The 222,241-nt window shown below is 42.8% G+C and overlaps 1 protein-coding gene, 1 long non-coding RNA gene and 1 pseudogene across 7 annotated transcripts; all 3 read left to right on the top strand.

Moving 5' to 3' along the window:
* Positions 1–29,343: 29,343 nt before the first annotated feature.
* On the top strand, positions 29,344–38,768 carry LOC113931055. Of its 6 annotated transcripts, none has more exons than XR_004819825.1 (6): positions 31,199–31,299; positions 33,763–33,854; positions 34,259–34,272; positions 34,467–34,572; positions 36,967–37,092; positions 38,610–38,768. It is a non-coding gene; the product is annotated as an uncharacterized LOC113931055 (long non-coding RNA). The 6 variants fall into 6 exon arrangements; XR_004819826.1 differs by having other exon boundaries at positions 34,259–34,288; XR_004819827.1 differs by lacking the exons at positions 31,199–31,299; positions 34,259–34,272 and adding an exon at positions 29,344–30,263.
* Positions 38,769–49,880: 11,112 nt separating this feature from the next.
* LOC113931035 (P antigen family member 4-like) lies at positions 49,881–214,307 on the top strand. The gene is made up of 5 exons (XM_027608748.1): positions 49,881–49,988; positions 210,837–210,919; positions 211,393–211,498; positions 212,871–212,990; positions 214,199–214,307. Exons 1-4 carry the CDS (start codon positions 49,886–49,888, stop codon positions 212,975–212,977), a joined length of 399 nt encoding a protein of 132 aa, XP_027464549.1. The 5' UTR covers positions 49,881–49,885; the 3' UTR covers positions 212,978–212,990; positions 214,199–214,307.
* LOC113931034 lies at positions 61,769–62,173 on the top strand (annotated as a pseudogene).
* Positions 214,308–222,241: the final 7,934 nt, after the last annotated feature.

Below are 222,241 nucleotides of genomic sequence, written 5' to 3'. Positions count from 1 at the left end.
TCAGTTGGTTAAATGACTGCCTTCAGCTCAGGTCATGATCCTGGAGTCCTAGGATCGAGTCCCGCATTGGGCTCCCTGCTCAGCGAGGAGCCTGCTTCTCCCTCTAACCCTCCCACCTCTCATGTACACGCTCTCTCAAAATAAAAATAAATAAATCTTTAAAAAAAAAAAGTTCATTTAAAAGCCAGGACCCCAAGTCCTGGTTGTGCGACCTTGGGTAAGTCATCTGTCCCCTCCCAGCCTCAGTTTCCCATTCTTAAAAAGGGGCTAATGCCCACTGAGCTTTGGGGGAAACATGTAATGGTGTCACTCATGAACATATTTGATTAATCTAGCAATTCAGGCAGCATAGCAGGGCAGGCAAGAGGAAGGGCTCTGGAGTGGTACCGTCCAGGACTAAATTGCCACTATGTCACACGATAGGCAAGCTATTTAAGCTCTCTGTGCCTCCCTTTGCTTGTCTGCCATCAAGGGTAATAACTTGCTGTCTGCACAGGGTTATGGTGAAGGTTAAATGAGATAACACATCAGTTACCTAGGGCAGTGCCTAGCACAGAACAAGTAAATGTCAGCTGTTATCAGCTCCCACCCCCAGAACTCTTGCAAACACCGTCCCCCATGACACCTCCGTCCCACCCTCAAGTGTGTGCATTGTTATAGTGGTGGATAATGTGAAGGGTGGAGGCCTCCTTGTACCCCTGGCCCCTTCCCTGCCTGCCCCCTTGAGAGGCACTGGATCCCCACACACGCTCCCCAGGGGACCCACACTCTCCCAGTCTCCCCCACTTTTTCAGGTTAACCAAGGTGACAGGGCCACCACCTCATTCCAGGGGCACCATCTGGTAGGGGCCACAGGACTAGGCATTTCTGTCAGAAATGTGGACCTGAGAGGGAGGAAGGAAGGGAGTGGGGAGCACTTGTGTTTCCCCACCTAGTAGTTTCCTATTAATGATGTAACAAATTGGTGGCTCAGTCGTTGGGTGTCTGCCTTTGGCTCAGGTCATGGTCTCGGGGTCCTGGGATCGAGTCCCGCATCGGGCTCCCTGCTCCGCGGGAGGCCTGCTTTTCCCTCTCCCACTCCCCCTGCTTGTGTTCCTGCTCTCGCTGTCTCTGTCTCTGTCAAATAAATAAATAAAATCTTAGAAAAGAAAAGAAAAGAAAAGAAACTCCGTTAGAAAATTAAGCAAACAAGAAAAATGTCCTTAAAAAAATGATATAACAAATTTGCAACAAACTTAGTGGCTGAACACAGCACAAATATACTATCTTACAGTTCCCGAGGTCAGGGAGGTCAGGAGTCTCACAGGGTGTCCGTGGGGCTGTGTTCCTTCTGGAGGCTCTTGAGGAGAATCCATTCCCTTGCCTTTTCCAGCTTTTAGAAGCTGCCTGCAGTCCTTGGCTCATGGCCCCTTCCGCCATCTTCAACACCAGCAATGGCCAGTTGAGTCTTTCTCACATCAAATCACTCTGACTCTCTCTCTCCTGCCTCCTTCTTTCACTTATAAGAACCCTTGTGATTTACATTGCACCCAGCCAGATAATCCAGGATAATCTTCCCCATCTCAAAATGCTTAACTTAATCACATCTGCAAAGTCCCTTTTGCCATGTAAGTTGACATATTCCAGGCCCTACAGTTTAGGATGTGGCTATCTTTGGGGGGCCATATTCTGCCTAGCACTCAGCCCCTCCCTCACCAGACCTCTGTGGTCACTGCCAGTGTCCCCACCCTGAGGCCATGGAGGTGGACAGATGGGGGGCTTGCCCTTGAAGGGAGCAATTTGCCCATCCTGTAGGGAGAACGGCATGTCACCAGATAATTAAGATTGGGTGATTCTTGTAAGGATAACAAGAACAACACTATCGGCATTTACCTCCCAGTTACTCTGTGCCAGACCCTGGGCTGATTACTTTACATGAATCATGCTTTTCTCACACCAACGCCACGATGTAAATTCCATTTTTATCACGAGTGTACAGATGAGGAAACTGAAGCCCTGAGTGCCTTCTGTGTTCTCATCAGCCCTGAGCACAGTCCTTTGTTGGGGCCTCCATAATCTTCCTCTGTCTCCTCCTCCTTGTTACTAGGCCCAGTATCTTGATCTCAAAGGGGCCCCTGCTATCTGTCCTCGGGTCTTAGCCCTCAGCCTAGCCATCACCTGACCGCAGAGTACAACCCCTCCACTTCCCATTCTGGATGTCTGGAGTCCAGGGAAGTCCAGGTTTAAACCCGAGCTTCCTGCAAAGTCAAAGTGGCCTTTTCCTTTCATTCAGGGAAGCGTGACTGAAGCCGTGGTCCCACGGTGAGGTGTGAGTGTCACCAGGCACAGCTCAGCCGTGGACCGTCCATATTCCAACCTTTACCAGCAGGGGGCAACTCGTCTCTAAGACCAGGAAGGCCTCAGGGAAGAAGACAGGAGGGACAGAGACCCAAACATTCACACCTGAGAGGGTCACAGACCTCTGGGTACATGAGCCCCAGACCTGGGTGTCCCTCAGAGCCTCCCTCTCTGCGTGTGGACAGCTGGGGGGCAGCCGAGGGCCAGCTCTGCCTCTTCTTCCCGGAGGACCCTGGTCTTAGTCACTGCAAATGGTTTTCCTCTTCTTCCTGCTCTTCTTCCTCCTACCAGAAGCTCATTTCTGTGGTTAAAGGGAAATTCTCACATTTGTAATCTTTTTCTCATTGAAAGGTTTCATTTTAGGCTTTCTCCCCCACAAGATGGACTGGTTCTGTTGCCTTGACCACAGGGCAGGTTGGGCTACAGCTTGGCCTGTCCTGAAGGCACAGCCCTGGATCCTGAAGGCACTGGAGCATCCCCAGCAGAGCCTGGGTTTAGGAAAAGGCCCCTGGGTCCCCATTCAGATCCTGACCAGCTGCCGACTCTGCCTCCACCCAGGCCCCTCCCAAGGTCTGAATGCTGCGACTACAACTCCTAGCTGGGGCACGTAGATGCACGGGGGCTGCTGGTCTCGAGGAGACACAGGCCTGAGGAGGAGGTAGCAGAAAAGCTCTGGATGGCCCGAGGGGATGTACGGCTGTGGGGTGAGGAATGACCCACCCACAACCTGCCCACTGACCTGCTGCTGGGCCACAGACCCAGCTCCTGCCCTCCATGGGTCTCAGTGTCCTCATATGCACGATGGGCACGATTACATTCCCAGCACACAGAGGACGCTTATGAATGAAGGGGGATCTGAAGTGATGAGAAAGCAGATTTGGCCCAAGAGGCCGAGGAGCAGGTCAGAGTTGCTGGGGATGCCCTGACTTGGGTCTCCTCAGGCACAGCCAGGGGCTGCCTCCCTCGAATTGCTCAGCACACTCAGGCAGGTGGGAAGCTCTGAAATCAGAACCATGGGCCAAGGTCCAGTTGAGGTCCTCTCTGGCCACTTATGTCCTTCCCGTTTGTCCTCACCTCCGCCCACGGGGATACCAAGATGAACTCAGGGAGCTCACTGCCTCATTGGTTACTGCGACCCATCTGCAGTCATTAAAGTCGTGTGTCATCTTCACGACAGATTCCCATTAACACTTGTGAAACTTGTGCAAACAGTGGTTCACATGTTCTGAAATGGGTTTGATGATGTGTCATTGTTTATTTATTTATTTTTAAAAAGATTTTATTTATTATTTATTTGACAGAGAGAGACAAAGAGAGAGAGGGATCACAAGCAGGGGGAGAGGGAGAAGCAGGCTTCCTGTACAGCAGGGAGCCCGATGTGGGGCTCGATTCCAGGACCCTGGGATCATGACCTGAGCCGAAGGCAGACGCTTAACGACTGAGCCACCCAGGCGCCCCTGTGTCATTATTTATTACAGCCAGAGTTTATGCAGTCACTCTTCCACTGAATGGATAGGTAGTATATGATTTAGGTTCTTGCCATCACATACTAGCTGTGGTGAGCATTCCGGGACATACATTAATGGTCATATAGTAACTCTATCTGTAGTAGCTAACTGCTGGAAATAACCCAATTACACACTAATAGGAAACCCTGTGGGGCGCCTGGGTGGTTCAGTCGGTTAGGTGTCTGCCTTTGGCTCTGGTCATGATCTCTGGGTCCTGGGATCGAGCCCCACATTGGGCTCCCTGCTCAGTGGGGAGTCTGCTTCTCTCTCTCTCTCTCCCTCCCCATCACTTGTTCTCTCTCCCAAATAAATAATAAAATCTTTTAAAAAAAAGAAAACATGTAAATAAATTGTGCCAGTTTCATAGCACAGAATACTGCACAGATATGGAGACGAATGGACTAAACCCACAGAGACATAATGTTAAGTGAAAGAAAACAGATACAAAACAGGACAAGCTATAGGATAATTTTTTTAAATACATAACTGAAATATCAAAAATGTAAACATTGGCTTTGGGAGTTCTGTGAGTTTTAACACATGAATAGATTCATGTAACCACGGCCACATTCAGGATACACGACTGTTCCATCATTTTATAGAGCTCCCTTGTGCTGCCCCTTCATAGTCACACCTTCACACCCAGATACGGCCTCACGAAGGTGTCTATCCCTGTGCCGCTGCCACACGGTCTTGATTATTGGAGCTTTATAGTAAGTCAAAGTCCATGTAAGCCCTCCAATTTCTTTCTTCCTTTTCAAAATTACTTTGACAATGCTAGTTCCTTCGTTTTTCCACGTACATTTTAGAATTGAGTAGTCTGTATCCACACAAAAAGAGTTCTGTTGGAATTTTGATTGGAATGGCATTAAATGTACAGATCAATTTGGGGATGGTTAACATCTTAACTATACTGAATCTGTCAACCTGCAAACACAGTATGTCTCTTCATTATTTAGGTCTTTTATTTCTTTCATCACCTTCTTATAGTTTACAACATCCACAAATCCTGTATATTTTTGTTAGATTTTTTTTTGAGGCGCTATTGTAAAATAGTAGTTGTGTGTGTGTGTGTGTGTGTGTGTGTGTGTGTGTGTGTGTGTGTGTGTGTGTGTTTAAAAATTTTGGTTTTCAGGATGCCTGGGTGGTTCAGTCAGCTGAAAATCTGCCTTCAGCTCAGGTCATGATCCTGGGGTCCTGGGATCGAGCCCCACATCACATTGGGTTCCCTGCTCAGTGGGAAGTCTGCTTCTCCCTCCCCCCTGCTTGTGCGTGCACTCTCAACTTCTCTCTCTCTCCCTCTCAAAAACTAAATAAATAAAATCTTAAAGAAATTTTCAGTTTTTACTGTTCATTGCTAGTATACAGAAATACGCTTGATTTTTGTGTGTTGGATTTGTATTCTGCAATGTTGCTAAACTCACATATTAGCTCCAGTGCTTTTTAAAAAGTTTTATTTTAAAGATTGTATTTATTTATTTGAGAGAGAGAGAGAGAGCGAGTGAGCAGGGGTAGGGGCAAAGGGAGAGGGAGAGAGAATCTCAGGGAGACTCCACACTGAGTGCAGAGCCTGACGTGGGGCTCGATCTCACAACCCTGAGATCATGACCTGAGGCCAAAATCAAGAGGCAGAGGCCCAACTGACTGAGCCACCCGTGCACCCCAGCTCCGGGAATTTTAACATAAATTCCATGGGATTTTCTATGCAGATAATCGTGTCATCTGAGAATTGGAGTAGTTTTATTTCTTCCTTCCCAATCTATAAGACATTTATGACTTTTTCTTGCCTCTCTGAACTGACTAGAATTTCCAATACAATGTAAAATAACCAGGGTGAGAATGGACATTCTTCTCTATTTCTGATCTTGGGGGAAAAAGCACTGAGTATCATGAGCTGCCCTGGTAGACAATTGCAGACAACATGGCATATGCGTTATCACAATTCGTTGTAGGGGGATGAACTGTATGCCTCCACTGGGAAAGGACTCTTAGAAGCTTGTGTGGCTTTCCTCAGGACTTCACCCTATGCACTTTTTCCCTTTGCTGATTTTGCCTAGTATCCCTAAGTCATAGTAAATATTAGCCTTGGGTATCTCTATATGGTGAGTTCTGTGTATCCTCTTGGCAAATAATTGAACCTGGGATGGTCTTGGGGACCCCAACACAAGTGTATACATGTTATAGATTATTACGTATTCTTCATGAATTTTTATCAGTTTGTAATATCTCTCTTTAGCCCTGGTAATGTTCTTGGTTCTGTACTTTATTTTGTCCTCTATTAAGAGCCACTCGAGCTTTTGTTTTTATATATTAGTGCTTATCTGGTATATCTTTTTGCATCCTTTATTTTAACTTAACTACATCATTATATTTGAAATGAGTTTATTGTACATAGCATATAGTTGGGTCATTTTGCCTTTTTTATAAGAAAAAAAATCCATCCTTGGGGCACCTGGGTGGTTCAGTTGGTTAAGGCTCTGCCTTCGGCTCAGGTCATGATCCCAGGGTCCTGGGATCAAGCCCCACATTGGGCTCCCTGCTCAGCGGGAGGCCTGCTTCTCCCTCTCCTGCTCCCCCTGCTTGTGTTCCCTCTCTCACTGTCTCTTTCTCTCTCTGTGAAATAAATAAATAAAATCTTTTTAAAAAATCCATCCTTAAACTCTTTGACTTTGATCATTTACATTTATTTTATTTTTTCAAAGATTTATTTATTTATTTTATATTATAAATGAGAGAGAGAGTGAGTGTGAGTGCAAGGGGGAGGGGCATAGGGAGAGGGAGAGTCCTAAGCAGACTGCACTGAGTGCGGAGCCTCCCTCTGGGCTCGATCTCACCACCCTGAGATTACAACCTGAGCCAAAACCAAGAGTTGGATGCCCAACTGACTGCGCCACCCAGGCACCCCAATCATTTACATTTAATGTTATTACTAGATGTTTGGATTTATGCCATTGTGTACAAAGTGTACCATTTTATCATTTGTTTTCTGTTTCTTCCCTGCTTTTTGTTTTCCTTTGGGTTATTTGAACATTGTTTAACATTCCTCTTAAATTTATCTACTGTGGTGGTGCCTGGGTGGCTCAGTCGTTAAGCATCTGCCTTTGGCTCAGGTCATGATCCCGGGGTCCTGGGATCGAGCTCTGCATCGGGCTCCCTGCTCAGCGGGAAGCCTGCTTCTTCTCCCACTCCCCCTGCTGGTGTTCCCTCTCTCGCTGTGTCTCTCTCTGTCAAATAAATAAACAAAATCTTAAAAAGAAATTATCTACTGTGTTTTTGACTATCTCTTTGCATACTTTTAAAAATGATTTGTCTAGGAGTTAAAATATACATACCTAACCCTTCTTAGACTACTAAAAAATCAATATTTTTACCATTTCACATGGAATGTGGAAACCTTACCACCATACAGTTCCTGTTAGTCACTCTTTATGTTCTTGTTATCTTAAATATTGCATCTAAATACATTTTCCTTTAAGTTTATTTATTTATTTATTTAAGTCATCTCTACACCCAACAGGGGGCTCGAACTCATGACCCTGAAATGAAGAGTCACATGCTTTACTGACTGAGCCAGCCAGGCGCCCCTGGCTGCCATTACTTCTGAAGAGACTTCTACAGTCATTTGGATCGTTGTTTCCCTATAAATAATGCACCCTTTTCCTCCGGCTGCTTTCAAGATTTTTTTTTCTTTGTGGATTTCAGAGCTTGATTATGATGTATCTGGGCATGGGTTGTTTGGGTCTATTGTGTTTGGTGTTTCCCGAACTTCTTGGATTGTAGGTTTATGTCTTTTGCCAAATTTGCAAAGTCTCCAGCAATTATTCCTTTAAAAATATTTTTATGGGCACCTGGGTGGCTCAGTCAGTTAAGTGTCTGTCTTTGGCTCAGGTCATAATCCTGGGGTCCTGGGACTGAGCCCCAAGTTGGACTCCCTGTTCAGCAGGAAGTCTGCTTCTCCCTTTCCCTCTGCCACTCCCCCTGGATTGTGCTCTCTCTCTCTCAGATGAATAAATAAAATCTTGTAAAAAATTAAAGATAAAAATATTTTTAATCACCATACTATGTCACTTCTCCTTTTGGGTTTCTGATGATAGAAACTATAGATGTCATAGTATTCTGCCACATGTCCTTGTGATTCTGTTTGTTTTTCAATCTCTTTTTCTCAGAGTTGTTTTAATTGAATAATTTTTATTGATCTATCTTCAAGTTCAGTAACTATTTTGTCATCTCTGTTTTGCTCCTGAACCCATCCAGTGAGATTTTTATTTGGTTATCTTATTTTTCACTTACAAAATTTCCACTTGTTTATTTAAATATTTTCTTGTGTCAAGATTTTTTATTTTTACACTTGTTTCAAAAGTGTTCATGATTGCTTGTTGAAGCTTTTTTTTTTAACCACAGCTTTTTTAAAGACTTTGTCAGATAATCCCAACATCTCAGTTCTTAGCCTTAAAGACATAGCTGTCCATTATTTTACCGGCAAAAAATGGGTTTATTGGAGAATAGCAGAGAATTGCAAATTTGGGACATTCAAGCTATGGGAGAAACCAGAGGCAAGTCAGGTGAACAGATGAGAGGAATGCTCTTTTACAGAGGAAAGGGGGAAGTTGTGAGGGGCTGTTATAAACAAAAAGTCAATTGGAATAAACTGGGAGTTCAAAGTGCAGTGGTTTTTTCATTGGCTGAGTTGTGACAGTCTCTCATTGGCTGGGCTGTTGCCAGGGGAGGAGGAAAGCCTTTCTTCCTCCTCCTGGGATAGTTAAGTAGTAGGGAGTTGCAAAGGACCCCCTCTTCCTGTAGAGGTCTGCAATTGACAATGAGTGGTAGAGCATAAGATCTCTCTCTTCTGGCCTCCCAAATCAATTCTAGTGAGATTTCCCTTTATTAATTTTCAAAACCCCCTTTTTGATCAAGGTCTTTACTCAAAAGCTTTGCTGATCAAGAGTTAGGTTTCCCATATTTAGTGATTTTGTCCTTCAGTGCCAGGAAGGACCTTTCTGGTTGTTGTGTCCTCCATTAGAGGAAAAGTGCATAACAGCTGGAAACCACTTAAGGCCACATTTGAGTAACAAGAAAGGCTAAGAGGGAGAACTCTTAGACGCTTCCCATCTGTAGTCCATATTTATCAGTATTGTAAGCCTAGGTGGTCACCTCAAACTGTTGAGTCAGCATCATCTTCTTGGGTACATGATTTTTACAAAAGTTTGACAGGCAACAAGTGCAGAATCAAAGGTAACATGACAGGGGCTCTTGGGTGGCTCAGTCAGGTAAGTGTCCAACTCTTGATTTCGGCTCAGGTCATGATCTCAGGGTCATGAGATCGAGCCCCATGTTAGGCTCTGCGCTCAGTGGGAAGTCTGCTTGAGACTCTCTCCCTCTCCCTCTGCCCCTCCCTCTGCTCTCTATCTAAAATAAATAAATAAATCTTTTTAAAAAAAGTAGCGTGACAATTCCAAATTGTATGATGGTTCCAGAACCCTAGGTGTGTGCAAGTAGCCAATTGAAAATATTTATTGGCACTTCTTTTGACTTAGGGGAGAAAAGTTCTCCCTATGGGGGCAAACCCAGAGTCATGTATGCCTCCTGGAGGCCCCTGCTTAAAGAGGTCATGAAAGCAAACTAGTAAATACTGAAAGAGCCCACTGAGTTAGCTGAGGGCATTTGGAAAGATATGGTGTAGGTATAAACATGAAGCAATAGCTGATGAACTTTTCTCAAAACAGCAAAACCTCAGAGACATTTTAAAACAGTATTGTTGGGGTGCCTGGGTGGCTCAGTTGGTTAAACATGTGCCTTCTGCTCAGGTCATGATCCGGGGGTCCTGGGATCAAGCCCCGCTTTGGGCTCCCTGCTCAGTGGGGAGCCTGCTTCTCCCTCTGCCTCTGCCTGCCACTCTCCCTGCTTGTGTGCACTCTCACTCTCTCTCTCCTTTTCTCTCTCTTCACAAATAAATAATAAAATATTTTAAAAAATGGAGCTGCTTTTATAAAAAAGGGCACTATGAAAAATTGCTATGGGTGGTTATTTAATTTTATGTATATATGTATGTATGTATTTCAAAGCATGGTTATTTTATTTTATTTTTAAAGATTTTATTTATTTATTTGACAGCACAAAGTTTTTAAAAAGTGGGGCAGCTGGGTGGCTCAGTTGGTTAAGCAACCGACTCTTGATTTTGGCTCAGATTGTGATCTCAGAGTCCTGAGATTGAGCCCCGCATCGGGATCTGCACTGGGCACGAAACCTGCTTAAGATTTTGTCTCTCCTCTCCCTCTGCCCCTCCCCACCCTCTCTTGCTCCAAAAAATAAATAAATAATTAAAAAGATAAAAAGTTTTTATTTTATTTTATTTTTTAAAAAAGATATTATTTATTTATTTGAGAGAGACAGAGAATGAGAGATAGAAAGCATGAGAGGGAAGAGGGTCAGAGGGAGAAGCAGACTCCCTGCTGAGCAGGAAGCCCGATGTGGGACTCGATCCCAGGACTCCAGGATCATGACCTGAGCCGAAGGCAGTCGCTTAACCAACTGAGCCACCCAGGCGCCCCAAGATAAAAAGTTTTTAAAAAGTGCCTACTTCACTTGTCCCACCTGTCCAGAGTATAATCCAGGGAAACCCATTCACACAAATGGATTTCATACAGTTTCCCCTGTCTTGTGGATATACATTATTTTAGTCATGGTTTGTAGGTTTTCACTGGGTCAAAGCTTTCCCTTGTAGATAGGCCACTGATGCTGTGGCTAAAATTCTGTTAGAAAAGATTATCCCAACCTGGGGAATCCCTCTTGAGCTTTATAGTGATTGGAGAATCCTTTTTACCAGTCAGGTGTTTCAGTGAGTCTATGCTGTTTGTCTGGTTTTATAACACTTTCATGGTGCATATCATCCTCAATCCTCAGAGTTAGTTGAATACACTGAAAGCACTATTAAGACTCAGTTGGCAAGATTTGTAGACACCCTCCAAATAACTTGGCTGAAAGCATTGTCCCTGGTCCTTGAAAATCTCAGATCCACCCCCTTGGACCTTACCGAATTTTACCCTTAGAGATAGTCACAGGATGTCCAATGCACTTGGTCCCTGTCTCCTTTAACCCACTTCAATATTGTAAAGGTCTAATTGTTTCTATTTAAAATAACCATGCTGGGCACCTGGGTGGCTCAGTCAGTTAAACATCTGCTTTCGCCTCAGGTCATGATCTCAGGGTCCTGGGATCGAGTCCCGCATGGGGCTCCCTGCTCAGCGGGGGGCCTGCTTCTCCCTCTCCCTCTGTCTGCCACTCCCCCTGCTTGTGCGTACTCTCTCTGATGAATAGATATTAAAAAAAACTTTTTAATTCCAGTGTTATATTAGTTTCAGCGGTTAAACAATTCCATATGTCACACAGTGCTCATCACAAGTGTCCTCCTTAATCCCCATCACCTATTTCCCCCATCCCCCACCCACCTCCCTTCTGGCAGAGGTAGGCACTTTTTGTGGCCTTATTAATATCTCCCCACCAATATTGGTTCATGAACACTATCATTTTGTCAGTAGACTGATGGTTTAATGCATCTATAGTGGTAAAGCAAAGGGAGTTTTAGAATTTCTGGTAGGGCCAGATTGTTATTTGGTCCAAACCAGAGTTTCTCTCTCTCTCTTTTTTTTAAGATTTTTATTTATTTATTTATTTGACAGAGAGAGAGAGAGAGACAGCGAGAGAGGGAACACAAGCAGGGGGAGTGGGAGAGGGAGAAGCAGGCTTCCCGCTGAGCAGGAACCTGATGCAGGACTCGATCCCAGGACCCTGGGATCATGACCTGAGCCCAAAGCAGACGCCCAATGACTGAACCACCCAGGTGCCCCCAGTGTTCTCTTTTTATATTGAACGAAGAATTATTAGATTTCCAATATTGTTTTTCCCTCTCTGGGGCCAATTGTTGGGTATCTCTTGTGAATTTTTCCAAATTATCATTTGGGAGAGCATCCCTTTGAAATATGACAGAGATTTGACTATTGGTTTCCTGGAGGGAAGCATTTTTGGTGGAAGTATCAGCAAGGTAGTTTCCTTTGGTCTCCGAGGAGCTGAGTCTGGAATGCCCAGGAACATTAACAGTAGCCAGAGCAGCTGGTAAAAGTATGGTGTCTAATACATTTTGGACATAAGAGCCATTTAAATTTGTATCCCCATTGGAAGTAAGGAAACCTCATTTCCATATAACATTTCACAGTCATGGGCTACCCCAAAGATGTACTGACTATTGGTATAAATGTTTGTGGTTTTACCCTTGGCCAAGGTACAAGCTTGAGTAGGGCGTCTAACTCAGCCTGTTGGGCTGAAGTAGCCAAAGGTAAAGGTGTTGTCGCGATGACTTCAAAAGGAGTTGCAATAGCATACCCAGCACAATATCTACCATTTTCATCCTTTAAGTAAGAACCATCAGTAAGCCATGAAAAGTCTGCATTGGTTAGAGGAGTTTCCGACAAATTGTCACAGGGAGTCAAAAGGTGATCTGCCGGTGTTAAGCAGTTGTGAAGGGTTTCTTCTGGGTCTAAACATGGTCTTTGTTCCAAGATCAGATGCCCTAACTATAGAACCTGAGTTTGAGCCAACTGCAATTTTTCTTTGGAGACTTTGTGTCTCTTTAAGGCCAAAAATTTTTAGCAGGTGGATGCGATCCTCCTGTGAAGAGGTTTGAGAAGGGGAGCAGAGAAGCAAATAATCTATGTACTGTAGCAAAGTAGAGCCTGCAGAAAACTTTACATCATCCAAATCAGCTTTTAAGGTTTGTGAAATATAAGAACTCTCTGTGAAATCCTGGAACATTACTGTCCAGGTGTGTTGCCTTTTTTCCCAAGTGAAAGCAAAAAGATATTGGCTATCCTTGTCAACTGGAATACTAAAAATGCCCTGCATGGATGAATTACAGTGAAAAATTTGCTTTCAGTGGGAATGGATGTCAGCAGGACATAGGGTTAGAACAACAGGGTGTCAATCGATAACAATGTTATTTATTGCTCCAAGGTCCTGGATAATCTTCCATCCTCGACCATTTGAGTTTTCTCACAGGTAAAATAGGGGTATTAGAGGAACTAGTGCAGGGGATAATGAGGCTCTGAGCTTTGTAATCTAGTATGGGGCTGATGCCTTGAAAGGTTTCTTTATAAGGCATTGCTTAATTCTAGGGAGAGGTTTTGAGGGATCTATTTGAATCTTGATGGGTGGTACACTGTGGATTCTGCCAATATCTGTTGAAGATTTTGCCCATAAAGAGGATAGTAGCTGATCTGATAGGAACAAATGATTAGTGTCCCTGGACTCAGTTACGGTGCCATCAGAGATAGAGCAAAAAAATGTCAAGGGTCATTTAATTCCCCTGTTGGCTATTTTAATTGCCACTGTCAAATTCTGGAATTATTTCCCCCTTTTGGGAGAAAGAAATTCTGGCATGATACTTTTCTAAGAAATCTCAGCCCAATAAATGAATAGGGGTTGAGGAACAAAGGAGGAAAGGGTGTGCATCTCTCAAAGGGTGCAGACAAAAGGGAACAGGTTCAGAGACACAAACCTGTTGAGGTTATTAGAGACCCGCCCCTATTTGAACTTTAAGGACTCCAAGGCAGGGGCTGCTTTATAACAGTGAGACTGAACACCAAGAGTGTAGCTCTGGTGTCTATGAAGACAGAGATTCAGTCCCAGTCTCGAGAGTGGTTTCTCTGAGCTGATTAAGAGCCCATGTGGTTCCTCAGAGCCCCGCCACCGGACGTTAGGAGGACATTGGAAAGCCTGGCTAGAGGGCTGAAGGTGCTTGGAATGCTTACATTTATAACAGTCTGTTTTTTTCCAATGCCCTGGTTCTTTACAATACTAGCAGAAACTAAAAGGGTTTTGGTTTTGTTTAGGGTCCTTTATTTGCTGGAGTTGAAAGTTGAGAATTTTAGTGGTCTTTCTTTTGGGTGACTCATCTAGAGTGTGAGCAAGCTGGTTTGGCAAATTAACTAAACTTGGAATGGACATGGTTTCCCATTCCATCCTGGTCCTTTTAACTAAAAGAGAAAGATCCTGATTCAGTCCATTAATAAACCTAGAGTTAAATGCTACCCAGGTGGATTCAATATCTAACAAAAACCCAGAGTTTTCTTTGAAAACAATCTGAAGTCGACTGTAATAGTCATGAACAGGTTCATTGGGCTTTTCTGTATAAACCTGAATTTTGTTCCAATCAACGGTCTTAGGAAAAGCTACTGTAATTGCTTGGCGGAGATTTTTGGTGAGTGTTCTAGCATCTTGCCAAAAGTTGTGGGGTTGGGGGGGCACGGTTATCTCTCTAAATACCTTTCCAGATGTTCCCATCAGGCTAGTTTCATCCAGTGTTTGGCCTGGTCTTCACCAACAAGCATGTAGACTAATTGATATAAAACTGAGAAACCAGGTTGGTAAATGTGTGACTATGTTACATTCTGCAGCAAACCTATAGGGGTCCTCAGTCACTTTAGGAAACACTTTAACTGTAGCCCCCAGTTTGGCCTTAGTCCAGGAAACATAAGAAATTTGGGGCTTATTTGGATCCCCCAAATGTTTAAAGGAGGCACGTTTTAATAGGTTCAGGAGAGGAGGAAGTGGGGAGAGTTTTGGAGGGAGAGGGTAGTTTGGAGAAAGGATTAGAATGAGGGATTGGGATATAGAAGAGGTGGAGTCGGTGCAGACAAAATAGAGGCAAATGGCACTGGAGATGGGGCCCGAGCACAAGATGTCTGCCACATGTCAGGAGACAAAGAAAGCAGCAGAGGGGGGAAAGAGGTCTCAGAGCCCTTTTTACTTCTTTTAATTGTCCATTTGCCCCAGTTAATTTAGAAATAGTATTTCGTGGGGCGCCTCGGTGGCTCAGTCGGTGGAGCATCCGACTCTTGGTTTTGGCCCAGGTCATGAACTCAGGGTTATAAGATCGAGCCCTGCGTCAGGCCCCACACTTGGTGTAGAGCCTGCTTGAGATTCTCTGTCGCTGCCCTTCCCCCAGCGTGCTCTCTCTCTCTCAATTAAATTAAATTTGATTTGATTTAATTTAATTTAAAAAGAAATATTATTTTCCACTGAGGCAAACTTAGAATGCCAAAAATGTTTGGAAGCCTCAGGCTGCCAATTAAAATAGGCTTTTGTTGTTGTTGTTGTTTGTTTTTGTTTTGTTATTTTGAACAGTGGCTTTCTAATTTAATTTTGAGAAAAAGAAGTTTTGGGAGGGACACCTGGGTGGCTCAGTCAGTTAAGCGTCTGCCTTCGGCTCGGGTCATGATCCTAGGGTCCTGGGATCAAGTCCCGCGATGGGCTCCTTGCTCAGCGGGGAGCCTGCTTCTCCCTCTCCCTGCAGCTTCTCCTGCTTGTGCTCTCTCTCTCTCTGTCACAAATAAATAAATGAAATCTTTAGAAAAAAAAAAGGAAAAGAAGTTTTGGGAGATCAGAAGTCTTCCATAATGGCCATTGGTGTACTTTTGGCTAAGTTGGTTCATTTAGTTAGAAATGCACATGAGGAGGGAACTGCAGTTTTTAAACATGAAACCGGCCAGGGTCCCAGGAAGAGAGGGGTGCCCTTAAAGTATTTTGATGACTGGGGTCCCACTTCTTAGAGGTTTTTCAGGAACAGCCTGGTTCCAGAAGGAATTAGACCAAAGGCCAGCACAGTTCCAGTAGGGACAGTCTGGTTCTTTTCTGAAAAGGAGTCAGGCCAAAGGCCAACATAATTCCTACAGGAACGGTCCAAAGGCTAACATAATTCCAGTAGGCACAATTCTAACAGGACCAGTCTGGTTCCAAATGGAGTCCGATCAAAAGCCAAAGAATACTCTCAGATAGGACAAAGCTTTAAAACAGATCCCAAATAATGCCTGGAGAACTCGAAAAACAAAGTGAGCAGAACTTGAATCCAGGAGAAAACTTACTCTTAAACTCTAGGGTTGGCAAGAAAGCAGTGAGCATAGCTGGCTCTGTGGCTACCAGTACAGATTTTGCTCACCAGTCTTGAAGTTGTTGGGGGTCTTCTCTGGATCCCACTTCTGATCACCAAATAACGTTAACCTTCAAAATAAAACTGTCAGTTATTTTATCTGTAAAAATGGGTTTATTTAGGAATAACAGAGAAGTATAACTGGGGACATGTAAGCTATGGAAAAACCATAGGCAAGTTGGGAGAACAAAGGAAAAGGATGCTTTTTTATAGAGGAAAAGGGGGAGCTGGGAGACACAGAGTCCACTGAAATAAACTAGGATTTCCAAGTGCAGTGGTTTTTCATTGGCTGAGTTGTGACAGTCTCTCATTGGCTGGGCTGTTGCTGGGAAAGGACAAAACCTTTCTCCCTGCTGCTGGGGTAGTAAAGTAGTATGGACTTAAAAGGTATCTTCCTGTTGGGGTTTGCAAATGAGGAGAAGTGATAGGGTGAGAGATCCCCCTTCTGGCCTCCTACCTCCATTTTAGTTAGGCTTCCCTTTCTTACTGTTCATACAGCTTCTTCTGCATGGATGTCAGTTGATTGCCTTTCTCATGTGAGTTGAGAATTTTTCTTGGTTCTTCATATTCTGAATAATTTGAATTATATTCTGGACATTTTGAATATTGGATTATGAGACTCGTGGTCTTGTGTAAATCCTATGGAATATGTTTCGATTTCTGTTTCATCAGGCATTTTCTCTTCACAGGCAGGCACAACAGCCCTTGTCCTTGTGTCTGGAGTCAGGACAAGGGAAGCAGGTGGGCCTTGGAGGGGAGCGGATTAGATGAAGATGAGGCAAGTCCTGGGGGAATGATTTGAGGTATCTGGGTCCTGGGGACACCAGAAAATGCCAGCAAAAGGCAGATTTGGGAATCCTAAGTAGGCCAGGATAAAGGGGTGGGAAGGCCCCTACTCACGAATGGACAAAGTGGGCATACTCAGTGCTGCATGCCTCCCCATTGACCATTGGTGTGGGGCATGTGCACTGCATACCTCATGCTGAGTTATGCTGGCTGCATCATACCCTGTGGATTCTTTTTTTCTGCCAGAGATTCAGTCTATAGGTCCCCTGATAAATCCTCCCTGGAGGGTAAGTGTGAGTGGGGGTGAGGGGGGAGCCAGTGAGTTTCAAACAGGTAGGGTCTGTGTGGTTCCTGGCCTCTGAGCAGAAATATCCTCAAGGTCATCACCCTTTTCTTCACAAGTGCAGCACCCACCATGGCCTTTGATATTGTTGCAGGCAGGGACAAGGAAGGGCAATGGACTTGCGGGGGGGGTAGACAAAATTGGGGCAAATATTCGGGGAAAGATTTAAGGTATCTCTGTCCTAGAAGACCCAGGAACTGCTAACAGAGGGCAGATTCAAGAATCCCCAGTGGGGCCCGGATGAAGGAGTGGCGAAGCCACCGACCACCCAGCACACAAGATACATTGCACGGGCCCAGTGCCACCAACTTTCCCATCGCCCTTTGGCGTGTGTGTGTGTGTGTGTGTGTGTGTGTGTGTGTGTGTGTGTGTTTGTGCAACACAGTCTGGGTGCAGAGCTGTGAAGCCCCCACCCCACGACGCACACGTGGGTTGCATTGAGCCTGCCCATTAGCTTGTTCTTTTAAATCCGCTGTTGGCGTGGGGTTCATGCAGTGTAGTCTGGGTGCAGAGCTGTGCAGGTTGTGTCTTATTGTCTGGATTTGTTCTTGGTGTCTGAGACTCAAGTGGTAAGTCTCCAGATCAGTCCATTCAAGAATTTAAGTGTGAAGAGGGAGCCAGCAGGCTTTGAGGGGGTAGGAGTGGTGTGGTATCTTGGCCTCCAAGGAGGAAGGTCCTCAAGGTTGTCCTTCCTCCTTTTCCTCTGGGTGTCTCTGCAGACATGACCATTGTCTGTCTTGGTGGGTGTGGGACTGGGGAGGATGGTGGATGTGGGGGTGGGATTGAGATGAAGATTGGGTGTCCTGGGCCATGATTTGAGGTATCTGAATCCTAGAGGTGCCAGGAATTGCTGACAGAGGGAAGAATAGAAATACTCAGTGGGGCCAGGATGAGGGAGTGGGGAGGCTGGCACCCACAAAGACACGTGGGACACACTCCGCCTGCCCAGTAGCATACTCTTATATATCTGCCATTGGCGTAGGGTTCGTGTGGTGTGTTCTGGGTGCAGAGTTGTGCAGGTCACGTCTTACTGTCTGGATTCCTTCTTGGTGTCTGAGACTCAATTGGTAGGTCTCTGTATCAGTCCTCTCAGGAATTTAAGTGTGGAGAAGGAGCCAGCAGGCTTTGAATGGGTAGCTGGTGTGCTTTCTGGCCTCTAAGGAGGAAGGTCCTTGAGGTTGTCCTCTTTTTCCTCCGGCTGTCTCTGTAGGTATGGCCATTGTCTTTGTTGGTGGATTGTGGGGGTAAGATGAAGATCGGGCGTTTTGGGGGCTTGATTTCAGGTATCTGTGTCCCGGAGGCACTAAGAATTTCGGACAGAGGTCAGATTAAGAATGCTCAGTGGAGGGGCAGGGGTGCCTCGCTGGCTTAATCATTAAACGTCTGCCTTCGGCTCAGGTCATGATCCCAGGGTCCTGGGATCGAGCCCCACATCGGGCTCCCTGCTTCTGCGGGGAGCCTGCTTCTCCCTCTCCCACTTTCCCAGCTTGTGTTCCTGCTCTTGCTCTCTCTCTGTCAAATAAATAAATAAAATCTTAAAAAAAAATGCTCAGTGGGGCGGGGATGAGGGAGGGGGGAAACCCCACCCCATTGGCAGTGGGCTTGCGCAGTAGCGTGTTCTTTAAATCCGCCGCCATTGGCGTGGGGTTCGTGTGGTGTGGTCTGGGTGCGGAGCCGTGCAGGTCGCATCTCGCTGTCTGGATTCATTCTTGCTGTGTGAGACTCAATTGGTAGGTCTCCGGATCAGTCCTACCAGAAATTTAAGTGTGAAGGAGGAGCCTTTAGGTGGGTAGGGGTGGAGTGGTTTCTGGCCTCCAAGGAGGAAGTTTCTCGAGGTTGTCCTCCTATTCCTCCGAGTGTCTCAGCAGCCACAGTCATTGTCTTTCTTGATGGGAGTGGGACGAGGGAGGATGGTGGGGGTGGGGGTGAGATGAAGATGGAGTGTTTTGGGGGGTGTGATTTGAGGTATCTGGGTCCTGGAAGTGCCAGGAATTGCCGACAGAGGGAAGATTAGAAATCCTTAGTGGAGCCTGGACGAAGGAGTGGGGAAGCCAGCCCCCCCACACACGTGGGAGGCACTGCGCTTGCCCAGTACAGTGCGCTTTATAATCCGCCATTTGCCTGGGGTGCAGACCTGTGTGGGTCGCACCTTACTGTCTGGATTTCTTCTTGGTGTTTGCGATTCAGTTGGTAGGTCTCCGAATCAGTTCTCTCAGAAATTTAAGTGTGAAGAAGGAGCCAGCAGGCTTTGGGTGGGTAGGGGTGAAATGTTTTCTGGCCTCCAAGGAGGAAGGTCCTCGAGGTTGTCCTACTTTTCCTCCGGCTGTCTCGGCAGGCAGGGCCATTGCCTTTCTTGGTGGGATGTGGGATTGAGATGAAGATCGGGCTCCTTGGGAGCTTGATTTGAGGTATGTGTGCCACGGAGGCGCAAAGAATTGTGAACCCAGGACGGATTAAGAATGCTCCGGAGGGTGGGGGTAAAGGAATGGGGAAACCCCCACCCCCACCCCGTGCACGTGGCTCGCAGTGAGCCTGCACAGTAGCATGTATTTTTAAATGCGCCGCCTTTGGCGTGCAGTTCGTGTCGTGCGGTCTGGGTGCTGAACGGTGCGGGTCGCGTCTTGCCGTCTGGATTCGTTCTTGCTGTGTGAGACGCAATTGGTAGGTCTCCGGATCAGTCCTCCCAGAAACTTAAGTGTGAAGGAGGAGAGCGAGCAGGCTTTGGGTGGGTAGGGGTGGTGTTGTTTCTGGCCTCCAAGGAGGAAGGTCCTGGAGGTTGTCCTGCTTTTCCTCTGGTTGTCTCCGCAAGGCATGGCCATTGTCTTTCTTGGTGGGCTGTGTGGGTGAGATGAAGATCGGGTGTCTTGCGAGCAGGAGGTGAGGTATCTATGTCCTGGAGGCGCTAAGAATTGCGGACAGAAAATGGATTAAGAATAGTCAGTGCTGCGGGGATGGGGGAGTGGGGAAGCCTCCCCGCCCCGCCACCGACACCTCGAGCACGCGGTTCTCAGTGTGCATGCGCAAGTACTATGTTCTTTGAAATCCGCTGATATTGGTGTGGCGTTCGTGGGGGGCGGTCTGGGTGCGGAACTGTGCAGGTCGCGTCTTACCGTCTGGATTCATTCTTGGTGTGTGAGAACCAATTGGTAGGTCTTTGGATCAGTCCTCCCAGAAATTTAAGTGTGAAGTAGAAGCAGCAGGCTTTGGGTGGGCAGCGGTGATGTGGTTCCTGCCTCCAAGAAGGAAGGTCCTCCTGGTTATCCTCTTCCTCTGGCTGTCTGTGCAGGCATGGCCCCTGTGTCTATTTTTGGGTTGTTGGGGTGGGGGTGAGATGAAGATCGGATGTCTTGGGGGCTTGATTTGAGGTATCTGTTCCTCGGAGGTGCAAAGAATTGTGATCCAGGACGGATTAAGAAAGATCCGGAGGGTGGGGGTAGGGGAGAGCGGAAGCTCCAACCTCCACCCCACCCCACCCCTACCGGCACCCCCGCCCGCACCCCACGCCTACCGGCACCCCCGCCCGCACCCCACCCCTACCGGCACCCCCGCCCGCACCCCACCCCTACCGGCACCCCCGCCCGCACCCCACCCCTACCGGCACCCCCGCCCGCACCCCACCCCTAGCCGCACCCCCGCCCGCACCCCACCCCTAGCCGCACCCCCGCGCGCACCCCACCCCTAGCCGCACCCCCGCCCGCACCCCACCCCTAGCCGCACCCCGGCCCCCACCCCACCCCTAGCCGCACCCCCGCCCCCCACCCCACCCCTACCGGCACCCCCGCCCGCACCCCACCCCTAGCCGCACCCCACCCCGTGCACGTGGCTCGCAGTGCGCCTGCGCAGTAGCATGTTCTTTTAAATCCGCCCCCTTTGGCGAGGAGTTCGTGTGGTGCGGTCTGGGTGCTGAACCGTGCAGGTAGCGTCTTGCGTCTGGATTCGTTCTTGCTGTGTGAGACTCAATTGGTAGGTCTCCGGATCAGTCCTCCCAGAAACTTAGGTGTGAAGGAGGAGAGCGAGCAGGCTTTTGTGGGTAAGGGTTGGTGGTGTTTCTGGCCTGCAAGGCGGAAGGCCTTGGAGGTTGTCCTGCTTTTCCTCCGGTTGTCTCCGGAAGGCATGGCCATTGTCGTTCTTGGTGGGCTGTGTGGGTGAGATGAAGATCGGGTGTCTTGCGAGCACGAGGTGAGGTATCAATGTCCTGGAGGCACTAAGAATTGCGGACAGAAGACGGTTTAAGAATAGTCAGTGCGGCGGGGATGGGGGAGTGGGGAAGCCTCCCCGCCCCCCAACCGCCACCTCGTGCACGCGGTTGTCAGTGCGCCTGCGCAGTAGCATGTTCTGTTAAATCCGCCGCCATTGGCGTTGGTTTCGTGTTGTACGGGCTGGATGCGGACCCGTGCAGGTCACGTCTTGCCGTCTGGATTCTTCCTTGCTGTGTGAGGCTCAATTGGTAGGTCTCCGGATCAGTCCTCCCAGCAATTTAAGCGTGAAGTAGAGGTTGCAGGCTTCGGGTGGGTAGCGGCGATGTGGTTTCCTGCTTCCAAGGAGGGAGGTCCTCGAGGTTCTCTTCTTCCTCTGCCTGTCTCCGCAGGCATGGCCCCTTTTTTCCTTGTTGGCTTGTTGGGGTGTGGGTGAGATGAAGATCGGGCATCTTGGGGTCTTGGTTTGAGGTATGTGTGTTCTGGAGGTGCCAGTAACTGCTGACGGAGGGCCGATTTGGGAATGCCCGGTGGTGCCCGGGTGAAGGAGTGGGGGAAGCCCCGCCCACTGGTCGCTGCCCGACTCAGTGGTCCGGCGCAGTGCTGTGCTCTTGCCCGGTGGCCCTTTGCATGGGAGAAGTGCCGTGCCTTCTGGTTGTGAAGCTGTGTGCCTTGCATCCTGCTCTCTGAATTCTTTCTCACTGACTGAGACTCAGTTGATAGGTCCTCAGACAGTCTCCCTAGGAATTTACGTTTGAGTGAGTGTGAGGGGTCAGCCAGCCGGCTTGGGGGCTAGTAGGGATGGCGTGGTTCCCAGGCCTGAGGAAAAAGTCCTCAAGATCTTCCTTTTCCCAGGGGTCGGGGCTGTCATGGAGGCACTCGGCACTGCTGACAGAAGGAAAATTTAGGAATCTCCAGTGGGGCCTAGGCAAGGGGGTGGGGAAGCAGCGTGCGTGCCTCGCGCTGCTGCATCTTCACCCTCAGGTGTGGGGTATTGCAATGACTTCTGCGTGTTGAGCTGTGTGGGTCTTGTCCTACTGTCTGGATTCTTTTCGTGCAGTCTGAGACTCATTTGGTGGGTCGGCCGGTCAGTTTTTCCAACAGTTTCGCTGTAAGTGTGAGGAGGGAGCCAGTAGATTTTTGGGGGGTGGGGTCAGGGCAGAGTGGTTCCTAGCCCCTGAGGAGGACAGTCCTCGAGGCTGTCTTCTTATGGACGTCACAGCCACCATGGCCCTTGATGTGGTGGCAGGGCAGGACGAGGGAGGAGGGTGAGCTGGGGACAGAGGGGGGTCAGATGAAGACGGAGTTGTCTTGGCATTATTTGAGGTATTGGAGTCCTGGGGGCACAAGGAACTGCCAACAGGGCACAGACTCGGGAGTTGTCAGAGTCTGAGGGGCCCTTGGGAAGTGGCAAGTGTAGTGGAAAAGAAACGCCCGAGAAAGGGGGATTGTTGGGGGGTTGCATCCCTGAGACTCGAAGTGTACCAGACCGAGGACCAAGAGAGGAGAGTGCCATGTGTAGTCTTCATTGCAGGCACCGAACTCTGCAATTCTAGTGCAAAAATAATTGGAGACGGTCTATCAACAATGAACGTGGTTAAGTATTCCAGTAAACCTTTATCGGAGGTGTGGAAAGAAAGGGCTTAGTCAATCAGAGTGTGCCAACAATAGCGGGTACTCAGTTTTTCATTCTCTGGTGGTAGTTTCTTTTTTGTTGTTGTTGTTGTTTTTTAAGATTTTATTTGTTTGACAGAGAGAGAGAGCACAAGCAGGGGGAGTGGCAGGCAGAGGGAGAAGCAGGCTCCCCGGAGAGCAGGGGGAGCACGACGCGGGACTCGATCCCAGGTCCCTGGGATCATGACCTGAGCCGAAGGCAGTCGCTTTAACCAGCTGAGCCACCCAGGCGCCCTGGTGGTATTTTCTTAAATGTCTCCATGATGGTGAATCAAGTTGTGAAACCAGATCCCTTTAAAGATATATTCTTGTCTTAATCATGTGCCTAACTTAATTTCTCTGTCAGCCCGGCCATGACATGAGCAGTTTGCCTTTGCAAGCTGCCAGATTTGGTGTGACTGGAGAGCATGGACAATTAAATTACCGTTAGACTAACTTTAAAAATACTCTCAGTGTTGAGAAAAAGAGCCCATGTCTCCTTTTGGCCACAGAAGCGGTCAAATGTAACCGTCTTGTCAAGTGTATTTTCCAAATCCCAGTATTCTGCTTTCAGTGCCAAATATGAATCGGCAAGTAAGGTCAACATTCAGACCTAGAGCAAGACGAGATGGTGAAGTACCTTTGCAGCCAGTTGGGCCTGTGGTTGTAAGTACTTGAACATTTGTTTTTTATTAGTACAAATTTATTTTTGTGAAAACGTCAAAGTAGTATCGATATAGTGATAAGGACTTTCGATGCTAAGGAGCATTTATCCAGGAGCATGACGTTCTGTTCTTTTCTGGATGGATGCGGTTATGTTCCTGGGAAATATACCTGATGAGTTTTTCATGCTTATTAACAACCGATGGCACACATCCATCCCAACATCGATGTAAGTAGCTTCCAAAGCCTTTGAGGAAAGCTCTTTTGGAGTAGCCTCTGTGGGAAGAGCAATTTTATTTAAGAATAAGTATATTGAAGAGCATTGGGGAAATGTCTTTAGATTTTTGTTGGTGGAGGTGCCGTTAAACCATTGTATAAATTCCTATTCTATGTGACCTCTTTATTAGCTGTGGAGAGTCTGTTCTGCCAGTCTTCAGGTCTTTTTTCTGGGTTATTTACACGTATGCGGTCATTATCTAGGTGTATATATGGGATGAAGTGAGCTTAGAATCCTCCTACCCTGCCATCTTCTATTGTATGCTAGGTATTTATATCATTGATGTGTGTTAACGACACAACTTTTTTTCTGTTTACATACACATATGCATACCCCTAGGCCCAGCTGCTTCGTGCTGAGCAACCTCAAGGGGAAGAGCCACCGACTGAGCGTCCGGATAGTATACCTGATGGAGAGAAAAAAGAAGGAGCATCTGTGGTTCAAGGTGACGGGAAAGGGGGGTGTGTGTGAGTGTATGTGCGTTTCACGCATCGCGATGTACTTGTAACAGAAGGGAAGACACAATAGAAAGGAATCTCAAACCTTGCCTGGAAATTGGCTGGAATGGTGAAGAGGATATAGTTTGCAACCGAGGGCGGTTCCTCAGTACGGTAAGTTTCCCCCATTTTGTAAATGAGAAAACTAAGGCTCAAGGATTGCGTTTATCAAAGAGCCATTTGACTATTGAAAACAAAATTTGTGTATTTTTAAAGTGGCTCTTAAAAGTTTACATTTTTCTATGGTTAGAAAAACCAAAAGAGGGTCCCCTGGGTGGCTCAGTTGGTTAAGCATCTGCCTGCAGCTCAGGTCATGATCTCAGGGTCCTGGGATGGAGCCCCGCGTCGGGCTCTCTGCTCAGCGGGGAGTCTGCTTCTCCCTCTCCCCCTGCTCGTGCGCGCTCTCTCTCTCTCTCTCTCTCTCTCTCACTCACTTGCTGACTCACTCTCTCCAATAAATAAGACATAGAAGAAAATCCAAAAGCTTAATTATCCTGAGATTAATATGAGACAATTTATTTCTCCCAGATCCATAGTATTCCCAGCATATAGTATTTTGAAGGAAGATCTCCACGTAATTCAGGCCACTGTTAAAGGTTTCTAGAAAGAAAATGACTGACCCCAATGTCCGTTCATTTCTTTCTACCTTGCCTTTATTCTGACTGTAAAATAGTATACTTATCGTTACTCTCAAATCACTTCACTCTTCCTGTTGGTTCTTTGTTGTGCATGGGATTCACTTACGGAACATTACACATAGGGCCTTTGGACCTATGTATAACTTTATTTTAAGAAAGTAAGTTTTCTCTTACCCCAAAAGGGGATGGGTGTCACTACCATAAGATTGCCATCGGTCTGCAAATACGCTCCGCTAATTCTTCAGAGAGTGACATTTTAATTGTAGTTCAAATCCTACCCACGGTGTAGACTTCAGACTGTAGAGTTGCTGCTCCCCGCTCTTAGTACGCTATGGCAAAATACTACAATTGTACCTGTATTATGGTTTATGCTTCGACTGTCATTTAAAATGAAGGTTTCCAAATACAGGAAACATATGTAAAGTCCATTCATAGTTGCTACTAATGGTGCAAAAGAGTCCCTCCATACTGAACTGTACACTTGAAAACGGTTAAGATGGGGTATTTTATGTTACACATTTTTCAACCACAATTAAAAATGAAGTGACTACTGTCTTGTGAAGTACAATGTCATATATTCTTTTTATTCTTTGTAGTTCCAAACCACAAAATTTACAGAAAATTTACAAGGGTAGTGCAGTTACATATATGCTTATAGTTATCCAAAATTTTCACCTGGAGTCACCGATTGTCACTATGTTTTACCACTCTGGTTTCATACCCTCGTCCCTTTCCGTTACATATACACACATACCCTTATGGGTATGATACTGATATGTGTATGATTACTATGACTACTGATGAATCATTTCCATAAAGTTCAACTGTTATGATCCTTTACCCAAAGTACCTAAGTGTGTGCATCTCCTCCGAACAAAGAAAGTCATTCTCTGGGGCTAACCACTGGACAGAGACTTGACAGTGGAAAAATGCAATCATTTGATAAAGAGTGTAAATCAGTTTCCCCAGGTGTCCCGATAATTTCCTTCATACGTTTCTTTTTGGATCCAGAGTCCAGTTTAGGATCATGCGTTTGCATTTAGTTTTTTAAAAATACTCACTTATTTACATGAAAGAGCAAGTGAGAGCGGGGCAGGGGCAGAGGGAAAGAATCTCAGGCAGACTCCCTGCTGCGCCTGATGCACATGTGCACGGGGCTGGATCTGCCGACCCCGAGATCATGACCTGAGCTGAAATCAAGTCAGATGCTTAACTGAATGAGCCACCCAGGTGCTCCACACACAGCTTTATTTATTTATTTTTTTTAATCTGGAATGGTTCTGCCCATCTTGATGACAAAGCAATTGGTTTGCTGAATCCTTATCAATTGGGGGCTTCAAGACTTTTCTTTCCCCTCGACATTTATTGGCGTCTGCTCTTGCCACATCACATGCTAAGTATTGAGAGACATGCTTTCAGCCTTGAACTCTCAGTCTAGTCAGAGACTCAAGTCACTGGCAAGTATAACCACAAGTACAGTATAGGCAAGTACAAGGGGGACACCTGAGTTGTCTGAGGGCAGTCTTGAAAAAGGAAAAAGGCAAGAAAACCCTGCTTTACTAGTTTCTGGTAACGGACCCCTGAAATGATGCTCTTGTAATTCTTAATCGCATTTACTACCACACTAGCCTAAGGCTTTTGTTTCATAACACTGAGGAAATGAATAGTATTTCCTTATTCATAGCTCACGTTTTACCTCTTAAATTGATCACCTTTTTATTTTCAAGGGCCTGCCCCGGAACCTAATCCAAAGGAACTGGCTGGTGAAAAGACTGGGCGTGAGCAGGGAGATGGTCCTGATGTCGAACCGAGGGGACTTGCAAATCTAGAGCCCCTTAAGATGCCAGAGGCAGGTATGTGATCCATTAAGCGTGCAAAGTATAGCGCGTCTGTTTTCCGCAACGTTATATATTTAATAATAGAGGTAACTTTATTGTTACCTCAGTAACCGAGTTCCCCTATAAAAATTATTGGAAATGTAGTTCAGATCCCAGATGGCTGACTTCCAGACTATTAGGCACAGATTGGGTCAAAGCCATATAAATTACAAAATAGGAAAACAGTTTCTTTTACGTGTAAGTTCTTTCGCCAAGAGCTGATAATTTCAGATACTTTTAGAGAGATCCACTTCTTAAAAGTTTTTTTAAAGATTTCATTTATTTATTTGACAGAGACAGTGCGAGAGAGGGAACACAAGCAGGGGGAGAGGGAGAAACAGGCTGGTGGACTCTCACGACCCTGAGATCATGACCCTGAGATCACAACCTGAGCCAAACCTGAGAGTTGGACGATTAACTGAGTGTGCCACCCGGGTGCCCCAAGGAGAGATGATTATTATTATTTGTTTTTTGAGAAAGAGCACCAGGCACAGGCAGAAGCAGGGGGAGGGGCAAAGGGAGAGGGAGAAGCAGACTCCCCGCTGAGCAGGGAGCCTAACATGGGCCTCCATCCCAGGACCCTGGGATCAAGACCCAAAGGCGGATGCTTAGGCGACTGAGCCACCCACGTGCCCCCCAAGGAGAGATTCTTAATAAAAGACTGGTATGAATCATTAGGAAAAAGGAAAAGAATCCAGCTAACAGAGAGATCAATGAGATTGCTCTTCTGGAAAATATTTATGAAGAGAGGATCCACTAGTTAACATAATTTTGAAGAAAATGGAGAAAAGCCAAGTATACACGATAAAGAATATGAACAAGACAGTAACAGATATCGAATATATATTTGGCTTTCCAGTTTCTTTTTTTTTCCTCCCCCCATTCCCCCCCCCCCTTTTTTTGGCCACCCTGAGAAATGATACTGTTTCTCCTTCAGGATTTGATGTTACCTTGATGGTAAATGCCTTGAAACTGGTGTGACCATATAATGTGTGCAGACGGGCACACACCTAAGTATATAAAGAAGCACTGTTCCTACTTAGAGCAGACATATGGGTGAAAAGAGGCCAGATGGTCACCCTACTTAAAACAAACACATAAGGGCTAATCTAGCTTAAAGTACAGTTCTGCACTTTCCACAAGAGAGTCAAAACAAATGCAATACTAGCCTTTCTATTTATTTCACTTAAGCAATTCCAAGCATGACATTACTGTTTTAGATAATCTTATATTCTGAAGGTTTCCTCAAATAAAAACATTTAATTGAATAACTTTTAAAAGCTGCTTTTGTTTCTTAGGTTTTCTTGTTGGTTGGTTGGAGTCTTATTAACAGTATAAGAAATTGTTGCTTTCTATTCAGAACTGAGTAAATGCATCGGGTTTAATCTTTTCCGAACTTGAACCGTTCCTTTCTCTTTGGTATTCGAAAGTGTCATTTCTATGCCTTTTAGTGTTGTCTGAATAAAGTTCTGCTAAGTAATGTTACGTTTCTCTTACAGGTGAAGGGAAACCACAGGTTTAAACGAAGACAAGCTGAAGCCACGTGGGCAGTTCTTGTGTTGAAAAAGTGGCTAACATTCTCTCAGGAAAGTTTGGTTCTTGTGTTGAAAAGTGGCTAAAATTCTCTCAATAAACTTTTGTTCTTGTGTGAAAAGTGGCTAAAATTCTCTCAATAAATTTTGCAGTTTCGTCCAAAGAAGTCTTGCACATCTTTTGTGAAATTGATTCCTAGGAATTTGAGGTTCTTGAAAATAGTAGTTTTTTTGAAATTTCATGTGTATGTATCCTTTATAAGATCAACAGTGACTGTTTTTTAAAGATTTTATTTATTTATTTGACAGAGAGAGAGAGCGAGAGCAGGAACACAAGCAGGGGGAGTGGGAGAAGGAGAAGCAGGCTTCCCGCCGAGCAGGGAGCAGGGGAGTCCGATGCGGGGCTCGATCCCAGGACACCGGGACCATGACCCGAACCGCAGGCAGACGCTTAACGACTGAGCCACCCAGGCGCCCCAGAAATTCTGTATTTTTAAAGTTTAATTTTTAAATCCCAGTACAGCTAACCTACAGTGTTACATGGGTTTCAGGTGTATAATTTCGTGATTCGACGCTGTGGAAAACAGGATGGCGGTTCCTAGAAAAATTAAAAATAGAATTACCTTATGATCCAGTAATTCTCCTACTGGGTATTTGCCCAAAGAAAACAAGACATAATTTTTGTATATTGCTTTTTTCTGTCAAGCAACCTTGCTAAATACGCTTATTAATACCCAAAGTTTATCTTCCGATCCTTTACAATTTTCAAAATATATAATCCTATCATCTTTGAGTAATAAGTTTTTTCCCTGCCATCTTACCTTCTTTTAGTTACTTAATTTTTGTTCCTGCCATTTTATATTTTTATTTCTTTGTTAAAGATGTTTTATTTATTTGACAGACACAGAGCGAGAGAGGAAACACAAGCAGGGGGAGTGGGAGAGGGAGAAGCAAGCTTCCCGCAGAGCAGGGAGCCCGATGCGGGCTCGATCCCAGGACCCTGGGATCACGACCCCAGCCCAAGGCAGACGCTTAAACGACTGAGCCGCCCAGGCGCCCCTGTTCCTGCCATTTTAAACATTACATCTTTTGTTTCCCTCTTTTATGGCATTAGGCAGACCCACCCAGTTTAGTGTTGAATAGGACTGGTGACTGGGGACATCCTTGTGTTCTCCAGGATTAGAAATGGAAAATTTTCAACATTTTACCATGATGTTCAGTGTACATTTTTGGTAGATACACTCTATCAGAGTAAAGTCCTTCTAGTCTATTTCTGAGTTGCTGGCAGTATTCATCTGAATATATGTTGAATGTTAGCAAACACATAGGGATTTATTGAGATGATCCTAAGATTTCTTTCCTCTCTTAATGTGAATTGCGTTGGCAAGTTTCCCTGTTTAAGCAACTTTGCATTCCTAGGGCAAAGAACGTGACCATGGGTGATCTATGTCGTAGTGATTTGTTCAGGATTTCAACGTATGTCCTCACGAGTGACACTAGACTGGTTTTTTTAATGTTTATATACTCTGTTGGACTTTGGTATCAAGCTTATGCCGGTTTCATAAAATGAATTGGGATGTAAAATGTGTTTTTCTATTTTCTGGAACATTGAGGTGGTCCGGCTTTTGCTCTGTCTCCGCAGGCATGGCCATTGTCTTTCTTGGTGGGCTGTGTGGGTGAGAGGGAAGATCGGGTGTCTTGGAGCACGAGGGGAGGTATCTATGTCCTGGAGGCGCTAAGAATTGCGGACAGAGGGCGGATTAAGAATAGTCAGTGCTGCGGCGACGGGGGAGTGGGGAAGCCTCCCCGCCCCGCCACCGACACCTGGAGCACGCGGTTTTCAGTGCGCCTGCGCAGTAGCAAGTTCTTTTAAATCCGCCGCCATTGGCGTGGGATTCGTGTTGTGCGGTCTGGGGTGCGGAACGGTGCAGGTCGCCTCTTGCCGTCTGGATTCGTTCTTGCTGTGTGAGACGCAATTGGTAGGCCTCCGGATCGGCCCTCCCAGAAATTTAAGTGTGAACGAGGAGAGCGAGCAGGCTTTGGGTGGGTAGGGGTGGTGGTGTTTCTGGCCTCCAAGGAGGAAGGTCCTCGAGGTTGTCCTGCTTTTCCTCCAACTGTCTCCGCAGGCATGGCATTGTCTTTCTCGGGTTGTGGGGGTCAGAATGAGATGGGGCGTCTTGCGAGCGCCATATGAAGGTATCTGTGTCCTGGAGGAGCTAAGAATTGTGGACAGAGGGCGGATTAAGAATAGTCAGTGCTGCGGCGATGGGGGAGTGGGGAAGCCCACCCCCCGCCACCCCCCGTGCCCGCGGTTCTCAGGGCGCCTGCGCAGTAGTATGTTCTTTTAAATCCGCCGCTACTGGTGTGGGGTTCGTGGGGCGCAGTCTGGGTGCGGAACCGTGCAGGTCGCGTCTTACCGTCTGGATTCATTCTTGGTGTGTGAGAACCCAATTGGTAGGTCTTTGATCAGTCCTCCCAGAAATTTAAGTGTGAAGTAGAAGCACAGGCTTTGGGTGGGCAGCGGTGATGTGGTTCCTGCCTCCAAGAAGGAAGGTCCTCCTGGTTATCCTCTTCCCTGGCTGTCTGTGCAGGCATGGCCCCTGTGTTTATTTTTGGGGTTGTTGGGTGGGGGTGAGATGAAGACGGGCGTCTTGGGGGCTTGATTGGTGGTATCTGTTCGCCGGAGGCGCAAAGAATTTGTGAACCCAGGACGGGTTTAAGGAGGCTCTGGAGAGTGGGGGTAAGGGAGGGGGGAAGCTCCCAGGCCCCCCCCCACCCCACCCCCACCCCCCACCCCACCCCACCCCACCCCACCCCACCCCACCCCCACCCCCACCCCCACCCCACCCCCACCCACCACCCGTGCACGTGGCTCGCAGTGCGCCTTGCGCAGTAGCATGTTCTTTTAAAAATCCGCCCCCTTTGGCGTGGAGTTCGTGTGGTGCGGTCTGGGTGCTGAACCGTGCGGGTCGCGTCTTGCGTCTGGATTCGTTCTTGCTGTGTGAGACTCAATTGGTAGGTCTCCGGATCAGTCCTCCCAGAAACTTAGGTGTGAAGGAGGAGAGCGAGCAGGCTTTGGGTGGGTAAGGGTTGGTGGTGTTTCTGGCCTCCAAGGAGGAAGGTCCTGGAGGTTGTCCTGCTTTTCCTCCGGTTGTCTCCGCAAGGCATGGCCATTGTCTTTCTTGGTGGGCTGTGTGGGTGAGATGAAGATCGGGTGTCTTGCGAGCACGAGGTGAGGTATCTATGTCCTGGAGGCGCTAAGAATTGCGAACAGAAGGGCGGTTTAAGAATAGTCAGTGCGGCGGGGATGGGGGAGTGGGGAAGCCTCCCGCCCCCCGAACCGCCACCTCGTGCACGCGGTTGTCAGTGCGCCTGCGCAGTAGCATGTTCTGTTAAATCCGCCGCCATTGGCGTTGGTTTCGTGTTGTACGGGCTGGATGCGGACCCGTGCAGGTCGCGTCTTGCCGTCTGGATTCTTCCTTGCTGTGTGAGGCTCAATTGGTAGGTCTCCGGATCAGTCCTCCCAGCAATTTAAGCGTGAAGTAGAAGTTGCAGGCTTCGGGTGGGTAGCGGCGATGTGGTTTCCTGCTTCCAAGGAGGGAGGTCCTCGAGGTTCTCTTCTTCCTCTGCCTGTCTCCGCAGGCATGGCCCCTTTTTTCCTTGTTGGCTTGTTGGGGTGTGGGTGAGATGAAGATCGTGCATCTTGGGGTCTTGGTTTGAGGTATGTGTGTTCTGGAGGTGCCAGTAACTGCTGACGGAGGGCCGATTTGGAATGCCCGGTGGTGCCCGGGTGAAGGAGTGGGGGAAGCCCCGCCCACTGGTCGCTGCCCGACTCAGTGGTCCGGCGCAGTGCTGTGCTCTTGCCCGGTGGCCCTTTGCATGGGAGAAGTGCCCGTGCCTTCTGGTTGTGAAGCTGTGTGCCTTGCATCCTGCTCTCTGAATTCTTTCTCACTGACTGAGACTCAGTTGATAGGTCCTCAGACAGTCTCCCTAGGAATTTACGTTTGAGTGAGTGTGAGGGGTCAGCCAGCCGGCCTTGGGGGGCTAGTAGGGATGGCGTGGTTCCCAGGCCTGAGGAAAAAGTCCTCAAGATCTTCCTTTTCCCAGGGGTCGGGGCTGTCATGGAGGCACTCGGCACTGCTGACAGAAGGAAAATTTAGGAATCTCCAGTGGGGCCTAGGCAAGGGGGTGAAGATGAAGCAGCGTGCGTGCCTCGCGCTGCTGCATCTTCACCCCCAGGTGTGGGGTATTGCAATGACTTCTGCGTGTTGAGCTGTGTGGGTCTTGTCCTACTGTCTGGATTCTTTTCGTGCAGTCTGAGACTCATTTGGTGGGTCGGCCGGTCAGTTTTTCCAACAGTTTCGCTGTAAGTGTGAGGAGGGAGCCAGTAGATTTTTGGGGGGTGGGGTCAGGGCAGAGTGGTTCCTAGCCCCTGAGGAGGACAGTCCTCGAGGCTGTCTTCTTATGGACGTCACAGCCACCATGGCCCTTGATGTGGTGGCAGGGCAGGACGAGGGAGGAGGGTGAGCTGGGGACAGAGGGGGGTCAGATGAAGACGGAGTTGTCTTGGCATTATTTGAGGTATTGGAGTCCTGGGGGCACAAGGAACTGCCAACAGGGCACAGACTCGGGAGTTGTCAGAGTCTGAGGGGCCCTTGGGGAAGTGGCAAGTGTAGTGGAAAAGAAACGCCCGAGAAAGGGGGATTGTTGGGGGGTTGCATCCCTGAGACTCGAAGTGTACCAGACCGAGGACCAAGAGAGGAGAGTGCCATGTGTAGTCTTCATTGCAGGCACCGAACTCTGCAATTCTAGTGCAAAAATAATTGGAGACGGTCTATCAACAATGAACGTGGTTAAGTATTCCAGTAAACCTTTATCGGAGGTGTGGAAAGAAAGGGCTTAGTCAATCAGAGTGTGCCAACAATAGCGGGTACTCAGTTTTTCATTCTCTGGTGGTAGTTTCTTTTTTGTTGTTGTTGTTTTTTTTAAGATTTTATTTGTTTGACAGAGAGAGAGAGCACAAGCAGGGGGAGTGGCAGGCAGAGGGAGAAGCAGGCTCCCGGAGAGCAGGGGGAGCACGACGCGGGACTCGATCCCAGGTCCCTGGGATCATGACCTGAGCCGAAGGCAGTCGCTTTAACCAGCTGAGCCACCCAGGCGCCCTGGTGGTATTTTCTTAAATGTCTCCATGATGGTGAATCAAGTTGTGAAACCAGATCCCTTTCAAGATATATTCTTGTCTTAATCATGTGCGTAACTTAATTTCTCTGTCAGCCTGGCCATGACATGAACAGTTGCCTTTGCAAGCTGCCAGATTTGGAGTGACTGGAGAGCTTGGACAATTAAATTACCCTTAGAGTAACTTTAAAAATTCTCAGTGTTGAGAAAAAGAGCCCATGTCTCCCTTTGGCCACAGAAGCGGTGAAATGTAACTGTCTTGTGAAGTGTATTTTCCAAATCCCAGTATTCTGTTTTCAGTGCGAAATATGAATCGGCAAGTAAGGTCAACATTCAGACCTAGAGCAAGACGAGATGATGAAATACCTTTGCAGCTAGTTGGGCCTGTGTTTGTAAGTAGTTGAACGTTTGTTTTTTATTAGTAGATATTTATTTTTGTGAAAACGTCAAACTAGTATAGATATACTGATGAGGACTTTCCATGCTAAGGAGCATTTATCCAGGAGCATTATGTTCTGTTCTTTTCTGAATGGATGTGGTTATGTTCCTGGGAAACGTACCTGATGACTTTTTCATGCTTATTAACAACCGATTGCACACATCCATCTCAACATCGATGTAAGTAGCTTCCAAAGCCTTTGAGGAAAGCTCTTTTGGAATAGCCTCTGTGGGAAGAGCAATTTTATTTAAGAATAAGTATATTGAAGGCTATTGGAGAAATGTCTTTAGATTTTTGTTGGTGTAGGTGCCGTTAAACCATTGTATAAATTCCTTTTCTGTGTGACCTCTTTTCTAGGTGCGGAGAGTCTGGTATGCCAGTCTTCAGGTCTTCTTTCTCATTTATTTACATATATGTGGTTATTGTCTAGATGTATATATGGGATGAAGTGAGCTTAGAATCCAGCTGCCCTGCCATCTTCTATTGTATGCTAGGTATTTGTGTCATTGATGTGTGTTAACTACACAACCTTTATCTGTTTACATGTACATATGTATACTCCTAGGCCCAGCTGCCTCGTGGTGAGCAACCTCAAGGGGAGGAGCCACCGACTGAGAGTCCGGATATTATACCTGATGGAGAGAAAAAAGAAGGAGCATCTGTGGTTCAAGGTGACGGGAAAGGGGTGTGTGGTGTGAGTGTATGTGCGTTTCACGCATCGCGATGTACTTGTAACAGAAGGGAAGACACAATAGAAAGGAATCTCAAACCTTGCCTGGAAATTGGCTGGAATAGTGAAGAGGATATAGTTTGCAACCTAGGGCGGTTCCTCAGTACAGTAAGTTTCCCCCATTTTGTAAATGAGAAAACTAAGGCTCAAGGATTGCGTTTATCAAAGAGCCATTTGACTATTGAAAACAAAATTTGTGTATTTTTAAAGTGGCTCTTAAAAGTTTACATTTTTCTATGGTTAGAAAAACCAAAAGAGGGTCCCCTGGGTGGCTCAGTTGGTTAAGCATCTGCCTGCAGCTCAGGTCATGATCTCAGGGTCCTGGGATGGAGCCCTGCATCGGGCTCTCTGCTCAGCAGGGAGTCTGTTTCTCCCTCTCCCCCTGCTCGTGCGCTCTCTCTCTCTCACTTGCTCACTCACTCTCTCCAATAAAGAAGACATAGAGAAAATCCAAAAGATTAATTAGACTGTGATTAATATGAGACAATTTATTTCTCCCAGATCCATAGTATTCCCAGCATATAGTATTTTGAAGGAAGATCTCCACGTAATTCAGGCCACTGTTAAAGGTTTCTAGAAAGAAAATGACTGACCCCAATGTCCGTTCATTTCTTTCTACCTTGCCTTTATTCTGACTGTAAAATAGTATACTTATCGTTACTCTCAAATCACTTCGCTCTTCCTGTTGGTTCTTTGTTGTGCATGGGATTCACTTACGGAACATTACACATAGGGCCTTTGGACCTAAGTATAACTTTATTTTAAGAAAATAAGTTTTCTCTTACCCCAAAAGGGGATGGGTGTCACTACCATAAGATTTGCCATCGGTCTGCAAATACGCTCCGCTAATTCTTCAGAGAGTGACATTTTAATTGTAGTTCAAATCCTACCCACGGTGTAGACTTCAGACTGTAGAGTTGCTGCTCCCCGCTCTCAGTATACTATGGGAAAAAACTACAATTGTATATGTATTATGGTTTATGCTTCGTCTGTCATTTAAAATGAAGGTTTCCAAATACAGGAAACATATGTAAAGTCCATTCATAGTTGCTACTAATGGTGCAAAAGAGTCCCTCCATACTGAACTGTACACTTGAATACGGTTAAGATGGGGTATTTTATGTTACACATTTTTCAACCACAATTAAAAATGAAGTGACTACTGTCTTGTGAAGTACAATTTCATATATTTTTTTTATTCTTTGTAGTTCCAAACCACAAAATTTACAGAAAATTTACAAGGGTAGTGCAGTTATATATATATTTATAGTTATCCAAAATTTTCACCTGGAGTCACCGATTGTCACTATGTTTTACCACTCTGGTTTCATACCCTCGTCCCTTTCCGTTACATATACACACATACCCTTATGGGTATGATACTGATATGTGTATGATTACTATGACTACTGATGAATCATTTCCATAAAGTTCAACTGTTATGATCCTTTACCCAAAGTACCTAAGTGTGTGCATCTCCTCCGAACAAAGAAAGTCATTCTCTGGGCTAACCACTGGACAGAGACTTGACAGTGGAAAAATGCAATCATTTGATAAAGAGTGTAAATCAGTTTCCCCAGGTGTCCCGATAATTTCCTTCATACGATTCTTTTTGGATCCAGAGTCCAGTTTAGGATCATGCGTTTGCATTTAGTTTTTTAAAAATACTCATTTATTTACATGAAAGAGCAAGTGAGAGCGGGGCAGGGGCAGAGGGAAAGAATCTCAGGCAGACTCCCTGCTGCGCCTGATGCACATGTGCACGGGGCTGGATCTGCCGACCCCGAGATCATGACCTGAGCTGAAATCAAGTCAGATGCTTAACTGAATGAGCCACCCAGGTGCTCCATACACAGTTTTTTTTTTTTTTTTTTAATCTGGAATGGTTCTGCCCATCTTTGATGACAAAGCAATTGGTTTGCAGAATCCTTATCAATTTGGGGCTTCAAGACTTTTCTTTCCCCTCGACATTTATTGGTGTCTGCTCTTGCCACATCACATGCTAAGTATTGAGAGACATGCTTTCAGCCTTGAACTCTCAGTCTAGTCAGAGACTCAAGTCACTGGCAAGTATAATCACAAGTACAGTATAGGTAAGTACAAGGGGGACACCTGAGTTGTCTGAGGGCAGTCTTGAAAAAGGAAAAAGGCAAGAAAACCCTGCTTTACTAGTTTCTATTAACGGACCCCTGAAATGATGCTCTTGTAATTCTTATCGCATTTACTACCACACTAGCCTAAGGCTCTTGTTTCATAACACTGAGGGAATGAATAGTGTTTCCTTATTTATAGCTCATGTTTTACCTCTTAAATTGATCACCTTTTTATTTTCAAGGGTCTGCCCCGGAACCTAATCCAAAGGACCTGGCTGGTGAAAAGACTGGGCGTGAGCGGGGAGATGGTCCTGATATCAAACGGAGGTGACTTGCAAATCTAGAGCCCCTTAAGATGCCAGAGGCAGGTATGTGATCCATTAAGCTTGCAAATTATAGCGTGTCTGTTTTTCGCAACGTTATATATTTAATAATAGAGGTAACTTTATTGTTACCTCAGTAACCGAGTTCCCATAAAAATTATTGGAAATGTAGTTCAGATCCCAGATGGCTGACTTCCAGACTATTAGGCATAGATTGGGTCAAAGCCATATAAATTACAAAATAGGAAAACAATTTCTGTTACGTGTAAGTTCTTTAGCCAAGAGCTGATAATTTCAGGTAGTTTTAGAGAGATGCACTTCTTAAAAGTTTTTTTAAAGATTTCATTTATTTATTTGACAGAGACAGTGCGAGAGAAGGAACACAAGCCGGGGGAGAGGGAGAAACAGGCTGGTGGACTCTCACGACCCTGAGATCATGACCCTGAGATCACAACCTGAGCCAAACCTGAGAGTTGGACGATTAACTGAGTGTGCCACCTAGGTGCCCCAAGGAGAGATTATTATTATTATTTGTTTTTTGAGAAAGAGCACCAGGCACAGGCAGAAGCAGGGGGGAGGGGCAAAGGGAGATGGAGAAGCAGACTCCCCGCTGAGCAGAGAGCCCAACATGGGCCTCCATCCCAGGACCCTGGGATCAAGACCCAAAGCAGATGCTTAGGTGACTGAGCCACCCACGTGCCCCCCAAGGAGAGATTCTTAATAAAAGACTGGTATGAATCGTTAGGAAAAAGAAAAAGAATCCAACTAACAGATCAAAGAGATTGTTCTTTTGGAAAATATTTATGAAGATAGGATCCACTAGTTAACATAATTTTGAAGAAAATGGAGAAAAGCCAAGTATACACGATAAAGAATATGAACAAGACAGTAACAGATATTGAATATATATTTGGCTTTCCAGTTTCTTTTTTTTCTCCCCCCATTCCCCCCCCTTTTTTTTTGGCCACCCTGAGAAATGATACTGTTTCTCCTTCAGGATTTGATGTTACCTTGATGGTAAATGCCTTGAAACTGGTGTGACCATATAATGTTTGCAGACGGGCACACACCTAAGTATATAAAGAGGCACTGTTCATAATTGCAGCAGACATATGGGTGAAAATAGGGACAGATGGTCACCCTACTTAAAAGAACCACCTAAGGGCTAAACTAGCTTAAAGTACAGTTCTGCACTTTCCACAATAGTGTCAAAACAAATACAATACTAGCCTTTCTATTTATTTCAGTTAAGCAATTCCAAGCATGACATTACTGTTTTAGATAATCTTATATTCTGAAGGTTTTCTCAAATAAAAACATTTAATTGATAACTTTTAAAAGCTGCTTTTGTTTCCTAGGTTTCTTTTTGGTTGGTTGTAGTCTTACTAACAGTATAAGAAATTGTTGCTTTCTATTCAGAACTACCTGAGTAAATGCATCGGGTTTAATCTTTTCCGAACTTGAACCGTTCCTTTCTCTGTGGTATTCGAAAGTGTCATTTCTATGCCTTTTAGTGTTGTCTGAATAAAGTTCTGCAAAGTAATGTTACGTTTCTCTTACAGGTGAAGGGAAACCACAGGTTTAAACGAAGACAAGCTGAAGCCACGTGGGCAGTTCTTGTGTTGAAAAAGTGGCTAACATTCTCTCAGGAAAGTTTGGTTCTTGTGTTGAAAAGTGGCTAAAATTCTCTCAATAAACTTTTGTTCTTGTGTTGAAAAGTGGCTAAAATTCTCTCAATAACGTTTTGCAGTTTTGTCTAAAGAAGTCTTGCACATCTTTTGTGAAATTGATTCCTAGGAATTTGAGGTTCTCAAAAATAGTAGTTTTTTTGAAATTTCATGTGTATGTATTCTTTATAAGATCAACAGTGACTGTTTTTTAAAGATTTTATTTATTTATTTGACAGAGAGAGAGAGCGAGAGCAGGAACACAAGCAGGGGGAGTGGGAGAAGGAGAAGCAGGCTTCCCGCCGAGCAGGGAGCAGGGAGTCCGATGCGGGGCTCGATCCCAGGACACCGGGACCATGACCCGAACCGAAGGCAGACGCTTAACGACTGAGCCACCCAGGCGCCCCAGAAATTCTGTATTTTTAAAGTTTAATTTTTAAATCCCAGTACAGCTAACCTACAGTGTTACATGGGTTTCAGGTGTATAATTTCGTGATTCGACGCTGTGGAAAACAGGATGGCGGTTCCTAGAAAAATTAAAAATAGAATTACCTTATGATCCAGTAATTCTCCTACTGGGTATTTGCCCAAAGAAAACAAGACATAATTTTTGTATATTGCTTTTTCTGTCAAGCAACCTTGCTAAATATGCTTATTAATATCCAACGTTTATCTTCCGATCCTTTACAATTTTCAAAATATATAATCCTATCATCTTTGAGTATTAAGTTTTTTCCCTGCCATCTTATCTTCTTTTACTTAATTTTTGTTCCTGCCATTTTATTTTTTCTTTGTTAAAGTTGTTTTATTTATTTGACAGACACAGAGCGAGAGAGGAAACACAAGCAGGGGGAGTGGGAGAGGGAGAAGCAAGCTTCCCGCAGAGCAGGGAGCCCGATGCGGGGCTCGATCCCAGGATCCTGGGATCACGGCCCCAGCCGGAGGCAGACGCTTAACGACTGAGCCACCCAGGAGACCCCGTTCCTGCCATTTTAAACATTACATCTTTTATTTCCCTCTTTTATGGCAGTAGGCAGACCCACCCAGTTTAGTGTTGAATAGGACTGGTGACTGGGGACAACCTTGTGTTCTCCAGGATTAGAAATGGAAAATTTTCAACATTTTACCATGATGTTCAGTGTACATTTTTGGTAGATACACTTTATCAGAGTAAAGTCATTCTAGTCTATTTCTGTGTCCTGGCAGTATTCATCTTGAATATATGTTGAATGTTAGCAAACACCTAGGGGTTTATTGAGAAGGTCCTAAGATTTCTTTCCTCTCTTAATGTGAATTGTGTTGGCAAGTTTCCGTGTTTAAGCCAACTTTGCATTCCTAGGGCAAAGAACTTGACCATGAGTCATCTATGTTCTAGTGATTTGTTCAGGATTTCAACATATGTCCTCATGAGTGACACCAGACTGGTTTTTTAATTTTTATATACTCTGTTGGACTTTAGTATCAAGGTTATGCTGGTTTCATATAATGAATTGGCAGGTAAAATGTGTTTTTTTATTTTCTGGAACTCCAATGCTGGGTCAGGTAGGGCTAGGCTTTTTATTCCACTGTTTCTGGATTGCTCCTCTCTTTTAAAGCTAGACTCCACATAAATAGCAGTGACTGAAGGGACATCTTCAGTTTCCCATCTCTCAAAACTTCATAAGGTTCCCAAATACCCTGCAGGATAATTTGTAATGATGCTTTTTCACTCTGAAAGCTACCTGCTCCTGTTTCTAGACCGATACTACTCTCTATCCAGAAAGTTAAATTCGTGGCTCAGTTGGTTGAGCGACTGCGTTCGGCTCAGGTCATGATCCTGGAGTCCCAGGATTGAGTCCCGCATCGGGCTTCCTGTTCAGCAGTGAGTCTGGTTCTCCCTCTGACCCTCTTCCCTCTCATGCTCTCTCTCTCAAATGAATAAGTAAAATATTTAATAAAAAAATTCTTTGCTTTTCAACTTTCCTAGGTAATTTTGATCTGTGCTGTAGGGTCGTGAATGGCTGACCAACTCAGGGCCGTGTACAGTTACAATAACTCCATTTACTGAGATCTTTAATAACAGGAAAAACAACTCATATTTTTAAAAAATATTTTATTTTTTGATAGACACAGCGAGAACAGGAGCACAAGCAGGGGAAGTGGGAGAGGGAGAAGCAGACTTCCCGCCGAGCAGGGAGCCTGATGTGGGGCTTGATCCCAGGACCCTGGGACCATGACCTGAGCCTAAGGCAGACACTTAATGACTGAACCACCCAGGGGCCCCTAATAATTCATATTTATAAGGTGTGTATCATCTGTTAGTCACTTCTCTGTACTAGGTTCTGTACATTTATGATGTCATCAAATCCTTACAAAGAATGGAAGTCAGGATTGACCATCTCTGCCTTCAGTAAGAAGCAGATTTGGGGATTGAAGTTCTAAATTCAAAGCCTTCGGTCTTTTCTCAGTAAAAGCTTCTGAAGGTGAATGAGGAAGAATCTGATGACCTATATGATTTTAGTTACAATCTGATGTTTATGTATTTTTTAAAAGATTTATTTTTTTTAAAGATTTTATTTATTTATTTGACAGACAGCAAGAAAGGGAACACAACCGGGGAGAGTGGGAGAGGGAGAAGTAGGCTTCCCACTGAGCAGGGAGCCCGATGCAGGGCTTGATCCCAGCCCCCTGGGATCACGACCTGAGCTGAAGGCAGACGCTTAATGACTGAGCCACCCAGGCGCCCCTAAAGATTTTATTATTATTATTTGTAAAGGTTTTATTTATTTATTTGACAGAGAGAGACACAGCAAGAGCAGGAACAGAAGTGGGGGAGTGGGAGAGGGAGAAGCAGGCTTCCCGCAGAGCAGGGAGCCCGATGTGGGACTCGATCCCAGGACCCTGGGATCATGACTTGAACCGAAGGCAGACGCTTAATGACTGAGCCACCCAAGCACCCAAGATTTTATTATTCGACAGAGAGAGCACACAAGCAGGGGGAGCGGCAAAGGGAGAGGGAGAAGCAGGCTCCCTGCTAAGCAGGGAGCCCGATGCAGGGCTCAATCCCAGAACCCCGGGTTCATGACCTGAGCTGAAGTGAGATGTTTAACCGATGAGCCACATGCGTCCCATTTATGTGAATATTATGTGTATATATATCATTTGACTTAAAAGGCTTTGTTCTCATCTTGAAGTGTTTCCTAATATGTGCCAAACAGACCTCATGTGGTGCCCCAGATGAAATCATTAGTAAAAAAAAAAAAATTTTTTTAATCACATGATTATCTTGTGCTACAGAAAAATATAACTAGAGTACTAAAGCCATTTGAGACTGTTGTTTATGGGAGACCAAGAAAAGAACTTGTGCCACAAGAACTTGTGCCGCAAGCCTCGTGGTAAAATGCTACATCTCCTGCAACCATATCTTTTAAAATTATTCAGAGATGGGAGGGAGCAGCCACAAATCTCTTCAACAAAATCTTCCATTTGCCTAATAGATCTCCCTCAGAATCCTCCTTAACTGCCTGATTGCAACCTTCTACCCCTATTCCTATACACAATGACAGCAAGTTTCATCTCAGACCCCATTTGTATCTTTATCCCCCATAAAACAGTTTTTTTTTTTTAAGATTTTATTTATTTGGACAGAGAGACAGCGAGAGAGGGAACACAAGCAGGGGAAGTGGGAGAGGGAGAAGCAGGCTTCCTGTGCAGCAGGGAGACCGATGTGGGGCTCGATCCCAGTATCCTGGGATCATGACCTGAGCCCAAGGCAGACGCCCAATGACTGAGCCACCCAGGCGCACCCCTATAAAACAGTTCTGAAAAGAAACCTAAAACAGTTGTGAAAGAATACCCTACTTAGAGTCTACCCTGCTTAGGGAATGGCAGGGTATTACAGAAAGCCATGATTAATTCTCCATCTTACAGAGGTTTAATAATGTTTTCTGACCCCAAAGGTCTGAAAATCCAAGGTTCAAATTCAAAGGGACTAAATGCAGGGGATCTCCATTTGCCACAAAATAGGTGAGAGGTCACCCGGTTGTAAAGGTGGCTGAAAAAATTAGGGCCTCTGAAGAAGAAAAGGAACCAAGGGGACTGGCTGAGGCAAAATAACTTGGATCCTACCTCCTCTGTCTCCTTATGGGTTATGCCATGAACTAGCCATGGGTTTCCATCCTGGCTCTGACACTGTGATGGTGCGAAAAGCATTTACATCCTTTGGACATCTAGGTCTGTTTCCTCATTTTTTGAAAAGATTTTATTTATTTGAGAGAGAGAGCATGAGCTGGGGGAGAGGCAGATGGAGAGGGAGAAGCAGACTCCCCGCTGAGCAGAGAGCCCGATGCGGGGCTCGATCCCAGGAACTGAGCCAAAGGCAGATGCTTAACCGACTGAGCTACCCATGGGCCCCGTTTCTCTTCATTTCTAAAATAGGAATTAAAATGATTGCTGTGATGAATAAGAGAACATACTGATACATATAGTGCTTGCTCTGGGGACTATCACACTGGTGGGCCAGACAGACGTAAACAGAAAAGCAGTTGAAGTGCAGAAGAGAAACACAGGGAAAGGACCCAGGAAAAAACAGTGAGTGGGGTGGCCAGGAAGCAGGAGTAAACCAGGAGAGGAGACTCACTGTCAGCATGAAAGAGGCAATCTGGATTCCCATGTCCACTGGTCACTGGGTTTGCATATGTGATCCTGCTGATAGGAGGCTGGGTGACATATACCTCAACACTTAACACCAAAATAAGCAGATTGGTCTCACACTTAAAAACTAAGGTAATCAGACTGGCACTGTTGTGTTGAACCAAAAGATATTTATTGAGAGTCTGGTCTGGTCATCTACCCTTTTGTATATGGGAAGACTTGAGTGAATGAGCCGATGCAGCCCCCAGATGAGGGCTGATCTGATCAAGTAGCAGTGACAAAAGACTGTGAAGAGAAAAACAGACATTTATTTAATGTAATAAGTTTTACATAACCTGAGGAGGTAGTTCAACCTGAGCATTTTTATGCTGGATTTGATGAAGAGTGGAAAGTCATGGAAAAACATGATAGGACAAGAAAAGGTATGAACCGAGTGTAGTAAATTAGGGGAAAGAGCAGGACCTGTTCATTCGGATCCCTCTTAGTGTTTTTGTGTTTTTGGAGAGAAGGGTGCTCCTTTTTTTTAAGATTTTATTTATTTGACAGAGAGAGCACAAGCAGGGGGAGCGGCAGGCAGAGTGAGAGGGAGAAGCAGGCTCCCCGCTGAGCAGGGAGAGCCTGATGCATGACTTGATCCCAGGACTCCAGGATCATAACCTGAGCCAAAGGCAGTCGCTTAACCGAGCCCGGTGCCCAAGGATGTTCTCTTTGTGTGAAAGAGGGCACCTTTCCCATGAGGGTCTTATGAGCTGTTTCAGGAAAAGATAAGAAAATCCAGTCTGCACCTTCAGTTTCTCAAATTCCTATAGCTGAAATGTTCAATAGGCCAAGGTACCAAATTTTGGGGTAGTGTGTCCTGAACCCCATCATTGGCTATACTTGATTAGGTGAGTAGCATGTGTTCATCCTTACCACTCAAACAAAAACCAAAAACCAAAACCAAACCAAAACCAAAACCAGGGGCGCCTGGGTGACTCAGTCAGTTAAGCATCTGCCTTCTGCTTAGGTCATGATCCCAGGGTCCTGGAATGGAGCCCCCATCGGGCCCGCTGAGCAGCGGGGAGCCTGCTTCTCCCTCTCTCTCTGCCTGCCATTCCCCCCTGCTGTGCTCTCTCTCTGTCAAATAAATTTTAGAACAAAAACCAAAAAACCTTTGAGCACTTGCTGGAATCAGGATCCTTGCTCTGAGGACATAGGAATGATTCATACGGGGTAAGTTCTCAAAGAGCTCATAGTTAATGACCAGAGAACCATCCACAAGATAATGACAGAGCAAATTTGATGACAGTCATGCAGGGGAGAGCCAGAGGGCGCTCAGAACACAGAAGAGAGAGCCCTGTAACCCAGGGGGTCAGGAATGGCTTCACCCAGGGTATCATATGTGTGTTCTAGGTGCTGTTTCACTATAAATACATTTCAATCTGTGTTATTATCCTTCTTTCATTAAAAAAAAAAATCTTACTGCTCAATTATCCTCATTCTGTAGATGAGGTAATTGAGGATAAGAGAAGATAAGGATCTTATTCAAGGTCCAGTCACTTTTCAACCCCGGACTCTTTGAACCCCTGTGTACTTCTCTTCTCTTTGCTTTTAATATTGTCTTCTGTCTTTCTTTTTTAAGATTTTATTCATTTAGGGCGCCTGGGTGGCTCAGTTGGTTAAGTGACTGCCTTTGGCTCAGGTCATGATCCTGGAGTCCCGGGATCAAGTCCCGCAGCAGGTTCCCTGCTCAGCGGGGAGTCTGCTTCTCCCTCTGACCCTATCCCCTCTCATGTGCTCTCTCTCTCTCATTCTCTCTCTCAAATAAATAAATAAAATCTTAAAAAAAACGATTTTATTCATTTATTTGACAGAGAGAGAGAGAGAACACAAGCAGGCAGAGCCGCAGGCAGAAGGAGAGGGAGAAACAGGCTCTCCGCTGAGCAGGGAGCCCGACATGGGCTCGATCCCAGGACACTGGGATCATGACCTGAGCCAAATGCAGACGCTTAACCAACTGAGCTACCCAGGTACCCCTCCTGTGCATGTTTTATTGGGTTGTTTATGATCTTTTTGTTTAGGGTTTTATTTATTTATTTTCTGAAATTTTACAGTAATATACCTTTGTCTATGTTTTTATTCATTTGTGTTGGATACTCATGCCCTTCATTTTTAAAGGATCACTCTTTCCTTTTTTTTTTTGATAATTTTCTCTACTTTTTTTCTCTGTTCTCAGTATGTGGAAGTTTTCTTAATCTAATCCTAGATTACCTTTACTAAGACTTTAGTTTTTAATTTTTTTGTAAAGATTTTATTTTTTAATAATCTCTGTACCCAACCTGGGTCTCGAACTTATAACCCCAAGATCAAGAGTCACATGCTCTACTGAATGAGCCAGCCAGGTGGCCCTAAGACTTTATTTTTTATTGTTTCATGCCTTTTGTCTGTTTATGCAACTTTATGGCAGATTTGCTCAACACTTTGTCTTCCATATTGAATGCTTTTTATTAGCTCCTAGATTTCCAAGACATATTTAAAAATCTACTTTTCTTCACTTCAGTAATAATTTTTAATTTTATTTATTTATTTGACAGAGAACACAAGCAAGGGGAGCGGCAGGCAGAGGGAGAAGGAGAAGCAGTCTCCCCCTGAGCAAGGAGCCCAATGTGGGGCTCGATCCCAGGACCCTGGGATCATAACCTGAGCCAAAGGCAGGCGCCCAACCGACTGAGCCACCCAGGTGCTCCCAGTTACAATTTTTAAAAGATAAAAAGCAAAAAGAATCTACTTTTCTACATTTTCTTAATTCATGAATGCTTAAAATATAAACATATCGCTTACCTGATGCAGCTCCCCTTGTTGGGTCCTGATACCAATATTATGGGAACTTCCTACAAAATATTGGAAACTTATCCTTCCCTTCCCAGTGGGAGGGTTTAGAGAGCACTGGTATATGTTGCCCAAAGCCTTACAAGCCCTGGCATTCTTAAGCCTTGACAATAACCTAAGTGTTTTTGAAAAGGACAAAAGATGGCTCACGGGGAGCAGGAATTCTTCGGTTGTATTGACTTTAGCTGGAGTGTTCTCTTTGAGCAAAGCTAAACATGGGGCAAGCTGAAAGCCAGGAAAAACTGGCTGATATCTGCTGTTTCCCCCCAAGTCACCTGACGACTGTCTTTGATTCAGAAATTTGGGTGAGGAGGCACTCAAAGGGAAAACAGAAAGTGCAGACGATGAGAAAGGTGGGTAGATTTTTTTTTCTTACAGAAAAAGATAAATCCCTGATATCTGTCTGGTCTGTTTAGACAGTAGTCTATCCATTAAAGGTGTTGGGAAATCTCTTTTTATTGCTCAGGCTTTGAATCCCAGACCTTTATCAGGAGCTGTGTGCCTGGGTCAGAAGTCATCCTGAAGACTGGTCAGCTTCCTCAGCTTGGGCACCTTGGAGAAGAGATACTTATCTAAGCTGCTGGGATCATAGTCCCAGGCAAGGTAAATAATTGCACAAATTGCTCTATGTCACCGGGACAAAGACCTCAGGAGGACCGGAGACTGCTAGATATGTCTGCTGGGCACCAAGAGACTGAGAATCCCAGGATGAATTCCAAAAAGAGGTACCAGCTCCTCCAAGATCCATGAGCACCTGGAATTCGAGGACCTGCAGGATGAATATTTGCAGCAGCTGTGGGTAAAGGGCCTCCTCCTTCATTGCAACAGTCTTCTTTGGCCACTGCTGTGTTTTTAAAATTACTTAATTGTGGTAAAATATATACAGCATAAATTTTACCACCTTAGCGATTTTTAGGTGTATAGTTTTGTAGCATTAAGTACATTTACATTGTTGTGAACCATCACCATCCATCTCCAGAACTCTATTTTTAAAAATATTTATTTATTTTTCAACAGAGAGAGAGACAGCGAGAGAGGGAACACAAGCAGGGGGAGTGGGAGAGGGAGAAGCAGGCTTCCTGCCAAGCAGGGAGCCTGATGCGGGGCTCGATCCCAGGACCCTGGGATCATGACCTGAGACGAAGGCAGACGCTTAGCTTAACGACTGAGCCACCCAGGCGCCCTCTCTTTATTTTGTTTTGTTTAAAATTTTATTTGAGAGAGAGAGAGAGAGAGAGAGAGAGTGCGTGCTTGCGTGTGTGCACACAAGTGCACAAGGGGGGTAAGGGGCAGAGGGAGAGGGAGAAACCAACTCCCCGCTGAGCAGGGAGCCCAATGCAGGACTCGATCCCAGGACCCTGAGATCATGACCTGAGCCGAAGGCAGACGCTTAATGGTCTGAGCCACCCAGGCACCCCTAAGACAACTTTATTTTAAATTTAAAGTTTTCATAATTTTTTTTAAAGTAGGCTCCATGCCCAATTTGGGCTTGAACTCACAATCCTGAGATGGAGAGTCACATGCTCTACCAATTGAGCCAGCCAGGTGCCCTTTCATAATGTTTTTTTAAAATCCTATCTCATTGAATCTCAGATGTTATAGATTGTGTGTCACACTATTATTTTATTTTTTAATTTAAATTCAATTAGCTCACATAGAGTACATCATTAGTTTCAGATGTAGTCACACTATTATTCTAGGTAACACCTAAGAAAGAAAGGATGCTGCTAATTAAACTATGACCCAATGCCTTCTCATCTCAGTGGCTGACTGCTTCTCCCTCTCCCCCCCTGCTCGCTCTCTCTCTCTCTCTCAAATAAATAAATAAAATCTTTGGCGTCCTGGCCCTTCAGCTTCTCCCAGCTGCCCTGAACATTCTTCCTGGGGTCCAGTGCACAGGGGCTCACTCCCCATGGTGCCCACCCTGAGGGCACTCTGGATGTCTTCTTCAAGATGGAAGTGGGAGGGGTTAGCCACCAAGTGAGCCTGTGCTTGGGGATGCCCACACAATGTCAGGTGTCTTCCCCCCCGACTGCTGGAAATCTGGGAGTCCCACCAGCACCACACAAACCCTTAGGTGTCACAGGCTAGTGCAAGAGGCTCACACGCATGTACAAGCACAACAAAAAGAAAGCGAAAGGCACTGCAGTATGTAGGTATGAGAATGGAACACTGGATCCAGATGGCCTTGGTTCCAATCCTGGCTCCAGGATTTCCCAGCTGTGTGACCTCTGGCAGGTTGCTAAACCTCTGTTTCTCAGGTGCCTCGTTTGTAAAACAGAGAACACAACACTATCTCATTAGGTTGTTGTAAGGAGTATTATATGAGTTAATATTTGTGAAGAATTTAGAACAGGTCCTGACATATAATAAATGTACAGGAAATGCTTGCTAGTGAAAAAAATCTGAAGCATTGAATTACAAGTACAGCCCATGGAAGTTTAAGAAGGGACACAGGGGAAAAAGACATAATGGTCTCCTCACAGTAAAGCAAAGCTGATACTAGCGCTACCCTCCAAAGTTATTTCCTTACATCTTTTTAAAAAGATTTTATTTATTTATTTGTCAGGGAGAGTACCCGCACAAGCAGGCAGAGGAACTGGATCCCAGAGCCTGGGATCATGACCTGAGCCGAAGGCAGATGCCTAACCAACTGAGCCACCTAGGCGCTCCTCCTTACATCTTTCTTAGAGTGTGGTCCTAGGGCTAAGTCCCCATCCTTTAGCAGGAAACCTGTCCTCTCCCAGGCCAGAGCCAGTCCTCTCCAAGGCTACTCATCTAGGATAGCCCTTGGGAGTGATGTAGAGCCAGAAAAGAGGTGAGCAAAGCCCAGCCCCCATTCCTCCCACAGGGATCAGACGCTAGCCTCTCGGAGTTGCACACGTTTCTTGGAGTTGCATGTCCAGGTCTGGTATAACATGAACCCCAGTCATTAATTTTACTTTTCAAATCATTAGCTATAAATGGTTATTTAGAGTGTTTTCCCCCGGTAGTTCGTTCATACCAACCTTGTGCACACAGCTATGTGCACATGTGTGAGTGTTTCTTTAGCACACAATCTTACAAGTAGAATTGCTGAGTCAAAGGAGTCACTCATGCAACAAACACCTAAAGAGTGCCTAGTAAGTGATGGACACCGCTCTAGGTGCTGGGGAGACATCAAGGAACTAAAAGTCACACGTTCGTGGGAGCTGACATTCCAGTGGAGAAAGTTTCCAGTTTTTATCTTGACAGATGTTGCCACAACGCTGTCCAATTACCAACACCCTCAGCCCACCCCTGGAGTGGGAGCTTTGAGGCAGGCTGATGGATTCCTTGGCCTTTGCTCTCTGCAAGATCTTCAGGGTCAGGGCTGGGGACGTCCATGTGCAGTGTGTATGTGTCACGGGGATACCGGGACGGAAGGGTCCACTGGGGAGTGGGGAGAGGAGAAGGAGGGGGAGAAATGGTTCACAGGGTCTTTGCGTAGAAGCCTCCTTGATCACACCACTAGGGGGCCTACAGGAGGTAGGGAGGAACAGTCCAAGATAGAACCGTCCTCCCAGGTTCTACCCCTTCAGGAGGTAAAGATGGAACAGTCAGCTCTGGGAGGTACCACTGGGTAGGGGGCGTCTATTCTGGAACAAACCATTGTGTGGGCTGGAGAGGCGCTAAGGGATGCTACCACCCCCATGCAAGAGGATTGCGCACAAGCTCCCGATGGAGGCAGGAGTGGCACTACCTTGACCGTCCGCATCCCCCCGCTCATTCTCCCGGTTCCCATCCAAGTCCCAGGTAAGCTCCCATTATAGGGCCGAGAACGCCACCTCTCCCAAGCTTCCGTCGCAGCTTCTTCGGCCCAGCCCTTCTTGGTTCTTTGACTTTCAATCGGTGGCTTGCGCGTGCAGGGCCTAGCGATTGGATCCCTGGAGAAGGGAGCGGGCCCCAAGGCTCGTTTTGGGATCTGATTGGTCAACGCGAACTTTCCCCAATCCCAAGCTTATCCCGTGCGCGGAAGGGACGTCAGCCCCGCCTCCGTCGCGCGCTGAGCTCCAATCGGCCGCTGGTTGGGCGCAGGCGCGGTGGTTGCTTGGCAGGAGTTCGAGGCGTGCGGCGTTGGGGCTTTCGTGATGGTGAGCAAGTTCGAATCCCGTGTCCGTGCCTCAGTGTGTTAACTTGTCAAAGGGGCTAAAGGTGGTACTCCTGAAGCAAAATTCAGAGATCACCGGCACGTAGCCATGCTCCCCGTCTTAGTTCCCCGGTGTTGATGGCTGACCTCGTGTGTTTCCCGTTCATCCTAAACTCAGTCACAAGCCCAGCCCCGTCCCCTCGCAGTCATTCTTGCAGTGCTTCCATTCTCTCCACTGCTGAAATTGCATCATCGGAAAAGTCACGTTATTAAGCAGAAATACTGCCTGGTGGACCGCCCCTGACCCCAGGACCACAGAGCAGGGCACCTTAGAGGAGCCAGATCCCCCAGCATTTGGTGCTTGGGATTGGATATTTCGCCATGTGGGTTTTCTTTTTGCTGTTAATTCCAGAAGTATGGTAAGGACGTGGAACCAGGTTTATCTTGAAACCATACTGCAATCTAGTTTTATTTTTTTTAAAAGATTTTATTTATTTGTCAGAGCGCACGCGAGAGAGAACAAGCAGGGGGAGCGGCAGGCAGAGGGAGAAGCAGGCTCCGCACTGAGCAGGGAGCCCGATGGGGGACTTGATTCCAGGACCCTGGGATCATGACCTGAGCCAAAGGCAGACACTTAACCCACTGAGCCACCCAGGTGTCCCTGCAATCTAGTTTTAAAAAGCAACATTAGGGGGTGCCTGGGTGGCTCAGATGGTTAAGCATCTGCCTTCGGCTCAGGTCATGATCCCAGAGTCCTGGGATCGAGTCCCGCATCGGGCTCCCTGCTCCTTGGGAGCCTGCTTCTCCCTTTGCCTCCCTCTCTCTCTCTCTCTCTCTCTCTGTCTCTCATGAATAAATAAATAAAATCTTAAAAAAAAAAAAAAAAAGCAACATTAGGGGCACCTGAAATTGCCTTGGAATACAAGAGTCAGAACTCAAAGAACTTGCTAAGAAGGTGGCTGGAGCAGACTCACTCTCCTCTCAGGTCCTGTCACCATTCCAGCCCCTGGTGTAGCTCAGGTCATTCTAGCTGCTGAGGGCCATAACCCCAGTGTGGTGCTTGTCATCAGCTCTTTCTTAGAATTCCACACTGATCTGTCTCATTCTATATCAGAGTGACTGCTGAAAAGCCATTATTTATGTAACTGCCTCTACTTATGACTGTCTGTCCTACGGGCTCTCACATGGCTCTAAAATCCCCACATTATACTCCTGTTCTGGTGAATGCATAGGAACGGGACTGTTTACATTGCTATTAGCAGCTGTTAATAGTTGCCCAGACAAACCCAAAAGCCAAAAACCAACACACACATGCTGGGATTTTGAGTGGATTGTGTTGCATCTATAGACCAGTCTGGGTAGAATTGATACCTCAACAATATTGAGTCTTCTGATCTATAAACGAGGTATACCTGGCCACTTATTTATGTCTTTAATTTTTCTCAGCAATGTTTTGTGGTTTTCTGTGTATAGGTCTTACACATCTTTTGTCAGAGTTATACCTGAGTATTTCATATTTTTGATGCTACTGTGAGTGGAACTGTTTTCTTAATTTCATTTTCAAATTTGCTGAGATTTTGTTTAGAATTTTTCATTTCGTTAGCTTTTTTATAGCTTCTATTGTATTTTCTACATGGATGATCATATAGGTGATTGTAATAACTTTGTTTTCCATTGTGGATGCCTTTTATTTCTTTGTCTTACCTGACTGCAGTGGCTATGACTTCTAGTACAGTATTGAATAGAGGTGGTGAGAGTTGAAATCCCTGTCCTGTTTCTGAGGTCAGGGAGAAGACATTCAGTCTTTCACCATTAAGTATGGTGTTAGCTGTGATTTTCCATAGATGCCTATTATCAGGTTGAGGAATGTTTGTTCTATTCCTTGTTTGCTGAGAGGTTTTATCAGAAATCAGTGTTAAAGTTTTTTAAAATGCTTTTGTCTACCTCTGTTGAAATGATCATAATCATTTTTTTTCTTTTCATTTGTTAACATGGTGAAATAACATTGGTTTTCAAATGTTAAACCAACCCTGCATCCCTGGATTAAACCCTAGCTCTCATGATGTGTTATCCTTTTAATATACTGTATTTGATTTGCTAAAATTTTGTTTAAAAATTTGTGTCTATGATTACAAAAACATTGGTCTGTAGTTTTCTTTTCTAATGTCTTGGTCTGATTTTTGTATCAGGGTATAATGCCATCCTCATAGAATGAGTCGAGAAGTATTTTCTCCCCTTCTGTTTTTTTTTTTAAATTTATTTATTTGACAGAGATAGAGAGCACAAGTAGGCAGAGCGGCAGGCAGAGGGAAAGGGAGAAGCAGGCTCTCTGCTGAGCAGGGAGCCCGATGTGGGGCTCGATCCCAGGACCCTGAGATCATGACCTGAGCCGAAGGCAGCTGCTTAACCAACTGAGCCACCCAGGCACCCCTTCTCCTCTACTGTTTTAAAGAATTTGCGTAGAACTAGTATTTTTTTCCCCCTTAAGTATGTGGTAGAATTCTCCAGTGAAGCCATCTAGTTATTTCTTTTTTAAAAATTTTATTATTTTTGGGTGCCTGAGTGGCTCAGTCGTTAAGTTAAGTGTCTGCCTTCGGCTCAGGTCATGATCCCGGGGTCCTGGGATCGAGCCCTGCATCGGGCTCCCTGCTTGTCGGGAAGCGTGCTTCTCCCTCTCCCACTCCCCCTGCTTGTGTTCCCTCTCTCGCTGTCTCTCTCTGTCAAATAAATAAATACATAAAATCTTTAAAAAAAATAAATAAAGATTTTATTATTTTTAAGTCATCTCTTGTACCCAACGTGGAGCTTGAACTCATGACCCCAAGATCAAGAGTCACATGCTCTTCCAACCGAGCCAGCCAGGCGCCCCCGTCCCCTTAAGTATTTGGTAGAATTCGCCAGTGAAGCTATCTAGTTATCTTTTTTTTAAAGATTTTATTTATTTGTCAGAGAGAGAGAGAGAGTGCACAAGCAGGGGGACCGGCAGGCAGAGGGAGAAGCAGGCTTCCTGCTGAGCAAGGAGCCTGATGCGGGACTCAGTCCCAGGACCCTGGGATCATGACCTGAGCTGAAGGCAGATGCTTAACCAACTGAGCCACCCAGGCATCCCGCTATCTAGTTATCTATTTCTTTTTGAGTGAGCTTGGATAATTTTTTCTTTTGATGAAATTGTCCATTTCATCTAAATTGTCAGATTTATTGGTATAAAGTTAATGTTTCCTTAATTATCCTTCTAATATCTGTAGGACCAGTAGTGATATCACCTCTCTCATTCCTGATGGTGATCATTTGTGCTGTTCTACCTGGTAATTCATTGTTGACTCTTGCCTCCTGGCTGACTTGCCCCAAAGAAGAGGCTCCACGGCCAGTCCTGTAAACTGGTCTGAGGATTTGCTCCATAGTCACGCTGATCATCTGTCTCTCTCTGATCAGCTTGGTACTTGAGAGTGTGAATGGAACTACCTACTGTTCTTATGCTTCCTAAAATTCTAAACTCCTTCATCCTTTCATCCCAGCTAGAGTATGGGCTCGCTTAAAGCAAGAAAAAGGGTTGACACCCCCTCTTTTTTTACATCCCTCTGGGTGCAGTGTGATGCAGAGCTGGGTACACAGTAAGTACACAATGCATAAGTGAGGACTGATCGTCCCTGCCTATAATAAACATTTGGGTGTTTTTTTTGACATGACTCCATGAATGTCCAAGTTGAAGCTTTTCCCCTCCATAAAAAGCTTCCTGTTTCACAGCAGTTGCAATTGCTTACGAAGACTATTCTGAAGTGTGGGTTGATTTAACTTAAGTCATCACGGTTGCTGAGTGAGAATCACAAAGTTAAGGAGAATTTCACAGATGACAATATTTCACTTTGAGGGGGTTGGATATAGGGTACAAGACAGAGAACCACACTTTGCTACTTTATGTAAGCCCAGTTGAGGAAGTCAAAAGTTCAGCTTCCCTCCTGACTCTTTGAGCTGGGCATTGGATTGTGTCCTAACGTTCAGAGATACCCAGTTTCTGAGAAAAGGAGTCTTTTTGAGGTGAGGAGAGGAGACCTATGTGACATCTGCTCTTGGATTCAGTCGGGGACCCTCTGATGAATCCCCAGGCTGGGGGCTGGGCTGCTGTTAGGAAGCCCGCAGCAAAGCAGGAACTTCTGGTTCCAGATGGTTCTTGCCAAAAGCCTCAAGACATTTGAAGGAGGTGAGACCTGGCACGCCAAAGAAAAGAGCTTTTGTGCAGCTTAGAGCGTGGCACTGAATGAATCGCAGAATAGGCAGCCCCAGAGGAAGGTGCTGCTATCCCAGTGACATCCTGAGAGGCTGGATCCACCTGCAACAGGCCAGGCACCCATTTGGTACAGTTGCGGGGAGGAAAAGATGCATCTGTCATGCTCTCTTCCCTCCAGGAGGGATAAACCACCCCAGGCAAGCACTCTGGAGATCACCATTTGATCATTTCCACAACCAGGGCTTTGGGAGGACAGAACTGGTTGGTGCTTTTGAGCCAGTCCTTGAAATGAGTTTCCATTCAGGGTCTCAAAATGAATAACCAAGCGGGACGGTATTGACTTCCCCAAGGAGAGATATTGGGCATGCCAGGGAGCTTCAGCCTAGCTAATTCACCTGTTCATTAACCGGCTCCCTTTTATTCAGATATTCAGTGCAAGACTGTGTTAACTGCTTCTCAGGAATGCTCTTAATCCTCACAACGTCCGTTGAAGAGATGTGGGCCATTGTGACCTCTGTTTTGCACATTAGGAACCTGGGGCACACGACGTGTGACCTGCTTCTGGGTCACACTACTAGTGGAGGATGGAGCCAAGGCTCCAACCTTGTCTATCTGTGTCCTGTAGCCATAGTCCTTCATTAATAATAGTAAGAACTAGCTCTTAATGAGCACCTGGGCTCTGTGATGTTAGCTAGTTCATTTCATCCCCACAGCAACATTTTCAGGCAGGTGCCATTATTTCCCCATTTTACAGAAAGAAAAACTGAGGCAAGAAAGGTTAGGTTCCTTGCTCCAAAGTTACATAACACATAAATGGATTAGAATCCTGGCAGTCTAGTGCTGGAGCCCAAGTTCCTAAGCTCCACCCCGCCCCCGCCAGTGCCTCTCAAGGGTCACATGACATGAAATGTTGGCTCAGCATCAACTGCCCACCCCGCAGCATAACCTGAGTGTTAAAACATGCCTTAGCAGAAGTGACCATGGGATTCCAACTCTGATATGTTCTGCTGCAAATCACATTACTGGTTCATTCACAGAGTCAGGACTATAACCCTGCCTTTCTGACTGGGGGTGGGGTGGGGTGGGATAGCATGTAGAAAATAACACAAAGGCCCTATAAAAGGCCCCAGCTATTCAAAAACCTCTCTCTCTTCTATCTCCAATGAATTACTCTTTGTGTTAAAACCTCTCTCCCTAAAGATCATAACTGAAGAAGAAATACAGTGCCAGATTTATTCCCCAGCTGTCTGTGGTCAGCTTGCTGAATTGGCTCAGAGGGTGTGGAACACAGAACAGGGCAGTTTGGATGGGGCAACGGTAACGGGGAGGTTTTGGAAGGAAGGACAGTCAGGAGGCAGTGAGCAGGGCACTGGGTACTGAGCAGGACTAGTGAAGAGGGAGAGGAAATCTGATAAAAGAGGAAAGAGGGTCCCCAGAGAGGACAGATAAGAGGCCCCCCAATACTTAGTGTTTCCTCCACCATCTCCCCAGAGCCTGACCCTGATCTTAGGAAGCCCTCATGCCCAGGATTTAGCTAAACAGCTGGGGAGGAGGGGTACATCAGTGCCACATGCCATTAAAACCCAGCTGTGGAATGAAACAACAAAACCATCTTGTTCCTTTGTGAAGCAATTTCAGGCATCATCAGCTGGTGGCTTGGGGGTTTTGCAAGGGGAGCCGCAAGTTGGAGCTGGTCTCTGGAGTGTCCTTGGGGTCTCACAAACTCCACAGGCAGGAAAGCTCATTCTGCTGGATGCCCGGAAGTCTGACTGCTCTCAACACCAGAAGTGGCAACAACGTGGACTGTATTTCTGATTTTATTTGCTGCTGTCTGCAGCGGTACCTGCATCCCATACCGTTGTGGGTATGGCCCGGGGGCTGCGCATTTCAGGGGCCTTTGTCAGCAGCAGCAGCAATATTAGGACATTGGCTTTTGCAACATTGTAGGTCCTGTTCCACTTCATGAGTTGCTTGGGGAGGAGGGTTTCTGTCCTCAGACTGAGGGATCCCAAACCAACATGCCGTTTATAAGCGTTTATGTCCAGATGCAGAGGGAAAGGTGCCATCCCACTTGACCTCGTCTCTGTGGAGCTGCCCTTGAGACCCTGGGCCTGGGCCCCAGTGCCGCCCACCCCACCCTGAGCTCTGGCTGAGCCCCACGCAAATATACAGACCACAGCTGGGAGTGGGGCCCCTCAAACTCTCCGTCTTCACATGGAACCCTTTGTAGCAGAGTTGAGAACCATTTATCTGCCAGAACTTCAGTGGTCTCAGTACTGTCACTGTCTGAGACCACTAACTACCAGTTCCTGCTGTTTCTCAACCTCCTGGATGAAATCCGTGGAATATCTGTGGAAGCTCAATTTTAAGACCCCTGGTCTGTTTGTTACCTAGGTGATGTAAGTGAGAGAGGGCCTTGTAGGTGTGCTTGGATACTCTGGTTACTCAGTGATTGCCATTGCTCTGTTCAATCGCCCACTGCATCCAGGTCTTCATGACCCTCTTGTAATGCCCTGATTACTGGGGATCTGCGGGCAGGGTATAGAGTAGACTGGAGGGGGAGGAGCTTGGGAACAGATTTGGGGTTCCGAAGAGAACAATGTGAACCCACTGAACTAGCAAAAGGGGAAATTATCCCAAGCCTCAACTCAAGATTTACTTCAGTTTTATTAAGCCATAGCAGTGTCCACTAGATTTCACTCTTGCTAAGTAAATACCGATTAAATATTTTTTTCAGTATGATAGAGTTTAGAACAATGTATTTTTAGGACATTATCTTGCATTACCATTCCTATAACTTGCATGTTTAACTTCCCTTTGGAAATCCCACAATGCTCTTTAAAAATATATATTGTAAGCTTAAATTGTTTTCTACCACTTGCGTTACAATTGACATTCCATTCATGGCACACACTTAAAAGTATAGGTGATTTTTTAAAAGATTTTATTTATTTTTTTGAGAGAGAGAGAGTGCACATGTGCAGAGGGAGGCAGAGGGAGAAGCAGGCTCCCCGCTGAGCAGGGAGTCCAATGTGGGACTCGATCCCAGGAGCCTGGGATCATGATGTGAGCAGATGCAGACGCTTAACTGACTGAGCCACCCAGGCGCCCCTAAAGTGTAGGTGATTTGATGAGTTTTGGCATATGCGTATACCTGTGAAACCATCTCCACGATCAAGATAGTGAACGTATGCATCACCCCGAACAGTTTCCTCATGTCCCTTTGGAACTCCTCCCTCCCAGCCTTTCCTCCTTTGTCCCATCCCCATGCAACTGCTGTCTGCTCTCTGTTTGTATTTCCTAGAATTTTATATAAATGGGATCATACTGTATATATTCTTCCTCGTCTGGCTTCATTCACTTAGCATGATTATTTTTAGATTTATCCATGTTGTTGCTGTGATGTGCTAATTCCATAGCCCTCTCTAGCAAGTCGTAAGTTTCCCATTTTAACAGTCTTCATTCCTTTGGCTAAAGGCTCTGATGATATTTATAATACACACACCCTTGGGAAAGGTAAAATTTAGACATTATCAACCATCCAGGTGAAGATCTTGTCAGAACTTTTTTTTGCAGAAGTGGTTTTGTTAGAAGTGTGATAGGGGTAAGGTGAAAAGAATAAGGCTTCTAAGCATATGAGAAGTGTCCCTGAGGGAAACCAATAAAGCAGGGAAAGGAGGCTGACTCTGAAAGCCAATGTTTCCTTGCAGCCTCCCAGTGTTGTATGTATCTGCGAAGCACAATGAAGTAACGTGCAGTAAAACAAGGTGTGCCCAGGGTCGCCTGGGTGGCTCGGTTAGGCGTCTGCTTTCAGCTCGGGTCATGATCCCGGGGTCCGGGGGTCGAGTCCCGCGTCGGGCTCCCTGCTCAGCGGGGAGTCTGCTTCTCTCTCTCTCCCTCTGCCCCTCCCCCTGCTCTCTCTCTCTCTCTCAAATAAATAAATAAAATCTTTTAAAAACAAACAAATAAAAAAACAGGGTGTGCCTATAGAGGGCTGGCCCTGTGGCTTTTCTTAGCTTACTTTAACTTGCCTGTCACAAAACTTTCCCACAGACACTCGCCTTCATTTGGGAAATAACTTGCCCAGCCTTGCCAAATCCCCTAGCTTTATAATGCATCTTTTGTATAAATATATATCGATAAATACACTTGCTGACTCATGTATGCATTTCATGTAAGGTCTCTTTTGAAAGCACAGATTTAAATTTTCTAGACTATAAAATATGGATGTTTCTTTACTTTCTAAATTAGGTACTTTAGGGCGCCTGGGTGGCTCAGTTGGTTAAGCGACTGCCTTAGGCTCAGATCATGATCCTGGGGTCCTGGGATTGAGTCCCGCATCGGGCTCCCCCTGCTCAGCGGGGAGTCTGCTTCTCCCTCTCCCTCTGCCTGCTGCTCCCCCTGCTTGTACGTGTGCTCTTCTCTCTCTCAGATAAATAAATAAAATCTTTTTTAAAAGATTTTATTTAAGATTTTATTTATTTATCTGAGAGAGAGAGAGAATGAGAGATAGAAAGCACGAGAGGGAAGAGGGTCAGGGAGAAGCAGACTCCCTGCCGAGCAGGAAGCCCGATGCGGGACTTGATCCCGGGACTTCAGGATCATGACCTGAGCCGAAGGCAGTCGCTTAACCAACTGAGCCACCCAGGCGCCCTAAATAAATAAAATCTTAAAAAAAAAATAAATTAGGTACCTTAGTTAGAATGTTAAGATATCCATTTTGTAGAACCATAACTACCTTGAAAAACTGTTGTATAACTATTTTCAAGAGCTCTGGCTCTAATCCTGAAGAAGTTTCTAACCATTATGAGAGGAGAGGAGCTGATCACTGCTATAAACATGAATTCACACATCCTAGTGGCCACTTTACCCCTGAGAGGCCAGTTACAAAAGATGTGAAACAACTCCTGAGTCCCACAGGTATATGGGGGTGAGGGTGGGTAACAAATACCATAAAAGAGCAGCAACAACAAACCTTGATGAGAGTATTAGGAATAGTCATTTTTTATTTTTTAAAGATTTTATTTATTTATTTGAGAGAGAGAGAGCACAAGTAGGGTGAGGGTCAGAGGGGGAAGCAGACTCCCCGCTGAGCAGGAGCCTGATGTGGGACTTGATCCCAGGACTCCAGGATCATGACCTGAGCCAAAGGCAGATGCTTAACGACTGAGCCGCCCAGGCGCCCCCGGTCATTTTTATTTTAAAGCACTTATACCCTTGCTCAGGGTGTCTCAGCCAAGGCTCTGTTGACATTTGGGGCCAGATTTTTCTTTGTTGTGGAGTCTTGTCCTGTGCCTTGTAGGATGTTTAGTAACATCTAACCACTTCTGACTTCGAACCCCTAGATGCCAGTAGCACCTCCCCTGGTTGTGAACAATCAAAAATGTCTCTAGATATTGCCGAATGGTGCCTGGGGGACAAAATCACCCCCCTTGCTCTCCACTGAGAACCACCGCCCTAGAGTAAAAGGTTCTAAAATTTTAAATTTGAAAATAAAAAAGACAGCTTTACTGAGATGTAATGCACATACCACACAATTCACCTTTGAAAAGTGGCTTTTAAATGTATTGACAAGGTCAAGCAACCATTACCACAGTCTAATTTTAGACCAATTTCGTCCCCCCTAAAAGAAACCTCATGCGCATTAGAAGTCAGCCTTTATTCCCCACCACCCCAGGCAACCACTAATCTACTTTCTGTCTCTATGGATTTGCCTGTTCCAGACATTTCATAGAAATGGAATCATACAGCTTGTGGTTTTTGTGACTGGTTTCTCTCATGTAGCATAATGCTTTCAAGGTTCACCTACTTTTTAGCATGTATCAGTATTCCATTCTTTTTTACAGCTGAATAATATTCCGTTGCATGGATAAACCATATTTGGTTTATCCATTCATCAGGTGTTGGCCATTTGGCATGCATCTACCTTTGGGCTATTATTATATTTTTTTTTTACTATTTTTAGATTTTATTTATATTCAAATTAGTTAACATATTGTGTATTATTAGTTTCAGGGGTAGAATTTAGTGATTCATCACTTGCATATAACATCCAGTGCTCATTACAACAAGTGCCCATCACCCATTTACCCCATCCCCCCACCCACCTCCCCTCCAGCAACCCATGGTTTGTTCCCTATAGTTAAAAGTCTCTTATGGTTTGCCACCCTCTCTGTTTTTATCTTATTTTATTTTTTCCTTCCCTTCCCCTATGTTCATCACTTTTGTTTCTTAAATTCCACATATGAATGAAATCATATGGTATTTGTCTTTCTCTAACTTATTTCGCTTAGCATAATACACTCTAGTTCTATCTACGTCATTGCAAATGGCAAGATTTCATTCTTTTTGGTGGCTGAGTAATATTCCAGTGTGTGTGTGTGTGTGTGTGTGTGTGTGTGTGTGTGCACGCACGTGTGTCTGTATGTATTTATATGTATATATATTCCATATACCACATCTATCTAATCTATCTATACACACCATATATTTAATGGAATATAATATGTATTATATATATGCCATATATAATGCAATATTTTATACTCACACACACACACACACACACACACCACATCTTCTTTATCCATTTATCAGTCAATGGACATCTGGGCTCCTTCTGTATTTTGGCTATTGTGGACATTGCTGCTATAAACATTGGGGTGCATGTGCCCCTTCAAATCACTATTTTTGTATCCTTTTGGTAAATAACTAGTAGTGCAATTACTGGGTCGTAGGGTAGCTCTATTTTTAACTTTTTGAGGACCCTCCATCCTGTTTTCCAGACTGGCTGCCCCAGCTTGCATTCCCACCAACAGTATAAGAGGGCTCCCCTTTCTCCGCATCCTCGCCAACATCTGTCGTATCCTGACTTGTTAATTTTAGCCATTCTGACTGGTGTGAGGTGGTATCTCACTGTGGTTTTGATTTGTATTTCCCTGATGCTGAGTGATGTTGAGTATTTTTTCATGTGTCTGTTAGCCATCTGGATGTCTTCTTTGAAAAGTGTCTCCACAGAGCATGCGTATGGGGAGACAGGAGGTGCAGGGCAGGGTTCCTGGGGACACGGCCTGCATTTCTGTGCCTCAGAGATTTCCAAGACCTTTCAACAAATTAAAAAAATGATTATTAACTAAACTTACAACTTTAATCAAGAAGGAGAAGAGCAATCTCTTCCTCTGTGCTGCCCGCGGAGGTGGCAGCCATCTCCTACTTGGTATCATGGCCGCCCTCAGAACCCTCGTGAAGCCCAAGATCATTAAAAAGAGGACCAAGGAGTTCTTTCGGCACCAGTCAGACTGATAGGTCAAAATTAAGCGGAATTGGCAGAAACCCAGAGGCACTGACAGTAGGGTGTGCAGAAGAATCAAGGGCCAGATCTTGATGCCCAACATCAGTTACAGAAGCAAGAAAACAGAGCACACGCTGCCTGGTGGCTTCCAGAAGTTCCTAGTCCACAATGTAAAAGAGATTGAAGTGCTGCTGATGTGCAACAAATCTTACTGTGTTGAGATTGCTCACAATGTCTCCTCCAAGAACCGCCAAGCCACTGTAGAAAGAGCAGCCCAGCTGGACATCAGCATCACCAGTCCCAATGCCAGGCTGCGCAGTGAAGAAAATGAATAGACAGACAGCTTATATGCATGTCATATTGGTGTTAATAAAACCATAAAACTACCAAAAAAAAAAAAAAGACGGAGAAAAGCACAAAATAGTTTGGCAATTGCTGTCTGCTTATTTGTGTCTAGGGCACCTCCATGTTTAGTCTCCCAAATTAAAACCTTATTCTTTATCTCTTAGAGGCCCCATGTCTTGGCTTGCATTGTGTTTCCAGTTTGTTCTTTTCCATCCAGGTCCAGTTCTACCATCTGGATGTCTACTTTTATCTCCTCACTCTGTGATAATCACAGTTCCCGTACTTGGCTCCTCTGCAGCCCCCTTCTGGTTTCTCCTTCTAGTCTGTCCCAGCCAGGCTAAGCTTTGAGAACAGAATTGCTGTGATTTGGTCTCCACCTTTTGGTCAATGACAGGAATTCAAGTTAATTCAATTCAATTCAATTCAATTCATTCATTCATTCATTTATCAGATATTTATGATGCCCAGAATTTACTGTGCTGGGAATGCTGGAGGAGCTCCAGATACACATTAAAGTCCTTGTCTTTCATTAGGACAGATAAGACAATTACAAAATACCCATCTGAGGTAGTAGGTGGTAAGAGCCATTGGAATGGTACAAGTACAAACATAGTTAGAGATCTTTGCTGGTGGGTGAGATTGTGGATGACTTTGTGAATGGGATGCACTGAAGAACTGGTAGGAATTCCTTATATGGAGATGGTGGTAGTAGGGCATCTGGTGGAGAGGATTCCATGAGCAAGGGCATGGAAATAGGAAAGCACAGATGGTGTAAGCATCAAATAATTGAAGTAGATGAGGAATGAAAGATCAAGTAGTGCAGTTATGTAGACCAAAGAGAGTGGAAGGCTTTGAAAGCCGGGCCAAGGGGTTTGAAGTGTATGTGGTGGACATTGGAAAACAAGTGATCTGGGGCTTCTCTGTTATAGCTTTCCTGGCCTATTGTTAGGAGATGCTGTTATGCAGTTGAGAAGGTTCTGATGAGAGGGTTTGGGGAATCTATGAACTTCGTCATGAACTCCCTTCATGATTTCTTCTAGTTGCTTTATCTCTTTGGACCGGGTTTTCCTTGTCAATAAACCCAAGTATGTGGAACAAAATGATCTTCCCAGCATCTCTACTCCTGACTCTAAGCATGGACTAAGAAGCCCTGATGCTATTTGAAGAATTAGGGATGTTGGGCTATAAGGCCTGTGGGAAAATGGCAAGGATCATTTTGGCGGGATTTCCGTGAAGAAATGAGTCATATTTGGAAACACTGGAAAATAAGAAAATATTTGTTTATAATCAGCCCAACTTCCCTCCTGCACATATTTTTTCCCTTTCGTGGCTTCCTTCCCACCTTTAATATAGAAGGTTGCAAAATTCTTCAGAGATGAAGTGCGTGTGCTTTGCCTCATCTTTGCGTCCCTCGTGCATAGCACAGCGCCTGGCTCATAGCCTCTCAGTAAGACTCTGCTATATGAATAACTTCTTCCAATTTCCATCGAAACCTGCTCTCAGGAAGGAAAAATGTAAGCAAATTCATACTAAGGTATAAATAGCCGATAACCATTTAAATTAGGACACATCTACTAATAGAAAATTTTCTTAGAAGTAATGGAATAGCCCTTTGCTAAAATCAAAATCCAGCTCTAATAGTGGCATACATAGAACTAAGGGAGGTTTCTAGCTGGGTTCTCAGTCCCTGTTATTCCCTTTTTTTCCCTAAAGGGGCCCCTCAGTTTCCACCTAGAGGCTAAATCTTGGCTCATTCTCTACAAATGCCATCTGTTCTCAGTGGAAATTTTGGGAGCTCTGTTTTAACATTCTGGGGCTCACTGTTGGGCTCTGCTTGCTTTTAAATTGATTTCTGGGTCTTTATAGCCCATTTCACAGAACTGGGGTTCTGTCTTGTTTCTTTAGCCTGGGTATCTACCACAATGATATGTCCCCTCCCCCAGATGATCTCAAATTAGAGCTCTGTGCTTAACTCTTTTCAGTATGTCCTAATACCTTTCCCCAACTGACTACCATGGAATCAAGTTTTGGCTTCCATAGCCAGTCCGGTACCCGTTCCGTCCTACCCCCTGTTGTAAGATGCCCCCAAGCTGACTGACAACCTGCTTAGACTTCCAAGAGTCACATCCATATGTAGTCTGCTCCTTGGTACTCTGCCACCGTGCCCTGAGAGCTAGCTAGAATTCTTGGCACTTCAAATTGGAGCTTCCTCTCCCACCTCACCCAACTCACCTAACTAGCGACCTGGACTGCCCTCTGCCATTTGCTCCCACAGCTCCTGGGCATTATATTCGTCCGGCCACCACATCTGAACGTGAGCCAGCTCCCTTGTGAGAAGGGTGAGGTGAGTCTACTTCTAGGCTGTGGCTTGTTCTTAATTGAACTTCTGGTGCCATGCCCTGGAAGATGGCAAACAAAGGCCCATTTATCTGGAGCTCCTGATGTCAGACCCTGGAGATAATAGCCTGTCCTGCCAGGTTATAAAGAAAGCCACATGGCTAGCATCTTCCTGTGGGAGTTACCTAGGCAACTGAGGCTGCCTTGTTGTCACAAGATAATAATCTTCCATATGGATATTTTTCTCTAGGTAGACACCTTTTACTTGATTCAGATCTGGTTTATATTTCTCTAAAATTCTCTTCCTTGACACATAGGAAAGTTGACTTAACTTCTGACTATGATCTTCCATCTGCTTCCTTGTGTTTTGTGCTTATTGCATTCAACTTAAGCAGAAATGAATTTCTGTTTTTTAAAGATTTTATTTATTTAGAGGTGTCTGGGTGGCTGCGTTGTTAAGCGTCTGCCTTCGGCTCAGGTCATGATCTCAGGGTCCTGGGATCGAGCCCCGCATTGGGCTCCCTGCTCGGCGGGTTGCCTGCTTCTCCCTCTCTCACTTCCCCTGCTTGTGTTCCCTCTCTCGCTGCGTCTCTCTCTGTCAAATAAATAAATAAAATCTTTAAGAGTGACAGAGAGAGAGAGAGCACAAGCAGGGGGAGCGGCAGGCAGAGGCGCCCCCAGAAATGAATTTCATTGGCATGGGCCATTATCTGCTCAGGGTAGGTAGATTTCTTTACGGTATAATTTCAGGCATTCACAGAAAATTTCTACGCTCAAAACATTACATTGATGCTAACTGCACCATCATCATTTCCATCTAAGCTCTTTAATGGGTGTGGCTCAATTTCTACCCTATGTTTTCAAAGACTCAGAGTGAGCTGGATAGAAGGAAACAGAAACAAGGCAAAAACTGTAGTTAGTAATTATTATGACTGCTGGCCTTTTGGATTCTCCCTATCGTACACCGATGTTTTTAGAGGAATTTATTGGCTTGCACAATTGGGAAATGCAGTGTTCTATGCTTTCAGACACAGCTGGATCTAGGGGCTCAAATTGCATTGTCAGGGCTCCCCCATGTTATATCTTCCTTGGTAGGCAAGAAAGGTCCCAAGGAGGACTCTGATTGGCTGATTTGTGTAACGTGACCTCCCTTTATCCAAATACTGTGCCTAAGAGGGAGGTTGATGCTGACTGGCCAGCTTAGGTCACAGGAGGCCCAGCCTAATAGTCAGAAGGGGCAGACTTTTTTGGGGGGTGGTAGATTTTTAAATTTTTTTTTTATTTTGAAATAAGTATAGACTTGCAGGAAATTGCAAAAATAGTACAACCTCAGCCTCACCCAGCTTCTCCCAATGGTGACATCTTACATAGCTATAGTATACTATCAAAACTAGGAAACTGACATTGGTATATTACTGTTAATTAGAATATAGACCTCATTCAGTTCTTAACCATTAAAAAAAACCCCTGCATTTGTGTGTGTGTGTGTGTGTGTGTGTCTAGTTTTATGCCACTATCACAATCAAGATCCAGAACTGGTCCGTCACCACAAAAGAACCCCCTCATGTTACCTCTTTGTATTCACTTCTACCACCAACTCTTCTCCAGATTGGCTGCACCATCCTACATTCACACCAGCAATGTAAGGAGATCCAGTTTCTCTGTGTCCTCACCAGCATTTGGTATTTTTCACTATTTTTTATTTCATCTATACTTATAGGTGCCTAGTGATACCACATTGTGGTCTTAATTTACATTTCTCTAATGGCCGGTGATGTTGAACATGTTTTCAGATACTTATTTGCCATCTGTATTTCCTTTTTGATGAAATGCATGTTCATGTCTTTTGCCATTTCTAGTTGGATTGTTTGTTTTTCTATTGTTGTGCTCTGAGAGTTTTTTTATATATACTAGATATAAGGCCTTTGTCGGATATGGGGCTGGCAAATATTTTCTCCTGGTCTGCAACGTGTCTTTTCATCTTTTTAACAGAGCCTTTCAATGGAACAAATGTCTTTAATTTTTATAAAGTCCAAATCATCAGTTTTTCCTTTTAAGGATTGTGCTTTTGGTGGAAAGTCTTAAGAACTCTTTATTGAGTCCTAGGTCCCAAAGATTTTTTTCCTGTTTTTGATTCTAAAAGTTTGTTTCTAAAACAGTTTTTCATGTTACATTAACTCCATGATCCATTTTCAGTTAATTGTACAAGGTTGGAGGTTTAGGTTAAGGTTCATTTTTTGGCTTATAGATATCCAGTTGCTCCAGCACCATTTGTTGAAAAGGCTACCATTCTCCATTGATTGTTTTTGCATCTTTGTCAAAACCATGCTGGGTGTTATTTGTGTGGGTCTATTTATGGTTTTTTTCTTCTGTTCCATTGATTATATCTGTTATCTCTGTTAATACAATAATTACTTTGATTACTATAGCTTATGTAGTAAGCCATCAGGTAGAGTGATCCCTCCCAACTTATTCTTTTAAAAAAATTGTTTTATTTTTATTTATTTATTTTTTAAAATTGTTTTATGTTTAATTAAATATTTAAAAAATTAGCTTAAAACTAAATTTAAATAAAAAATCAAGTGTTTTGGATGCCTGGGTGATTCCGTCGTTAAGCGTCTGCCTTCGGCTTGGGTCGTGATCCCAGGGTCCGGGGATCAAGTCCCGCATCGGGCTTCTTGCTCAGCAGGGAGCCTGCTTCTCCCTGTGCCTGCTGTTACTCCTGTTTGTACTGTCACGCTCTCTCGCTCTCTGTCTCTCTGGCAAATGGATAAAATCTTTAAAAAAAATCAAGTATGTTTTATTTAAAATTTAATATTGCTATGTTAGGGTTTGGCCTTTCCATATATATTTTATTTTATTTTATTTTACTTTTAAGATTTTATTTATTTGAGAGAGAGAGAGAGAGAGCATGGGAGCATTGAGTGGGGGGAGGGACAGAAGGAGAGGGAGAAGCAGACTCCCCACTGAGCAGGGAGCCCTCCACAAGGCTTGATCCTGGGACCCCCAGGACCATGACCCGAGCTGAAGGCAGACACTTAACTGACTTTGGGCACCCCTCCATATAAATTTTAGAATAAGCTTGTCTATGTCTACAAAACACCTTGATGGGAAATGGATTAAACCTATAGATTTGGAGAGAATTGACATCTCCATTATTTTGAGTCTTTCAATCTATAAACATGATATATTTCTCCATTTATTTAGGTCTTTGATTTCTTTCATCAGCATTTTGTAATTTTCAGCATACAGATCCTGTACATGCTTTTAGATGTTATAGTTGTGCCTTGAACAACATGGGTTTGAACTGCATGGGTCTACTTATATTTGGATTTTTTATAGTACAGTACTGTAAATGTATTTTCTCTTCCTTATGATTTAATAACATTTTCTTTTCTCAAGCTTACTTTGTTGTAAGAATACAGTATATGATACACATAACATACAAAATATGTGTTAATGGACTGTTTATGTTATTGTAAGACTTCGGGTCAACAGTAGGCTATTAGTAGTTACATTTTTGGGGAGTCAAAAGTTATACACAGATTTTCAACTGCACAGGGGTCAGCACCCCAACCCCTGCATTGTTCAAGGGTCAACTGTATATCTAAGTATTTCATTTTGTTTGGCACAATCATAAGTGGTACTGTGTTTTAAAATTTTGGTTTCCACAAGTTTGTTGTTAATATATGTGTGTGTGTGTGTGTGTGTGTGTGTGTGTGTGTGTGTGTGTGTGTGTGTGTATATGCAATTGGTTTTTTGAGTGTTGACTTTGTATTCTGAAACCTTGCCAAACTCACCTATTAGTTCTAGGAGGATGTTTTAGGAGGGTTTTTTCATTTTTTTTGGTAGAAATCCCAAGAATCCTTGGGATTTCTTATACAGACATTTACAAATAGGTTTGGTTTTATTTCTTCTTTTTTTAAAAAAATCTGCATTTAAAAGTTTATTCTATTTTTTCTTTTACCTTTTTGTCTTATTCCACTGGTTAGAACTTTTAGTAGAACATTGAATAAGAGTGATAGGGATGCCTAGGTGGCTCAGACGGTTAAGCGTCTGCCTTCAGCTCAGGTCATGATCCCAAGGTCCTGGGATCGAGTCCTGAGTTGGGCTCCTTGCTCAGTGGGGGGGGGGGGCCTGCTTCTCCTGCCTGCTACTCCCCCTGCTTGTGCAGGTGCTCTCTCTGTCTCCTGACAAATAAATAAAATCTTAAAAAAAAAAAGAGTGATATATCCTTGCTCTGTTCCTCATCTTAAGGGAGAAGCATTCAGTCTTTCCCCATTAAGTATAATATTAACTGCAAGTTTTTTGTAACTACTCTTTATCAAGTCAAGGAAATTGCTCTCTATTCCTAGTTTGCTGAGCTTTTTAAAAAAATCATGAATGCATGTTGGATTTTGCAGATGCTTTTTCTGCTTCAATATATCTTCTTCATGAACTGGTCCTTTTATTATTATGTAATGTCCTTTGTTTCTAGTAATTTCCTTTGCTCTGAAGTCTACTTTAATATTAATATGGTCACTCCTGCTTTTTTTTAAAAATTAATGTTTGCATTATATTCATTTTTCCATCCTTTTACTTTTCACCTACGTATGGTTGTATTTGAAGTGGGGTTTCTTTTTCTTTTTTTTTAAAGATTTTATTTATTTATTTGACAGAGAGAGAGAGAGAGAGAGACAGCGAGAGAGGGAACACAAGCAGGGGGAGTGGGAGAGAGAGAAGCAGGCTTCCCACTGAGCAGGGAGCTGATGCAGGGCTCAGTCCCAGGACCCTGGGATCATGACCTGAGCCGAAGGCAGACACTTAATGACTGAGCCACCCAGGCACCCCTGAAGTGGGTTTCTTATAGACAGTATATGATTTGATTAATTTTTTATCTACTCTGCTAATCTCTCTAATTGGTGTATTTAAACTATTTAAATTTAAGGTAATTATTGATATGTTAGGGCTTAAGTTTGCCATTTTATTATATTTACATGGTCAGAAATATGTTAACACTGAATACTGCTTTAACCCCAAACCATGTTACAAATCTGCCGGGAAGATGGGAGGAAGGCAAACTGTGTGTGCAAAATGCTGGGAGAAGAGAGGTAGATCTTTATCTTCTCTAGTAGGAAGTCAACTTATAATAGATAAAATTGAAAATAAATAAGAAATATCTATATAATAATAGCACTGATAAATAGAAGTAAATAATTTAAGGAAAGAGTTAAAAGGGTTGAATGTGGTTGCCTCTGGGGAATGAGAATCAGGGATGGGTAAGAGTAGAGCAAGACATTGCATTTTTGGGGTGCCTTGGTGGCTCAGTTGGTTAAGCATCTGCCTTCGGCTCAGATCATGAGCCCAGGGTCCTGGGATGGAGCCCCATGTTGCTCAGCTGGGGGGCCTGCTTCTCCCTCTCCCTTGGCCCGCTGCTCCCCCTGCTTGTGCTCTCTCAAATAAATAAATAAAATCTTTAAAAAAAGACATTGCATTTTTAAAAGCCTTAGAAAGTATCATTCAGGAAAGCTGCAAAATTTAGAAGACATGCCTCTCTCATCCCAAGAGGTAACTACAAAATATGCCTCTAAAGAGAATCATAGCATTTTTTAAAACTGTACAGTTCAGCGTTTTTTAGTATATTCACAAAGATGTGCAACCATCACTACTAACTAATTCTAGAACATTTTCATCATCTTCCAAAGAAACCCTGTACCCATTAGCAGTCATTCCCCATTATCCCCTTCTCCCAGGCCCTGGGAACCGCTAACATATTTTCTGTCTCTATGGATTTGCTTATGTTGACCATTTCATTTAAATGGGACTGTACAATATGTAGCCTTTTGTGTCTGCCTTCCTCTGCTTTGCATAATGTTTTCAGGGTTCAGCCATGTTGTACCATGTACTAGTTCTTTATTATGGCTGAATGATATTCCATTGTATCTATATGCCACATTTTGTGTATCCATTCATCAGCTGATGCACAGTTAGGTTATTTCCATTTCAGGTGACTGTGAATAATGCTGCTGTGAACGTGTATGTACAGATCTTTTGTGTGGACATATGTTTTCATTTCTCTCGGGTATATACCAAAGAGCGGGATGCTGGGTCATATGGCAGTTCTTTGTTTAACTTTTTGAGGAACTGCTGAACTGTTTTCTACTGCAGCTGGGCCATTGGTCAGTCCCACCAGCAATTTAGGAGGGTTCCCATTTCTCTGCCTCTTCATCAACACCTTCTTATTATCTGTCTTTTAAATTATTGCCATCCTAGCGGGTGTGAAGTGGTATCTCATTGTGGTTTTGATGTGCATTTTCCCTGATTTCTGAGGATGGTGGGCATCTCTTCATGTGCTTGCTGGTCATTTGTGTATCTTCTTTAGAGAAATGTCTATGCAGGTCCTTTGCCAAATTACCATCTCTGTGGCAGCCTGCTGGGCAGGTCAGACCACAACCTCTGCTGCGATTGGCGCCAAACCATCAGGAATTCAACAACCGTCAGCTTCCCTATTGTTGGCTCCAGCTTTCAACTCAGCACTCACCAGAGAAAGCCAAATCGGCTTCCTAAACCAGTCACATAGGATGCCCTGCTTCTTAGTAGCCCACCTCCAGCTTTTTAAAAGATTAATTTATTTTGGGGGGGAGGGGCAGAGAGAGAGAGTCCTAAGCAGACTCTGCTCTGAGAATGGAGCCCAATGTGGGACTCAATCTCAGGACCCTGAGATCACGATGTAGGCTGGAACCAAGAGTCAGATGCTTAACAGACTGTGCCAGCCAGGCGCCCCACAGGCCACTTCCAGCTTTTCCTGCCAACAACCTCCAATCAGACCCGAGAGACTGCATATGCAAATGGACAGTGACCAGACCACATATAAAAATAGAACTTTGGGGACGCCTGGGTGGCTCAGTCGGTTAGGCATCTGCCTTCGGCTCAGGTCATGATTCCGGGGCCCTGGCATTGAGTCCTGCAGCGGGCTCCCTGCTCTGCCAGGAGCCTGCTTCTCCCTCTGCCTCTCTCTCTCTCATGAGTAAATAAATAAAATATTTAAAAAAAATAGAACTTTGCCCTACAACCTGCAGCAACCTGCCCAGGAAACCAAACCCATATCAACAATAAACAACCCAGGAAGCCAGGCTGCTGCAAATCATACTTGCAGGAAGTTAGATTTCTATCTCTAGTGACAATCCAGGAAACGAAACAATAACTTCTGTAACAACCAGCCCCAAATGGCCAGGACTTGATTAATAACTGACAAGCTTCCTTCATTGTCCTGCTTCCAAATTAGGACCAATGGGAGAAAGCGAAGTATGCACCCTAACCAATCACTTAGGATGTCCTGCTTCTAGTTAATCTGCCTACAGCTTTCCCATGCCAGTGGCCTCCAGTCAGGGCACACCTGTAGCCTTCCTTCTCTCTCTCTCTCTCTTTTTTTTTTTTTTTAACAAAAAAGCCTTACCCTCTCTGTCTGCCTTTGAGTCTGTGCCAAAAGGCAAGTGACAGTGTCTGATACCCTGGCTCTCAGAAGCTCAGAATAAATGGCCTTTGCTTTTCTCATTTGGTTTGTCTTCATTTATTTCCACAGGGCATACCTGAAGTCTTTCCTTTTTTTCACTATAAACTTTCCCACTTCCCTGCCTTCCTTTGAATCTCTGCCAGACATAACCGATGATGGCAGACTCCGTTGCTACAGCAAGCTCTGAATAAATCACTTTTTTTTTTGTTGTTGTTCTCATTTGGGTGGTTTTCGCTGATTTTCACAGTGGGATTGCCAGATAAAATATAGGATGCCCTGTGAAATTCGAATTTCAGATAAACAACAAACAATTTTTAGTATGACTATGTCCCAAATATTGCATCATTGTGATTTGCTAAATCTAGAACCCTAAGCATATGTAAAAATGAAACTCCACACAGAATTCTCAGACAGGAGTATCTTGACACAAGGCAGCTGAATAATTCTGCTCGGCTGAGCCCTCTGGTTTGTTAAATGCCAATTAAATGACATTTCCAATTTCTGTTATGTTGTGTTGTGTTGTGTTTCTGTACCAGAAAAGAGTTTTTCCTCCAATTAGTTCGTGTTTTGATTTGCCTCTATCAAGCTGGGAGACTTTTAAGTTACTGTCTGGGTTTTAGCCCCAGACAATGCAAGGCATTTTATTCTAAAAGTCCTTTGCTCCATGTGCATTAATTAGTCGTTTCCCCGGTCCCAGCTGCCAGTCTCCCTGTGCTCTTCGATGGTGAGTCATGTCAATTCAGTTGCCCAAGTCCCTAGAGGTTCACGCAGCTTTCACCACGGATTTATTTTTGTCCCGACCAGATGGCTCCAGGTTCCTGTGACTGCCTAGGAGTCTTTTGGATTATCCTGTTTATCTTTCCCAGTGCCCAAGGTAAGGGTGGATCTTCATGAAGCACATTTGTCAGCAAGATAAGCCGTTCACCACCACTGCTGCCTGGTAACCGAAGTTATTAGATTTAATATACATGTTCATAATCTCCATAGCAAAAGCTGGAAGGGGATAGTTGGCTTGTTTTTTGATGCAGCCAGTGGAAGGGCAGCAGCTGACAGGGCTCAGCAAAGAGGAAAGGGATGCTACAGGGGGTGCCGGAGGGGCCCCCTGCCCCCGACTGAGCCCTTCTTCACCTTTAAGGAGGTGAGCCTGAAAAAGATAAGCAGAATATCTTTAATGAAACGAATAAACATGCGAAGGGTGCGATGTTTAAAGAAACAATAAATCAAACCTGACACAGGCAATATTTCACTGTGAGATTCAGGAATTCGTCGACAGAGAACACTTGGCTTTTATTAGAAAATAACTCCATACATTCCCACACAATGAAAGGTCTCTTACATCGGCCCAGGATAAAGCTGAATATGCTCTGGTCAGTGCAGGTTTTTGAAAACTTTGAAAAACATGCAGGAAGCCACCCAGTACAAGATTCGTGGCACTGAAATTGACACACAAGTGCATGTGTGCACGTGCCTAGCAGAGCACATATAATCCAGGAATTACGAATTTCTCTTGTCGGGAGTTTCAGTCACCACAAACGTCTATTGTTCAAAATGCTGAAGGACCCACGATGGACACAGATTGTCAGATGACTGGTTCTCATTCCTAGATCAGTTCCTCTTATGGACCTACCCGCGCAATGCAGAAGCCAAGTGGACTCTAACAGCAGGGGGAGCTGCTTGGCCTTTATCCTAGAGAAACCAAATCAAGACTTTCTGACTTTGGGGATCTAGCTAGACGACTTTGTGCCTTGTTTTGGCTGGCCCCAGGGAACTCAAAGGCTAATAAAGTAGTATGCTTGCCTCATAAGCCAATTAGAGGTTTTTGCTTACAAAAGCCATTAGGACACAGTGCTGTCCATGAAGAGTGCTATATAAAGCGCTCCAAAAACATGCTGGAAATACTGTCCTGATTTAATCTGGACCTTGAAAGTTAAGCAAAGCAGTGAAGGATGAGTTCTGCGAGTGTTTGGGGGTGGGGGTGGGGTGGGGAGGGAGATAGGGTACATTCAGAGTAAACAGAAGTAGAAGCCAGGAAGAGCAGGGAATGTTTTTGAAAGGGGGTGCGAAGTGGGTGTTTTGCAACTTGGTTGCAAGAGGGGATGCTAGAGAATGAAGAATAGAAAGGAAATGTCAGGGACGCCTGGGTTGCTCGGTTGGTTAAGTGTCTGACTCTTGGTTTCGGCTCAGGTCTGATCTCAGGATCATGAGATTGAGCCCCACGTCGGGCTCTGTGCTTGGTGGGGCTTGAGATTCTCTCTCTCTCTCTCTCTTTTTTCTCCCTCCCCCACCCCTCTCTCCTCTCTCTCTAAAATAAAAATAAGTAAATCTTTAAAAAAAGGCAATGTCAATGATAGAGAACTGAAATCACAATGATAGCAACTACTATAAATTTCCTGCTTTATATTTGCTAAGTGCTTTTCACCAAATATTACAATTAAAGCACACAACTCTCTGAAGTAGGTATTGTAATTCTTATTTTACAGGTGAGGAAAGTGAGGCACAAAGAGTTTCTATCACTCAAGGTTTCAATCTAGGGTACTGACCTGTAACACATCATGTTGAGGAACTCTACTGGGCACCAGAAGGAGCTAAGATGGAGGGTTCTGATTACCAGGTCAGTCTGATTCTGTTCCTCCACACTTTCATACCTTCTTGCATTAAGCACCCTCACCCTCCTTTGCCTTCCCACAGTTTGTTCATTTTGTTAAGCTCCACCATGACCATATTCTTTTTTTTATTATTTTAAAAGATTTTATTTATTTATTTGACAGAGAGAGAGTGAGAGAGCACAAGCAGGGAGAGCGGCAGAGGGAGAGGGAGAAGCAGGGGGCCCGATGCGGGACTCAGTTCCAGGACCCCAGGATCATGACCTGAGCCAAAGGCAGACACTTCACTGACTGAGCCACCCAGGCATCCTCCACCATGGCCATATTCTTGAAGTATTGGTTCGTATGTGTATTTTATCTGCACAACTCGTACTGTTTCCTTAAAGGAAGGGATCTTGTCTATCCTTTTGTATCTTTCCCAGAGCAGGGAGCTTAACGCACACGATGGTTAATTGACTGATGAGGATTCCACCAAGCATTTCATGTAAGCTCCTTTCTACCTGTAACACTTTTTTTAAAAAAGATTTTACTTATTTGCCAGAGAGTGAGCAAGCGAGTGAGCGAGCAAGAGAGAGAGAGCACAAGCAGGGAGAGCAGCAGGCAGAGGGAGAAGCGGGCTCCCAGCTGAGCAGGGAGCCCGATGCGGGGCTCGATCCCAGGACCCTGGGATCGTGACCTGAGCCGAAGGCAGATGCTTAACCGACTGAGCCACCCACGTGTTCCTGTAACACTTCTAGAGTGCCTGATTAGAGCACCTTCATCATCAGCTTTACCTGGGAAGGCAGCTTTTCTGCAAATGTGCAGGATGCAGTGCTGGGCACTGGCACTTTTGTGATCTCTCTTATTTTCTCTAGGTGTGTATTGTACATTTCCATTTTTCAAGATAAGGAAACTGAGGCCCATAGAGGTTAGGTTAGCATGTGTCAAAGTGTTAGAGTAAGCAGTTAGGTTTTTTTAAAAAGATTTTATTTGGGGTGCCTGAGTGGCTCAGTCGTTAAGTGTCTGCCTTTGGCTCAGGTCATGATCCCAGGGTCCTGGGATCGAGCCCGGCATCAGGCTTCCTGCTCAGCGGGAAGCCTGCTTCTCCTTCTCACACTTACCCCTGCTTGTGTTCCTTCTCTTGTTGTCTCTGTCTGTCAAATAAATAAATAAAATCCTAAAAAAATTTAAAAAAATAAAAGATTTTATTTATTTATTACACTGACACTGAAAAACAATCTCCAAGGTATATTGTGAAGTGACATAAGCAAGATTCAGAGTATTATGCAAACTTTATGTAAAGGTGTGTTTGTGTTTATACACATCTAGAATACCTCTAGAAGGAGATACAAGACACCAAGAACATTGGTTGCCTCTATGAAGGGAAGGGAACCGGGTGGCCAGGGCATGGTGTAGGAGAGGGATGGTTTGAGATCGGAAAAGACAGTGGTGTTTTGTTATAAAAACCCCTGGTGGAGCACCTGAGTGGCTCAATTGGTTAAGCGTCTGAATTAGGCTCCCCTGCTGAGTGGGGAGTCTGCTTGTCCTTCTCCCTCTGCTCTTCCCCCCTCCACTTGTGTTCTCTCTCTCTCTCTAATTTTATTTATTTATTTATTAGAGAGAGAGAGCGGGGAGAGGGAGATGGAGAGACTCTCAAACAGACTCCACACTGAGCATAGAGCCAGATGCAGGGCTCGATCTCACGACCCTGAGATCATGACCTGACCCGAAACCAAGAGTCAGACACTCAAATGACTCAGCTACCTAGGCACCCCAGTTAGTTAGGTTTTAACAGGATGCCTGAGGGCCAGAAAACGGGGAGTCATGCCTGCTCTGGGAAAGTTAGAGACCTGCCCTGGCAGCATCCCCAAAACAACACCACAGGAAGCTGGATCAAACCAGACAGGCCCATGACAAAGAAAGCCAGACACCCTGACCAAGTAAGGGAGAAAAGGCATGAAACCTGCTCCCAAGAAATCCCATCCCCAAGTAATAAATATTCCACCCCTTGTTAACAACTGTAAATAAAAGATAAGAGACCCAAAACCTCAGGGAGCTCAGCTTCCCCCTGAAGCTCACCTGCTCTCACATCTTGAGAGTGTACTCTTTCTTTAATAAGCTTTCCCACTTGCAGTGCTCAACCACTGTGTCTGATCTTTCCTTGAATTCTTTCTAGCAAGAAGAAAGCCTTTGGTGATGTCCAGGGATGGGCTGGGTGGAGGCCTCAGGGCCTGGGGATCTCCCCAGTCCACCTGGCAATGAAAGAATGACCCAAAGACATATTGTAAATTATTATTGCACTGATTTGCTTGAACACAAAACTCTAATAACAGGTTGATTTTATCTAACTATGGATTTATCTATAAGAAAGATGAGAGAGGAAAGAAGGAAAACAACAGCCATACTTGGAAATGGTGAACATTGTTTTCCTCTTGTGGGGTAAGCTGGCAACCAGCAAAAGGTCAGTTGGGGGTGTTCTGCCCTTGGTCAGCAGACTGGGTCCTCAGGGGGGAAATCAATGTAGATGTTTATGGATTCCCAGAGGACCTTGGGAATTTAATTCCGAGCAAGGTGTGACAGGCTATGTCTGTGCTACATCTGTCACTGTCTTCTCCATCTCAGGTCTGCTAACCCTATACCAGCAACTTTCCCAGAATTTTTCAACTACCCCTCTCAGTCACTCAACACTCAGCCATGTTGAGTATGAGGGCCGCTGGTTCCTTCTGATGCTGATCATGAGTTAACTGTTGCTTTGGGATCATGGTTATGCAGCAACATTTAAGAACCTGGACATTAGATGGTAAAGGGGAGCGAAAAGCCTAAGGACAGTCACACTAAGAAATGTTGATATCCACTGCGTGTCCAATTTCTTAGTTTGCCTAAGCCCAACCTGCAGAGCAATTCACAAGGATTAGTTTGGTCAATATTAGTTAAGCAAGCAGCTTTTAAGTTAATTGATTGTACCACTTCTCCTAAGGTATTTATTGGGTGCAATAAGATGTGTTACCCATTGCCTGGACTCCACTTTGGCTGGTGAGCAAATAAAACGTCTATGTGATAAATTTGTGCTCCTCTATTATACTTCTAATGCTTGAGCTATTTCTTTTGCTGTTTGAGCCAGAATCTGATATAAATTATGGATAACATGATCTAGTTCAGGAACTCCTAGCCAGAGCATAAATCCTTGCACTAATCAGTGAAATAATGTCTTGGATACCTCCTGGTAAGGGAATATGTCAAAACAGTAATAAAACAAGAGCACAGGGAAGTTCAGTTTTGAATGCCTGGAAAGGCTGAATGAGTATACTCAAAGTATAGGCATATTTTAATGTGGCACGCATAGGAAATCCATCTGATTACACCAAAAGAACATCCCAGGGATGCACACCGAAGAGGCACAAACGTATTGTTTATGGTATCACTGACACTGCCTTTCATGTCCTCATGAGTGCATGCCCTGGAGTTTAAATGCAGTACTTGTAGTTAAAAGGACCTGAAATGGTCCTTTCCGGTGTAGCTCTAAGGTGTCATTTCACTGGTGTCTCTTCCCAACAACCCCAGTCTCCCAAAGACAAATCATGTAAGGGTGTATCTGGGGGTATTCTCTTTGAGATTGCAGCTTGCACCTGTTGAGCATATGATGTTGTTTTTGACAATATTTGTTTTTTTTTTAAAGATTTTATTTATTTATTTGACAGAGAGAGAGAGGGTGAGAGCAGGAACACAAGCAGGGGGAGTGGAAGAGAGGGAGAAGCAGGCTTCCCGTGGAGCAGAGAGCCCGATGCAGGGCTCGATCCCAGGATGCTGGGATCATGACCTGAGCCTAAGGCAGATGCTTAACGACTGAGCCACCCAGGAGCCCCTGATTTTGACAATATTTGATAAGCTTGAAATGTTAATAAGGTGGAGCCTGATAGAGGAGGAATCATTATAGTCTCGTGGGTCCTCCTGGAATCATTTCATGTGAGGGCCTCTAAGGATTAAACTTTTGTGGAAATTGGGATGATTTTGATTTTAAAAGATCACTGGTCCATTCAGTTCTGCCAAAATTTTATAGGTCAATATGATCAAGGAAGTTTTTATTTTAATGGATGTACCTTACACAGTTTCTTAAGTATTTCACCTGTAAAGTGAGAGTCCCTATCACTGGAGAGTAATGAATATACTATCCAAGTGGTAAAAACAAAATCTATCTATTATTAGTTTTTGTTTGTTTTGGCAATCTAATATTAGCCTTTTAGTAGGGGAAGACTTCAGTCCAAGCATAAAACTAACAAACCATTACTAAAGTGTTGTAGGGATGGAAAAACTTTTCCTCTACCCTTTTATGTTCATTCGGTGGGGCTTGTGAATTAAACTGACAAAAGACAGATGAGCAAGACAAAACACAGGTTTTTTATTTTTATTTTTTAGACAGGGGGAGGGGTGGGACAGAGGGAGAGGGAGAAGCAGACTGCTTGCTGAGCCGGGAGCCCGAAGAACCCCAGGACCCTGGGGTCATGACCTGGGCCAAAGGCGGAAACTTAACTGACTGAACCACCCTGGTGCCCCAGAGAGAAAGAATCTTAAGCAGGCTCCATGCTGAGCATGGAGCCCCAAACAGGGCTCTATCTCACAACATTGAGATCATGACCTGAGCTGAAATCAAGAGTCAGCTGCTTAACCAACGGAGCCACCCAGGTGCCCCAACCAGTTCTTTTGTTTTGTTTTGTTTTGTTTGTTACATACACAGTGTACATACATGCAGAAGTGCTCAGTGATAACTAACTCAGAAGGGTGGTTAGAATTGGGAGGCTTATATACCTGACCTAGTAGGGAAAAGGGTGGGGGGAAAAGGCTCTTATGAGAAGAACAAATAGGTTTCTTAGGAAAGACGAATGGGTTTTAGGAGAACAAATGGGAGCTAAGAAAGTTTGCGATGTTTGTTTATGCAGAGGCAAGTGGTCTTTCCCTTTTCTTCATGGCCATGAAACTTCCCAGGAGAGGGGATTTATGGTAGGTTTACTCTTGGTCTCTCTGCTGGGAGTAAATCTGAAGCGGGAATTTATGGAAGCCTCGTTTACCAGAAGTTGCTGCTTTGAGTCAGATAATGGAAGCTCGAAGAGAACTTCTTTCTACATCTGTTGGTTCTCAGTTGCCTTCAGCTCAAAATAATTTTTATGCCAGAGTGGCAGATTTTGGGGTGGCATATTCTATTCTCCTTCAGTGTTGTTCAAAATTTTGTGATTTGGGCTGAAGGGTAGCAGAATATGGCACCCTAAAATATGCCTCTTTGGCATGCAAATTATTTTGAGCCGATTTTTTTTTTCCCCAAGAAAAAGAAGACACAGGAGAATCTCTGAAAACAGAGTTGAATTAACTTTTTTGTAAGGGAAATTTACATTTGTAAGGGAAATCTCCATTTGTAAGGGTGTCTCCCTCTTTGTACCAGGAAGAGAAGGATGATTTATATTCGAGAAACTCTCATCAATAGAGAATATGCCTGACTTAAATCTGCATAACATCCTTACTGTACTTTTCCTGGTAACCTTCCATAACTGCTCCTCCCCCTCCAACATCTTCCTTTTGTCATTAGCTGAAGATGGTATTTAAGCTGGTGGCTTGGGCCATTTGGGGGAGTTTTATTGTTTTTTTGGGGTATCTCCCATGTGTACGTGAGGTATACATATTATTAAACTAATGCTTGTTTTTCTCTTGTTAGTCTGTCTTGTATTACCGGGAGGCCTCCGCCAAGAATCTTGAAGGGTAGAGGGAAAATATTTTCCTCCCCTAAAGAGCAATTGAATAAAACCCATTTGAAAATGTTCAAATGTTTGTTTTGTTTTGTTTTGTTTTAAGTAGGCTCCACATTCAGCATGGAACCCAATGAGGGGCTTTTGCTCACAACCCTGAGATCAGGACCTGAGGTGAGACCAAGAGTCAGCCACTTAACTGATTCAGCCACCCAGGTGCCCCGTTCAAATGGTTTTTGAGGCAAGGGTTCTGAGCTCTGCTTTTCTTTATAGCTTTTCCTAGGTTATGATAATGACAGGGCAAGATTTGGCCGCATTTCTGGAGTAAAATTTCCTCACCAATATTTTTTTAAAGTTTGAACCAATTTATCTTTACCATTGTGAATAATTTCACAGAGAATACATTAAACGTCTGGAGATGGTCTCTGGGAACATTAAGCAGCCATCTTGGCAACACAAATGCCCATCATTGTGATGAGGGATAAAAGCAGAAAAATGTGCATTTTTAGCCTGAAAGGTTGACCTATAGGCTGCATAGTTTCGATAAGGATCATATACATGCTGGTTGCTACATTCTTAAAGGGTCTCATGACTGCCTGTAAATCTCACCAATAGTTAATATCGAAGTGAATGATAAGCACCAGAGAAATCTTGCAAAAGTAGTTTTACCAGTAGAAATTTGAAGAAAACATTTATGATCTAATACTCCCTGCACGTCTCCTCCCCTTTGAGCACAAAGCATATAACCTCCAGCTTCATACAGCAAAAGTGTCGCTCTTTATGCTCACGGGTCCTGTCCCCATGCTACTTAAATAAACTTACTAAGTTGCACCATAAAACATCTCAAGACTTTCTTTCTTCACGTTGCGCTCAATGATCCCAGAACAATTCTACATATGACAGTTTTTGAGATGGCTGGTATTTCTTCTCTTCTGAGGGGGAAGATTATCAAATTTGAATGAGCCTTTCAGGATTCATAAAATTACATTGGACAAGCCCCTTCCCCCTGTCTGACAGTTACCTCTGCTTCATTATAATGTTAAAGTCTCTGCCCTAGGAGTAGCACAAGCTTCATTAACATAGGATGCAGGTGTAGGCATGTTTTCTAAGTATGCCTGCACAATCTTATGCCCACATTTACATGCTCCAAGAGCCAGTATAAACTGGATGGTGTCTTGGGCTCCTTCTCTCAGGTAAGGAATGCAAGGTCTTGCTTACTTTTGGAACAGCACTGATTTATTGTCTCTGATATAGTTAGGCTAGAGACTTGTGAGTTTTTGCATTCTCTTTGTTCCCTTAAAATCCTTAACTACTGAGCTTTTGCATTTCTTTGTAATTCTGACACCTCCTAGGAAGTTCTGCAAGAAGTGTGCTTGGACAGATAGGGCATAGATCATGGGAAAACAGTTAGGGGCCCCAAATGACTTGTCTTATGTCACAAAACTATATCTAATCTTTCTTTTTCTGGAGATCCCTAACTCTTTCTGCTTTCAACAGTCTTATGATGAGCCCCTGATTTTTTTAGCAAGTTTGCTTTCATGGGAGGAGCTTAGCCCAGTTAGAAATGCCTGATTTTGAGCTTGCTATAAGGCCTGCTCAGAGGAAGAAAAGGGCTACTGTCATATGAACCCCAAAGTAGGGGCTCTGGGACATTGACCTTTAGACCATTCATCAGTGGCTGAGGTCTAGCAATAGTACCTAACTGCAAGATAGGTCTTCAGCAGCTGCTTTTGTTGTTGTTGTTGTTTTGTTTTGTTTTGTTTTGTTGAAGACCAGTGTTCCTTCATCAGAATGAATACAAGTAAATTGGCAGGCATTGATATCATGATAATATATACCAAACAGTCATTTGGTTGTATTCTTTGTTTTTCAGTGATACCAAATCTATCTAGCATTCTTATAACAAGCTGTAAGAAATGATCTCTGAAAGTATAGTCTTTATCTAGCATTCTTATAAATGGAGGAGATGCCATATATATAAATACTTCACATATATGAACTTTATCTACCAACACTATATTATACCTTGTCCTACATTTAGCAGAGAATGTTATACACGGGTCCAAACTGTTTTCTATAGACATCTATTTTTAAAAACTGACCAGCAGTGTAGTGGTTTATTTTATTCGATTTACTCCTTTTCAAAATCTCTTCCCTCAGTTACACGGCAGCTGTTCCTCACTCTTCTGTCATCATGCCTGTTTCTTTTTTTTTTTTTTTTGAATATCTATTTTTTTTTTAAAGATTTTATTTATTTACTTGAGAGAGAGAGAATGGGAGATAGCACGAGAGGGAAGAGGGTCAGAGGGAGAAGCAGACTCCCTGCCGAGCAGGGAGCCCGATGTGGGATTCGATCCCGGGACTCCAGGATCATGACCTGAGCCGAAGGCAGTCGCTTAACCAACTGAGCCACCCAGGCGCCCGTCATGCCTGTTTCTTAAGAGCCCACTTTCAGGTCATTGCTTCTAATGTGCCATAGGAAGGAACTAGACAAACAAGCTTGTTAGTAAGTGGTGTGTGTGGGGAGGAATTCCAAATCTGAACGAGGCCCGAGGGCAATGAAACGGTTCAGCTTTAGAGCATGGGCTTTGTTAATGGATATTTTTGAGATCTGTTGCTTTGCTTGGATGTTTCCTGCCTCCCACTTTTGTGGAAGTGGCTGTCAGACTGACACCTCAGGACGACATCACCACAAACATTTCCACCAGTCTTGTGCAAGGTACTTGTCTGGGAATATCAAAGAAACACAGGACTCTCTGGATTCTTGGGAGCTCAATCTAATTTGGGATAGTAAATCCTCCTAAGAACAAAGCAACACATTACACATTCATCCCATATCAAGTGGTTCAACGCTGAAGGAACACCTCATAAAGATTTCCTGTAAAAGATCTGTGTGGAATCAATTTTCTTTAGAGAAAGTGACAGATATGTGTAGGAAAGGAAAAAATTCCCCTTATTCCTTTCTAGGTTCTTTGCCTGGATTAATAATTAAATTGACATAAGAGATTAACGGGGAAAAAAAAACAAGTTTCGTAAGTATAGGAACCCCATAAAAATATGAGACCCAAAGGGCAGCCAGGTAATTGAGGCTTATATAACATTATGAGCTGAGGAAAGAGTAGGGGTCTGGGATACAAAGGAGAAAAAGATGGTTGGAGAACAACCTTGTTATGTAGATACGTTTCTTAGGTAAAAGGTATCTCTGGTAATAGCTCTCTTCCTGGTACAGGCCCACCATCCAATTGTAAATTTAGGCAGTTGAGGAGGAGGTAAAGAGCTTTTCCTGAATCTGCTGGGTTTTGATTGCCTTCAACTTAAAATAATCCTTATGCCAAGAAGACATATTTTGGCGTGGCAAAATCTCTCTTTCATATGCTTTGGTGAGAGCAGGAGAAGGCTGTTAAAATATAATTTTCAGAGAAAGGTAAAATCATGACTCTCATACAGATCTAAAAGTCAACACATGTTAAGGAATTAATTTTACCCCTATTAAAGAAGGACCAGAGCCTTCCAGTAGCTAAAGTAGTAAAACAAACTTTATTCAGGAACTATTGCATTAGGGGGAAAAAAAAGAGAGCTCTGTATAGAACTGAGCTCAATTCCAAATGCAACAAAGGCAGCTGGGGACTTAGAGCCTAGGAGCAGAATGAGGGGATCAGTGGATGGAAAGTTACTGAGAGGAGACATCAAAAGGATAGGGAGATTCTTGCCAAATTGAGGTAATAGGATTCTTGCTGAAAGCAGGACAGGATGGGACATCAAGGGTGGGGAGATTCTTGCTAAAATGATTTAGGATTCTTGCTCTAAGCGGGCTATGCAGCACCCCCCCCCCCCCCCCCCCCCCCCCGCCCAAGGATGTAGAGCCAACATCAAGGCCTCACTAAGAACAGGGCTCAGGGAAGCTTGACCAAAGTTTGGTCAAGGAGAGTGTTTGTCACTTATATGATATGAGAGAACCAGGTGGATGTTATAATTGGTTCAAGGAAAAGTCAAAACTGTACAGATTTACATGAAGTAAAGGCATGTTGAGACAAGTTGCACAGGTCTGCAAAAATGGTTTTGCCACAGAGGGAAGGAAGTTAATTAGAATTACTACCAAACAGGACAAAATTTACATATCTATCAGCTACCTACAGCTTACAAAGAATTGCAGAGTAGCTCAAAGACAATGAATAGGGCTAGGATCTGATAACCCAGAATGGCAGGCTATGGGCGATAAAGAGTTTTCCATTGAAACGCAAATATTTCTCCATAAGGAGCTTCTGGCAAGGTGAATGGAGGGTTAAGAGCAGGAAAGTTAAAAGAGGAGGAATTTAGGAAGAGTAAGGAAGTCACAAAACGTTAACCCATTGGTTGGACTTGAAATATGATCAGTAGGAGACCGCAGTGGCTTTTTCAGGGTGAAAGAGAAGGTTTAATTTCAGATTCTCTAAATCTTTAATGCATGTAGATCCTGTTTATGCATATTTGATCCTAATGGCTTTAGGATTCCTATCCGCTGATTCTAGGTACTTCTAGTTCCTGCGGCTACAGAACTTTTCACTGAGCCAGGTAGTCTCTGAAGTTGTTCATGTGGGGTTTTTGAAAACCTTCGGACAGCTTGGAGCTGTATAGGTGGGGTGGGGAGAGAAAGAACATGAGAAATTTGGCTTATTTTATTTCTGTGTGGCTTTTATTTTTAAAATAACTCTGTACTCCTTGTAAAGTTTTCCCTCAGAACAGTTTTTCCTCTGCACACTTTCTTTTTCTTCATCATGTTAATGGTTGCAACTTTGCTCTGGTGAGTCAAAAGAAGGACCAGATCTTCACGAACCACTTGCTAGAATAGAAGGATCAAATTATATAGGAGGGCCCCAAGGGAGATAGTAAGGTGAGGAGGAATGGGGATACAGGTGAGCATGGTGAGGGGCAGGGAGTGTGGGAGAGACATGAAAGACGAGAGCTAGGAAGGGCTTATCACAACAAATGGCTTAGTCAGGAAATGGGAGCTAAAATTCCAGTTCTGCTAGAATATGCCCACACTAATTTTGCTCAAAAGGTTTTTGGATGCAGCTATAAGGGATGAAAAAGTTTTCCTTGCCCCTCTTAGGGTGCCTGGGTAGGTCTGAAAATTAAACTGACAAAGACAGATTAACAGGAGGAAAGCATACAGATCTGTTTGATACATGTTTTATGTGTTGTGGGAGCTTTAATAAGGCCTGACCTAACAGACCCGAGCATTTTTATGCTGGGTTTGATAAGGAGTAGACAGTTGTAGAGGAACATGATAGACAAGGAGTATGAGGTAAGTTTAGTAAACTGAGGGAAACTTAGCAAGGCCTGTTCTTTCAGATTCTTCTCAGCATCCCTGTGTCTTCAGACATAAGGATGCTCCTTTCCTCTGGAGGTAGGCAGGGTATCCCTCACATGAGGGACTTATGACCCACTTTAGGGCAGAAGGATGAGGGAAGGTGCTTCTGCTGTTTTTTTCATGCTCCTTCAGCTTAAAATATTCAGTATGCCAAGACACCATATTTTGGGGTAGTGTGTCCTGATCCCCATCACAGCCAAGCATCTTTATTCCCTTTTTTATTAAAAAACATTTTTTATTATAAAATGGTCCTTATATTTTCTTCTATAAGAGAATTCCCACAGAAACGTTAGGTTCTATGGGATTTGAAGGAATATTTAAGAATATTCACCCTCTGACCCTCCCCCCTCTCATGTGCTCTCTCTCTCTCTCATTCTCTCTCTCAAATGAATAAATAAAATCTTTAAAAAAAATCAATATTCACCGAGTCATTTTTCCAAATGAGATATAATTGACATATAACATTGTATATGTTTAAATTGTACAATGTGTTGATTTGATACATTTATATATAGCAATGTGATTACCACTGTAACATTAGCCAGCACCTCTATCATGTCACATAATTATCATTTTTTTGTGGTGACACCATTTAAGATCCGGTCTCTTGGCAATTTGAAGTATATAATACAGTATTGTTGATTATAATCACTATGCTGTATATTAGATCTCCAGAACTTATTTATCCTACATAACTGCAGCTTTGTTCCCTTTGACAGACTTCTACCCACCTCCCCCACCCCCCAGCCTCAGTAACCACCATTCTACTTTCTGTTCCTATGAGTTTGGCTTTTTAATTTTTATTTTGAATTAATTTTAATTTATTTTTTATATATTTTTAGATTTATTTATTTCTTTGTTTGAGAGACAGAGCACACAGAGGGAGAGGGAGAAGCAGACTCCCCACTGAGCAGGGAGCCTGATGCAGGGCTCAATCCCAGGACCCCCAGGATCATGACCTGAGCCAAATCAGACGCTTAACCGACTGAGCCACCCAGGTGCCCTGGCTTTTTAAGATTCCACATATAAGTGAGATCACAGAATATAGTACTTGTTTTTCTCTGTCTGATTTATCTCACTTAGCATAATATCCTCAAGGTCCATCCATGTTGTTGCAAATGACAGGCATTTCTTCTTTCTCATGGCTGAACAATATTCCATAGTGTGTGTGTGTGTGTGTGTGTATACACACACTGTACCTTTTTTATCCATTCATCTGTTGATGGGCACTTAGATTGATTCCATATATTGGTTATTATGAATAATGTTATGAACATGAAAGTGCAGATAGAACATTTCAAGATTCTGTTTTTATTTTCTTCAGATATATACCTGGGTGTGGTATGGCTGGATCATACAGTAGTTCAATTTTTAATATTCTGAGGAACCTCCATACTGTTTTTCACAGTGGCTGTACCAATTTAAATTCCCACTAACAATGCACAAGGGTTCCCTTTTGGCCACATCCTTGCCAACACTTGGTATCTCTTGTCTTTATGATAGCCATTCTAACAGGTATGAGGTGTGCCATGAGCACCCTATGAAGGTGCACACACGAGTTGTGTCTTTCCACAATGTCAGCTTTATTCAATCATAAAGCAAAGTTTAATCACAATTATAAAGCAGGTTCAGGATTCCAAACTCAATGACATTTCACCATGTGCTTAAACTTGGCTTTTTACACAGCACACAGAGCAGGACAGAAGACAAACCACACAATGAACAAGATAAGAGGTGTAGGAAGTTAACGAACCAAATGCAAAGTCAGTCTATGGGCGTGCAGTTGAGATAAAGCCCCAGTCTGGGGCAGCTCTTGGTACTTACTGCTTCTTATGTTCAAGCAGTGAAGGATCTCAGTTCTGTTCAGAGATCAGTTGGTGGCAGTTGCCTTTTTTAAGTGGTCAGACATAGAGGGGTCATGTCTGAAGAGTCTGACAGTTTGCTGCCAGAATCCTTCCCTTTTTAAAGGGATTTAATTGGTTTCGGGTCCCTGCAGACCTCCTCTGGTTCTGCTCATTATCAGTTCTGGGGCGTCGGCTCATGCTGGTCCGGGCCATCCCTCTCAGCTGCAGTACCTTTACCTTCTTGCGTCATTGCTCGACACGGGCTCCTGCTTGACACAAGAGACTCCATTTTGCTCTCCATTAAGCTGATAGTTCATTGTGGTTTTGATTTGCATTTTCCTGATGACCAGATGTTGAGCCTCTTTTCATGTACCTGTTAGCCATTTGGATAACTTCCTTGGAAAACCACTTATTCTGTTCTTCTGCCCATTTTTACATTGGATTGTTGGTTTTTTGTTATTGAGTTGTATGAGTTCTTTATATATTTTGGATATTAACCTCTTACCAGATATATGGTTTACAAATATTTTCTTCCATATCATAGGTTGCCTGGGTCATTTTTGGTTAGATGACATTTCTCCTTTCTTTTTCATGAGTAGAGCAGGGAAAGCAACATGAAACTCAAATATAAAGCCAGAAGGCTCAAAAGCCACATTTGTGTCTTTGGCTCCATTTAGGCAATGGTCACAGAGTACTCTTGGTATTCAGATGACACCCAGCAAAGACTATGGTCATCTTCAGTTTGAGCTCACAAGTGACAAAGACTCTCTCCTTGACCAAACCTCAGTCAGGCTCCTCTGAGTCCTCTTTTCAACTAGGTCTTGTCCTTGGGACCTGTCTTCAGCCTGCCTAGTCCAGTCACAGCAAGAATCCTGCTAAGTCAGTTTAGAGAGAATCCTCTCTTTTTTTAAAAAAAAGAGTTTACTTATTTATTTAAAGACCTTATTTATTTGAGATAGAGAGAGAGAGAGCATGAGTGGGGCGGGGGTGCGCAGAGCAGAGGGAGAGGGAGAAGCAGGCTCCCTGCTAAGTGGGGAGCCCAACATGGGGCTTGATCCCAGGACTCTGGGATCATGACTTGAGCCAAACGAAGGCAGATGCTTAACCAACTGAGCCACCCAGGCACCCCTAAAGATTTTAAAGTAATCTCTACACCCAATGTGGGGCTCAAACTTAAAACCCAGCGATCAAGAGTGGCATGCTCTACTGACTCAGCCAGCCAGGTGCCCTGAGAATCCCCACTCTTGATATCTGATCACCCTGGCTTGCCTTCAGTAAGAAGCCTGCTGAGTGGGGCGCCTGGTGGCTCAGTTGGTTAAGCATCTGCCTTCAGCTCAGGTCATGATCCTGGGGTCCCGGGATGGAGCCCCGCCTCGGGCTCCCTGCTCAGTGGGAAGCCTGCTTCTCCCTCTCCCACTCCCCCTGCTTGTGTTCCCTCTCTCGCTGTCTCTCTCTCTCTCTGTCAAATAAATAAATAAAATCTTTAAAAAAAAGTGGCAAATCCTTAAAAAAAAAAAAAAGAATCCTGCTGGTTAGTTTTGCAAGAATCCCCCTACCCATGGTGTTTCCTTTTAGTAATTTTCCATCTACTGACCCCTCATTCTGCTCATTGGTTATAAATCTTCACTTGTCCTTGTTATATTTGGAGTTGAGCCCAATCTCTCCCCTCTATTGTGATAGTCTTGACATGAAGGGGTCCAGAATAAGCTACTGTGGCATAAAAATTATTTTGAGAAGAAGGCATTTGAGTTCCTGAAATCTCTTATCTGCCTAAAAGCAGAGCCTCCCCAAAGAGCTCAGTTGTCATAAATCCCCTTCCTCGGAGCAACCGGGGATGACTGACTCTTATCACTGGAGAGGAGAAGTCTCCACATCATGCCTGAACAGACACTGTCACAAAACTACTGTATCTTCCATCTATTCTCCTGAGGGCCTATTTATCTTTCCAACAAGTCATTTGTTTTCCTGTAAGTACCTTTATCCCCTACCCCTTCCTCTATTAAGATGATATATAAACCCCAAATTTTATTTTTTATTTTATTTTATTTTTATTTAAAGCTTTTTTTTTAAAAAAAGATTTTATTTATTTATTTGACAGAGAGAGAGAGACACAGCAAGAGAGGGAACACAAGCAGGGGGAGGGGGAAAGGGAGAAGCAGGCTTCCCACGGAGCAGGGAGCCCGATGTGGGACTTGATCCCAGGACTCTGAGATCATGACCTGAGCCAAAGGCAGACACTTAATGACTGAGCCACCCAGACACCCCTATAAGCCCCAAATTTTAAATGCCTCTTTAAGTTATATTTTTCTGCAATGTACCAACAGGAATAAAATTCTGTTTTTACTCTTGGTCATCTGTTGTAGGAGAGGAAAACAAGATCTCTTTCTTCTACCCATCCTAGGGTCATTGGCTGGGGCTCTGCAAATTAGACTGACAAAAGATTAACAAGAGAAAAACAAATAGAAGTTTATTAATGTGTGCGTTTTAAATACACATGGGAATAGTCACTGATGATTAACTCAAGAAAACAACACATTTTTAGAGATGTGACAAGATAAAGGAAAAGGACTTTGAGTTTTTTTTTTTTAAAGATTTTATTTATTTATTTATTTGAGAGAGAGAGAGAGAGAGAGAGAGAAACAGCAGGAGAGGGGAGAGGGTCAGAGGGAGAAGCAGGCTCCCCGCTGAGCTGGGAGCCCAATGTGGGACTCGATCCCAGGACCCCAGGATCACGACCTGAGCCGAAGGCAGTCGCTTAACTAACTGAGCCACCCAGGTGCCCAAGACCTTTGAGTTTCTAAGGGTGGCAAATTATGGGAAGGTAAACATATGGAAGAACTAATGGAAGATCAGGGGTAGTTAGAAACATTTGGTATGTAGACTTTTCTGGTGCTCTCTAAGTCTAGAGTTGTCTCTGGTGATTAACTTCTGTCCTTCCTGGTGGAGAGGAGAGCGGGAACATCTTTACAAATTCATGTCCTACTTGTAGAAAAACTTTTCTTCTACCTGCTTCTTCTCAATTGCCTTCAGCTCAAAATAAATCTTATGCCAAAGTAGCATATTTTGGGGTGGCATATTCTGCTACTATTCACTGTCTTTTGTCAATTTAAATTGTAGGCTCCCAAATACTGAAGGTAAGAGAGTAGAGGGAAAGTTTTTCCTCCCTGATATATCTATTGCAATAGTCCTGAATAAAGTCTTCTGTACTATGTTAACAGGCGTCAGAATCATTTTTTTTTAACAGAAGGGATTTTAAGAGTCTATAATTTATTTCCTGCCTCAGCTTCTTCCTTTTCCTTACAAATATCCTTATGTTATAAAAGCTTATTGTCATCTCTCTGGTATTATGCTACTGAGGGCATGAGGTCAGTTACATTGGCTAGAGGTCAGTTACAGCTCATTTTATTGAATGAAATTTGGTATTTTTTATTTTATTTTATTTTTGGTGCATTTTCTTACTGAGCCTCCCCAAACCAGACATCCTAAAGTGTAGAAAAAACACCCTCCACCCATTTTCCTTGCTTTTTTGAGTTAACAACAATGGTACAGAACATGTTTCAAGTTCCAAATAAGTAGTATTTAGTGAGAAATTAAGTGCAGGGTTATTTCCATGCTGGCTTTTTGGGGAATTCCATTTTATGCACACATTCGAGGGCTTTTTTTTTTAAAAAAGATTTATTTACTTATTTGAGAGGAGGGGCAGGGCAGAGGGAGAGGGAGAGAGAGAATCTTGAGTAGACTCCCCACTGATTGCAGAGCCCGATGTGGGGCTTGATCTCTTCACCCTGAGATCATGACCTGAACTGAAATCAAGAGTCAGACGCTTCACCAACTGAGCCACTCAGGTGCCCCTCAAGGGCTATTATTGAGCACCTGTTTGCCAGTCCTTGTGTTAGGCATTGGGATTAGAGTTGAGGATGAGTTCAACATTGTCCCTGCCCTTCATAGTACTTACAGTCTACACTCTATTTATTTATTTCAGAGAGAGAGAGCAAGCATGAATGGGGGGAGGGGCAGAGGGAGAAGCAGACTCCCCGCTGAACAGGGAGCCCAATGCAGGGCTCAATCCCAGGATCCTGGAATCATGACCTGAGCTGAAGGCAGACGCTTAACTGACTGAGCCACCCAGGCACCCCACAGTCTGTACTCTAGACAGATAGAAGCCTGGGCCTCTATTAAGGCCATTTCTCTATGAATAAACATGAATAAAGGTTCTTTTGGCCTTTCTGGAGCTTCCCCTGTAGGGAAGACAGACCAAGACCCACAAAGAAATAATTTCATTATATTCGGGTAAAGTATAAATAAGAAAAAGGTACGTAGAGAAGTTTTAGCCAAAGGTCATAAAGGAGGTAACATTCAAGATTGATAGGTTAAAAAAAAGGTTATTCTAGAGGGAAAGTCATATGTCTTGGAAGAAAGAAACAGCATGGTGTGTAGGGAGAACTACAAAGAATCCAATACAACCATTAAATAAATCACAGAGCAGGGAGTTCCTGGAGATGGTAGTGAAAAGGAGGGAAAGCAATGTCCTGGAAATTCTGTGTGCCAAACTTGGGGTTTTGCTTGTAGCCAATGAAAGGTTTTCTGGCTATACTGTGGAGGAGAGATTTAAGGGAGCTGTGCTGGTTATCTGCTGTGTATTCCCCTAGATCCACTTTCTGCAGTTTTTTCTGTTTTGCTCTATGCCCAACAGGTTGAGTCCTTACAGACTGCATTGCTTACACTCTCAGAGCTCCTGTTGTCTATAACTGCAAACCACCCCAAACCTAGTGATATAAAGCAAACATGATCATTTACTATTATCTCTCACAATCTAGGGGTTGACTGGGCTCAGTGAGGCAGTTCTAAGTTGAGGCTATTTCAGGAAGTTAAGTCAGACAGCTGACTGGTGCTGGAGTCATCTAGAAGGCTTCCTCACTCATTTGTCTGGTGGTTGTGCTGGCTTCTGGCTTGGACCTCTGCAAGGGCTTTTGCCAGAATATAGTCTGCACATGGCCTCTCTAGGTGGCTTGGGGTTCCTCACGACATGGCTGCGTTCCAAGGGCAAGCATCCCGAGAGAGAGAGCCGGGCAGAAGCTGTATTGCCTTCTTTGGCCCAGCCTTAGAAATTATGTAGCATTACTTCTTCCACATTCTATTTGTTAGAGGTGAGTCATTAAGGCCAGCCTATATTTATATTTAAGTGGAGGAGAATTAGACTTCACCCCTTGATGAGGGGACTGTAAATGAGTTTGAAGATGGTTTAAAACCACTTCATCCACTAACTTCTGCTTGATTTTGGACAATGCATGTGTGTGCGGGGGGTGGTGGTGGTGGTGGTGGGAAAAAGTGGGCACCAGCAGATCAGAGTGTGGTTAGAGGGAGAGAGTTTGTGGTGATTTATCCGTCCATTCTGCAAACCCTAACTCCCTTCCTGCCTGGCTATGGAGCCATCGATGAGTCTGGTTTTCTACCTGCAGCAATAGCTCCTGTCTGCTGGCCCCTCTTCTGTGCCAGTTCTCACTGGGTTCCTGTAACACTTCTTCCTCCCCTTGCCCCTTCACATTAAGGGATGGTAATGGCTTCTCCCTGTTGCTCTTCCCCAGGTGTCTCATCACCCTTAACTTCCTTTCACTCTGTTAAAACCTTTGTGATGGTCCATTAATTCAAGTCTTTTTGTTTAAATACTTTGAACCATCTTTTTTATTGCCATGAAGCTGACTAAATTCAAGGGACTAAAATGGAGATAAAGAGACTACTGGGAGGATGTTATGGTGGTACAGTGAAAAATGATAAAGGCATGAGAGTAGTAGATGGACTCCAGATGGATTATTAAGGTAAATTTTGCAAAACTTTGTGACAGAGCATAGTTTATAGGACTAGGTACTGTAAGTCAAATCTATAAGGAGTCAATGTCAAGAAGAGCAAATAGAAGGGGCGCCTGGGTGGCTCAGTCAGTTAAGCGTCCAACTCTTGATTTTGGCTCAGGTCATGATCTCAGGGTTGTGAGATTGAGGCCCATGTCGGGCTTTGCGCTGAGCATGGAGCCTGCTTGAGATTCTCTCTCCCCTTCTCTGTCTGCCCCTCCCCCGCCTGCACACGTGCTCTCTCTCTCTCAAAAAAAAAAAAAGAGCAGATAGATTAGGACAGATCAGGCATTTATCAGAGGTCAATGTTTTGGAGGTCACAAGGCAGAGCTGATGATCCCAGGAGCCAGATATATCCACATGAGCACTGATCCTAAGCCAAAGGTGGTTTGGCTCAGTCTTGTCTTCTTAGAGTTGCAAGAATTAAATGAACTAAGTCACACAAAAATGCTTTGAATATGTAAAGCATGATATATGTGTGAAATCCAATGGTAATTGGTATTATAATTAAAATAATTCTTGTAATTATTTCTGGGTATTTGTATATCTAGATTAATACATTTTGATCATATACAGAAGGGAACTTGAACTCAATTGAAGGAGTGATAGAAATAATATTTACCCATGGCTCTTCTTGTTAAATTGGAGAGATTCAATCATTTAAGAGCCTCTTTTTCCCACAAATGCTCATTCTTGTGTCTCTGTCTACTCATTGTCACTACTTACTGTTCTTTGCCTTTAAGGAAGGGGACAATAACACAGATGATCCTCCACAATCACATTTGTGTCTTTGCAGTTTCTAACTCTCATTCTATGGGCAATGAGAGCAATGGTGGTAGCTAAGCAATTTGACAATGTACTCAGGAGAAGCTACAGGTTGGTCCAAGGTAAACAACTGAGCAGATAATACAGAGATGGATAATCCAGTTACTCTCCCCAATCCCTATATTTTTAATTGTGGTAAAAATACACATAAGATTTATCATCTAAACCATTTTTAAGTGTACAGCTCATTAAGGACATTCACATTGTTGAGCAACATATCTCCAGAACTTTTTCATCTTATCAACATGAAACTTTATACCCATTGAACACTAACTTCCGATTTACCCCTTTCCCAGCCCCTGGAAATCACCACTCTACTTTCTATGAATTTGACTACTCTAAGTGCCTCATATAAGTGGAATCTTACAGTATTAGTCTTTTTGTGACTGGCTTATTACACTTAGCATAATGTCCTCAAGATTCATCCATGTCATAGCATGTGCCAGACTTTCCTTCTAAGGCTGAATAATAGTCCATTGTATGTATATACTAAATTTTGTTTCTCCACTCATTCTCAATGGACACTTGGGTTGCTCCTGCCTTTTGGCTATTGTGGGTAATACTGCTAGTCAGCACTTTCACAGGGTCTCTATAGCAAGGTTTGTGTATTATGTATTTTTGGTCTGTATTCAGGTGTAGGGTCTCTGAAATCTTTGAGGGTTTATATCCCAAGGTATAACTCTGAGGTATTTAGGATCTTTTTCAAGTGGGACGCCTGGGTGGCTCAGCGGGCTAAGTGTCTGCCTTCAGCTCAGGTCATGATCCCAGGGTCCTGGGATCGAGCCCCACATTGGGCTCCCTGCTCAGCGGGAAGCCTGCTTCTCCTTCTTCCTCTGCTGCTCCCCTTGCTTGTGTACTCTCTCTCTCTCAGATAAATAAATAAAATCTTAAAAAAGAAAAAGAATCTTCTTCAGGTAATGAGGTTTTAAAATGCTTTGATTATCTGTGTTCCAAAATTTAAGTCTGAAGTAATTAGGTTTTGTATTCAGTGTATGTGGTCACTGAAATTCTTCACTCAGTGTTCTCTGATTTAGGTCTGATTTATTTGGGAGGTCTGGGTTCAGGGTCTGAAGCCTTAGAACTTTTGGAGAGTCTGTCCAAATTTGTTTCTGAGGTATTTGGTGTCTGAAGTCAGAATGTGAGGTCCTTAAACCCATTAGTATCTGTGCTCCAAAGTTTGAATCTGAGGTATGTGGGGTTTGTGTTCAGGTTGTGCGGTCTCTGAAATCTTTGAAGGTCTGTGTTTCAAGATATGAGTCTGAGGCAATTGAGAGTCTGTGTTCAGGGCTTCCTATCTCCAAACTCTTGAGGCTCTGTCCTATCGTAGGGGTTCAGGTATTTGAGCATTTGTGTTCACTGTGTGAAGTCTTTGAATATTTGAGGGTTTGTGTCACAAGGTTTGAGTCTGAGGTGTCCATGGGTCTTTGTGCAAGGTGTGAGGTGTCTGAAATTTTAGATTGTCTGTATTCCAAATGTGAGTCTGAGGTATTTGGGGTCTGTTTTCAGGGGGCGAGGCCTCTAAACTCTTGGAAGTTCTCTTCCAAGGTTTGAATCTGATATATTTGAGGTTTCTGTTCTAGGTGTGAAGTTCCTGAACTACATAAGGTTCCACGTCCCAAGGTTTGAGTCTGAGGCATCTGTCTATATAATTCAGGGTGTAAAGTCTCTGAACTCTTTGAGGCTCTCTCCCAAGGTTTGAATCTGAGGTATTTTTTTTTTTTCAGGTTGCAAGGTTTCTAAATGCTTTGATGGTCTGTGTTTTAAGGTTTAACCGCAAGGTATTTAGATGTCTGGGTTCAGGGTTTGAGCTTCCTAAATTCTTTGAGGATGTGGGTCCCAATGTTTGAAACTTAATTAACAAGAGGGTCTTAATTCATAATGCATGGTAGGTAAACTCTTTAAGGATCTGTTCCAAGGTTTGCACCTGAGGTATTTGGGGGTCCTAGTTGAGGATGTGCATTCTGCGATGTATTTAAGAGTCTATTTTTTAAGTTTTGAGTCTGAGGTAATTTGAGTCTGTGTCCAGGGTTTGAGTTTTTGGAACTCTTCGAGGATCTGTGTTGCATGGCTTAATTCAGAGATATTTGGAAACTGTTCAAATTGTGAGGTTTCTGTCTCTTCTAGGGTCCATCCTATGTTTGAGTCCAAGATATTTCAGGGTCCATATTTAGAGTTAAAATTCCCTGAACTCTTTGGATGTCTGTGTTTCGGGTTTTGAGGTTTATGTATTTGGTGAAATCTGGTCAGGGTATGAGTTCTGCTTTAATACAGGTTTTATTATTATTTAGGTATGGTAAAGCCAGTGGATCAGGAAATGACCATCATTGAAAAGATAATTCGTTATACTCACAAACTCCCAAGAGAAGATGGCATGCCATACCATGGAGTGCCACATGGGGAAGCACCAGGGTCAGTCAGGAGGCAGAGGGAGATAGGAAATTGTCTTTATTGTGGTTTTCACAGGAAGGAATGGGCTAGGCAGGGTAATTATCTTAGGATTTGGCTAGATTGAATAATTTCAGTGGACTCTGGGTATAGGGGCTGTCTCTAGTTGTTTGGTACCTGGCCTTGGGTGATCAGGGCAGAAGAATAGTGGTCTGGAGTATAAGAGCCTGATAGAGGAGGTGGTTGGAGTGTGAGCTATGGATTGGTTGGTTTGTACTTGAAAAGTACTCTCTCAGGCAAGTTATTTACTATTTCTAGGACTCAGCTAACCCTGGGAGGGGCAGTCCCTCGAGGGTCGGCAAGGCCCCAGATGTCAAATCATAAGAATACCAAAAATAAAAGACACAGTTAATGCAGGATCTCTGAAATCAGTAAGTGTGTTTCTCAGTGTTAGAGTCGGAAGTATTTGGAGTCTTGTTACTGGTGTAAGGTCTCTGAATACATTCGTGGTCTGTGTCCTGTGGTTTTAGTCTGAGGTGTTTGCAGTCTATTTTCAGGGTTTGAGATAACTCATCTCCTCGAGGATCTGTGACTCAGAAGTTTCAATGTAGGGTATTTGGGGGTTTTTGTTCAGGATGTGAGATCTCTGAACTCTTGGAGGGTCTGTGTTCAAAGTATTGAGTCTGAGGTGGTTGGAAGTTCATGTTCTTGGCTTGAGGTCTAGAACAACTCTGTTGTTTGCAGTCTGAAATATTTCAGGTTCTTCATTTAGTGTGTAAAATCTCTGAACTCTGAGCGTGTTTGTCCTCAAGATTGAGTGTGATGTATCTGGGAGTCTGAGTTCAGGGTTTGTGGTCCATAAATGCTTTGGTGATCTTTGTTTCAGTGATTGAGTATGAGGTGTGAGATCTCTGAACTTTTAGAGGTTCTGTGTCTCAAGTTTGGTTTGAATTGTTTAGGGTCTGAGTTCAGAATGTGAGGTCTTTAAACTTTTTCATTGTCTCTTTTCAATTTTTAATCTGAGATTTTGGGATCTGTGTGCAAGGTCTGTGGTCTTTGAACTCTTTGAGAGTGTGTGTCCTAAAGTTTGAGTCTGAGGTATTTGGGGTCTTGTTCAAGGTATTTCTAAGTCCTTTGATAAGTCTGTTCCAAGGTTTGGGTCTGAGTTATCTGGGGGTCAGTTTTCAAGGTATGATGTCTCTGCACTCGGTAGTGTTCTGTTTCCCAATATTTTATTCTGAGATAGTAAGTGCCTTTGTCCAGGGTGTGAGGTCTGTGAATTCTTTGAAGGTCTGTGTCCTTAGGTTTGAGTTTTAGGTAGATGGGAGACTGTCTTGTTGGCATGAGGTCTTTGAATTCTTTAAGTGTCTATCCCAAGGTTTGAATCTGGTGTGTTCAGAGTTCTGTTTTCAGGGTGGGATGTCTCCGAACTCTTTTAAGGTCTGTCCTAATGTTTAAGTTGACGTATTTGGGTGTCTTTGATCAGGATGTGAGGTCTCTGAACTCTTTGAGAGCCTGTGTCTAGTAAAGCAAGAAATGAATCTAGATGGGACCCAATCTTTACCTAAGGGCTGTCCTTTGTGTCTCACATGTTTTTCTTTGCTGATTTATGAAAAGCACCTACTAGAAATGGGAGAACACACCCACTGGAGCAGCACAGAGCCACTCTGAAGCCCTGGCTGCCACCCCATGGTACAATCTTAGGGCTCAATCCATGTGAGAGGCTGCTCTGAGAACTTAAACCACCACTTAATCCTAGAGCCTCTGGCATCTTGGGAGGTTGATTCAGGGGTGGGTCCCAGATAACCAAGAAACTATCTGAGCTCTGCTCTTAGGAAGATTGTGTACTAATGATTCCTAGGGACAGAACCCAAACTGAACCAAGAGAAAAATCAACGCACGTAATACCGAGCTAAAGCCAAAGCCTAATGTTACATGGAAATGTTCAAATGAATGCCGAGTCTAGTCCTGATAGCCCAAGTGCTTGACATCCAGGAGGTATTCAATGTATACAGGATAAATGAATCCAAGGGGCAGCAGAGTATGGGAGAAGAGCTCTTATTTGCCAGTAAAGGGCTCTGAACGTACAGTCTAGCTTTGCTTATTATACCTTGTGTGACTGTGTAGGTTAGTTCATGCCTCTGAGTTTCAGTGTCTTTTTTACCTGCAAAACAGGCATCATTATATCTATCAGATAGGTTTATTGAGAAGGTATGGAGATGGCTTATTTACACAAATGGAGGGCCTAATGACAGTGCCTGGGCCAGAGCAAAGCAGTGCCTAAGGTCATTGTTATGAATAAATTATCACAACCCATGCCATTAGGCACTGCTATGCCTTTGGAGGCCATGAATGTGTGGTGCTCACTCAATCAGTGGTTTGCCCTCCTGTGCTCCTGCACTTCCTAGGGCTGGCATTTTCTCTGTAGGCATTCATCTCCTGGAGCATCACACCAAACTTGACCACATAATAACCACTTGTGTCCAAGATCGGCTATCGTTTCTGCAGTAACTCTCACAGTCAGAACACGGCACATATATTGTTTCTAATTCATACAATAATAAAACAAGATAGGGATGTGAGGTCCATTTAGAGATTTGGAAAGTGAGCTGAGAGAGGCTGATAAGTAACTTGCTCCAAGTTACATAGCCTGCCAAAGGCAGCAACTGGTAAGAGCTGACACCCAGAACTCTAGCATGTTCACAGTAGATGCCATCTCAGAAGGGACCACAAAACATGACCCAGGAGTAAGTTCATGTTTCAGCTAGTGTGGAGCCCCAATTTCAGAGCTACCCAAGATTGGATGAACTGAGATCAGTGACAAATGCAGTGTCAAGAGAATGGAATGCATTTATTTTTCTTTTGCTGCTTTCAAGATTTTCTCTTTGGCTTTGACTGTCAACATTTTTATTATGCTATGTCTGGGTGTGGATTTCTTGTTTTATTTTGTCTTTATAAGTCTACCCCAGGGCTTCCCAACCTTGGCTGCATATTGGAATGACCTGGGGATCTTTTAATTTATTTATTTATCTTTAGAGAGGGAGGGGAAGAGAGAGAGAGAGAATCTTAAGCAGGCTCCACACCTAGCGTGGAGCCCGATGTGGGGCTCGATCTCACAACCCTGAGATCCTGACCTGAGCCAAAATCAAGAGTCGGATGCTTAACTGACTGAGCCACCCAGGCGCCTCTAGGTGTGGATTTCTTTGCGTTTATTTTATGTGTAGCTTGTTGCGCTTTTTGGATGTGTAGATTAATGGTTTGTAACAGTTGTAGGAAATTTTCGGTGGTTATTTCTTCAAATAATTTTTCTGTTCATTTCTCCTGTTCTTCAGATTGTATAATCTTGAATGATCTATCCTTGAGTTCACGGATTCTTTTTTTCTGCCTGCTCAAATCTATTTTGAGCCCCTCTAGTGATTTTTTAAATTTTAGTTATGCTTTTCAACTCCAGTATTTCCTTTTTTAAAAAATAATTTCTATCTCGGTATTGATGTTCTTTTTTTTTTTTTTAAAGATTTTATTTATTTATTTGACAGAGAGAGACACAGCAAGAGAGGGAACACAAGCGGCGGGACTGGGCAAGGGAGAAGCAGGTTTCCCGCTGAGCAGAGAGCCCAATGCGGGGCTCGATCCCAGCACCCTGGGATCATGACCTGAGCCGAAGGCAGATGCTCAACGACTGAGCCACCCAGGCGCCCATGTATTGATGTTCTTTATGTGATGAATCATTGTGATAAAACTTTCCTTTAATTGTTTATACATGGTTTCCTTTAATTCTGTAAACATATTTATAATAGCTACTTTGAGGTCTTTGTCTGCTAACTCGCACATCTGGGTCCCCTTAGAGTGGTTTCTGCTGCCTGTTTTTTTAAAACTGTACAAGAATCACACTCTCCTGTTTCTCTGCAGTCTCATAACTTTCTGTTGAACACTAGGCATTTCAGGTAACATACTGTAGCAGCTATGGATTCTAATGAACTTCACCCTCCCTCTGAGGCTTTTTCATGGTGCTGTTTTCTTTATTATTATTACTATTTTTTAAGATTTTATTTATTTTGATTTTATTTATTTTATTTATTTAAGATTTTATTCAGCACAAGCAGAGGGAGCAGCAGAGGGAGAGGGAGAAGCAGGCTCCCTGCTGAGCAAGGAGCCCGATCTGGGGCTTGATCCCAGGACCTGGGATCGTGACCTGAGCCGAAGGCAGCCACTTAACCACTGAGCCACCCAGGCATCCCATTTTTTTTTCTTTTTTAAGATTTTCATGGTGCTGTTTTCTTTTAGTTTATTTGTTTAATGTCTTGCCTGGACTAACTCTATAAAGTATATTTCTCTTACAGTGTGCAGTCTCTGATATCACTCTCCAGCTTTTTAACCTTGTTTTTATTTTTAAGCCTAGCTTCCTAGAAGTTACCCCCGGTCAGCATAGCTTAATATTCAATCAATGACTATTTAGAGGTTGTGCTTATGCTCCCTGAGCCAGTGATGGGGATCAGGACACACTACTCTAAAATATGGCACCGTGACATGTTGAATATTTTATTTTATTTATTTATTTTTTATTTATTTTTTAAGATTTATTTATTATTTATTTTGAGAGAGTGAGAATGAGAGAAAGAGAGAGTACATGAGAGGGGGGAGGGTCAGAGGGAGAAGCAGACTCCCTGCTGAGCAGGGAGCCCGATGCGGGACTCGATCCCGGAACTCCAGGATCATGACCTGAGCTGAAGGCAGTCGCCTAACCAACTGAGCCACCCAGGCGCCCGACATGTTGAATATTTTAAATTGAAGGAGTCTGAGCAAATGGCAGAAGGAGGAAGTTCACTCCGACCTTCCCCTTATAATTCCCCCCTGAAACAGGTCATAAGACTCTTATGTGAGAGGTGTCTTCCCTATACTCAGAGGAAAGTAGTAGCATCCTTATCTCTGAAGACAAAGGGATGTGGAGAAAAATCTGAGAAATCAGGCTTGCTAAGTTTCCCCCAGTTTACTACACTTACCTCATACTCCTTGACCTATTGTATTCTTTCATGGCTGTTCTCTTTTCATCAAACCTAGCATAAACATACTCCGGTTTAATAATTTCTTTGGGTTTTCATTTCCTTATGAAGGCCCCCATGTCATGTAAAACTTAAATAAATTTGTACATGTTTCTCCTGTTAATTTGTCTTTGTCAGTCTAATTTTCAGATCCAGGCAGGGACTCTAAGAAGACTGAGGAAAACTTTTTCCTCCCCTTTGCTGATGGATCTGTGAGTGATGTGGGGGATGCTTTACATTCTGCCACATGTTCTAGTGGAGGCTAGTAGCTCTCAAGTGTATGCTGCAGGTGCTTTTTAGTGGGTGCAGCCTGCCATGGGCACAGCCTCTTGACCCCTAGGGAGAAGTATGAACTTAACAGGGTACTTTTGAGCTATTTCCCTGGTTCTCACTGTTAAACTTCTGGGTGATTTGCTGCTTTGTCTTTTGGTACTGGTTTCATAAAACCATTAGCCTTCTCTTAATTGTCTGACAGTAAGATTATTATTGCTTTTGACTACACCTTAAGACATGAGTTCCTCCTGTGGGGGAGGAAAATATTTTCATTCTACCGTTTTAAATTCTTGGTTAAGGCCCCTATCATGAAAGACAGATAAATAAGAGAAAAACAAACAGAAGTTTATTAACATATATATCTCATCTATACATGGAAAAATAACTCCCAGAAATGGCTTAGATTTTAGGCCTAAATCCCATTTTCAATTACAGACAAAAGAAAGAAAGGTGTAGGGAGGCCAGGAAAAGCATGGCAAACATGGATATAGTTTGTTATGCAGATTTAAGTCAGTGCCTTCTCCACTGATGGGAGTCTCTTGTGATTTAGAGTCATCCTCTTCCTGATACAGAGAGATATACCCTTATAAATAGAGATTTCCTTTATAAATATAAATGTCCCTCACAAAAGGGTAACTTCTACTCTGTTTCCAGACCTTCCGTGTGTCTGCTGTTTCTCAAAATAATCAGCTCAAAATATATATACCAAATACACTAAAAGGCATATTTTGGGGTAGATTTTCTGGTCTCCTATACTCCACTCTATTCTAAGTAAAATCATCCTCTCAGCAGAGCCATGGAGTTGCCGGTCCTCTAGTCTCACCTCTCCTCTTGGGCAGAACTTCTGTGGTCTTGCACTGAAGATGGGGCTTGGGACAGGGATCCTAGAGTGACACCTCTGCCCTGAAAGTGGGAGCTGAAAGGAACTGTAGCTCCTATCTTTTTCTGATTGTCTCTCCCTGCACAGAACCACCACCCTATGGGCAGGATCTGAGGGTGGGGTTTGTTTTGGGGCTCCAGTATTGCCTTGCGTGGGGTACAGCTTCCTCCACACACTATGGGTGGAGGTGGGAGGGGGAAGGGAGCCCTGGTCTTCTCTGCCATGGACCAGAGCTTCTATAATACAGAGCTGGTGGGTGGGAGGTGGGGGCAGATGAGAGATGCCTGCAACCCACCCCTCTTGGGGTAGAACGGCAGCCCTAAAACCAGGAGCTGTGGGTACAGGGAGCCCCCATCTTCTTGGCTGCACTTTCTTGGAGGTAGAACTTCTGTAACATGGAGCTGGGTGGGGTCGGAGTTTAAAGGGGAGGTAGGAAAGCAGGTTCTACCTCAAATGCCACAGACCCATGCTGTTCTAAGTGTTTATTAGATTTTATTGAATAAATGCTCCTCAATTTGCTGTATGATCTTAGATCATTTGCTTAACAAGAACTTTAAATGCTTGTGTTTTATAATTTTTACCAGTTGATTTTTTTAATGGGGTGAGAGTCCGCTGAGCTCCTCACGCTGTCCAGAAGTCCCCTCTGTCTTCCTACTCTTGTTGAAAGTACCACGATCCAAGTAAATTAACAGATAAAATGCAGCAAATATAATAAAGGCTTGCATTCAGAAAGGCTTTTTCCTATAATTGTGTCCATGCTTCAGCTGTACCTGCTGACCTGGATCTCTGTCCCACTGGTGACTCATGCTGTCTTTTGTCCTTGGAGGCTTGAAAGCCCCTTTTTAAGTTTATTTATTTATTTTTAGTAGTCTCTGTACCCATTGTGAGTCTTGAACTCACGACTCCGAAATCAAGAGTCATATGCCCTTCTGACGAAGCCAGCCAGTTTGCTGAGCCTTTGTTTAAGGCGAGAGCACCCTAAGAGTTCTCCTGCCTCTGTCCATGGGTGTATTTCTTCCTCTATAGCAACAGCCACTTACTTGCCCAAGGATAAAGCCATTGTAAGCTGTAGTCCCTTGTCAAGGACAAAACACTGATGGCGTCTGTCAGGAAGACCACCCAGCATGCTGTTTCATCCCTTTCCCTTGCTCATGCCACACCTCCTCTGCTTAGTCACTCAGCAAACATCTGTGGGACATCTATGAAGTGAGGCCTTGGGGCACAGCAGGGAAGCTCACAAGGTTCTCCTCTTGTGGGCTGATATGCTCTCTTTTTTTTCCTCAAGATTTTATTTATTTCAGAGAGAGAGCAAGAGAGAGAGCACGAGCAGGGTGAGGGGCAGAGGGAGAGGGAGAAGCAGACTCGGAGCCCGATGTGGGGCTCCATCCCGGGACTCTGGGATCATGACCTGAGCCGAAGGCAGACAGTTAACTGACTGAGCCACCCAGGCGTCCCTGACATGCTGTCTCTTAAAAGAAATGGCTTTCTCGCTACTTTTTGCCTTCCCATTTATCCCTGACCTAAATGTCCATTTCCCTTTCCTCTGAAATTCTGCATTTCCTAAGATGGGGACTGAGCATTCAGTCTTCATCACTGGATGCTCCTGTGGTGGGGGAGCTTGCTTAGGCTTGCTCATTGTTCTCTGCAACTTGATGCCTATCCTGCAATGAAGGAATCCTCTCCTGGTTCTTTACCATCTCTAGAGTACCTGTTAGATTTTTGTTTTGGAATTTTGTTTGATTATCACATGTGTAATTCTGTCCTAAAACAGATACTACAGAGTCTTAAGAAAATACCTTGCATTTGGATAACACTTGTGTATAGCATTTGTGTTAACAGGTGTTATCTTGATGTTTTCACTATAATCAAATGATTTCCTGAGGGCAAGTAGGAATGGGTATTTTTTTCCCCATTTTACCTAATGGAGGGTGGATCCCACCAAAGGTAATTTTAGGGACTCATCTGGAGTCCCAGAGTAAGAATGGATCTGCAATCTCCCACCTCCTAGCCTTCCACACAGGACTCTAGAATTAGGAAGTACGCTCCCATCAAGGGCAATCAGTACCTTAGGTTAGGACACAATTTGGTGTGCTGAGAATTCTCTCAATCACTTGGGATGGGGTGAGAGACATTCAGCTGTCGGCTGAACTCTGCAGGTAATTTGCAGACTTCCATTTCCTTCCTGTATCCTCCTCTACAAAGCCAGTAGCTAAGATGCACAAATAGGGTTTCTCCCTACTTGTTATATTTATAATTGCTGGCAGCTCCACTGCTCAGCTGTATGGCTTCCCACCTTCTGGACTGGACCAAATTTACCTCCTTTGATCTTGGTTTTCCTATATGTAAAATGGGGGCTAATACCCCTTTCTCATTTATACCTTAACAAATCATAGGTTATAATATGGATGCTCTGGAATAATACATGGTGACCCAAAGTTAAAAGATCAGGACAAATGGAAGAGCCCACTCTAGCCCCAGCTCTGACAAGGGTTGTTTGGCAACTACCAAGGAATGGAGTGATTTTTTTTGCTCTGCAGCCTCCCGGAGGACTGATGTCTCATCTGTGAATTTGGTGCATAGTACTTACAGCCTTATGCTGTTCTCAATCTTGTTTCTCCTTCCTTCTTGGATTATGCTAATATATTTGTATAGTCTACTGTTTTTAAAGTAGTGCCTTCTATATTATCTCACACAATTCCTAAAATAACTCTTTTGACTTAGGCAGGCCAGGTATGGTCATTTCCATTTCTCTCCCCTCAGCTTCTTCACCCCATCAGCACTAGTCCCTTCATGGAACCTCACTGCATGACCTCCTCCAGGAAGCTTGCCTGATTGGAATCTGGGAGAGCACAGCACTCTGTGGAGAGGAGGGGCCTGAGACACTTGAAGGAATGCACGAATTTATGACTCCCCAGTAGAATCACCCTCACTTGACAATGAAAAACAGAGGTTCTGACCTTTGTTTTAGTTGTTTTGTTTTGTTTTATCTAAGTACAAAATGCTAAGGTTTTAAAACATGAGCATATCTGACATTTGGGGAATGGGCACCATAAAATTCTTACCATGTGATTACCTTGTTATTACATTAGTACCATTTCTTTTTTACACAAAAGGGGGGAAATGTACAACTGCAAAGCTTTTTATTTTATTTTTTAAAAGATTTTACTTATTTGACGGAGAGAGACACAGCGAGAAAGGGAACACAAGCAGGGGGAGTGGGAGAGGGAGAAGCAGGCTTCCTGCTGAGCGGGGAGCCCCATGCAGGCCTTGATCCCAGGACCCTGGGATCATGACCTGAGCCGAAGGCAGACGCTTAACGACTGAGCCACACAGGTGCCCCAGCTTTTTATTTCTATATAAAGCCTAGATGCTTTTAGCAGCACTCACTACTTCCTTTAAATGTGCTGAGAGGATGGAAAGTTTGGCGACCATCCTTCAGCTTTGCTGTGGAGGAACTGTGTGATATTGTCTGAGATTTTCTGTTTTGTTTTGTTTTTTTTTCCCCAGGAGGTTAAAATAATCCTTTTTTGTTTAGTGTCTATATCCACAAAATGAAAGATGTATTTTAGGAAACTTGGGGGCAAAGGCAGATGATTCAGGCCAAAATCCATCCTGCCATGAAGGAAGAAAACAAAGTGTACAGTTGGAGCTGAGCTGTCCAGTTTGCATGTTGGCCTCTCTCAAATTCATGGAATGAATTATTCCTTTGCTTGTGTTAGTAGACAATTTGGGGAGGGGGATCTATTAGTTTATTAAGACTGATAAGTGAATGCTTTCAAGCTACTGACCCTACAACCAAAGGATAGCAGAGATCCAAGGAACCTCTAAATCCTGGGAAATTACTAGGATTCTAAAGGACTTCTACCTTCCAAGGGCACCCTCTAAATTACATTCAGAGTGAGGCAGGAGAAAAGGAGCACTCACTTGATTGAGTACCCAATGTGTGCTGGACATTGTGCTGGGTGTTTTATATAACTTCTTTCCCCCTTTAAATTCTCACGACAACACTCTGAGATCAGAATTTATAGATGAGAACATCAAGGCTCCAAGAAATGAAAGTGCCCCAAACAGCTGGCCAAACTGGGATGAGAACCTCTAAAACTTTGCTAGTTCCCCAAATTCTTGAATCATCTACCAAAATTACACCTGCTTCTGGAGCATTCTAAGTGTAATTCAAGTTAGTTCATTATTAGTTAGATTCATCGTTGAGCACCTACAGTGTGTGGGCATAATGCCGGGAGCTGAAGGCACTAAGATGAATGAGTCAAGGCCCAACCTGTTGAGGAATCTGATATGATACCAGGTGAGTCTGATACACATCTTCATGACAGTAGTACAATGTGAGCAAACGGCTGTGGGATTGCAAAGGAGATGCTGATCAGCTGTTTCCTAGGAAAATCCTTAAGGGCCACCATAGGAAGGAGAGGTCTAAAACCGCAGGGTCACCTGTACCCAGGATCTATTCTCCTCCTGCACTAGGCTACATGGTTAGATGGAGAACCCCACATAAGTTAGTTCACAGCAGGAAGCAATACTGCAGATCAAAAAAGAGTCTGGCATTTGAGCACAAGGGGTCTGGGCTCAGATTCCAGCTCTGTCATTTACAATGTGTGTCACATGCAAGTTATTTAACCTGAGTCTTGGGGCTTGCCTTTCTAAAAACATTAGGATAAAAATGCCAGCTTCATGGGATTGTTATGAAGCAGAATCTCAAGATCCTTTACATTTTGGTTCTACTCTGTCTTCACAAATGTGGAAATATATGTCAATTCCTATCCCTGGCCCTCCAGACAGAGGGCCCTTTGAGGACAGAAGCAGTGAGAAACTAGGCCAATATGCTCTACAATCTCAGGTGAAGAGACCAGGCCCAGGAGGCAGTCAGGCAGGCAGCATAAAATAAACCAGAAAAAGATCAGCCCTAGGGTCTGGCCAGGACACTCAGATGTAACATCTCAATGATCTGTTGGAAAACAAACCAAATGGGAATTATATTTACCAGTGATAATATTTGGGTACTGATGAAGAGGGGCAGACCGTAAATATTAAGAAGCCAGGGCCGTGGGCGCCTGGGTGGCTCAGTCATTTAAGCATCTGCCTTCAGCTCAGGTCATGATCCCAGGGTTCTGGGATCGAGTCCCACCCACATTGGGCTCCCTGCTCAGCGGGTAGTCTGCTTCTCCCTCTGACCCTACCCCCTTCTCTCTCTCTCTCTCCCCCTCTCAAATAAATAAATAAGTAAATAAATAAAATCTTAAAAAAAAAAAAAAAAAGCCAGGGCTGGGAAGACAGAAAGGATTTAATAGCCAATCTAGTGAAGAAGAAGGCCAACTCTGGAATGAGGCATGCTCCCCGAAGGTCCCAGGCTGTGCTCTAGGAGTTAATGAGACAGATTGTCACCAGGTTGTGCTGCAGCTGGGAAAGGGGCTAACGAGACTGCAGATCACCTGTCCTCAGGCGAGCAGTAGTCATGTGTCACCAAGTAGGGAGGCCAGTTCCCCTCTTAGAACCATTCATCTGAAACTGTAGGTATTATGTAGTGTTTGCTTCTCAGCTTCTTATTAGTGACACTGTCTCCTTATCTTGGCCTAGCTGCAACAGGAGACAGTTCCCTGATTACCTGGCTAGACAGAGATGCCTCTTGGGAAGGCCAAAGGGGGGTTCATGAATGGAAAAGGGAGACATGGGCACATGGGCACAGTGAGAAGACAGATACTCTCTTGGCTTTGCGGTGTGAACCCTGGGGGATGGGTATATCTTAGATTACTGGATTTGGATGGATGGTGGGGGCAGGAGTGTATGAATATCTGAATTCTTTTAGATGGGGGGATAGGGCAGAGGGAGAGAGAGAGACTCTTATGTAGGCTTCACGCCCAGCATGAGCCTGATGTGGGGCTCGATCTCACGACCCTGAGATCATGACCTGAGCCCAAATCGAGAGGCGAGTGCTTAACCAACTGAGCCACCCAGGCATCCCTGAATATATGAATGTTTAACAAGCAAATAGAAGTTTGGCTTTATAAGTGACATTGTCCATAATCACAGTTGTATTTAGGAATCCAGAAGACCACTCTTAGGTTCAGTGATTCATTAGAAGGAATCACAGAACTCAGCAAAACTATTATACTCATGGTTATGGATTATTCCAATGAAAAGATACAGATTAAAATCAGCAATGGATGGTGAGTGCTGTGAATTGGTAAGACGGATGAATCACAGACCTGTAACCCTGAAACAAATAATACATTATATGTTAATAAAAAATAATAGTAATAAAAAAAAAGAGGAGCTTCAAAAAAAATCAGCAATGGAAAAAGGGTCATAGGACAGAGTCCAGAAAAGACTAGGTGTGAGCTTTCAGTTGTTTTCTCCCAATGGAGTCATATGGACAGTGATTAATTCTCTCAGCAATGACATGTGACAACATATGTGGAGTCTTAGTATTGTCAACTAGGGAAGCTCACCAGAGCCTTGGTGCAGGGTTTTTACAGGGCGCCAGTCATATAGCCATGGACGCCCATGTGATTAACCTTAGCTGCTCAGTCTCCAGCCCCCCAGAGGTCAAACTGATACCATATGGTCCAAGGCCCCCACCATAGATCACACTGTTGTCATAAACCATTTGGTGTGGCCAAAGCCTCAGATAAACAAAGATCCTCTCAACAAGCAGGAAATTCCAAGGGCTTAGAGGTTCTCTGTACAGAGCTGAGCAAGGGTCAAGCCTTTCTTTGGGATTTTCAAGGTTTGCACAACCCAGACCTGCTGAGTTATCCTTTACTGCACAATGGCAGAAATACAGGAGTGCTAGTTCCTTTCCTTCCAGAACAGCATTGGTTTGGCCTGTGGCTTGATATTCTAAAACATGTGTATGACTCTTTTCTGCCAAGCTGAAATCTTATTTGGATGCTGTGTTTGGCCGGGCTTGGTGGTAGTGTTATAAAGAGGGAAATGCACTAGATCAGGAGGAGGAAATATGGGTCAGCTTTGGAGCTCTGTGCCAATTGACTGCAAAGCCACAGAGAAGTCCCTCAGTCTACTTGGTTCTAGCATCATCCCCTGTCAGACAGGACTGGTGATACTTAATCTACCTCCTGTGGGTAACACCAGCCCTTGCTGGGAGGATCAAATTACACTATAAATGCAAAATCAACTTGAATATTTAACACAATACACAAATGAGATATCTGTGATTAAAAGTGCTTTGCTGTTCAACAGATTTTCAAGGGAAAAAACACAACACAATTCCTGATTCAGAACATTGGTTGGGGCCAGTGATAATTTAAATAAAATTTTTTTTAGACCTTATTTTTTAAAAAAGATTTTATTTGAGAGAGAGAGAGAGAGAGCGAACACGAGTGGGGTGAGGGACAGAGGGAGGAGCAGACTCCCCACTGAGCAGGAAGCCTGATGTGGGGCTCCATCCTGGGACTCCAGGATCATGACCTGAGAGCCAAAGGCAGACGCTTAACCAACTGAGCCACCCAGGTGCCCTAGACCTTATTTTTTATTTTTTTATATTTGAAAGATTTTTATTTATTTATTTGACAGAGGGATAGAGAGAGAGCACAAGTAGGCAGAGAGGCAGGCAGAGGGAGAGGGAGAAGCAGGCTCCTCACCGAGCAGGGAGCCTGACACAGGGCTCGATCCCAGGACCCCGGGATCATGACCTGAGCTGAAGGCAGCCGCCTAACCAACTGAGCCATCCAGGCGCCCCTAGACCTTATGTTTTAGAACAATTTTAGTCACGGCAAAGTTGAGCAGAAGGTACAGAGAGTACCCCTATATCCCCTACTTTTACACATGCACAACCTCTCTCACTTATGAAAATCTGCCACTAGAGTTTGCTCTATTGAGGAACCCACATTTGCTACATTGAGGAACCCACATTAACACATTATCACTCAAAATCCACAGTTCACATTAAGGTTCACTGTTGGTGTTGTACATTCTATGGGTTTGGACAAATGTTATCATGACATGTAGCCACCATTATAGTATCATAAAGGGTAGTTGTGGCAACGGCAATTTTTACCTTATTTTCTTAGGTGCAGTGTTAGCTCCATTCCTGAAAGACTGATTGAAAACCTCAAAGATGATGAAAAATGCTGTTAAAATACCTAAAGGTCGGACAGGGCTTGTTAATGCTACCCATCATCTTCACTGGCTACCTGACAAGCACTTTATCTAGAAGGCATCTACTCTGGTTCGAATTGTTCTCTTTTGAAATCACCATAGCAGGTTGGTCAGCATCATTCTTTCACCAGCGAGGTCTGGAAGGGGCTGCCACATATGGACCTTGCTGGTTGTGAACTGTACAACTCTAGGGGGCACTATTCATGTAGACTACAGCATAATCACACTCCTTGGAATTGTGTGCTGTGGAAACCCTGATCCTGGGAAGGATCTAGAAGAATCTGTTTAGAAGTCTTTAGACCTATGTTTAACCAGGCGGTGCTAAAATCAGATTCTTGTAGTTAAGGTCATTTTTAGATTCCCCTATGTCTGAAGAGTTTAAAACTCAGTTTATTACAGGTGCCTGGGTGGCTCAGTTGGTTAAGCGACTGCCTTCGGCTCAGGTCATGATCCTGGAGTCCTGGGATCGAGTCCCGCATCGGGCTCCCTGCTCGGCAGGGAGTCTGCTTCTCCCTCTGACCCTCTTCCCTCTCGTGCTATCTCTCATTCTCTCTCTCTCAAATAAATAAATAAAAAAAATAAAAAAAAATAAAACTCAGTTTATTACAAATTATTTGCAGTAGATAAGAATTATTGATCATTTTCCTATAGAACTGCTTTCTTTATCAATAGTCTTTCTGACACAGAGGGATGGAAAGATTTTTTTTTTAAGATTTTATTTATTGTCAGAGAGAGCACGAGAGAGTGAGCACAAGCAGGGGGAACGGCAGGCAGAGGGAGAAGCAGGCTCCAGGCTGAGCAAGGAGCCCGATGCAGGACTCGATCCCAGGACCCTGGGATCATGACCCCAGCCGAAGGCAGACGTTTAACAACTGAGCCACCCAGCCACCCCGATATGTTTGCTCTTAAAAGATTCTGAGGAAGAGAAGACTCCTACTAGCGTGCAATTAGGAAAACAAATAGAAATATGTATTATGTTTCTGAATATCTTAGGGCAATGGGTTCCACACCTCCCTGAATCAACATTTTATCCCTATGATGGGAGGAAGTTCTTCCACATATCTGACTGCAGTCCCTCTTGCTTTATTTTAGTCTGCCTTTGGCCGGTTCTGTTAGGTTTCTTCTTCCTGTTCCAAGTGTAATTATTCTCTTATCAGGGAATGGTTTATTACTATTGTCTCAGACATCATTGTGTTGGGCTTTAACTGTGTTGTTCTGATTTCTTAGCTCTGCCTCAAGAATATGTTGTCTTCGTTCTTGGAATTGTTGTTGCCATCTCTATACACCTTGCTCACCGATTTTCTATGTAGACGAAATATTTACAAATTCTTTTTTTTCATAAATGTTCCCTTCTCTGATGGAAATGTTTCAGAATTAGATAGTAGCAAAGGGCTGCACAACATAGTAAATATACTAAAACCCACTGAATTGTGCCTTTAAAATAGCAAATTTTATGTTATGTGAATTATATCTCAGTAAAATAAAATAGAAAATGCTTTGGTTTTAAAAAAAAAAAAGTGCCGTTCTCCTGCCATCTCTTTGGTGGCTATCTTTTTTTTAAATTTTTTTTTTAATAAAAGATTTTATTTATTTATTTGAGAGAGAGTGGGAGAGAGAGAGCCCAAGAGGGGGTAGGGTCAGAGGAAGAAGCAGACTCCCTGCTGAGCAGAGAGCCCGATGTGGGACTCGATCCCGGGACTCCGGGATCATGACCTGAGCCAAAGGTAGTCGCTTAACCAACTGAGCCACCCAGGCGCCCTGGTGGCTATCTTTTTGAATGGCTTTTATTTGCATGCAAAACATTGCCTAAGCCAGCATCATGTGGTTCCAAGGAAGCTGTTCTAGATCCTTGATATGCAGAAATGTTCATTCCCACTTTATCTTTTTAAAGATTTTACTTATTTATTTGAGAGAGTGCTTGAGAGAGAAAGAGCACAAGCGGGAGGAAGGGCAGAGGGAGAGGGAGAAGCAGAGCTTAATAACCTCCCTGTGGAGGAGGGAGCCCTACACAGGGCTCAATCCCAGGACCCCTGGGTAATGACCTGAGCTGAAGGCAGATGCTTAACCTACCAAGCCACCCAGGCGCTGTCATCCCCACTTTTATAGATGGGAAGCTGAGGCAAAGAGAGGCACCTGATTGACCCAGAGTCACCCGGCTGCGAGACATTGATCTGATGTGATCAATTCACATCAGAATTGATCCGACAACACGATCTGGTGTGGCTGCGGGCAAACTGGACTTGGCAATTTCTGCTTTTAGAGTTTCCCTGACCTCCTTCTTTAAGGGTACCCACAGCCAGCCCTTGCTCTCTTCTATTTTTCCTTCTTCTGGTCAGATTTGCTTCTGGAAAGGATCTAGCCTACTTTCAGTGTATTTCAGAGCAGGTGCTACTATTCTCTAGGACATTTTCCCTTAAATCCTTATCTGTATTTAGTAACCAGAAGGTATTGTTCCCTATAGGGAAAAGCAGGCACTAACAAGGCAGCTCAGGGAGGGAATGTTCTGGATTCTCCCTAGAGTTCTTCCGGTGCTGTCACATCCCTCCATCTATTCTGTCTCTACCTAAAGCCAACTGTATATCTGAATAATGACTCTGTTCTTCCCCCCAGCTGTCAATGGTATTGACTCTGAGGCTTCACTGTATATGAGGCTGTGTGGGGCAGACAGACCCAGTCTCCGACCTGAGCCTGTCCACAGACTGCTGGTAGACCTTGGGTGGGTTATTTTGAGCCTCGGTATCCTTGTCTACATTCTGGCCACAGCGATCCTTATTTTATAGGATTGAATGGAAGCAAGTGTAGAGTTTCCAGGCCAGCATAGTGCTCAGATCGCTGGGCCTTGTAAAATCTCGTTTCTTCCTGCTTCTAAGTCAAAACCCCTGAGCTTGGCCCATGTTTTCATTGCTGTTCCTATCTTCGGTCGGGAAGTGCTCTTGGAATGGCTGCAATTTGTAATGAGGCAGCATGCCACAAGTAATCTAGTGGGTTGAATTGTGTCCCTGCAAATGATATATCCGATTTCTAGCCCCCCATACCTGTGAAGGTGAACTTACGTGGACATAGGTTGTGAAAATTAATAAAAGGAAATCTTGTTTAGAATGGAGTCGAGGAGATCAGCAGGGGGAGCTCTAACATCCTACCACTGGTCAAGTGCAGACCGGACAGGTAGAGATGAACCTTGCATGTGGATGTGACTTTACTATCCCAGGAGGAGGGAGAAAGGTTTTCCTCCTCCCCTGGCAACAACCCAGCAAGTGAGAGACACTCACGACTTGGTCAGTGGAAGGCCACTACACCTTGAACTCCCAGTTTATTACAGTGGCCTTTTCGTTTATAACAGCCTATCCAGCTTCTCCCTTTTCTCTATAAAAGAGCATTCCTTGGGTGCCCGGGTGGGTGAGTTGGTTAAGCGATTGCCTTGGGCACGGGTCATGATCCCAGAGTCCCAAGCAGGCTCCCTGCTTGGTGGGTAGTTTGCTTCTCCCTCTGACCCTACCCCCACTTTTGCTCTCTCTCTCTCTCTCAAATAAATAAATAAAATAGAATCTTAAAAAAAAAGAGCGTTCCTCTACTTTGTTCTGCAGACTAGCCCATGGTTCTGCAGTAGCTTTCTTCTCGCCGATTGCAATTCTCTGCTATTCCTGAATAAACCCCTCTTTGCTGGTAAGATGACTGGTGGCTTTATTTTTAAGGTTAACAGGGACTTTGCGGAGGTTATTCCATTAAGGGGAGATCATCCTGGTTTTAGGGTGGGCTCTAAATCTGATGATTGAGGTCCCTTATGAAAGAAACGAGAAGGAGGTTTGAGACACAGAGACACAGAGGAGAAAGCCTCATGACCACAGAGGCAGAGATTGGAGTTATGCTGCTACAATCCAAGGGATGTCTGGGACCACTTGAAGCTGGGAGAGGCAAGGAAGGATTCTCCCCTACAGCCTTGAGAGGGAGCATGACCCTGATGACACCTTGATTTCAGACTTCTGGCCTCCAGAACTGTGAGAGAAGAAATTTCTGTTGTTTTAAGTCACCAAACAACAATTTGTCAAGTTGTTACAGCAGCCCTAGGGAACTAATAAGCTGCCTGAAGGAAGGACAGTTATTCGTTAATGGATATGTCCAGAGAAACTTGCATGCCTGTTTGCTAGTGCTTTCCCATCTGGGTGTGTTTAGAGCATCAGGAGAGGCAGGAAGCCTCCCAGTAGCCATCTGGTCTCTCTCCCCATCTCTGAGCAGAGCCAGCAACTGCACAGGGATGGTCCCAGACTGCATGTGGTGGGGTTACCAAGTGGGATGCATCACATGGGAGGCACCTGTAGACCTCTTCACATGGAGGCAGAATACACACATAGCTCTATAAATGTTCTCCCAGAAAGGTCTGGCCTGAAGCATAATGGCAGTAGTGGTAATTACATCTCCGCAGGAACGCAAATTGCTAGTTACCATAGTGCTAAGCAGTAGCTGCTAATTTTCTTCTTTGACCAAAAATGTCTTGAAATTGCTTTTGATGAAATAGGATCGACATTATTTTCCTTTGTATGCATTGCATCTATCAATTGGAAGAAAAAAATCCATTACCAGCTTTCATAGATAGATGGATAGAGATATTTAGGATTATCCTGCGGGACTCACAGAAGCCAATGGAAAGGAAAGGTTGTAATACTAAGTGCAGGTACTTTAAGGGGATGGCAAATAAGAACAAAGCCCTGCTAGCTTACATGGACAGCTTTGTATCCTACCCTGCGGGCCCACAGGGTATACGTGTGTGTGCCAGAGGGAACCTGAGGTGGCCAGCTCTTCACAACTTCTGTCCTATAGACAGTTGCTTACCCCACTCCTCACCACTGGAATCATTTGAAATATATAGCATCTGGGGCACCTGGGTGGCTCAGCCGGTTAAGCGTCTGCCAGGATTGAGCCCCGCCTCGGGCTCCCTGCTCAGCAGGAAGCCTGCTTCTCCCTCTCCCACTCCCCCTGCTTGTGTCCCCTCTCTCGCCGTGTCTCTCTCTGTCAAATAAATAAATAAAATCTTAAAAAAAAGAGAAATATATAACATCTAAAAGTGATAAAATGCACAGTGGACCCAAGTAGCAGGATTTCTGACAATGAGGACCCACGGCTCAAATCAACAAAGAAAGAGCTGGGCTGCTGTTAGTGTCGCAGAGGCTCATTGTCTAACAGCCCGAAGGCAGTACCACAGATGCAGGGGATATTTGTCTCCTCCCATCTGCTGGAAGCCACTCTGGTACCTCCTACCTCACCTCTGAAGTTTCCTTTGAGGGAAGAGGGAGCGGAATGTGTGCAAGTTTTGACAGTGAATTCAACCTCCTCTCCCAGCAGAGCTAAAGGGTCTACTTTCCAAATGATCCCATCTGACATTTAGATAACACTGGATTCAGTCCGTCCCTCTCAGAGGAATTAACAAGTCAGGTCTCTCTGTTCAGGAAAGGACAACAGCAGAACACCTAGCTTGTTTTCTCACACAGAACTCTGAGCACTACACAGCCTGGACGTGCTCCCATTCGACACCTTTTAATGGAACAAGTTCATGCTAGGTAATAAACAATAAATACAACTATTATCCATTTTGCCATCTTCAACCAATCCCTGGATGAGTTTCCAAAATCTAATTAAAATGTTTGAATAAGAGGGCGCCTGGGTGGCTCAGTCATTTAAGCGTCTGCCTTCAGCTCAGGTCAAATGCCACAGACTCATGCTGAGCCCGAGAAGTCCAAGATCAAGGTGTCTGCAGCTTTGGTTTCTGGTGAGGCCTCTCTTCCTGGCTTGCTGACAGCCACCTTCTTGCTGTGGGCTCATGTGGCATCTTCTTTATGAGTTTAGAGAGAGAGGGAGAGTGAGCTTTCTTGTGTCTCTTCTATTTTTTTAAATTTAATTTTAGATTTTATTTTTTTAAGATTTTATTTATTTATTTGATGGAGAGAGACACAGTGAGAGAGGGAACACAGGGGGAGTGGGAGAGGGAGAAACAGGCCTCCCGCTGAGCAGGGAGCCTGACGTGGGATCATGACTGAGCCGAAGGCAGACACCCAACGACTGAGCCACCCAGGTGCCCCTAATTTTAGATTTTAAAAATTTCACTCCAGTATAGTTAACATACAGTGTTATATTAATTTCAGGTGTACAGAATAGTGATTCAGCAATTCTATACATTACTCAGTGCTCATCATGATAAGTGAACTCCTTAATCCCCATCACCTATTTCACTCTTCCTACCCCTTGCCACCTCCCCAGGCATAAGCATCAGTTTGTTCTCAGTTAAGGGTCTGTTTTTTTGGTTTGTCTCTTTTTTTTCTTTGTGTTGTTTCTTAGATTCCACATATAAGTGCAATCATATGGTATTTGTCTTTCTCTGATTGACTTATTTTGCTTAACATTATAGTCTCTATCTCCATCCATGTTGTTGCAAATGGCAAGATTTCATTCTTTTTATGGCTGAATAACATTCCATTGTGTGTATAAATTGTATATATACACCACTTCTTCTTTATCCATTCATCAATCAATGGACACTGGGGCTGCTTCCATAATTTGACTACTGTAAATAATGCTTCAGTAAACAAAAGGGTGCATGTATCTTTTCAAGTTAGTGTGTTAATATTTGTTGGGTAAATACCAGTAATGGAATTACTGGATCATATGGTAGTTCTATTTTAATTTTTTGAAGAAACTCCATAATGTTTTGCAGAGTGGCTGCACCAGTTTGCATTCCCACCAACAGTGCACGAGGGTTCCTTTTTCTCCACATCCTTGACAACACTTGTTTCTTGTGTTTTGGATTTGTGTCTCTTCTTTGAAGGACACTAATCCTATTGGATCAGGGCCCTGCCCTTATGACCTTATTTAACCTTAACTACCTCCTTGAAGGCCTTATCTTCAAATATAGTCACACTGGGGGTTAGGGCTTCAACATATGAATTTGGGTGCTGGGGGGTGGGGGGGAGACACGATTCAATCCAAAGCAGAGGGGAATCTATAGGCAGTGGCACAGCTTCCCTGAGAAACTGTGAGCATGGGGACTCCATTCCCAGGGGAAATAAAAGCTCGTTGGGCTGGTCCAGTTGCACAACATGCTGTAGGGAGAACCAATTTCTGGCCATTTGGTGGTGTGAGAAAGGGAAGGGCAGACTAAAAGCTCAGGTTGCTTGGGAAATAACATCATTTGATGAATGCTTTAATCTGGTAACCTCTCTGTCTCTCTCTCATAGTGGAATACTTGTGCATTCTTACTGGACAGATAGTACTAGGTTAGGAAGGAAGGAACAAATGCACGAACAAATGAACCAACGAATGGATGAATAAATGAATGAATGAAGAAATTAGAGCCAGTAGAACTGTAGAAATGCAACTACAATCCCCTAGGGGGAAGATGGGGACTGAGAGGCAGTGCGTTCTCTTGATCATGCAAGCAGTTACTGGCAATTTGTTCTGGCCAGCAGAACATCTGATAGCATGACTCCAGGTGGCTGTGTAATAACCAATCTAGGAATAGAAATGGAATTGTTATTTTTTTCTGCCTGAAGACATTTTTTTTCTGTCCTTTGATGTAAAGGCCAAAGGTTATTCACCATGCCACTGAGAATTATAAAACCTTTCTGAAATATTCATCAAAGTTTTGAACTGAATGTGTGATAGATAGGAAAGTTGGGCTAATTTAAATTCCTACCAGAATTCATCAGGTAAAATAAGATATAACAATTATAGCAGCAAAGACTCCCGTGGAAGCCACCACATCCAATGCTGTGAGCTCATAGACAGCCAGTGATTTTCATCTCTCTGGTGGCTGAATGGGAATCAGGCAGTGGCCAAAGGGAATGCAAAGAAATGCTCCTCTCTTACTATGATGGTGTAGATCTCACGGGCTCTTCACAATGGCATGTGGGTCATTGTTTACTGGAGCCTGGACTAGTACACCTTCCTTATGGCATCTTTTTTTTTTAAGATTTTATTCATTTATTCATGAAAGACAGAGAGAGAGAGAGAGAGAGAGAGAGGCAGAGGGAGAAGCAGGCTCCCAAGGAGCAGGGAGCCCGATGTGGGACTCGATCCCAGGACCCTGGGACCATGACCTGAGCTGAAGGCAGACACTTATTAACCATCTGAGCCACCCAGGTGCCCATCCTTATGGCATCTTAAGAGAGATAATCTCCAGGCTTGATAGAAACCCTTGATCTTCTTGCTTCAAAAGCTTGGAGGTCAATGAATATTCACATTCCCATCTCACTTTCACCCTGATACTTGCCAAATCAGGCCAAAAAGAAAGCAGTTAGAATCTTGACCTTCCAATTTTAGATAAATACCAATCTCTACGTTAAAGGCTATACAAATATTTGTGACTTTATCACTGGGACACAGAATTGGTGTATTATCTCCAGGTGATCCTCTTCTCTCAGCATTTGTATTTATATATTTATATATGAAGTTTAATTTATTTATAAGGGTATCTGTCCATATCTATATCTATATTGATCAGTTGCTGTAATGGACAGAAGGAGGGAAAGAGAGACAAACTTATCAGTGGATGTCATATCATGGTAGAACACAAGGCTCGAACATAGGTTCAACCTTACTGAAACCCAGCTGCTCTGACCTTGGGAAGGACTTCCTCTCATTGAGCCTCAGGGCCTCCATCTGCAAATCCAGAGAATGAATTCATCTTTACTAAAGGCCCATCCAGTCTTTTGAATCTATAATCGTAAGTGTGGTGGTCAGATGCTCTTCCCTACTCTGCCACCTGGAGAGTGCATTCTGCTTTTATTTTCCATTTTGGTGATGGGGAATTTGAAGCCAGGCAAGGTTGTGAGAGGCCCAGAGCAATTGGTGATAGAGGCTCATCTCCAATTTAAGGCTTTGGCTGCTGGCTCTCTGCTGCATTAACTGTCTTTTAGGTATGTGTTGACATCATATTGGCCTATTCACAATGCCATCCTGAATGACACCACTGACTGGGCAGAAATGTTACATTATTAAAACATTTTGCAGAGTCTTCTTAATGAGATTTATACTCCTAGAAAGCAGACATAACAGCAAGCATATAAATCATATATAGTATTATTTTTAGTTCCTGACTGTTACCAAAAAAGTTTGAAGCAATTTACACTAAAAACAGGTATTACAATCTTAAAAAGCCAGGAGGAAAATTTGGGCAGAGAAGTCTCTGAGAAGCATCCCCAAACTAATGGCTAGGGAAAATAGATCTCTCCCTCTCTCTTTTTCTCTTCTTTCTTTTTCCTTCTCTTTCCCCTCTTGACTTGTATTAAGTTTTCTCTGTTATTTTCTCTTTTCTGTCCTTTTCTTCTTTCTGGGAAAGAAGAAATTTACCTCAGTTTACCTTATGGTGTAAGGTAAATTGAGTCAGGTTTCTGAAACTTAAAGCCAAAAGCATCCTAGTAGACACATTTTTCTCATGGCAGCTCATTAGGTATGAACTTTTATTACCCCCATTTTACAGATGAAGAAACTTGGGCACAGAAGGGTTAAAAATTGCCTAAAGTCACACAGCTGATAAATATGTGGAGCTGGGATTTTAATCAAGAAAGTCCGAATGGCTACACAATTAACCATTAATTTATATGCTTGTAAGTGTGAAGTCAGAGTTTAAACCAGGTCTGTTTGATTCCAACCCCAATGATTTTGACTTCTAGACTCTGCCACCTGTGATAAAAATGATGATAAACATCACAACAAGTGCCCTCTTTAATCCCCATCTAGCCCATTCCCCCCACCTCCCTCCATCAACCCTCAGTTTGTTCTCTATCCTTAAGAGTCACTTAACGACTTGTTTCCCTCTCTCCTTTTATTGTGATGAGCCCTGGGTGTTGTATATGTGATGAATCACTGAATTCTACTCTAGAAACCAATATTGCACTGTATGTTAACTAACAAAATTTAAATAAAAAATAAATTAAAAAAATGATGAGCATAATAATGACAATAACAGTAATGATTACTGTAGCTGACATTTATGTTTTTATTTTTTATTTATTTTTAAAGGTTTTATTTATTTATTTGACAGAGCACAAGCAGGGGAGTGGCAAAGGGAGAGGGAGAGGGAGCAGGGAGCCCATGCGAGGCTCGATCCTAGGACCCTGAGATCATGACCTGAGCTGAAGGCGGACGCTTAACTGACTGAGCCACCCAGGCGCCCCTGTAGGTGACATTTATTGAGCTTTTATAGTATGTCAACATTAGTCTAAATATGTTAAATAAATTAACTCATTTAATCTTCACAAAAACCCTATGAGGTTAGAAATACTATGAGGTATTTAGAAATACTCATTTCTATTCACATTCATATACTGAGGAACAGAAAATTTATTTCTAAAAAATTTTAATTAAGATATAATTCACATACCATAAAATTTACCCTTTTAAAGTGTAAAATTTAGTGATTTTTTAGGATATTCATTATGTTGCACAACCATCGCCACTATATAATTGTAGGACATTTTCATTACCCCAAAAAGAAGGCCTGTATGAATTAGCAACCCCCCCCGCCCCGTCCCTGGCAACCACTAATCTACTTTCTGTCTCTATGGATTTGCCCATTCTGGACATTTCATATAAATGGAATCATACAATATGTGGCCTTTTGTGTCTGGTTTCTTTCACTTGGAATAGAGAAAAACAGCTACCATTTATTGGTTGCCATGACTACTGTGTCCTAAACACTGTTATCGGAGCTTTGTGTGCATTATCTCTAATCCTCCCAATAACCTTGTGGCAGAGTAAAACTATTATCTTCATTTTAATGGGAATACTGAGTCACAGTGCTGTTCAGTAACCTGAATAGAGTGCAACAGCTTATAAACGGCAGAGTTAAAATGCAAACCTAGGTCTCTCTGTATCCAGATCCCACACCCTTTGCCCTCCATCCTTCTGCTTCAAGGTCACATGAAAATGTGGGATAGTAACGTGGTGGTCTTGAAGCCAGAGCAAAGGAGTCAAGTCAGCCTGATGGTGGTGGAAAGTACAGCCCCAAGCTCTCCTGGACTGGTGCCTGTCATGGGGCCGGGGTAGGGGGCACCCCCTCCTGAGTCTGTGCTATAGACCTCAACAAACTTATCTGCCGAGGTCCTGCTTGACCTCTTATCTCTAGAGCTCCCTTGAGGCCCCAGGTACACTCTTTGGTTTTACTCAGTTTGGATGTGTAGGTTGAAGAACTTGTATGGTGGAATTTCTGAGAGCCATTTATGCTGTTGATCTATACTGACACTTTCTCCCAATGTAAAAATCTTCAAGCTGCGCCCTGGTGGGATCTGGGGTAATGCACTTTGAATAGAGAGGATCATGTCTGATTGATAAAGCTGAGATGTGCACTGTGCCGTGGTGATAAATTATTCTTTGTTGGCTTTGGAGGATTGCACATAAAAGAAAAAGTGGTATCTCAAACAGCAGAATCCTAGAATGTTAGAGCTGGAAGTGACCCCCCCAAGAACGAGTATTTAGCTTTTCTTTTTAGAGACAAATAAATCTACCAAGTCCCAGAAAGGAGTGTGGCACAGAGCCCCATTGTGTGTGGTATCTGTGGGTGCCAATGAAACAGCCCACAGGGAACATGGTGCTCTGGCTGCTTAACTCCCTGAGGCCTTGGCCCCAGTGATCCCCAAATTTCAGTGACACACAAACAGATCAGGTGGTACTTGTATTATAGACTCTTCTGGCTCTTGGTGCTGCCGTATCACTGGCTCTCTTTTGTGAAAATGTGCCCTCTGCAGGGTGGACCCTGGTCACTACCCAGAGCACTGATGATGATGATCATGATGATGAAAGACAACATCATCTCAGAAAACCCCAAGAGTTGTGGAAATGACTCATGTTCTAGTGGTTTGCAAGGATGCCTCGGGGTACCAGCCCCTCAGCTGCCACCTCTCCTCAAAGTCACTCATCTAATGTGCCCCCTTCTCCTCCTGAAGGACCACTAGGGCAGCCTGAGAGGGGTGAGGAGACAGCGCAGGTCAGCCAAGCAGAACAAAAATACCCAACACTACAGTTAGCTCTCCCCATGTACCAGCCCCTAGAGTTCTTTTATTTACATATTGCACACAAGCAGATGTTTATACTAATGTTTATGGACAATGAAGAATTCAGTGATGTTTTCCATGCTTTGTATAAGAAGACACAGAAATGGATACTACCGTTCTAGAAATAGTGCTTTCCAAAAGCGTTTGTTTCAGTGATTTGGAAAACAGAGGTCCAAACAGCTCATTTCTTCAGATTGCTGAACTGATTTGCTGTTACTGCCACTAGAGGCCTTTAAGAGTCACTGTTGAGTTCTCAGGTGAAGTGGGAAGCTGGCAGGAAAGAGGGTGTCTGGAGGGAAATCTTTGTCTTTTTGACATTGGGGACAGTGTGTCTCAGGCTCCCCTTTTTAACTTTTTATCTTGAGATAATTTTAGACTTACAAAAGGATTTTGAAAATGGTACAGAGTAGTTCCCTTATGCTCTTCACCCAGCTTCTCCCTATGTTAACATCTTATATAACCATAGAATATTTATCAAAAGGCATTAACCTTGATACAATACCGTTAACCAAACTATAGAATTTATTCAGATCTCATCAGTTTTTCCACTGAAGTCCTTTTTCTGTTCCAGGATTTCACATTGCCTTTGTTGCCTTATTCATGTCATGTCTTCTTGGTCTCCTCCTTAGTCTGGGACAGTTCCTCGGTCTTTCCCTGTCATGCATGACCTTGACATTTTTGAAGATTAGGGGTCAGGTATTTTGTAGAACATCCCTCAATTTGGGTTTGTCTGATGTTTTTCTCATGATTAGAATAGAAATTTCTCATGACTAGATAGATAGGGGAGCATTTTGGTTAAATTTAAGAAAGAACATTACTTTTCTCTGGCTTCCTTCAACCCTCCTTCAGTGTCCTCTGTCTCCATCTCCAGTCCCTCCTCTCTCTACCCTCAGTAGCCAAGACTTTAAAAGTACTTGCTCCTTGTCCAACCCAATGGTAGAGGCATGGGGCACTGCGGAATAAAGGTGCTTTTTTCCCCTTTTCTTTCTTTCTTTCTTTCTTTCTTTCTTTCTTTCTTTCTTTCTTTCTTTCTTTCTTTCTTTCTTTCTTTCTTTCTTCCTTTCTTCCTTCCTTCCTTCCTTCCTTCCTTCCTTCCTTCCTTCCTTCCTTCCTTCCTTCCTTTCTTTCTTTTCTTTCTTTCTTTCTTTCTTTCTTTCTTTCTTTCTTTCTTTCTTTCTTTCTTTCTTTCTTTCTTTCTTTCTTCTTTCTTCTTTCTTTCTTTTCTTTCTTTTCTTTCTTTTCTTTCTTTTCTTTCTTTTCTTTCTTTCTACAAGTGCCCTCAATCTCCAAGAAGGAATTCCAATCTCTTACATCAAGACTCCAAGGAGGCGGCACAGTGCTCCTTTTGAAATGGTTTGAGAAGAGGAGCAGTTCCTCCTGCAGCTGGGATTCATCATTACATTACTTACTGTGTGAAAAACAATGATGTCCCATTAGCAAAATATTAAGCCTGCAGTTTTTTCTACTGAAGTCTGAGGGAGCTTCTTTTTTTTTTTTAAGATTTTATTTATTTATTTGACAGAGAGAGAGAGAGACAGCGAGAGAGGGAACACAAGTAGGGGGAGTGGGAGAGGGAGAAGCAGCCCTCCTGCTGAGCAGGGAGGCTGATGCGGGGCCCGATTCCAGGACCCTGGGATCACGACCTGAGCTGAAGGCAGATGCCCAACGACTGAGCCACCCAGGCGCCCCTTGAGGGAGCTTCTTGAGGTGGCTTCCCCACCTGGGTGATGAGATGTTTCATCTCAGAGGTGCTGATATTTCTTATTTTTGGTGGAGGGAGAAATGCTAACTCTTAGTTTTCTAGAATTTCTAGAAAGATGAGAAGTATTATGAAATCATCAACATTGTAGTTCAGAACAATGATCCTTCTAATTTATGCCAATGGCTAAGATTATCTTTTTCTGATGAAACTTTAGGGCTTCAAAAAGTTTTTTTAATTTTAATTTTTTTATTTAAGTATAATTAACATATAGTGTTATATTAGCTCCAGGTATGCCATGTAGTGATTCAACAATTCTTTTTTAAAAAGAGATTGATTTATTTACTTGAGAGAGAGAGAGAGATTGAGAATCTCAAGCAGATTCCCAAGGTGGGTGCCATCTCACGACCCTGAGATCATGACCTGAGCCGAAATCAAGAGTCGGATGCTTACCTAACTGAGCCAGAGAGGCATCTCTAGTGATTCAACAATTCTATACATTATTCAGTGCTCATCACTATAAGTGTAGTCTTAATCCCCTTCACCTGTTTCACCCATTCCTGCCCCTTCCCTCTGGTAACCGCCAGTTTGTTCTCTATATTTAAGATTCTGTTTTTTCTTTTTTTTTTCTGTTCATTTATTTTGTCTCTCAAATTCCACATATGAGTGACATCATATGGTATTTGTCTTTCTCTGACTGACTTATTTCACTTAGTATTATACCCTCTAGATCCATCCATATTGTTGCAAATGACAATATTTCATTCTTTTTTATGAATGAGTAACATTCCACTATACACACACACATATACATATATACACATATATGTACACACACATACCATGTCCTTTTTATCCATTCATCAGTTGACAGACACTTGGGTTGCTTCCGTATCTTGGCTAGTGTAAATAATGCTGCAGTAAATATAGGGGTGTATATATCTTTTCAAATTGGTATTTTCATTTTCTTTGGGTTAATAGCCAGTAGTGGAATTACTGGATTATATGGTAATTCTCTTTCTAAGTTTTTGAGGAACCTCCATACTGTTTTCCACAGTGGCTGCATCAGATTGCATTCCTACCGGTAGCAACAGTGCACAAGGGTTCCTTTTTCTCCACATCCTCCCCAACACTTATTTCTTATATTTTTGATTTTAGCCATTCTGACAGGTGTGAGATGGTATCTCATTGTGGTTTCGATTTGCATTTCCTTGATGATGAGTGATGTTGAACATCTTTTCATGTTTCTGTTGGCCATCTGTATGCCTTCTTTGGAAAAATGTTCATTTCCTCTGCCCACTTTTAAATTGGATTGTTTTTTGGGTGTTGAGTTTTATAAGTTCTTTGTTTATTTTGGACATTAACCCCTTCTCAGATATATCATTTGCAAATATCTTCTCCCATTCAGAGGGTTGTCTTTTTGTTTTGTTGATGGTTTCCTTCACTGTGCAAACCCTTTTTATTTTGGTATAGTCTCAGTAGTTTAATTTTGCTTTTGTTTCCCTTGCCAAAGGAGACATATCTAGAAAAATGTTTCTACAGCTGATATCAAAGAAATTACTGCCTATGTTTTCTTCTAGGAGTTTTATGGTTTCAGTTCTCACATTAGGTAAAAGTTTAGGGCTTTTTAAAAACACTCTATTGAAGGGCACCTGGGTGGCTCAGTCGTTAAGCATCTGCCTTCGGCTCAGGTCATGATCCCAGGGTCCTGGGATCGAGCCCCGCATCGGGCTCCCTGCTTGGCGGGAAGCCTACTTCTCCCTCTCCCACTCCCCCTGCTTGTGTTCCCTCTCTCGCTGTGTTTCTCTCTGTCAAGTAAATAAATAAAATCTTTAAAATAAAAAAAAAACACTCTATTGAAGGGGCGCCTGGGTGGCTCAGTCGGTTGGTCATCTGCCTTCAGCTCAGATCATGATCCCAGGGTCCTGGGGTGGAGCCCTATGTTGGGCTCCCTGCTCAGCAGGGAGTTTGCTTCTCCATCTCCTTCTGCTCCCTGCCCCCCTCCCCGCTTGTGTTCTCTCTTTCACAAATAAATTAAAAATCTTAAAAAACTATTGAGCATCAAAGTTAGATAAGATGTTCACATTGCTGCTATTTTACAGACGACATCATTGAGGCCAGAGAGGGAAAAACAACCAATCAGTCCATCAATGAAAGCTCTATTTCTCATTTTCTAGGTGCTCAGTTATTTACTGGTTAGTATAAGGGCGTATAGATTTATAGGTCTGCCTTCAGCTCAGGTCATGATCCCAGGGTCCTGGGATCAAGCCCCTCGTTGGGCACCCTGCTTGGTGGGGGTCTGCTTCTCCCTCTCCATCTGTGCTCTCTCTCTTTTGAATAAATAAATAAAATCTTTTAAAAAAATAAAGTGACAATAACAAGGCAGTGTGTTATGGTACTGATGCTAAGTGTCATAAGAATTCATAGAAAGTCCAATAAAAGCTCAAAAAAACTTTAAAGAGGAAGTAAAAACTGAGCTGGATCTTTAACAACTTACAGAATTTGGAGAGATAAAAAACCAGATCATAGAAGGCATGGAAGAAAAGATTGGAGGATTAAGGGCACATGTGTGACATGAGGAGAGTAGTGTTTATAGCACTTTAATTATCCTGAGATATGCAGTGCAATCAGTTGTTGCAGGCAGAGAGTCATTTATTGCCAGGCAAGAGTGACATTTATTCTGGGCCTCCTGGAGGCAGCACCAAAGCACTGTGGTTCATTGGTGAGACTAGGAATCAGGTAGGAAAGGAAAATTGCTGTATGGATCACATGGGAGAGCCTCTCTGGAGTAAATGTATCCCTGAGTGCTTCTTAAATTAATTTAAAAGGCATATTGGCTAACATTTTAAGAGTGCTTATTATGTGCTAGCCATTGCTTTATGTGCAGTAGTTCATGTAATCGCTCTTCTAAGAGTTGGAAAATGAGGGTTGGAAAATAAGTAACTTCTTCAAAATCACAGGGCCAGCAAATAGCAAAGTAAAGTTTCCCAAATAGGCCTGATTTCAGAGTCCTTATCTGTCCTGATGCCCAGTACATGGCTGCAATATTTCTTCTATGTTAGAGCTGGAGGAACTTTTGAATTCTAGTCCAAGGTCTGGTCTTAATGAAGAGCCAGCCAAAGCCCAAAAGAGGGAGAGCAGTGCACGTAATCCCGAGTCAATTAGCTCTTCTGCAAAATCGTGGTGCCTCTGATACCAGGTATCCTGGCACTAGGGATGGGGGTGTCTGATCATGAGTGCTCTGTGACTTGGGGGGACAAACCCTCTCTAAAGGAACTCAGGCTTTAGATTTTGCTGATTAAAATCAGGGTCCCTATATCCTTCAGTGACTCTTCCCCCTCCAGCTGTGACTAGAGATCTGGTACAGGAAGAAGCTAAAAGGAGGGCTTTCCTGGCAGGAACCCATGTACCCAGGGCTGGGAAGTCAGTGGTGGGGATGGTGGACCTAGGCTTCATCACACCATGACTCTGAAGGCTTTTCTGTTTAGACAAGTATTTTTTATAACATGGCCACTGTGTGTCCTTGGGCAAAATCCTTACCCTTTTTGAATGTCAGCATTTCATCTGTAAAGTGAATATCCTGATCATTCTTGCCTTTTTAGGGTTTTGGGTGTCAGAATGAAATAGCTTTGGGTTAGTATACAGAGTAGGCCCTCAGTGAACATTAACTCCCTGAAAAACCTTGGTAGGATAAGCAGCAGGCTGCAGAGGGGCAAAATCACTTAATCTAGAGCCAGACAACACTGACAATGCATTTAGGATCTAACTTGGGTATGGTCTTGAGTGAAGCAGATAGGCTTTCACCTGAAAATGAAGGAGTTCACTTAAATGGAGCAAAGTGGTAATTGTTATGAAGGCACATGAGATGCAAAAGCAGTGGGGGACAAGAAGCCGATAAAAAAGGCAAGGGAGAAGGGAACTATCCAGAAATCTACTTTTTCGCATCTCACATATTTTCCCAAACCCTTTGTTGCCGTGGAGAACACAAGCCCCATACAAATAAAACTGCAAACTACAGGTAGTTTTAGAGAAACTTAACCATAATAATAATGGTAATATGCACCATATGTTGAGTGATGCAATGACCAAGACCTGAGCTGGATGCTTTACACAGAGTATGTTAATCTTCGATAAGAATCCTGCAAGGTAAGAATTACTGAACACAGTTTCCAGGCGAGGAAACTGAGTTTCTGGTATGTTAAGCTAATATTCCAGGTTCTGCAGATAGGTTGCAGGGGTGATGGGATTCTAACTAGGGTTTCTTGGGCTTCAAATGGTTTGCTCTTTGCTATGCCTGGATATTTCTAATTTTCACTTATGTGCTAGACTTTCAAGTGGTCTAATTAAGAGGCAACATTTATTTTCAGAAGCTGTAGCCAGACCGTAAAGCCTTCCTGGTGTTCCTCTTTTAGAGCTGGTTTTCAGAAATACATAAAGATATCAATCATTCCTGCTCCTTTCCAGCCATAGCCTGTTTAGGGTCCATTGGTAATTTCACCTTTGGATTCCCTACCTTGTTTTTTTTTAAAGATTTTATTTATTTATTTGTCAGAGAGAGAGAGAGAGAGAGAGAGCACAAGCAGGGGGAGTGGGAGAGGGAGAAGCAGACTCCCCGCCGAGCAAGGAGCCCGATGCGGGACTTGATCCCAGGACCCTGGGATCATGACCTGAGCCGATGGCAGACGTTTAACTGACTGAGCTACCCAGGCACCCCAATATCTCCTGTTGTACTTTTTTCTTTTTTTTCTGTTCTGTTTCTTGACCTGAGAGGCCATTTTGTTGGTGTTCACTTTATACTATAGTACATCAATTTTAGGAAACACATGTGTGTGTGTGTGTGTGTGTGACTTTGTGTGTGTGTATGTCTGTGTGTCTGTGGCCTGTTGGGCTTCAGTTTCCTCACCTAAAAGTGAAGAATCTCTAAGGTCCCTTCAAAATCTAATAATTTGTATTTCTAGTGTCCTCTGATGACCAGGACTTGGCAGTGAGGGTAAGAAACCATTGCTGACAGACCCTCCCATACAGGGCTTCAACTCATTCCTGGTGGGAGCAGAGGGGACATGATCTATGGAACTGAAGTGCCCCAGCTTTCCTTCTGGGTCCCTTCCTCCATGCCACTTCATATGGTAACAAGCAGCTGATGCCACTGTGCACAGGTTTCTTCAGCAAGTCCCCTGCCACATTTTATTGCTTGGGAATTGCTCAACTGATGTGCATGTGCTTCTTGCTTTGGCTCATTTCACTCATTCACAACAAAGATGGCAATCCTGCCAGGTCAACAAAACACAGTTAAATACATTGCAAATCATGCAACACATTCAACAAGTGTTTTCCTACCACATATTACATATTCAGAAGGCAGTGGCTCCAAGAGGAGTTGCAAAACCAGAGTTCTGCCTGCACCATTGAGACAGAGCAGGGATTGGACTCGGATCCCCTCACCCCTAACCACCAAATCCAGCATTCCACAAGAGCTAAAACTCTACGCTCTTGAGTAGCATATCTTGTAGAAATGCGGACACAAGATTCTTTTTGAAAGGAGGGACTTGGGATGCCTGGGTGGCTCAGTTGGTTAAGTGTCTGCCTTCAGCTCAGGTCATGATTCTGGGGTCCTGTGTTCGAGCCCCACATTGGGGTTCTTGCTCAGCAGGAAGCCTGCTTCTCCCTCTCCCACTCCCCCTGCTTGTGTTCCCTCTCTCGCTGTGTCTCTCTCTGTCAAATAAATAAATAAAAATCTTAAAACAGCAACAACAACAAAAAAACCCACAGAATTATATACAAAGATGAGTCTTAGAAAAAGCAACATGCAGGGCGCCTGGGTGGCTCAGTTGGTTAAGCGACTGCCTTCGGCTCAGGTCATGATCCTGGAGTCCCGGGATCGAGTCCCGCATCGGGCTCCCTGCTCAGCAGGGAGTCTGCTTCTCCCTCTGACCCTCTTCCCTCTCATGCTCTCTCTCTCATTCTCTCTCAAATAAATAAATAAAATCTTTAAAAAAAAAAAAGAAAAAGAAAAAGCAACATGCAGGGCGCCCAGGTGCTCAGCAGGGAGTCTGCTTCTCCCTCTGACCCTCCCCCATCTTGGGCTCTCTCTCTCTCTCACTCTCTCTCTCTCTCAAATAAATAAATAAAATCTTAAAAAAAGAAAAAGAAAAAGCAACATGCATAGCTCTGTTCCTGAAGAGGGGTGAAGAATTGGATTGAAAGGCAGGTTGTGGCCACATTGTGAATGGCCTCAAAGGACAACTGAGGATGTTTGGACATTACCTTACTGCCATGGAGAATTACTGAAGGTTTTAGACCAGGGCAGTAGTGCTGAGGATAGTTTTAGATAATATAAAAATAAATATTCAGGAAGAAAGAGTAATAGGATAAGAGAAATATGGAATGAATCAGAAGGTCATTCTGGGCAGACTCTAAAAGATTTGAACTGTACCTCTTCTGTTTTCACAGATGCATTTGTTTTGTTTTTAATAATGTAGCATTGAATATCACAATTTACAAGTTTTTATTTTTTTAAAGATTTTATTTATTTGACAGAGAGAGACAGTGAGAGAGGGAACACAAGCAGGGGGAGTGGGAGAGGGAGAAGCAAGGGGAGTGGGAGAGGGAGAAGCAGGCTTCCCGCCGAGCAGGGAGCCCAATGCGGGGTGTGATCCCAGGACCCTGGGATCATGACCTGAGCTGAAGGCAGATGCTTAACGACTGAGCACCCAGGCGCCCCATGATTTACGAGTTTTTAGTTGGAAAAAAAAATGTACCGAGAAGGATGAAGAATTCTATTCCTCCTTATTTCACTTTTTTGGGATAAATGACGTATTTTAAATGTCTTCTCAGAGAAGAGGAGCTATTCAGTATAACACGTCAGCATTGCTGTCCCCAAGGAGTAGGGACTCAAGACAAATGCTCCAGCTCCTTTATGGGAATCAGTTACATTTGAGGGATGAAATAAAGTGATCTGCTTGACATTTATTTAATAGAAATAAGGTTTATTGACAACTTCTAAAACAAAGTCTGGCTCAACTCTTTACGAAACTATTCACCCTTTCTATGCTTTAATTTTCTTGTCTGCGGGGTGAGCTAATGAGAGTACATACCTGAGGGTTATAAAGATCCAACAATGTAATTTTTTAAGATGGGAGTCTTCATTATTCAATTAATGCTGACAGGAAAACAGTTTCACAGTTTAGAAAAGCCAATAATAAATGCAAACTTTCAGGATTATATTTCATACTTTATACCAGAATACATCCCAGATGAATTAAAAATAAGCATATTTTTTAAAGATACTTAATATATATAAAGGATCTTCACCAATAGAGAAGAAAAAGAATAGGAAAACGGACTAAGGACACAGTTCATCGAGTACAGTTGTTATGTGAAGTACACAGCACTCTATCTTGCAAGTGTCATTTCTAAGGAAATGGAGATGCATGAGGATGTACCCATAGGGTTTCCTTCTAAAGTATGAATAGTATACATTGTGGAATTATGGAGGAGTTTGTTTATTGATCTGTAGCTTCTCTTTTAAAAAACAATAAATATGTATTACTTGTATAATTGTGTATTTTTTTTTTTTTAAGAAAAGAGGTCCTGGACAAAATGGTGAAAATAAAGAATTTTCCTTCACTTTGTGAAATCTGTTTCCTTTTCTACCCCACTCCTTCCCTCCTTCCAGTCTAATTCCCCATGTGGCTTCAAAGATTCAGTCCTAACTCTTAGGCACACCTGATTCCTAGCCCAAGTCACACAGTTGCACTCTCTCTCAGCCACTGTGGTACCTCTGAACTCACCGACTGCTCCCACTACTCCTTGCTATTGGCTGAAAGGAGTGAATGTAGTTATACAAAGCAAATATCCATTAGTCTAGAGATAAGTTAGAATACAGTTTCTGCTGGTGAGGGAAGGGAACCAGTTTTTTCATCTTTGCATGGGAAAGTTGGCCCTGTGCATTAGGATTCAGTGATTCCCATGTCCTGAGTAAAATGGCATGCTTCCAGAGGGATGCACAGGGGAAACCCCTGGCTTTCTTGCCAGCAGCCTCCCTTGGCTATTCCCTTGGAGGACATGACAAGTCTATTACAGTACTCTTTCCAGCTGAGCCCTGGCATAGCCTCAGAATCCTGACCCAGGATTCCTGAGCACAGTGCTATATCCTAGCTCCTCAGAGTATGGTCTTAGCATCACCCAGGAGTTTATTAAAGATGCATATATTCAGGCCCCACTCCAAACGTACTGAATCAGAATCTGGTTCTCATTTTCAGGAATTCTTATATGGTATACAGCTGTGGCAGAGAATTACCTAAATATAACCCAATCATCCATTTCATTGAGCATGGTTTGAGGTCACCTAGGATATTTTAGAAAAGGGTTTTATATACATTATCTCATTCTCCACAACAATCCTACCAGGGTGATACCATTATCTTCTTCATTTGACAGATAAAGGGAATTGAGACATGGGGAGGGGCCAAATACTCTGAAAGTCGCTAAGCCTAGACGCAAATACTCCAGGTACCATGTCAACTTGGTGAAGGAAAATGATGTATGAGACACGGTCTTGGAATAAAGCTTTTTATAATATTGAAGCATGCCCACAAATAACTTAGATGAAGAAGAATCCAGAAGTTCCAAGGGGGTACAAGTGAATGTCATAAACTTTTGAAGGAAGAAGAGGTCACCTTCAAGTTCAATGATCAGAGCAGATTTCATGAAGAAGGTGCTTTTTTTTTAAAAAAAAAAGATGTATTTATTTTTATTTTAGAGAGAGAGCAAGAAGAGAGGCAGAGGGAGAGAAACTCAAGCAGACTCCCTGCTGAGCAAGGGGCCTGACTTGTGGCTTGATCTCAAGACCCTGAAATCATAACCTGAGCTGAAATCAAGAGTTGGACACTTAACCCACTGAGCCACCCAGGCACCCCCTCATGAAGAAGGTGCTTTTTAAATATAACCTTGAAAGATGTAAGGGCGGGCTCTGGTAGGAAGAGACTGAATGAATTACTATGTGGAAAGTAGAACACTCTTAAACAGGATCTGACATAGAGGAAATGCTCAGTGAATATCAGCTATTATGATGTATCTCTACTGTGTTATATTAGTTTCAGGTGTACAGTATAGTGACTCAGCAATTCCATACATCACCCAGTGCTCATCACGACATGTGCACTCCTTAATCCCCATCACCTGTTTCACCCATCCCCCCCATCCCCCTCCCCTCTGGTAACCTTCAGTTTGTTCTCTGTAGTTAAGAGTCTGTTTCTTGATTTCTCTCTCTCTCTCTTTTGCCCTTTGCTCATTTGTTTTGTTTCTTAAATGATATGGCAACTAACTGGAATTAAAATAAAGACAAGTAAAATAAAAATAAAGTTGTTAAGAGTATACATTTTCATGACATAATTAATGAATTTGTGTAAAACTGAGCCAGAAAAAAGTTCAATTTAGGTATAAATTTGTTAAAATGGTATGTATTGCATTATATAAAGAAACACAAGATTTGTAATGTATAAATTTATGCTATTACTCATCTGTTTTTTCATTCTCATTATGTTTTAGAAGTTACAAAATATTTTATTATTTATTTTTATTTTTAAAAAAGATTTTATTTATTTATTTGACAGAGAGAGACACAGTGAGAGAGGGAACACAAGCAGGGGGAGTGGGAGAGGGAGAAGCAGGCTTCCCACTGATCAGGGAGCCCGACTAGGGGCTCGATCCCAGGACCCCGGGACCATGACCTGAGCCAAAGGCAGATGCTTAACAACTGAGCCACCCAGGTGCCCCAGTTATAAAATATTTTAAAGAAAAAAATGTATCTCTGCTGTATCCATCTGTTGTGTGTGTGTGTGTGTGTGTGTTGTAACTGTTATAATGTGTATAGTGAGGGTCTCTATAGAAGCAATATGGAGGGTACAAATCCACCAACCTTACCTAACCCAGATTTCATATGTCTCTCCAGGAGGTCATTCTGAGAAATTTGATCAAAGACCACATCCCAGATATGAGTGCCCTCCTCCTGCTAGTCTGGTCACTGTCCAAAAAGACCATGGAGAGGCATGTGTGATGACTTTTTGTAAACTCATCCACATCTTGCTGCTTAGCCCATGTAGGTAACTACATAGAAGTAGTAAGTGACTACTTCCTTCAGTCCATTCTCTGGGATTGAGGGGTCACACCCACTGTCTAGGGGGAGTCACAGGATCTCCCCTGAACTGCTTTGTGGAGATCTCATTGCAGAGGATTTCTTCTGTGTCTTTTGACATCAGACAAGGAATGGGTACCCATCTTGTAGTGGATGGACACATTTTGTCCTCAGATGTTGGGGCCATCTCACCTCAAGCCTGACACCCAAATAATCCAGAACTTGTGGGTTCTGGAGCCTGGAAGACGTCATTTCAAATCCTGGAGCCCTCAAGTCCTGGTTGTGTAACCTTAGGCAAGTCATCTATCCTCTCTGAGTCTCAGGAAAATGCCCATCTTGGAGCGTATCTCTGTGTTTTAGTAATGTGTGCCAAGTGCCTGGCTTCTAGCCACCTTCAGAAAATTTTCTGACCACCTGCCATGTGCCTGAGTACTGTTCTAGGTGCTGAGGCTACAACAGAGAACAAAACCAACAGAGTCCCCGATTTTATAGATTAGATCAGTAAATATTTATAGCAGAGAGTGGCCAGGTTGGAGGAAAGGGTATGTTGGGGTACACTGGGGGTGGAGGGATTATATTTAGGGTGGGCAGGGAAGGCCTCACTGATAAGGGTCATTAGAGCAGAGAGACCAGAGGGATGTGATGCTAGAGAGAGAGACACTCTGACTTCGAGGTTTTTATCCTGATGCTTCCCCTGACCTGGGACACCACCCCCAGATAACCCCATGGCTGACTTCCTTATCTCCTTCAGGCCTCTCTGCTTATTTCCTTCCTGGTGAGCCCTTCTCAGACACCTCCTTTGGAAAATAGCTGCAAGCCACAGTCAGTCTCTACCTCCTCACCCTATTTAATTTCTTTACATAGTGCTCATCACCACCTGACATATATCTATTAATGTATTGGCTTAATGCCAACACATCGCCAATGCCCATGTCTCTATTTTTAAAATATTTTATTTATGTATTTGAAAGAGAGAACAAGCGGGGAGAGCAGCATAGGGGGAGGGAGAAGCAGGCTCCCCGCTGAGCAGGGAGCCCAATGCTGGACTCAATCCCAAGATCCTGGGATCATGACCCGAACAGAAGGCAGACACTTAATCACTTAACCTACTGAGCCACCCAGGCCCCCCCCCCTTTTTTATCCTTTTACATGCAGTCTCTTTTTTAAAAATTTAAATTCAATTAATTAACATATAATGTATTATTTGTTTCAGGGGTATAGGTCTGCAATTTGCCTCTCGAAGAGAGGTTGGCAAACTATTGCCCATGGGCCAAAATTGATTCACTATCTGTTTCTGAAGATAAAATTTTATTAGAATACAGCCACACCCATCCCTTTACGTATTGTCTATGGCTGCTTTTGCATTACAATAGCAGAGTTGAGTAGTTATGAAAGAGACCATATGACTCTCTTAGCTTAAACTATTTGTTATCTGGCCCTGTACAGGAAAAAGTTTGCTGACCTCTGTTCCAGCATGTAACCCCTGTAGAAGCAGGAATTTTGTTTTGTTTATAGCTGTATTCCCAGGTTCTAGTAATGAGGGAGCAGAAAGCTAGCTGAAGACAAAGCATAAATTGACACCCTGCAACCTACCCCCACCCAACTCCTGGGTGGGATATGTGTGACGTTCTTCCAGGAAGCTCCTAACTATCTTAATGTTAATGCCTTGCTACAGGGGAAAACAACCTTAACTTGACAATGGCAAGGCCTCAGGATATCTTGTAGGTCCTCTTTAGCGTTATCTTGTAGGTCTTCTTTAGCATATGAAAGTTCTTTTGAAAACCTCCCTTTTCCTTACCTTCCCCAACTCCCCTGTATATAATCAGTCACCCCTCGCAACCCTGGTGCGGCACCTCTTTCTGCCCACGGGTCCTGTCCCCATGCGTTAATAAAACCACCATTGTGCACCAAAGATGTCTCAAGAATTCTTTCTTGGTCGTTGGCTCCGGACTCCACCCCACTGAACCTCACCTATATTCCAAAACCACATCACTAGCACAGTGCTTGGCTGTACTTGGCATATAGCAGGCCCTCACGAAATATTAGTTTACTGAATGAATGTAGGAGAAGAGTGATTGAAATGACCAGAAAAGTAGTCCAGGCTTAAGTTGGGTCATAAATGCTATGCTAAAGGACTTGGCTGTTGTTCTCTGATGATGGTGGGGGTGTCCTATGAGGGCGAGAGTGAGGGAAACTCTAGGTTCTGTCAGTGAAGAAGTTAAACAGCTGTTTCTACTATGAGATCACTATTTTTTTTTAAAGATTTTATTTATTTACTTGACAGAGACACAGCGAGAGAGGGAACTCAAGCAGGGGGAGTGAGAGAGGGAGAAGCAGGCTTCCTGCAGAGCAGGGAGCCCGACACAGGGCTCAATCCCAGGACACTGGGATCATGACCTGAGCCAAAGGCAGACGCCCAACGACTGAGCCCCCCAGGCGCCCCTGAGATCACTAGTATTCATGCCAACAGTATGTTAGAACGTTCTGTATAAAGTATGGTCATGCAGGCATCATTTGTGGGCATCTGGTAATACTACTCAAGGCAGAAAAGAGTTTTTTTTTTGAATGTTTGTCATTTATTCAGAATAACAGTAAAATATTAGTTTGTGAATATATACTATTTAGAACCTGAAATAAAGATTTTGATCCTTATAGCTTATTTTACACAATTGCTTCTTTATATTATGTTATACATTGTTGATGAAAGTATGTGTATCTCAAAGAAGAAAGAAATGGAACAAATAACCCCAAAATTTCTGTGGAACCAGAAAAGACCCCGAATTGCCAGAGGAATGTTGAAAAAGAAAAGCAAAGCTGGTGGCATCACAATTCCGGACCTCAAGCTCTACTACAAAGCTGCCATCATCAAGACAGCATGGTACTGGTGCAAAAACAGACACACAGATCAACGGAACAAAACAGAGAGCCCAGAAATGGACCCTCAACTCCGTTGTCAACTAATCTTCGACAAAGCAGGAAAGAACGTCCAATGGAAAAAAGACAGTCTCTTCAATAAATGGTGTTGGGAAAACTGGACAGCCACATACAGAAGAATGAAACCGGACCATCTCCCTACACCGCACACAAAACTAGACTCAAAATGGATGAAAGACCCCAATGCGAGACAGGAATCCATCAAAATCCCAGAGGGGAACACAGGCAGCAACTTCCTCGACCTCAGCCGCAGCAACCTCTTCTGCAGGAACTAGAATTGGATGGCTTTTTTGATTATTATTCCAACTTTGTCACAGTTGAAATATGAGCTGCTGGTAAGGGGGTGTCTGTACCTCTTCCATTAACAGAACCCTTAGAAGCTAAATTTTCACAGGAATGGAGCTCTCCATCAAGTTCTGGAGGCTGAGAAGTCCCGGATCAGGGTGCCAGCAAGGTCAGGTTTCGGTGAGAGCAACTTTTCCTGGTCTCCTGGTCATGGTGGCAGGTTGGGAAATTGGCAGAAAAGTTTTAAGGGAGGACATGTAGGGTCACAAAATGCAGGGTGTGAACCCTGCTTCTCCCATAGACTGGCTGTGGAGCCCGGAGAGTTGAATAAACTTCTCTATACCTTAGTATTCCTCATCTTCAAAAAATGGAATATTAAGAGGCCCACCCTCATTGGTTTGCTTGTAAATTTAAGTAGGTTAATTACATAAAATGTTCGGATTAGATGGGGTTTTGGAATACAGATAACGTTTGGTGGGGTGAGGTCTGGAGCTGACGACCAAGAAAGAATTCTTGAGATGTCTTTGGTGCATAATGGTGGTTTTATTGAAGCACAGAGACAGGGGGACGCCTGGGTGGCTCAGTCAGTTAAGCGTCTGCCTTCCCGCTCAGGTCATGATCACAGTGCCCTGGGATTGAGTCCCGCATCAGGCTCCTTGCTCAGCAGGGAGCCTGCTTCTCCCTCTGCCTGCAGCTCCCCCTGCTTGTACCCTTGCTCACTCTCTCTCTCCCATGCTCTCTCTCTCTAACAAATAAATAAATAAAATCTTAAAAAAAAAAAAAAAGCACAGAGACAGGACCCATGGGCAGAAAGAGCTGTCGCACCAGGGTCTTTGAGGAGCAGTGATTATATACTCCGGAGTTGGGGGAAGTAAGGAAAAGGGAGGTTTCAAAAGAACTTTCATATGCTAAAGAGGACAGACCTACAAGATACCTACAAGATACCAGAGGCCATGCCATTGTCAAGTTAAGGTTGTTTTCCCCTCTAGGAAGGTATTAGCATTAAGATAGTTGGGAGGTTCCTAGAAGAATGTCACACATGTCCCACCCAGGAGGTTGCAGGGTGTCAGCTTATGTGACTCTCCATTATTAACAACTTTCCATGATGACCCCCCATGTGTATATTATTATAAGAGTGTATGATATTGCATAGTAAAGAATTTAACTTTGCCCAGACAGTGGTCTGGACTTCGTCCTCAGCTTCTGAACCCTAAGCTCTAGGCCTTGGAATGTCATGCATGATGGGAGGGTCTTTGTTTGCTTGGGAGTCTTAGTCCAGCAGATACTAACTTGTGATTTAGAGTGGGGGCTTTGAGCCACACCAACAGTATGATTTAGTGTGGGGGACCTAGTCCAGCCAGATAGTAGCTATGTGATGTGAAGTGGGGACTCAGAGCTATACCAACAATGTGATGAAGGGTGGGGGTTTTGGGTCATGTGCCTTGGCCTCTTGATGGCTAGAAACTAAGACCAGCCATGTCGGCAGGCAAATGTGCCTACATCAAGGAGCCCCATTGAAGACTCTGGATATTAAGGCTTGGGTGAGTTCCTTGGTTGGCAGTACTCTATGCTATTGTTGGATATCAATACCGGGAGAATAACACTGCTCTGATTCTATGGGGAGAGAACAACTGGAAGCTCTGCATTTGGTATCCTCCTGGACCCTGCCCTGTTCATCTCTGTCGTTAGCTTATTTTAATTTAATTTTTTTTTTAAAGATTTTATTTATTTATTTGAGAGAGAGAATGAGAGAGCACGAGAGGGAGGAGGGTTAGAGGGAGAAGCAGACTCCCCGCTGAGCAGGGAGCCCCATGTGGGACTCGATCCTGGGACTCCAGGACCATGACCTGAGCCGAAGGCAGTCGCTTAACCAACTGAGCCACCCAGGCGCCCAGCTTATTTTAATTTTAATCTGTATTCTTTCCCTATAATAAACTATAACCATGAGTATAACAGCTTTCCATAAGTCCTGTGAATCCTTCCAGCAAATTATTGAAACTGAGAGTGGTTTTGGGAACCCCCTGAACTTACAATTGCTGTTGGTAGTGACAGTGTTTGTTTTGTTTTTTTTTTAAGATTTTATTTATTTATTTGACAGAGAAAGATAGTGAGAGAGGGAACACAAGCAGGGGGAGTGGGAGAAGGAGAAACAGGCTTCCTGCCGAGCAGGGAGCCCCACGCAGGGCTTGATCCCAGGACCCTGGGATCATGACCTGAGCCAAAGGCAGACGCTTAACGACTGAGCCACCCAGGTGCCCCGTGACAGTGGTTTTGTGTGGACCATTCCCTCTAACTTTTCAGTTGGCTATCTTTTTGAAATATGCAGTGTGGGGGCCTACATGGGCCCCAGACCTTTTCACAGCCTGCCCCCTTGTGAGGTGCTGGGTCCCCACACATCCTCATCAGGGGACCTGCACCCTCCTCAGCAGGTTGTGAAACTCTGAGGTTGACAGAGAGGGCAAGGCCACCACCTTATCCCAGGAGCACCATCTTGTAGGGGCCACAGGAAAGGGTTTTTCTAATAGTAATGGGGTTCTGGGAGAGAGGAGGATGCATGTTTCTCTTCTTTCTTTTCCAGACCTTTGTGGTGAATGCCCCTGTTCTCATACTAGGGTCTCACATTGCAGGGGGGCAGAGGTGGACAGATGGGGCCTACCCTAAGGGTAATAAGGTCCTTATTCCATGGAGGAGAAAAACATATCAGTGCATAATAATGGCAATAATCAGAATATTAGAAATTAATAAAAGTTTGCTCTTTGCATTCTTGTGCACACAGCTCTGTGCATGTATATGAGTGTTTCTTTATGATACATTCTTAGAAGTGGAATTGCTGGGCTCCTGGGTGGCTCAGTCAGTTAAGCGTCTGCCTTCGGCTCAGGTCATGATCCCAGGGTCCTGGGAATAAGCCCGGCATCCAGCTCCCTGCTCAGCGGGGAGCCTGTTTCTCCCTCTGCCTGCCGCACCCCCTGCTTGTGCTCTCTCTGTGTCTCTCTCGGTCAAATAAATTATAAAAAAAAGAAAATCTTAAAAAAAAGAAGTGGAATTGCTGCATCAAGGGAGTCATTCATTCAACCACAACTAATGAGCACATACTGTATACTGAGTGGAGTTCTAGGCAATGGGCAAGTGTTCCTCTCCTGGGTGTGAGGTCCCTGAGCTCTTTGCAGTTTTTTCTTTAGAGTGTAGTAAGGACCCTAAGGTACTTGAGGGTCTCTGTTCAGAGTTTGCAATGTCTGAGCTGTTACAGGGTCTGTGTCCTCGGTATGTCATCTTGGAACTCCATGAGGGTCTGTGTCCCAGGGGGGTGAGGACTCTGAGCTGTCTGGGGGATCTTTTCTCCAGCAGATGAGGTCTCTGAAATTTGGGGGGATCTTTTGAAGGGTGTGAGGTTTATTTCTTTTTTCCCCAGCTTTACTGAAATATAATTGCATATAACATTGTGTAAGTTTAAGGTATATAATGTATTGTTTTGATACATTTATATATTGCAAAATGATTACCATGGTAGCATTACCTAACGCCTCCACCCTGTTACATAATTACCATTTCTTTATTGTACTGAGAACACTTAAGATCTACTCTCTTAGCAACTTTCAAGTATATGATACGGTATTATTAGCTATAATCACCATGGTGTACATTACATCCCCAGAACCTACTCATCCTTTTTTAAAAAAATTTTATTATGTTATGTTAATCACCATACATTACATCATTAGTTTTTGATGTAGTGTTCCATGATTCATTGTTTGCTTATAACACCCAGTGCTCCATTCAGTATGTGCCCTCCTTAATACCCATCACCAGGCTAACCCATCCCCCCACCCCTCTCCCCTCTAGAACCCTCAGTTTGTTTTTCAGAGTCCATAGACTCTCATGGTTGGTCTCCCCCTCCGATTCTCCCCCCTTCATTTTTCCCTTCCTGCTATCTTCTTTTTTTTCCAACATATAATGTATTTTTTGTTTCAGAGGTACACATCTGTGATTCAACAGTCTTGCACAATTCACAGCGCTCACCATAGCACATACCCTCCCCAATGTCCATCACCCAGCCACCCCATCCCTCCCACCCCCCACCACTCCAGCAAACCTCAGTTTATTTCCTGAGATTAATAATTCCTCATATCAGTGAGATCATATGATACATGTCTTTCTCTGATTGACTTATTTCACTCAGCATAATACCCTCCAGTTCCATCCACGTCATTGCAAATGGCAAGATTTCATTCCTTTTGATGGCTGCATAATATTCCATTGTATATATATATGCCACATCTTCTTTATCCATTCATCTATTGATGGACATCTTGGCTCTTTCCATAGTTTGGCTATTGTGGACATTGCTGCTATAAACATCTGGATACATGTACCCCTTCAGATCCCTACATTTGTATCTATGGGGTAAATACCCAGTAGTACAATTGCTGGGTTATAGGGTAGCTCTATTTTCAACTTTCTGAGGAACCTCCATACTCTTTTCCAGAGTGGCTGCACCAGCTTGCATTCTCACCAACAGTGTAGGAGGGTTCCCCTTCCTCCACATCCCTGCCAACATCTGTCATTTTCTGACTTGTTAATTTTAGCCATTCTGACTGGTGTGAGGTGGTATCTCATTGAGGTTTTGATTTGGATTTCCCTGATGCCGAGCGATGTTGAACACTTTTTCATGTGTCTGTTGGCCATTTGGATGTCTTCTTTGGAAAAATGCCTGTTCATGTCTTCTGCCCATTTCTTGATTGGATCATTTGTTCTTGGGGTGTTGAGTTTTGGTAAGTTCTTTATAGATTTTGGATACTAGCCCTTTATCTGATATGTCATTTGCAAATGTCTTCTTCCATTCTGTCTGTTGTCTTTTGGTTTTGTTGACTGTCTCCTTTGCTGTGCAAAAGCTTTTTATCTTGATGAAGTCCCAATAGTTCATTTTTGTCCTTGCTTCCCTTGCCTTTGGCGATATTTCTAGGAAGAAGTTGCTGCAGCTGAGGTCGAAGAGGTTGCTGCCTGTGTTCTCCTTTAGGATTTTGATGGACTCCTGTCTCACGTTTAGGTCTTTCAACCATTTGGAGTCTATTTTTGTGTGTGGTGTAAGGAAATGGTCCAGTTTCATTCTTCTGCATGTGGCTGTCCGATTTTCCCAACACCATTTGTTGAAGAGACTGTCTTTTTTCCATTGGACATTCTTTCCTGCTTTGTCAAAGATTAGTTGACCAGAGAGTTGAGGGTCCATTTCTGGGCTCTCTATTCTGTTCCACTGATCTATGTGTCTGTTTTTGTGTCAGTACCATACTGTCTTGATGATGACAGCTTTGTAATAGAGCTTGAAGTCTGGAATTGTGATGCCACCAGCTTTGCTTTTCCTTTTCAACTTTCCTCTGGCTATTTGGGGTCTTTTCTGGTTCCATACAAATTTTAGGATTATTTGTTCCATTTCTTTGAAAAAAGTATTTTGATAGGGATTCCATTAAATGTGTAGATTGCTCTGGGTAGCATTGACATCTTCACAATATTTGTTCTTCCAGTCCATGAGCATTGGAACGTTTTTCCATTTCTTTGTGTCTTCCTCAATTTCTTTCATGAGTATTCTATAGTTTTCTGAGTACAGATTCTTTGCCTCTTTGGTTAGATTTATTCCTAGGTATCTTATGGTTTTGGGTGCAATTGTAAATGGGATCGACTCCTTAGTTTCTCTTTTTTCTGTCTTGTTGTTGGTGTATAGGAATGCCACTGATTTCTGTGCATTGATTTTATATTCTGCCACTGTACTGAATTCCTGTATGAGTTCTAGCAGTTTTGGGGTGGAGTCTTTTGGGTTTTCCACATAAAGTATCATATCATCTGCAAAGAGTGAGAGTTTGACTTCTTCATTGCCAATTCGGATGCCTTTTATTTCTTTTTGTTGTCTGATTGCTGAGGCTAGGACTTCTAGTAGTATGTTGAATAGCAGTGGTGATAGTGGACATCCCTGCTGTGTTCCTGACCTTAGGGGGAAAGCTCTCAGTTTTTCCCCATTGAAAATGATATTTGCTGTGGGTTTTTCATAGATGGATTTATGATATTGAAGTATGTACCCTCTATCCCTATCCTCTGAAGAATTTTGATCAAGAAAGGATGCTGTACTTTGTCAAATGCTTTTTCTGCATCTATTGAGAGGATCGTATGGTTCTTGTTCTTTCTTTTATTAATGTATTGTATCACATTGATTGCTTTGCGCATGTTGAACCAAACTTGCAGCTCAGGGATAAATCCCACTTGGTCGTGGTGAATAATCCTTTTGATGTACTGTTGGATGGCGCGAGCCAAGCTACTCATGCTGTTTGACAAAGTCCAAGTATGGGGGGCGATCCTGAAAATCAGGAGACTCCACAGCTGGCTCCTGCTACTTCCTTTCATTTTATTTGTGGCAATCTTTATTTTTTTTATTTATTTTTTTTTATTTAAAGATTTTATTTATTTGACAGAGAGAGAGATAGCGAGAGCAGGAACACAAGCAAGGGGAGTGGGAGAGGGAGAAGCAGGTTTCCTGCAGAGCAGGGAGCCCGATGCGGGACTCGATCCCAGGACCCTGGGATCATGACCTGAGCCGAAGGCAGCCGCTTAACGACTGAGCCACCCAGGCACCCTGTGGCAATCTTTATAATCATGGGATTTTTTTCTGGGGTTTCATGATAAAATGATTTATAAATTTAGTTATGCCTATGCAAGCAATCATAATGAAACTGATTCCAAAAAGGCTGACGATGGGCCAAGAAGTAAAAATACCCAATGTCCTCCAATCTGTAAGGGAGCTGTTGGATCCAGGCCCAGTAAAAATTCCTCTTAATGAGATTCCTCAGGCACCTCTGAAACATCAGGATTCTAGGAAAGGAAATTCTCATTGTCGTTCCCACAGTACAGGGACCTCCCTATGTTGCATACAAAATAGGAGGCCACCTTTGGTATGCCCCTTGAGGCAAGTCCTGGAATAGGATTAACTTCCTTACCCCTACTCCTCCCATTCCTTATACTGGAGTTGATGATGAGGACATGAACAAATGGTACAAGATTAAGGGAAAAAGGGTGTGGGCATCATCTGACAGCCTCTGGGAAAGGATTAAGAGGAGTAATCCTCTGTGGTATCTATGGAGCAAGGACAAGAGATGAAAACATATAGAAATGGAATAAGTACTTTGATAAGATAGGGTGCACACATTGTAAGCTATAAAGTCGCTCTGAGGCTATCGGGGAGGAGATGCTTACAACCTGATGCTGTGTCCATGGCTCCTCACTCGCTGACGCCATCCTTTCCTTCAAGGACCCTTCCCCTGCTGGAGCTGGACTCCGGCAGTTGGATCCTATTGGATAGTATTTTGGTGAGAATTTTTGCATCCATGTTCATCAAGGATATTGGTCTGTAATTCTCCTTTTTGATGGGGTCTTTGTCTGGTTTTGGGATCAGGGTAATGGTGGCCTCTTAAAACGAGTTTGGAAGTTTTCTTTCCATTTCTATTTTTTGGAACAGTTTAAAAAGCATAGGTATTCTTCTTTAAATGTTTAGTAGAATTCCCCTGGGAAGCCATCTGGCCCTGGGCTCTTCTTTGTTGGGAGACTTTTGATTACTGCTTCAATTTCCTTAGTGGTTACAGGTCTGTTCAGGTTTTCTATTTCTTCCTGGATCAATTTTGGTAGTTTATACATCTCTGGGAATGCATCCATTTCTTCTAGATTATCTAATTTGCTGGCATATAGTTGCTCATAATATGTTCTTATAATTGTTTGTATTTCTTTGGTGTTGGTTGTGATCTCTCCTCTTTCATTCATGATTTTATTTATTTGGGTCCTTTCTCTTTTCTTTTTGGTAAGTCTGGCCAGGGGTTTATCAGTCTTATCAATTCGTTCAAAGAAACAGCTCCTAGTTTCGTTGATCTGTTCTCCTGTTCTTTTGGTTTCTATTTCATTGATTTCTGCTCTGATCTTTATTATTTCTCTTCTCCTGCTGGGTTTAGGCTTTATTTGCTGCTCTTTCTCCAGCTCCTTTAGGTGTAGGGTTAGGTTGTATATTTGAGAACTGTCTTGTTTCTTGAGAAAGACTTGTATTGCTATACTTTTCTCTTAAGACTGCCTTTGCTGCATCCCAAAGATTTTGAACAGTTGTGTTTTCATTTTCATGTGTTTCCATGAATTTTTTAAATTCTTCAATTTCCTGGTTGACCCATTCATTCTTTAGTAGGATGCTCTTTAGCCTCCATGTATTTGAGTTCTTTCCGACTTTCCTCTTGTGATTGAGTTCTAGTTTCAAAGCACTGTGGTCCGAAAATGTGCAGGGAATGATCCCAATCTTTTTGTACCAGCTGAGACCTGATTTGTGACCTAGGATGTGATGTAGTCTGGAGAATGTTCCATGGGCACTCAAGAAGAATGTGTATTCTGTTGCTTTGGGGTGGAATGTTCTGAATAGATCTGTGAAGTCCATTTGGTCCAGTGTGTCATTTAAGGTCTTTATTATCTTTTGCTTAGATGATCTGTCCATTTCAGTGAGGGGGGTGTTAAAGTCCCCCACTATTGTATTGTTGTCGTTGTGTTTCTTTGCTTTTGTTATTAATTGGCTTATATAATTGGCTGCTCCCATGTTAGGGGCATAGATATTTACAACTGTTAGATCTTCTTGTTGGATAGACCCTTTAAGTAGGATATAGTGTCCTTCCTCATCTCTTATTATAGTCTTTGGTTTAAAATCTAATTTGTCTGATCTAAGGATTGCCAGCTCAGCTTTCTTTTGGTGTCCATTAGCATGGTAAATAGTTTTCCACCCCCTCACTTTCAATCTGGGGGTGTCTTTGGGTCTAAAATGAGTCTCTTGCAGACAGCATATTGATGGGCCTTTTTTTTTTTAAAGATTTTATTTATTTATTCGACAGAGAGAGAGATAGCAAGAACAGGAAACAAGCAGGGGGAGTGGGAGAGGGAGAAGCAGGCTTCCTGTGGAGCAGGGAGCCCGATGTGGGGGTCAATCCCAGGATCCTGGGATCATGACCTGAGCCTAAAGCAGACACTTAACGACTGAGCCACCCAGGCGCCCCGGGTCTTGTTTTTTTTTATCCAATCTGATATCCTGTGTCTTTTGATTGGGGCATTTAGCCCATTTACATTCAGGGTAACTATTGAAGGATACGAATTTAGTACCATTGTATTGCCTATAAGGTGACTATTACTGTATATTGTCTGTGTTCCTTTCTGGTCTGTTACTTTTAGGCTCTCTCTTTGCTTAAGAGGACCCCTTTCAATATTTCTTGTAGGGCTGGTTTCGTGTTTGCAAATTCCTTTAGTCTTTGTTTGTCCTGGAAGCTTTTTATCTCTCCTATTTTCAATGACAGCCTAGCTGGATATAGTATTCTTGGCTAAATATTTTTCTCGTCTCGTGCTCTGAATATATCATGCCAGTCCTTTCTGGCCTGCCAGGTCTCTGTGGATAGGTCTGTTGCCAATCTAATGTTTTTACCATTGTCAGTTACGGACCTCTTGTCCCGAGCTACTTTCAGGATTTTCTCTTTGTCCCTGAGACTCGTAAGTTTTACTATTAGATGTTGGGGTGTTGACCTATTTTTATTGATTTTGAGGGGGGTTCTCTGTGCCTCCTGGATTTTGATGCCTGTTTCCTCCCCCAGTTAGGGAAGTTCTCTGCTATAATTTGCTCCAATATACCTTCTGCCCCTCTCTCTTTGTTCTTCTTCTGCGATCCCAATTATTCTACTATTGTCTCATCTTATGGTATCACTTACCTCTCATTCTGCCCTCGTGATCCAGTAGTTTCTCTTTTTCTCAGCTTCTTTATTCTCCGTCATTTGGTCTTCTATATTATTAATTCTCTCTTCTGCCTCATTTATCCTAGCAGTTAGAGCCTCCATTTTTTATTGTACTTCATTAATAGCCTTTTTGATTTCAACTTGGTTAGATTTTAGTTTTTATTTCTCTAGAAAGGGTTTCTCTAGTATCTTCCATGCTTTTTTCAAGCCTAGCTAGTATCTTTATAATCGTCACTCTGGACTCTAGTTCCGACATCTTACTAATGTCTGTGTTGATTAGGTCCCTGGCAGTTGGTACTGCTTGTTCTTTTTTTTGAGGTGAATATTTCCATCTTGTCATTTTGTCCAGAGGAGAATAGATGAATGAGAGAACAAAATGCTAACAGGGTAACAATGACCGCAGAGAAATATACACTAAGGAAATCAGAAGAGAGCCGAAATCGGGGCAAAGAAAGGGAAAGAAAGAAAAAAAGAAAAAGATTAAAAAAAAAAAACAGAATATGACTGATATGATCAGGCTGGTGCATAGATCAGTGCCACACACTAGATTTTGGGCATATGTTGGTCTATTAGAAGAAAGTGCCTCCCAAAATTTTAAGGAAATAAAAACTTATATATGTACAAAAATAAGGGTAAATACGATGAAGGGTTGGAATATGAGTGTAAAAGTGAAAATTATAAAAGATTTTATAAAAGGAATTGATAAGTTGGTTGAAAAAAGAAAAGAGGAATTATTAAAAAAAAGGGAGAATGTGATCAGGCAGGAGACTAGAGCAAAGCCATACACTAGAGATTTAGGGTATATTTTGGTCTGTTAGAAGAAACTGTATCTCAATTTTTTTTTAAAAAATATTTTATTTGTTTGACAGAGACAGTGAGTGAGTAAACACAAGCAGGGGGAGTGGGAGAGAGAGAAGCAGGCGTCCCACGGAGCAGGGAGCCCGATGTGGGGCCTGATCTCAGGACCCTGGGATTATGTCCTGAGCTGAAGGCAGACACTTAACGACTGAGCCACCCAGGCACCGAATGTATCCCAAAATTTTAAAGAGAATAATATATATATATATATATATACACACACACACACACCAAAAATAAGGTTAATACTATGAAGGGATAGAATATGACTCTAAAAATGAAAAATAAAAAATTTTTTAAAAAAGGGATTGATAAGATGTTGGTTGATAAAGGGAAAAAGATAAATCCAAAAAAAGGAAAATTTTAACTTTGAAAGATTAATGAATCGGGAAGAAAGCCATGAGTTCTATGTGCAGTATTCCCCTAGCGCTGGAGTTTTCCCGTTCTCATTGATCAGTAAACTTGGTCTTGGCTGGCTGTTCTTGCTGATCTTCTGGGGGAGGGGCCTGTTGCCTGGTTCCCAAATGTCTGCTGAAGACGGAATTGCCCCGCCCTTGCCGGTTCCAGGCTAAGTAATCTGCTCGGGTTTGCTCTCGGGAGCTTTTGTTCTCTGCAAGCTTTCCGAGCAGCTTTGGAGGATGAGAGTGAAAATGGTGACCTCCCAATCTCTGCCCGGAGGAGCCAAGAACTTGGGGCCCCACTCCTCAGTGCGCCCCCAGAGAAAAGCAGTCAGTCACTCCCGTCTCCCCGGTCTCTGCTGCGGTCCGTGCTCACCTGGCCTGTGACCGAGCGTTTCTATCTCCAGCACACGACCCCGTGTGGTCTCCAAACCCAGCAGATCCCTGTGGTGCGCTCCCACGCCGCTCCTCCCAGGGGAGGAAGGGGAGTCCCCCCAGATCTGCCACTTGTTGTGTCCCTGCTGGAGGAGCAGTGGCCCAACTGTGCTGCGGATCACGGTTTATGGCAACCCTGAGCTGAGAGCCCACGCCTCGGCTCTGTCTCTGCAGCCGGCTTCCCGTCTCTGATACCTGGGAGCTCTACTGCACTCATGCACCCCCGGTCTTTCTGTGATCCCGAGGGTCCTGAGACCACACTGTCCCAACGAGGGTTCCACTGGAACGACATCCCTCAGCAGAGCCGACTTCTAGAAGTTTTTGTGCTCCGTGGCTCTATCACTTGCCAGAAGCGGCCCCTCCACCGCCGTCTATCTTCCCGATTATCACCTCGGTTTCGCTTCTCTACACGTCCTACCTTCTAGAAAGCGGTCGCTTTTCTGTTCAGAGAGTTGCTGCTATTCCTTTCTTTGATCTCCTGTTGAGTTCGTAGGTGTTCAGAATGGTTTGATCCCTATCCAGCTGAATTCTTGGGACCAGACGAAATTTAGGTCTCCTACTCTTCCACCATCTTGTTCCTCCTCTATTCATCCTTTTTTTAAGAGGTAGAGATTGAGAGAGAGGGAGGGAGGGATTACATGAGGGGGGAGGCACAGAGGGAGAGGGAGAGAATCTTAAACAGGTTCCATGCCCAGCGCAGAGCCCTACTCAAGGCTCAATCTCATAACCCTGAGTTCATGACCTGAGCTGAAATCAAAAGTCAGATGTTTAACCGATTGAGCCACCCAGGTGCCCCAGGAACTTATTCATTTTATAACTGGAAGTTTGTACCCTTTGACCAATATCTCCCCATTTCTTTTACCCCTTGCCCCTGGTACCTACTACTCTACTGTTTCTCTGAGTCTGGCTTTCTTAGTTTCAGGTTCCACATAGAAGTGATACCATGCAGTGTTTGTCTTTTTCTGTCTTATTTCACTTAGCTTAATGCCCTCAAGTTGGATCCAGATTGTTGCAAATGGCAGGGTTTCCTTCTTTCTCATGGCTGAATTTTATAAACATGTATATACATCATATCATCTTTATCCATTCATCTGTTGACAGACACTTACGTTGTTTCTATATCTTTGCTATTGTTAATAATGCTGCCATTGATCATGGAGTACAGATGTCTCTTCAAGATTCAGTTTTCGGGATGCTTGGGTGGCTCAGTTGGTTAAGAAGCTGCCTTTGGCTCAGATCATGATCTCAGGGTCCTGGAATCGAGTCCTGCATCAGACTCCCTGCTCAGCGAGGAGCCTGCTTCTCCCCCTGCCTGCTGCCCTCCTTGTTTGTGCTTGCTCTTTCTCTCTGACAAATAAAATCTTTAAAAAAATATATTGAAAAAAAAAGATCCAGTTTTCTTTTCCTTTGTATATATGCCCAGAAGTGGGATTGCTGGATTATATGGTGGTTCTATTTTGATTTTGATTTTTTTTTTTAGGAACTTCCATACCATTTCTTGTAATGGAATGGTGACTATACCAATTTACCTTCTCACCAACAGGGCACAAGAGTTTCCTTTTCTCCACATCTTACCAACACTTTTCTCTTGTCTTTTTAATGATAGTCATTCAAAGAGGTGTGAGGTGATATCTCATTGTAGTTTTTATTTGCATTTCTTAGTGTGTGAGGTTTCTAGACAGTTTTGGGGTTTTGTTTCTCAGTATGTGAGGTCTCTGAGTTCCTTGAGTGTTTTTGTCCCTGTGTTTGGAGTCTGTGTTCAGAGTTTCAGATCTGTGAACTTTTAGAGGGTATCCCAATATGTGTTGAGATGCTTGTGGGTATGAAGGTAACAAACACAGAAGCAGTGAAAATGAATATTTTTGTAAAATATCAGTGAAGGAACTCACAAAATAAAAGGATATAAAACATGACACCATATATCTAAATGTGGGGAAGAGAGTAGTAAAAAATGGGTTCAAACCTAAACTACCATCAACTTAAACTGGTATATGCAGAAGAGGTTATATACAAACCTAATGGTAACCAGAAATCAAACCACTAATAAGGGTGCCTGGGTGCTCAGTCTGTTAAGTATCTGACTCTTGATCTCAGCTCAGGCCTTGATCTCAGGGTTGTGCGTTCAAGCCCTGAGTTGGGCTCCCTGCTGTGTATGGAGTCTACTTAAAAAAACACAAATAAGCAAAGAATAAAGAGAAAGAAATTCAAATATATCTCTAAAGAAAGCCAGCAAACCATGAAAGAGAGAACGACAAGAAAGGATCAGAGAAAATCTTCAGAAACAACTACAAAACAGGTAATGAAATGGCAATAAATACATATCTACGAATAATTTGACTGTAAGTGGACTAAATGCTCTAATCAAAAGACATGGGGTGACAGAATGAATTAAAAAACAAGACCCATCTATATGCTGTCCACAAGAGACTCATTTTAGACCTAAAGACACCTGTAGATTGAAAGTGAGGGGATGAAGTAACATTTATCGTGCAAATGGATGTCAAAAGAAAGCCAGAGGAACAATACTTATATTGTACAAAATAGGCTTTAATCCAAAGACTGTAACAAGAGACAAAGAAGGGCACTATATGATAATAAAGGGGATAATCCAGAAGAAGATATAATAATTGTAAATATGTATGCACCCAACATGGGAGCACCCAAATACATAAAATAGTTATAACAAATATAAAGGAACTAATCCAGAGTAACACAATAATAGTAGGGTACTTTAACACACCCCATTTACATCAATAGACAGATCATCCAAACAGAAAATCAACAAGGAAACAATGGCTTCTAATGACATACTGGACCAGATGGATTTAACAGATATATTCAGAACATTCCATCCTAAAACAGAATACACATTTTTTTAAAGTGCACATGGGACATTCTCCAGAATAGATAACATATTAGTCCACAAAACAAAGCTCAACAAATTCAAGAAGATTGAAGTCATATCATGCATCTTTTCTGACCATAATGCTATGAAACTAGAAGTCATGGACAAGAAAAAAATCTGGAAAGATCACAAATACATGGAGGTTAAACAACATGCTATGAAACAATGAATGGGTCGACTAGGAAATAAAAGAAGAAATAAGGAAGTACATGGAAACAAATGAAAATGAAACCACAATGGTTCAAACCTTTGGGATGCAGCAAAAGTGGTTGGAGAGGGAACTTTATAGCAATACAGGCCTACTTCAAGAAGGAAGAAAGATCTCAAATAAGCTATCCTTACAACTAAAAGAGCTAGAAAAAGAACAAACAACCTAAAACCAGCAGACAGAAGGAAATAATAAAGATTAGAGCAGAAATAAATGATATAGAAACTTAAAAACCCCAGTAGAACAGATCAATGAAATCAGAACCTGGTTCTTTGAAAAAATTTATAAAATTGGTAAACCTTTAGCCAGACTTATCAAGAAAAAAAGAAAGGACCCAAATAAATAATAATCACAAATGAGAGGAGAACTAGCAAACAATACCATAGAAATACAAATAATCATAAGAGAATATTGTGAAAAACTATATGCCAACAATTTGGGCAACCTCCAATGGATAAATTCCTAGAAACATATAACCTACCAAAACTGAAACAGGAAGAAATAGAAAATTGAAATGGACCTATTGCCAGCAAAGAAATTCAGTCAGGAATCAAAAAACTCCAAAAAAAGTGCAGGACCAGATGGCTTCACAGGCAAATTCTACCAAACATTTAAAGAAGAGTCAATAGTACTCCTCGCAAACTATTTGAAAAAATAAAAAGGAACTAAAACTTACAAATTCAATCTGTGAGGTCAGCATTTCCCTGATACCGAGACCAGAAAAAGACACAGCAACAACAAAAAGAACTATAGGCCAATCTCTGAACATAGATGTAAAAATCCTCAACAAAATACTAGCAAAAGAAATCCAACAATACATTAAAAATCATTCACCATGATCAAGTGGGATTTATTTCTGGGTTGCAAGGGTGGTTCAGTATTTACAAATCCATCAACAACATACATCACATCAATAAGAGAAAGGATAAGAACTATATGATCATTTCAGTAGACACAGCAAAAGCGTTTGACAAAGTACAACATCTATTCATGATAAAAAACCTCCAATAAGTATGTTCAGAGGAACATACCTCAACAGCTAATATCATCCTCAGTGGGGAAAAACAGAACTCTTCTTCTACAATCAGCAATAAGATGGGGATGTCCACTGTTACCACTGGAAGTCCTAGCCACAGCAATCAAACAACACAAAGAAATAAAAGGCATCCAGATAGGTAAGAAAGAAGTAAAACTTTCACTATTTGCAGATACCATGATACTATATATAGAAAACCCAAACTACTCCATGAGAAAACTGCTAGAACTGATGCACAAATTCAGTAAACTTACAGGATACAAAATTAATGTACAGAAATCAGTTGCATTTCTATACACCAATAATGAAGCAGCAGAAAGAAATTAAGAAAACAATCCTATTTAAAATTGCACTAAAAATATTAAGATACATAGGAATAACCCCGACCAAAGAGGTGAAAGACCTGTACTCTGAAAATTATAAAACACTGATGAAAGAAATTGAAGACAACACAAAGAAATGACATTCCAGGGCACCTGAGTGGCTCAGTTGGTTAAGCGTTTGCTTTTGGCTCAGGTTATGATCCTGGAGTCCTGGGATCGAATCCCACATCAGGATCCTTGCTCTGTGGGGAGCCTGCTTTTCCCTCTGCTTACTGATCCCCCTGATTGTGCTCTCTCTCACTCTATCTCAAATAAATAAAATCTTTTAAAAAATGACATTCTGTGCTCATATATTGGAAGAACAAATATTGTTAAAATGTGTATACTACTCAAAGCAATCTACACATTCAATGCAACCCCTATCAAAATAGCAACAGCATTTTTCACAGAACTAGAACAAACAATCCTAAAATTTGTGTGGAACCACAAAGGACTCCAAAGCAATCTTGAAAATGAAAAAGCAAAGCTAGAGGCATCACAATTCCGTACTTCAAGTTATTAATTACAAAGCTGTAGTAATCAAAACAGTATGGTACTGGCACAAAAGTAGACGCCTAGATTAATAGAACAGAATAGATAACCCAGAAATAAACCCCCAACTATATGGTCAATGAATCTTTGACAAAGCAGGAAAGAATGAGACTGGACCACTTTCTAATACCACACACAAAAGCAAATTCAAAATGGATTAAGTACCTAAATATGAGACCTGAAAGCATAAAAATCCTAGAAGAGAGCACAGGCAATAACTTCTCTGACATTAGCCATAGCAACTTTTTCTAGCTATGTCCCCCGAGGCAAGGGAAACAAAAGCAAAAATAAACTATTTGGACTTCATCAAAATAAAAAGCTTCTGCACAGTGAAGGAAACAATCAATGAAACTAAAAAGCAACCTATAGAATGGGAGAAGATATTTGCAAATGACATATCTGATAAAGGGTTAGTATCCAAAATATAGAAAGAACTTATAAAACTGAACACCCAAAAAACAAGTAATCAGATGAACAATGGGCAGAAGGCATGAACAGACATTTCTTCAAAGAGGACATCCAGATGGCCAAAAGACACATGAAAAGATGCTCATCATCATTTATCATCAGGGAAATACAAAGCAAAACTACAATGCGATATCTCACACCTATCAAAATGGCTAAAGTCAAGAACACAAGAAACAATAGGTGTTGGTGAAGATGTGGAGAAAAAGGGACCCTCTTGCAGTTGGTGGGAATGCAAATGTGTGCAGCCACTGTGGAAAACAGTATGGAGGTTTCTTCAAAAATTAAAAATAGAAATACCATAAGATCCAGCAATTCCACTACTGGGTATTTGCCCAAAGAATACTAAAACACTAATTTGAAAGGATATATGCACCCTTCTATTTATTGCAGCATTATTTACAATAGCCAAAGTATGGAAGCAGCCCAAGTGTCCTTGACAGATGAATGGATAAAGAAGATGTTATATAACACACATAAACACACACACACACACACACACACACACACACAATGGTATATTACTGAGCCATAAAAAATGAGATCTTGCCATTTGTGACAACACGGATGGAGCTAGAGAGTATTATGCTAGGTGAAGTAAGTCAGAGAAAGACAAATACCATATAATTTCACTTGGAATCTAAAAAACAAAATGCATGAACAAACGAACAAAAAACGAAATGGACTCTTAAATACAGAGAACAAACTGGTGGTTGCCAGAGTGTAGGTAGATAAGGGGATGGGCAAAATAGATAAAGGAGATTAAGAGGTACAAACTTCCAGTTTTAAATAAATGTCACAGAAATGAAAAGTACAGCATAGGAAATATCAATAATATTGTAATAACATTGTATGGTGACAGATAGTGCCTACACTTGAGTAGCTATGGTGAGCACTGAGTAATATATAGAATTGTTGAATCAATATTTTGTATACCTGAAACTAATATAACATTGTATGTCAATTATACTTCAATAATAAAAAAATAAAGTGTAATGTATTTGGATATTTTCAAAGTCAGTGTCCCAGGCTTTGAGGTTTCTAAATTGTGTCCCAGGGTGACAGGTGTCTTATGTTAGGAGATTCTTCACCTGGGTCCATATTTAAGATGTGAGGTCTTCTAGTTTTGGAGTTCATTGTTCAGAGTATGAAGTATCTGGAGTTTTGAAGGCCTCTGAACAACTTGGGGGCCTGTGCCGAGGGTGTAAAGTGCATGATTTCTTCCGTGGTCTGTGTCCCAGAAGATGATGTTTTGGGACTATTTCAGGGGCCTATGACCACAATGTGAGTTGTCTAAGCACTTTGAAAAAGTGCCCCAAGGTATGAGGTTCCTAAGTTAATTGTGGGTCTGTTTCCCAATGTTTATAGTCTTTCACCTCTTTAGGGGATCTGTATTCAGGCTCTGAAATCTGTAAGTCTATTTTTGGGTCTTTGCACAGGATATTAGATCTCAAAATGTTTGCCTTTTTCCTGGTGTGAGGTCTTTCAGCTTTTTGGAGATTTGTGTTCAGCGTGTGATGTCTCTGAGTTCTTTGGGGGGTCTATGTCCTAAGTTTTGAAGTTTCTGAGGTTTTCTGGATCTGCATTCTTGGTGTGAAGTCTCAGAACTCTATAGGAATCCTTGTTCCAGGGTGTAAGGATGCTGAGTTGTTTGGCAGTGTTTGAGGGTATAAGGTTGGTCAATTGTTTCAGGGTCTATGTGCAGTGTGAGGTCTCTGAGTTCATTAGTTGTCTGAGCTATGCACTGATTGTGGGTGAAGTCCTGAGCTCCATGGGGATCTCTCAGGCTATATACAGTTCTGTGTCTAAGATGTAAGATGTATTTATTGTTCGGTGGTATGGTTTCTAGGATGTGAGTTTTGTGGCTTTTAGGAGGTCTGAGTTTAGGGTGTGGATTCTCTGAGCTCTTTTTGGGAAGGGGAAGGGGTCTATATAAAGATTTTTTTTTTAAGATTTTATTTATTTCACAGAGAGACACAGCGAGAGAGGGAACACAAGCAGGGGGAGTGGGAGAGGGAGAAGCAGGCTTCCTGCAGAGCAGGGAGCCCGATGTGGGGCTCGATCCCAGGACCCTGGGACCATGACCTGAGCCGAAGGCAGACGCTTAATGACTGAGCCACCCAGGCGCCCCTATATAAAGATTTTTTAAGATTCCAAGCTGTACAGGTGCATTGTGAGATTTCTGAAGTATCTGATGGTCTATTTTCAAGTATGTGTTTTCTGTGGCTATTTGGGGGTCTGTGCCCCAGGATATGATGTATCCAAATTTCTGGTGAGTCTATTAAGCATGTAAGGTTTGTGTACTTTCTGGAGGTCCATTTCAAGGCTGTTGGGTCTCTGAGTTCTTTGGTATTCTGTGTCCAGGATATGAGATTTCTGAGCTGTTCATGTGTCTGTGTCCAGAGTGAGTTGTCGAGTTGCTTTGATGGACTGGTGCTTGGATAGCTCTCTGAGGTCTTTGGGGGTCTGTGCCCAGGATATTAGGTGTCTCACCTATTTAGAGGTCTTTGTCTAGGTTCAGAGGTACATGGAGTGTATGTATTATACTGAACTCTTTGGGGATCTATTTTTTAGGTTGTGAGGTCTGGATATTTAGGGGTCTATATATCCTCAGTGTCAAGTGGCTCCACTCCAACGGGGATGTCAGGTCTCTGAGCTGTTTGAGTATGTGTGACCCAGGGCATGATATTAGTAGGCTTTTTGAGGGTCTGTGCCAGGGTGTGAAGACTCTTTACTGTTTGGGACTTTCTGTTCTGGGTGTGACGTCTGTGAGCTGCTTAGGGGGGTGGTCTGTGTTCAGTCCCAGGTGTGTGGTCTCTGTGTTATCTGTGGATCTCTATCCACAGTATGACATCTCTGGGGGGTCTCCTTCCATAGTGTGAAGTCTCTAAGCTGCTTCAGTGTCTTTATCATGAGGTATGAGTTCTAGAAACTGTTTGGGGGTCTGAATCAACTCTGAGGCCTGGGGCCTCATCAGAGAGGTGAGGGAGGCTCTCTGCACTTGGCTGAATACCAGACTGGTCAGGGCATGGGGAGAAAGCTTTCTGAGGGCTCTGAGGGTGGAGGTGCTTATGTTGGATTCTTCAGAAGGTGGGATAAGGGAGAAGACCCCAGTTACCAGGCCTCTCCCATTCCTGCAGACATTGTTCCTGGCCTGCAGATGTGGAAAGCCCTGAGCCTGGGACCTGTCTCACCTTGAGTGACAAGACCTTACTATTCTCAGAGGAGCAGGTGAGGACTCAGGTAAACTAGGATGCCCTTGCTATGCAGACTCTAGGAGCTGGCTCTGTGGAGAGGGTCAACTCTGTGAGGAAAGCTATGCCACAGGGAACATGCTGGTCAGAGAGGGTTTATGTGGGTGTCCACATCTGTCCACACCCTTGGCCAAGCCTCCTTCTCTATCCATCTGCCAAGGCCTGAACCAAACTCCAGGTCTAAACCTCCAGAGTGGCAATGCTCTGAGGCTTTTCTCACAGTCTCCATTCCCAAAGGCTTTAAAAGACCCAATCCTAGCTTTTGGACTGTTGGACTGTGTGACTGCTAGGGGAGGGAGAGGGGCCCAAGATCACGATGATGAAAAGCTGAGTATCCACAGTGCTCCAGGGTCCTGAGAGTGGGTGGAGGGGATGTTCTACCTGGAAGGGTCTAACTTTTTGCCCACAATGTCCTCCACAGGTGCCCCATGGGCCCCCTTCAGCTCTTTATAGTGCCTCCTACTCTGTAGCGGTTCCCAAAATGGGGTGGGATGGGGTTGGGATGAGGTCTCACTCCCCACCCACCACCTTTCCTGGATCTTGGGGCCCACATCCTCTGGGCCTTATTACTCCCATATCTTTAATGGGCAAAAGGCACTTATGTGTCTCATCCACGTCTGTCCTCCTTCCCCACTCAGGCCTAGGCCTTGGACTTCTGGGTTAATCCCTAAACCCAAGTAATTTCCAATATGATTAACGTTCTTGTTGGTAAAAGGCCAGACAAGTCCTCCTCTACTGGGCTATTCTGCAGGAATCTAACCTTCCTCAGCGGGCCCCAAAACACCTGACCCTTACTCCAGGGCTGAGAGTAGAAGGGAGAGGGGTAAACAAAACATGCTTAAGGGGATAGCAAGGAATGATGTGGGGTATTGTACATTTTATTTGGGGTGATAATGAAAAGACTCTCAAATGAGGTGATGTTTGAACAGAACCTTGAGAAATGAGCCAAGTTCAGGGCTGTATAAAGAGTGGACTAGACATGGCTAGCCAGTGCAAAGGCTCTGAAACTTGACTCCCTTGGGGCAGAAACACTTGGTTCCTCTTCTGGACCCTAGGCTTAAGTCCCATGGAAGGGGCTCTGAACCACATGCCAGGTTCAAGTTCTGAAGCCAGCAACTGGAAACTGGGCCTTTGTTTCCTACAAAAAATTCAGGGTTTTCAGTAATCCATTTCTGGATGTTGGGATGGGTAAACAGGAAGGGACAGTCTAGAGTGCATGAAGATTGATGTGGATAGAGGACTCCTTTGAGTGATGGGGAAAGGAGCTGTGGATGGAGCATTTCACTAGTATAATATAGCAGGGGGATACAAGGAGGGAATGGTCTACTGTTGGGAGGGGCTGTGGTAGACCCATAAACTGTAGTTCAGGGAGGAGGGGAATCAACACCACTCCTGGTGGAGATAAGAATCTGACAACCCTATCCTCCTGGCTTCTACTTGGGCTCTAAGCAGACACCTACTTTCCAGCTTTGACATTCACCTATTCTGTGACCTCTATCATTGTTCTTAGTCTACCTCTTCATCCTTTTGTCCACTTTGAATTGGCCTTAAGACTGAGTATGCAGGGCAGACACTGGCTCTGGGATGAGGGGAACAGAAATCCAAGATGTTCCTGGGCTCTGATTGGTCCTAGAGAACTTTCATGCCCCAGTTCTGCCTAGTTATAGAGGATTTCCAGAAGTCCTCATAAGTCTTGCTCCTTCCCTCAGATGCTGTGCTGTCATTGGCTACTGTTCTGCACAGGCGCCTCAGTAGCTGGGCTGGTCCTCATGACTTTGGAAGACAGGGCTTTGGTGCTGGAGTGTGCATACATTTTGGAGTTATCTCTGACTCCTCCCTGCCTCCTTACCCCTGGAGGAATCAGCCGACTCAGTCAACTGTAGACATGCCCTCCTGATTGGGGCTGACCTTGTGTGAGCCCCTGTTCACCCCTAAACTCAGTCACAAGCCCAGCAGGAACTTCTTCCTCCAGTCAGTCATCCCTGAAGTGCATTCATGCATTCAACCATTCTCTTCTTTACTTGAAACAAAAATTAGATTTGGATTTTAGATGAACTTCATAGAGGTCATTTCATTAAGCAGGAATCTTGCCCTGCTGGAAGAAGTACAGCAGGTAGTGCAGGGTTCCTGACCTCAGGGCACAGAGCCAGGAGGGCTCAGCTGGCAAGAGTTGGGTGGGATGTGAGTGAGAGCTGTGAGAATGTGAGGGAGAGGGCAAGTGGGATGAGAAGAGGGAGGGAGGAGGAAACAATAAAAGCAGAAAGGAGAAGTCAAGAGACATCAGAAGAAAAGTTCACACATGGATGCTTAATATGGGCCAGACATTGCTTTTAGCAATGCACAGCAAAAGGCTAAAGGAAATGAAGGGGATCAGGGTAGGCCACCTCCAAATATGCAACTTTGGCATAAGAATTCTTTTGAGCTGAAAGACTTGGAATTCCTGTAATCTCTTATCTGCTTAAAAGCAGAGCCTTTCTAAAGGACTCCAAAGAACTCAATTATCATAAATACTCTCCATGGGAGCAACTCTTCTCTTCTCTTCTGAAGATAAGTTGGTACTACATCCAAACAGACATTGTCATTAAGACTATTATGTGAAAATGAATAAAGGAAACCTAATTCAAAATGGAGTTGGGAAGCAATAAAGTGAGCGTCCCACTCAGGCATGACTTGTTGTAGCTTACTTTATGTATCCCAGCAGGAAGAAGGAAGATTTTCTCCTTGCCCAGCAACAACCCAGCCAATGAGAAACCACCACAACTCAGCCAGTGAGAAGCTGCCACAACCTCAAACTCTCTCTCCTCCGATGAACTTCCATTCAAAACAACCCTTCCCAACTCCCTCCTTTCTTCTATAAAAAGCAAGCCCCTCTGATTTGTCCTTGGACCTGCCTATGGTTCATCACAGTTTGCATGCCCTGAATTGCAGTTTCTCTGCTATTCCTGAAAAAAAAAGTCATTTTTGCTGGTTAAATCACTGGCTATTTTATTTTTAAGGCTGACAGTTAAATCTCCCATCTATTCTACCAAGGGCCCATTTAACTTTCCAAAAAGTCATTTGCTTTTCGCTAAGAACCCTTTCTCCACTTCCTTTTCCCTTACTAAGTTAAGTATATAGACTCCAAATTCTAGCTACCTCTTTGAGTCAATCATCACTGAAATCTCCCAAGTATATAGGATGCATGTGTTAATAACTTCTGTTTGTTTTTCTCTTGTTAATCTGCCTTTTATCAGTCTGATTTGCAGGAACCAAAGCAAAGAATCTAAGAGGGTAGAGAGAGAAAGTTTTTCTTCCTCTTACAGAAACTATACAATATATTAAGTGGTATTCTTGAGTGTGAAATTCTGGGTAATTTTCCAGTAAGTAATTTTCCTTCTTTTATTATTTACTTGCATTTTCCTAGTTTACATTAATCATTTTTTGTTTTGTTTATAATTTTATTTATTTTTATTTTTTGTTCACAGCATAGTTTTAATGAGTTTAGCGTAAGTCTATTCCCACAGGTTTCCACACATAAGTTTACAAACACTTATATCTTAATGAATGAAGCTATAACTTGAAAGATGCATTCTACACAGGGTAATTTCAAGGCTTCAGCACAGGGCTATTCACATATGTTTCCACACTAGTGTTTACAAACACTTTTATCTACAAGAAGGAAGATGTTACTTGAAAGACTTTTTATACACAGTATAATTTCAATGAGTTAAGCATATGGCTAATCCCATATGCTTCTACCATTTTGTTTACAATTAAAAAATGATGTTTCTAAAGGCTCATTTTCTTAGCTCTCTAACTGTTCCAGGGTAGTAAATGTTTTGATATCTTTGTCAGGTTAGAAATCAGTGAGTGAGCAGGGGTAGTATTTATAGCAAAAGGAAGATCTGAGATGCAGTATTGACTGCTGGTGTGGGGAAGGATTGCAGAGGGGATGGAAGGTCAGCAAAAGTCTTTAAGTGTTCTGGAAAATGCCAAGGCAATACAGGCAAAACCCAGGTCCCTATGAAGAGACTGTGCATTGTCAAGATACGTTTATTAAGGCTTCCTAGACTTTTCCCCAGTTTTGGTTCCAGTGGCTCATTTGATTAGATCACAGTATGCACAGGCAGTACTATTTGTGAGCAATGTCAAGATCATGGGTTTAAGCCTCATCTACAGCACTTTTTACTTCCTGAGCAATTCTGAGGATCACTTGGATCACTCTTCTTGCTTTCTGGAAGGCTGTAGATTGACAAAGGAAAAAAATAGGAAATCAATACATAGTGAAATAGACCCAACTTCTTCCTCAACAACACCTATAAAGCCATCAGTAGAAAGTAAAAAAATACCACTTGTTGTTGCAGTGAGTTACGAATTACAGGTTTCAACTTGATCACTCTGAAAAGAAACATGGAAGTGAAAGCAAATTATCAAGAGGAAAATAAACCACAAGAGAGTTAGAAGACTATTTTGGTACTAGAGTTACTAGACTATTTTTGTTAGTTACTAGAGTTACTAGATTAATTTGCCAAAGGGGACTAAGTGGATGTAGTAAACAAGGAAGGAATTGGGCACATTAGACGGGTATTTAGGAAGTAAAATGGACTGAACTCAGCAAGGATTTGGACTTGGGGTGAAGAAGAGGTAGGTGTAAAATGTTGAGAGCAGGTTTCTGTGTTGGGAAATGAAATGGGTGACGGTGCCATTGATTGATATGGATAGTATGAGAAGAGGACTATTTTGTAAAGAATTACAAAATAGAAATTTTTCTCAAAGGACTCATCATCTAAATAGAAGTCAGGATGAGGGATTTCTCTCATGATCTATAGTTACATGTCCCTATGAGTTTGAGACCCTATTCCTCTATGCTCCTCATATCCCCAATCTCACACAGCCCTGTAGTGCCAGTATTGTTTTCAGTATATGTCTTTCCTTCGGAAATATGTACACAGAAAATACATGAATATAGTCTAGTGGAGAAGCTTCAAATGATATCTAAATACATGGACTACATTAGGCTATTATCATCTGCCCCATTCTTCCCCACCTCACAGGTTAGTTAAAGTGGGGTCAGTTAAAGGTGTTTTATTCCAGACATTTTTCTCTGCACACACACACACACACACACACACACACACACACACACACACTAACAAGGTCCCACTATGAGCCTTACCCACTTGCAACCCATTAATAATATGTCATGGAGAAATCCTGGCCAGTACAGATCAATCCCCCTTATTCTGCTTTGCAGCTCACTTGTGCTCCTTGGTATAACATGAACACTCATCACTCATTTACCTTCCAGTGTACGCTGTTGGCTATTAATAGACATTTAATGTTTTTACCAGTTTTTTTCTCCTTCAGTCTTGTGCACATAGCTCTCTCTCTCTGTGTGTGAGAGCGTTTATTATATATTCTTACAAGTAGGATTGCTTGGTCAAAGAGTTTCGTCATTCAGCCAATCCTTATTAAGCACCTACTATGTGGCTAGGGATTATTCTAGGAGTTGGGGAAACTTTAGTGAACAACACAGACAAATATCTCTAAGGGTGGAGTGGCCATTTTTTCTTAATTTTGATGAATGCTGTAACACTGTTGTCTCTCAGAGGGAACTTAATGCCTGTTTACTGCTATCCTAAATACCACTCCTGGTTTGCGGTTTCTTCAGCTGACCAAAAATATTCAAATAATCCAAAAGAAGGCGGGGAAGAGGGAAGAGAACAGATAAACAAGCAAAAAAATAAATTAAAAAAAAAAACAAAACAAAAACCAGGGGGGACAAACAGAACAACCTCCCTTCCCAATAACCTGATATCCCTGAACACAGTCCTATCAATTATTACATCAAATGTTAATGGTATAAACAGGAAAACGTAGAGATGCACAGAGTAGATAAAAAGCAAGGCCCTACTAAATGCTACACACAAGAAACACATACTTTAAATATATAGCTACAGAGAGTTTGAAAGTAAGTGAATGGAAAAAGTTATATTATACACACCAAAAAGCATAAGAAGGATGGAGGATATTATAAACCAGATAAAGCAGGCTTGAAGACAGTAAAAGGAAAATGTCATAATGATGAAGGGATAGTTCCTTAGAAAGATATAACAATTATAAATATGTATGTACCTAATAATAGAGCCTCAATATACATGAAGCAGAAATTGACAGACTCATAGCAGGAAATCTGAACACCCTCTTTAGTTGATACAATGACTAGACCAAAAATGAAATCAGTGAAGACACAGATGGGTTAAGCACTGCTATCAACCACCTTGACTTAAAGCTTTTTAAAAAAATTTTTATTGTTATGTTAATCACCATACATTACATCATTAGCTTTTGATGTAGTGTTCCATGATTCATTGTTTGTGCATAACACCTAGTGCTAAGCTTTTTTTTTTTTTAAGATTTTATTTGTTTGAGAGAGAGAGAAAGAGATAGCACAGAGGGAGCAGGAGAGGGAGAAGCAGGCTCCCCACTGAGCAAGGAGCCCACTGCAGGGCTCGATCCCAGGTCCCTGGAATCATGACCTGAGCCAAAGGCAGATGCTCAACCCACTGAGCCACCCAGGCGCCCCAACCACCTTGACTTAAATGACATCTATAGAATGCTCTGTCCAACAATTGTAGAATATATGGTCTTCAAGTGCACATCATACCTTTCACCACAATAGACCATAGGTTGGACCTTAAAGCATATCTTGATAAATTTTAAAGGACCAAAATTATACAGAGTATATTCTATGATTACAGTTGAATTAGATCACAAGTCAATTATATAATATATTGGAAACCCCCTAAATTTGGAAATTAAACAACACACTTTATTTTTTTAAAGATTTTATTTATTTATTTGTCAGGGAGAGAGAGAGAGAGAACACAAGCAGGGGGGAGTGGGAGGCAGAGGGAGAAGCAGGATCCCTGCTGAGCAAGGGAGCCTGATGTGGGGACTCCATCCCAGGACCCTGGGATCATGACCTGGGCCAAATGCAGAGGCTTAACCAACTGAGCCACCCAGGTGTCCCTAAACAACATATTTTAAAATGATTTATGGGTCAAAGATGAAATCATGAGGGAAATTAGAAAATATTTTGAGCTGAATGACAGTGAAAGTAGAACAGATCACAGTTCATGGGATTGAATGAAAGGAATGCTTAGAGGAAAATTTATAGCTTTAAATGATAATATTAGAAAAGAAGTATGTAAAATCAGTGACCTAAGTTCTCTCTTTAAGAAGCCAGAAAAAGAAGAACAAAGTTAATCCCTGGTAACAAGAAGGAAGGAAATAATAAAGAGCAGAAATAAACTTTATTGGAAACAGACAGTAGAGAAAATAAACAAAGCCAAAAGTCAGAACTTGGAAAAGATCAACAAAATTAACAAACTTTTGTTAGACTGAGTAAGACTAGGGAGAGGGAACAAATCACTGATATCAGGAACATACATGGGGTCATCAGCAGAGACCCTACAGACATTAAAATGGCAATAAGAAAACAGAATGAACAACTTCCAGCCAACAGATTTGACAATGTAGCCAGGATGGGTGGAGGGAGAAGCTGAACGGTGATGAAGGCCCTATTACTGCCATGGCTGACCCCTTGGGAAGCTCTTGAATGCCCATCAGAGTTATCCCAGGTTGGGGCTAAATGGCCATACCTTTATATCCCCCTATTTTTTTTTTAAAGATTTTATTTATTTATTTATTTATTTATTTATTTATTTATTTATTTAAGAGAGAGAAATAGCATGAGAGGGAAGAGGGTCAGCGGGAGAAGCAGGCTCCCCGCTGAGCCAGGAGCCCAATGTGGCACTCAGTCCCAGGACTCCGGGATCATGACCTGAGCCGAAAGCAGTCGCTTAACCAACTGATCCACCCAGGCGCCCTATATGCCCCTATTGATCAGTCATTAAATGTAGGCCACCCAGGGAAGGAGTGTGACCTTGAGTGAAGCAGCTCTCTGCAGTTGAGACGATCCCTGAAGGGGGCTGACAGTTGTCTGATGATAGCACCCCTAGCACCTGAAGGGCTAAGCCCTTCATTGAAGGGGGATCTAGGTGGTGCACTACAGTTTCCACCACAGGTCCCTTTATGAACGCTTCTTTTCCCAAAACCAGATCAACACTGTTAGTAACATGACAGAATGGATTCAGGTAAAGAGAATTTAAGGCATGATGATTTATTAGAATAATGGATGAATAAATAACTACCACCCACTGTAGGTCAGGCACCATGGAAGGAACCAAAAATATTGAAAGAAGTTATAGTCTCTGTCCCTGCTCTCAGTGGGAGGAGGCACAGCAGACAGTGTGAAATGAAATCTCACATAAAATATGTATTATTATAATGCCGCAGGAGTGAAGAAGGGTGAACAATCTACTCTGCCTTTGGTTAGAGGTGGGAGGTATGTGTGTGAGTGGGCTGGATTTCCAGAAAGGTTTTAGGTAACATTTTAGCATCTATAAGATCAAGAAAGTTTTGTACAGGATGTGGTATTTGAGGCATGCTTTAAACATAGTCCTGATACTTTAATGCAGAGCTAGAGTACAGTTTGGTTTAGAAAAATATAATATACACAAAGAATTCTTCTAAAACAACTGCTAATGGAAGACTGTGTTACTATAAACAATATATTTTTCCTGGAAACACTTTTCCTGCCAATTATGTGCTGCATTTTAAAAACAACCATTACAATATCTTCAGGACATTTTTCCCCTCAGAAAATATAATGGAAATCTATAACAAGCAAGGTTTATTTAGGACATGTGAATTTACAGACACTATTTTGGAAGTGTGCTTATGATGTTAAAAAAAAAAAGTTCCTACCACCCTTTGGCTATGTATATATAGGACCTCTCAATAGGAAATGGTACCTCATTCAGTTACCTCAGAGTCAAATCTTGGAACACAGGTCCCAAAGAATTCAGAGACCTCATACCCCGAACACAGACCCCCAAAACTTCACATTCAAAGGACCTCAAAGATTTCAGAGACTTCACACCCTAAACATCAGTAACCAAATACCACACACACTACTCTTGGAGCACTGACCCTCTTAAGTTCAGAACCTCACACCCTGAGCTTAGATGCCAAAAAACAAAACAAAACCAAAAAACTTGGAGGCAAACTTGGGAAACAGACCCTCAAAAAGGTCAGACTCCTCAATCCTTGAAAAGAGACCCCAAACACCTCAGACTCCAACCTTGGAACACATACCATGAGAATATACTATGTCATTACAATCTGGACACACCTCCGAATATTGGTGATTCAGTATTTGGAACTTAGACCTTCAATGAATGCATAGACCTCATACCCAGTATACATCCTTACAAATACCTGAGATTCCAACCTTGACACAGACCTTCAACAAGTTCAATAAACTTACTCCTTTAAAAAAATCCAGGGGCACCTGGGTGGCTCAGTCATTGAGCATCTGCTTTCGGCTTAGGTCATGGTTCCGGGATCCTGGGATCGAGCCCCGCATCGGGCTCCCCTGCTCTGTGGGGAGCCTGCTTCTCCTTCTCCCTCACTTGTGCTCTCTAGCTCTCTCTCTGTATCACTCCAATGAATAGATAAAATCTTTAAAATAAAATAAAATTAAGAAAAAGATTTTCATTAAAAAAATCCATATATGTCATATAAACATTAGAATAAGGCCCTACAAGATTTGTGAGTATTACACCCAGAAAACAGACATAAAATGCCTCACATCTTGGAACATAGACCCTTAAAGATTTCACAGAACTAAAACTCTAAACACAGACATGCAAATACATCAAATGCATTATCATAGACCCTCAAAGACTTCAAACCCTTACTCTCAAAATATTGATGCACGAATACCTCAAAATCAACCCTAAAAAAAAAACTTCAGAGTCAGATGCCTCAGGCACCACCTGAACATGCATCACCAAACACTTAAGACCTTGACCTGCCAACATAGACTTTCAAAGGTCAGAACCCTCACATGCTGAATACAGACTCCAGAAGCTCAGATTCAAAATTCAAAGACCCTCAGCAATTTCAGAGTCCTCATACTCCAACCACAAATCCCTGAATTCACAAACTCAGATCCCCTGCAACCATTAGACCGAAACCTGGGAATGCAGTTCATCAGAATGTTTCAGAACCTCCAACCCAGAACTCACAGCCCTATAGAACACAAACTTTCGCACCAACATCGTTATAGCATGGAGCGACCTCACACTCAGATCACAGACCCCAAATACTTCAGACTCTGGAGCACAGACAGTTAATAAGTTCAGATACCTCTTATGCCCTGATCACAGACTCCCAGAACCCGTTTCAAACCTTGGCACAGACCCTCAAAGACTTCAGAGTCCTTATCCCATGAACACAGACCTCCAAATATCTCAGATTTAAACCTTTGAACGTAGATTCTTAAAGAGTTCAGAGACTTCACATCCTGAACAGGGACGTCTAAACAACTCAGACAAAAAACTTGGAACCTAGAACTTAAAAGATTTCAAGAACCTTATTCTTTGAACACAGGGCAAAAGTACCTTTGAAACTTGGGATCCAAGCTAAAGGTTTCAAAGACTTTACAACTTGATCACAGACCCCCCAGTTACCTCAGATTTAAACCTTACACTGCAGACCCTGAAAAATTTCAGAAGGCCTCATACCCTGAACGCAAACCAGCAGTTACTTCAGACTCAAACCTTTGGAGTGACCCTGAACATTTTCAGAGAACATGAACACACACCTCTAAATATCTGACTCAAAACATGGAATATATGCCCTTAGGGAGATCAGAGACTTCATACCCTAAGCATGGACTTCCAAACACCTCAGGCAAAAAACTTGGAACAAAGACTTTCAAAGAATTCATGGACCTCACTTTCTGAACACAGACCCCCAAATACCTCAGACCGAAATGTGGGACTCAGACATTCTAAAAGTTCAAAGACCATACACCCTGAAAACAAGTCTCTCTTTTTTTTAAAGATTTTATTTATTTATTTGAGAAAGAGAGAGAATGAGAGATACAGAGCACGAGAAGGAAGAGGGTCAGAGGGAGAAGCAGACTCCCCGCTGAGCGGGGAGCCTGATGCGGGACTCGATCCCGGGACTCCAGGATCACGACCTGAGCCGAAGGCAGTCGCTTAACCAACTGAGCCACCCAGGCGCCCGAAAACAAGTCTCTTAATTCCTAAGACTAAACCCACAGAACAAAAGCTGGAAATCTCAGAGTCTTCAAACTCTGAATACAGACCTATAAATAACTCAGGCTGAATCTTTGGGACACAGACCCTTGAAAAGTACAGAGACCTCATGCCATGAATGCAGACCTCCAGATATATGAAACTTAAGCCTTTGGAAACAGACCCCCACAGGTTTTGGAGACCTCTCACCCTGAACAGAGACTCCCCAAACACCTCAGACTCAAACATTAAAAGAAAGACACCAAAAGGTATGAGGGGCCTCACACTCTGATCATAGACCCACAATGACCTTAGGTTCAAACCCTACAACACAAATTTTCAAAGACTTCAGAGACCTCACACTGTGCCCACAGACAGCCAAATACTTTAGAGTTAAAACCTTGAGCCACAGACCTTAAAGAGTTCAGAGGAATTGCATCCTGAATACAGACTTCCAAACCCCTCACAATCAAACCTTAGGACAGAGACTCTCAAAATTTCAGAGACCTCATACCGTGACTACGGATGCCCCCAAATAACTCCAACTAAGTCCTTGGGACACAGAGCCTCTAAAATTTCACAGACTTCACACTCTGAAAACAGACCCCAAATACCTCATATTCAAAACTTGGGATACAGATCCTCTAAAAGTTCAAAGACTTCACATGCTGAACACAGACCTCTGAATATCTCAGACTTAAACCTTTGGAAGCAGAATTTTATTGATTTCAGAGACATCTCTCACTGACAGAGACCTCCAAAACCCTCAGAGTTAAACCTTGAGGCACAGACCGAAAAACAGTTGAGGGACCTCACACCTAGTACGCAGACTTCTAGTTACTTCATATTTAAGTGTTGGAACAGACCCTGAAGGAATTCAGTAAACACGAGCACGGAATTGCATCTCAGGCTCAAACTTTCAAACATATACCCCTCAAGAGGTGAGAACTTTCAAACATATAACTTACAACTTAAATGTGGACACTTAAACAACTCAGACAAAAATTTTGAAAATATACCTCAGAGAATTTAAGGACTTCACTCCTTGAACTAAAACCTCAAATACCTTAGACCCAAACTTGGGACACAGACACTCGAAAATTTCAGAGACTTCATACCTTGAATACAGACCCTCAAAGTATTCACAGAGTTTACACCCTGAGCACTCACTTTATATTAATCATATTAAACAGTGGGACACATCTCAAAGACTTCAGAGATCCCACACTGTGAACACAGACAACCAAATCTCTCTGACTCAGACTTTGAGCCACAGAATCTCAAATAGTTCAGAAACCTGAGACTCTGGGGGCACCTGGGTGGCTCAGTCAGTTAAGCATCTGCCTTCAGCTCAGGTAATGATCCCAGGATCCTGGGATCAAGCCCTGTGTTGGGTTCCCTGCTCAACAGAGAGCCTGCTTCTCCTTCTCCCTCTGCCTGCCGCTCCACCTGCTTGTGTTCTCTCTCTCTCTCTGTTGAATAAATAAATAAAATCTTAAAAAGAAAAAAAAAAGAAATCCAAGACTCTGACTGCAGTCCCACAATTATGTCAGACTCAAACCTTGGGGCAGATCTTCAAAGAATTCAGAGAACTCAACCCTGAACACAGACCCCCTAAGTATCTCAGACTTAAATTGTGGAACCTAGCCCCTCAAAGATTTCAGGGACATTACTCTTGAACAAAGACTTCCAAACACCTCAGATAAAAAACTGGGAAACAGACTCTCAAATTTCAAGGCCTCACTTCCTATGTACAGACTCAAATACCTCAGACACAAATTTGGAACAGAGATCCTCTAAAATTTCAGAGAACTCACACCTTGATCAAAAAGCCCAAGTACCTCAGATTCAACTTACAACACAGACCTTCAGAATTCTAGAGATGTCATACATTGACCTCTGACCCATGTAATTCAGATTCAAACCTTGGGATACAGACCTCAAAGAGTTCAGAAATCTTATACCCTGAACATGAACTCCAAATACCTTACACAAAAATATTGGAGCATAAAGCATTCTTGCTTTGTGCCTCCTACTTTAAAAAAAAAGGCACAAGCCCAAATGCCTACGAGAGGCTAGTTAGGAGACATCACATGGGCTGGGTATGACAGGAGACAGTAGACTACAGTCTCTGCTAGAACACAGGCCCAGAACTGCCAGATCAAGCGAGCTTTCAACAGAAGCCAGAAATTTGCATGTTGGCAACTAATTTAAAAATTATTAAGAAGGGCGCCTGGGTGGCTCAGTTGGTTAAGCGACTGCCTTCGGCTCAGGTCATGATCCTGGAGTCCCGGGATCGAGTCCCACATCGGACTCCCTGCTCAGCGGGGAGTCTGCTTCTCCCTCTGACCCTCTTCCCTCTCGTGCTTTCTCTCTCTCATTCTCTCTCTCTCAAATAAATAAATAAAATCTTTAAAAAAAATTATTAAGAAATACTGTGTGGGGTAGGAAGGGAAAAATGAAAGGGGGGATGTCAGAGGGGGAGACGAACCATGAGAGACTGTGGACTCTGAGAAACAGAGGGTTCTAGAGGGGAGGGGGTGGGGGGATGGGTCAGCCTGCTGATGGGTATTAAGAAGGGCACGTTCTGCATGGAGCACTGGGTGTTAGATGCAATGACTCATGGAACACTACATCAAAAAAAAATTAATTAAAAAAAATATCGTGTGGGAGTAACAAAACACCTGCAGGATGACAAGCTTGCAGCTTCTAGTACAGGGTCTCCCAACCTCAGTATATCAACATTTTGAGCCAGATGAGTCTGTGTTGGGTGTTGGGAGAGGGAGCTGTCCTGTACATTCTGGGATGTGTAGCAGCATCCCTGACTTCTACTTGCTAGATGCCAGTAACTCCCTCTCCCCAGTTGTGCCCCGAACAAAAATGCCTCTAGATATTGCCACATGTAGGGCAGGGGGCAGGCAAAAATGTTGCCAGTTAAGAACCATGCTATAGTATAAAAGTAAGGCTACAGGAAGTAAAAACTGGCAAATTAAGAATACAAGAAATTGACATGAACTCAATCTACATAGCAAAGGATGATTATGCATGTCATTAACAATTAAGAACTGTATTTATTTATTACAGCAGTTAATTCTTTCCTGTTATCTGCTTAGAATACACCACTGTGTGCATGGTATGTATGTGTCAGCATGAGGTTCATTTTAAATAAAGTGAAAATTCTCTGACAAAAAAAAAAATATTGGAGCATAGCCACTCAAAGTGTTCAAGGGCCATGCTCCTTGAGCACAGACCCCAAATGCATCAAATCTAAACATGAAACACAGACCCTCTAAAATTTTAGGGATCTCACACCTTGGATGCAAACCTCCCTGTACCTCATAAAGCTCATAAACCTCATTAAGCCTTATAAAGCTGATCTCAAAGATTTGAGGGACTTTATACTCTACACAGATAAAGTATTCAGAAGCCTCACACTCTCAACACTAATACCACATAACTCAGATTCAAACCTAGGGACCCAGAAATGGTAAATATCTGGGTAAATATAATAGACAATTCTTTTCCTCCCCGGTTCTTTAAAGCATGTTTGACACTTAAAAGTAAAATTTATAACATTGTCTGGCTTTTTTTCACAATTGGTTTGCTGCCAGAACACAGGTGTCATGAAAACTATCCCTAAACAGAAACCAAAATGGGAAAGGAAAAGACTCATATCAACATCATTGTTGTTGGACACAGATTCAGGCAAGTCTACCACTACTGGTCATCTGATCTACAAACGTGGTGGGATCAACAAAAGAACTATCAAAAAATTGGAGAAGGAGGCTGCTGAGATGGAAAAGGGCTCCTTCAAGTATGCCTGGGTTTTGGATAAACTGAAAGCTGAATGTGAATGTGGTATCAACATTGATATCTCCCTGTGGAAATTTGAAACCAGCAAGTATTATGCAATGATCATTGATGCCCCAGGACACAGAGACTTTATAAAAAACGTGATCACAGGCACATCTCAGGCTGACTGTGCTGTCCTGATTGTTGCTGCTGGTGTTGGTGAATTTGAAACTGGTATCTCCAAGAATGGCAGACCCTTCTCGCCTACGCACTGGGTGTGAAACAACCAATTGTTGGTCTTAACAAAATGGATTCCACTGAGCCACTCACCCTACAGCTAGAAGAGATATTAGGAAATTGTTAAGGAAGGCACCACCTACATTAAGAAAAGTGGCTACAACCTCAACACAGTAGCATTTGTACCAATTTCTGGTTGGAATGGTGACAATATGCTGGAGCCAAGTGCTAACATGCCTTGGTTCAAGGGATGGAAAGTGACCATAAAGATGGGAATGCCAGTGGAACCACAATGCATGAAGCTCTGGACTGTATTCTACCACCAACTCATCCAACTGATAAGCCCTTGACCTACCTCTCAAGGATGTCTACAAAATTGGTGGTATTGGTACTGTCCCTGTGGGCCGAGTGGAGACTAGTGTTCTTAAACCTGGCATGGTGGTCACCTTTGCTCCAGTCGATGTTACAACTGAAGTAAACTCGGTTGAAATGCACCATGAAGCTTTGTCCCCAGGCTCTTCCTGGGAACAATGTGGGCTTCAACGTTAAGAATGTATCTGTCAAACATAACATAATAATAATAAAAAAAGAATATATCTGTCAATGATGTTCATTGTGGCAATGTGGCTGGTGATAGCAAAAGTGACCCACCAATGGAAGCAGCTGGCTTTACGGTTCAGGTGATTATCCTGAACCATCCAGACCAAATCAGTGCTAGATATGCACTTGTGCTGGATTGTCACATTGCTTACATTTCTTGCAAGTTTGCTGAGCTAAAGGAGAAGATAGATCATCGTTCTGGAAAAAAGTTGGAAGATGGTCCCAAGTTCTTGAAAACTGGTGATCCTGTCATCATTGATATGGTTCTTGGCAAGCCTATTTGTGTTGAGAGCTTCTCTGACTATCCTGTTCATGACTATTTATGACAGACTATCCTGTTCATTTTGCTGTTCATGACATGAGACCAATGGTTGCTGTGGGTGTCATCAAAGCAGTGGACAAGAAGGCAGCTGGAGCATACAAGGTCACCAAGTCTGCCCAGAAAGCTCAGAAGGCTAAATGAATATTATCCCTAATACCTGCCACCCCAATCTTAATCAATGTTGGAAGAATGGTGTCAGAATTGTTTGCGTTGGGGCACCTGGGTGGCTCAGTCGTTAAGCATCTGCCTTTGGCTCAGGTCATGATCCCAGCATCCTGGGATTGAGCCCCGCATCAGGCTCCCTGCTCTGCGGGAAGCCTGCTTCTCCCTCTCCCACTCCCCCTGCTTGTGTTCCCTCTCTCGCTGTGTCTCTCTCTGTCAAATAAATAAAATCTTAAAAAAAAAGAACTGTTTGTGTTAATTGGCCATTTGAGTTTAATGGTAAAAGACTGGTTAATGATAATGCATTGTAAAACCTTCAGAAGGAAAGGAGAATGTTTTGTGGACCATTTGGGGGTTTTTGTGTGTGTGTGGCATTTAAGTCATTAGTTTTTAAACTCAGTGCTTTTTAATGGAAACAACTTGACCAAAAATTTGTCACAGAATTTTGAGACCCATTAAAACAAAAGAAAAAAAATTATAACATTGTGTGTAGTTTTCAACGTATGTAAATGTAACCAATCAGATAACCATAGCCTAAAGAGGAGATGGTAAAGTGGCCTATAAGGTGACAAGTTTTCTACATTTGAACTGAAATGAGGAAATATTTATTCTAAGTGGAAAATGAAAAGTTAAATATGTACTTTGTAATTCCTAGAGCAACTACTATAAAACCACGTGCAAAGATATATTCAAACTCACAACAGATATATTGAAATGGGATACGGAAAAGTTTTAAATAAACCAAAACAAGGCAGTAAAGGTAAACAGGAATGAAAAACAGAAGGAAAAAACAGAAAACAGTAACATGGTAGGTCTAAATCCAAACATCAATAATCCACAAAATTTGAATGGCTTAACTACATCAATTAAAGGACAAAGACTATCAAAATTAAAAACCACGACCTAACTATATGCAAATGTAATGATATAGGTAGGATGAAAACAAAAAGATGGCTGGCTTCCGTGTGGAGATATACAGACTTGGAAAGAGCATCACTTCCATCCTCACAAGAAAAAAGCTGGACAAACTGCAACTTAAATACACTTCTTGAAACCATCAATGAAATGAGGTTTCTGGGAAAATAACTAACTTGAAATCTAGAGACAGTCACCTATAGGAAGACATAGGACCTGAGCATTTGATTTTCTGGGAAAGATGCCTTCAAATGTCACATAAGCCAGTAAGAAAACAAAGGTAAACATGTTTAACAAATTGCTAAAGGCTGAGTGTGTAGTACTGTGAGAGTGTGAAGTCCTAGGGGGTCGCAGACCTGGGAGTTACACACCTGCTTGAACCCTTTTCTTCTAGAACACCACCAGGCACTGGCAGGGAAGCTGAGGAGAATCCTGAGAAGACTGAGGAAAATGGACAGCAGTGGCTGCTGAAAGTATACAAACCAATCTTCCCAATCTCCCATACAAAACAAAAGCCTTAATTTGCATGCTGAAAACTATCAAAATATGTTGCCTAAGGTCACTGGTAAAAACTCACTGCAGTTGGGAGAAACACATGGAAACTGCCATTGAAACTCTTGCCTACCCATTCTCTCTATCTCCCCTAAGTAGCAAAAGCCTTCATCTGCAGGGGGAAGGACATCAAAACTCTAGCCTACTGCGGGGGGGCGGAGCAAGATGGCGGAGGAGTAGGAGACCTAGATTTTGTCTGGTCTCAGGAATTCAGCTGAATAGGGATCAAACCATTCTGAACACCTACGAACTCAACAGGAGATCGAACAGGAGAGTAGCAACAACTCTCTGAACAGAGAAGCGACCACTTACTGGAAGGTAGGACGTCCGGAGAAGTGAATCCGAGGCGATATTCGGGAGGATAGACGGCGGGGGAGGGGCCTCCGCCGGCCGCTTCTGGCAAGTGCTAGAGCCGCGGAGCACAAAATCGGACCTTTTAAAAGTTGGCTCGGCAGAGGGACGCCGCTGCAGTGGCTAAGCGGGGGGTGGAATCCTCCCGGGACAGTGTGGTCTCAGGACCCTTGGGGTCACAGAGAGACCGGGGGTGCCTGAGTGCGGCAGAGCTGCCAGGTGTCGGGGCGGGGAAGCCGGCTGCAGATACGGACCAGAGTCGCGGGCTCTCAGCTCGGGGTTGCCATAAACTGTGATCTGCGGCCCAGTCGGGGCACGGCTCCCCCAGCAAGGACCCAACAAGCAGCAGATCCGGGGAGACTCCCCTTCCTTCCCGGGGAGGAGCGGTGCGGGAACGCACTGCAGGGATCTGCTGGGTTTGGAGACTCCGAGCGGGGTCGGGTGCCAGAGATAGAAACGCTCGGTCACAGGCCGGGTGAGCACGGAGTGCGGCCGGAGACCGGGGACACGGGAGTGACTGCTTTTCTCTGGGGGCGCACTGAGGAGTGGGGCCCCGAGTTCTCGGCTCCTCCGGGCGGAGACTGGGAGGCCGCCATTTTCGCCCTGGTCCTCCAAAGCTGTACCGAGAGCTTGCAGGGAACAAAAGCTCCTGAGAGCAAACTGGAGCAGCTTCCTTAGCCCGGACCGACAAGGGCGGGGCAATTCCGCCTCCGGCAAAGACATTTGGAAACCACAGCAACAGGCCCCTCCCCCAGAAGATCAACACAAACAGTCAGCAAGCCAAGACCAAGTTGATCGATCAAGGAGAAAGGGAGAACTCCAGCGCTAGGGGAATACTGCACATAGATTCATGGCTTCTTTTTTTTTTTTTTTTTTTTACCATGATTCATTATTTCATCAAAGTTAATTTTTGTTGACTTTTTTTTATTTTTCCCTTTTTCAACCAACATCTTATAAATCCCTTTTTAAAAAAAAAAAAAAAATTTTATTTTTTTTTTCATTTTTAGAGTCATATTTTATCCCTTCATAGTAGTTATCCTTGTTTTTGGCATATATATATAAGTTGTTCTCTCTTTAAAATTTTGAGGTACAGTTTCTTCTAACAGATCAAAATATACCCTAAACCACTAGTGTATGGCTTTGTTCTAGTCTAGTCTCCTGCCTGATCACATTCTCTCCCTTTTTCCTTTTTTTTTTTTTCCTTAAATCTTCTTTCTTTTTTCAAACAACTTATCTTACCAAGTCCTTTTATAAAATCTTTTATAATTTTCATCTTTACAGTCATCTTCCATCCCTTCATTGTATCAACCCTTATTTTGTACATATATGCCTTTCTTCCTTTAAAATTTTAGGAGGCACTTTTTTCTAACAGACCAAAATACGCCCAAAATCTAGTGTGTGGCACTGATCTATGCACTAGCCTGATCATATTTGATCATATTCTGCCTTTTTTGAATTGTTTTGTTTTTGTTTTTATCTTTTTTTTTTCTTTTTTTTTTCTTTTTCTCTTTCTTTTTTCTTTCTTTCCCTTTCTTTTCCCCTGGTTTCAGGTCTTTTCTGATTTGTATACAGTATATTTGCTGGGGACGTTGTAAACCTGTTAGCCTTTTGTTCTCTCATTCATCTATTCTCCTCTGGACAAAATGACAAGACGAAAGAAATCACCTCAGCAAAAAGAACAAGAGGTAGTACCGTCAGCCAGGGACCTACTCAATACGGACATTAGTACGATGTCGGACCTAGAGTTCAGAATCATGACTTTAAAGATACTAGCTGGGCTTGAAAAAAGCGTGGAAGTTATTAGAGAAACCCTTTCTGGAGAAATAAAAGAACTAAAATCTAACCAAATCGAAATCAAAAAGGCTATTGATGAGGTGCAATCAAAAATGGGGGCACTAAATGCTAGGATAAATGAGGCAGAAGAGAGAATCAGCGATATAGAAGACCAAATGATGGAAAATAAAGAGGCTGAGAAAAAGAGAGAGAAACAACTACAGGATCACGAGGGCAGAATTCGAGAGATAAGTGATACGATAAGACGAAACAACATTAGAATAATTGGGATCCCAGAAGAAGAAGAGAGAGAGAGAGGGGCAGAAGGTATATTGGAGCAAATTATAGCAGAGAACTTCCCTAATGTGAGGAAGGAAACAGGCATTAAAATCCAGGAGGCACAGAGAACCCCTCTCAAAATCAATAAAAATAGGTCAACACCCCGACATCTAATAGTAAAACTTACGAGTCTCAGAGACAAAGAGAAAATCCTGAAAGCAGCTCGGGAGAAGAGATATGTAACCTACAATGGTAGAAACATTAGATTGGCAACAGACCTATCCACAGAGACCTGGCAGGCCAGAAAGGACTGGCAAGATATCTTCAGAGCACTAAACGAGAAATATATGCAGCCAAGAATACTATATCCAGCTAGGCTGTCATTGAAAATAGAAGGAGAGATAAAAAGCTTCCAGAACAAACAAAAACTAAAGGAATTTGCAAACACGAAACCAGCCCTCCAAGAAATATTGAGAGGGGTCCTCTAAGCAAAGAGAGAACCTAAAAACAGCAAAGAGCAGAAACGAACACAGACAACAGACAGTTAACAGTCACCTTACAGGTAATACAATGGCACTAAATTCATACCTTTCAATAGTTACCCTGAATGTAAATGGGCTAAATGCCCCAATCAAAAGACACAGGCTATCAGATTGGATTAAAAAACAAGACCCATCAATATGCTGTCTGCAAGAGACTCATTTTACACCCAAAGACACCCCCAGATTGAAAGTGAGGGGGTGGAAAACCATTTACCATGCTAATGGACGCCAAAAGAAAGCTGGGGTGGCAATCCTTATATCAGACAAACTAGATTTTAAAACAAAGACTGTAATAAGAGATGAGGAAGGACACTATATCCTACTTAAAGGGTCTATCCAACAAGAAGATCTAACAATTGTAAATATCTATGCCCCGAACATGGGAGCAGCCAATTATATAAGGCGATTAATAACAAAAGCAAAGAAACACATTGACAACAATACAATAATAGTGGGGGACTTTAACACCCCCCTGACTGAAATGGACAGATCATCTAAGCAAAAGATCAACAAGGAAATAAAGACTTTAAATGACACACTGGACCAAATGGACTTCACAGACATATTCAGAACATTCCATCCCAAAGCAACGGAATACACATTCTTCTCTAGTGCCCATGGAACATTCTCCAGAATTGATCACATCCTAGGTCACAAATCAGGTCTCAATCGGTACCAAAAGATTGGGATCATTCCCTGCATATTTTCAGACCACAATGCTTTGAAACTAGAACTCAACCACAAGAGGAAAGTCGGAAAGAACTCAAATACATGGAGGCTAAAGAGCATCCTACTAAAGAATGAATGGGTCAACCAAGAAATTAAAGAAGAATTAAAAAAATTCATGGAAACCAATGAAAATGAAAACACAACTGTTCAAAATCTTTGGGATACAGCAAAGGCAGTCCTGAGAGGAAAGTATATAGCAATACAAGCCTTTCTCAAGAAACAAGAAAGGTCTCAAATACACAACCTAACCCTACACCTAAAGGAGCTGGAGAAAGAACAGCAAAGAAAGCCTAAACCCAGCAGGAGAAGAGAAATCATAAAGATCAGAGCAGAAATCAATGAACTAGAAACCAAAAGAACAGTAGAACAGATCAACGAAACTAGGAGCTGGTTCTTTGAAAGAATTAACAAGATTGATAAACCCCTGGCCAGACTGATCAAAAAGAAAAGAGAAATGACCCAAATCAACAAAATCATGAATGAAAGAGGAGAGATCACAAGCAACACCAAAGAAATACAAACAATTATAAGAACATATTATGAGCAACTCTATGCCAGCAAATTAGATAACCTGGAAGAAATGGGTGCATTCCTAGAGATGTATCAACTACCAAAATTGAACCAGGAAGAAATAGAAAACCTGAACAGACCTATAACCACTAAGGAAATTGAAACAGTCATCAAAAATCTCCCAAGAAACAAAAGCCCAGGGCCAGATGGCTTCCCAGGGGAATTCTATCAGACCTTTCAAGAAGAATTAATACCTATTCTCCTGAAACTGTTCCAAAAAATAGAAATGGAAGGGAAACTTCCAAACTCATTTTATGAGGCCAGCATTACCTTGATCCCAAAACCAGACAAAGACCCCATCAAAAAAGAGAATTACAGACCAATATCCTTGATGAACATGGATGCAAAAATTCTCACCAAAATACTAGCCAATAGGATCCAACAGTACATTAAAAGGATTATTCACCATGACCAAGTGGGATTTATCCCTGGGCTGCAAGGCTGGTTCAACATCCGCAAATCAATCAACGTGATACAATACATTAACAAAAGAAAGAACAAGAATCATATGACCCTCTCAATAGATGCAGAAAAAGCATTTGACAAAGTACAACATCCTTTCTTGATCAAAACTCTTCAGAGTATAGGGATAGAGGGTACATACCTCAATATCATAAAAGCCATCTACGAAAAACCTACAGCGAATATCATTCTCAATGGGGAAAGGCTGAGAGCTTTTCCCCTAAGGTCAGGAACGCGGCAGGGATGTCCACTCTCACCACTGCTATTCAACATAGTATTAGAAGTCCTAGCCACAGCAATCAGACAACAAAAAGAAATCAAAGGCATCCAAATCGGCAAAGAGGAAGTCAAACTCTCACTCTTTGCAGATGATATGATACTGTATGTGGAAAACCCAAAAGACTCCACCCCAAAACTGCTAGAACTCATACAGGAATTCAGTAAAGTAGCAGGCTATAAAATCAATGCACAGAAATCAGTGGCATTCCTATACACCAACAACAAGACAGAAGAGAGACAAATCAAGGAGTCTATCCCATTTACAATTGCACCCAAAACCATTAGATACCTAGGAATAAATCTAACCAAAGAGGCAAAGGATCTGTACTCAGAAAACTATAAAATACTCAGGAAAGAAATTGAAGAAGACACAAAGAAATGGAAAAACGTTCCATGCTCATGGATTGGGAGAATCAACATTGTGAAGATGTCAATGCTACCTAGAGCAATCTACACATTCAATGCAATCCCCATCAAAATACCATCCACTTTTTTCAAAGAAATGGAACAAATAATCCTAAAATTTGTATGGAACCAGAAGAGACCCAGAATAGCCAGAGGAATACTGAAAAAGAAAAGCAAAGCTGGCGGCATCACAATTCCGGACTTCCAGCTCTATTACAAAGCTGTCATCATCAAGACAGTATGGTACTGGCACAAAAACAGACACATAGATCAATGGAACAGAATTGAGAGCCCAGAAATGGACCCTCAACTTTATGGTCAACTTATTTTTGACAAAGCAGGAAAGAATGTCCAATGGCAAAAAGACAGTCTCTTCAACAAATGGTGTTGGGAAAATTGGACAGCCACATGCAGAAGAATGAAACTGGACCATTTCCTTACACCACACACAAAAATAGACTCCAAATGGTTGAAAGACCTAAACGTGAGACAGGAGTCCATCCAAATCCTAAAGGAGAACACAGGTAGCAACCTTTTCGACCTTAGCCGCAGCAACTTCTTCCTAGAAACATCGCCAAAGGCACGGGAAGCCAGGGCAAAAATGAACTATTGGGATTTCATCAAGATAAAAAGCTTCTGCACAGCAAAAGAAACAGTCCACAAAACCAAAAGACAACCGACAGAATGGGAGAAAATATTTGCAAATGACATATCAGATAAAGGGCTAGTATCCAAAATCTATAAAGAACTTATCAAACTCAACACCCAAAGAACAAATAATCCAATCAAGAAATGGGCAGAAGACATGAACAGACATTTCTCCAAAGAAGACATCCAAATGGCCAACAGGCACATGAAAAAGTGCTCAACATCGCTTGGCATCAGGGAAATCCAAATCAAAACCTCAATGAGATACCACCTCACACCCGTCAGAATGGCTAAAATTAACAAGTCAGGGAACGACAGATGTTGGCGGGGATGTGGAGAAAGGGGAACCCTCCTACACTGTTGGTGGGAATGCAAGCTGGTGCAACCACTCTGGAAAACAGTATGGAGGTTCCTCAAACAGTTGAAATTAGAGCTACCGTTCGATCCAGCAATTGCACTACTGGGTATTTACCACAAAGATACAAATGTAGGGACCCGAAGGGGTACGTGTACCCCAATGTTTATAGCAGCAATGTCCACCATAGCCAAACTGTGGAAAGAGCCAAGATGCCCATCGACAGATGAATGGATAAAGAAGATGTGGTATATATACACAATGGAATATTATGCAGCCATCAAAAGGAATGAGATCTTGCCATTTGCAACGACGTGGATGGAACTGGAGGGTGTTATGCTGAGTGAAATAAGTCAATCAGAGAAAGACATGTATCACATGACCTCACTGATATGAGGAATTCTTAATCTCAGGAAAGAAACTGAGTGTTACTGGAGTGGTTGGGGGTGGGAGGGATGGGGTGGCTGGGTGATAGACATTGGGGAGGGTATGTGCTACGGTGAGCGCTGTGAATTGTGCAAGACTGTTGAATCACAGATCTGTACTTCTGAAACAAATAATGCAACATATTTTAAGAAAAAAGAAAAAGAAGATAACAGGAGAGGAAGAAAAGGGGAGTATGTCAGAGGGGGAGACGAACCATGAGAGATGATGGACTCTGAAAAACAAACTGAGGGTTCTAGAGGGGAGGGGGGTGGGGGGATGGGTTAGCCTGGTGATGGGTATTGAGGAGGGCACGTTCTGCATGGAGCACTGGGTGTTATGAACAAACAATGAATCATGGAACACTGCACCAAAAACTAATGATGTAATATATGGTGATTAACATAACAATAAAAAATTTAAAAAAAAAAAAAAAAAAAAAAAAAAAACTCTAGCCTACTGCAGCTGGGAGAAGGGAAGGCTGTGAGTGGGAATCGGGAGTAATCTTTATCCCTGGAGTAGTAAGTGCTAGGCTCAGCATTCCATCTGGCAGAGTGGCAGAAACTCTTGTGAAGGCCACATAACCCTGAGAACCAGGTTCACAGTGCCTGCCTAATACTGAAACTTACTAAGGACATCAGGAAACATACTCCCTCCCATTCCCCACCCACCAACAAGCCTTAACGAAAACATAAGCATGAAATACAGCTAAGAGGGGGGCCTGGGTGGCTCAGTCATTAAGCGTCTGCCTTGGGCTCAGGTCATATTCCCAGAGTCCTGGGATCGAGTCCCACATCGGGCTCCCTGCTCCGTGGGAAACCTGCTTCTCCCTCTCTCACTCCTCCTGCTTGTGTTCCCTCTCTCGCTGTCTCTCTCTCTGTCAAATAAATAAATAAAATCTTTAAAAAAAAAAAAAGAAATACAGCCAAGAAAGCTCTAAGAAACAGACTTTCTCTAGGGAACCACACAATGGAAAGACCCAAGTCCAAGTGGGGAGATCAAAACAAGGCATGAGTAGAAGGACTTGAAGGCTCTTGGTGCACTGAGGGTAACTACAGGAACAATAAACTTAGTACAACTCCTTACTAGATTAATACTAAATCCTAGCAGACATACCCATACTAAAATCCTAGAAGAAGTAACTCCAACCATACAAAATATTTCCTTCAGTATCTAACTGTGCTATACAATATGTCACATTTTCAACATAGAATTCTTCTGCCTACAAAAAGGCAAGAAACACATAGCCTGGAGATGAAGCAATCATCAGAGCCAAACTTGGATATAACACAGATGATGAAAGTATCAGAGAAGTTAAAATAATTGTAGTTAATATGTTAAAGGTTCTAACGGAAATGGGAGTGAGAGAGAAAGTCCTCTCTGGTGTCTCAGTTAAGCCTTATTCTTAGGCAAGCACCGTGGACGTGTGTGTTGGGGGAACACCTTCACAATATTCCTGTCCCTTCCCTATGGGTAGAGCTTGTTTCCCGTTTGCTTCTCCCAGCAGCATGAGTATACCTAGCTACAGCTTTGATGCCCTGGCTCCTGAAGATGGAAGTTTTTGTTACTTTGGGCATATAGGAAAGTAGGTCCGGGCCAAGTTTCCTTGATGACCTGCACTGCCTTCCCCTAGTTGCAGCACAATTTTACTAGTCCCTTCAGATTAAGCTTTTTCATTCTGTAAGGGGGATCAGGGAAATGGGTCTGGGAGGATTTTGGCAATGGCTGTTCTCTTCTCCTTGCTAGCACCACAGGGAAACCTTTCTGGATTCTCTGTGTGAGCCTGGTGGTATTCCTGGAGGAAAAGCCTGCAAGAGGGTGGGAACTCCACATGGCTGAGTCCCCTGGGAACTTCGAGTTCTCATGCTAGGTCCCCAGGAGTACATCACAATTTTTTGTTTAATATTCAGAATGGCTTCTGCCCCTGGTAAGCAAATGCTCCAGGCTTGTGTCTCCCTGCAGCTGCCTATCTCCCTCCAGATTTTGGGAAGACATTTACTCTATGACCTCAGTTCTTTGATGAGTACAAGAAAACTCATTAGTTTGTAATTCATCCGATTTTCCCTTTGATCGGATAGGCAACATCTTTCCAGCTCTCCATCTCTGAACTGAACTTCTAGGTCATATGGTATGTGTATATTTAACTTTATAGGAACCTGCCAAACCATTTTATAAGAGTGGCTATACAATTTTGTATTTGTGCCAATAACATATGAGAGATCCAGTTGTTCCACACCCTTATCAGTCCTTGGTATTGTCAGTACTTTCTCGTTTTGTCATTTGATAGGTGTGTAATGGTATCTCTTGTGGTTATAATTTGCATTATAAATGCAATCCCAAATGGCCAATAATGTGGTGCATCTTTTCATGTGCTAATTTCCCATCTATATATCCTCTTTGGTTTAGTGACCATGACTTTTTGCCAATTTATAAATTGGGTTGTTTTTTTTTTCTTGTTATTGAGTTTGGAGAGTTTTTTATATATTCTGGATGGAAGCCCTTTGTTAGATATATGATTTTCAAATATATTCTGTTTGTAGATTTCATTAAAGTTAAAGTTAGTATTTTATTAGTTTAAGGACATTGAAGAGCCCTCATGAAAATTCAAACCTAAGGTGGGATTTTATAATATACACACGCATCCTCAAAATCGCAGCCTAATCTTTCCTACTCTTGTATAGTCATAAGCCAGCCACCTTATCTTGTATAATCGCAAGCCAGCCACTTTTAAGATACTTTAAACAAAGAATCAAGTGCTTTGCAGTTTTAAGGTCAGAATATTAGGCAGGAATATGTTTGACCTTGTAAAGAGGAGATTATATCAGTTCAAATTAATTATCTTCTATGATAGAGAGAAAGGCCTTAAAGATAAATTAATAGATTTTCAATTATTCAGGCCTGAGCTAGGCTTCTATTTCTTTTCTTTCTTTTTTTTTAATGTTTTATTTATTTATTCATGAGAGTCAGAGAGAGAGAGAAAGAGAGAGAGAGGCAGAGGCAGAGGGAGAAGCAGACTCCCCGCCTAGCAGGGAGCCCGATGCGGGACTCGATCCCAGGCCCCGGGATCATGACCTGAGCCGAAGGCAGATGCTTAACCATCTGAGCCACCCAGGCGCCCCGGCTTCTGTTTCTATCCTTTAGTCTTACTAATGATTAATTCTGTGGTTTAGGAATCATACTCCAAGGAATCCAGGAGTTCTATAGAGGATCCCCCAGAGGCTGTCTAAGAGATCAGCAAGGCAGGGACAGAGATGATAAGCTTCTGAGAGCCTCTCCTCTCTGGCTTCAAGCAGAGCAGCTGTTTTTTTATTATTAAGTTTGGCTATATTTTTTATTTAATAAACATTTATATTTTGAAATGATTTTAGATTTACAGAACAGTTGTAAAGATAATACAAAGAGTTCCCAACATGGTATCTTTGTCATAGCTAAAAAATTAACATTGGTACTGTGCTTGGAGTACTGCTAACCAAACCACAGACTTTATTTAGATTTCATTAATTTCTCCAGTAAGATTCTTTTTTTAAAAAAAAGATTTTATTTTTAAGTAATCTCTACCTGCAACATGGGGCTCAAACTCACAACCCCGAGATCAAGAGTCACACACTCCATTGACTGAGCCAGCCAGGTGCCCCTCCACTAATATTCTTTTAATGTTCCAGAATCCAATCCAGGAAACCACATTGCATTAGAGAAGATTTTCTTTTCATTCTTTTGACAGTGTCTTTCACCAAGCAAAAGTTCTAAATTTTGATGAAGATTGACTTACCAATTTTTTTGCATGAATTGTGCTTTTAGTGTCATGTCTAAGAATTTGTGGACAAACTCAAGGTCTCCTAAGTTTTTTTCTTTAAGTTTTATAGTTTTATATTTTACATTTAGATATATGCTTATTTGGTATTAATTTTTGTGTATGATGTGAAGTTTAAATAGAGGTTCATTTTTCTTGCATATGACTGTCCAATTGTCCCCACACCATTTATTAAAAATACAGATTTTCCTTGCCTTACAATGGGGTTATGTCCCCCCAAAAAACCATCAAAAGTTGAAAATACTTTAAGTTGAAAATGCATCTAATAAACCTCACCTACCAAACATCATAGCTTAGCCTAGCCTTAAACAGGTTCAGAACACTTACCATTAGCCTGCAGTTGGGCAAAGTCATCTAACACAAAGCCTATTTTATTTGATCATTTTTTAAAGATTTTATTTATTTATTTGACAGAGAGAGAGAGAGCACACACAAGCAGGTGGAACGGCAGGCAGAGGGAGAGGGAGAAGCAGGCTCCCCGCTGAGCAGAGTCTGATGCAGGGCTTGATCCCAGGACCCTGGGACCATGACCTGAGCTGAAGGCAGATGCTTAACCAACTGAGCCACCCAGGCGACCAACAAAGCCTATTTTATAATAAAGGGTTGAATATCTCATGTAATATATTGAATACTGTACTGAAAGTGAAAAACAGAATGGTTGTATGGGTACAGTATTGTTGTAAGTGTATTGGTTCCTCTTAATTGCATGGCTGACTGGGAGCTATGGCTTGTCACTGCTGCCCAGCATCACAAATAAGTATTATACTACATATAGTTAGCCTGGGAAAAGGTCAAAACTCAAAATTCAAGGTACCATTTCTACTGCAAGTATATTGCTTTTACACCACTGTAAACTTGAAAAATTGTAAGTCAAACCACTGTAAGCCATTGTACTACCCTGTAAGATCATTTGTACTACCCTTCATCCATTGAATTGGTTTTGCACCTTTGTCAAAAACACAATTGGCCATATTTGTGTGGGCCAATTTCTGGACTCTATTCTATCCCATTCATCTAGGCATCGTGATTACTGTCACTTTATAATAATTCTTTTTTTAAAAAATTTTCTTTTATTATGTTATGTTAATCACCATACATTACATTATTAGTTTTGATGTAGTATTCCACGATTCATTGTTTGCGTATAACACCCAGTGCTCCTTTCAGTACATGCTGTCTTTAATACCCATCACCAGGCTAACCCATCCCCCCACCCCCTCCCCTCTAGAACCCTCAGTTTGTTTCTCAGAGTCCATTGTCTCTCATGGTTCGTCTCCCCTCCGATATCCCCCCTTCATTTTTCACTTCCTACTATCTTCTTCTTCTTCTTCTTCTTCTTTTAACATATAATGTATTTTTTGTTTCAGAGGTATAGGTCTGTGATTCAACAGTCTTACACAATTCACAGAGCTCACCATAGCACATACCCTCCCCAGTGTCTATCACCCAACCACCCCATCCTTCCCACCCCCCACCACTCCAGCAACCCTCAGGTTGTTTCCTGAGAGTAAGAATTCCTCATATCAGTGAAATCATATGGTACATGTCTTTCTCCAATTGACTTATTTTGCTTAGCATAATACCCTCTACTTCCATCCACGTCGTTGCAAATGGCAAGATTTTGTTTCCTTTGATGGCTGCATAATATTCCATTGTATATATATATCACATCTTCTTTATCCATTCATCTGTTGATGGACATCTTGGCTCTTTCCATAGTTTGGCTGTTGTGGACATTGCTGCTATAAACATTTGGATGCACGTACCCCTTTGGATCCCTACATTTGTATCTTTGGGGTAAATACCCAGTAGTGCAATTGCTGGGTTGAACAGTAGCACCATTTTCAAATTTTTGAGGAACCTCCATACTGTTTTCCAGAGTGGCTGCACCAGCTTGCATTCCCACCAACAGTGTAGGAGGGTTCCCCTTTCTCCACATCCCCACCAACATCTGTCATTTCCTGACTTGTTAATTTTAGCCATTCTGACGGGTGTGAGGTGGTATCTCATTGAGGTTTTGATTTGGATTTCCCTGATGCCGAGCGATGTTGAGCACTTTTTCATGTGTCTGTTGGCCATTTGGATGTCTTCTTTGGAAAAATATCTGTTCAGGTCTTCTGCCCATTTCTTGATTGGATCATTTGTTCTTGGGGTGTTGAGTTTGATAAGTTCTTTATAGATTTTGGATACTAGCCCTTTATCTGATATGTCATTTGCAAATGTCTTCTCCCATTCTGTCTGTTGTCTTTTGGTTTTGTTGACTGTCTCCTTTGCTGTGCAAAAGCTTTTTATCTTGATGAAGTCCCAATAGTTCATTTTTGTCCTTGCTTCCCTTGCCTTTGGCGATATTTCTAGGAAGAAGTTGCTGCAGCTGAGGTCGAAGAGGTTGCTGCCTGTGTTCTCCTTTAGGATTTTGATGGACTCCTGTCTCACGTTTAGATCTTTCAACCATTTGGAGTCTATTTTTGTGTGTGGTGTAAGGAAATGGTCCAGTTTCATTCTTCTGCATGTGGCTGTCCGATTTTCCCAACACCATTTGTTGAAGAGACTGTCTTTTTTCCATTGGACATTCTTTCCTGCTTTGTCAAAGATTAGTTGACCAGAGAGTTGAGGGTCCATTTCTGGGCTCTCTATTCTGTTCCACTGATCTATGTGTCTGTTTTTGTGTCAGTACCATACTGTCTTGATGATGACAGCTTTGTAATAGAGCTTGAAGTCCGGAATTGTGATGCCACCAGCTTTGCTTTTCTTCTTCAACATTCCTCCAGCTATTTGGGGTCTTTTCTGGTTCCATACAAATTTTAGGATTATTTGTTCCATTTCTTTGAAAAAAGTTGATGGTATTTTGATAGGTAGCATTAAATGTGTAGATTGCTCTAGGTAGCATTGACATCTTCACAATATTTGTTCTTCCAATCCATGAGCATGGAACGTTTTTCCATTTCTTTGTGTCTTCCTCAATTTCTTTCATGAGTATTCTATAGTTTTCTGAGTACAGATTCTTTGCCTCTTTGGTTACATTTATTCCTAGGTATCTTATGGTTTTGGGTGCAATTGTAAATGGGATCGACTCCTTAGTTTCTCTTTCTTCTGTCTTGTTGTTGGTGTATAGGAATGCCACTGATTTCTGTGCATTAATTTTATATCCTGCCACTTTACTGAATTCCTGTATGAGTTCTAGCAGTTTTGGGGTGGAGTCTTTTGGGTTTTCCACATAAAGTATCATATCATCTGCAAAGAGTGAGAGTTTGACTTCTTCATTGCCAATTCGGATGCCTTTTATTTCTTTTTGTTGTCTGATTGCTGAGGCTAGGACTTCTAGTAGTATGTTGAATAACAGTGGTGATAGTGGACATCCCTGCTGTGTTCCTGACCTTAGGGGGAAAGCTCTCAGTTTTTCCCCATTGAGAATGATATTTGCTGTGGGTTTTTCATAGATGGATTTATGATATTGAGGTCTGTACCCTCTATCCCTATACTCTGAAGAGTTTTAATCAAGAAAGGATGCTGTACTTTGTCAAATGCTTTTTCTGCCTCTATTGAGAGGATCATATGGTTCTTGGTCTTTCTTTTTAATGTATTGTATCACATTGATTGATTTGCGGATGTTGAGCCAAACTTGCAGCCCAGGAATAAATCCCACTTGGTCGTGGTGAATAATCCTTTTGATGTACTGTTGGATCCTACTGGATAGTATTTTGGTGAGAATTTTTGCATCCATGTTCATCAAGGATATTGGTCTGTAATTCTCCTTTTTGATGGGGTCTTTGTCTGGTTTTGGGATCAAGGTAATGGTGGCCTCATAAAACGAGTTTGGAAGTTTTCTTTCCATTTCTATTTTTTGGAACAGTTTCAGAGGAATAGGTATTAATTCTTCTTTAAATGTTTGGTAGAATTCCCCTGGGAAGCCATCTGGCCCTGGGCTCTTCTTTGTTGGGAGATTTTTGATTACTGCTTCAATTTCCTTAGTGGTTACGGGTCTGTTCAGGTTTTCTATTTCTTCCTGGTTCAGTTTTAGTAGTTTATACATCTCTGGGAATGCATCCATTTCTTCTAGATTATCTAATTTGCTGGCATATAGTTGCTCATAATATGTTCTTATAATTGTATTTCTTTGGTGTTGGTTATGATCTCTCCTCTTTCATTCATGATTTTATTTATTTGGGTCCTTTCTCTTTTCTTTTTGGTAAGTCTGGCCAGGGGTTTATCAATCTTGTTAATTCTTTCAAAGAAACAGCTCCTAGTTTCGTTGATCTGTTCTCCTGTTCTTTTGGTTTCTATTTCATTGATTTCTGCTCTGATCTTTATTATTTCTCTTCTCCTGCTGGGTTTAGGCTTTATGTGCTGCTCTTTCTCCAGCTCCTTTAGGTGTAGGGTTAGGTTGTGTATTTGAGAACTGTCTCGTTTCTTGAGAAAACCTTGTATTGCTATATACTTTCCTCTTAGGACCGCCTTTGCTGCATCCCAAAGATTTTGAACAGTTGTGTTTTCATTTTCACTTGTTCATGAACTTTTTAAATTTCTTCTTTAATTTCTTGGTTGACCCATTCATTCTTTAGTAGGATGCTCTTTAGCCTCCATGTACTTGAGTTCTTTCCAACTTTCCTCTTGTGATTGGGTTTTATTTTCAAAGCATTGTGGTCCAAAAATGTGCAGGGAATGATCCCAATCTTTTGGTACCGGTTGAGACCTGATTTGTGACCTAGGATGTGATGTATTCTGGAGAATGTTCCATGGGCACTCGAGAAGAATGTGTATTCTGTTGCTTTGGGATGGAATGTTCTGAATAGATCTGTGAAGTCCATTTGGTCCAGTGTGTCATTTAAAGTCTTTATTTCCTTGTTGATCTTTTTGCTTAGATGATCTGTCCATTTCAGTGAGGGGGGTGTTAAAATCCCCTTCTGTTATTGTATTGTTGTTGATGTGTTTCTTTGCTTTTGTTATTAATTGGCTTATATAATTGGCTGCTCCCATGTTAGGGGCATTGATATTTACAATTGTTAGATCTTCTTGTTGGATAGACCCTTTAAGTAAGATATAGTGTCCTTCTTCATCTCTTATTATAGTCTTTGGTTTAAAATCTAATTTGTCTGATATAAGGATTGCCACCCCAGGTTTCTTTTGGTGTCCATTAACATGGTAAATGGTTTTCCATCCCTTCACTTTCAATCTGGAAGTGTCTTTGGGTCTAAAATGAGTCTCTTGCAGACAGCATATGGATGGGTCTTGTTTTTTTATCCAATCTGATACCCTGTGTCTTTTGATTGGGGCATTTAGCCCATTTACATTCAGGGTAACTATTGAAAGATATGAATTTAGTGCCATTGTATTGCCTGTAAGGTGACTGTTATGGTATATCGTCTCTGTTCCTTTCTTGTGTATATTACTTTTAGGTTCTCTCTTTGCTTAGAGGACCCCTTTCAATATTTCCTGTAGGGCTGGTTTCGTGTTTGCAAATTCCTTTAGTCTTTGTTTGTCCTGGAAACTTTTTCTCTCTCCTTCTATTTTCAATGACAGCCTAGCTGGATATAGTATTCTTGGCTGCATATTTTTCTCGTCTCATGCTCTGAATATATCATGCCAGTCCTTTCTGGCCTGCCAGGTCTCTGTGGATAGGTCTGTTGCCAATCTAATGTTTCTACCATTGTCGGTTACAGACCTCTTGTCCCGAGCTACTTTCAGGATTTTCTCTTTGTCTCTGAGACTCATAAGTTTTACTATTAGATGTTGGGGTGTTGACCTATTTTTATTGATTTTGAGGGGGGTTCTCTGTGCCTCCTGGATTTTGATGCCTGTTTCCTTCCCCAAATTAGGGAAGTTCTCTGCTATAATTTGCTCCAGTATACCTTCTGCCCCCTCTCTCTTTCTTCTTCTGGGATCCCAATTATTCTAATATTGTCTCTTCTTATGGTATCACTTATCTCTCGAATTCTGCCCTCGTGATCCAGTAGTTGTTTATCTCTCTTTTTCTCAGCTTCTTTATTCTCCATCATTTGGTCTTCTATATTATTAATTATCTCTTCTGCCTCATTTATCCTAGCAGTTAGAGCCTCCATTTTTTATTGCACTTCATTAATAGCCTTTTTTATTTTGACTTGGTTAGATTTTAGTTCTTTTATTTCTCCAGAAAGGGTTTCTCTAGTATCTTCCATGCTTTTTTCAAACCTAGCTAGTATCTTTATAATCGTCATTCTGGACTCTAGTTCTGACATCTTACTAATGTCCATATTGATTAGGTCCCTGGCAGTCGGTACTGCCTCTTGTTCTTTTTTTTGTGGTGAATTTTTCCATCTTCTCATTTTGTCCAGAGGAGAATAGATGAATGAGAGAACAAAATGATAACAGGGTAACAATGACCACAGAAAAATATACACTAAGCAAATCAGAAGAGACCTGAAACCGGTGGGGGAGGAAGGGAAAGAAATAAAAAAGAAAAAAAAAGAAAAAGGAAAAAAAAGAATATGATTAAATATGATCAGGCTGGTGAGTAGATCAGTGCCACACACTAGATTTTGGCCATATTTTGTTCTGTTAGAAGAAACTGCCTCCCAAAATTTTAAAGAAAGAAAAACTTATATATGTACAAAAATAAGGGTAAATATGAGGAAGGGATGGAATATGAGTGTAAAGGTGAAAAGTATAAAAGATTTTATAAAAGGAATTGATAAGATATGAAGTTGGTTGAAAAAGAAAGAAGAGAAATTTAAAAAAGGGGGGGCGGGCACCTGGGTGGCTCAGATGGTTAAGCATCTGCCTTCGGCTCAGGTCATGATCCCAGGGTTCTGGGATCGAGTCCTGTATCGGGCTCCCTGCTAGGTGGGGAGCCTGCTTCTCCCTCCGCCTCTGCCCCTCTCTCTCTGTCTCTCTCTGACTCTCATGAATAAATAAATAAAACATTTTTAAAAAAATAAAGTAAAATAAAAAAAAGGGGGGGAGAGAATGTGATCAGGCAAGAGACTAGAACAAAGCCATACACTAGAGATTTAGGTTATATTTTGGTCCCAAAATTTTAAAGAGAGGACAACTTATATATATACCAAAAATAAGGTTAACTACAATGGAGGGATGGAATATGACTCTAAAAATGAAAAATAAAAAAGATTTTTAAAAAAGGGATCGATAAGATGTTGGTTGAAAAGGGGAAAAAAGATTAAAAAAATAGAATTTAAAAAAAATTAACTTTGAAAGACTAAAGAATCAGGGGGAAAAAAGCCATGAATTCTATGTCCAGTATTCCCTTAGCTCTGGAGTTCTGCAGTTCTCATTGATCGGTAAACTTGGTCTTGGCAGGCTGTTCTTGCTGATCTTCTCGGGGAGGCTCCTGTTACCGTGGTTCCCAAATGTCTTTGCCGGAGGCGGAATTGCCCCGCTCTTGCTGGTCCAGGCTAAGTAATCTGCTCGGGTTTGCTCTCGGGAGCTTTTGTTCCCTGCAAGCTTTCCGTACAGCTTTGGAGGACGAGAGCGAAAATGGCAGCCTCCTAATCTCCACCCCGGAGGAGCCAAGAACTTGGGGCCCCGCTCCTCAGTGCGTCCCCAGAGAAAAGCAGTCAATTGCTCCTGTCTCCCCGGTCTCTGGCCACACTCCTTGCTCACCCGGCCTGTGACCAAGCATTTCTATCTCTGGCACATGACCCCATGTGGAGTCTGCAAACCCAGCAGATCCCTGCAATGCACTCCCCGCCGCTCCTCCCGGGGAGGAAGGGGAGTCTCCCCAGATCTGCCGCTTATTGGGTCCCTGCCGCGGATCACAGTTTATGGCAACCCCGAGCTGAGAGCCCACGCCTCAGCTCCATCTCTGCAGCCGGCTTCCCCGCTCCAATACCTGGGAGCTCTGCCGCACTCAGGCACCCCCAGTCTTTCTGTGACCCCGAGGGTCCTGAGACCACACTGTCCTCGCGAGGGTTCCACCCACTGGTTAGCCACTGGAGCGATGTCCCTCAGCGGAGCCGACTTCTAAAAGTTCCGATTTTGTGCTCCGCGGCTCTATCACTTGCCAGAAGCGGCTGACGGAGGCCCCCTCCCCCACCATCGATCCTCCCGAATATTGCCTCGGATTCACTTCTCCGCACATCCTACCTTCTAGAAAGTGGTTGCTTTTCTGTTCAGAGAGTTGTTGCTATTCCTTTCTTCGATCTCCTGTTGAGTTTGTAGGTGTTCAGAATGGTTTGATCCCTATCTAGCTGAATCTCTGGGACCAGACGAAATTTAGGTCTCCTACTCCTCCGCCTTCTTGCTCTTCCAGTCTATAATAATTCTTTTTTTTTAAACTATTTTTTTAAAGATTTTATTTTATTTTATTTGAGAGAGAGAGAGAATGAGAGAGAGAGAAAGCACATGAGAGGGGGGAGGGTCAGAGGGAGAAGCAGACTCCCCGCCAAGCAGGGAGCCTGATGCGGGACTTGATCCAGGGACTCCAGGATCATGACCTGAGCCGAAGGCAGTTGCTTAACCAACTGAGCCACCCAGGCTCAGTTAATCAGATGGTTTAGCATCTAGATTTCAGTTTCTAAATACCATTTCTCAATAAAAGGAACCAGGAACCCTGAAGAAATGGCTGTTTCTAGGGCAGAAGGTGAACCTGTATAATCTTGTAGTGCCAGAAAGTAAGGGGAAGCTAAAAAACAAAAACAAAAACAAAAACAAAACAACAAAGAAGATGAAGGCCATGTCAAAAGCACACAGGAGCCAGTCTGAAAGAGGTAGGTCCCAATGGCCAAACTGCAACAATTTGAGCCACAAAATACAAAACAAGTGTATTGGAATAGAACCTAAGAAATAAAATAAATATCCATGTATACATACTGATAAAAATAAATGATTGAATAAATAAATAAATGGCGGAGAAGGGGCAAATCTTCCTTACAGAAGAATTCCATACAATACATCACCAGTTTTTGATGCAGTGATCCATGATTCATTGTTTTTGTATAACACCCAGTGCTCCATGCAGTACATGGCCTCCTTAATACCCATGACTGGGTTAACCCATCTCCCCCCTCCACACCCAAAACCCTCAGTTTGCTTCTCAGAGTCCATAGTCTCTCATGGTTCATCTCTCCTTACTAACATAACATAATAAAATAAAATTTAAAAAAAGAAGAATTCCAAATGATAAATGTAGAAGGAATGAGTGAAGCAGAAAATCAGTAAAACCACTATTAGAAGAGCACAGCATTAGTTTTTCTAGGCAAGTTCCCTGGATTCATACTAAAATCAAAGGCCTAAACTTTGAGGAGAAAAAAAATATTTTCATGGCCTCAATGTATTTTTCTCCAAATATTTGCTAGTTTCTATAGAAATTTTAACATATATCCATAAATTTTTTTATATTCTTTTCACCAGGAGGTGAAGCTTAACTCTTCTTCTTGGGTGTAGGCTGGACTTAGTAATGCACTTCTAATGAAGAGTAGGGAAAGGGAAAAACAGTAATTTTACAGTGGAGAAATCTGATGGATACCACTTAAACCATGTGATCAAGGTTAATATCACCAGTAATAAGTCATATTTATATAACATACCCTCAGATATGATGTAACAAGAAGGCCATTTCACCTGAATGGTATTCTTCCCCAAAAGCCATTATCTTAGTTCAATCACAAGAAAATATCAAACCCAAATTGAGAGAGTCTAAAAATGACCTGACAAGTACTCTTCAAAAGGAGGTAGTGTGGATTCCTTCAACTTTATTCTTTTTCCAAAATCGTTTTCGCTATTCCAATTTTTTTTTGCCTTTTTTTACACTTGATCTTAGCCAAAAGGCCGAGAAGAGATTTTATTTATTTGACAGAGAGAGAGACAGAGCACAAGCAGGCGGGGTGGGAGAGGGTGAAGCAGGCTCCCTGATGAGGGATTTGATCCCAGGACCCTGGGATCATAACCTGAGCTGAAGGCAGACGCTGAACCAACTGAGCCACCCAGGCGCCCCTCTTTTGCCTTTTTAAAATAAATTTAATTTAATTTATTTATTTTTGCCTTTTTAAAATAAATTTTAAAACCACCTTCTCTATATATACAAAAAATTCTTGCTAGGATTTTGATCAGTATTGTGTTAAATCGATGTTTCAATATGGAGATAGTTGATATCTTGACTATGTCGGGTTTTCAAATCTATGAACATAGTTTTTCCATTTATTTAGGTCTTTTTTGATTTCTTTATTCAGTATCTTACAGTTTTCAACATACAGATCTTGTTTTCTTTTAATTTAAATTCAATTAGCCAACATATAGTACATCATTAGTTCCAGATGTAGTGTTCAGTCATTTATCAGTTGTGTATAACACCCAGTGCTCATCACATTACATGCCCTCCTTAATGCCCATCACCCAGTTGTCCCATCCCCCAACCCACCTCCCCTTCTGCAACCCTCAGTTTGTTTCCTAGAGCCAAGAGTCTCTCATGGTTTGTCTCCCTCTCTAATTTCTCCCCATTCAGTTTTTACCTCCACATACAGATCTTGTATGTATTTTGTGAGATTCAGATCTAAGCGTGTCAATATTCTGAATGATTGTAAATATTTAAAAAATAATTTGGGTTTCCAATTTACATTGCTCATGTATAAAAATTCAACTGCTTTTTGTATGTTGCTCTTGTATATTGTGGCCTAGCTAAACTCACTTATTCTAAGAAGTTTGTTTTGTTTTGGTTTTGGTTATTTTTTTTCCCCCAGATTCCTTGGGATTCCTATATAGACAATCATGTTGTCTGCAAATAGGGTGATTTTTAGTTTTATTTTTTCCTTTCCAATATGAATGCTTTTTCTTTCTTATTCTTGCCTTATTATGCTGGTTAAGATTTTCAGCATGTTGGGGCACCTGGGTGGCTGAGTCATTAAGCGTCTGCCTTCAGCTCAGGTCATGATCCCAGGGTCCTGGGATCGAGCCCTGCATCAGGCTCCCTGCTGTATAGGAAGCCTGCTTCTCCCTCTCCCACTCCCCCTGCTTGTGTTCCCTCTCTCGCTGTGTCTCTCTCTGTCAAATAAATAAATAAAATCTTAAAAAAAAAGATTTTCAGCATGTTGTTGAATAGAAATGATGAGAATGGAAATCTTTTCCTCATTCCTAATCTTTGAAGAAAAGCACTCAGACTCCCAACATCAAATACTATGTTAGCTATAGGTTTTTGCACATACCTTTTACCAACTACAGGAAATTTTCTTCTAGTCCTAGTTTGCCGAAGGTTTTTTTTTTTTAATCATGAATGGATGTTATATTTTGTCAAATGCTTATTCTGCATGAATTGACATGATCATATGGTTTTTTTCTTTAGACCATTAATATGGGGAGGATTAAATTGATTATCCTTTGGCAGGGGGGCTCTAAATACTCTTTATTTTTTAAAAGTTTTTTAAAAAGATTTTATTTATTTGAGAGAGAGAGAGAGAAAGAGAGAGAGAACATGAGCAGGAGGAGGGGCAGGGGGAGAAGTGGCCTCCCCACTGAGCAGGGCTTGATCCCAGGACCCTGGGATCATAACCTGAGCTGAAGGCAGACACTTTACAACTGAGCCAACCAGGCTCCCCTTTTTTGAAGTTTTTAAATTCCAGTTAGTTAACATACAGGTGTAATATTAGTTTTAGGTGTACAATACAGCGATTCAAGACTTACATACAACACCTGGTGCTCATCACAACAAGGGCACTCCTAAATCCCCATCACCTATTTAGCCCATCTGCCAACACCCTGCCTCTGGTAAACATCAGTTTGTTCTCTATAGTTAAGTGTTTGTTTCTTGGTTTGCCTCTCTCTTTCTCTTTTTTTCCCTTTGCTTGTTTGTTTTGTTTCTTAAATTCCACATATGAGTGAAATTGTATAACGTTTGTCTTTCTCTGACTAACTTATTTCACTTAGCATAATACTCTCTAGCTCCATCCATGTCATTACTAATGGCAAGATTTCACTCCTTTATATGGCTGAGTAATATTCCAGTGTGTGTGTGTTATATAACAACTTCTTTATCCATTCATCTGTGGAGGACACTTGGGCTGCTTCCATACTTTGGCTATTGTAAATAATGCTGCTATAAACATAGGGGTGCATATATCTTTTCGAATTAGTGTTTTAGTATTCATTGGGTAAATACCCAGTAGTGGAATTGCTGGATCTCATGGCGTTTATATTTTTAATTTTTTGAGAAACCTCCATACTGTTTTCCACAGTGGCTGCACATATTTGCATTTCCACCAACTGCAAGAGGGTCCCTTTTTCTCCACATCTTCGCCAACACCTGTTGTTTCTTGTGTTGTTGATTTTAGGCATTCTGACAGGTATTAGGTGATAACTCATTGTAGTTTTGATTTGTGTTTCCCTGATGCACAGTGATGTTGAGCATCTTTTCATGTGTTGGCCATCTGGATGTCCTCTTTGAAGAAATGTCTGTTCATGCCTTCTGCCCATTTTTAATTGGATTATTTGTTTTTGGGATGTTCAGTTTTATAAGTTCCATATAAATTTTGGATGTTAAAAATAGAGCTACCCTATGGCCCAGCAACTGCACTACTAGGTATTTACCCCAAAGACACAGATGTAGTGAAAAGAAAGGGCACATGCACCCCAGTGTTCATAGCAGCAATGTCAACAATAGCCAAACTGTGAAATAGCCGAGATGCCCTTCAACAGATGAATGGATAAAGAAGATTTGGTCCATATATATAATGGAATATTATTCAGCCATCAGAAGGATGAATACCCACCATTTGCATCAACATGGATGGAACTGGAGGAGATTATGCTAAGTGAAATAAAGTCAAGCAGAGAAAGTCAATTATCAAATGATTTCACTTATTTGTGGAACATAAGGAACAGCATGGAGGACATTAGGAGAAGGAAGGGAAAAATGAAGGGGGGGAATCGGAGGGAGAGGTGAACCATGAGAGACTATGGACTCTGAGAAACAAACTAAGGGTTTTAGAGGGGAGGGGGGAGGGGGAGGGGGTTAGGGTTACAGGGTGATGGGTATTGGGGGGACACGTGTTGTGATGTGCACTGGGTGTTATATGTAACTAATGAATCATTGAACACTACATCGAAAACTAATAATGTACTATACAGTGGCTAACTGAACATAATAAAAAGTATTCCATATTTTAACATATTTCTGGTTTTTAAGATTTTATTTATTTATTTGACAGAAAGAGAGTCAGCGAGAGCAGGAACACAAGCAGGGGGAGCGGGAGACAGAGAAGCAGGCTTCCCGCCCAGCAGGGAGCCCGATGCGGGGCTCTATCCCAGGACCCTGGGATCATGACCCAAGCCAAAGGCAGATGCTTAACGACTGAGCCACCCAGGCGCCCCTTAATATATTTCTTAAGAATATATTTTTTCATAATATGTTGCTAGTGCTATTTTTATGTGTTGTTCTTTCAAAATTTTAATATTTTTAATGATTTAATGAAGTAGCCAGTGATATTCTTCAAAGTTGCATCATAGTTGATAAATTTGAAACTTCTTTAATTTTCTCTATATACTATCCTATTTTTAGCCAAGAAAATGCTTACCCTACAGGCACGAAGGTATGTCAAGTGCAGGGCAAATTCTACTAAATAGGAGAGTATTTTCAATTCTACTTTCTTTTTTCCACTTAAATTGTGTGTGTATAAATGTATATATACATTTATACACACACACACACACACACACACACACACACACACAAACACATCGTCCAAAATATTTTTCACAGGTACTATCATTTTTTCTTTCTTCAAAGGAACTTTCTTCAGCCAATATGAAAGCCCTCCCTAATTTAGATGCTGCAACCTTATAGGCTTTCTCAATTTTATTCCAATCTATTACAGAATATAAATTTGCCCTATTAAGAATAAGAGCTTTTCAAAAAATAGTCTTATAAGAAGATATATTACAAAGCTAATTACAGAATTTCAAAGTAAATCCTTTACACTATTTGAGCTCTCATTGTATAATTTATTCAGATATTCCCATGCTTGTTTAAAGGGACATTTTTCAGTATCTTCTTGTTTACAATCTTTGTTTTCAATCATTGGCATTTATTAAAAATTTCAAAAGCTCAGTGTTTGTTGTGTTCCATTTGATTTTCTAATTTGATTACAGGTTTCTAAATGATATTTTGAAAGTAATGATAACAATAGGAGTATTTATCTGCAAAAAAGTTCAATAATATTTTAGGATCTTTAGGTTGCTACGTATGGCCTGCAGTCCTTCATATTATCAGATATACCTAAGACTGTGTACTGCTATGCTGAAGCCTTTTTTAAATGATTTTTTTAGTATTTATTATCAGCTTCATTACAAAAATGTAGTTCATTTATTTTCATCATGTATATTTGCATGTATATACATACACACATATATATAAATGACTGTATTATGTCTATATCACCATCAATTGCAAATAAATTTCTATTTCATTTGTTTCTTCAAGAAATAAAAAAAAAATAAATTTTGGATACTAACCCTTTATCAGATATGTCATTTGCGAATATCTTCTCCCATTCAGTAGGTTGCCTTTTTGTTTTGTTGACTGTTTCCTTTGCTGTGAAGAAGCCTTTTATTTTTATTTATTTTTGTTAAAGATTTTATTTATTTATTTGACAGAGAGAGACACAGGGAGAGAGGGAACACAAGCAGGGGGAGTGGGAGAGGGAGAAGCAGGCTTCCCGCCAAGCAGGGAGCCCGATGTGGGGCTCAATCCCAGGACCCTGGGATCATGACCTGAGCCGAAGCCAGATGCTCAACGACTGAGCCACCCAGGTGCCCCCAGAAGCTTTTTATTTTGATGTAGTCCCAATAGTTTATTTTTGCTTTTGTTTCCTTTGCTTGAGGAGACATATCTAGACAAATGTTGCCACAGCCAATATCAAAGAAATTACTGCCTGTGCTCTCTTCTAGGATTTTTATCCTTTCAGGTCTCACATTTAGGTACTTAATCTATTTTGAATTTATTTTTGTATATGGTGTAAGAAAGTGGTCAGGGAAATCCATAGTTATAGCCTGAGATTTCAATATCTCTTTTTTTTAAAAGATTTTATTTATTCATTTGACAGAGAGAGAGAGGGAGAGAGAGAGAGAGAGCATGCACAAGCAGGGGGAATAGCAGAGGGAGAGGAAGAAACAGACTCCTCACTGAGCAGGGAGCCCGACGTGGGGCTCGATCCCCGGACCCTGGGATCATGACCTGAGCTGAAGGCAGACACTTAATGAACTGAGCCACGCAGGTGCCCCAATATCTCTTTCTTAATAATTGACAGAATATATAGGCAGAAAATCAGCAGATATAATAGACAGTCTGAAAGATGCAGAATACCAAGGCTCACTTAAGAAGAAATAGATAACCTGAATAACCCTTCATCTATTAAAGCAATTGAAATTTTAGTGAAAAAAAATGTTCCCACAAAGAATACTCCAAGCCCAAATGGCATCACTGGAGAATTATAACAAATATTTGAGGAATAAATAATAGCAATTCTATACAAACTCTTCCAAAATATCGAAGAGGAAAGACTACTTTCCTACTCATTCTATGAAGCCAGAATTTCCTTGATTCCAAAACCAGATAAAGACAATAGAAAACTACAGATCAGTCTGCCTCATAAATATAGATACAATAATTTGATACAAGATTTTAACATATTAAACCCAACAATATGTTGAAAATATAATACATCGTGACTGAATGGAATTTATCTCAATAATACAGGGCTGGTTTAATATTTGAAAATCGATCAATGAAATTCACCATATTAATAAACCAAAAGAGAAAAAGCCCATATGATTGTTTTAACAGATGCAGAATATTGAATGCTTTTGCCCTAATATCAGGAACAAGACAAAGATGTCCACTCTCACCACTTGTATTCAATATTGTACTCGAAGTTCTAGGTAGTGTAATCAGGTAAAATTAAGATGCATACAGATTGGAAATGAATAAGTAAAACTGTCTATTCACAGATGACACGATCATTTTCATAGAAAATGTGATGGAATATATTTTATCAGTTTATTTATTTTTATTTTTTTTTTAAAGATTTTATTTACTTATTTGTCAGAGAGAGAGAGAGAGAGAGTACGAGAGAGTGGCAGGCAGAGGGAGAAGCAGGCTCCCTGCTCAGCAGGGGGACTTGATCCTAGGACCCTGGGATCACAGCCTGAGCTGAAGTCAGATGCTTAACCAAATGAGCCACCCAGGCACCCAGAAAATGTGATGGAATCTAATTAAAAGCTACTAAAGTCAACAAGTGAGCCTAGCAAAGTTGCAGGATTCAAGCTCAATATAAAGGAATCAGTTTTATTTCCATATACTAGCAACAACAAAAAATTGAAATAAAATCCAGTACAATTTACAATACCATAAAACATATGAAATACATAGGGATAAATCTGACAAAAGAAGTGAAAGATATGTACACTGAAAACTACAAAACAATGCTGAGAGAAATTTAGACCTAAGTAAATAGAGAGATATATCTTGTTCATGGGTCTAAGGACTCCAAATGGTGAAGGTGTCACTTCTCCCCAAATTCATCTATAAATTTAACACATTCTCAATCAAAATCCCAGCAGTATTTTTTGTAGAAATTGACAAGCTGATTCTAAAATTCATATGGAAATGCAAAGGACCTAGTTGAACTAGAACAAGATTTCAAGAATTATTATAAAACTATATCACAATAGTATGATATTGACATAAAGATAGATAAATGGAACAAAGCAGAGAGTCCAGAAATAAACCCATGCACTAACTGATTTTTGGCAAAGGCATATACAGGCATAAGAGCCAGCAAAGGCCAGCAGGACCAAGGTACCTTCACCAGTTGTCTGACTACCAAGGGATATGTACATAAGTGGAAACTCATCCAAGAGAGAAGTCCAAAGCTGGATGAGCACAGGTGAGAAGCCCTGGATACCATCAATGAAGACTGAAAGCGCAATTATAAATTGGGGATTGGTTGGCACAGAAAGGGAACTCTGGAAGCTTCTGTATAAGGAAGAGAGAAAAAAGGGCAATTTCTCCAGGTGATGGAGCTGCCAAGAGGGACAAAAACTTCCTTCCTCTCCATGGCTTCAGGTGAACCACCCAAAAATGCCGACACTAAGTAATAGCTATCTGAATACATTTGAGTGTGCGTGCAACAACTAAATGTGCACGAGTGGTATCTGGCGTTTACAGATTGTTGGAGTCAAAGTTTTAAAATGACATGCTTTGTCAATCAGATTTACAGGAACTCTCCTTTGCGATCATGAAAACTTCCTTCATGATTAGCAGGCAGTTATTTAAAAAAATTACCTCACAGAATATTTATATTCTCAATCTACTCATGCACTTATTGTACTCCACTGTTGGTCAAGGACACAAAAGAAAAGATGCCTCTCTCACCCAGAGCCTGAATCTCTAGCCTCAGGGGCCTCTGCAGTTTCCAAGCATGTTAGGACCTTACCAGCTTCCATGATGGTCATGGGGTTGCTAAGCTTCTTCTTGAGCTAAAGGATTCAAGGGAACTAGCAGATCCATGAGGCAGCACAATGCAAAGAAATGAGCAAAGGCAGTGGGATCAGATAGGTTTAATTCCTGGAATACCTTGCCAGAGGGTGTGATGTCAGGCAAGTTGTTAATACTCTTAAGCCCCTATTTCTTCATGTAGAATTTTTTTCCTAAAGAAATCATTAAGGAAGTAGGCAGGCAATGATTCATGAGGATGTCTGCTGCAGCATGGATGATAATCTAGAATGAATGTGTAAGATGTGTAATATATGGGAATGTATGCATTAAAATGACAAAGAGAAGAGGTTTTTTTATGAGAGGGAGAGGATGGGGAGGGGTTGAGGGAAAGGGAGAGAGAATCTTAAGCAGGCTCCACGACCAGTGCAGAACTGACTTGGGGCTTGATACCACAATCCTGAGTTCACAACCTGAGTCGAAATCAAGAGTCAGATGCTTAACTTACTGAGCCACCCAGGCACCCCAGAAGAGAGGTTTTTTAATGAATGCTGGAATCCCAGGGTTGTTTCTCAATTCTCCTCTTTCTGACTTTATGGGTTTTTTTTTACTCTGAGCATGAATTACTTGAGTAATAATGTTCAACTTTATTATTTATCAAGAATGCAAATGCAGATACTAGCATGGTACCATTTTCTCCCATCAAAATAGCAGAAAAAGAACTAAAGTTATACCCAACAATTGCAGGGGTGGAAGAAAACAGGCCTTCTTGGGGCACCTGGGTGGCTGAGTCAGTTAAGCGTCTGCCTTCAGCTCAGGTCATGATCTCAGGGTCCAAGGATTGAGCCCTGCGTTGGGCTCCCTGCTCAGCGGGGAGTCTGCTTCTCCCTCTCCCTCTGCCCCTCCCCCACTTGTGTGCATGTTCTCTCTCTCAAATAAATAAAATCTTTTTTAAAAAAAGAAAACAGGGGCGCCTGGGTGGCTCAGTCGTTAAGCATCTGCCTTCGGCTCAGGTCATGATCCCAGGGTCCTGGGATCGAGCCCCACATCAGGCTCCCTGCTCTGCGGGAGGCCTGCTTCTCCCTCTCCCACTCCCCCTGCTTGTGTTCCTGCTCTCGCTGTGTCTCTCTCTGTCAAATAAATACATAAATAAATAAAATCTTTAAAAAAAATTAAAAAAAGAAAACAGGCCTTCTTATGCACAAGCTGGAGTGTAAAATGATTTCTCCTATCTTTGAGTCATCTAGCAAGACATATTAAAAACATTTAAAGCCCCCACTTTCCTTTCATCCAGCAATTCAGTTTCCAGGAATACATTCTAATATGAGAAAAGGGTGCTACAGTGCAAGAATAAGATGTTCATTCCAATTTTTCTTATAATAGCAAAAAGATGAGAAATAATCAACAAAAAACACACACATAGACACACATGTGTCTGTTTAAAATAAACAAAATCATACTATAGGGTTCTGTGCCTTTTTGGTATTATTTAACCTTAATTAATGAACATCAGTATATACCACTATATGTTAATTGATCTAATTCTTCAATGGCTGCAAAATTTCCATTGTCTAGTGTTTACTGCAACTCCTATGAGCAAATACATTACTGAACACACAGGCACTTTTTACATTCTTACAACTGTTGTATATATACCACAGTCTACTTGGATGAATATACCTCTAGAATGAATCCCAAAAGGGAGATTGCTGGGAAAGAATGCTTAGTGCATTACTAACTGAGAGATACTGAGAGTGTCAGGAGTTTCTCATGAACCTCTAAACCTGCTTCCTCTCCCTCATCTAAAGGGGTGCGGATGGGTTTACACGAGCTGTTGGGGCTCAACACAGACACAACTCATACACCCTCGCTGTATACCCTCTATTGCTCTCTCTCTCCAAGGCTAGCTGTTGGGATTTCTCCCAACTGCACATGAAGGTGGTGGTTGTGAGCAGTAACTCCCAGGTGTGGTCCACACTCAGACCCACAGGAGCAGTACCTAGGCCAGCAGAAGACAAGACAGGGAAGAACAGAGCACTCCCCACCACCATCATCTCCCTCTGAAGCACACACCTGCAGTCAGTACGTGACCCTGACTCTTTCCCTCCTCCAGGTATTGGACGCAGGCTGGGTCACCACCCACTCACAGCACAGTCACAGCTGCCTCCCCTCACCATGGCTTCACCACGGCCTTGTGTCTGTACATCCTGCTCATAGCTGACCCAGGTAGCATATATCACATTTCTCCCAGTGGGTTTTTGGACAGTCTGAAAAGGGCTCACCTTTGGCCCATGTACCACCTGGGCCTTGGCCTGGGGTTGGACCTTGATACCTGCTCCGCTCCAGACTGGGCACAGTCGCTAGTCCCCATTCTTGATTATCACCTCCAACAATGGAAAATGGATGGACAAAAAAATCTCTTTTCCCTCTGTTATGGTGAGGGAGGGGAGGGACAGGAATGGCATAAAGGGATGCCATGTGGCTCCCCTCAGTGGTCCTAGCAACAACACTGTTACTTCCAGGTGTTAATTCTACCCAGAATTAGATGACCTCATGCTGGGATTTAAATAAGCATGACATGACAGTGGGACTGAGCAATTCTTAGTGACTGAATTATTTGTAAGGAGCAGGTTTTACTTGTGCCATAAAACAAATAAAATGAAATGGTATCTACAGTCTTCACAAGGATACAAACAAGGGCTTGGGAGTATCTGATTGTCCTTGGTCAGAGCAGTTGCTCTGTCCTAACGCTGTCCGAGTATGAGGTTACCCGGAAGGCTTGCAGCACTGGGCAGATTGGATTTTTTTTTTTCAGTTTAGACTCCAAGCTCTCACGCAGACAGGACCCCATCTTCCCAGCGTCCTGAAGAAACCTGATCCTACCCAGAGAGCACAGCTGCTGCCAACAGACAAAGCACCAAGGTCAGGGAGACAGCTGGGCAGCAGATAGCCTTTCCAAGAGATAACAGGAAATGACTAAGAGCCAATAAAAGAGCTTACCTGAGGAGAAACATGAGACTGAGGTCAGATCCCACAGTTTATGCTGATTAAAGAGTATGAGACCTCAGTCCTTCTCAATAAATCTTTATTTCATACACATGAAGATCTGAGTTGTAGGAACAGCTCCTGATTAGATATTAAAAGTGGTTATCCCTAATTAGTGAGATTAAGGAAAAATTATATAGTCTTTACACTTGGCTCTAACTTGACTCGAGCTTGTCTGTATGAGACAGGGAGGGTGAGAGGAGGGGAGACAGGGAAGAAGAGAGGGAGTAACGTGGCAATTCTGCTTCTGCCACAGGGGTTCTTTCTAACTGTCAAAGAATGTGTGCTTCTCTAAAGGTAACCTGCAGGGTTTGGGAATGAAAGACAGAAAGGGTTTTTGGTAGGGGGTGGAGACAGGGCAGGGCAGGGCAAAGTCCTTTCTGTCTTATGGGTATCCATCTACTGTTGTTTGCCAAAGGCAGGAGCAGTGGGTGGCTGCCCTCCTCCCCTCCCCTCCCCTCCCCTCCCTCTTCCCCTGACAGTGGAGGACCAGACCACCGAGGTGACGGTGAAGCTTTTGGAGGTTTACCAGATTGCAGGAGACTTACAACCCTGAGGACTGCATTTTACCTGCTGTGTTACCTGTGGAGTACCATGTGTCTTTGGAGCCCTGGAACACGCTGGCTTCAGGAAAACAAAGTCAACTAACTGTCTGAGAGGAGTAGGAGGTGAACTTTTCCAAAGCCTCTCTCCTCTTTTGGGATCGTGCTGCACATACACAATGCTACATAACCAGCTATTTCAAGTTAATAACTCAATGTGAGCAGCACCAATATGACAGCAGACATTATTCAGTATTAGTTTTCATGGGTGGCCATATTTCATTTCCAAATGTGCTGCAATTTATTTATATAGCAAGTCCATGACCATTGTTTTTATAAATTAAGCTGCTTTGGAAGTCCCATGTATCTAAATCTTTGTTCACATCCAAGACAGTTTCCTTAATATAAAGTTTTATTTTTTTTTATGATTTTATTTATTTATTTGAGAGAGAGAGAGTGAAAGAGAGACATCATGAGCACGGGGGAGGGTAGAGGGAGAAAAAGACTGCCCACTGAGCTGGGAGCCTGATGTTTGACTTGATCCCAGGACCCTAGGATCATGACCTGAGTGGAAGGCAGATGCTTAACTGACTGAGCCACCCAGGTGCCCTAACATAAAGGTTTTAGAAGTACAAGTGCTGGGTTACAAGATGTGTATGAGTTTTAAAGCTTATATATTCGGATTTGGATTTATCAATCCTTTTCTTTGCATTTTCTGGATTCCTCTCATGCTTAAAATGGCTTTGCACACTTTCAGAGCCTAAAAGCTTTCACACATCTCTGGGGAGACTAAAGATTCTCTTGAGGGCCCCTGAGACAGCTGCACTGAGGAGAAAATTTGGAGGGCCAATTGGCAGATGAAATGCAGGGCTGGGAACAGTCCTAGACACACTGAAAGATTTTGGGGGTGGAGAAGGGAAGGACAAGTCTTCCAGGACTCGGAAACAATGCCCTGCTCCAGGCGGGGCAGAGTTTCTGCTTGGTTAGAGAAGGCTGGATCCACAGCCTATGTGACACACACATTGCCGTGCATACCCCCAGGTGTTATTACACATACCTCCAAAGCTTGGGATTGGCTGGTGAAGTTGACTCTGCAGAGGTTGTGTTTAGGTGGCAACGGAAGATAGATACCATTTTCATTCCCTTTCTGATTCTCCAACAGGCTCTCGGCTGTCTCTCGGCAAGTGTAAATGTGAATAGGTGTGAATGCATGAGAGTGAGGGGGTGCCAGCAAGACTCAGATGGATCGGGGCAGAGAGATCTGTAGTCTCTGAGAAGGAAGTTCCTCCAAGTCGTCATCTTTCTCCTCAAAGGTCCTGTGGCTGCCATGGCCCTTGTGTGGTGGGGCCAGGACAAGGGAGGACGGTGGGCTGCAAAGGGGTCAGATGAAGTTGGGGTGAGTCTTGGGGATGTTATTTGAGGTATCTGGGTGCCAGAAGCATCAGGTACTGCTGACAAAGGACAGATGAAGGAATCCTTGGTGGGGTCCCGGATGAAGGGATGAGACAGCCCCGCCCGTGCAGTACATGTGGGATCCAGTGCGCATGCCCAGTGCCCACACTGTCCCATCAGCCATTGCTGTGGGGGTGTGTGCAACGTGGTCCGTGTGCAGTGCAGTGCAGATTGCATCGTTCTGCCTGGATTCTTCCTCACTGTCTGAGACTCAATAGGTAGGTCTCTAGATCAGTCTAGAAGTTTAAATGCGAGTTTGAGGAGAGAGCTAGTGGGCTTTGGGTGGGCCAGGACCGTGTAGTTCCTGGCCTCTGTGGCAGAAAGCCCCTGAGGTCTTCGTTCTTCTCACGGGTGTTGCAGCTACCATGGCTCTTGTCACGGTGGAGAACAAGTGAGGATGGTGGCCTGTGGAGGGGGGGGGTCATATGAAGATGGGACAGAGATTGGGGCATCATTTGATGTATCTGGGTCCCGGAGGCACCAGGAGCTGAAAGAGGGCAGATTTGGGAATTTTTGGCACCGCCCTGGTGGGGGGAGGGGAAGCCATGCCACGTGGCACGTGCTGCGGCAGTGCGCATGTCCATTGCTACGCGCCTTCTCATCAGCGGTTGGTGTGGGACATGGGCAAAGAGCTCTGGGTGCAGAGTTGTGCAAGTGGCGTCTTTCTGTCTGGATTCTTTCTCACTGAGACGATCATTCTCCCAGGAGTTTAAGTGTGAGTGAGTAAGGAAAGAGTGGGCTTCAGGCAGGTCTCCAAGGAGCAAGGTTCTTGGGGCAATCGTATTTCTCTTCACGGGTCTTGCGGTTGCCATGGCTTTTGTCTTTGTTGGGGGGTGCTGAGACAAGGGAGGATGGCGGGCCAGTGAGGAAGGGGGGGTCAGATGAAGATGGGACGAATCTTGGCGATGTTATTTGAGGTATCTGGGTCTTGGAGACACTGGGAACTGCCGATAGAGGACAGATTTGGGAATTTTTGGTGAGGCCTCAGTGAGGGGGCAGAGAAGCCCTTCCCCTACGGCACGTGCAGGATGCAGTGCACATGCGCAGTGCCTAGCACTTTCCCGGTGGTTGGTGTGGGGGCGTGTGCAGCGCGTTCCGGGTGCTGAGCTGAGCAGGGCCAGTCTTACTTGTGGATTTTTTCTCAGACTCAGTCGGTAGGTCCGCAGATTTGTCCACCCAGGAGTTCAAGTTTGAGTGAGTGTGAGGAGGGTGCTGTCTGTCTTTCGGTGGGTAGGGGCAGTGTGGTTCCTGGTCTCTGGGGAGTAAATTCCTTGAGGTCGTTATCCTCCCCACAGGTATAGCCACCATGGCCTTTGTAGTGGGGGGGGCTGGGACAGGGAGGATGATGGGCTGTGAAGGGGAGGGTGCCAGTTGAAGATGAGGGGAGTCTAAGGGGTGCTATTGGAGGCATCTGAGTCCTGGAGACACCTGAAACTGCTGACAGAGCACAGAATTGAGAATGGTCAGTGGGGAGGTGGACAGGGCTATATATTATGAAATCTCTTCATAGTGGGGAGTCCAGTTGTGAAACTAAATCTCTTTGGGAAAGTTGTATGTCTTTTTTCAAGTACTCGAAGGTCCCTTGTCTGCCAGATTGCTGTGAAACAGATTTTATAGACAGCCTAATTTGATGTGATTAGAAAATAGGCAGTTGTTACTAATTCAAGATTTATTTTGGAAATCTCAAAAAATGTAAAAAAAGAATTTATAATGAGCAGTTGGCTGTGAAGATAGTCCAGTATAATTATTGTTTTATTACAATTTTCAGTTAACGATTTTCTACTTTCAGTGAGAAATATGAGTGCTCAAGTAAGATCAAGATCTAGAGGAAAGAGAGATGGAAAAAAGCCTAAGCTGGATGAACCTGGGGTTGTGAGTGCTTTAACGTCTTATTTCCATTGGCAGAAATAATTTTTTATGAAAACCCATTGAAAAAGTTGTTGAACCAATATAGATCTGTTGTTTAAAGGACTTCCTTGCTGAAAATGGGTGAAAAATTAATCCCACGAAAGAGACTGAGCAAAAAGACTTATATTCTGTTGTTGCCTGGTTATGTAAATTGAGCCTGGAACTTGTCTCTATGATTTTCCTATTGTACTTGTTAATAAACAGGTAATACATCTCAGAAAAGATTAAGAAGTTTTCCAGAATTATTGGTCCTTGCAGATAATTCCTTTTTTAGAATATTTTCTTTATAAGAAAGAGTAATTTTATTGAATACTTACAGAGAAGAGCATAGGAAAAATTCAGATTTGTGATTAATTACTCCATGTAGTATGTATATTTGTGCCTATCATTATAGTATTAATATCAATACTCCTTATTTGCACCTACCCTCCTCCAAGGCTAAGCAACCAGGCAAAAAAATGCTGCAAAAAAAGGAACCACCAACTGAGGATCCAGATATTGAGCCTGGACTAGAGAGAGAAGAAGGAGCATGTGGGGTTCAAGGTGATGAGGGGATGGAGAAACATGTTGTATTTCATTTATGAGGTTGTATTAGTAATAGAAATGGATAAAGGGTTCCCTGAAAATTGGCTGGAAACCTGTTTGGTAAGGGAAAGGTGTAGTTTGCAGCTGACTACAGTCCCTCTCTGATAAGTGTTCCTTCTTTCAGCACTTCACCATCCCATGGTGAATTAAAATTATTTGGCATGCTTGGAAAATATTATTTGGCATGCCTGGAAAATGCAATTCTTGCCAAGGCTCTATATTAGCAAATCAAGGGAAACAACATTAAATTTAGATAGAATTTACACTATATCACTAGTTAAATTTGGCCTTTTTTGAATGCTGTTTTCTGGGCTTCTGAAGTCATTGCATCAAACATTTGAGCAAACCTAGATATATTTTGGTTAGTTCTTAGATTGTAATTTTTGAAAATCATAGAGAAACAAAAATGTGAAATCCTTTCCTAGTTGCTGTTAAAGTCTTCAATATTTTTGTTTTCCTGAACCATAATCTAGTTGTCACATATTCTTTTCTTTTTTAAAGATTGATTTACTTTAGAGAGAGAGGGGCCTGTGTGTGCATGTGTGAGTGGAGGGAGGGGCAGGGGGGAGAGGGAGAGAGAGAATCTCAAGCAGACTCCCTGCTGAGCGCAGAGCCCTGTGCGGGGGCTCGATCCCACGACCCTGAGATCCTGACCCGAGCTGAAACCAAGAGTCAGAGGCTCAACTGACTGAGCCACCCAGGTGCCCCTTGGCTTAGTAGTATCTTTTATACCATTATTTTTTCCTGATCCAGGATCAACCCAAAACCACCCACTGTATTTAGTTGTCATCTCTCTTTGGACTCCTTTTTCCTAGAAGTGTACTTCAGTCTTTCTTTGTCTTTCATGATTGACATTTTTTGGAATCTAAACCATTTGTTTTGTAAAATATTCTTCAGCTTGAGTTTGTCTCGTCTTACTATTTGTAATGATTTTTTTCAGTAATTTATTGGGGCCTGCTTGGTGGCAGGTAATGTATTGAGGAAATGCTGAGGAAAAAAATATAAATGAGAGAATGATTTTTGTCTTGAGCTCACAGTCTTGCCAGAAATTCATGTAAACAAATGGCTGATCTAATAAGTATAATAATAGAAGTGTATATAGGTTACAAAGGTGACAACTAAGTTGTCTTAAAACAGTTTTATAAAAGGAAATGCTTCATAGAGGAGATAATATATGAGAAACACAACTCCATTTTCTAACAGAAAACTCTTAATGCTCATTGCATTTTTGTACATCACATTTTTTACAGTACAAACCTACAGAGCTTTATTTAGTAAGATTAATTTATGGTTTACTGCTTACATTTGTAATTCTGTTTATTTATATAAGAACCTGAATTGGAAGGTAAAAGCCAGGAAAAGGGTCTGGAAAAGACTGGGGGTGAGCTTGGAGATGGCCCTGATGTGAAAGGGAAGACTCCACCTAACACCTCCTAAATTCAAGAAGTAGGTAAGTTATCCATTAAGAATACAAGTCATGGGGTTGTTTTTTTCTGCAATATTATCATACCTTTGTAACAAATCACAAATATAAAGATTATTTGGAAGGTAGTTCAGACATCAAATGTTAGATTCAAAGACAGAGTCAGAGCAAAAAAATAAGTCAAAGCCATGTTGTTGAATTACAAAATATGGAAGTATTATTACTTTGGAATAGAAGTCCTTTGAAACCCAATGCAAGTGGTCGAATACTTTTTAAAGTACATGAATTATTTAACATACCCGAATATCAATTGGATATCTAAACAACACAGTAGTATTGATTTTCTTTTAATTTGCCTAAACTGTTTCTCAAAAATAACTATATCTTTTAGACACCAAAAAATAATATGGATCTCTTTGTTTTGTTTTTATAGGTTAGTTTGTTGATTTTTTTTAAAATTGTGAGCTCTACCGATGAGAAATGGTGATATTTTCCTTCACATTTTAATGTCATCTATGATGGCAGTCGCTTATAATTAGTGTGATCTGTAATTTTTTTTTTTTTTTTGGTAATCATGTAATTATCATCACCTAAACCAGGACACTCTTGAGAGTTAAAGGGAGTATTGTTGACTGCTTACACCAGGACAACAGGTGCAAATGAACAAAATGGCCACCATACTATAAATAGACCATATAAAGGTTGAGCTAGATCAGCGAAATAATTTTGCACAAAAGAGACAAACCAAATGGAATAATGTCCTTTGCCCTCTATGTAGTTAAAACAGTTCCAAGTATGACATTATTATTTTAGCTAATATGGATAATTAGAAGACTATTTCAAGTGAATGAATTTGATTGAATTCAAATGACACTGGGTTTACTTGTTTGTTTTGCTTCTTGGAGTTTCTACTTGGTTGATTTTCTTTTAACTGAAATAACCGGCATATTTTGCTCACTACTTAAAATTATCTTTAAATAAGCTCTTGGAATTTAGTCTGTTCTGGGTTTGAGAAATCTGTGTTTCTTCATGCCACCAAAAAGAGTGATGCGTTTAAAAAGTTAGAAAAGTTAAAAAGCCTGAAAATGTACATTAGCATAGAAGTCTATGCAGTGGTTAGGGTTCTGGTTTTAGGTTCATCTTATAAAACCAAAGCCGTAGTGTCCTTTGTGTACTTTTGTTATTGTCTAAAGTTCTGCTAAGTGATGTACCCAACTGTTATGTTTATGTTTTAGGTGATGGACAGTCATAAGTTAAAAAGACAAGAAGCTGAAGCCACACATACAGTTTGTTATATTGATAATTTGGCTTAAATTCTCTCAATAAAGATTTCAAAGTTTGCCCTGAAGTTGTCATGCATATCTTTTGTTAAATCTGGTCCTAGGAATCTGATACTATTATAAATGGTATTTAAAAAAAACTATGTTCAATTTGAGCTGGTCTATAGAAGTGCTATTTATTTTTGTGTAATTAATTTTGTCTGGCAACTTTGCTAAGTTTATTCTAATAGTGTATCTCTACATCCTCTTGGATTTTCTACATACGCAATCATACCTTATGCAGATAATAACTCTTCTTTCTTCCTTTTGAATCTTTATACTTTGTAGTTCTTGTCCTTACTTTTTGATACTGGCCATGTCCTTTTAAGTACAATGTTGGATAGAAGCAGTGATAGTAGACATCCTTGTATATTCCTGATTTCTCTTTCAACATTTCACTATGATGTATACTATAGATTTTTAAAAATGAGATGTCTTCTATTAGATTAAGGAAGTTCCTTTTTATTCCTAGTTTGCTAAAAATATTTACCATGAATAGTACTCTACATCGATTGAGGTGATCTTAAGAGGTTTTTTCATTAATCTGTTAATGTGGATTCCTAGAATAAACCCAATTTTAAGTCATGATATATTGTCCTTTTTATGTATTGTTGGATTCCCCTCTCTAATATTTTGTTCAGGATATTTGCATCTTTGTGAGTGAGATTGGCCCATAATTTTATGTACTCTCCATATTGGGCTTTGTTATCAAGGGTTATTCTGGCTTCAGAAATGTGCTGAGGTATATATCTTCTTTTTCTGTTTTCTGGTAGAGTTCATCTAACTTTGGAATTATTTCTTAAATGTTTGATAGAATTTATTAGTGAAGCCATCTAAACCTGGAGTTCGCTTTTTAGGAAAGTTTGAAATTAATGATTTAATATTTTCTATTCTTTGGTCAGTTTGGGTTTTATTTTTAGAGGGCTTTGGCCATGTTATTCCAGTTTTCATTACAGAGTTGTCCATAATATCCTCATTATTCTCTTAATGTCTGCAGGATCTGTAGTGATAACTGCCATTTTAATTCTTAGTACTGATAATTTGTGCCCTCTCTCTTGTGTTCTTAACCAGTCTCACCAGAGGTTTACCAACAGTACTAGTTTTTTCAAAATAAATCAACCTTTGGCTATGCTGATCCTTTTCTATTTTTGTTCTTTATTAATTTCGTCTCTCACTTTTATCATTTTTGTTCTTTCTCTGTTTAATTTGCTGTTCTTTTTTCTAACTCTGAAAAAATGTTTAGCTCACTAACTTCAGCCTTTATAATGTACACTTTTAAATGATAACATTTTTCATAAATAGGGCTTTAGCTTCACCTCAAAAGTTTTGATATATAGTATATTTGTTATTTAACTCAGAATACTTTCTAATTCTCATTCTGATTTCTTTGAACTGTGGACTACTTCTAAGTGTATTCCTTAACTTTTAAACATAAAGACAAACATAAGAATTCAGAAAATTTGAAACTAAAAGGATGGGCAAAAGATAATCTGCACAAAATTGTGAAAATTGGCTTTCAGGAAAATAAGCATTACTAGAGAATAAGGGATATTTCACGTAGAAAAATTCAATTTGTCAGGAATATTTAACAATTTTAAATATGAACCTAATAGCGTGGCTTCAAAATGTAAGGGAAAAAATGGAAGAATCACAAGGAGAAATCAGTGTCCGAGTAAGCAGACAAAATCAGTAAGGAAGGATATATAAGATTTGCGTATCGTGATTAATATATTTTACCTAATGGAAATAGATAGAACTGTGTATTCAACAACTGAATATGTATTCTTTTCAGTGTAATTATTCAGTCAGAGGACCTATGCTGTATATTTCAATTCTTTGAAATGTTTTGCATTTTTATGACCCACCATATGGTCAATTTTTGTAAAAATTGCATATGTGCTTGAAAAGAATGTGTATTCACTTGTTGAATGTAGGTTACGTACACTGCCTAACTTAGTGTTCCTATCCTGCACTTATTTTAGTGCTGTGGTCACCTTGCCCTGACAAGGCAAGGACCCTTGGGCAGTGGCTCAGGTCCCGTGGCCTTTCTCAGCATCCACTTGACCAATAGGAAACGAGTTCATTCTTGCCATGTCATATAGTGGTAGTAGAGCAGGTCCCTATGCTGTGGTTACTTTTCTCCCAGCTGTCCTAGGCTGCTCTACAAGCCTTTCTCTTTGAAATTTCTCCGGGCAAAAACCAGGCATCAGTCTCCAGGGCATACACTTTAAGCACTAAAAACTTGGTCATCACACTCCATTCTACTGCAACACTGGAATGGGTCTCTGATTTTCTATAGCTCAGAGCATACGGCCGGTGAGATGCCAGTCTTCCTTTCTTAACATATTCCAGATGTCTTTTAGTGGCTCTCTCAGATTTCCATTCAATTGATTTTAATTGAGGTGGGTAACATAACCTCCCTCCAGCTCAGAGTAGGGACGATTTCTTTCACACCAGCCTCCACTAAGTTGACAACCCACAACTTAGGTATTTTATTTTCAATAGACTCTTCTTTAAGGGGTTTTCAAACTTCTGATCATCTTTATGTAGACTGCTTAGGCTAGCAGAATGAGGAAATATATTTTTCCCATCTCTGTAAAATGTGAGGTTACTTATTGCCTGTTGTCCTGTTGTCAGTAGGCATTTGGATATAGTGAATTTAGGAGAGAGGTATAAATTTGAAATTCATTACAGATGTAGAAAGCATCTGAAGCCATGGATCCACAGGAACTCACCTAGGGAGAGATTATATATGGAGAAGAGAGCCACAGGCAGAGTCCTGGAACCCTCTACATAAGGAAGAATTTAGGACTGAGAAAAAGGACTACCAGAAAGATAGGAAGAAAACTAGGTGAGTGTGGTATCAGGAAAATCTAAAGGAAATAAAGTGTTGGAAGAAGTAATAAGCAGTCAACAATTTAAAATGGTGAGAGGTCGGGGCGCCTGGGTGGCTCAGTCATTAAGTGTCTGCTTTCGGCTCAGGTCATGATCCCGGGGTCCTGGGATCGAGCCCCGCATCGGGCTCCCTGCTCCGCGGGAAGCCTGCTTCTCCCTCTGCCGCTCCCCCTGCTTGTGTTCCCTCTCTCATTATCTTTCTGTCAAATAAATAAAATCTTTAAAAAAATGAAATAAAATAAAATGGTGAGAGGTCATGCAAAGAGGGTATAGGAAATTGTTAATCTGGCAAGATGCATGTCAGCAGAGACCTTGGTAAGAGCTACTTTCATGGAGGAGGAAAGCCTGACTGAAGAGGATTAAGGTGAAATGGGAGGTGAGTAAATAGATATGGTGATTATAGAAAATGTATTTTAAGGAGTTTTGATGTGAGGAAGAAGGAAATGGAAATTTAGGTAGGCTAGCATGAGGCAAGGACGGGGGATTATTTTTTGACTGAGTGATATTAAGGCACGTTTGTGTGGTACAGGCGAGGATGGAAGACTTGATAAGGCCATAGGGATGGGATTCAGGCACAAATGGAGGGGTTGGCCTTGAATAGGAACAGGGACAACTTTCCACAGTAATGTGGGAAGGCTAATTTTGGAAGACCAAAGGAGAAATTTCTATCTGAGTAGAAGAGAAGATTAGAAAGCAGACTGGGGACTTCTACTTTTCCTTTTATACCTTTCTATGAGTTTTGAATTTTTAAAAAATATTTTCTTTATTTGAGATAGCAAGAGCAGGGGGCAGAGGGAGAAGCAGGCTCCCCACTGAGCAGGGAGCCCAATGCGGGGCTCGATCCCAGGACTCCAGGATCATGACCTCAGCCGAAGGCAGATGCTTAACCTACTGAGCCACCCAGGTGCCCCAGAAAAGTATTTTTAAAGAGAAACTTGTGGTCACTTACTTTGCAGCCGTCTTGTGCATAAGGGTACACGTGAATCCCCCCTACTAGGAGAAATTGCAGCTCTTATACACTTCCCTTCCTTGGCCAAGGTGCAACCAGGCCTGACGAACAGTTAATGGAGACATTCTGTCAGGGTGACATTAAGATCCTTAGAGGCTCTGAGCTTTGAAAAGATTATGGAGTGCCCTCCTTCCCATTTACCATATGTATTTCATGATAAAAAAAATCTATGGTAGGGACACCTGGGGGGCTCAGTTGGTTAAGCGTCTGCCTTAGGCTCAGGTCATGATCCGAGGGTCTTGAGTTGGGTTCCTTGCTCAGCAGGGAGCCTGCTTCTCCCTCTGCCTGCCGCTCCCCCTGCTTGTGTGCACTCTCTCTCTCTCTCAGACAAATAAATAATCTTTAAAAAGTTGATGGTAAAATGGGGAGCCTGGGTGGTGCAGTGGATTAAGCGTCTGACTCTTGGTTTTGGCTTGGGTTGTGATCTCAGGGTTGGGGGATTGAGCCCCCAGCCGTGCTCTGTGCTCAGTGAGGAGTCATCTTTAGGACTCTCTCTCTCCCTCTGCCCCTTCCTCTGTGTGTGCTCTCTCTCTCTATCTCTCCCTTCCTCCTTCTCTACCCCTCTCTTCCCTCTCCCTGTCTAAAATTAAAATTGATGGTAAAATTTTTGTATTTTTCCCATGATGTTGATTTTGCTGTTTCTTTGAATATCCAATTCAAGTATCGAAATGTTTTTAATGATCTCTTCCCTCATTGCCAGGGGTCCCTTGTTTGGCCATTAGGGTGACCTAGCACTGATTCCAGTCCTTCCTTCAGACATTTATCCTTCCCAGTCTATCACCTAGTCCTGGGTTGTTCTAGATGCAAAGAAATAGTACATCCTGGACACCATACTCCGTTTCCATGTCTGTTATCTGGGGGCAGGAGAGAGGTGCCCGCTGGATGGTACTAAGCACCTCATGACCACAGGGAACCAATTTGAGTGTTTCATTGCAGGCCACAAGGGCAGGCATTTATTGGAAAGATGCTGAGGTGCTTCAAGGAATTGAAGCAATGAGTTGGCTTAGGAAGGCAGGGCACCGGGGCAGCTGCTGGGGACCTCAGCTGTATGGGAACCGAGCATCTCATTCTTCTTAAAGGCTCTTAATTCTTGACGACCAAGTCCTACTGCTAACCCCGGGAGGCCCAGGCACCACCTCCTCACTGCAGGAAGGGGCCAGGCTGAGGGCCAAGGTCCAGCGCTAAGCAAGCAGAACTCTGCTAGGGTACACTCAGGCAGCACAGCCCCACGGGCCAGGCAGCGTATTCCCGGCCAAGGCCAGCCGTCCCAGGACTCAGGGAACGGACTCTTCCTAGAACACCCTCTCTTTGATCTTTGGACACTGGCGATCTACTTCTTCGCAGCGCCGTCCTGACTCCCTGGCATCAGCGGCCCCTTTCCCCAAGTGCCCACGGCTCTCAGTGCAGGAGTTCTGCGAGGCCCTCAGACCCAGGCCCGCCCCCCCCCCCCCCCCCCCCCCCCGCTGCTGGCAGCTCCACTACAGAAGCTGCTCCCCGCCCCACCCCACCCCCCAACTCCCACCTGCTGCCGACCCGACCCGGGCTCTGCCAGACTTGAGGGTCTTGGGGCGGTGTCTTCCCCTTTCTCAGCCGTCGGGGAGGTGCCAGCAAGTAGGCATGGCCTTGGTGTGCCTTGTCCCCCCCCCCCACCCCCGCTGCCCCCCGGGCGGCTCAGCGTTTGCTGGGCCAGGAGGCCGACTGCCAGATCGTCATCCCACCCGCGGCCTTGGGAGCCCGAGGAGGAGGTGAGGGGCAGGCAGAGATTCTGCAGGGCACCGATAAGATGGGCAGAGGGACGTGCCCCCTCAGTCCCCGCAGCTCTGCGCCTCGGGACCTGGGGTACAGGCCTTGTCCCCAGAGTGGCCCTGGGGCTTCATCCTTCTCGGGAAGGGCAGAAGCTGGGGTGGGAGGGGGGCCAGGGCTGGGGGCAGGCTCTGCTGTGGGGATGAGGGCCTATCACGGTTTCTGACTGCTCCTCAGGCCCTGGCCTCTGAGGGGACGTTTCCCAGCCCCAGGGACGTTTCTGGACGTGGCGATTCCTCCGTCCCTGGCCCCGCAGTGCTGGGGGAAGCTGCATGGACGAAGGGAAGGACGGGGAGGAAGATCAGGGTTGTACAAAGGGATGCAGAGCCTGTATGTACTCCAGGAATGGCGTGTGGGGTACAAGGTGATCTCTCCCCAGCAGCCCTTGCTGAAGTGCAGTGGTCAGTGGTCTGGAAGAGAATCCAAGAACTGATTTGGCTCTTGGTTCTACTTCTTAAAAGCTGTGTGTCTACCTTTAACATGTAGCCGGTCCTGCTTTGAGTGCTTGTAAAATGGAGACAATTCCTACCTTACAGGGATTCCACACCACATGAGATTAAAAAAAAAAAAAATGCAGTGTGCAAAGGCAAGAACAGTGTTACAAAGGCACTGTGAACGTTGATCATATCCAAGTCTGAATTTTCTCGAGGACCAGGGCTAGAGGCCAGGATACACCAGAGGTATCAGCCAACCCTGCCGGAGAAGCACCCAAGGACTTCCCTCACCCTGGGTCACATCTCCCCATTCCCTTCTTCCCCAGTGCTATCACCTGGGGCTCCCAAGGGGTCATGTTGCTCTTTAGTGTGCTCCCAAGGCCCATAAATGAGTTCCTCAGGCAAAAGCCACCCCGCCTGCGTCTGATGGCCAAGATGAAATGCCAAGCAGAGATTGTGCTGTAGAACAGTGTGTGGGGTATGATGCTGTGTGTGTGTGTGTGTGTGTGTGTGTGTGTGTGTAGAATATATGTGTAAAATATGCTTGCATATTCCTTTTCTATGAATATCAAAGAGTAGCCACTTTTTGTTTCTATGAAAATTCATGGGTGGGTACCCAAGAAACTAACAGTGGTTTATCCCCAGTGCAACTGGGATCAGGGGCAGGGAGGAGAGAGGACTTCTAAAATGTCTGCCAGTCATTACCACTTGAGTATTTTTACCATGTGCATGTGTTACTTTTATAATGAAGGAAACTTGAAATCAAAAGATACAGATGAGGGGCGCCTGGCTGGCTCAGACAGTAGAGTGTGCGGCTCTCGATCTGGGGGTTAGGAGTTCGAGCCCCACGTTGGGTGTGGAGCCTACTTGAAAATAAAATCTTATAAAAAAAGATCTAGTTGATAAATTGATATTTAGATACAGATGATAGAAAATGGTGTATTGGATGGATATATTGGATGGTATAATGGATAAATGGTAAGTCCGTATGAGCCAGAGACAGGTGAACAGATAAGTCCGTGTCTCAGTTTCCTCACATATGAAATGGTACGTACTTCACAGGATTATTGTGAGGATTAAGTGACAACCCATTAGAGCCCTTGGAACAGTTCCTGACACACATTAAGTGCTCAATAAATGTTCTCTTTAGTGTAAAATGGTGTGGAAGGAGACAGGCTGGCTTGATGTGATAATCTCTTTCGCCATCTTGTGGTCAGCGTATGCCATGCAGGAGTATCAATACCAGTAAGGCCTATTTTCAACCGTCTTTGTAGGGGAGTGTATGAGTTCAGGCCTTAGTGGGGTCGTGAACTTATGACTTTATTATTTTTTTATTTTCTTTTTTGTGGGGGGAAACCTATGACTTTTAAAATAGAAAAAGAGTTTAAGTGGATAAACAACTTTATAAATAAGCAGGTGAGGCTTTATAAATAGCTAGACGAGACTTACAGTCCTCTACTCCGTACTCCGCTCTTAGATCCTGATCCCCAGCCCTGACAGTGTCAAGGAGGAACGGTACATTGACTGGTTCTTGTTTGTTTTTGGACCTCTCTTTATCCATCAGACTTCTTAGTTGTAAGCAACAGAACCCATTGTAGCTTCTTGAAGCAGAAAAGGGATTTTGGGGGGGGGGCTCCTGGGTGGCTCTGTTGGCTGTCTGTCTTTGGTTCCCATCATGATCCTGGAGTGCCAGGATCGAGCCCCGTGCCGGGCTCCCCCTTTGCCCTTCACGCCGCTTGTGCGCTCTCTCTTGCTCTCTCTCTAATAAATAAATAAAATCTTTAAAAAAAAAGAAAGAAAAGAGATTTTTGTTAAGGG

This window comes from Zalophus californianus, chromosome X, assembly GCF_009762305.2.
Source record: "Zalophus californianus isolate mZalCal1 chromosome X, mZalCal1.pri.v2, whole genome shotgun sequence".
Lineage (NCBI taxonomy): Eukaryota > Metazoa > Chordata > Mammalia > Carnivora > Otariidae > Zalophus > Zalophus californianus.
The sequence above is the reverse complement of the archived record's forward strand: the minus strand, read 5'-3'. Positions and strand labels throughout refer to the sequence as shown.

Coding starts and splice junctions, on each gene's coding strand:
- LOC113931035 (XM_027608748.1), top strand. CDS start 49,886: ATGCAAGAGGATTGCGCACAAGCTCCCGATGGAGGCAGGAGTGGCACT. Junction 210,920..211,392: donor AGCTGGATGAACCTGGGGTT/GTGAGTGCTTTA, acceptor CCCTCCTCCAAG/GCTAAGCAACCAGGCAAAAA. Junction 211,499..212,870: donor AGGAGCATGTGGGGTTCAAG/GTGATGAGGGGA, acceptor TATTTATATAAG/AACCTGAATTGGAAGGTAAA.